The sequence below is a fragment of the Antedon bifida genome, chromosome 2, assembly GCF_963402885.1.
Source record: "Antedon bifida chromosome 2, ecAntBifi1.1, whole genome shotgun sequence".
NCBI lineage: Eukaryota > Metazoa > Echinodermata > Crinoidea > Comatulida > Antedonidae > Antedon > Antedon bifida.
This window is the reverse complement of record NC_136227.1, coordinates 36,330,361-36,618,718: the sequence shown is the minus strand read 5'-3', so window position 1 is coordinate 36,618,718 and position 288,358 is coordinate 36,330,361. Positions and strand designations below refer to the sequence as shown.

General features: G+C 32.0%; 23 protein-coding genes, 1 long non-coding RNA gene, 1 other non-coding gene and 1 pseudogene across 41 annotated transcripts; 15 read left to right on the top strand and 11 right to left on the bottom strand.

Annotated features, from left to right (window-relative positions):
• The first annotated feature begins 1,060 nt into the window (after nt 1-1,060).
• Nucleotides 1,061-2,053, top strand: LOC144858028 (uncharacterized). The gene is made up of 3 exons (XM_078714637.1): nt 1,061-1,120; nt 1,423-1,521; nt 1,840-2,053. Exons 1-3 carry the CDS (start codon nt 1,072-1,074, stop codon nt 2,025-2,027), a joined length of 336 nt encoding a protein of 111 aa, XP_078570763.1. The 5' UTR covers nt 1,061-1,071; the 3' UTR covers nt 2,028-2,053.
• A 522-nt stretch (nt 2,054-2,575) lies between these two features.
• Nucleotides 2,576-12,314, bottom strand: LOC144836305 (ATP-dependent translocase ABCB1-like). The gene is made up of 25 exons (XM_078691568.1): nt 12,112-12,314; nt 11,277-11,325; nt 10,701-10,931; nt 10,294-10,427; nt 9,960-10,036; nt 9,621-9,715; nt 9,331-9,455; nt 9,102-9,218; nt 8,780-8,948; nt 8,447-8,683; nt 8,125-8,328; nt 7,652-7,822; nt 7,091-7,286; nt 6,860-6,993; nt 6,547-6,687; nt 6,214-6,396; nt 5,957-6,040; nt 5,606-5,809; nt 5,283-5,383; nt 4,915-5,055; nt 4,577-4,739; nt 4,158-4,355; nt 3,637-3,840; nt 3,388-3,534; nt 2,576-3,096 (listed from the first exon to the last, which is right to left on the bottom strand). The coding sequence occupies exons 1-25, from the start codon at nt 12,273-12,275 to the stop codon at nt 2,890-2,892; spliced, it is 3,876 nt and encodes a 1,291-aa protein (XP_078547694.1). The 5' UTR covers nt 12,276-12,314; the 3' UTR covers nt 2,576-2,889.
• A 437-nt stretch (nt 12,315-12,751) lies between these two features.
• LOC144834949 (arf-GAP with coiled-coil, ANK repeat and PH domain-containing protein 2-like) lies at nt 12,752-33,898 on the bottom strand. 4 transcript variants are annotated; one of them, XR_013611025.1, is made up of 28 exons: nt 33,699-33,898; nt 33,220-33,277; nt 32,841-32,899; nt 32,055-32,115; nt 30,103-30,156; nt 29,320-29,378; nt 27,748-27,931; nt 26,642-26,686; nt 26,200-26,295; nt 26,023-26,097; nt 25,590-25,684; nt 25,406-25,457; nt 24,601-24,701; nt 24,401-24,512; nt 23,334-23,398; nt 23,119-23,180; nt 22,840-22,973; nt 22,414-22,505; nt 22,063-22,181; nt 21,187-21,258; nt 20,893-20,996; nt 20,497-20,613; nt 20,156-20,265; nt 19,993-20,053; nt 17,136-17,185; nt 16,956-17,014; nt 15,271-16,552; nt 12,752-12,886 (listed from the first exon to the last, which is right to left on the bottom strand). XR_013611025.1 is itself a non-coding variant. In XM_078689947.1 (27 exons), the coding sequence occupies exons 1-27, from the start codon at nt 33,749-33,751 to the stop codon at nt 16,443-16,445; spliced, it is 2,259 nt and encodes a 752-aa protein (XP_078546073.1). In that variant the 5' UTR covers nt 33,752-33,898; the 3' UTR covers nt 14,500-16,442. The 4 variants fall into 4 exon arrangements, 1 of the variants encoding a protein (XP_078546073.1); XR_013611024.1 differs by having other exon boundaries at nt 12,752-12,927; nt 15,305-16,552; XR_013611026.1 differs by having other exon boundaries at nt 12,752-12,927; nt 15,305-16,552; nt 23,119-23,174.
• Nucleotides 31,148-31,268, top strand: LOC144836379 (5S ribosomal RNA; annotated as a pseudogene).
• A 10,097-nt stretch (nt 33,899-43,995) lies between the features above and the next one.
• Nucleotides 43,996-58,882, top strand: LOC144834947 (uncharacterized). Its single transcript, XR_013611022.1, has 2 exons — nt 43,996-44,193; nt 56,465-58,882. It is a non-coding gene; the product is annotated as an uncharacterized LOC144834947 (long non-coding RNA).
• Nucleotides 58,883-62,548: 3,666 nt separating this feature from the next.
• On the bottom strand, nt 62,549-70,013 carry LOC144834937 (uncharacterized). Of its 2 annotated transcripts, none has more exons than XM_078689928.1 (2): nt 69,831-70,013; nt 62,549-64,665 (listed from the first exon to the last, which is right to left on the bottom strand). In XM_078689928.1, the coding sequence occupies exons 1-2, from the start codon at nt 69,918-69,920 to the stop codon at nt 63,358-63,360; spliced, it is 1,398 nt and encodes a 465-aa protein (XP_078546054.1). In that variant the 5' UTR covers nt 69,921-70,013; the 3' UTR covers nt 62,549-63,357. The 2 variants fall into 2 exon arrangements, with proteins under 2 accessions (XP_078546054.1, XP_078546055.1); XM_078689929.1 differs by having other exon boundaries at nt 62,549-64,658; nt 69,827-70,012.
• Nucleotides 70,014-89,712: 19,699 nt separating this feature from the next.
• Nucleotides 89,713-94,897, top strand: LOC144834936 (peroxisome assembly protein 10-B-like). Its single transcript, XM_078689927.1, has 8 exons — nt 89,713-89,804; nt 90,463-90,584; nt 91,181-91,261; nt 92,133-92,209; nt 92,385-92,642; nt 93,275-93,435; nt 93,894-94,026; nt 94,231-94,897. The coding sequence occupies exons 2-8, from the start codon at nt 90,473-90,475 to the stop codon at nt 94,297-94,299; spliced, it is 891 nt and encodes a 296-aa protein (XP_078546053.1). The 5' UTR covers nt 89,713-89,804; nt 90,463-90,472; the 3' UTR covers nt 94,300-94,897.
• Nucleotides 94,898-95,113: 216 nt separating this feature from the next.
• Nucleotides 95,114-104,650, bottom strand: LOC144834933 (uncharacterized). Of its 2 annotated transcripts, none has more exons than XM_078689925.1 (21): nt 104,584-104,650; nt 103,646-103,883; nt 103,139-103,310; nt 102,750-102,856; nt 101,976-102,164; nt 101,424-101,587; nt 100,924-101,083; nt 100,564-100,754; nt 100,288-100,444; nt 99,856-100,025; nt 99,590-99,731; nt 99,334-99,479; nt 98,940-99,096; nt 98,739-98,854; nt 98,500-98,648; nt 98,228-98,390; nt 97,861-98,015; nt 97,208-97,334; nt 96,490-96,687; nt 96,024-96,208; nt 95,114-95,533 (listed from the first exon to the last, which is right to left on the bottom strand). In XM_078689925.1, the coding sequence occupies exons 2-21, from the start codon at nt 103,851-103,853 to the stop codon at nt 95,503-95,505; spliced, it is 3,087 nt and encodes a 1,028-aa protein (XP_078546051.1). In that variant the 5' UTR covers nt 103,854-103,883; nt 104,584-104,650; the 3' UTR covers nt 95,114-95,502. The 2 variants fall into 2 exon arrangements, with proteins under 2 accessions (XP_078546051.1, XP_078546050.1); XM_078689924.1 differs by having other exon boundaries at nt 103,646-103,949; nt 104,584-104,625.
• Nucleotides 104,334-106,510, top strand: LOC144835695 (E3 ubiquitin-protein ligase MIB2-like). The gene is made up of 4 exons (XM_078690758.1): nt 104,334-104,425; nt 105,547-105,739; nt 105,913-106,020; nt 106,299-106,510. Exons 2-4 carry the CDS (start codon nt 105,634-105,636, stop codon nt 106,508-106,510), a joined length of 426 nt encoding a protein of 141 aa, XP_078546884.1. The 5' UTR covers nt 104,334-104,425; nt 105,547-105,633.
• A 24-nt stretch (nt 106,511-106,534) lies between these two features.
• On the top strand, nt 106,535-112,129 carry LOC144834934 (E3 ubiquitin-protein ligase MIB1-like). Its single transcript, XM_078689926.1, has 13 exons — nt 106,535-106,614; nt 106,906-107,012; nt 107,205-107,399; nt 108,044-108,165; nt 108,456-108,582; nt 108,778-108,965; nt 109,092-109,240; nt 109,577-109,739; nt 109,872-110,026; nt 110,346-110,475; nt 110,727-110,939; nt 111,086-111,267; nt 111,391-112,129. The coding sequence occupies exons 1-13, from the start codon at nt 106,553-106,555 to the stop codon at nt 111,422-111,424; spliced, it is 1,827 nt and encodes a 608-aa protein (XP_078546052.1). The 5' UTR covers nt 106,535-106,552; the 3' UTR covers nt 111,425-112,129.
• Nucleotides 112,130-117,184: 5,055 nt separating this feature from the next.
• Nucleotides 117,185-130,630, top strand: LOC144834932 (GRB10-interacting GYF protein 2-like). Of its 2 annotated transcripts, none has more exons than XM_078689923.1 (23): nt 117,185-117,279; nt 118,392-118,680; nt 119,026-119,131; nt 119,251-119,359; nt 120,175-120,380; nt 120,487-120,725; nt 120,837-121,331; nt 121,726-122,040; nt 122,247-122,383; nt 122,670-122,983; nt 123,298-123,509; nt 123,959-124,047; nt 124,197-124,362; nt 124,478-124,605; nt 124,695-124,812; nt 124,960-125,097; nt 125,211-125,290; nt 126,273-126,378; nt 126,919-127,100; nt 127,255-127,363; nt 127,482-127,578; nt 127,939-128,081; nt 128,208-130,630. In XM_078689923.1, the coding sequence occupies exons 2-23, from the start codon at nt 118,402-118,404 to the stop codon at nt 128,400-128,402; spliced, it is 3,963 nt and encodes a 1,320-aa protein (XP_078546049.1). In that variant the 5' UTR covers nt 117,185-117,279; nt 118,392-118,401; the 3' UTR covers nt 128,403-130,630. The 2 variants fall into 2 exon arrangements, with proteins under 2 accessions (XP_078546049.1, XP_078546048.1); XM_078689922.1 differs by having other exon boundaries at nt 120,487-120,729; nt 120,841-121,331.
• A 905-nt stretch (nt 130,631-131,535) lies between these two features.
• On the top strand, nt 131,536-140,325 carry LOC144836304 (E3 ubiquitin-protein ligase MIB2-like). Of its 2 annotated transcripts, none has more exons than XM_078691566.1 (15): nt 131,536-131,686; nt 132,218-132,452; nt 132,797-132,968; nt 133,826-133,923; nt 134,096-134,269; nt 134,978-135,150; nt 135,487-135,619; nt 135,965-136,107; nt 136,452-136,606; nt 136,847-137,009; nt 137,318-137,472; nt 137,789-137,921; nt 138,069-138,290; nt 138,814-139,016; nt 139,270-140,325. In XM_078691566.1, exons 2-15 carry the CDS (start codon nt 132,242-132,244, stop codon nt 139,286-139,288), a joined length of 2,154 nt encoding a protein of 717 aa, XP_078547692.1. In that variant the 5' UTR covers nt 131,536-131,686; nt 132,218-132,241; the 3' UTR covers nt 139,289-140,325. The 2 variants fall into 2 exon arrangements, with proteins under 2 accessions (XP_078547692.1, XP_078547693.1); XM_078691567.1 differs by having other exon boundaries at nt 131,536-131,697; nt 132,230-132,452.
• A 1,208-nt stretch (nt 140,326-141,533) lies between these two features.
• LOC144834931 (synaptobrevin-1-like) lies at nt 141,534-151,575 on the top strand. Of its 3 annotated transcripts, none has more exons than XR_013611021.1 (6): nt 141,534-141,620; nt 144,797-144,887; nt 145,093-145,171; nt 146,365-146,496; nt 148,062-149,475; nt 149,506-151,575. XR_013611021.1 is itself a non-coding variant. In XM_078689921.1 (6 exons), coding segments are annotated over exons 1-5 (324 nt in total). In that variant the 5' UTR covers nt 141,534-141,618; the 3' UTR covers nt 147,236; nt 148,062-151,575. The 3 variants fall into 3 exon arrangements, 2 of the variants coding, with proteins under 2 accessions (XP_078546047.1, XP_078546046.1); XM_078689921.1 differs by adding an exon at nt 147,216-147,236 and having other exon boundaries at nt 148,062-151,575; XM_078689920.1 differs by having other exon boundaries at nt 148,062-151,575.
• A 283-nt stretch (nt 151,576-151,858) lies between these two features.
• On the bottom strand, nt 151,859-153,707 carry LOC144835693 (aqualysin-1-like). Its single transcript, XM_078690757.1, has 7 exons — nt 153,557-153,707; nt 153,280-153,386; nt 153,054-153,198; nt 152,754-152,834; nt 152,646-152,722; nt 152,382-152,553; nt 151,859-152,272 (listed from the first exon to the last, which is right to left on the bottom strand). The coding sequence occupies exons 1-7, from the start codon at nt 153,705-153,707 to the stop codon at nt 152,145-152,147; spliced, it is 861 nt and encodes a 286-aa protein (XP_078546883.1). The 3' UTR covers nt 151,859-152,144.
• A 32-nt stretch (nt 153,708-153,739) lies between these two features.
• On the bottom strand, nt 153,740-154,548 carry LOC144835692 (uncharacterized). Its single transcript, XM_078690756.1, has 3 exons — nt 154,387-154,548; nt 154,126-154,272; nt 153,740-153,875 (listed from the first exon to the last, which is right to left on the bottom strand). Exons 1-3 carry the CDS (start codon nt 154,546-154,548, stop codon nt 153,786-153,788), a joined length of 399 nt encoding a protein of 132 aa, XP_078546882.1. The 3' UTR covers nt 153,740-153,785.
• On the top strand, nt 154,417-157,410 carry LOC144836303 (uncharacterized). Of its 4 annotated transcripts, none has more exons than XM_078691564.1 (3): nt 154,417-154,501; nt 155,550-156,222; nt 157,074-157,410. In XM_078691564.1, exons 2-3 carry the CDS (start codon nt 155,573-155,575, stop codon nt 157,144-157,146), a joined length of 723 nt encoding a protein of 240 aa, XP_078547690.1. In that variant the 5' UTR covers nt 154,417-154,501; nt 155,550-155,572; the 3' UTR covers nt 157,147-157,410. The 4 variants fall into 4 exon arrangements, 3 of the variants coding, with proteins under 3 accessions (XP_078547690.1, XP_078547691.1, XP_078547688.1); XR_013611167.1 differs by lacking the exon at nt 154,417-154,501 and having other exon boundaries at nt 155,042-156,222; nt 157,074-157,309; nt 157,345-157,410; XM_078691565.1 differs by lacking the exon at nt 154,417-154,501 and adding an exon at nt 155,042-155,290.
• A 3,454-nt stretch (nt 157,411-160,864) lies between these two features.
• LOC144835691 (cysteinyl leukotriene receptor 2-like) lies at nt 160,865-162,059 on the bottom strand. The gene has a single exon (XM_078690755.1). It carries the CDS (start codon nt 162,057-162,059, stop codon nt 160,935-160,937), a length of 1,125 nt encoding a protein of 374 aa, XP_078546881.1. The 3' UTR covers nt 160,865-160,934.
• Nucleotides 162,060-167,920: 5,861 nt separating this feature from the next.
• On the top strand, nt 167,921-232,525 carry LOC144834938 (ephrin type-B receptor 1-B-like). 2 transcript variants are annotated; one of them, XM_078689930.1, is made up of 17 exons: nt 167,921-168,207; nt 168,843-168,925; nt 175,146-175,818; nt 215,368-215,523; nt 216,649-216,960; nt 218,150-218,382; nt 220,757-220,820; nt 221,892-222,003; nt 222,252-222,308; nt 227,172-227,224; nt 227,324-227,458; nt 227,902-228,087; nt 228,329-228,390; nt 228,569-228,769; nt 228,922-229,074; nt 229,316-229,500; nt 229,658-232,525. In XM_078689930.1, the coding sequence occupies exons 1-17, from the start codon at nt 168,123-168,125 to the stop codon at nt 229,911-229,913; spliced, it is 3,006 nt and encodes a 1,001-aa protein (XP_078546056.1). In that variant the 5' UTR covers nt 167,921-168,122; the 3' UTR covers nt 229,914-232,525. The 2 variants fall into 2 exon arrangements, with proteins under 2 accessions (XP_078546056.1, XP_078546058.1); XM_078689932.1 differs by lacking the exon at nt 222,252-222,308.
• A 3,081-nt stretch (nt 232,526-235,606) lies between these two features.
• On the top strand, nt 235,607-242,956 carry LOC144835690 (adhesion G-protein coupled receptor G6-like). The gene is made up of 14 exons (XM_078690754.1): nt 235,607-235,613; nt 236,173-236,454; nt 236,704-236,748; nt 236,957-237,193; nt 237,998-238,057; nt 238,549-238,586; nt 238,750-238,905; nt 239,183-239,513; nt 239,728-239,894; nt 240,077-240,229; nt 240,501-240,616; nt 240,983-241,248; nt 241,735-241,831; nt 242,037-242,956. The coding sequence occupies exons 1-14, from the start codon at nt 235,607-235,609 to the stop codon at nt 242,542-242,544; spliced, it is 2,463 nt and encodes an 820-aa protein (XP_078546880.1). The 3' UTR covers nt 242,545-242,956.
• Nucleotides 242,957-245,794: 2,838 nt separating this feature from the next.
• LOC144836302 (DNA repair protein RAD51 homolog 3-like) lies at nt 245,795-250,455 on the top strand. The gene is made up of 8 exons (XM_078691561.1): nt 245,795-245,955; nt 246,396-246,645; nt 247,222-247,388; nt 247,539-247,672; nt 248,123-248,254; nt 248,650-248,783; nt 249,034-249,094; nt 249,595-250,455. The coding sequence occupies exons 1-8, from the start codon at nt 245,844-245,846 to the stop codon at nt 249,712-249,714; spliced, it is 1,110 nt and encodes a 369-aa protein (XP_078547687.1). The 5' UTR covers nt 245,795-245,843; the 3' UTR covers nt 249,715-250,455.
• Nucleotides 250,456-252,240: 1,785 nt separating this feature from the next.
• Nucleotides 252,241-269,291, bottom strand: LOC144834941 (RILP-like protein 1). 4 transcript variants are annotated; one of them, XM_078689940.1, is made up of 9 exons: nt 268,927-269,291; nt 267,253-267,388; nt 263,297-263,415; nt 260,989-261,180; nt 260,445-260,611; nt 259,406-259,486; nt 258,466-258,516; nt 258,108-258,174; nt 255,076-255,255 (listed from the first exon to the last, which is right to left on the bottom strand). In XM_078689940.1, the coding sequence occupies exons 1-9, from the start codon at nt 269,182-269,184 to the stop codon at nt 255,226-255,228; spliced, it is 1,101 nt and encodes a 366-aa protein (XP_078546066.1). In that variant the 5' UTR covers nt 269,185-269,291; the 3' UTR covers nt 255,076-255,225. The 4 variants fall into 4 exon arrangements, with proteins under 4 accessions (XP_078546065.1, XP_078546063.1, XP_078546064.1 ...); XM_078689937.1 differs by lacking the exon at nt 258,108-258,174 and having other exon boundaries at nt 253,680-255,255; XM_078689939.1 differs by lacking the exons at nt 255,076-255,255; nt 258,108-258,174; nt 258,466-258,516 and adding an exon at nt 252,241-253,821.
• Nucleotides 269,292-269,616: 325 nt separating this feature from the next.
• LOC144836301 (N-lysine methyltransferase KMT5A-like) lies at nt 269,617-273,399 on the top strand. Its single transcript, XM_078691560.1, has 8 exons — nt 269,617-269,731; nt 270,153-270,250; nt 270,450-270,588; nt 270,918-271,152; nt 271,258-271,348; nt 271,591-271,650; nt 271,857-272,047; nt 272,555-273,399. The coding sequence occupies exons 1-8, from the start codon at nt 269,710-269,712 to the stop codon at nt 272,763-272,765; spliced, it is 1,047 nt and encodes a 348-aa protein (XP_078547686.1). The 5' UTR covers nt 269,617-269,709; the 3' UTR covers nt 272,766-273,399.
• An 844-nt stretch (nt 273,400-274,243) lies between these two features.
• LOC144836299 (nucleoside diphosphate-linked moiety X motif 6-like) lies at nt 274,244-277,797 on the bottom strand. Its single transcript, XM_078691559.1, has 7 exons — nt 277,714-277,797; nt 277,201-277,304; nt 277,006-277,097; nt 276,415-276,520; nt 276,061-276,165; nt 275,502-275,704; nt 274,244-275,152 (listed from the first exon to the last, which is right to left on the bottom strand). The coding sequence occupies exons 2-7, from the start codon at nt 277,301-277,303 to the stop codon at nt 274,937-274,939; spliced, it is 825 nt and encodes a 274-aa protein (XP_078547685.1). The 5' UTR covers nt 277,304; nt 277,714-277,797; the 3' UTR covers nt 274,244-274,936.
• Nucleotides 277,798-277,863: 66 nt separating this feature from the next.
• On the top strand, nt 277,864-279,138 carry LOC144836298 (uncharacterized). Its single transcript, XM_078691558.1, has 4 exons — nt 277,864-277,961; nt 278,374-278,517; nt 278,714-278,857; nt 279,049-279,138. Exons 1-4 carry the CDS (start codon nt 277,940-277,942, stop codon nt 279,114-279,116), a joined length of 378 nt encoding a protein of 125 aa, XP_078547684.1. The 5' UTR covers nt 277,864-277,939; the 3' UTR covers nt 279,117-279,138.
• A 1,050-nt stretch (nt 279,139-280,188) lies between these two features.
• On the bottom strand, nt 280,189-280,260 carry Trnag-ucc (transfer RNA glycine (anticodon UCC)). Its single transcript has one exon. It is a non-coding gene; the product is annotated as a tRNA-Gly (tRNA).
• Nucleotides 280,261-280,462: 202 nt separating this feature from the next.
• On the bottom strand, nt 280,463-287,302 carry LOC144834930 (pre-mRNA-processing factor 19-like). Its single transcript, XM_078689918.1, has 10 exons — nt 287,102-287,302; nt 286,405-286,554; nt 285,944-286,162; nt 283,846-283,982; nt 283,430-283,546; nt 283,052-283,237; nt 282,414-282,639; nt 281,836-282,092; nt 281,579-281,684; nt 280,463-281,408 (listed from the first exon to the last, which is right to left on the bottom strand). Exons 1-10 carry the CDS (start codon nt 287,118-287,120, stop codon nt 281,311-281,313), a joined length of 1,515 nt encoding a protein of 504 aa, XP_078546044.1. The 5' UTR covers nt 287,121-287,302; the 3' UTR covers nt 280,463-281,310.
• Between the last annotated feature and the right edge of the window lie 1,056 nt (nt 287,303-288,358).

The window sequence follows — 288,358 nt, the reverse complement described above, 5'->3', positions numbered from 1 at the left end:
CTCAATTTTTCATGGTAATTTTGAAGTGTACTTTCCTATTTCTGTTCCACAATATCAATTGCGTTATCCTGCTTTATTTTCTATATCAAGAGGGAGGGTAAATATTACTAAAAATGGTTTTGTTAATCGTTTGCCTAAGTTATACCACTCACTATGTAAAATTGATGGATCTGTTGATATTTTTTTTGATTCCCTTGCTTGTTTCCGTCACAAGGTTTTGTCTAATGTCAGCAATATTTAAATGTTGTCTTGTTATCTGTTGATTTTTGCTTGTATATTATATGCTATATTTTACGACTTTCAGCCCTGTTAATGGTGACGTTTGGTCACTGTAGGGTGATGATGAAATAAAATAAAATAAAATAAAAATAGTATTTTAAACTGTTTCCATTCTAAAGGTTTGTTTCTCCATTTCTTTTTCTTCTTTCTTATAACTTATAAGGGCTTTCCATTCTTCTCGTTATTTTTTTTTTGTTTCCTTGAAATGTAGATGTGCGAAAAGGGTCGAAGGTCCTTCAATAATCTAGCTTTTTTTAGTACATATCCTTTCTCACAAAGTTTTTCTCAAAGGTTGCTTTTGTTATTCTCGATATTCCTTCTCGTTTTCCTAGTAGTTTATCGGTGTAGTGATTTCATCATCTTTAATTCTCACATTTTAACTGATTGTTGTTGATTGTGTCGTACTGTTTCCTAACTTTACTGTTAGGCACATGATATTTTTTTCTCCTAGATACCGTACTGTCTTAGATACTCGATTCATGTAATCTGTAATCGAATTTGTTTCTTTCATCCACATTGGTTTCTTCTGGTAAGTTCTAGATGAGACATACTATTTTACTAAAATAGTATGTCTTTTTTTTTTCATCTCATCTAGTTTTAGTGCTGTTTGTTTCGCGCACTGCTAACGTACCCGCGTAGTGTTTTGACAACAGCGGGTTCCGTGTATATATAATAGTGCGCGTGAACATTGTGCGTTCCCCTAGTAACTCTAACACAAGTTTTCAATTGTTATGATGAAAGAGCTGCGCTTTTTGTCATTTTCCGTCAAAATACACTGCTACTGTTTTTAAGATGAGATATCTATTTCAAACACTTTTCATTAGCTTGTTTCCAAAAACAGGTACGGAATAATGGTGTTGGTTTGGAGTTTTTATTCACTTTTTTTGTATACTATTGCAGTGTTATTATTTTTCTAACCCAATAGTGTAACCGGTAGACCTGCATAACAGAACAAACTCTTCAACAACTGGGTTATTTTCAGATTTAATTTATCAGAAACAAATTACTGTTACTTTGAGGGGGCTTTTATAAATATCTAGACATATCGTTGTTAGAAAATTTATTTTTTTGATGTAGCATCTTTTCTGAGTCACTCTAGGGCCTAGGTGTGCATTGCTTAATTCTTACGTTGTTATCTATTAGCCTCTGGATGGGTATCAGAATGGACAATGGGGCCACCTTGTGATGACCACCAAAGTGGTGGCTATTGGGGACAGCGTTGCGATGGGTTTAAACTTGAAGGTTAGTTCATTTAAGTAATTTCAAAACCTTGCCACTTTTCAATGGTCATTTGCATACAGTAGGGACACAAATTATAAGCCGCCTTTAAGCATGGACTAGGCCTAATTTCTTTTTAAATAAAAATAATGTATTTATTTATTTTTAGCGCATTACATAAGCATCTCAACAATTCAAATCAAAATTGTAAGACAGGCCCTACTTCCCATTAGGCCTATGTGGACCTTGCTTGCCCAATGTTAGGTTACGTCAATTAAGTATATCACGTTACGTAAAATGTTATTAATTTGGTTTGAATAATTGTACACACTTTTGTTTTAGATGATCGTGACGATCCTGAAGTCTTATTTGGTGCTTGGATAACATGCTTCCTAATCCTAAGTTTGCTTCTAATAATCCTCGTCAAGAATGCATACACTATAAGTCAGAGTGTGACGTCAGCATTGTCAACACAACCGTCAGGTGTTTGGACAAGAACTACACAATCCAATCGGCTACAACGCATATAGGACTTTCTTTTAATTTAAAAACAGTAGGGCTATACTGCAAAAATGGAAATAAATGTATAATATAAATGACTTATGTCATATTATGTTGAGACCGACTTACTTTACGTACTAAAAAGCCCTAACATTTAGGCTTATTTGATATCAGAATCATGAAAATAAATAATTCATTCAAATAATTGTCACTTCTCACCGTTGATCATTATAAACTTTTAAACACAGCCAATGGCACAGCAATCACAAAATCAGCTTTGGAATCTTTGAAATAAATTATTTGTATTTTATATAATGTGATTTTACATAATGTTTGCCGAAATTAATAAAATACATACAGTATACCTATCCAGTTCACAAGCATTGTGCACGGACTGACCGGCCGGCCGCCACACCGAAGATGTTAACGTCGAGAATTAAACCAGGAAAATGCGGTATAGTTACTAACAATTTATTTAATAATTTTCTTTTGTAATCGTCAAACTTGGAATGCATGTATATTTACAATTATAACAAATTAAATTTAATTGAAAAACTATATTGTATTTATATTCTACTACTAAGACATACTTATAATCATGAACATCAATCGGATTATTATTATTACAAGTTGATATTCGTGTTGTCGCACAACAAATATTTGTTACTAATTAATAAAGTCGATTGGATAATAGGAATTATACAAAGAATGGAGAGTGTTCTGCATCAATCTTTGTATTTTACTGTAATGTATGTATTATTAACTCTATAACACTGATTTCATATGCAACAGGAGCATATTATGCTACTATAGTACGAGTACGTCTGTGTTGGATATAATCTGCTAAAGTGACTTGTTTATGGATTGGTATCTTCAACCCGTATTATAATTTTATTGTGATTTATTTTGCCGCTGGCCGCCAGTAAGTACAAAATAGTGTGCTTTCTTGTCCATTAGTTCTTGATGTGATCCGGCCTCAATAATCCGACCATCTTCAACTACCGCTATTTTATCTGCATTTTGAATAGTTGATAGACGATGTGCAATTACAATGCAAGTGCGACCATCCATAGCACGATCTAACGCCGTTTGAACAATCTATAATTTAAACAAACGTTGTTTACGCAAAAGAGAAATAGCCTTAGGCTTTCTAATGGATAAATTATTTTACTAAACATTAGTAAACTCACCATAAAGTACATGGTGTTATGCATTGTTAAAACTAACTATAATAATAATAATAGTTCATTAGCGAATATAAGCAAGCTCTCAATGCTACTTCATTCATCCATCATACATCCATTCAGTCCGGTGTAAAATAATACAAAAAAGCAGCAAATGCTGAAAGCATTATATTATCTACATGATATAAAGTAAGTAAGTAAGTACCTTTTCACTCTCACTGTCTAAGGCTGAAGTTGCTTCGTCAAGCAGAAGTATTCTGGGATTTCGTGCAAGTGCTCTTGCAATTGCGACCCGTTGTTTCTGTCCACCAGATAGTTGAGTACCCTTTTCTCCTACAGGTGTTTCATAGCCCTGCATTTATAACACATTATTACATTATAATTTGTAGTAACACACAAATGCACTGTATAAAATATCAAGTGTTTTCGTTGTATAATTAATAAACTTTTTTACCTGCGGTAATGAAACAATAAAGTCATGGATGTTAGCCATCTTGGCAAACTCTTCAACTTCCGGCACCGTTAGAGGTGTTTCAACAGAATACTCGATATTCTCTTTGATAGTTTTATCAAATAAAATAGGTTCCTGGCTTACTATGCTCATCTGAGATCTTAACCACTTTATGTTATATGCTTTTGTTTCGTCGCCATCTAGCATCTGGAGGAAAATAGTTAATAATAACACTATAAAGCTCTGTGTCTACACTATTAAACTAGTTTGACAAATAAAGTTTGATGTGGCAAAATATAGTAGTAGTATGCCGAAATATGGTAGTGATATGACACATCATGTCCATATATGGGCACATCACATTTTGTTGTCACATAAAGTTAATAGTGTAGACAAGGCATAATGAAGAATTAAGAAAACACTGCCGTTGCTTGTTGATGATTGTCGTGTAAATTAAAATAAACTGCAGGCATATGTCTACGTTCTTCTACTAAAAACAATTGGTTTTGACATAACAAACTTACAACTTTTCCTTCAGATTGATCATAAAAACGCTCTAATATGGAAACCAGTGTGCTCTTTCCGCATCCACTTTCACCTACAAGGGCGACGGTACATCCCGGCTCAATAGTCAGATCTAAGCCTTTCAATATCTTGATATCTGGCCTTGACGGATATGTAAAATGTATCGACTCATACTCAATTTTCCCCTGCATTTCACCCTGAAGTAAGAGTTATGTGGAAACAGTTAATGGCCTAGATTATAGTATTCATGGGCGCTACGTGTCACGAATATTAATAATTACAAGTTATTGTGGTGGTGGTGGTTGTTTTTTTTAAATACTATATTGTTTTGAATCAATTGCATTTTTATTAAACTTAAAAATTATTTATAAACATCATTTTAGGAACATTTAGGAAAATGATCATAAATGATGATTACCGGATTTGGTTTTAAACCTTCAGTTGAATAGCTGTCAATAGCAGGTACTGTATTGAATAGTTTGATTAGAAGAGCTGTCGAATATTTAGCTTTTGTGTAATCTGGAATGAACGCAGACGACTGTCCGAGAGAAATACCAGCAAACGATATACCAAAGAAAACCCTAAAAAACGACGTTTATATTGTTAATGGAAAGAAGGTGTAATAAGTGATTCGAAGACGTCTTCAGAGACTCTATGTTTGAAAACCGAGAATAACAGGTCAACAGTTCGTTTAAACATTATAAAGTTTGGGTTTCTAGAAACTATATTAATACACATCAGGACAAATATACTTACTTGAAAACTTCGTCTGCTTGCATTTCACCTTCCGTTATAAGATAGCCTCCAAAACTGAATGCAGCAGCATATATAAAGAACATAATGCCTTGAGAAAACGCAAACGTTAACCCATAGAGCATGGTATTTCTTTGGCTTGATCTTAAAAAAAACAGTTGTAGGTGTTAAAAAATATACAAATAAAGTATAAAGGGCGGGAACCTAAAAGCATCATGTCAGATTTCACAGTTTGCTTCACGTCATCTCAATCCGTCATCTTTCAAAAAATGTATAACCCTACGTCTCGAAAGGTGTTGAAGGAGGAATGAATCAGAAATTTCTAAGGGACCGACGCTTCTAATATATATAATTTTAGGTTAGTCACTTACGTGTAAGGTGCCTGTAATTGTTGGCAGTATTTACTGTAGAACCTCTCTTCTAGCGTCAAAGAGGCCACCGTACGCATGTTTTCAATCGATTCACTGGCGGTCTATTAAAATAGTTACAGTAAAGTCACCAACATAGCGTAATTAATGAGATGCTTACATTAGATTACGGACTTGATGCTAGTAAAATCGGTATTATAGATATTTTATACCCTAACCCTAACCCCAATTCCAAACGATTTAACTAAAAAATGTATTCAATTAGCTCTAAATGAACCAAAAAACATAAAACAACTTAGGCCCTACTATTTCAAATATAAACCTACTTTTCCAGCATCTTCAAGAAGTTCAGCATCTTTCTTTTGACTTCCGGAGACAGCTTTCATCTGAAGAACTCCTGCTAGAGCCAAGAACGGCATACAGCCAAACATGACCAATGCTAATTTCCAACCGTAGTAAAATGCAATAAAAATGGCGGCTACCATGGTAACTACTGACTGCAAAATGGCCCCTATACGAATACCAGTCGCCTATAATAAATTCGGATTTTAGAGATAAAACGGACAATAGTAAGAAATTTAGCAGCTATTCAGTTACGTGACTCACATAGCCACAATGGCATAAATCATGTAGACCTAGTGATGTACTGTATTCACATTTTCGGTTAATATACGTACCCCTTTTACGTTAGAAGCATCAGTGGCCAGTCGAGTAGTCAATGCGCCAGTGCTATGATGACTATCATCGTACCATGCCATATCCTACAAAATAAAGTTAATATAATGCTCATAGAACCATTTAAATTGTTGTCTTTCATTATTTTACTTGAATTTGTAACTTTACGTAATGTGTTCTTCTGTATTGTAGAAGCTCTTTAAACTTAACGTGTCCACGTCCACATTGCCCAAAAGCGTATATTGCTGTATGGAAATACCTGTCTTAACATGGCTTCAAATGCCTTGGTCCTTAAACGCATAGTGAGATTCTCGCCAGAGATGCTAAACATCCAATTTTGGAAAAAATTGCCTAAACCAGTTACAACACCAAGTACAACGAACATCAACGACCAAAACCTAGCGGCATCTTGCATTTCCTCAAGAGAATCTTCAGAAAATACCTGGCAAAGATAACAATTATTAACTTATTTATGTAAAGCAAAGAAAACTTATCCACAAATTACGTTCGACATACGCGTTGTATTATCTTTATTTGTTATTGTTTTTATACATCACTTTCTTTTTTATTAGGACTAATACATTATACATACGTTTATTATTTCGCCGAAGAAGATCGCAAACAATGGAAAAGTTAAACCGAGAACGCACGCAGCTAAACATCCAACGATTATGTAGTTCAATTCAGGTTTGTTCATTCCAAGTATTTGTCCATACTTAATTTCAGGGACTTCCTAAAAATAAACAAGTTAAAATATGATGATGGTGTTTGTGAAGTAATTCTCTCTGAATACTAGGCTACTACTGACGTACTGTATTATATAATTGCATCAATACAAAAGAAGTAGACCATTATAATCAATTGTATTAAGTTCTATGAATATACATTGAGTAGGTGTATTTTACCTCTTTTTCCTCTTCTTCGTCCTTAGTACTTCCTGCTACTGATTTAGTTCGAGATTTCTGGCGAGATAATTGGTGTTTTGTGGATGTTTGCCTTGAAAATGACTTGGAATCTTCTAACTTGTCTTCTCTGCCTTCTGTTGTCATCCAATAAGAAAGAAGAACATAACAAGCGTTATTACAACCACAACTTTTAACAACAATTAGTAAAATGTGCTGCAAACACACACAAACCTTCATGGGCAGCCTTTTCTGCACCATCTATCATTTGTAGAGTCACTAATTGCTTGTAAACGCCATTTAGATCCATAAGCTCGTCATGTGAACCATATTCCATTACTTTTCCATCTCTTAATGCAAAGATTATATCAGCATTTCTAATGGTTGACAGTCGGTGAGCAATTACAAGTACGGTACGTCCTTCTTGTGCCTTATTAGAAGATAAACTAAATCTTAATCTTTTTTTACCATTACAATTACAATACCATACCACTAAAACAACAAAGGATTTTCTTGGTTCGTTTCTAATTTACTTCACTTTTAAAAGAGATAGAGCCTAACAAAAAGCATAGTTTGCGTAGTTTTTGTAAAATTTATTTTATCAAAAATTTGAAATTGCTTTAAAAACGAAATCAAAAATATGATATTTGTAGGGCGTCTTCCGTTTACCCACTGACGAGTTTTACAAAAACAAACCTTTTTTCTCTTACTCAATAATAAGATGGTGTATCATTGTCCATCGTTTATTGATAGGCCCACATGTATATATCTGCTTAATTATAATAATGGTAGTACCTTATCTAGTGCCTCTTGGACAATCTTTTCACTTTCACTATCTAAAGCAGAGGTTGCCTCATCTAGCAGCAGAACTGTTGGATTACGTACAAGTGCTCGGGCTATAGCAACGCGTTGTTTTTGACCTCCAGATAACTGAGCTCCTCGTTCACCAACCAATGTGTCGTAACCCTAAACATTACATGAATATATAGTATTTATTTAATAACATATATTATAATATATAGACCTACTTACCACACTACAGGATCTAAATGTCTAAGAATTAAGCCTAAGTATATGAAATACATATTTAGATAATAAGAGGTCTGAATATAGGAGAAACATTTGAGGCAGCCATAGCAAACGGAGGATATAGTAATGGATCCAAAACACACTTAGGCTTGTTGATTTATTACAATCATTCGTTTTACAGATTCACCATAATAGTAATAATAAAAGAAAATTAATAGGATATTTGTGAAAGATTTTACCTTTGGAAGCTTACTGATGAAATTATGTGCATTTGCAGATTTAGCAGCTTGTATGACATCGTCATCAGTCACATGATGCCTTCCATACCGTATATTCTCGTCAATACTACAACCAAATAGAATTGGTTCTTGGCTGACGACACCAACATTCTGACGCAACCAGTTGATGTTTAGATCTTTTATTTCAACTCCATCCAGTAGAATCTAATATTACACAAATATGTATATTATTTAAAATCTTATTGTTTAATGGAATTTAATTAAATAGCTGTGTTCCTGGTTCTTGGTTAATAATTATCATTATTAAAAGATAGTAGCTTACCTGGCCACCAGTGATATCATAAAACCGCTGCAGAAGACTTACGACTGTTGATTTACCACACCCAGACGATCCCACAAGTGCAACTGTCTGTCCACTGGCGATATTTAATGATAACCCATTCAGAACTTGTACCTCAGGTCGTGTTGGATATGTAAACGTTACGTTTTTTAGTTGTATATTCCCTTGTAGCGACTGAGGCCGAAGACCTTCTTTGGAGCTGCTATTAATTGATGGTTCCTATTGGGAATAATCATTTTATTGTATATTTTACACAATGTACCTATACAAATAGCTTGATTAACAATTAAAACATTAGATAATGGTATAACCTACATTATCAATAATTTCATAAAGAACATAAGCTGCTCCTCTTGCGGTGGCAACAGACGACAAGTGTGGTGTAATGTTTCCAAGCGAAAATGAACCAATCATGACGCAAAAAAAGACTGTCAAAACTTCACCCGGTTCAATTTTGTTCTCGCTTACCATCTTTGGTCCGTACCTACAATCAAATGTATAATATGCCTATCGAGTATTTGAGAATGTAAAAGACATAATTTGCTTTCTGTATGGAAATTATTATTAGCATAAACAAAAACACAAGTGATCTAATTGCCTTCTACATACGAGGCAATGAATGTGAAAAGAAAATTACCAAAATGCCAGTGCGTAAGAAGAAAACAGGATAAACATGAATAAGCCAATACCAGTTGCTGTTGTTAGTCCTTTCTTGATACCAACGTTTTTAGCAGCCACAAGTTCTTTGCTATACCTACAGACACAAGTAAACAGATGAAGAAAACTAACTCTACACCTATTTTCTGATCTTTGTTACCGTTACATAATACAAAGGTTTAAAGCTATTGTAACAAGGATTAACTTGCCTCTTTGCTTCTTTCTGCTCACCACCAAATGCCACAACTGTTCGAATACAGGATAGTACTTCCTCTGCCACGCTACCTGCAGCAGCATACACAGTCTGCTCTTTCTTTGAGAACGACGTAATGGTCTAAAAACACGTATCATTTATTATGTATACGTATTGTAATGATGATTACCCTGTTGATTGCGGTGATGATAATTATAAAGTTGAAGATGAAAAAGAAATGAAAATAAAATATACATGAATGACTTTATGACGATAACAATTACTAAAACGTGTTGCAATACATACGATAGCCATGAATGCGCCACATATGGCTAATAAAGGTGTGAACGACATCATAACTAAAGTAAGTTCCCAGCTTTTCCAAAATCCAATGGCAAATCCTTAAAAGAAACATCACACACTATAAAATTGACACTATACTTCTATAGCTGTTAAACTTGTGATTTAAAATAATAATCAATCGGCGACAGAATCTTTTTGGCTATGTTTGCTTCTATTTGAGTAATAACCGTGATAAAACTTAAAAATAGGCCTAATCAGTTCACCCGTAACGGTTGTTTTTTGGATTCTACATTGGCCTCCTCAAAGACTAGTGGGGACAATATCGCGTTATTCTTGATTTACCTGAAATAAGTTGTGATAAGAATTGGATAACCAAGGCAAACTTATCACCTATGCCTTCCTTCACCCGTTCTAAATCACTAGAGAAAAAAAGAGGAAAATCTTAAGTATTGTTGATCTTCAATAATATGAAGACCTCATGCTTTGTGGAAACTTTCAATATGTATTATTAATCCATATAGATATAATAGGGTATGAATGTGTAATTCATGCGTAGAGAGTTCAAGTAGTGAAGTACTCTCTGTAGATTTCATCCAGAAATTGACGAAGAATCTACACCCTTATAACGTTATGGAGAATTCAGGAGTAATAAAACAACAATTGGTTGTCTTCTTACTCGGCTAATCGTGTAGTCAACTCTCCGCTTTGATGTTTATCGAACCAGCCTATTTCCTGCCGAAGTATTGCTCGAAAAAATGTTTTTCTTAAAATGTGTGACTGACGCTCACTGGCGGCACTCCAACATGCAGCCTAAAAATAAATTAAATGAACTCGTGAAAAAATATATATTTCGATGGTACTTTATAACACATTTCCATGCCAATGTTTCTACAAGTTTGGCTCGGTTCATTGTTCATATTTATGTATGCAATAAATATTCGGTATAGCAAAACTGCGAATATAAATCTTTCTTTTCCCGGGGAATATACGGATCGGGTATTTTATAAAATCGATTTAAATTTCACCAATTAGTGTACGTGGAAATCGTAACCAGAAAGTGTTGATTTAATGTCTATTACAAACCTGTAGGAAAGAGGCGAAAAAAATTGCACAGCCAATATATACATAAATCAGTGAGTACCGCCTGATTTCGTTCTTAAAATCGTCCATTGAGATATTTTTATTCGTATCTACAAAATCTGTAGTCATTTCACCAAATATTATCATCATGAATGGCCATCCTGCACCATGTACAAAGGCAAAGATCGAACCAATTAGCAATAATAGACCATCAAAGTACGTGGCATATCGGAACTGCAAAATAATAAACATGCAATATTTAGAAACCAGAACAGGATAATTATACTAGGGCTATAGGACGTACTTCTTTTATTTGTAAGTTTTATTTTAAATAATTATGTTCTCCTCATTTTAAATGCAGTAAGATGTGATAATAGTTTACAGTATTATATCATCAACTTAAGCACTACATGCCAACCGAGAAAAAATATATATATATTCTATCGATCTCTTGGTTAAAGAGGTAAACTCCTAATAATTGCACATGGATGTTTTGTTGTAGAAAAAAACCCACACGACCCAGTTTGTTTTACTCATTTTACTCAAGTTTCATACGATTTTAAATATGTTAACACTCACTAGTTCAAAAAAGGCGGCTTTGTTCCTTGGTGGCTCTTCATTGTTCTCTCTGTATTAGAAAAAAAAACTTTTTAATAAATTAGTTGTGCACGAGGCACGTACTATTGTTTACATAGAGCAAATACACCGTCCAACTTAATAGACAAGTTAAATATTAAACTACTCGTTTTAAGAAGTATGACCTTTGGAACTTAACTGTCTGATAACCACTTCTAATATACCTAGATACGCGATTAATTCTAGGCACTAACGAATTTTTGGGCAAATATGTCCGGGCAGTGAATGGAATACACGTCTTAAAGGAGCCCTTCCTGCAATTACACGATATTCGATGCATCCTTGATAGGCCCTATCAATCACGGGATTAACATCCTCTGTTTTTCTATTGATTTTCAGCCACTGAACAATATGCAAGAGTGGCCACTGCGTATCAATAGTATATATTAATTGGATTTAACTTTATATGAAATCAATAGTATTAATAAATACACACACAACTCCCGGCCAGAACCTCCCTCGCACAACATTACATCATCACAACTCATTTCTTAAAACAAATGTAGCATCGATATCAGAACTGGGAAACCAATGCCAAAAAAAACAGGGTACTCTCTGCGAACCATCATTCATGAAAGTACACTTGAAACAAACAGATTCATATAAATTAAAAATAAGAGAAGACGTAAAGAGAGACAACTTCAAAGTTCCAACTTGCCACCTGGAACCACGTGTCCTGTATGCAGTAGGAATTATAAGAAAGAAATAAAGAAAGAAAGAAAGAAAGAAAGAAAGAGAAATCAAGAATTGTGTTTATAGTGATGTTACATGATCTTACCCCTGCTTGTGACCGTCTTTGATTTCCACTTCAATGTCGTCAGATTTCCCATTCGGCAGTTTGTGATGACCATTTACATCCTCCTTGATTGCTCCATAGTCATAATTGTCCTCTTTTACCATGTTTCCGTTGTCTAGCAACCCCTTCGATTCTGACGCTGCCATGTTGGAAAGAATAATTAACGTTTGCAGCTTTGAGGTTCACGGTGTTTAATCAAAATGGTGATGTGTACCGAATTCACTTAGGATCAATTTGCAATTGACTCGATCAATGATGATCCCGTGACTAATGGTTATGATATCATAGCCTATTTTTAGGTATGATAAACGATTTTACATTTGTGATAGATTTAGTAAGAAAAAATAATACTGTTTATCGGATAAGAAAATTCACCAACCGGATGCGGCGGATACAATTATACTACGCTTGAGGGTTGTTGCACTCTTACTTCTAACCCTCAGCCACACCCCACCCCCTTCACCCATCAGCACCTTTCTATTACCAAAAAAAATAAGATCACTCTCACGTCTGTACTCAAAATCATTAAACCATCCTGTTTTCATTCACTGAGACGAATAAATAATAGCACGACGCGTGTTCAAATTAATTTTAACTATTATATTAATTTTTCACTCATTACATTTAAAGACTTGGTAAACTATGGTAGACGTTATACTTAACTACAGTATTACAGTTATTTAACGTTTTCCATCAGTAAGTAATTATTAATAAGTCATTACATCACAATTATTGTTTGTGCTTTGATATTACAGCACTTCCAATGGTATGCTTTGGCCTTATTCATAAAACCTGAACCTCTTAACTTTAATTTAAAGATGTTTACTCGGAGAGTTTTAATATATTACCAGTCTGCAGTCCATGGGTTGTTGCTGTTAATATTGTAGTTTTGTCTATTCGAAAGAGCTTTTTATGTTATATTTTGTGTATATTGTACATTGATTACGAAATAAAGAATAAATGAATGATTGAAAATATATCATCATTGACTTAAAAAACGTGGTATTAAATTGGTTAGTTAAATTGGCACACTTGAAAGAACAGAATGGAATGAATATATATATAAGTTACACTAAGTGTTAGATATGAAACAGTAGAAAGCATGTGGATTGCATAATTCCAGCATAATCTATTTGCTGTTATGGTTATCTGTGATCGCATCTAATAACGCCATATTTGAACATAACATTACACTGTACTGGGTGAACGAACTATTACTGAACCAACTGTATGTACATAAGCTAAGCTTGTTTAGATACGGTTTTTTCGCACCATATAAGGAGATTCAGTCAACATTCACATTGAGGGTTGTTGCACTCTTACTTCTAACCCTCAGCCACACCCCACCCCCTTCACCCATCAGCACCTTTATATTACCAAAAAAAATAAGATCACTCTCACGTCTGTACTCAAAATCATTAAACCATCCTGTTTTCATTCACTGAGACGAATAAATAATAGCACGACGCGTGTTCAAATTAATTTTAACTATTATATTTTCACTCACGAGTAAATAAATAAATTAAATGCAAATTCTTACCTATCTGCTGACAATACGTTGATCAGGAATGTTCATAGACACAGCGGAGACTAAACCTTCCCTTCGTTATATAAACGTACAAGTAATAATATTGCGTCCGAAGTTCATTATTATAATAGCTCCTAATGTCATCTTGAGTGGCTTCATCGCCTGTTAATATAAACACATTATAATTTATGATAGCAGAGTGAAAGTCATGATTTAAAGAAAGCGGACAACATGTTTTATGTATAAGAAGAGAAACGCTTTTTTCTTCATTGCAGAGAATGTCTAAAATGGTACGATTTTAGATCTGCACTGTGAAACCCAATTACGCATAAATCGGATAGATTTCAATTATTTAATTCACATTTATTTACTCATCCTTTATAAATATAGTTTCATATCATAAATGATGGCAAGGATCCTGCATAGAGAAGTTTACACTTCTGTTTTCGCAGGAACCATTTGTCCAGAGGTTCAGCAACTTCTCTGATCCCACTCACTCAGCTGTCTTTCTGATTTCGAAAGGAACACGGAGTCAACGAACTTATGCACATATGTTTTCTGACAAATAAATTATTAACTTGATTTTAACCGAGCTGGGGCGGATCTAGAACGATTTTGAGAGGGATGGTGAAAACGAAGCGAAGACTGGGGAAAGCTAGACTCTGAGGGACGGGGGTCACAGGGCCATCGGTAATCGAAGAAACTAATAAGCCTAAATAATTTGTTTTCTCCTTCTAGTTTCTCTTTCGTTTTCCTCTTTCTCTCTCTCTCTCTTTATTTTTTTTGCTGGAGGTGGGGCTTTGGTCCCGTTCAATCACAAATTTGTTTATGCATAACTTCAATTTCTTTTATTAAATTTTCAAGTTTTATACACAATTATAATTTAATATTATGTTAAATTGAGGTTAAATTATAAGCAATTAAGTTAAATAAAATCATACAGCTGGATCGTAATAACGCGTAGTAGACATAGGTTACTATAATATAAGCAGTATCGAATAAAGAAGAGTATAAGTTGCATTCAACGACCATATGCATAGCCTCTAAATATCATTTTTCAAATGATTCAACTTAAATAAGATACGCTTTGTAAAAAATATAAATAATCAATAAATAAATTCAATAATCACAATTTAACGGACTACTAGTACTTGATAATGATGAGGACAACTGATTCAAAACAATTATAAAATTATTTAAATCATAATTGGGCCTAAGCACAATCAATCAACAATATTCTACCGTCCATTACGTTAGTTGGTGGGTATAGGATAGGCCAGATATAATTCGATCGGCATACAGGCTACCTTGTGGAAGTGGGGGAAACATTAAGTAAAAATTAAACTGAAATTACGGTAAGTAATGTCATCATTTTGAAAGAAATAAAACATACAATATAGCATTTCAGTATTGCGTACCTTGCGTATATATTAAAAACAACCTTTTAACCTAGAAATAATGAAAGTACTGTATACTATAACCCATTACATTTAAAGACTTGGTAAACTATGGTAGACGTTATACTTAACTACAGTATTACAGTTATTTAACGTTTTCCATCAGTAAGTAATTATTAATAAGTCATTACATCACAATTATTGTTTGTGCAGCACTTCCAATGGTATGCTTTGGCCTTATTCATAAAACCTGAACCTCTTAACTTAAATTTAAAGATGTTTACTCCGTCTGCAGTCCATGGGTTGTTGCTGTTGTTTTAATATTGTAGCTTTTTATGTTATATTTTGTGTATATTGTACATTGATTACAAAATAAAGAATAAATGAATGATTGAAAATATATCATCATTGACTTAAAAAACGTGGTATTAAATTGGTTAGTTAAATTGGCACACTTGAAAGAACAGAATGGAATGAATATATATATATAAGTTACACTAAGTGTTAGATATGAAACAGTAGAAAGCATGTGGACTTAGATTGCATAATTCCAGCATAATCTATTTGCTGTGATGGTTATCTGTGATCGCATCTAATAACGCCATATTTGAACATAACATTACACTGTACTGGGTGAACGAACTATTACTGAACCAACTGTATGTACATAAGCTAAGCTTGTTTAGATACGGTTTTTTCGCACCATATAAGGAGATTCAGTCAACATTCAAACAATACACTCTGTACATTAACAGAGTACATACGCCTCATGGGTTAGTGTTATTGTCTGTATTCTTAAGTGTTGCTGAATAATTCTCCTGCAGCCTGAGTTTAGTAAACAGTTTTAGTAAACAATCAATTACTCACACTACAATTTATATCTGTATGTTTTAGGATAATTTAATAATATTTATATTGTTAACTTGTTGCTTTAAGAATTCATTTATTAAAACAATGACATCTCACTATTTTAAATCATCACAATGATAATATCATAATAATGATAATAATTAGTACAAATTAATATGCATCCTTGCACATATATAAAAATAACAAACAAAATACTTAAAGCTTCAATATTTTTAAATACATCTGGATATCAAAAATAGTCCAATCAACCACTTTAATGATAAACCATCACTGGGGTCAGTCAGTGGATAGTAATAAACACCCACAATATACCCCAAATTCAATACCCCACTGCACCAATTCAATAATGCACCATACCCATATTATGGATATCTAAACGCAACCATTTCAGTGATGCATCTTAGATATGTAATCATATTTCATTTCACAAACCACCGGAATATCTCAACCCCACTTATTCTAACCCACTGTTAGTCTGTACACAGTATATCACCACCTGTTAATGTCGGGTACACGGTTTATACAGTACTTTCTACATTGTTGCCACTTTGATTTCTGTTCAATTTATCTGGATTGTTGGTAGCCATGTTGGTGAAATCTCGAAACACATCCTGAAATGTCTCATCTCCTAAAATATTAATTGCAAAGTATATCAAATACAAATATATCAGAGTTATTTGTCAGATTGAAATAGTTCCTTCTTTAGCAATAATAGATTTTTAGTAGAATATTATTTATTATATGGTGATAAGTGAATGACTTAATGATTTGATTGTGTAATCTCACTCTTCACTATACAAATATTAAGGTATAATTAACCTCTCGTTAATTTTAACCTGTAGTACTAATATAATTTGCGTGTATTGTAATATGTTTACATAGATCAATAATGTTGTTATCTACCAATAAATAAATGCAGGTTAGAAAAATAGTTGAGAATTCCAATCAACTAACACAAAACAAGCAATATCGTCCAAAGCAAGCATATTTTGGGCTAAGTCAAAACATTTTTGTGTTGGCCATTATCATACCTTGATTGCCATAGTCTGCAGACTCCTTCATTTCTTTGTTAAGTTTTTCAAGACGTAATCTGTAATAATATTTTCCAAAAAACAAGAAAAACAAAAAAGATAGATTGAGAGATAATAATATTTTTGATGATTGCTCACTCAAAAAACAAGAGTTTATACAATAAACACATTACTACTCACAGTGTAACAATATCTGCATTGGCTTTATCTATCGATATTGATAGAACATTCTGGAACAAAAATAAATACAATATTCATAATTCTATATTTTTTCTGGGTATCAATAAATGATTGTTAAAATGAATTAAAGAAGAAAATTAAACTTATATTTCCTAACAATTCACAGGATAGTTAGATGATAATAATGATTTCATTCAATTTGGTAAATAAAATGTAAAGAGTATAATGATATTGATTAATATCTTTTCAATTATGTTCATTTTTTTTTCAGATTTTCAAAAGTTGACATGCTCTAATTCAAATAGATCCTTTAGGTTAAGTTTAGTTTCAGATTGACATTAAGCAAATGTTATGCTTCACAAACGTATGACATTTTAGTTAAAACTATAGAACTAAAGCCACATTCCATGTACATCCAAATACATTTAATTTGGGAAACAAAGCATGCTACACTATCACATGTGAGATGAATATGCTGAAGCAATTCAATGTAGCAATGCAAGTATGTTACACTATCACATGTGAGATGAATATAACATGCTAAAGCAATCCAATGTAGCAATGCAAGCATGTTACACTATCACATGTGAGATGAATATGCTGAAGCAATCCAATGTAGCAATGCAAGCATGTTACACTATCACATGTGAGATGAATATAACATGCTGAAGCAATCCAATGTAGCAAGCATGTTACACTATCACATGTGAGATGAATATATGCTGAAGCAATTCAATGTAGCAATGCAAGTATGTTACACTATCACATGTGAGATGAATATAACATGCTGAAGCAATCCAATGTAGCAATGCAAGCATGTTACACTATCACATGTGAGATAAATATATGCTGAAGCAATCCAATGTAACAATGCAAGCATGTTACACTATCACATGTGAGATGAATATATGCTGAAGCAATCCAATGTAGCAATGCAAGCATGTTACACTATCACATGTGAGATGAATATGCTGAAGCAATCCAATGTAGCAATTCAAGCATGTTACACTATCACATGTGAGGTAAATATATGCTGAAGCAATCCAATGTAGCAATGCAAGCATGTTACACTATCACATGTGAGATAAATATATGCTGAAGCAATCCAATGTAGCAATGCAAGCATGTTACACTATCACATGTGAGATAAATATAACATGCTGAAGCAATCCAATGTAGCAATGCAAGCATGTTACACTATCACATGTGAGATAAATATAACATGCTGAAGCAATCCAATGTAGCAATGCAAGCATGTTACACTATCACATGTGAGATGAATATAACATGCTGAAGCAATCCAATGTAGCAATGCAAGCATGTTACACTATCACATGTGAGATGAATATAACATGCTGAAGCAATCCAATGTAGCAATGCAAGCATGTTACACTATCACATGTGAGATGAATATAACATGCTGAAGCAATCCAATGTAGCAATGCAAGCATGTTACACTATCACATGTGAGATAAATATATGCTGAAGCAATCCAATGTAACAATGCAAGCATGTTACACTATCACATGTGAGATGAATATATGCTGAAGCAATCCAATGTAGCAATGCAAGCATGTTACACTATCACATGTGAGATGAATATGCTGAAGCAATCCAATGTAGCAATTCAAGCATGTTACACTATCACATGTGAGGTAAATATATGCTGAAGCAATCCAATGTAGCAATGCAAGCATGTTACACTATCACATGTGAGATAAATATATGCTGAAGCAATCCAATGTAGCAATGCAAGCATGTTACACTATCACATGTGAGATAAATATAACATGCTGAAGCAATCCAATGTAGCAATGCAAGCATGTTACACTATCACATGTGAGATAAATATAACATGCTGAAGCAATCCAATGTAGCAATGCAAGCATGTTACACTATCACATGTGAGATGAATATAACATGCTGAAGCAATCCAATGTAGCAATGCAAGCATGTTACACTATCACATGTGAGATGAATATAACATGCTGAAGCAATCCAATGTAGCAATGCAAGCATGTTACACTATCACATGTGAGATGAATATAACATGCTGAAGCAATCCAATGTAGCAATGCAAGCATGTTACACTATCACATGTGAGATAAATATATGCTGAAGCAATCCAATGTAACAATGCAAGCATGCTTCACTATCACATGTGAGATGAATATATGCTGAAGCAATCCAATGTAGCAAGCATGTTACACTATCACATGTGAGATGAATTTATTATGCTATGCTCTGGGCCTTGAAACTTATTGGCTAGTAAACGGGTCATCAAGGTAAAAACAAGACATATTATCCACCCTCTTTCCTTGTGTTCATGATTTAAATCTATGTCACACAGGTTAAGAAAAAAATATTTTCATTCTTTTAATAGCACTGTCAACATGCAAATACAATCAAACCAATGTTCCATTTAATACTAAAATTAAACAATGATTAAACACATTAGTATAGATTTAGTGCATTTAAAAAAAAAGAAAAAACTTCCACTGAAGCATTCTTACTATAAATTATAACTACTCTCTATTGAACTCCTAAATGAAGAAAACAATATTGAAACTATGATATAGCCTATTGTGGGGTGATACTGTATAACATTATTACTGCTCTAAGGTTGTAGCATTTTGACCTAAAATGCATTGCTATGTTCGTACATACAAGGTATTGTCATAACAATATTTCACACAGCCATACATATTTGTTTCACAATTGCCACTTATACAGTGAGAAATATATGTGAGCATGCTTCATGAAGTGTGCTATAAATGACAATTACTGAAGTGATACTTGAGTGAATGAAATAAATTAGTTTTGAACAGAATGTGTTGTTGATGTTGGAGTGACATACCTTTCCGTCATTGTCTTTAATATCTTGATCAGCACCACGTTTTAACAGCAAGCACACAAATCTAGAACAAATACAATAATAATTCATGACTTTGTTTTAATTGTTGAAACAATAATTCTTATATGATATTCTTTGGTAGAAAGTAAGATAACAAGTGACATACCCAGTATATCCTTTGCTTGTAGCTATGTGTAGAGCTGTTCTACCATTGGCATCCTGTGAATTCACTTTGGAACCATTTAATAACAAGAATTCCACAGTTGTAAGAAAACCCTGCAAAATATACTTCATGTTAATATAAGTTTTCTAGCTTGCATTTTAATTTTTTTTATTTATATACTGGTAAATATTCATATTGCATGTGATCTTTTATTCTTTCATTAATACAGCTGTCTTTATATTTGTAACAATTTTACATTATAATGTCATTCTTTCAACAAAAAATTATTATATCATTTATTTAGTATATCAATGTTATTAAGACAAAAAAAGAGATGAACTCACCCCAGATACTGCTTCATGTAATGGGGTAGTGGTTGAATCACTTGGAATTGTGGGATTGATTTTACCTCCTTGTGCTAAAGCCTCTAAAGCCAGTGAAACATTTCCAAGCCCAGAAGCCTGTTGTTGAATTGATAATGACAACAAGATATAATGTTTTATTCCAATATATAATAGAAAATTGATCTTTATATATTATAAATAGTAAGATTCAGGACAGATTTTAGTAATGGAATTTATAAATCATTGCTTTATCTTTCAACAGAAATATGAGAATAAGCATTAGTCATGATAATCAAAACACTTTTATCTTCTGTACTTAAAATACAAAGTATATCAGCTAAAATGTGAAGATACTGCCTGATGTTTCAGTAATGTTGCAAGCAATAAACTACAAACCCTAATTAAGCGAGAACTAGCATCCAGCGTCTTCCAATCTTTTACTTTTTCTGGAGGAGGTTCATCAAGGATTTCTGCATCTGAGTTATCACTATCATTATCATCTGTAGAAAAAACATAAATAAATTATATTACATCTAATTTTTTCTTGAAAAAATGTTTCTATATAATTCCATTTCAAATAATAGTTTACTGATGAAGTTACAGGCTCAGCATATAAAGTTGTTATTAAGCCCATAATGTTTCATATATATCACACACCACTTAATTACACAAACAATGCATGGTACTTACCAACTAAATTGGAAGTAGGAATGCCCACAGCTGCTAAAGTTTCTGCACTCAATCCACTACACAGTGATGAGGCTATAACAAATTGAAAACATACCACAGTCTGATTAAGCACAACCATTCAATATTACAAATTATTGCACTCAATCCAATACACAGTGATGAGGCTATGAACAAATGAAAACATACCACAGTCTGATTAAGCACAAGCATTCAATATTACAAATTATTGCACTCAATCCAATACACAGTGATGAGGCTATGAACAAATGAAAACATACCACAGTCTGATTAAGCACAACCATTCAATATTACAAATTATTGCACTCAATCCACTACACAGTGATGAGGCTATGAACAAATGAAAACATACCACAGTCTGATTAAGCACAACCATTCAATATTACAAATTATTGCACTCAATCCACTACACAGTGATGAGGCTATGAACAAATGAAAACATACCACAGTCTGATTAAGCACAACCATTCAATATTACAAATTATTGCACTCAATCCAATACACAGTGATGAGGCTATGAACAAATGAAAACATACCACAGTCTGATTAAGCACAACCATTCAATATTACAAATTATTGCACTCAATCCAATACACAGTGATGAGGCTATGAACAAATGAAAACATACCACAGTCTGATTAAGCACAACCATTCAATATTACAAATTATTGCACTCAATCCACTACACAGTGATGAGGCTATGAACAAATGAAAACATACCACAGTCTGATTAAGCACAACCATTCAATATTACAAATTATTGCTACAATTTTTTTTTAAGTAGCCCTCATTTACTTTTTGAGTTTGTGTGTGTGTGTGTATACTATGTATTATTTACTGTTACAGAGTTAGTTATACCTGAATGTTTATGTGTTAATGTGCGCCTTTTCAGTGTACCACTTTGCGGGCTTTCTGGTTCCTCGGAAACATACTTTCTGTTAATATACTTATCTTTAATCCAGGTAGTTCGCACTGAACTGTAAACACAAGAAACACATAACAATATTTACAGACAAAAAAAAAATCACATTAAAAATCAAAATTGAAATGAACACCAAACTCTCAATTGGTAATAAACAAAGACAACCCAATTTTACAAATTATGAGATGTGAAATTATGAAATTAATGAGAATTTTAACATATGAAACTACATCATAATGAAACAAGATGTGAAAACATTGACAGCTAATAATTAAAATAATTCTTACTGTAAACATGCAGGCTTTGCTCTAGTAACTGTAACATCAGCATTAGCTTCATATATACTGTTTGTTACAATATTACCCAACTGGTCCATAACCTAAGAAAACATTTGAACTAATCAATTCTGTCAACATTCTAACATCATGCAAAAAAACTATAAAAAAATGCATGGTTATCTTTGAATGGTTGAGAATGACTTTTGTAACTTTTTGCTTTCATTGTGAAAATTTGAAAATTGACAAATGAGAAAATAGAAATGCTTGAAAATATCTCTCATTTGATAAATACTAAAAAATGATGATGGTTAAAACCCACCACCATGCGCAGATAGCATTCTTAATACTAATACCACATAATACTTTCAATTTGGTTTTTATAGGTGAATTGTGTACTTAAACACAGCTAAGTGGTAATAAAGACACTATAATTACCTTAAGTGTTTCTGGTTCCCAAGCATCTAGAGTGAGTGACCGTACTTTACTAATGTGAACACCAAGACTTCTATGTACACCGGAACATTCAATACACAGCGTTATTCCTAGATTTATACTAGCCCATGTGGGATCTACAAATCAAATGAACTGATACATTCATATCAACAATATAATGAGTTCATCATCATTTATTCTGTTACTATGAAAAGCAAAGAATACCATTTATATTGGTTTGTTATTAAGCAATATCTAATGACCATGCATAATAGAACCTACCTTTATTCATACAATCACAGCATACTTCGTTACCAGGTATACCCTGTACTGTACTTCTGAAACTTGACAAAACAAATTACCAATAATAATTATTTTCAGATTATATCACAATCTTCCACTTTTTCACCAAATGAATGAATGTACAAATATGAACTCATTTCTTTCTTTCAGGAAGTAGAAATAAAATTGATAATATAAGATTTAAATTTACATACCTAACTTTTCTTGTAGATTTCTCTGAAACAGAATTTACAGGTTGAGAAGCAGAAACAGTGTGCGTCTGTCAAAAAAACAACAAATGATAAGAAGGTTTTTGTCTAGGTGCAATCATTAGATGCTACTAATATTCAGGCATGTGCAGTATTCACGTACCAGTGTGGCAGATGTGTGAATAAGTTTAACTATAGTTTATTAACCGTCTTTAAAGAGGATCACCCATGCAGGTCTACATTTTTAACTAATATCAAGGGGTCCTCTGGGAGTTAAAGATACCAGTGTGGTTTCACTAAAAGGTGTTAGTAGGGCTTGTCAGGCATGTGTAGCCATACCATTGTGGCAGATGTATACTATGTTTCACTATAGTGTTAATAGGGCTTGTCAGGCATGTGCAGCCATACCATTGTGGCAGATGTATACTATGTTTCACTATAGTATTAATAGGGCTTGTCAGGCATGTGTAGCCATACCATTGTGGCAGATGTATACTATGTTTCACTATAGTGTTAATAGGGCTTGTCAGGCATGTGCAGCCATACCATTGTGGCAGATGTATACTATGTTTCACTATAGTGTTAATAGGGCTTGTCAGGCATGTGCAGCCATACCATTGTGGCAGATGTATACTATGTTTCACTATAGTGTTAATAGGGCTTGTCAGGCATGTGCAGCCATACCATTGTGGCAGATGTATACTATGTTTCACTATAGTGTTAATAGGGCTTGTCAGGCATGTGCAGCCATACCATTGTGGCAGATGTATACTATGTTTCACTATAGTGTTAATAGGGCTTGTCAGGCATGTGTAGCCATACCATTGTGGCAGATGTATACTATGTTTCACTATAGTGTTAATAGGGCTTGTCAGGCATGTGCAGCCATACCATTGTGGCAGATGTATACTATGTTTCACTATAGTGTTAATAGGGCTTGTCAGGCATGTGCAGCCATACCATTGTGGCAGATGTATACTATGTTTCACTATAGTGTTAATAGGGCTTGTCAGGCATGTGTAGCCATACCATTGTGGCAGATGTATACTATGTTTCACTATAGTGTTTCTTACATTTTTATTTACTTTGGTTGGGCCAACACTGAAAGCGGAATTGATTCCTTCTGCAAAAGCAGTAGACCATTTCTTTCTGATATTCTCACTGTCTGCCTGCAGAGCAATTGTTCTAAATAACAAAAACAATTATTTTAGTTAAAAGGGGCGATTACTCACTTTATTTTGCTCAATTCTTAGAAAAATTGAATAAAACTCACTTTCCAGGTAATACAACATCAAAACAAAATCTTCTTTCAGTTTCATCAGAAAATTTGACGGTACACAATCTTAGGTCCTCAACAGCTATTGTACAATCATCCTGTAAAATTATGATAAAAAGAAATACAGTAGATTGTATTTCCATGCAAAGTTCCACAATGGGCTTGATTTCATATTGTCATTCTATTTGTCTAAAGATATGCGATTAGTTAGAAACAGATATAGTTAAATTGAAACCAGTAATGGATATTGAGTAGTGGACATAGAAACGGTAAATCAGATAGTTTTATTTATTTGTTTCCTAAAGGCAGAAACCATATGCTGTGAATAAAATTCAAAGTAATAAAATGTTTGAAGATTCAAAGTGTACCGAAGTGACACAGGTTTCCAGATGCATTTGAAGTAGGTTTGTCTGATTTGTCAATATACTGTTAGGGCATCTAAAGCACTAGTTTATTTCCCCTTTACAAAGTTGAAACCGCATCATCTTTATCAAAAAAGGCAGAATCTTTATTTAAAAGAAATTATCACATAATTCGATTTCTAAAGAAAACCGTCTATAAATCAGATAGTAATTGTTTCCCTAAAGCTTTATTCAGAATTTAAAACTCAATTTGTTTTTATTTATTTCCAACCTAACAAACCAAAATGAAAGTGGCCACTTACAGCAGGATTGAATACTAACTAACACACTGTAATAATGGCAATCATAGTCATTTTGTCTACTGAAATACTCAGAAAGCACACACATAAGACTGTATATTACACACATAAGACTGTATATTACACACATAAGACAATTACCTTGGATCTTTTTTGATATACGAGCTGATTATTTCTTAATGTGAACCACCTTCTGTAAATTTAATAAATTATTTTACAAATTATTTCAATAATTAAATGATGTAAATTTGTCTTCTGTTATATATAAATTGTAGACCTTATAGATACTGTACAAAAATGATTTTGAAATAAAATGAACTTTGACCTGTGCCATGACTTGAAAGCATTGTTTGCTCGTTTGTATAGATACCCTTCCATATCAATCGACTCCCATCCATGTGGGTTGTTCCATATTTCATTCTATCAAGTACAATTACATTCATTATTAGTGTTCATACAAACTAAAAAATTAACTGAAAACTTCACCATTGAATAATAACTAGGAGTGAGAATAGGCTAAAACCCAGATTCTGCACTCACTCCATATAATGGAGTAGTTTTGTTTCATAATTAAACATTACAGTCATAATTAAAAAGTAAAATACAGGAGGCAATGTTTAATACTTTCTATTGAGTTGAGTTTTTGTTTCATAATGAAAAATTACAGGAGAAAATGTCATATATTTCAAGTTCAACATGTTTGAATATCTTTTATACTATGTACAATATAGTTAAGTAAACGGAAATAAAACAATTACCAAATTTTCAACCATTGAATGACTTCTTTCCATATCTCTTTGACATTCTAAGTTTTCCTTAGCAACTGTATCCAACTAAATGAAATGAGATGTACAATTATGACAACATCTAAACAATACCTAATTAGAATTTAATATGTCATTAAAGTAAAAGTGTGAAATAAATGATAATTTTACCTTAACTGCCAGTTGTTTAAGCTGAGGTTGTCTGTCTTTTAATAAATCATAACCTTGATGAAAATAGGTAAACTGTGCATGCATAAATGACATCATCTGTTAAAAAATAAATTAAAATATATTTATGAAATAAATAAAAAATGATATTTAAAATGAAAGCTACAAATATTGAAATGAAACAAGAGTATGATCAGGAATCATGGGGAAAGGTAATTCTATTGTCTTACCTATTTACTCTTAATCATCTCACAAATTACAATTGCAACATACAGTATACAAACAATGTATCACACTATTTGACAAGAATAATGATTACTATGTAATTAATACACCAAATTGGATCAAACATTGCGGTAATTCTTATTAGTTTTACTATAAACATTCAATACAATGTGATATCATCACATCACAGATTGTCAGACTCATGAATGGTTTTACATACATTATTAAGAACCTCATGCCTCTTGGCTGCTTGGATCATGTTCAACTAAAGACAAAAAAGACAGAATTCAATTTTAAAAACATATCAGCTTACTACAGATCTACATCATATAAATACAAATAACAACGCTTCTTTTGTTATAGATATTTAAAACAATTGGAAGTATAAAATGTTCACTGTAATATAAATTTATTGAGATTTATGAAACCAGGATTGTTGTATTATTGTATGCTTGGTTTTAATACAAACAATGTGAGTTTATACTTTATTTATAAAGATAGAATTAAACTGAAATGCAGTAAGTCTGAAGAGACTGAATGACCACCAATGGCCAAAACTGTACATTAGACAACATGGACTTGTGCATTTCATCAGATAGGTGTGATGACTGTAAATTATTTTCATATTGTTATTCATACACAAACCTCATTCATGTACTGATTATTATTTTCTCACAAATTGGATATGATGAGATTTACACTGAATTCATTAAAGTAAACACAATCTTAAAATGTCATTAGGAATCAGTTGTTGAACACTCTGTGTGCAATAAAAAAGCTTTAAAACTATGTCATGTTGTACTCTGTGTCCACACACATTCCCATTGAGCTCTGTGAATACACTCTTGAAAATTCTTGAAACTTTAATGAGATATAAAACATTTCATGCTGTACTTTATCTGATGTCTGTGTCCACACACATTCCCATTGAGCTCTGTCTCTTGGAACATGACTTACTGTCATATAAACTATGTCATGTTATTTCTTTCTTTTTACAATAAAACAATCATATCCTTTTCTGTGAATACATTCTAAAAAATTCTATAAACTTAAATGACATATCAACTTGTACACTTTCAATTCGTTGTATCGTATTATATCATTTTATATCTTATTGCTTAATATGTAAGACATATGTATTTTATACATTTTTATCCAAAATAATAAACAATATTGTTTGGTATGATAATCATGTGTACAACATTTTTTAAAAATATTTTCCATCCAGTAACTAACACTCAGATGTTTTGTTAATGTTTTCATGCATTTTATTATAAATAGTTTTACAGTGAGATGTTAATTTTATAAAAAGACCGACAAGCATACCTCTTTAACATAGTCCAATGCAGTATGAGCAAATGCTGTTCTAGTAGCGGTGAGTATATTGCCAGTCTCTTCAGCTTCCATTGGCTTTGAACGTGATACTTGTGCATTCTTGTTTAATGACGTATCAAAATCTTCACTTATCCTATAAAAAGCTCTCTTTGTATCTTTTACTTTCTTCAAATCACTATAATAAGACAAATTGTATACTACTTTATTCTCAATAGTATTGCCCAGTTAGTATTGGCACATTTGGTTAGTAAACAATATTTACTGGTTAAAGTGTATTATAACATTATTTCTGTTTTTCAGGCAATACATGCATCATGTATTGCCTGAAAAACAATGGCAGAAATAAAAGGGTTAGGGTTAGGGTTAGGCATGTATTGCCTAAAAAACAATGGCAGAAATAAAAGGGTTAGGGTTAGGCATGTATTGCCTGAAAATCAATGGCAGAAATAAAAGCCACTTTGCTAAAAAGGAAATGGTAGTACAGGGAGCGGTTGTTGGTAAAGGGTGTGTTATAAAGTAGCTAATATGTACAGGAAAGTATATAATCCTCCTATAAACAATACTATACACTAATTTCCAAATTTGTAAAGTTAATGGCCCATGAGTCGACATTTCTGTAAAAAGGTATTAGCTTTGTTGATCTGAACCAGTTCCATATAAATGTCAGCCTCAAGACAACTGGAATCAATTAGAAAGAAGACAATTGTGGACATTTTTAATATTGTTTGGGCATCAAAGTATTATAATTTTATGGGGATCACAGCTTTATTTAACCTCAATTAAATCATATTAAAACTACTAAAAAAACACACATCAAGAATTTCTTTTTAAAAAATCCTATAAAAACTGTTCATGAATAAATGTATTCTCCTTAAACAAAGATATTTTCTATTAATAAGTTCCTTTAGAAAATGGAAAATATATTTTTAACTTTTTATTATAACATTAACAATAATGTTGGTTTTAAGTATAAAATGACTAGACGGAGTAATGATGCACAAAAATAACTAATTGTGTTCAAAATCAATTTTTGGAAATTTATGACATTACATTAAATTTTACAGTGAGATATTTTTAAAATTAACTGTTTCACTGAACCAGCAAGGAACAATACATTCGTATTGTATACATTTAAACAATTTCATTTGTACCTTGTTGTTAAAATGACAATAAATAATATCGTATCTTAATATCGTATCATATTAAAACATGTTTATATTATGCTTATCCAAACAAAAACAAGCAAGCATTAAACTAATCGTCCACAATATAACTTAAGCCTAAATGGAACAATACATTTATATTGTATACATTTAAAACATGTTTATATTATGCTTATCCAAACAAAAACAAGCAAGCATTAAACTAATCATCCACAATATAACTTAAGCCTAACCTAGAAATGTGATTTACAAGTAGAAACTAAATATTATTGGTAGCTATACATCCTACCTACTCAATTGATAGGTTGTACATAACAGTACAAAGGTAACAAAGTCTACTTAACCTGAAATCTAAAGTAAACAACTAAGTTTCAGAAATTGACATAACTGTTGAGCTTACCCTTTGATAAATTCTGAATACGATTTGCACACTGTTCTATTTGCCTGATCAATTAGTATCTAAAAAAAAGTTTAATCAGTATAAAATATTTGTTTGTTTGTTGTGCTAACAATCATTAATATTATACTAATCTATCTGCTTAGTACCTTTTCACACTCATTAATATTATACTAATCTATCTGCTTAGTACCTTTTCACACTCATTAATATTATACTAATCTATCTGCTTAGTACCTTTTCACACTCATTAATATTATACTAATCTATCTGCTTAGTACCTTTTCGCACTTCATAATATGAATTGTTCAATTCATTTTAATTGATTGTTTATTGGTATTCTATTTGCAATTTTATATCTCAAGTCCAATAAATACTGTAGTTTATAATATCACTTTTGGCTATTGTAAAGCACAATGGTGCTTTATAATTTAATAATAAAAATTCTTTTAATAGGTGAAAATGTTGATGGGTCATGCATTAAACATGCTAATAATAATGGAACTTTTATGTTTTAAGCTTGGTTCCTACTAGGAGGCAACACAAATTGACCATGAATTGACCAATGAGATTGAGACATCACAGTATTGGCCAAATTGTATATTCACTGTGAATTGGTCATAAAACAAGAATCAAGAAGTTATATATTATAGTATACTATCATGCAAATTTATCATCATTTGAAAATGTCATAAAACTCTAAAAACCACTAATCTGTCCGTTTATGCCTTGGTAGCAATGACTAATAATATTTGTGAATACATATAAAAGAGATTGTAAACTTACTGAATGGTATGACTGAACGTCCTTCAGAGACTGAATGAACTTTTTAAAATAATCCTATAACAACAATTTGACAACATGCTTAATACTTAAAAACATTATGATTAACTTAGATGTCATAGAATGAATGTAGTTTAAGAAATATAGTGTTAATAATGGATTAAATTTCAATCTTCAAATTCACACTACAAAATGACATATGATCTAATGTTCAAGAGTACATTATCAGTATAGTGTTCAAGAGTACATTATCAGTCTAGTGTTCAAGAGTACATTATCAGTCTAGTGTTCAAGAGTACATTATCAGTCTAGTGTTCAAGAACACATTATCAGTCTAGTGTTCAAGAGAACATTATCAGTCTAGTGTTCAAGAGTACATTATTAGTCTAGTGTTCAAAAGTACATTTAATTATCAGTCTAGTGTTCAAGAGTACATTATTAATCTAGTGTTAAAGAGTACATTATCAGTCTAGTGTTCAAGAGTACATTATCAGTCTAGTATTCAAGAGTACATTATCAGTCTAGTGTTCAAGAACACATTATCAGTCTAGTGTTCAAGAGTACATTATCAATCTAGTGTTTAAGAGTACATTATCAGTCTAGTGTTCAAGAACACATTATCAGTCTAGTGTTCAAGAGTACATTATCAATCTAGTGTTTAAGAGTACATTCTCAGTCTAGTGTTCAAGAGTACATTATCAGTCTAGTGTTCAAGAGTACATTATCAGTCTAGTGTTTAAGAGTACATTATCAGTATAGTGTTCAAGAGCACATTATCAGTCTAGTGTTCAAGAACACATTATCAATCTAGTGTTTAAGAGTACATTATCAGTCTAGTGTTCAAGAGTACATTATCAGTCTAGTGTTCAAGAGTACATTATCAGTCTAGTGTTCAAGAGTACATTATCAGTTTAGTGTTCAAGAACACATTATCAATCTAGTGTTTAAGAGTACATTATCAGTCTAGTGTTCAAGAGTACATTATCAGTCTAGTGTTCAAGAGTACATTATCAGTCTAGTGTTCAAGAGCACATTATCATATTATATTATATACGGCCATACTGCGTTGAAACACTGGTTCTCGTCAGATCACCGAAGTTAAGCAACGTTGGGCCCGGTTGCGTTCTGGATGGGAGACCGTCTAGAAATAGCGGCGGGTGCTGTATATACACCAGAGAGTGATGGTGTAATGGTAATATCGGACTAGCATGTGATAGGCATGGGTTCGAGGTTATCTGTACCATACTAATTGCATCCTTAGGCAAGATGCTTTACTCTCATTGCCTCATCCTTCGGATGGGATGTAAAGCCGTTGGTCCCGTGTACTTAACAGTGCACATTAAAGAACTTGGTACACTATTCGAAAAGAGTAGGGGATCGTCTCCTGGTGTGCTGATCTGGTAGGCGCTGCACTGCTGGCTGCCGTGGGTCCGTGGAGGGCCTAATCCGAATTTCCTCAGTTTCCAGTAAAATTTGAGGACCAGTAATAATACATTTAACATTTAACATCAGTCTAGTGATTCAAGAACACATTATCAGTCTAGTGTTCAAGAGTACATTATCAGTCTAGTGTTCAAGAGTACATTATCAGTCTAGTGTTCAAAAGTACATTATCAGTCTAGTGTTCAAGAGCACATTATCAGTCTAGTGTTCAAGAGTACATTATCAGTCTAGTGTTCAAGAGTACATTATCAGTCTAGTGTTCAAGAGTACATTATCAGTCTAGTGTTCAAGAGTACATTGTCAGTCTAGTGTTCAAGAGTACATTATCAGTCTAGTGTTCAAGAGTACATTATTAGTCTAGTGTTCAAGATACATTATCAGTGAGTGTTCATTGCATGAACATTGAAAGTCATGCTTGTATTTAAACAGGACACATAATCCAGAAACTTTATCATAGTATGCAATTCCAATTTTTATCAATGTCTTTCAAAGAATATTAATATGTAACTAACCTCAACTAATTGATCATTTTGGAAATGTTTTCGAACATCATTCATTCCAGAAATAAAAGTACTGGTGAAAAACATATATATATATATATATATCAGTATCATTTTCATTCAATTAAAAATGAAATCAAAAATAATGAATACACTTAATAATAATAATGCCAACACTATCAGCAATAACTACAAAACTGTCAATGTCAAAATCCTTTCACACATGGTCAGTTCAAAGAAAATTTTACAATATTTAAATAATAATTGAATTCTAAAATCAAAGATACATTAGAAAATCTGTTATACAACCTTTTCTGCAAATGTCAAAGTTCATACTCGTTGGTAATAAGAGTTATTTCTACAATAAACTTTTGGACATTGCAAAACAAGTAATGTAAAGCTATTTATAGCCAGAGATACTGTACATGTTAATGACAAGTAATGATTTAATGCTAATGGCAAACAATAGCTGGTTATTTTCACTGTTGGTAGGGTTTGATCTTTACATGCAGCAGCAGAGCTTAAAGCAAACAGTAACTTCAAGCACGTACTAAGTATATTTTTGATAATTCACAATACAGTTTAGTATTAGGGTTTATAACGCACCACAGTATCTTTTCCATCATCTTGAAATATGCATCACACATATTAAGATTATTATTTAAATTGTGATTACACAGACAATATTCATTATTTAGGTAATTGATAAATTAGTATTAATTTGTTTTAACCTATATCAAATGAACTTTCAATGTTTTAATAATGATGCACAAAGTGTGATCATGTTGAAAGACTTACCCTGTGGCAACATTGTAAACTTTTCCTGCATCTACCATGGCTGAACATAACTTGACAAGCTAAATCAAAGTTATTGTTAAATAATTGAGATACAATCTAATATTAAAAAAACAAGTTTTGCATCAACAGCAACAACATATGATTTACAAATATAGACCTTTTTAGATAAAATTCTGGTAGAAGAAAAATAATATAATTTAAATTACAAAATTAGAATGTTTTATAACATAGGCTACTTTGATTGATAATATTTTGTGTCATAAAAACCCTACGGGCATTACTATAGATATAGATAGGTAGGAACAATTAAAACCAAAATGTGCATTGCAAACAACTAAGCAGTTTATTTCAGAGAAATCATTGAAGTGAGAAAGTTTACCTTTTCAAGTTTAATTTCCAAATCAAATATATCAAGTTCCACATCCTCCAATGAAGCCCTATATTAGAATTAAATGAATGAATGAATGTAAAAATAGACCCTAAAACTAAGACTAACTAAGCTAGATAGTATGGCATTTTTGCATAGCCTACTAGGCCCTAGTATTGCTATTTAAAAAAAAAACCTCATCCAAACAACTAAATGCTATCTTGGTAGTAAATACAGTATCATGTATACCAGCATGTGCTACTGTTACTGTTAGTGTTACTGTTAGACAAGTAGAGCTTATTAGGCCTACTACTAGCTAGGCTAGGGCCTAGGCCTAGAGACCTATATACGTTTTGAGGCCTGGGATAGCATAGCCAGCTGGTCAGCCTAGGCCGGTGACCGCCTAGCTAGGGCTAGGCCTAGGCCTAGCTAGATAGAAAAGGGCAATTTATTAATTGATGCAAATCTACATACAAACAGATATTACTTACCGAAACCTTGGAGAATCCTTTAGGCATTCATCAAATGAAATATTAGGCTTCATGACTAAAGTAAATTAACACAACACAGGAAAACACATATTTAACAATGATAATAAACTAGCCTAAGCTTACAGCTAGCAAAAAAACTGCAGTAGCCGTTCGGAACACTACTCCTTCCGCCACACACAGCTGTAAATCTCGCCTTTTCAATTCCGATTCCGAGAGAGGCTAGGCTAATAAGAAGCCACCTATTTCCGTTTTAGTTATTGCCACGGCTGCCGTGTATATCCGACGTAATTGAATTTAAATAATAAATGTTTGATTGATGATGTGAATTTTCCATTTTTTTATCTTTAATTAAATATGTTATTGCATCATTATGATAACTGTATTTACTAATAGAATTGTTAACAGATTGTTATTGAATGATTGAAGCAACTTTAGTATTCTCTGAGATATTTTAAAGTCATTAAATAATTTTACTTTCCCCATGCATGATTTCCATGAGTTGGCGCTGTTTTAACTGTGGATCGATGGGTTTTAGAATCATATTTTTTATTCTTGTAATATTATAGGCCTTAGATTAAACAACGGTGAACAAAATATAGGATTTGTTGTTTTTTGTTTATAGTTTTAATAACGTACCAGTAGTAGGCCTACTGGCAAATGTAATGTTGCCGGCCATGTACGCCGGCAGTCAATTGGAACCAAACGCATCAATTTAAAGTCGTTCATAAACTAATTAAAATGGATTATAAACCCTAAAGCAGCATTATTATGTTACAATGAGAGGAGACACTACATACGTTATAATATTAAAATGTTCCCACTCTGAACAGTCCTTGTCACATCTATCTTACGTAATTCGTATCTCTAAAGATATTGAATTAATTACAGGTAATGACATTAATTCAAGTGACTTATCGTCAAGTATCTGCTTAAAGTAGAAGTGTAATTATATCATTATTGGTTGGTGTCCATAATTGATCCGTATATTAGTTGCATGATTTTATCCGATGTCGTATAAAATAACCACTCTAGTAAAATGACGTCATTTGTCGAGATCATATCTTTGGGAATACTGTACACCGACGTGTTAAAAGTATGCCTACACATTGAATAGTTATGTGAAAATTAAAAAATCAAAATTACTAATTTGTATATTGATATAATAACTGCTTAGTATAAGCTTATTATTTGACTGTAAAAAACACACATGCCCTCCGGTATAATGTAATCGTATAAGAAAAAAGAAAAAATAACATTCAAACTCTACCTCTCTTGAATGAATAAACTGAATACTCTGTGCATGTTATTATTCTAGAACAGTTACGTCACAAATAAACACCCAGTCCCATAGAGGATGACATAAAACCATCTTACTTGTGCACATCATTATCATCCCGGTCTGGAGAGACAGAGCTGACGCTGTCTGTCTGTCTGTCTGTCCCCGCCGCCAACCAGTTCCCTCACCTTACTTACATCATCAATATTCACGTCAAGTATATAATTATTCACAAAAACAAGAATGAATGATGTGTGAAAAATATTGATTATTGTAAAATTTACAAGAATGTCAACATGAATGTTTCACACAAACAAAACATAATATTCATAATAAACACGTTTTCTTTGTTGTCGATTTGTATGTCATTGTCGTTTATACCATATATTAGACGCAAGAAGAATTATTTTCCATGCATGCAGTAGACATAGCCTGTGCGGATATTTTTAAAGTAGATTATCTTAGATGAATATTATGAAATCCATTACTAGATCGTATCGAAATACACTAAATGAATAAAGGTGAATTAATTATATTTCTATTTTAGGTGGTAATTCTTAGAAACTCAAGTACATCATTTAAACAATAATAATAATAACAATAATATATATCACAAATCGTAACATTCTAAAAAGTAAAAATGATATATTATAAAGGGGGTTACATGGCAATTGCTACGTTTCCTTTGTATTCAAAAGCATAAAAATAAAGTGTGTTTAACAGATGTATGGAATTAACATCTGCTTTATATGTTTTTGTTAAACATGGTATATATATCATACTCCATGCATGGCTTATTTATTAATCTTACAAATTATTCTAATAAGATCCATTCATGTAAGTGACGAACAAAGAATTGTTCTAAAAACCCCTTTGTTTTTTTTACATGATTTTAAGTAATTCTTTTACTGAAATTATCTAGAAACACTACCATTTAGCATAACTACGGTAAATTATGAATAGATATGATATCATAACAGAACAGCACAATTGCATTGGTTTGAGTTGAGCTACTGAGTAAAATAGTTATAATAAATATTCATTTTAAATTGTGTTTAATGTTATAGATCATACACTTGAGCAAAAGTCGGTTAATTATGTTTCTTGGACATAACACCTTTTGGAAGGATCTGATTTGAATCCCTTGCCAAAAGACTATCAACTGAAATATTTAAATGAGCAACTTCAATACGCATTGGTGGAATGATAAGAGAATAACAACAACAATAAAAAAAATCTTTGCAGTGTGCCAAAGAAAGATATTTCCCATTGGATTCAATACGCCGCAGTTTAAAACAAATAACTAGGTTTCTATAACTTGTTTGAATCACTGGAGCAAAGCAGGTGGTTTATTAGTTATGTTATTGTAGAAACGTTGCATATAGCAGCCTAGATTCTGTTTAATTATTGTGTATCGTACGTTGTTAAGAACAGTGTTCTTCCAAATATTCATAAATAAATTATTTTTCTTTCAAAATTGTGGTCAATTTAAATGCAAACATATTGTAACCCATTCCAGTTGTCTTGCAAGTCATAAATCTTCCTAAAATAGGCTTTACAATCAAAATAAAAACTGTATCTATAGGGCCTTCGGAGAGAAAACACGTCGAGTAATTCTCTGACAGTCGTCTATCAGAACAAACGATATATGCATTTCATTTTAATGTTAAATGCATACTGGTACTTATCAATACAACAAAGTATTAAACACTGGAATTTTATTTTCTTATGTGTGAATGGCATGTTTTTGTCCTGCTGTGGAATTAATAAACGTATTTGAAGGTAGTTCGAAATGCCGTTGTTCTTTTTTTCCTTCTTAGCCTATTTATGATATAAACTTCAGCCTAAAAAACAATTTGTTACTTTTTGTTCATTTCTTTTTAAAATAAAGTCTGATTACTCTACAACAAGTGTAGTCTACTTGAGTAACACGCCAAACAAAGTTGTCAAAACAAGAAATTCACTGGTATGCACTGTATTGATATCTACAAACGTGTTGGTTGGGAAAGACTCGATCGTCATTGATCTGCAGAATCCACCTTTGACAGCTTCACTTGTAGCCAAACATTATTTTCTTATCATTCTAGTATCAATAGATATTTATATTATATGAATAAAAAATAGTATTCATGCTGGAAGCAAAATACGTCAAATAATGTGACGTATACCAATCATCAAATGTGACATCTAACTAATTTCTTTTATACTTTAATTACATTTGCCTGGAAGCAATTGCCCTGGTGCAATATTCTGTATAATCAAACGAGATGTTCGGTAATGGCCATGTTTCTTGTGTTTAACTTTGATAATTGCTCAAAATGTTGCAAATTAATCAGCATCTTATGGGTTACAATGTGCGTGACTTTGTTACAGATTAACACATATAAACAAAAAAAGGAATATCATTTAAATAAAAAACGTAGTTTGTCAGTGGGATTCATGTGGGGACATTTTTACTTATTTCCGTTTTGTGAACATTTCATTTGGTTATGACATTGAACAATCTATAGCATTTAGTTGGCAATCTTCTTACACCATCAGTAGTATAACCTACAGGTATATTGCAAATTCATACTTTGACTTCACGTACATTTCCATTTTCTAGAACCAACAAAATTCCTCTTCCTCGGAATAAACCCCACATATAGATTTGGAGAAAGGAGAATTACTCTAGCAAGCCCCCTACCCTATAATACGTACAAAAGGAGTCACATTCGCCACATTCTGGTCTAAGAACATATTCTTTCTTTGACAAAATATTAGATGATTTAATACATTGGGATCCATTTGGCATGGGTGAATCTTGAGATACAGAATCAACATGGTAGTACCATGGTCACCATGGAATATTAGGCCTACATTTACGTTGAATGAGTGAATACACAGGTGATGAATTTGACATATGGATCAGGTGAATCAACGATATAAAACCAAAAGACCAGGACAGAAAGATACTACTGGCTTGCCGCCGATACATGTACGGCGGCACAAAGCGTTTGTTCTAGAAAGTTCATAGTGAAGCAGGTACACCAAGTTGATCTCTAGTGAATCTGTTGATTGTTTCCCGAGTAATCACGATTAACATAAACCAAAGGATTAGTTTTCATGTGGTGTTCAAGTAGAAGAAGAAGAGTATAAAACCATTCTCATAGTTCACTCATCATCACTGACAAGATAATCATTTCTAATAATGTTCGATGAAACAGTACGGTACGTAAATGGCAACTAATTGATATTAACACTGTCGGTGTTAAAATGAGATTAACCTTCGGTTTATAATAAAGTACTCATCTTAGTCAGGTATTATAAGTACCATTCAAATCTTAGCGTATGTTAGCCTATTCTATGTGTAAAACGTTCATATTCTTCAAAAGGTCTGGAGAATTCTAACTCAACACGTTATGTATTCGTGAAGAGAAAAAAATAACACCGAAAAACAAATATTTACAATAATATAATGATTGCACTTGAAATATTATTTAGGATGATCCTTAATTATACATTATATTTCAGTTAAGGTAACGCGAACGATGGAATTGAGTTTCACAAGCTATAGACAAAAACAAAATACGACTAAACCTCTCTTATTTCATTAATAATTGTATAAGTAGATCACGTCCTGATATACAATACGAATGAATTTCACTCGCCATCGAGTATAACATTTCACATTAAATCTAGGGTTATTTGATAGAGCTGACTCGATCGTCCTACGCCACAATAGCTTGGTTACCTCTTATTAATCCCAATCATTTTTTCCGAAAAATAAGAAATGTTTAAAAAACAAAAGAAATATACAGTAGTAAATTAAATATATATATATCTATATATTGTAAAGAAGACATTGCTCAGATTAAATAAGTGGTAATACTTTTTTTCAGAGATATCATATTAAATTAAGTGTATGCCGTAAAGTTTATAGTTATCTTTTACCTTTTATTTTACGACGAATAGCCTACATTTTATAAACTCCCTCCTCATAAGTTGAAGAGTCATTTTTTATGATTAAGTTTGAAGCCGAACAAGTTTCATTATCTCTTACTTAAAAACAAATCATGGAATGTCTGGATTAAAAAGAAGGTGTAGTTAAAATTATATTTCAAGTCATATTGAATGTCTTTTAACATATCACATAACAATAAATAGCGTCAAGCTAAACAAAAAAGTAAATCAAGAATTGATGAGATATATGACGAGAGGAACATAGAATCCTTTATTTAATGGTCGTTTGCATGACAACATATAATGACACTAAGGCAAAACATCAAAATACCATGGATACATACTTTGCACATTAGGCCTATGTTAATCAAAAATATAAGTAGATAAAAAAAAACAAGAAACCAAGATTCTCTCCGTTGGCCTGATACGGTATAGTTAAAACGCCCACATTGTAACAATGTTCAAAACACTTTATATACAATGTGTTTATCTTATATAACATTTTTAAATTGATTTAATTTATAATCTTGATTTATGCTACGATAATAGATCAATGTGTATTCACGGTTGAAAATCCCATAAAAACAATGCAAAGCTTTACAGTTGACTGACAGTGACGTCATATTAATATCCTGCAAATGAAATGCCGGTATGGCAAGTTATTATATTATTATTATTTAACTTTGAGTAACAGGATATTGCTTTTATTTCTCGTTTATTGCTGAAAGGATCGATTACATAAAATAGATGAGTAAACGTAATATAGATCAATCAGGAGCTGTAGCAGTATCATAAAAATCAAAGACACTATATGGACAGTGGTGGTAGTGGTCATATTGAACAGCAACAGGATGGACTATCGGTATATTATAATATCATCACTGTAAAAGAAGTGTCATGGGGACTGATATTACGCACCAGCTTTCAAACAACGTCATTTCCATTGTCAATAAGGGAAATCATTTTACATTAAGCAGTAATATAATAATGATTCAAGAAATTTTATTGGTCCACTTAAAATGGAAATTCATTTTGCTTGGCATAATTAAGACAATAAAACTACACTAAAAATACATCAAATTGCACAAACGCTATAGGTCATTGTTAAAATACTGTTAAAACGATTAAAAATTATTAAAATTCAAAACAAAAATTACAGTATGGAGTTATTGTCGAAAATTTGAATTATACATAAATGAATGCTATTTACAACAAAGGATGTCCTAGTTCTACAAAGATTGGGTTTTGGTGGTCATAGTCTAATGACAGATCTATTGAAATTGTAATGTAACGAATGGGTATGGGTCTTTCATAATATCAAGATACACTTCTAAATCGTAAATAAGTGAACATGGCGTTAGATCTGCTTTAATAAGACGTTATGCAATTGTACGTGGTCTCTCTATATTCTTCTTACCATAAAAACATTCAATGCTAAAAGATAATACTTTGATAAAATAGGATTGAAATAGTGTTATTAACTCTAATTTTGCTTGAGCTTTCTGAGAAAGTCTTTGATATGCTTTCTTTGAAATTCCCCACTCTAATTTGTTATCTTTTATAGTTTAAGTACCCAAATATTTATATTGGGTACTGACTCTTTCAACCTTAGTAAATTATGTTCTACTGCATTATTACTGGAGTCTATCATCATCTCTTTGGTTTTGATAATATTAAGAATTAAGTTAATGTCTTCACTGTCACCACTTTACAAATCTCTCAACTTCATTAAAATATCATTTACATCTTGCTTTCCGTCACAAGAAAGCCACTAATTACAGTATGGTCAGAAAATGTAACAATATTGCAAATTCTACTTAAAAATATATAAACTACTAGAATAAAATGAAAATAAAATTGGAGAAATAATTCTTTATCCACGATAAGATACCATTGCAGAAGCAGAGTGTTATATAATACCTGTAGGTCTAACTGTAAAAATAACACTATAACATATTACATAACACTATTACACATTTACACCTTTAATTACCACCGTCACATTACATTTGCATAATATAGAGATACAATAATTAGCAATCAGTCGATAATTCTACCTATATTGTATGTTAATCAAATATTTCTCACAATAATTATTAATCAACTATTTTAATTACCGTTAATTGAATTAAGTCATAATGTTGTATGTGGATGGCAAACTCATAGTTACAAATTTAAAGCATCAATTAGATTGGATTGGGAACTGTGAACTTGGACAACGACACAAAAAGTGACCTACCCACGTCTAGTATCAATTAATTCCATTAAACCAATGAAAATATCAAAATGATGTTCAAAATATTATCATTAGAATTCTTTATTTTCATCCTGGTGATCACTCTTCGACTAATTTATCATATTAAGCTATAATTATTACCAAATACTATTCTGCTTCCGTGTCTTCTTTATTTTTCAAAACGCATTAGAAGGCCAGAACATTTCAAGAATTTAGGAGAATTATTTCCTGTCCTTATACATCCTAAATCCAAAACATGTCATGATGCCAAATGTATATACAGTATTTAAATTCAACATAAGAACAGGATGATTTATTTCTGTTCATACAACCTATCTCCAGAATATACCAATGTCTAAAAATAAATATTGTGATATATTTTTCTGTTTTGTCGCAAAAATCTCATTAATAGGAAATATAATTAGGATTGCATTTGTTTTAATAATAATAATAGTAAGTTATTTGAAAGGATGTTCTCTTTCAAATCACACTATACTAAGTGTTTTAAACTGAAGAATTATCGTTACATCTGTGTGTATACGGAAGATATTCATCAGTTACTTAATGGATCGCCCTGTTAAGAATATTAATGATACCACTCTGAAGGCACGTCTTTGAAAAATATCGTAAATTCAACGTCAACAACAAATATTAAGACAAAAATATTTACTTGAATATTAATTGAATGACGTTTATTGATTAGATTCGTGCATCTAAATCAAGTGCGTCAAGCTGACTTAACGTTTTATAGTTTATTCGATCTGAAATGAAAACATGCAATTTAACATACATAGAACAGAAATACATAGAACAGAAATACATATAATACTATATATAGATTATGAATTGGGAACATATACAATGTAAGCATAAACACATATCAATATTTTAGAAGAAGAATTAGGCCTAGGGCAAAACAATGTGTTAAAACACTTATTAATTAATTATTGTTTAACAATTATTAATCGAATTTGATAAAAACATGATGCAATTAGAATCAATAAATGGCCTAAATGTAAAACCCTATATTTTTTGTAATCACCGACACGATATGAGACAAAATCAGGAAGAGTTTAACAAACATACGTTCAGCAACAAGCCGAGTGAAGACTTGATGGGCTAAATCATACTAGGTCATTTATTACAGTAAATTAGCCGCGGCACTTGAAAGCATATTATTAAATTTAATGATTTATTCCATGTCGGTTGATAGCAAATTATACTAGATAAACGATGATAAAGCTCATCTATCTACAATGTTTACAGCACACTTATTTAGAGATTGTTTCGATGTAAATTATGTAAATTAAGCAGTTCAACACGATTATATCACATCGGATACAGGAGTGTTTAGAAGACAAACTTTTTATAAGAAAACTCAGCCTAATCTGCGAATGGCTTTGAGATATATAATACTAATGGTTCAGCGTAAAATGGTTACTAACGATTTACGCAATACATTCGTTCACAAATCGCTACTGTCTCAAAAGTGCAATTCCAAATAAATTATTATTGTTATGTGTTTCATAATAAAATATCGTGGTTTAGCCAATTATGATAATTCGAGGTTATAAAAATTCTAATGAATAAAACATGAAATGATTATCACAACTTTAGCAACACGTCTAACCCGCCGTGTTAAAAATCATTTTTAAAACAATTCATTCATTACTTGACTTACTGCTGGGTTTCCGTGTAATTTAAAGTAAGTAAGTGAGTAAAATAATGATAGCATTAAAGATATAAAACAATCGTTATTAATGTAGGCAGATTTATTGATCAGTATTATTTGGGTACTCTGTTTTGTTGATGGTTTTACTGCAATAAATACAGTTTAGTGGATCATCACTGAACGTTATCTGAATTGGTAATCTATTCATTTAATGCTCTCATTCATTTTATTATGTTACTATCTCTTAATATAATGCACAATATCAAAGAGTTAGATTCAGACCTAAACTGTATTTCATGTACTTTTTTGTCGTCCTGAACTACGGTGTGACATTCGCATCTTGATCACGTTGCATGTTCATCTTCTTTCGCCAAACTATTTCTAGAACGGCGATTTCCGAAAAAAAATATGTCGACGATGTCACACAGTTTCAGAATATACGTAAAGAAGAAGGTTAATTTTAATTACACTCATTTATTTAACCGATTTTTTAACAGTCTTTTGAAACAGATGTTAGTAAAATGTGCTTAACGTAGACTAGAGTACATTTTCATAGATCAGAGTACCATCAATAAATAAGTATTAACTTCATTGCGCATCAGTGGATTGAAATATGTTCATAGAATCAAACAATTTTAATATACAAAATATTTGAGGGGAAAGGTTAATAATCGCACTACAGGATTACAATTTAGCCAGATATGATTACAAACATTATATTTATAAAAAGCAAGGGTGATACAAATGAGTTTTATATATACAGGGTTTCTAAGAAATATAGACAATACAATAGACTATAATATACACCCCCAAGACACGGGTACACTTCGTTATTATAAGCTCTTTACTATTTTAGCAACACAATACAAAATATCTAAATAGAAACCGGCCATCAGTAAAATTCTATCTAGTAAATGTACGTTAATTCGATATATACCACACAGAGCATTTATTATGCGTTTAGCGTTTATTTTAAACTGATAGATTATATCTAGTCCAATTCACCTGATATAGAGATGTATAACCATCCAATCACGTTATCCAATTGCAAGAAACCTTACCTACTTTTTCATACACAATAGTTAAAATAACGTTATGGTTGGATCCAGCCAATCAAAAGTCGTATTGGAGTCTGAGATTTGTGTGAAGAAGATTGGACACGCAATAAAGGGTTCCAAGTCAGCTGTTATATAAACTAAACTACACGCATTGTGAAGCAGTCAACTCGACAGAAACAATCGTCTGTGGTCTTTTCTTTGCGTTCTTGCCAAGTACACCTTCTAAAAACATGAAAACTTTATTTCTTTCTGTAGTGTTAGCATGCAGTTTGTTGGTGGTATACACTTATCCAGTAGATGACGAGGAAAGGGTGAGTATACATTAATTATTGTATCAGTATTTCTTGTTTTAATCTATTCATGGGAAAAATGTGGAGGTGGAGTATTTTTATAAACCAGAAAATGTATCAGTTATATCTAAAATTCTCATATAGGCCTAATGTAATATAATAATATTGGGATTGCCACAAAAATACAACGCACAAAAGAAGATGAATACCGGTGATTCAATTGGTAGGCCTATCTTTGCGAGAAAACGGGAATTTAATTTAACCAATACAATCATATACAAATCAGTTATATTATATTGTGAATTTTTATTGAAATCGTTATTTTGAAAAGTATTATCAATGACAACTACATTCAAATTATATACAGAAGTAGGCTACGTGATTATTATTATAATTTATGGTGGTAGGATCAAACATTTCGTATCATTGCTTTTCATTAGTACCAAACGTCCCTTTGAACAATTAGGAAAAACTAGCTTAAAGTTAGAGTTGAAATGGTATATTATTTTAGGCGTAATAAAAAAATGTGTCTCGCAGATCTCATCCTACAACATGTGTTAAATGTTGTTTTAGTCTGCTGGTTATATCTGTGTCATTGGATTTCCTTTGGTATTTATTTCTGTAAAAATAAAAAACTTATACTGCCACAATAGCCTAATACAATAAACGATACACTATTAGTCTATTGTCTATTTTATTACATTATCTCAAATTCATTATGGTTTTCCTAGTAGGCTTATTGCTAAACATGGACTGATGGGTTCACAGGCTTACTGAACATTACAATGCAATTATAAAAATTCGACAATAAAGTAGTATTTGATGACTATCAGTAGGCCTGTAGTATTATTTCATAGTATTTAATAATATTGGAAATACAAGTTGACATAAATTAGTACCGCGAATATTCATGAGCTGTACAGGTATTTTATGTACTGAATAATTGAATTTTATCTAAGTAGTTAGAAGATGTTACTAATTAGAATTCAAACTGACGGGCGTGTATTCTTATTTAGAACAGTGCACTTTAACGAGAATAACATGAAAAAACTGAATGTATCACAGTATATACCTTCGGTTATATGTTCGTAAACCTTTTGAAACATGTCTAACGCCGCGTTTGCCTTTCTGAATGGGGGAGTATATCAGCATATTGATCGTTAGGTACAGTAATCAATTGACACTGAATGTAGCAAAAAACAACAACAAGTATGATACCTTAACAATTAAAATAATCATAATTCTTTGTCTCGATAACATAATTGCATATAAATTGAAAAAATAAACCTAATATAACGGGGAAAATATGAATCTGGAAGGCATAAAAACTGAGCCACAATTACAGTTTAGACACAAAAGATGTCTGAACTATCAACATTTGAATTATAGATATTTCATGATATATTTATGTAATAATAATTAGGATATTATACAGATCACTGTGCAAAACTATTATCCTTTGAATTCAATAATCCATAGTATATCTAGATAATAATAATTATATTGGTACGACTGTGTAGAACTATTAACATTTGAATTCGATAGTTCATGATAATAGATAATAATTTAATTAGAATATTGTATTTTAATGTTATGAACGTGACACACTTTAAACTAGTAATTCAAAATAATCTCCATTTTAATCGCAATTAAAATATTCGATATAAGTGTAAATCCACTCTATATATCGATTAAGCTTCTAACGGGATTTAAAATTACTTTACTGGACAAAATGGATTAAATAACATAATGCACTTGTTTAGATAGTTTTTTCCATAACATGAAAAGCTATCAGGTAAAACGGCTTTCAACGGTGCCATTAAATCGCCCTATATCAATATGATTAGGTCACGTGATTCTATTTTAGACGATAATGATGATACTTTGATGCTGCAATCATCACCAGCGGCGAATAATTTACGTACGCATGCGCATTACATAATTGAGAAGGCGGAATAAGTTTGACAGTGGTAGGATTGCCAGAAGCAAACTAACGATAATTACTATTGCTGCAATAACCATTCAAATGATTTACAGTAAATCTGATAAACGTCATCCTCTTTCAAATTTGTAAAAACACAAGTTGCAGCAGCCCTACCAGTATATAATATATATATTTACTATCTCTCGTTTGATTTCTGGTGATTTGATGGTTAAATATCTAAAATGTTTACTTTCACAAGGTAGGCATATCTTACATATTTCTTCAATGTAAATCCAGTAATACATCTACAAAAGTGAGTCTGTACTAAAGTCGTGACTTAAAATAAACATTATTCTATTCTATCCAGACTTTAATTGTTGTATGAACCCGTGGGCTGTCATCAGATTTTTACAAACACTTTTAAAAGTTTGCAACAACACCTATCAATTGGAATTTCACTAAAAACAGTTTGATTTTTAACACAAATCCTTACAACGAACTTGTAAGGCGTAAATATAATAGGTTACGTTGTACTTTAACTATTGCAGGTCTAATGAAGCAATGTAAAGTCGTGTACTTAATCCTCTTGTAATAATAAACACATTGAGATCGACCTATACTGATGACGTATTTGCAAAATATTTTGACTTACTCAAACATAAAGTGCTTCAGCCAAAATGTTAAACAGAAGCACAAATAAATATTGTGTAAATATTCAAAGGTCATACAAGTCTAACCTAAAAAAAAGAAGCAAGCGAACAATAAACATTCTATTTTCTTTTAAAATTGTCATTTTATACAATATGCTACAAAGACTATAAATTAAAATAGTATACATTCCTTCAAAATGGTAAATTGATATGGTCAAATTGGAACCATGAAATGTCCCACCGTCGGCCTATAAAATAAAATTGACAATTTGGTCTACTCGGGACCACGAATTAAACCTACTAAGAAAAAGCTCAACTTTCTTCAAAATTGGTAATTCTGACAGTTACGACACGGACAAGTTAAATGATATTAACAAGATAGGCCTGATCATTTAAAATGGGCAATTTGTTAATGTACCTAACCTGTCCAATGTATTTAATGCTCAAACTGTTGGTAAAGTTCTATGGCAATGTACCTAACATGTCCAATGTATTTAATGTTCAAACTGTTGGTAAAGTTCTATGGCAATGTACCTAACATGTCCAATGTATTCAATTCTCAAACTGTTGGTAAAGTTCTATGGCAATGTACCGAACATGTCCAATGTATTCAATGTTCAAACTGTTGGTAAAGTTCTATGGCAATGTACCTAACATGTCCAATGTATTTAATGTTCAAACTGTTGGTAAAGTTCTATGGCAATGTACCTAACATGTTCCATGTATTCAATTCTCAAACTGTTGGTAAAGTTCTATGGCAATGTACCTAACATGTCCAATGTATTCAATTCTCAAACTGTTGGTAAAGTTCTATGGCAATGTACCGAACATGTCCAATGTATTCAATGTTCAAACTGTTGGTAAAGTTCTATGGCAATGTACCTAACATGTCCCATGTATTCAATGTTCAAATTGTTGGTAAAGTTCTATGGCAATGTACCTAACATGTCCAATGTATTCAATTCTCAAACTGTTGGTAAAGTTCTATGGCAATGTACCTAACATGTCCAATGTATTTAATGTTCAAACTGTTGGTAAAGTTCTATGGCAATGTACCGAACATGTCCAATGTATTCAATGTTCAAACTGTTGGTAAAGTTCTATGGCAATGTACCGAACATGTCCAATGTATTCAATGCTCAAACTGTTGGTAAAGTTCTATGGCAATGTACCTAACATGTCCAATGTATTCAATGTTCAAACTGTTGGTAAAGTTCTATGGCAATGTACCTAACATGTTCCATGTATTCAATTCTCAAACTGTTGGTAAAGTTATATGGCAATGTACCTAACCTGTCCAATGCATTCAATGTTCAAATTGTTGGTAAAGTTCAATGGCAATGTACCTAACCTGTCCAATGTATTCAATGTTCATACTGTTGGTAAAGTTCTATGGCAATGCACCTAACATGTCCCATGTATTCAATGTTCAAACTGTTGGTAAAGTTCTATGGCAATGTACCTAACATGTCCCATGTATTCAATGTTCAAACTGTTGGTAAAGTTTCAATGGCAATGTACCTAACATGTCCCATGTATTCAATGTTCAAACTGTTGGTAAAGTTCTACTTCAATGTTTATACACTATGCTCTTTGTAGCATGACTGTTTAAATTCTACAGGGATTGTATTCGGTTTCTTATTTATATATGAATGATAGGTTAACCAAAACAATAATTATTACACAATGAGATATTTCGCAACTGAGGGATATTTGATTCCAGACTATAAATTGATTATTAATGACTTTTAAAAATAATACCAAATGTACGGTAAGGTTATATATACCAACATACTGCAGCTGTACTCCTACTCACAAAATAATTAAAAAATGAAAAAGTGATAGCAGTTATTTACAGTATGTCGGACTTGTGGCTTTTAAGTCAAAGAGCTTCATACTGTCTCCCAGACTTTAAGTGAAATAAATAAATCAAATGTAAGTAATTTCTCATGGTAGTTATATATAAATTTAATTTAGATATTTTTTCTTTTAAGCTGCCGGTGTAATTTTCTTAATTATCATTACGTCTTTCAAAAAAGATGAAATATTATACATATATTTGATGGGAGCATTGGATAGAATTACAGAATAGTTAGTTTCAGATTAATAATTCATATAAGTATGAATAATTATTCCAATTAGTGTGTATAATACTCATGTGGTAGACTAGAGACTAGATTCCACTCATCAAAATTGAAACAAAAAACCAGAAATTATTCATGGCGGCCTACTGGCCTATATAATTACATTTAAGCACAGCCTAACACCCGTATTAATGACAAAATAATTCATGTAGCCTACTGGCCTATATAATTACATTTAAGCTACGGCCTAACACCCGTATTATTGACAAAATTATATTTCAAATGAAACTGGATATCCAATTTTTCAAATCTAATAAGGGCAACCAGAAGATTAGAAGATAAATATAATTGCATATTATTGAGTTTGGCGAATACTAGCACTCTGTAGCTAACATGATACAAAAATAACTTTAAAAATTACCTCGACAATTAATAATGTCATTATGCTGCTTTTATTTTAGAAGAGTGATTTGGAATTGACGAGTTTTGTGCATGTCAAATCAAACGAACAATCCGTCTTTATTTTATTCTTTATAATGAGTTGTCAATGAAATGGAACAATTTGAAACATCCCAAAGTGATCTGTTCGATAGGCTCCAATTTTCTCGTTATTTTAATCATTTTTAATGTTCATTGTGTTATTTTGAATTGTTAATTTATTACTAGGCGTGTTTTAATTATATATCACTGGTAACAGTATAACTTAAATACATTGTAAACATAATATTTGCTATATAGTGGTTATAGCCTACATTATTGACCAACTTTATAAATGTATTTGACTAATTAAACTTTAATTTAGATGACAACAAGGAACACAAACGAACTATGTGACTTTTCTGTAAACAAGGTATATATGCTACATTTATCGTCGATGTCGAATTATATCTTCTACTTCAGTGTTGGTTTCAAATATATAAAAACATCAATTTGCCGTAAAATCACTTTTAACGTATAATTGTGTTCAATTTATATTATTGTATAATGTTTTGTAATTCTACAGAAACTGTTTAAACAATAATAATCGCATCGCCTTATTAATGAATAACTGAGAATAAATGGGAATTCTGTACGAACGACGATTTACGAGAATATAAGTGTTCTTGTCGGATACCTTGGGTCTTCATTAGATCGCATAATGACATATTGAACCAATACACCTACTGTATTAGAATCAATTAAACAATGATTTACTTTGCACCTACATGTTTAGGAGCTTATGATTCCTAGATTACCCAATGAAGCAAGGTGATACAAGAACATTTAGTGAGTATTAAGAACATAGGCCATTAAAATACTTTAAGAGTCACAAGTGGATGTAATCCACAACTTATTAATAGTAACCGTTTGATACAAATAGTCACTTAACTAATCCAGCGACTTGTTAGTAATATTTGATACACATAGTCACTTAAATAATCCGCGACTTGTTATATGTAATGTTTGATTAGAATACATATTCACAGATTTGTTAAAGTGTTTTATTTCGATTTAAATGTAATATAGCAAAACTATTTAGATTAATATAATGTATTTTCAAGGACGCGTTTAGATATTAATTGATTTGCCCTACTTTTTGGGTGGGTGTGACTAAATCTTGTATTTACTAATTGTAACATTGAATGTTCTAACTAACCACAATTTCTGAGTAAACCTGGTTCTATAAATACAATCTTACCTATAAGTCCTATCTTTATACTCATGGGCCATTCCTTTTAGCCAAAGCATGCAGAAAAAATATTTATTTTTTCATCCATGGTCAAAGCAACATCGTTTACATTTTATTTGATTCCAGAAACAACAATTTAGGTTAGTCAGTTCCAAGATATACTCTTACTCCTACTCTCAACTTAGGAGTTGAAACTGCAAAATTGCCTATTCAAAGTCTAATTTTTAAAATCCTAATTGTTCATATTTTTAGAGGACACATTTTTGATTGATATACCTTGATCACTTTTCGGAGATTCTTCTATTGATTTTAAGTCGTTTAAAAATAATCATAACCATATACAAATTGATATTAATAATAATAATTCTAACTGTCGTTTAAAAACTGCTCAGAAGTAGTTAATATTTCATAATCCCAGTACGCGTACACATTTCACATACGAAATTCAATGATATTAATCTGACATTGGATATCAATAATATGTCTTGTAACGCACGGCCTCTCAATGTCAATTACACAACTTGTATCGTATTCCAAAGATCTTAATCTTTGCAATTAAATATAAATAATGTCTAAGAGGTAAATGCTATAGGACACAATTTTGTTTTATGAATAAATTTAAAAATTAGCTGTGATACTTTCATTTATCTCTGACAATATTATATTATTTCATAGGTATAACTTGATAAGTCTCTAGTTTGATTCAACAACGCATGTATTTTAAATAAATAGTTAAATAATAATTGTAAAACATACCGTACTTTAAAAAAATCTTTCTTTCCATATACATCTGATACGTGTCAATTTATAATTGTTTCATTATGGTTAGTCCTAAGATTAGTGACATCAATTTCTTTTTATAAGATATAGAGGAGTATTCAGAATTGGGTAGTGGTGAAATGTTATGAGGAGATACATTGTCTTAACACAAAATGTTAGGATTACTTTTCCTCATTGTAGGAGAGATTATGACGACATCATAGTATGGTTTGTGTATGGAGAGGTGAATCTTGGGAGGTTTGGATAAAGTTTAGAAAATCATAACACATCACAATAAAGTTTTTCCTTGATGATACCGCATATAATTATTAGTATGGGTAAACAGTAACGGTCACGTGATTTGTATACCAGTGACCGATGTGCTAATTTTGCTTGGGTGGAACTTATCTACATCATTATTAGTGGTTTGCCTCTACATGACGTATATCAATACCATTAACTTGTTAGTTACAATGTTAATTACGGGATGTATGGTTTGGATTTACTTTGATATTATAAACTCCATAATGTCAATTTCAGCCTTTAAATTTCTACATGATCATATTGAGACATAAATAAAGAATAAATATGATTTTGATTTAAATTAAACATTTTCCTTATCATTATACGTAGATCAGACTACACAGTGCATTTACATAGTATATGTACAGTAACATAGAGACAATCCGAATACAGATAATAATTTCCATCTATAGTAATGATTCGACTGGGAATTAAATTCTACTTTTATTATTAATTATAAATATTTATGTCAAAAGTGGTAATCATATTCCGCAATAAAAGTTCTATTATTTTTGCAATTTGGAGTAATGCAGAGATAAATTTTGACACATAAAAGCAAGTGGCTATAAAGGAATAGTAATAAAGTTTAACTTAAATTCACGACTTGTGGTCATAAAATGATAGAAGATGCATTTTCTACAAATATACCAAAACCCAACATTTTATCAGTCTACTGACACCGAATGGAAAAGAATACGAACACACACAAACCACACACGTGTGACGTATTGAATATATATTAGTAATTATTCAACGGAATAACAAAATTACACTCTTTTCTGATAATTCGTTCAAATTTGATTTTTTAAGGCTGACACGTCGAAGTATACTTAGTGTTACCATCTATCTATACTTATCCAGATATCTTAAGATTTCTCAAGATTATCATGTTATCCTATGAAATTAAAAACCTGATAAAAAGTGACGTGATGTATTTGTTACAGTTATACTGATCTTCGGCAGTGTGTAAATTCTTCTTTCTCTATGTAGGCTAAGTTTAAATTCTTCTTTCTCTATGTAGGCTAAGTTTAAATTCTTCTTTCTCTATGTAGGCTAAGTTTAAATTCTTCTTTCTCTATGTAGGCTAAGTTTAAAATGAATAATAATTATCTTCTAGGGTATACTACCTCATTTTTATACGCATCAGCTTAAAAATTGCGTTCAGTCAATTGCAGATCCTTTAATTCGTATTGGTATTCTGAAAAAGTTCTTTCAAATTGTCTGGCTAAACTTTTTTGTAACGGTTGTCTTTTTTAAAAGTGTTTAACTGCTTAATCAATCCCAGTATAATTTGATAAACTGGTAAACAGTGGGGATTATGACCTGCTCAAATTGCACACTTTAGAACTTTCTAACGATAAATAGGGTTCATAAATACTAATCATCATCATTTAGTGTTTTGACCATTCTCTTGTGTTTTTACAATGTTCTAATAATATTCTCAAACACGCGCACTATTAGTCTCCTCAATATGTTAGTGTTTCATAGTTGCGTTTGTTAATTACCAATAATATCCTGAACAATTCATTCAATAATCATCCTCTCTCACAAGTAGTAACATTTAGGTATTTTTAGATTCAGTATTTGTAATTTACAACATCATGATATTGAAGAATATGGCACAAAACCGACTACTTACTTATAGCATTGTTTTTCAAGTCGCATCAACATTTTTACAGATTTTCAAATATTTTTAGTGATTGTCACAGCATACAGCAATATTTTGCAAATAATCTTGATACACAATTAATACAATATAAATTAAGTGTTTGATGCAAAAAAGATATCTCTTTACTTTATACAGTATCTATAAATGTATTCTCCACTAATACTAAATCACTGTTCATCATCAACTGAATTTAATCCGTGTAAATAAATTGAAATTTATTGATTGACTGGAATTACAAATATAATTGAAGTTACTTTTTGTCAACGTATATTAATACTCTTAGTATCATTTATAATGAATTAACGTAGACGACAAAAACAATAGATTGTGTCGAGTTCGAAAACAAGTTCACAAATTCTTGACTACGTACTAAATACTATCTATATTATGCAAGAGTACGACTACGTACTAGATACTATCTACATTATGCCAGAGTACGACTACGTACTAGATACTATCTACATTATGCAAGAGTACGACTACGTACTAGATACTATCTACATTATGCAAGAGTACGACTACGTACTAGATACTATCTACATTATGCAAGAGTACGACTACGTACTAGATACTATCTACATTATGCAAGAGTACGACTACGTACTAGATACTATCTACATTATGCAAGAGTACGACTACGTACTAGATACTATCTACATTATGCAAGAGTACGACTACTTACTAGATACTATCTACATTATGCAAGAGTACGACGATTTTCAATATGATGCGACCTGTTGAAATAAATCAATTTGAATTCTGCTACAAATGGTAACCTTTCTATCATTGATTTGCAATTAATCTCGTCACGATTAACTTCCTTCTTTATTTTTTGAATTATGTGAACTTCTTATAATTGTCAATACATGTATCGAAAGATACATGTCGCTTGGGTTCTAAATCACCGGTAATAAATTGTGCATAACCAAAGTCGATTAATAGGGACTCCATAATTTCCAAAGAAATGTAACGCATACAAAACTAAAAATCTAATGTACTTAAATCTAAACTTCATGGCTCCGATTTATTATTATATCTAGCAAGTGTTTTTTTGTATTGTAATTACTCGTAGACTGAGACAAATTAAACGAAGATTACTGTATATACTTTCACTGAATCTGTACATTTCATTAATAATCTCTTGTCGGAAATAATCGTTTTTTTTCTGTTATATTAGGAAAATGTCAATAAACCGTCTACATAATTATTAAACTTATTAATCTTCACAGAATCATTCTGTTTCCTTTAATACATTATCATCATAAAACCAAAATAGGTGAACAATCTTACATATACCACAAGAAAATAGAAGTGAAAATGAAGTGATTTAACTAAAACAAGAGAAAACTTAATATAAACTATATACAAAATATGAATGTCTATCTCTGCTATAATAGAAGTTAAATCATGACGTCATCAGTTAGTCGAAGATGCCGTGCCAGTTCTTTCAAAGTCATTGTGTTGACTGTATTAGATTGTTTCCTTATAATTACATTTACGACTTTTTTTATAATAGCACTTTGGCGTCAAGCTAGTTTCAGTTTTATTATAGAATTCGTTTTGGTATTATATTCCTCTCCAGAGTTTAAATTCTTTTTTTAAATCTGGGTTTATGTTTCGCGTGCAGAGAAATACAAGGTTGTAATGTTTTTATAATAAATGATAGACTATATAGACTTGTTTTGTGGGTCATTTTTTTACTGCCTTTAATCAATTTTAATATTTCTATCAAGGACATAGTTTATTCAAAATAATAATACACCTTATAAACATGTTTTGTTTATGGTGTAGTTAGGCCTAATAATAATATTAATAATAATCTTAAGACGTTTATGATTTCATTTAATAAGACGTTTATCAATAATTGCCTATCATTGTGTAGTTTTAATAACAATTTACGTTTGTTAGTAGAAACTAGGGAAGAGTGAAATTACAATTAATGAAACCGAATGAACATTGTTAAGTATCACAATTATTAATAATAATAATATTAAACTTGCAATAAGGTACGTCTGAGTTAATTTGTGGTAAATAACCATGGTGATTTTTTAATTGAAATGTTAGAAAACCTTAGTATGACTCACTACGTCTGTCTTTATTAAAAATTAATGTTGTAATAGGAAGCAATATTCCTTCAGACCAATATTATAACATTAGTATTTTAGCATTTATTTCTTAAAGGCTCGTTGTGATGTACAGATGACCTTTAATTACAAATATTCACAAAAGAAAATATAACGGTAATATACTGGCAATATATATAAGATCAAAATGTGCACCGACTTTTTGAACACGTAATTAAAATACATTGCATGACAAATGTAGGCATTTTTCTTAGAAACAGTAAATCAAATATTTAATCTACGTGACCCTCGAGCTCCATTCATGATGTTCTTTTTATCTCATTCTGAATTTCTTCAGCATGATATGTCACAAATAAAAAAGACATAAGGAGTAGTTTCTTTTCTAATAACTTCAATATTACTCTTATTGATTTTTAAAAATAATTAACGTATATTGATTTGCATCAATAACATAAAAAAGAATGTCTATTTATCTACACCACTAGTTTAACACATAAACTATAATTATTATAGAGGAGCTGTTACGTGCATGGATGCTTTTTAATAACCCACTAGAAGTATTTAATTATCTTCGGTTACCAGTATTATTGTAGATTCTAAGACTAATCAACTGAGAATGTTTTCTTAACCTACGTTACCACACTCCAACTAAGATGCTGTACAATGATTATAATTATCTTCCAACTAAATTAGAAAAGAAAACAATTGAAAAACACCAAATGTAATAAATGATGGACATAGGTTTACGGTCCTCTTGAATATTTAATGTTAAGGAATAAAAGTGAAATCACAATAGCATCTCGTAGAAAATACATAAAATATAGATGACTTAAGCAAAGACAAAATGCAAGTTATAAATATATTTTAGTATTCCAAACATGTTTATTTTAATAAATAATTATTATCAATAATAAATACATACCATGGCAACAGCAAATAATTGTTATTCCATTTTGACATCTTATATTATTCAAGTGAATGCTAAGTTATCGTAGGACGTTCCAAAGAACAAGCGATGCGGATTTTTTTTACAAAAAACGACTTTCTATATTAAGTAGACTAATTATAATTTGTTTGTACAATTGCCAATATAATAAAATAATATTCGTTTTCAATTTACTTACGGCATCCAAATCATTCTGTCTTGCAGGACTATCAGATGCTGAGGCGAATTTTGAAAGAAGTGGGTGAACTACATGAAAAGGCTGCTAAGAGAGGAAAACCTTGTTTCGCAGACAATCCTATGACGTTGTATGAATGTTACGGTTTCCATAAACGCGATGCTTCATCGGACCTTCTTAACGAATTAGGTCAAGACGGCAACTAGTAGTACAAATGCATTACAGAATTCATTCATTTTAGCAGCACTATTTCCTCTTGTTTCAACAGTACAAACTGTAGTAAATTATTCTTAAAATAGACTTATTTTTCCTAACGTATGATGTGACACGAATTAATATTCAGAACATTTAAATTGCACGTGGATGGCTCACCTGGGTATGTGATGTCATCAAACAAGAGCCAATAACAAGACGTTATTTTATTTAAAAACGTCATTTAAATGACGGAACATTTTAAAACACTAAAAAAGAAAGTATCTTATTTTGGTTTTTTTTTATCTGAGAAATTCAATAAATTAATAACTAGATGTGTGACATGTATGTAATCTATGGATAGTCGGGATTGTAATTAAGTGTTATTTGGGTGACACATTGTTTAAAATTTCTATCGTGTTGGAAATGACAAAACAAAGCGTACATTATAATCTAAGTAGATACTGGCAGACAGTCATAACATGATTAAATTATTAGATTATTAAAGTATAAACCTTAGAGAAGATTGATAAGTAAAGCTATAAATATTTAAAATTTATATAATCCCATGCATAATTAATTTGGCGTCTGGCTTTAATCACATTTTGTATTTATTAAGGTGTAATGTTATTGTAAAAGTTACATTATTTGGTTCCAATTGGCCCAGACTTGTAACGTTATGTGAATTTGAATTATAATGAATTATTAATTATTATTGTTATTATCATTACAGTATAATTAACGACATTGAGACTTTCCAAACACAACCAAATTGAAAGTTAAATGAATATATAAATGATTACCAGTATATCTGTATTATTTCGATATCGTGTTAAATCAGTGAAATTTTTACTTCTGACAATGTTATTATCATATGATATATTTAATATAAAAAATTAAATGGTGAAATTGTATTTTTATCCCAGAATAGTGTAAGATTTCCAAGCGTAATTTGCTTTTATAGGACAAAGCTAGATGAGCTTGACTTGAGTTATTATTAGTATTTTAATTAATCATCACACTTAATAATATTATAATATTTCAGTCTATTATCTATAATTATTTAGAATGTATTTTATCACATCAATTGAATTGTTGTCCCAGGTGATTAAATGGTTTTAAAATACAGTCACATAGACAATTTGCAATATGTACAATTTATTATAATTTGCATTGTTCATTTTTTTTTTTGGTCAAATAAAGGTCAAAGAAACCTTCAAAGTAAATACTTACATAATTGGTTTTCTTTTTTCTAACACTGTAATTGGAGCAATATATTGAGAGTAAGATTTATGGTAATGATGACAACAGAGTTGATGGTGAAATGCTCGCCAATTAGAACACGGATAAAATTGGGTTTTTTATGATATTTATGTATTTTTAGTAAGTAATATTAAAAAAAGTCGTCTGTCGCCATTCACCCTCATATTTCAATTGCTGAATAGTATGCTGTATAAGTTGAATATAATAATTAAATAGCATACTATTAAAGTATGCTGTGTAGAGTCTCTGTGATTGTATTACAATACGTATTATTTAAAAAAAATAATAATAAAATACAATGGATCAATGCGGTGCACGATCTTTCGTGTATTTTGATTCTATTTTGTACATATTATTAAGCGAGCATGTTGATGACCACTATAAGGAAAGGCAGGCCGGCTACGCATACAATATTACGAAATCGTTCACAATCCATCCACTGCCTGGTGCTTCTGCTTTCTATTCTATATGTTAGGAGGTCTACATGAAATCGAGCTTGCTGTAATTACGCGTTAACTTAATTCTATATGATGCAACAACACTGTGATATACAAAATTAATACAGATACAGAGGTCGAGCTTCAGATATTCTACTGGTGGACGTTTCTCTTTATCGTATTCTTAAGGACAATTTCTTTCTAATGAAACTAATCTTGGGAGACCAACTTTATATCCCAGGCATCGGCTCTTTTTATATATTAGTGTATTGTTCGTAATTTTCTGACATTATAAAACGGATGTTCTTAAAATTGAGGGCGCTAAACATACATATGCATACGCATAGCTTTAACTCCACCTGGTCCGGCATGGGGTTTGAACCCACGATAATCGTCCGGGTTTGTTTTTTTTTTGCAAATATCGTTTTTCTTTGGAAAGAGAGATATTTAGAAGGTTAAGTTAATTTAAGAAATAATATAATAATGTAGACTTATATAATATATTATTATTAAACTTGCACTGATGAAGGGCTAGTGTTGCCCGAGTTCTGCTAACTTTTCTGGCTGTTACTTTATCGTTTTGATTTAGGCTTTTTCGCTTTTTGTTTGTATCTCCTTGAGATCCAGTCACTGATACCCACAGCATTGTCATTTTTTTGTATTTTGCCTTTGGATTTATATTATTAAAAAGATAAATATACGTATACTACTTGAGCTCGTACAAAAATCGAAAAGTATGTATGTATGACTATGCGAGGACTAACACAATACACACAATAACTATAGGATGAAATCATAAAGTTACTGCAAACATGATTTTAAACAACAAAATGTAAAAACAATGCATGAAACTATAGAGAATCGCTGTACAAACTAAACGCGCACGCGTAGAGCGTGCATGGAACGCACAGCCAGAACTGTTCCGAAATTGCTGTTTTTGTTGTTTAAAATCATGTTCGCAGTAACTTTATAATTTTATTATTATTTTAAGAAAAACCTTTAAACAAATTGATTGTATTGATATTAAATTCGATAGTTAAAGCCTTTTGAACGTTATACATTTTTAAAACAAAAGACTCAACTCCATACTCCATATAGGAATAGTTGGACACAAACATACCTTCTAATCCATTCAAAGTCATAACTCTTTATATATAATGGCTCTGTTTTATAGTCTTATGTGACGCCCTCTGGAAATTCCACATTTCATAGCCTTTTGATCCAGAGGTAATTTTTAAATAATTCATAATTAATAAATACTGTATTTGGTTTACGAACTTTTTATATAGACAATGACCATCTCCGTTGCAAGATTGATGTTGAGTGCAAACTTCACACCAATCAGAGGTTGTACCGCGGCGTGCATAGAGGACAAACTTTTTGTGTTTGCCTTTTATATTATACAGATAAATAGATTAGTGTATTGTTCGTAATTTTCTGACATTATAAAACGGATGTTCTTAAAATTGAGGGCGCTAAACATAAAATTTACGATATCATAAAAGGTCGCGTAAGCCAGAAGAAAAAAAAAATGTGTTGTGCTCCCTTGCCTCTAGCACGGTAAGGCCCTCTCACAGCCTTGGGTACACATCAGATGCCTTGATGTTACCGCCTCATGATGTGTGGTGGAATGGGGGACGTTTAAATCTGTGAACCCCAAACACAGAAGCTCGCATAGCTTTAACTCTTTTCCACCGAGACCGGCATGGGGTTTGAACCCACGATAATCGTGTTCCACGACGCTCTACCGACTGAGCTATCCGGCCCTCTGATTCAAAGCCACGTAAAACTAATACTAGTGTCATGAATATGCATATTTATGACGTAACGATGACGTCATATAGGCACGTAGGACAAATAGAATATTATGTGCCTTCTGTTTAGCCGTGTCCTTCTGTGGCATAACGGGTAATGCTCGGTTTTGAGTAATCTCGGTTCTCTCTGAGGTACGGTTCCAATCCTCCGGGTTTTGGGGGGTTTTTTTTCGCAAATAAATATCGTTTTTCTTTTGAAAGAGAGATATTTAGAAGGTTAAGGTAATTTAAGAAATAATAATAATAATAATAATAATAATGTAGACATATATATTATTAAAAAGATAAATATTTTTGCACATATGGCGTTTCATACGTATACTACTTGAGCTCGTACACAAATTAAAAAGTATGTATCCCGACTGTGTATGAGGGACCAAAAAAAAAAGACAATAACTACAGACTTTCTGCTCTCCTGTCTCGCACGGTAGGCACTTACACAGCCTTGGGTCGGTTCCACATCAGATGCTTTGATGTTTCCGCCATGTGTCTAGAAAGGGGGACGTATTATTTTGTGAACCCCAAACACAGTCGCTCGCTTCTTCTTCCACCATGCTTCAAGTTTACATTCCGGCGAGCATGGGATTCGAACCCATAACATTCGAGCCCCCAGTCGACTGAGCAAACCGGTAATCGTATTTGTTTATGACCGTATGTTAGCCTCAAATTACGCGAACCTCTTATTTTCTAATATTTTAACACTACATCATCATCAAAATTAAACATGAAGAAAGCAAAAGCATAATATTTTGAAGAAATTCCGGCACAGAAGCCAGCTCAGATGCGCGCTCTTTTTACATGAATTAATTTATCTACAATTCAATAGCTTCCAGAATAGGTTTTAATCATGGTGGGGGTCGCGGGGGGTGGGGTGTGTACACTTTTCCTTCTGAGGCGCTATACAAGATTAAAATATACTCTGTAGATGGAACTATAAGTGAGGCTAGGCCCATGTTATTCACATTTTTGTCGCATGATGAAGTAATCAACATTTAGATTTTAGTTAGAGTGGATATAATATGATGACGTCACAGAAGGCGAGATAATTACTCGTTACGCCACTCGTACTGTACACGACTACAGTTGAAATTAGTCTTATCCACGTGCCTCATACTACGTCATTCTAATCGTTACGTCGTATGAGCGTCGTTTTTAACACGAATGTCATGGGTTCAAATCCCAATGTAATGTAAAATTAAGCACAATGGATAAAGTTAAAGCTATGCGAGCTACTGTGTTAGAGGTTCACAGAATAATACGTTCTCCATTCCACCACACATCATGAGGAGGAGGCAACATCATCTGATGTCGTGGAACCGACCCAAGTTTACTGTGGAAGGACCTTTTTGTACAGAGACAGACAAACGCACATATTTTTTTCTTCTGGCTTACGCCAATTAACGTAAATGTTTAGCGCTCTCAAAGAATGTCAGAAAGCTAGGATAATGCCCATTGATTTTCAGGAAAATGATATATTGGACACGTCACAATAGTATATTAAAATCTGACTTACCTGTATCTTCTGTATAAGGTATTAGTAGCACGCTTTTTGTATTCTTTTAACGTGAATAATAAATAGTGAGCCCTCTTAGTCTCCGAATATAGTTACGAAAACACGGCACATGAGATTCTTACAACGCAATTACAGCGCCAACTGTGGTTTGGTTGTCTTATGAGCCTTATGTGCATTGTATTTGTAACTAACCGGATATAAAAAGCTTTCTGCACTGTGACTTGGCGTCAGCATGCTAATATTCAAATTCTTAGCCGTCCGTAACGTTTAAGACGACACTAAAGTGCAGTGAATCTCTTACGGTTCTTTAATTAAAGTATCTATTAGGCCGCAGCCTACGTGACTGTACACATTAGCGTACTAATAATCAAAAGTAGTCAAATCCAATTGATGACTGATTTACAGTATTACCAAGTTACAACTAGGGTGAAACATTACAACTATAGCTCTTATACACATGAGACTACTGTTTTAAGTTGCGCTTTAAATACCAACCTGAATGTTAATTGGTGCCCGCGTATTTAACGTACTATCTCCTATAAAAAAAAAACCTGCTGCTTGAGTCGGACCAGCGTGTGGTTGTGTCCGTCCTATACATTCGCATTTTAGAGAGCATTAACATTAGTCTTCTCTCACACTACTTTGTGTTGCTGGAATAACTCCCAATATTACGCTACATAATTAGTCCTATAGTCTTTATAAACATACTATTTTTGTTATATATGCAATTTAACTTAATGATCAACTTTTATGTCATTTACAAAACGATCAAACACGGTAGTAACACTTAAACTTCAACATAATATTGAATCGGTGAGGACATTTTCAAATGTCAAATATACATTTTAATGCTGCATCAATTGAAATTAAACATCAATGAAATGACCATATTGGGATCAAGTCAAAATAACTGGTACCATTTTTAGTAATATCACAAAAATACTAGCTGTTTCTTCTATTTATTTGTTTTATTTAGTTGTATTGATTCGATTTTGTGACGCGTTCTTTCCTACAGGATTTAAGACCAATGAAAACGTGCATTGACTTACCGGCATAGTTCGTAGGTCACAACGAGAAAATAATCTGAACAATATGTATCATAACTACGTCACATAAATTTATTAATTTTAATTTACAGGAAGATAACATAATTGTGATTTCAATAAGCACACGTAACGTAATAGGCACTGTGTTTTCGAAAACAACTGAAATTAACATATTCATTTAGAAAATATATTATTTTTACGTAATAGATATCAATTAAAAATATCGACGGCAGAAAAGAATTATGGGTAATGTGACTAATTTTGTTTCCATCCAAGCAAACGTTCTCACTTAGAGTCCTCCCCTACTAACACCTCAACTTACCTCCAATTGGACATAATGCCGACGCGAAGTCCTTTGGAATTTATTGAGATCATACTTTGACTGTCAGTCCTATCATTTTTGTCATCACAATTTTGGTCAAAACAAATGAAAATGAAACATAAAAAGTACTTTAAATCATTCAAAATTAAAATTATCCGTTTGTTGGTCATGTCGTCAAAATTAAACAAAAATTAATTTGATATATAAATATAAATAAATTCTGTTTACTTAATTAATTCTACAGATGTTTGTTTTAGAAACTATGGGACAACATTGCAATTTCTTAAACGTTTTATTGGTTCCTGTCAAGGTATGTGTAATTATGTCCATTAACTTTATTCGGATGTTCCGTCATCTGAACTAATTGATCGTTTTTTGAATCCCGAAATACGACCATTCATTCCAGAGGAAAGGCCTCCATGTAAAAACGATGAACCTTTTTTGAAACCATGGAGACTGTCGTGTGTTTTAAAATCGTCAAATATTGCTCGCTTTCCATTAAAATATTTGCTACCTAATGTGTCCATACCACCACTTCCCGGAAACGCTCGTTTTCCTGTGAAATATCCATTGCCAAGGGTGTCCATTCCACCACTTCCGGGAAACCCTCGTTTTCCTTTGAAATATCCATTGCCAAGGGTGTCCATTCCACCACTTCCGGGAAACCCTCGTTTTCCTTTAAAATATCCATTACCAAGGGTGTCCATTCCACCACTTCCGGGAAACGCTCTTTTTCCTGTGAAATATCCATTGCCAAGTGTGTCCATTCCACCACTTCCGGGAAACGCTCTTTTTCCTGTGAAATATCCATTGCCAAGGGTGTCCATTCCACCACTTCCGGGAAACCCTCGTTTTCCTTTGAAATATCCATTGCCAAGTGTTTCCATTCCACCACTTCCTGGAAACGCTCTTTTACCTGTGAAATATCCATTGCCAAGTGTGTCCATTCCACCACTTCCCGGAAACGCTCTTTTTCCTGTGAAATATCCATTGCCTAGTGTGTCCATTCCACCACTTCCGGGAAACGCTCTTTTTCCTGTGAAATATCCATTGCCTAGTGTGTCCATTCCACCACTTCCCGGAAACGCTCTTTTTCCTGTGAAATATCCATTGCCTAGTGTGTCCATTCCACCACTTCCCGGAAACGCTCTTTTTCCTGTGAAATACCCATTGCCAAGTGTGTCCATTCCACCACTTCCCGGAAACGCTCTTTTTCCTGTGAAATATCCATTGCCTAGTGTGTCCATTCCACCACTTCCGGGAAACGCTCTTTTTCCTGTGAAATATCCATTTCCAAGCGTGTCCATTCCACCACTTCCGGGAAACGCTCTTTTTCCTGTGAAATATCCATTGCCAAGCGTGTCCATTCCACCACTTCCCGGAAATGCTCTTTTATCGTTAAAACCTATTTTTTCTGAACTATCTTCAGTGCTATCTGCTGCTCGCTTCCCTGTAAAATATGACGCTCCTAGGGGATCCATTCCTCCTGTAGGAAAAAGCCCACGTTTATCTTCATCATTTAATTGGAACAATTCATCATCGTTGGAACTAAAGTCCTTTTTGGATTTGATGAGGTTATCAATAAGTTCTTTGGCTTCTTCGTCCGCAATTTCTACATTACTAAGGACATCAGCTCCTCGTGCCTGAAAGTATGACATAGACATTTCAGTTTAATGATATATTGTGTTATAGGAATAACTAATAACGTATATTGCGCTTAATTGTTACCAGTATACAATAATGTTTCTGTAAGTATTTATATACTAAAATGTTCCAGTACAACTTGATAGTAAAACCTCTGTGTATTATTAATATGTACTCAGGAAGTAACATGTTAGACTTGTTAAGGTTATTAATAGAAATAGTACTAACACTGTTATGTTTTAGAATAATGAATGTGTGTACTCGATCGTTTTCAACCAATGCTTTGTCAATAATCATAAAATGTCTATCTAAGTTAACACATTTCCTTCAAAGCATCAATGTTGATTAATCTTAATGCACCCACCGATCAAGTTGAGAAAAAGAAAACTCTTGTAAACTAGTGCTCAACTGTATGTTATTAACTTAATGTTTGTATCAGAGTACTAATGTATGTTAGATGTTTTACTAATGGTTTACTATGTATATAACATATTTGTAAGAGAAATTATATACATTATTAAATGACGTCAGAAATAACAGATAAATTATCGATAACCAGTACAAATTGAAAGAAACAAGCGTATTATAGTATTTAGAGCACGATGACACGATAATCATAATAAATGGTCAGTAATGCGTGAGATAATGACAACAGTATGGACGAAAGAAGCAATGGTCGGGCTGCTAAGAGGTTTGGCGATTCCACACTGGTGCTTATTTTTGAAACAAATAATAATTACTCCCTAAATGCCTGTTACCAATTTCGTTAATGAAAGTAATCTTTAGTTAAAAGGACAGAATCATAAAGGAATCAAGTAATAATTGCTCGCGATTAAAATAGTTTAGATGTATTCTGAGCATCCTCGCTCCTAGCAATTTATAGAATTGTTGTATTGACTGCTGCAGTTGATGCTATGCCTCACTTGGTTTATCGTTGAATCAATCAGTTTACTATATAAGATTTCTATGAATCTATTAGTGAAGGTCTTCTGCTGCTTCAAACACACAAACAGTAATAAACAAAACAATAATGATTTATTGACGACAATTTATCTTTTAGCGAAATAATAATTATTAATTTCGGTACTAAAACAATGAACGGTCTGTACAAAATTGATCTTGAAAAAGAAAGGTTAACATGTATGCAGTTAAATCCTATATAAATAGAATTAATTATGGCACGAACATTTTACTTAATTCAAGTAACCAAAATTATAATTATAAACTGAATAGAAAAAAAATGCATTAAATGATTCGTTATTTCAATTGTAGGATACTAGAATTACTGTGAAATGTTTAACTTCTAATGTACATTCAAACAAAATAATACATTTACAAACATTATGTTATGATTTATTATGACACTTCTTAGTAAAAATATAAAGCGATCCAAAATATGACGAGTGTCTGGTTTACCCAGCTATGTTTAAGCTCATAAACAGATTTCATTATAAGGTGTAAACGTGTCTAGGTGCTTCTTGTTGCAAGAGATGATATTAAATCTAGTGTAAAATTCTTGGATTGAAAGGTAAGATGTTTTACGATTATGATTATGTTTCACGACATCTTAAGTTGAATAACCAATGGTATATTTTATTTATATAGGGGCATTAAGACAATTTTTAGTGACTAAGCATTATTTCAATAAGTACACTAGATTATTAATTTATCATTTTTAACAACAATTTATTTTGTAGACCTAATTGTTTTTATATATTTATTATTATTCCTTCACTTGCACTGATGAAGGGCTAGTGTTGCCCGGAAGCTCTGCTAACTTTTCTGGCTGTTTTACTTATTGTTTTGATTTAGCTTTTCGCTTTTTTTTTGTATCTCCATTGAGATCCAGCCACTGATACCCACAGCATTGTCATTTTTTCAGTAATTTGCCTTTGGATTTATATATTTATTATTATAAATAAATAATAGTCAATAGCAGTGACTAGGAAGATCCAAGAGAAGAATAAAAGCCACTATCAATAATTATGTGAACCTACACCTATTTACTAACAGAAACTCTACATTACATAGTGTGTGTAGTATACGCAGTCAATAAATTACAATGGTAAAATTATTACTAATCACAAGTTTTTAAGGTTTGATTGAGAGTTTATTGATCAGGGTGTATTGCGCATGACCAGTAATACCTACGAATTAGACACCTGGGAAGCACCTTGGAAGGTATAATTTCGTAGTTTATGATAAAACAAGCACAACGACGTTAATGTGGCCAAAAATTAACGACTCCCAGTAGACACAGTATATTACTTTATAGCTTGGTTTAATTAATTCATTTCTTAAACTCATAAATTGACTCCAATTGTGCGGGATTATGATCTGTCTCTTGATATGTTACGCTAGGCCACCTCACACCGTATGTATTAAAATCAATAGATCGTGATCGTAGATTTAACACAATCCTTTGAGAATAAAAAACATTCAGACGTAAAGTACTATGTTGTTGAAACTACTGCTTTATTTAAATTTCCAATCTTAAAATATCATTAATAGTATTTATACAAACACTCCATAATTTAGTTCTTATCTTTTTTCTTTCTTTTTTTCTCAAACTATAATATTACAGAACCATGCCTGATGTGTATGGTAAATGGCTTCTGATAAATAGGCCTCAACAAATTATCGTTGAGCAGCAAACAGCACGTATGACAACATATTGTATTATTATTATTACAACCTGAGAAAATATTTCAAAAGATTAAACATTTAGAATCATATTATCTCTAATGACTTGAAAATGTCAATGCTTTCGCTAGGAACTACTATACAACTGGCCAATGATTCTGTATACTATTTAAATATTATCTTTATTTACTCTTGTTCTCTCAATAGTACAATTTATAGGAATTATAAGAAGTGTTAGATTAGGGAAACCTCACAAATAAATCATAAACTAAATTGTCCATTAACAATGTAAGACGTGTGCCATCTTTATGGTTAAGATGATCAAAAACATATTGGTTAAGCAATGTACGTGAATAAAAGCTTTTAAGAGTTAACGCAATTCACGCCGCGAAGGTCTTTACTAATATGTAAAGTGGAATTAAGTCGAATCATTAAGAGTTGACGATTTACTATAAAAGGGTTAAAAATGATAAAAGTATTACGCAACAGATCTATTTTTAATTAAACTTAAGCATTCTACTTTTAAAATCACAATTTATTCATTGATTTAAAAATACAGGTCTACTAAAAATGGAAAACAAGAAGAGGAAATTCAGAATAAGATTTGTTTATAAAGATTATCTTTCGCTGAACTCTTTTTCGATAACCAGCAGTGCAGAAAGGTAAGTGCTGCCTGCCATTTTGACCTCTCTATTTCAAAGTCAACGTTCCAAGTTCAGATAGTTGGAATACAGCATTTATAAAATATGTATGATTGACTGACATTTTAACTGAACAATTGAAATACAGAAAGCAATAGTTATTTCTGTGTAAACTTCTAAAACTATTCCTAAATAACCAAACATACTTTCTTATTATTCATTATCACTAAACTCCAGATAAAACAAGGTTGGTTAAAATTACTAAAGCCTATCTTGACTAAATGTTTTCAAAGTACAAATCGTGCTGTTCATGTACTTAATAAACTTGAATCCTAATCGGCAACATTTCATACACGAAAGAATATTAAATTAAGTGAAAAATATGGTTCAAATAAAAGTGAGTCAGTCACCAGTCCTTCCTATTTCTAAAATTATTGTAATTGGTATTTTCTTCCATTTGAGGGAATATAAGTTAGACAAAGAAATGGATTTTGAATCTGAAATGAATAATTATTCCATCAACAAGAAATATAATAATACTCGACATTTAAAAGGCGGCTCTTATAAGAATATACGGTAATTTAGTAAAATTATTAGATAGCTATTAGCAAAGTAGTATGGTATAAAATATGTTTACAAAGTGGAACACTAAAAGCGACATTTTAACTCTAGGCTCTATCACAACTTCATAATGTGATTGTTATTTTGAAATGAACAATCTAATGTTTGTTGAGATTTTTTTCTTTCTGATAATAATTATGGTGTACTATGACGGAACCCAATACGAAGACGCTTTCTTTGTTTCCATTTTAATATTCATATCGTTAACAACTGAAAACTTTTTTAAAATCTGAATTTGATTAGTTGAATATACACACAGTTTCAGGTTTATTTAAGTAGTGAGCTCATTATACCACAGTACGATAAGACATTTATAAGTCGCCAGATACTACATAGGATTGCATCGTTGCTTTATGATGAAAATGGGACGACCTTTTAGCTACTGTATTTTAAAATAAAGTGCGTGTGTGCTGGCTCATCAACCAATCTTACTGAAAGCTTAATAATAAGGTAGAATAATTTCTATTCGTACAAAAAAAATACTGAGAATGATTATTATATGCAAAATTTCAAAAATGAGGCCAAACTTATTACAATTTGCCATCTAAATCCCGGCTGTGAATGTCATCAAGTCATCGGTTCATCAATTTAAATGTCGAATAAAGTAACTGTTGTCTTTAGTGGATTATGATCTCTCTTCCTTGGGATTTCATGGAGGTCTATTCTTGTTCCTCATTATTACAATACTTTTAAAGTATACTAATATTATTTTCAAGATTATGTTACACATCATTTACCTCTTTGAACATAAAGAAGGCTTTGTATATAAAACTAACTAGGTAATGTCTTCCCAGTTAACTACTAATAATCATTGCCGTTTGTACTTTATAAAAAAAAATCTTTTTTTTCATCAACAAAAGGAATTATCTGATACAATTTACGGGTTTGTAAATATTGAGAATATTATCATTAACTTAGAATTTTGCTGAAACATTTCTCTAAGATTGTTACAATGAAAGGAAGTTTTCAAATATTATTCTATGATGGTTTAAATACACAATTGCCATAACAGTATATGGCGTTTTGCCGAACGCCTAAACGTCAGTTCACTTTTACCTAAAGTTGAACATACAAATTCATTATTTTTAATTGATTTACTTAATAGATGTATGGCATAATAACTCAACTTACCGCTAACAGAATATATGGCGTTTTGCCGAACGCCTAAACGTCAGTCCAGTTTTTTAAAAGTTGAACATACAATTTCACTATATTAAATTGATTTACCTATAGATGCATGCCATAATAACTAAACTTACCGCTTGTTCACTGCTCACTGTTGGTATTAGTGCCACATTCAGTAAACAGCCTACTAACCAAATACTACCAAACAATTTGAAATAAAACATTCTTTCACAAATGCCACTCTTGCTGGTCAGATGTAATAACAACCAGGTGTTTCAAAATAGTTTTTCTGACTGTAAAAGACCCCACTCGTTACCCGCTTTTTATGCGAACTCATAAGAAGTCACTATCGCCCATGCATTCAACGCAAGTAACAAATCCTATAGTGCGCATGCGTTTCTAATCGCGTGTATCCTTGCATTTGATTGGCAAGATGTCGGAGAACGTTTTAAAAGAAGGTTTTTAATTACACGTTACTGGAAATAACTACTATCGATTATTTAAGTCCGTGTTTTGTGGGCAGTAAGCTGTCGAACAACGATCTAATATCTCCATTCAGGTAGCAGTCACCAACGCATTGACTAGCAACGAACAAGATGGAATAATTTTATCACATAAACAGAGCAATTAGACACTAGGAAGATGTGTTACTTTTTATCTCGTCTCAAACTAATATTTATTTTATTTTATTAAAACATATTTAGGCAGGATAAAATAATTCAGAAAAGAAAGGATCACAACATTTCTGTTATATAATATAATATATTAATATATTAATGTTTATAATACCTAAAACACCAGTGAAAACAATATATAATTTTGAAAAATATATATGTTCTTATACTTCTATTTAGGCCTAATTTGGTCTTTGCATTTATTTAAATTTATCGTAAGCTATAATTTACTTTCAATTATTTGAAATTAATACCTACGTATTTCAACTTCTGATATAAAGTATCGGATAATGTTTTACAAAACCACAATATTTTAATTGATTCTTCAAACTTTTGAAATACAATTATTGTCTTGCATGCGTACATTTGTAATGTCCAATAGGAAACTGTGAATGTTACGGTATATTTTAAAAATGTCCTTGAATTAAAAGTTCTTCTTCAGGTACTGTACTTGTAGTTATTAAAAATTAAATAAATGCTTCTAAACGACGTAAATAAGATATTAGAACACAAGTTAATTAGATAGGTCAGAGTACACAAATGGCAGAAATATTTATTTAATAATGGGGATGCATTATTATTCCAATAAGTAAATTATTGAGCAAAATTAGATTAATTCTTAAAGTATACCAATTAGCGCATACGCATGATGGCATCTCTCTGTCAAAATGTTCATTATCATTGTCAATTTATCAGGTAATAACTTTATTTATTATATATTTCGTCATTATAAAGCTTTAATTATCTTTCGTGTTGCCGATTTATTATTACAGTGTCAAGTTTCCATTATCATCTGCATTATAAACCAAAAATAATTCAACAAAATGACAATCTAACTTTACAGTGCAGATCAATGGGAAGAGGTTAGTGTCGAGGATTGGTCTATAAATGGATACTTGCACTGATAACGACATTGATTATTAAACATTAAACCAAGACCAATGGGAAGGGGTTAGTGTCGAGGATTGGTCTATAAATGGATACTTGCACTGATAACGACATTGATTATTAAACATTAAACCAAGACCAATGGGAAGGGGTTAGTGTCGAGGATTGGTCTATAAATGGATACTTGCACTGATAACGACATTGATTATTAAACATTAAACCAAGACCAATGGGAAGGGGTTAGTGTCGAGGATTGGTCTATAAATGGATACTTGCACTGATAACGACATTGATTATTAAACATTAAACCAAGACCAATGGGAAGGGGTTAGTGTCGAGGATTGGTCTATAGATGGATACTTGCACTGATAACGACATTGATTATTAAACATTAAACCAAGACCAATGGGAAGGGGTTAATGTCGAGGATTGGTCTATAAATGGATACTTGCACTGATAACGACATTGATTATTAAACATTAAACCAAGACCAATGGGAAGGGGTTAGTGTCGAGGATTGGTCTATAGATGGATACTTGCACTGATAACGACATTGATTATTAAACATTAAACCAAGACCAATGGGAAGGGGTTAGTGTCGAGGATTGGTCTATAAATGGATACTTGCACTGATAACGACATTGATTATTAAACATTAAACCAAGACCAATGGGAAGGGGTTAATGTCGAGGATTGGTCTATAGATGGATACTTGCACTGATAACGACATTGATTATTAAACATTAAACCAAGACCAATGGGAAGGGGTTAGTGTCGAGGATTGGTCTATAAATGGATACTTGCACTGATAACGACATTGATTATTAAACATTAAACCAAGACCAATGGGAAGGGGTTAGTGTCGAGGATTGGTCTATAAATGGATACTTGCACTGATAACGACATTGATTATTAAACATTAAACCAAGACCAATGGGAAGGGGTTAGTGTCGAGGATTGGTCTATAAATGGATACTTGCACTGATAACGACATTGATTATTAAACATTAAACCAAGACCAATGGGAAGGGGTTAATGTCGAGGATTGGTCTATAGATGGATACTTGCACTGATAACGTCATTGATTATTAAACATTAAACCAAGACCAATGGGAAGGGGTTAGTGTCGAGGATTGGTCTATAAATGGATACTTGCACTGATAACGACATTGATTATTAAACATTAAACCAAGACCAATGGGAAGGGGTTAGTGTCGAGGATTGGTCTATAGATGGATACTTGCACTGATAACGACATTGATTATTAAACATTAAACCAAGACCAATGGGAAGGGGTTAATGTCGAGGATTGGTCTATAAATGGATACTTGCACTGATAACGACATTGATTATTAAACATTAAACCAAGACCAATGGGAAGGGGTTAGTGTCGAGGATTGGTCTATAAATGGATACTTGCACTGATAACGACATTGATTATTAAACATTAAACCAAGACCAATGGGAAGGGGTTAGTGTCGAGGATTGGTCTATAGATGGATACTTGCACTGATAACGACATTGATTATTAAACATTAAACCAAGACCAATGGGAAGGGGTTAATGTCGAGGATTGGTCTATAAATGGATACTTGCACTGATAACGACATTGATTATTAAACATTAAACCAAGACCAATGGGAAAGGGTTAATGTCGAGGATTGGTCTATAGATGGATACTTGCACTGATAACGACATTGATTATTAAACATTAAACCAAGACCAATGGGAAGGGGTTAATGTCGAGGATTGGTCTATAAATGGATACTTGCACTGATAACGACATTGATTATTAAACATTAAACCAAGACCAATGGGAAGGGGTTAGTGTCGAGGATTGGTCTATAGATGGATACTTGCACTGATAACGACATTGATTATTAAACATTAAACCAAGACCAATGGGAAGGGGTTAATGTCGAGGATTGGTCTATAAATGGATACTTGCACTGATAACGACATTGATTATTAAACATTAAACCAAGACCAATGGGAAGGGGTTAGTGTCGAGGATTGGTCTATAAATGGATACTTGCACTGATAACGACATTGATTATTAAACATTAAACCAAGACCAATGGGAAGGGGTTAGTGTCGAGGATTGGTCTATAGATGGATACTTGCACTGATAACGACATTGATTATTAAACATTAAACCAAGACCAATGGGAAGGGGTTAGTGTCGAGGATTGGTCTATAGATGGATACTTGCACTGATAACGACATTGATTATTAAACATTAAACCAAGACCAATGGGAAGGGGTTAATGTCGAGGATTGGTCTATAGATGGATACTTGCACTGATAACGACATTGATTATTAAACATTAAACCAAGACCAATGGGAAAGGGTTAATGTCGAGGATTGGTCTATAAATGGATACTTGCACTGATAACGACATTGATTATTAAACATTAAACCAAGACCAATGGGAAGGGGTTAATGTCGAGGATTGGTCTATAGATGGATACTTGCACTGATAACGACATTGATTATTAAACATTAAACCAAGACCAATGGGAAGGGGTTAATGTCGAGGATTGGTCTATAAATGGATACTTGCACTGATAACGTCATTGATTATTAAACATTAAACCAAGACCAATAGGAAGGGATTAGTGTCGAGGATTGGTCTATAAATGGATACTTGCACTGATAACGACATTGATTATTAAACATTAAACCAAGACCAATGGGAAGGCGTTAGTGTCAGGATTGGTCTATAAATGGATACTTGCACTGATAACGACATTGATTATTAAACATTAAACCAAGACCAATGGGAAGGGGTTAGTGTCGAGGATTGGTCTATAAATGGATACTTGCACTGATAACGACATTGATTATTAAACATTAAACCAAGACCAATGGGAAGGGGTTAGTGTCGAGGATTGGTCTATAAATGGATACTTGCACTGATAACGACATTGATTATTAAACATTAAACCAAGACCAATGGGAAGGGGTTAGTGTCGAGGATTGGTCTATAAATGGATACTTGCACTGATAACGACATTGATTATTAAACATTAAACCAAGACCAATGGGAAGGGGTTAATGTCGAGGATTGGTCTATAAATGGATACTTGCACTGATAACGACATTGATTATTAAACATTAAACCAAGACCAATGGGAAGGGGTTAGTGTCGAGGATTGGTCTATAAATGGATACTTGCACTGATAACGACATTGATTATTAAACATTAAACCAAGACCAATGGGAAGGGGTTAGTGTCGAGGATTGGTCTATAAATGGATACTTGCACTGATAACGACATTGATTATTAAACATTAAACCAAGACCAATGGGAAGGCGTTAGTGTCAGGATTGGTCTATAGATGGATACTTGCACTGATAACGACATTGATTATTAAACATTAAACCAAGACCAATGGGAAGGGGTTAATGTCGAGGATTGGTCTATAAATGGATACTTGCACTGATAACGACATTGATTATTAAACATTAAACCAAGACCAATGGGAAGGGGTTAGTGTCGAGGATTGGTCTATAGATGGATACTTGCACTGATAACGACATTGATTATTAAACATTAAACCAAGACCAATGGGAAGGGGTTAATGTCGAGGATTGGTCTATAGATGGATACTTGCACTGATAACGACATTGATTATTAAACATTAAACCAAGACCAATGGGAAGGGGTTAGTGTCAGGATTGGTCTATAAATGGATACTTGCACTGATAACGACATTGATTATTAAACATTAAACCAAGACCAATGGGAAGGGGTTAATGTCGAGGATTGGTCTATAGATGGATACTTGCACTGATAACGACATTGATTATTAAACATTAAACCAAGACCAATGGGAAGGGGTTAGTGTCGAGGATTGGTCTATAGATGGATACTTGCACTGATAACGACATTGATTATTAAACATTAAACCAAGACCAATGGGAAGGGGTTAATGTCGAGGATTGGTCTATAGATGGATACTTGCACTGATAACGACATTGATTATTAAACATTAAACCAAGACCAATGGGAAGGGGTTAATGTCGAGGATTGGTCTATAAATGGATACTTGCACTGATAACGACATTGATTATTAAACATTAAACCAAGACCAATGGGAAGGCGTTAGTGTCGAGGATTGGTCTATAGATGGATACTTGCACTGATAACGACATTGATTATTAAACATTAAACCAAGACCAATGGGAAGGGGTTAGTGTCGAGGATTGGTCTATAGATGGATACTTGCACTGATAACGACATTGATTATTAAACATTAAACCAAGACCAATGGGAAGGGGTTAGTGTCGAGGATTGGTCTATAAATGGATACTTGCACTGATAACGACATTGATTATTAAACATTAAACCAAGACCAATGGGAAGGGGTTAATGTCGAGGATTGGTCTATAGATGGATACTTGCACTGATAACGACATTGATTATTAAACATTAAACCAAGACCAATGGGAAGGGGTTAGTGTCGAGGATTGGTCTATAAATGGATACTTGCACTGATAACGACATTGATTATTAAACATTAAACCAAGACCAATGGGAAGGGGTTAGTGTCGAGGATTGGTCTATAAATGGATACTTGCACTGATAACGACATTGATTATTAAACATTAAACCAAGACCAATGGGAAGGGGTTAGTGTCGAGGATTGGTCTATAAATGGATACTTGCACTGATAACGACATTGATTATTAAACATTAAACCAAGACCAATGGGAAGGGGTTAATGTCGAGGATTGGTCTATAGATGGATACTTGCACTGATAACGTCATTGATTATTAAACATTAAACCAAGACCAATGGGAAGGGGTTAGTGTCGAGGATTGGTCTATAAATGGATACTTGCACTGATAACGACATTGATTATTAAACATTAAACCAAGACCAATGGGAAGGGGTTAGTGTCGAGGATTGGTCTATAGATGGATACTTGCACTGATAACGACATTGATTATTAAACATTAAACCAAGACCAATGGGAAGGGGTTAATGTCGAGGATTGGTCTATAAATGGATACTTGCACTGATAACGACATTGATTATTAAACATTAAACCAAGACCAATGGGAAGGGGTTAGTGTCGAGGATTGGTCTATAAATGGATACTTGCACTGATAACGACATTGATTATTAAACATTAAACCAAGACCAATGGGAAGGGGTTAGTGTCGAGGATTGGTCTATAGATGGATACTTGCACTGATAACGACATTGATTATTAAACATTAAACCAAGACCAATGGGAAGGGGTTAATGTCGAGGATTGGTCTATAAATGGATACTTGCACTGATAACGACATTGATTATTAAACATTAAACCAAGACCAATGGGAAAGGGTTAATGTCGAGGATTGGTCTATAGATGGATACTTGCACTGATAACGACATTGATTATTAAACATTAAACCAAGACCAATGGGAAGGGGTTAATGTCGAGGATTGGTCTATAAATGGATACTTGCACTGATAACGACATTGATTATTAAACATTAAACCAAGACCAATGGGAAGGGGTTAGTGTCGAGGATTGGTCTATAGATGGATACTTGCACTGATAACGACATTGATTATTAAACATTAAACCAAGACCAATGGGAAGGGGTTAATGTCGAGGATTGGTCTATAAATGGATACTTGCACTGATAACGACATTGATTATTAAACATTAAACCAAGACCAATGGGAAGGGGTTAGTGTCGAGGATTGGTCTATAAATGGATACTTGCACTGATAACGACATTGATTATTAAACATTAAACCAAGACCAATGGGAAGGGGTTAGTGTCGAGGATTGGTCTATAGATGGATACTTGCACTGATAACGACATTGATTATTAAACATTAAACCAAGACCAATGGGAAGGGGTTAGTGTCGAGGATTGGTCTATAGATGGATACTTGCACTGATAACGACATTGATTATTAAACATTAAACCAAGACCAATGGGAAGGGGTTAATGTCGAGGATTGGTCTATAGATGGATACTTGCACTGATAACGACATTGATTATTAAACATTAAACCAAGACCAATGGGAAAGGGTTAATGTCGAGGATTGGTCTATAAATGGATACTTGCACTGATAACGACATTGATTATTAAACATTAAACCAAGACCAATGGGAAGGGGTTAATGTCGAGGATTGGTCTATAGATGGATACTTGCACTGATAACGACATTGATTATTAAACATTAAACCAAGACCAATGGGAAGGGGTTAATGTCGAGGATTGGTCTATAAATGGATACTTGCACTGATAACGTCATTGATTATTAAACATTAAACCAAGACCAATGGGAAGGGATTAGTGTCGAGGATTGGTCTATAAATGGATACTTGCACTGATAACGACATTGATTATTAAACATTAAACCAAGACCAATGGGAAGGCGTTAGTGTCAGGATTGGTCTATAAATGGATACTTGCACTGATAACGACATTGATTATTAAACATTAAACCAAGACCAATGGGAAGGGGTTAGTGTCGAGGATTGGTCTATAAATGGATACTTGCACTGATAACGACATTGATTATTAAACATTAAACCAAGACCAATGGGAAGGGGTTAGTGTCGAGGATTGGTCTATAAATGGATACTTGCACTGATAACGACATTGATTATTAAACATTAAACCAAGACCAATGGGAAGGGGTTAGTGTCGAGGATTGGTCTATAAATGGATACTTGCACTGATAACGACATTGATTATTAAACATTAAACCAAGACCAATGGGAAGGGGTTAATGTCGAGGATTGGTCTATAAATGGATACTTGCACTGATAACGACATTGATTATTAAACATTAAACCAAGACCAATGGGAAGGGGTTAGTGTCGAGGATTGGTCTATAAATGGATACTTGCACTGATAACGACATTGATTATTAAACATTAAACCAAGACCAATGGGAAGGGGTTAGTGTCGAGGATTGGTCTATAAATGGATACTTGCACTGATAACGACATTGATTATTAAACATTAAACCAAGACCAATGGGAAGGCGTTAGTGTCAGGATTGGTCTATAGATGGATACTTGCACTGATAACGACATTGATTATTAAACATTAAACCAAGACCAATGGGAAGGGGTTAATGTCGAGGATTGGTCTATAAATGGATACTTGCACTGATAACGACATTGATTATTAAACATTAAACCAAGACCAATGGGAAGGGGTTAGTGTCGAGGATTGGTCTATAGATGGATACTTGCACTGATAACGACATTGATTATTAAACATTAAACCAAGACCAATGGGAAGGGGTTAATGTCGAGGATTGGTCTATAGATGGATACTTGCACTGATAACGACATTGATTATTAAACATTAAACCAAGACCAATGGGAAGGGGTTAGTGTCAGGATTGGTCTATAAATGGATACTTGCACTGATAACGACATTGATTATTAAACATTAAACCAAGACCAATGGGAAGGGGTTAATGTCGAGGATTGGTCTATAGATGGATACTTGCACTGATAACGACATTGATTATTAAACATTAAACCAAGACCAATGGGAAGGGGTTAGTGTCGAGGATTGGTCTATAGATGGATACTTGCACTGATAACGACATTGATTATTAAACATTAAACCAAGACCAATGGGAAGGGGTTAATGTCGAGGATTGGTCTATAGATGGATACTTGCACTGATAACGACATTGATTATTAAACATTAAACCAAGACCAATGGGAAGGGGTTAATGTCGAGGATTGGTCTATAAATGGATACTTGCACTGATAACGACATTGATTATTAAACATTAAACCAAGACCAATGGGAAGGCGTTAGTGTCGAGGATTGGTCTATAGATGGATACTTGCACTGATAACGACATTGATTATTAAACATTAAACCAAGACCAATGGGAAGGGGTTAATGTCGAGGATTGGTCTATAAATGGATACTTGCACTGATAACGACATTGATTATTAAACATTAAACCAAGACCAATGGGAAGGGGTTAGTGTCGAGGATTGGTCTATAGATGGATACTTGCACTGATAACGACATTGATTATTAAACATTAAACCAAGACCAATGGGAAGGGGTTAATGTCGAGGATTGGTCTATAAATGGATACTTGCACTGATAACGACATTGATTATTAAACATTAAACCAAGACCAATGGGAAGGGGTTAATGTCGAGGATTGGTCTATAGATGGATACTTGCACTGATAACGACATTGATTATTAAACATTAAACCAAGACCAATGGGAAGGGGTTAATGTCGAGGATTGGTCTATAGATGGATACTTGCACTGATAACGACATTGATTATTAAACATTAAACCAAGACCAATGGGAAGGGGTTAGTGTCGAGGATTGGTCTATAGATGGATACTTGCACTGATAACGACATTGATTATTAAACATTAAACCAAGACCAATGGGAAGGGGTTAATGTCGAGGATTGGTCTATAGATGGATACTTGCACTGATAACGTCATTGATTATTAAACATTAAACCAATTATCTATCGATATCTTATTCCCTACTAACATAAAAACCTTTTATTTTGAATTATACGTGTAAACTAATTCTCAAAAAGTAGCTAAATCATTTGACTGCTTTTTAGTAAAACACATTTTACATCTTAAATAAAAGCTTTATAACGTTATTACATTATGTTTTTTTAGTATTTTCCAACGTATTAGTTCACTAATACGTTTACTATACTTTGAGAAGAATTTAAGATTACTACAAGGCCAAGATAGGTGAACTAACAAATCTTAATATAATAATATTGTTGTTCAATTAATGAGGCTTTTATGGGGTTTTGAGAAAACAATAGGGAAAATATTGGATTTAAATCTACATTGTTTGGCTACAGCCATATTGTGATAATAGTTGGCTCCAAACATTAATGGATATATTTCACTTAATCTTGCATTAAAACGGATTAGATTTAGCTCCTTCTTAAATTCAATCAAGTTCAGAGATTGTCGAACAGTAGTTTATTCATCAGCCATGGACCTGTGGTTAAGAAATAGCGTATTGCTCGTCTTGTCGAGAGCCTTTCGGTTCTTATTAGGAGCAAAATGTATGACAGATATAACTTATAAGATACAATATATAATTATTATTTCCTGAAATCCACACAAAAATCAAATTATACATTTAAATACGCAAGTGGGATTTATATATGTTATATCTGTTAACTAACCTGTCTACAAAATAACTGATACAATTTTCGAAACCATGAATATATTTACGTATATAATACTTTTATAAATCATGAATATCTACTTTTAGTCCCATAGATACCATTATAATTTATTCTTGGCGGTTTGTGTCTTCAAAATGATTTCATATTCAGACATATTCAAATAGAAATGTTATTCCCATGTTTGTGACTTAGTATGCACTTAGTCATTTTGCGCTTGTGGTTTATTTTGAAAGAAAACTCCTGATCAATAATCATGGCAAGTAATGTCATCAATTGTTCTTTACTGTAATTTTGAAAACGCATAATTTTCATTATAATTAAGACGTTAAAGGAAAATTAATTTCTCGTTATTACACATATGTAGTTTGAATGAACGATATGATATCTAATAATGTGTCAATATGTACATTGCACCAATAGTTCCGTTGTCAACTCTGTTGATATTTAATAACTTTCACGATAGCAAATAATGCTAGTATTTGAGTACTAATTTGCTGTCAGTGACCGGTTAGCTTAACATTTTAATAAGTTTGTATAACGTAGGAATGTTGCATAGTATTTACAGCTTCTGTGACGCGTTTCGACGATGACGTAGCTAGGAGATGTGTTGCTAAAGATAATTTATAATTGATATTCAACCTATGTTATAATATGATATTCTTTTATAAAAGGTAGGCTTACTAATATAAATGATCATCGCAAAAGAAGGAAGTGGCCTACATTGTATTCAGGGAAGAGTGAAATTATATTACAGAGTGTAATTTTAAATCTTCCCTGATGGTGATAAATGACGAAATATTGGAAGGTTTCTGTGTCCCGGTTAACAGTAAAATTAAAATCGGTTTTCTTATTATCTCTTTTTTTGTCTCAGTTAATGTTTCTACATTCGTTCGAAAACAGTAGCTACTTTCGTTAATATCTCATTACCATTCCATCATGCAATCAAATATTGAAACTCAAAGATAAGTTCGGATTGAAAATTAGACAAGGTTCGGAACGGACAAAAAATATGAAAAGTGTTACGTGGCATGGATATCAGATAGCTATATCAGTTGTTGGACGGATTATAATGTTATATAATCTAATATCCATGTACAATATCGTAGTATTAATCGGTGTTTTGTGTTTAAGTATCAGTTATCGACGAGGTGGCTACAAACATATATTTTAATGTCAAGAAAGAGGTATATTAAGATAAGGTTGAAAAATAAGCTTTATATTTGATATGACATTCGTGATATGTCCAATATAACCTAGAAATACGAGATTACTGATTTTTTGTAGTCAAAATTGTGATTGTTTTCTGTAAAATCTATTCTATTTATGGTGTGTTATAATTGTATGTCTATTGATCATTCAAACCATCTAAACCGACTATCTTCATATTAAGCGATTTGTGCCCTAATATTCACTCATTGTGTCATAATTACCAGTTTGTTTGATAGCAAGCGCGGTATTCATTTCTCATGTTTAATTAATGATATTGTCAATGTCAAATCTTTTTACTGGTCTCAACATTTCCTATTTTCAAAAACGAATTAATTTAGAATAATTAATATTCTTCCCTGAAATGATATGATCAAATACGCCGAACAACTAGAGGTACAGATATTCATTATAATTGTTCTCTATTGAACTTAATTACTGAATACTATAATAAGACACGTTGGTGTGTATAATAGTCAATTTCTATTAAAGCTTAAAGACTTCAAGTCTAACCAAAATAGACAGTGTTATCATAGACCTATAATTTATAGGTCTATTTATAGTTTTAATTTTTATTAATTTAATTAAAGGTATACACGTCACATCAAACTTAATATTTTTCAATAATTATTGATTAAGATTAAAGAGATACACATAAATCATCACTTGTCCTCAATGTACTACCACAGATATGTTTACAAACAGTGGACAGCGCACGTATTCCTTTGGGTTGACCCACAATAGATGGGAGAATTGGCAGAAAGATAAAGTGGATGACTTTTCTATAGGCTGACTCCTGGTAATGTCCCGATGCACCCTGGGAATGTCTCGATGCACACATCTTCTAAATTGTTAAAAACAAAACAACAACAATTGTCTATAACCGCAGACATACTACATTGGTAATTCGACGATCAATAATGAGTTTAATATTGGATTAAGCTATCATAACCTATGTCATTTTTATTACACTGTTTGTCGTTTATTATTCACTAATTTCAATTTAAATCTCCAGTTTGACCGACATTTTCTGCATCGTTAGTATCATTACCCTATTAATAATTCATTTTCTCATCAAAAAATTGCTATGTTGTCAAAAGATGCAAGTAGGCCTACAGTTGTAAACATTGAGTGCTTAGCTTAATAAAAGAAAAAAGCAACAGATTATAAACAAATGTAAAGTATTTACATCGAAACAAATAAATACCATACTTGGCGTAATTATGACGTTTCACTGATTAAAACTAAACAAACCAAATACAACTTTATTAAAACAATAGAACGATGCAGTTTTGAATCTGAATTTGAAAAAACCAAGCATCTTATGATTTCTGTTGTATTGTACAGTAGTGCATTCCATATTTTGAAAAGATCTAATAGTAATAGTTCTTTCGTAATATAATTTATTTAAAATACTTTCATACACGTATAATCGACAGTGATATACTGAAATACTTGTGAATATATTAACGACTCTATCATACCTAGTTTTTCAGTTCATAACTAATCCAGTTGGCAATACGATGATACGTATCAATAACTTATGTCAACATGGCGCATATTATCACTATACGCCCACTTCTAATGACAGGTCGTGGTTCATATTGCGAGAGAATCGCGCAAATTGCTCAGTAAATTGACTTGTTCACAGGTGGTTACCCAATCAATATTCGCATTGAATACGTACATAGAGAAATGATGCGAGGTGATAGATCTAGCGGGGATCGACGCTTCCAATACCGCTATCAAATTGCATCTTTGGCTATTGAGTGGCAAGATAATCGCTTACGATTTCCTTCTCATATCTTTTGAGTTAACGTCCTGTAAGCACAGTTGATCGATAGACATTTTGATGAGCACAACATATTACATACTATAATTGACATTAAGATTCAACCAGAAGCATTCTAGAAATCTAGCTTGATAACCACTGACAATTATTTTGTGACACATGTCCAAAACTAGTGCGCTATTTAAAAAAAACATAGACAAAGTTTATTGATCAATCAAATCATTTAAAATAAAAGATTTTTATAGTTATTTTTTTCAAATTGTGTTTATTATATATTTATTTCATTTATCATCAGTGATAATGGGAATAGACATGGTCCGCGTACACAATCTGTATACTTAATCATCAAGATCAAGGCACATGTCCTTAGCTCTCCGTGGGGTTGAAAGAAATCATACAGCAGATTTTGGATGTCAAATCTCAGTAAGGTTGGTTGCCAAATTTAATAACTATACAACCTTCACTGTCTTCGTTATAATTCAGTATTATCGATTTCAATTTAAAAGTAATACTAATTCTTCAATACGATAGATGCGTACCCATTTCTGGGTAAACATAGGAAAGCGTTTTTTCTACATGTAGTTAATGAAACAACTGATCATCTTGACAAGAGATAATTGATAAAACCGCAAGGTGGTTTCGCCACTTAGCTCAAGTTTTGTAAACAGTATAGATGAGTGAGCCATGACACATTTGAACTTACTGCAAGAACAACTCACCAAAAAAATAATGTTGATTGTGCTTTTAATATATTTTTATGTATTCTGCATATATTATTTATATATTATTATTAACACCTTTTGGTGAACGAGTGTTTTATCTTGTATGCTGTACATTGTCATGAATAAAGAAAGCTAATACGATATTGAATGTGTAATGATTCAATTAAATTAAAAATAAATGTATTTCTCAAAATAAAAACAGTGAAATCTTCTTCAATAATAATAGTAACAATAACTAAAATCTAATGAAAAAGTACTGTAAGATATAACATTTAGTTAACTTAACTTGTACAATAGATCATTTTACTTAAACAATTCAATAATGATCATGACATTTTTGATGACGTAAAACCTAACTCTTCACTTAACAATTAGGAACACATTATTATAATATTTTATTCAGTACCGTAGTTGTTCTTAAAAGAATTGTTTTATCATTTCATATTTGTATTGTTTTAAACTGACTTTATTGTTTTCTTCGTCTTCTCTTCGTTTCACTGCTTTCTTTTGTGACGTATAGTTGCAACTTCTTTCATTACTTCTCGGTTTATTATAGACGATGCCGGTCACGTGTTTGCTTTCATGAAATACTTTTATTACAAACATGCATTTGTTTTGGACTTTTGTGTTGTACCTTTATGTGGAGAAGAATTCATTAATGCAATATTTCTATTTTTGGTGAATTGAAAATTCCGTTAATTTAAAATTAGTTAAATTTTATTTTTATCTACATCAACATCATCAAGGTTTTTTTGTCATACTTTAGATGTGTGCAACTACCAGTTAATATCCTCCAGTCTAATAATAACAACGAATTAGTGTCATCAGTCACAATCTAAACAATACGGTTTCATTCCATCTCTTGTAAATTAAATTGATGTTTATACTAGGTTTAAGATTGAAAGCCAAGCTGAACCAGATGCGATATTCTACTATTCAGTTAATTTCAGACAGTAGTATAAGTTAATAGTCACCCGAAAGGATTTTAATTACGACGACTACTGCGTTAACTTTCCACAACGATAGAATCAAAGTAGTAGTAGACAGTATTGTTACTCTGCTACATTAACACAATTTGATAATGTTCATAGGTACTTACATTTAACGTGATTCTCAAAATACATTTACAAAAAGAGATTGGTAGTAATTAAACAAAGACATTATGTTTTAATAAAAGAGACTTCCCACGCCTGCGATAACGTGAGACAACATCATCTGACATCTGAATGCCAATCTTGTTTGTTTCATAATGATTAGTAAAACGATAATTTAAATAATGGTTCGGTAACTGACTGTAGTAAGGATATATAGAAGAAATCAAGGCAATCTTTATGATAAAATGTTAAAATACTTATTCTATGAACATTTATTATATTATATGACACTGAATACATAAAGTTAGATCAGTTCAAAGACGAACTGAAGCTTCTAGATATTATTAGCATTTAATAATAGTGTTTTATTGACAATATTATATTATTTTTTTTGAAAAGTGTTGATTTAATATGTTTATGAAATTGTCTATAAATTAAAAGGAAGGTTGATATTTGAAATATAGCACCTTAAGATATTGTGTTCTATAGACATATACTTTATGGAAAAGAAAACAGAAGGAATTCTTGAACAAGTTGAAGCCATGGAGGATCAGTGAAATTCCTGACATTATACTCGACTGCAATAAATGGAGATTATGCAACAAGTGGACATTGTGAATATAGGTTTAAATGACACCTGAGATGGGTATATGAAACTGAGAATGGGCTTATTACCAAAATACATTAGTGAGAAAATGTTTATCTATAATTATCTTGCGAACAAGTTAATATATTTATATGCCTTAGTATGGTAGTTTCTGTACTAAAGTGCGTATTGATCTAATTCAGCTCTGGATGATACATGTTACCTTCTATTACTGTGTTTCTTTATCCAACACATTTCTCTATTAGTTGTCACATTGTATTAAACCACAGTTAAAATAAGTTTTTTTTGTACATTTCTAAGATTTTCTAAACAATATCTGTCAAAAGTTCACAAGGAGTACATGCGCTGTTAGTAATAAATTGAAATTAGACTGACTATCTGATGTTCTATTTTAGTAGGGACATAAGTAAGAAACTACTTTTCTCGACGTGTTATTGATATATTTACGAGAATGACACTTGTTTTCACGTCTTTATAATTAACTGTTGAGTCAGTTGCTTAAGCCAATCACTCAATTTCATCTATCATTTTATCAGATCGGGTTGCAAGAGCGTATCCTACAGAAACGATCATTTTTTGGATGTCCATCTACCTCCCACTAACTTGGTACACCACTACAATTTGTCTTTTGTGTGTTCGTCCTATTTTGTTGCAATATGTTAAGATAAGATAACTTTATTCCGTTTACAGAACAAGTGGAAATGCTTGTTTTTATGACAATTTGTAGTCACATTTTTTAAATCCCCCTCTCTCCCAGTATCTCTTCTGTGGTAAAACATCAGGTGACAATCATATACAAATTCAAATTATCTTTTATTAATCCTTTCGGAAATTCATTGCTCGTTTTACAAATATATAAAAAATATGTAACAATACATTATAGTGTTTTATTTAGGTGTTTCTACATGCATATTTAAGGTTTAGATCCTGAATACACAAACTTTCTTTGAAAGGTGTTATTATTCCAAATGTATTAGTTAATTTTTAATATGAAAATGTATTAAAAGTACCTTGACCAAATTTATGAGCAAGATCTAACGTACTTAGTATTAAATGAAATGTGATTTCTTATCCTTAAACTAATGCGCATGCGCAGTTATTATAACCTCTGCCGCGTGCCTCAGGAACGAACCAATAGAGTAGCTTTCGTACGGAAAATAATTTAGCGGAACCGATATGTAAATACATTCAAGACGTACAGACAAAAACATTCAGATAAAGTTGGGTTTAATAAAATAGAAATATTTATAATGTTATAGTGTGGGTGTTTATAGCAGCTATAAACACCCACACTATAACATTATAAATATTTCTATTTCAAAATAATACATACAGCGAGATAGATAACAAACCATGATTGTATTAGATTGTTATGCTCCACGCTGTAATTAAATCAGAGAAATTGTAAGAGTTAGTGAATTTGTTAAGCACTTAAAGAAACCTATTGAAATTAGTTCAGCTTTGCAAAGCATACACAAATCACTTGTACAACTTATCAACGCCGAAAATTACAAACGAGTTACAAGTGATAAATTATACAAGAATTCATTTTGTTCTGTCCAGACGTCATTATTGTGGATACTTACGTTTATATTCCGGATACGGAACGCACAACATCCTCGTTTATTAAAATAAACCCGTATAAACTTAAATTAATTTAATTCGTTAGCTAAGAAGTTTGATTGCATTTTGTGGCAAGAGATAGTTTTATACTATTGACTGTTTCTTATAAATGTGATAACTAAGTAATCGTTGACATAAATTACGTAATCCATTTTTTGGTGGGTGGGGGAAAACACGCACGTGATAACAAAAAGAAATGCGTCTTTAAACACTGTCCCATTTAGTTATCTGGCCTACTGTCTGTGAACGCTTTGACCCACTATTTATACCCAACTAGGGCATTTCTAATATAGAAAGTGTGTAACGACTCAAATAGAGATGTTCTTGACCAAATCTGATTATCTTTTCAGCAGGCGATCAAGTGTATATAATAGATAACATACAACGAAATGAAATGCAGCTCTGAACCTCTCTCTGGAGAGTAATTCAGAATACATAAGATGAGTTGGAGATGAATGATTCACAAATGACATACTAATTGACTATCAGAAGCATTATACAACTAGCTTGTTTAAAGATAAAATAAACATATTACGGATAATTACTGACTTGAATAAATGGTTGTTTTTCCATGTGTATCGGCCTAAATGAGGGTGATAAGGAATCGTGGCTATTAATGGCTGCTAGGGATTGAAATTCACTGATACTTGCATTAACTTTATCAATCGGCAGTAATAAAAATTGTCTGGAAAGCTACCATTCTCAAGAAGAATTCTTTGATAGATATCATTAACAGCGCTTTTGAAATGTGGATTTCGGCACTGCTAATGAAATTCAACGTAATATGTTTAGCATGCAGCGGTGGAACCAGAGGGCTTAACAATAAGAATTATTATAAATTATATGCTATGCAAAACTGCTCTACACTTCTTATTGTATTTGCTGAAATAAGGGAGATTGGGTTTGTTGGTGAATATTTGTTTAGAGATCCGCCAATGTTTAGTGAAGTACTTTCACGTTATGTAATATTCATTATTGATACTATTCACAGTTATCATTTGGACAAATTGTATCGTGGCTTAATTAATATTTCTCACTGCTTTGTTTAGTCATTCCATTACGTCATTTGTGACCGGATCAACATCAAAACACATTTATTATCCTTATGCATTTTCAAAATATTTTTCCGTTTTTTTTATTTCTCATCTGAACACCATCATAGGCCCACCCATGACATTTCATCTCTGTAATTACATGGAACAGCCCCGGTTGTTACGCGGACAAAGCCGCACCAAATGCCACATAAGTCTAAACCTCACTTTTGACGGTCTGTTCACCACGATGTAACACTACTTCATAGCCGTGCCCCATTTAAACATTAAAATGTAAGAGGTGAGCGTGCCCGCGTTCATAATGAACTGTCTTCAAAAGTAATATCCAGTAATGTAATATACCCGCATAAAAGAAATTAACGTCAAAGTTTTGTGAAATGAGCAAGGAATTAAGCAGGTAATTAGTCAAAATAAAGCCACAAAAGCAGAGGGACGGCACGGAAACCTATTAGCTATATTTTCCTTTAAATTGTACAATAGAGATATAGATTAAGTTCGAAGTGTCCAGCGAGTTCACCGGTGATACGCGCTCCAAGCAGTCGCTGATTCTTTCTTTAAAAGCACGTCTTGTTTTGTAAATCTCATTACTTTGTTTTCCGTATTTTTTAGATGACGTAAATTAAGGCCCAACATCACATCACTAATTTTTTTGTATTAAAAAAAAATAGGATCATTGGTATAGATATCTGAATCTCATTTTCATGATATATTTTGAAACTGTATGAGGAGAAGGCCTACCTAAAGCTCTACGCTCAGCCTCAAACACGGGGTGGGGGTGGGGGATGACAATTAAAGTAATACCTATAGTGTTCGCTTATCGTAGTATCGGAGTAATGTAACCACCATTATTATACTGGGATGAAAGAAAGATACAAATAGTAACATTTAGTTAATAATATTTTTAAACAACATTTATAAATAGCCTTATAAAAAAATATAGCCTACAGTATCAATTTTGTATAGAGCATAGTGACTGTGCAATATTGTATTGAGTGACTAGTTTAGCAGTTGTTTGGGTTTTAGATAACTAGATTTTAAAGAATATTTAAATTAAACTAGTAAAAAGTAAATTCAGAAAGACTAAAAGTTGGAGTTGCCCTCATCCACCCGAAATCACTGAATTGGATTTAAAAAGTTAGATGGGCTATGAACTCCAGAGGGCGTAAATATAGCGATAAATTTGGCAGCATGGCGCTAGCTTAGTCAGCCCGAAGTATCTCTAACACCCCATAATAATATGTTAGAAATCGACTAAAAATATAGGTAGGCCTAAACTATACAATAATGCATTAACAAACATAATGTGTTTATAGCTTACGTATTTAACAAAAGTACTGCTATGGTTAAGGCCTAGGCTAGGCATACTAGCTAGCTAGGCTAAGTATGCCCCTTCCAGAGCAGACTGTGTAGATAGGCTATGCATGGCTGTGGTAGTAAGAGAAAGAGGTGTGTACACAAATATGGCGCGCCAAAGATGTATTAAAAGTGTAAAGCAGGTTACGTTTAAATGTCTGTTTGAAATTTGAACACAAAATTAAATAATTGAATCAAATACAATGGAATGTATCATCGAAGGAAAACAATATTAGGCCTATTTTTAATACACAGATTACAGAAAACAAATTTGATTTATATTTTGCAGACGAATACTTCAATATGTTAATTAAATTGTTCTAGCCTCAAATGTTTGAATTGTAGTTTGGTAACAGAATGTTCATTCCTATCTCGTGTGGGAACATTGCAAAGGGCCCATTTCATGTACTACTATTGTTTGTTAATGGCCTGTTGTCGTGAACAAAATTCTTTTTTTTTATTTAAAAATGTACAATTGTAATGTATGGACGATATTTTATTGAGCTAAAGTATCTAATGTTTGCTGAAAAACTACTAATTAATTCTAAATGATTCCTCATAAAATTAGGTGTGTAAAAATGGTATTACACAAAGCTGGGCAGGCTGAACTGATTCGTTCCAATCAGAAGGATGTTTATTATTCCCACCAAGTTTATAAAAAGCTCTCTGAATTATGGCATATGTTTGCAGGTAGGGTATCACTTGATCATCTCTGGTGCAGATTGTATTTGTATTTGTATTCATATATACTGAAGTTGAAATGTAAAAATCTATCAATTATTATTTTTATTATTATTATTATTATTATTAGCTAATGATACACTACTGTATTCCATCCAATAATAAAGATTTAGCCTGTAAAAAAACAATAATAATAATATTTGCATATACAGTAACTGTATCTTATTTAAAAACTGCTGGCTGGCTAAAAAGAAATCACATATCTTTAATTATTATTAATATTTAAAAACGACTTGCCAGCAGACATCATTTTTGATAGAGACAATAAATAGGAATAAATAGCAAAAAGTGTCAAGTACTGTACATGGTATTAAACTGAGAGTATTGGTCTTTGACTTTCATTTCATGCATTATTGTATATAAATGATATTTTTTTAATATTTATGTAAAATTTAGATTTGTCATCAGTTTGTTTGTAATTTAAATGATGTAGAAAGAAGGAAAGTTAGTAGATGAATTATTAGAGTCATAAACAGCAATTACATTTTTCATCCATTTCTTTAAATTGAGTTTTTTTTTACATGATTAATTGGTTGTTATTAAAGGAGCAAGGTCTTGGATTGTGTGGCGAAAGGAAATTGATATCGTAGCTAATGTGGCCTACTTTAGTCTCACAACATTATCAGGTAAATCTTGACATTTAGTTTCTCAATCAAGAGTATATCTATGGAATGCCAATTATTAGTTTATGACATCTCTATTAAAAGAATAATTAATAATAATAGTATATCTGAAACGCCCCCAAAGGCCACCCATAAAGAAGGTTGTTCATTGCTGAGAATGTGTGGTAGTAGTTTACCAATTGTAATAGAACGGTTGTATTTCATTTGCTCAATATCTTAATCTCCTGATTTATTATAAAAATATTAAATTTTAAGCTGCATTAAATCACTGGGTAATAATTGTGCCATATACAGTAACTCTATATTAATTCTAAAACCACTTTACTTAATTTCATGACAAAATGATTCTAGTTTTACAGAAAATAAAAACTTTGGATTTAATTTTTATGTGCAGAGATCATCATCAGATCAAGTTATTCTTATGTTCTTATTGTATAAAATATGTCCTATCAAAAGTTATTACTAAAACTATTTGTAAACCATGTCCTAACGTATCAAAATTACTTTATAAACACTTTGTGTAAAGTATGCCTATCAACATTACTAGACTTTTAAAGACTAAAATGTTTGTAGTTTAAGCACTTGTATATGTATATATAAATATATACTACTACCACCCTTGTATATGTATATATAAATATATACTACTACTACCCATTCTGAAATAAGTAGATAGTAATAAGTTAGCTTAGTTTTTCATATCAAAAGGCTTGTACTATAAATAGCGTATACATTATGCCCTATCCAAAATTATAAAGAAAATAACTAAAATTACCTTAAAGAAAAAAAAATTCCAAACTAGTTAAAAAAGAAATTCTGACATCTTTCTAAAAAATAATATTACTGTAATAATATCAATACTGTTGTTAATCAGGTCTGCAAAGTTTAGGAGAAGAATATGTCAATGTTGTGCAAGTAAAGACTACTGAACGAAAGATACCATCACATAATGTAAGTTTGAAGGTTATGGGTTTTGTATATCAAAATTAATTTTAAATAAAAAAGATTTATCAAATTACTAATATTGCTGTATGGTGTGAACAATTAATGATAAATTTTATAACACTAGGATAAAGACTTTATCCAGTTTTTATACTTACAGTACTTTACCTTTCTTTGATAACAGCAAAGATTCACTCTTGTGTTGCTGTATTCGCTAGGCCCATACCTCACAGATAAATGGTTAGTATCTCTGGAAAGGCGGCTGCAGCAACAAGAGCAGGAGGAGGCGTCAGGTCATTTGTCAGCTCATAAGAAAAATGCATTGCAATATTTATCAGTGCTTCGGAGTATAATTAGATATGTCTCTAGGGCACATTTAGCATGGTTTTATCTAGATGGAACATTTTACCATATAGCTAAACGAATAGCTGGTATTCAATATGTAAGTACAACACAATTATTATATTCATTAAATCAGATGCATGTTAGCAAATTGCCAATATATATGCATAAAATAAAGGGTAATGAAAAATATGAAAACATGTACTGTACTGTATATCAATTATTGTGTTACTAGTTGTCCCAACAATTGGTTAAAAAAAATAGAAGAAATTGTTATCAAAAGTAAAAAATCATAATTTTATAATTAGATATACAGTAATTGAAAATTATATACTTTACATGTAAACAAAATAACTTATCCTTTTTTAGAATTATTAGTAAATACTTAATGTGCTGGTTGTGGTTATAAATGTTGTTGAATTTGATTAAGTTCAGTAGGAATGTTCTTAACTACCTGGGTAATAAATCATTAATAAAACTTTGTTTAGATAGAAATCTAGAATTTAGATTCATTGAAGATTATCTAAACACAAAATAATAGAATATAATGAAATGTTGATTTATGTATACAATTCTTCATGCAAATCTAAATTATCTCTCTACAGACTACAATAACATGCCATAACTACACTATTTTGGGAATTTTCTCTGTTTTTTGAGTAAAGTAAATTAATTTAGCCTTTACTATCACATTTAGAAACGTTTGAGCATTATGAATTCATGTTATAATAGGTACTTGTACGGCAAGGTCAGGGGTCATCAGCATTAAAGGAAAGTTTTACCTTTTTGGGTTACATTGCATTAGCTCAGTTGATAGTTAGTGTTCTTTTGAAAAGTCAGTTTTTGTGGAACCAAGTTGAGCAAGATGATCATAATGAAATGCAAAGTTTAAAGTAAGTAAGCATTTGCTAAAATCTTAAAAACCAAGAAATATTTCATCACAAAATAATTATAAAAAAAATTGGATAATAAAAACAATAAAACAAAGCATTATTGATTGCCATATTTTATATCATGATTCAACTTTAGCCGGTCATTTACAATATTCCCTTAGGATAACATCACAGTGTATAAATCATAGATACATTGAATAATACCCCTGTGTGTTATCAACATAGCCAACATTAACACATATTGAGATACATGAAGGATAGATTCACTTCTTTAATATACTGTATAATCAATTCTTATTTCGACAAAATCACTCTAATAATAATCTGCAGGTTCAAAGGTCATACTAAAGAATGCCAACACCAACACTTTATTTTCTGCTACATTTTAGTTTCATGAATGAGTATACATCTTTCTAAACACAAGAATTTCAATTGCATATTTTATTTATCACTTTTAGTTACAATGTTACCAAGGAGAGTACTAATGCATCTCGCTGCGCACTTTGTCTTGAAGAGCGCCACCATCCTACAGCAACTCCCTGTGGTCACTTATTTTGTTGGAAATGTATTGTGGAGTGGTGTTCAACAAAGGTACAGTTTATTGTCAGACTGTAGTGTGAAAAGTAAAAATGTGGATACCATGAATTATTAAAAGTGTAAATTATGTAGCAACAATTTTCTCTGAAGAAAATCACAAATTGCTTTTTTTTTTAATGTATACCATATATCTATGCAAATTTTTGCAAAATTCATTAGTAAAAATAATAAAATAGATATTGTTTTAATCCTTTGCAGCCTGAGTGTCCTTTATGTAGAGATGAAGTTCAACAACAACAACTAGTTCTTTTACAAAATTATATTTAAATGTGCAAGATAAAATAGATGATGTTGATAAAGCATTACTTACATTGGACCTTGATTGGATAGTGTTTCTGTTGATGGAATCTGATTGGTTGAAGTATTATGGTTTCTGAAATGTGGTTGGCTAAAACATGGTTACTGACATTTTATTGGCTAAAACATGGTTACTGACATTTTATTGGCTAAAACATGGTTAGTGACATTTTATTGGCTAAAACATGGTTAGTGACATTTTATTGGCTAAAACATGGTTACTGACATTTTATTGGCTAAAACATGGTTAGTGACATTTTATTTAGAAGACGGCAAGCTATACAATCTGTTTATTTGTTAATTGCTTTTGGAATTCATAGACTGAACATGTGACTAAAGGACCAAGATTTGTTTGCTATTGAGCTAAATGCTACCCACCGTACACCGGACATTTTCAATAACAATACAAACCTAAGCTGTAACTCCAACATAGGCATATTAGATCATTAATCTTTTACAAAATAACCATGATGCTGGAATTGTGTACACATGTTTTATTCACGATTGATTCAACCTGCTCCTCTATTAAACATTTTGTCTTCAGTATTAGAGTACAATTACTTACTACAATGTATTTTTTTTTTTTATCCATCCAGCAATTGCTGATCATTAGGGACCCTCAGAGGTTCACAATACAAACATATACACAAGATGCTCTACCTAAACAAAGTCTTATTACATGTCTTTGGGAGTGGAGTTGTAATTTGGTCCTTGACATGTGACGGGACTTGAACCCAGGACCCTTGGAGTGGCAGCCAAGCATCATAACCACCAAGCCACAACTCCACTCCTTTTATAGTATGAATAGTTATTAAAACATATTTAACTATTATTATCTGATATATTTCATTAGTTTAATCTCCATCTGAATGATATTATTTTATGTGTATATACATATATATGTTTCATGTTGCCTATTGATTTATATATTTTCATTTAGTTAATGTTCTGTTTATTTCCATATAAACAATTATTGTAAACAAGTTTTGCTGTATTGTTCCATTATTGAATAAAATAATATTGTTACTGAACTTGTTTGTACTGTACTACTTTATACAACTACCATCACAATAAAGTAAAACAAACTTGTAAATAAAAACAACTCTTAATATTTAGGCCGTTATTTGTGAAGAACAACAAACTATAGTGAAACACACTGCATACTGTGTCTACTTAAAATACATTCAAGCCGCCATCACGAAGCCTGTTGATAAAAAGAAATTAAACACATTATAACGTTCACACTTTGTAGATGTTTGATAATTATAAACGCATAAAACTTGTTCATTTTAAAACAAATCAAAAATAAATATACCAGTGTATATAAATTATAATGAATATTACAATTATATGGCCAATGGAAACACATGCAAGGATTAAAAGATCGTCCTGAATATATTGCGTATTGTAATACAGTATATATAAGTTTCAAATTAAAGAAACATGCATTCAAGTACGAATTTTTTTTTTAAAGCTGAAACTTTGTTATTATAAAAGACCAATATTCAATCAGTCGGTCAGGATACAATGTTTTCATTTCATTTATTTCGTCATAAAAGAACAAATAAATAACAAAACAAAAGAAAAAACTTCAAAATCCAAATGACTGGATAACCAAAACGCGAAATAAATCACTGTCAAGTGGCTCACCAAAATGAAAAGACATATGCAATGTTATTGAGAGTGATACCTACTTTCTGCTCTGCTGAATTGCAATCAGTTTTTTACGCTTCAACATGTTATCAACAAGGTCTATTGGTCGTTTTCCTTTGTTGTTCTTGATGGATAAATCTGCACCGTTTAACACAAGAAAAGATGCAATAGCGAAGCCTTTACTATCGTCACCTGCCCCTACATTAGCACCCGCTAGTAATCCAAGCTATGAAATCAAGTTAATGTGAATATACTAATACAACAAGATGATTTAAATTTGAACTTGGTGAATTTAGACATTTCTTTCCTATAAAACAATTAAATACTTGGATGGTAAAAGTTACATTAACAGTTTCGTGAACAACTGAACTAATGAGGTAACTTTACCATCAAGTATTTACTAATAAAATATTTGTATTTATTTTACTGTGGGTATGATTGAGATTGAAAGAGGACATCAGTCCTAAATTCGTAAGTTCTACACATACTAACATAAAGTAAACTTACTAGTTGCAATTCAGGTGGTAGTGATACCCTACTTATCATCAAAGCAATATGTAGACATGTATCACCGTCATTGTCTCGAATGTTCATGTTTGCACCTCCTTTAACTAGAACTTCGATCACTGTGTTGTTTCCTTTGGTTACTGCATGGTGCAATGGTGTTGAACCACTCTTATCCTGAATGTTTTTATTACACATTGGCTATTGGTCAGATTGAAAATGAAGTTTTAAATAATGGTATCGAGTCAAAGGGTCGAGCGGTTAAGGCAAGGCAGAGGCGTCGTTTACGATACATATAATAGAGCCAACAATATCAGGATAAGATCGAGCTTTATTCGCTCCTAAAACAAGTTTTCTCGGATAAGAAAAGCCGTTAGTCCAGTATACAGTTTACCAGTGTGCACTTTATAAAACCCAGTTAATCATTCGAGATTATGTGTAGTGGGTTAGTGACTGCGGTCAACTGGTCCACAACAACAAGTGCACATGTGTCATTACCACCTATCTGATAGGACAATGATTAATCTAAATTCACTATTGCTAATCCTTGGCCATACTTACAGATTTAAAATAAAATAAAAGTATATATTAAAAATTATCGAAATGATTCATATGTAGTCTACAACGGTGTTCTTGGGTTGTTGTAGTAAAATAATTAGGGTTGGGAATATAGCTAATCATACATTCTACCAATAATATTTTCTTGAAAGAGCTGTCTTACCAGAGAGATGAAATATTTAACAGCAGCATGACTATCGTACCTCGCAGCAACGTGCAATGGTGTCAGTCCATCAGTTGCCTTTGTATTTGTCAGTCCTGGCTTTTTCTCAACTATTTTCTTAATTGACCTATGATTAAATTAGTACAAGTACTTAATGTCTTGTGCTTTGCGCTCTATTCTAGATAAAAACAAATGTGATTTAATTTGTTTTATCTAGAAGATTGTAGTAGTTGTATTTGAGTATTGTATTTTTAAATACAAATGTTTGTATTTGTTCCCTAAGATGTTTTACTATAATATGGAGTTTTTCTAAAGCAGTATGTACTAACTTTTAAGAATATGTTCATAAGAATATATTTATGTATAGTATTTATATAATAATAGCTGTGAGTGACATCACAGTGTATTTGTATAGGGTGTATTTATGCCTTATGTATACAATCAAAATTGCATATCGAAGCGAAAACAAAATTTAATACGCCATCGTCACAAACCAGAGTTCCGTCGAGGTGAATTTCCCGACTGTGTGCCAGTTGAGCATCGGCTATTGGCACATTTCAGACCTCTTTGAACTATATCGTAACATTTAAAGAATAGAATGTTAAAGCAGTGGATGGTAACTAGTATTAGTTTGAACATCATTGTGAACTTACATGACATCTCCGTGTGCTGCTGCCGAGTGGATGACTAGTATGCCTTTGTTGTTACAAATAAGCATATCGATACGAGGATTGTTAACCAGTATTGCGGTAACATTACTATGTTTTTGAGATACAGCATCATGAAGTGCTGTGTCTCCATCATTATCCTATTAAACAAAATAAATTGCGAACATGGAAAAATGAATTCATCAAATTGATAAGAACATTTTTTGGTACAGTAGAAAAGAAAAAAGACGTCCGTGTAACAATTGAAAACTGTTGTATTTTCGTATCTTTTGGTACTTAAAGATACAAATATATTTACCAAACCAAAACAATTGTAAGAAATGTAAATGAAATGAAATTTCTTTCCCGTTACCTTTATGTTGGGATCACAATTGAAACGCGTTGCCATCAGAACTGTAACGCATTTGTCAAAACCTTTTCTTGATGCTAAATGCAGACACGTGCTTCCATTGTTACTGCGAACATTTACATTGCAACTTTTAGAAAGGAGAAACTCGATGATATGAGGATGATTCCTGCAATTTAAAGTCTCAAGTCAATATAAAATATAGAAAACTTTATATAATACAAACCCACCCTATATTTTAAAAATCGTTCTTTTACATAATGAAACGAAGAACTCACTCATTGACAGCAAAGAATATAGCAGTCCATCCATCTTTGTCTATTTTTTCGATGTTTGCGCCTCCTTGCAGAAGACGGTCGGCAATATCTTTGTGACCTCTACCAGCTGCTGCCATCAATGCTGTGACGTTCTGGTGCATTGTATCCACCTATATAACATGCAATATTGTATTATTTCACATCGTCTGGTAATTTTCAAATTGACAAAGTATATATTGATACAAAAATTTAAAGATTACCGAAGAAGGATTGCGTCTGATGCATTGATCAACTGTAGAAAGGTCGCCGTTTGCAGCGGCAGCAACAATCAGTGATACTGATGACTGGCCGATTAACAACCGAAGAAGTTCTCCCTCTATTCACGAAAAGAAATATTGGTTTATGAATAGTTTTATTAGTAGCATATGCTATAAAAAAAAATCGTTGTCTGCAGGACTCACCTAGACTACTACGACCTGTATAAGATGATGTACCATCTCCACGTGAGACCAGCTCCAGACAAGCAGGGTTAAAGTAGAAATGAAGGCCTGTTGGAAATCCAACATGCACATCCCCATCACTGTCAACTTCCTTTACATTTCCAGTTTCCCCAATAGTCTGAAGATAACAAATGATAAGTCGATTTAAATAACATTGCTCCTGTCAATTTCCTTAAAGTAAGTTCATTATGTTTTGTGTACTATACCATCACCCACAAAAAGTTACATTTAACTGTAACGAAAAACCTATGAATTGAAATTCAGTCTTTAAATTTTAACAAATTATAAAGTAGCGTCCATAAATGATTCATATTATGTATAAAATACAAATCAATAGCTACTTTAATTTGTTTACCTGTGTCAATGCAAGAACGAATCCTCCATGACCTGATTGAAGTTTCATCAAAGAGTCCATACTCAAACTTGATTTAACTCGGACAACGTCTCCTCTTCGTATCGGTCCATCGTCCGTCTTTGTATCCGTTGTTGAAGATAAGGAGCCTGTGGTTATAAGTTATAGCATTATCTTTAAAACTTTGGCGAAGTACAGTACGTAGTTTTAAAGAAAATCAAATTTTATTTTTTATTTTGTGAGGAAATAAAATGCTTACCATAAAGTTTTTTTGATCGTGGACCTTGTTCAATTAGACCAATGCAAGCTGGGTTAAACTTGAATGACCTCCCTCCAAGTGACACAGTTACAGCTTTTGTATCGTCGTCCACGCCTAGAACAGTCCCTGTTTTACCACACACCTTGAATTGAATTATCACAGTTTGTAAATTGTAGGTACATTTGTCTTAACTATGTCGCTGTTGTTTTGCTTATTTTTCTTTTGAATAGTTCAATTATAATAAGTTCTAGATCATTAAGACTTACCAACTTCATATCTGCATCAAATTCAGTGTAATCTTTCTGCATTTCACGCATTTGGTATTCTTCTATCTTTCTCACACGAACTTTATCTCCCGATGCGAATTTTGTTGTCTTGATTACCGGTGAATTACACTGTTCAATTGGTTTTTCTTTTTGAGATTGACTCGGATAGGCTGTGTAGAATAATAGTATGTTTACGTAAGGACCAAGGTAACTGAAACTGTCAGTCAAGTCAATCAGTCTAATTTTGGTTTGTCAAAATAGAATTTTAAAATAATTATTGTAATTGTATAATTAAATTTATATGTATACTCCTCTATGTTCTTGTTTTTTAAGTAGATTAGTAGACATTAGTAGGCCTAATGTATCTAGTGGTTTTACACAACCATAAGTAATAAAACTATAATGCGCATTTATAATCGACAATAAACTCACTAGTCTGAACAAAATCATCTGTTTCATCTGTTTTATTTGTTTTATTTACAAGCTCCAGGCACGCGGGATTGAGGTTCCACTCAGTCGAATCCTTGAATAGTACATTTAGTACACGACCGCCTTTTATCGCTTGTACCGTACCGGTTTTACATCTGACCTATGGAAATTAAGTGGCCAAATGAATGTTAACATTTAGTTAGCATGTAAAAATTCGCAGTAATGATCTTTGCATAGACATTCAATGACCCGCATTTTGAACTAGGCCTAGACATTTACCTCGAGCATTTTGTCAACAAAACCACCAAATCCTTCTTGAAGTTTTTCAAAATCACTTTTGTCTATCCATTTTAAACGCACTTCATCACCAACCTTGTAAGATATTTTAGATCGGGGCATGGATTGTTGTGGCATGGATTGTTGTGGCTTGCTGTGTGTATCTTGTCCCGTTGGTTTTGGAGTGGTGCTTTCTAGAAATGAAATAAAAAATGTTACAATTTAACTCCTAAAGGAAGAGTGAAAACAACTCTTTCTAAACCAAGTAATTGAGGGCATTTTAGGAAGTTGCTCGGGCTGATAATACTCTTATTCGAAACTTCTGGAAGAAGTCAAACACACTTTTTCAATGTTGCTTTTTACCATTTGATATTTTCTTTAGGAAATCATCATCCTCTGTTTTAGTGACTTTTTCCAAGAGTTTTGGATTGATTGTATAAACTTGACCGTCTAATTTTATTCTCGGGTACACTTCACCCTTATGTGTCAGTATCGTTTCCACTGTACCAGTTTTACCAACAACCTGCAAGCATTCATTAAGAACTATTGTTAGGTATTTGATTTAATTCAACGTTTTTTCTTTTCAGTATAAGGAAGATTGCTGCTAATAATCTTAGATTTTTCCTCAATTATTATGGTTACTTTTTATGATAATTCATCTAGAGGTGCGTGAAATCATAGTATGTATTACCATATTAAGTTTAACGTATGTTTCTACCTTAGATTTTCCTCAAGTCTGTTATGTAGTTTTTTGTTGTCTTTTCACGAGTAGTATGCGTATGGCCATGTGTGCCAACATAATTATATATTTACCAATATTAAGTCGAAATGCAGTCTAGAACCTGTTCTAGTACCTACTGTACCTTTGCTAGGTCATCTGAAAATCCTCCATAGTCTGACTGCATCATTCTAAATAGATCTATGCTGACTTTCTTTACAATAACTTGGTCCCCCTCAAGTAGTTCAGCAGACTTAGTCTGTGCTGCTGCTGCCTCGGATGTCTTTACATCTTTGTTTTCGCGCGGTTCTAATATTTGGAAAGTAAAAGGAATAGTATTAGTTCTGTTCTCAATTACAAAATCAGAATAAATTTCTGTATTCTGTATAGGGCTGGAACATGATAACATAATATAATAATATAATAATAATAATAAGTAATAACATCAGCTGAAAGTAAATCTCATTACTCGCATTGTATATTTTTTATACAGTAGTATTTCAGCTTTCTAAAAAGGCCTCTTTTTTTTGTAGTCTACAAACATCTTTGTGCAGGAGGTAAAAATAAATCAATCAACTTTCTTTATCATAGATGAGCCAATATCAAACTATTTCACACATAGGCATGGCATTGCCAATGTGTGAAATTCTGATTTCTAAAAAAATAAAAGTACTTTATATGATGTGTTGTTACATACTGACGTAAGCAAGATGGTCTCGGTAATATGTATCTCCTTTTCTCTCTTTGACAAATTTCAGGTCAACAGCACCGTCATAGCCAACACGGTAGCCTTTAATACTGCCATTCTTCCATTCAACTCTGGCACCGCTTCTCCAAGATGTTTTGTTCCAATTGGCAATCAATTTTACAACACCAGTGTCACCACCTGAAATAAAACCATTTCAAATATCGTTCCAATGTCATGTAAGGTTTTCTTGTCATCGATATCTACCCCCATCAATAATAATGTACAGATGAAATAAGTCGCAATGTTTGCGCATGCTTTGTACGCCAGTCGGTATACAAATAAATAGGCCTATAAGTACCACTCCAACGTATCTCTATTTTGTTTTCACATTCTCGCTACGTATACGAATCAAAGGTCTGTAATTAATGCCGTTGCCTCATCATAAACCTGGCGATAAAAATTTGTTGGCAGTTAACTAGACACGCATATATCAGCTTCCTAAACAAATATTCTTTTGTCAACAATATTTATTTAACTAATCAATTTCTAAGTAAAATATCAACGAGAAAGATAATACATTTAATAATGCAATATATACAGACCACATAAATGATAATGCAGCACAATGTAAGCACATAGTATCATACATTATGAATTATAAATATTTAAAGAATAAATAACGTATAAACATAATCAATCAATAATCGCGATAGTAAGCTAGACATGACTTCGATGTTATGATGTTATGGCGAAATAGACAAAAAACGTTAGGTGTAAACCTACCATCCTGATCACCCCATTTCCAATGTTTTCCTCGAGTAACTTCTGCACCCGCACAAATGCCCCAAGCCTGCAACACCACTGATCCGTGTCGTTTACCAACAAAGACTCTAAAAGTAAATAAAGCATAATGTTTTCCGCATTCCAGATTGTGGATTTTAACGCACTAATAATCACTAATAATTTGAAATGAATCGGAATTTGGTGATCTAGTCTAGAATCTAGAAAAGTGGAATTACTAATTTCATTCTTCCGTGGTTTAAAACCTATTGACTTTTCTTATAGCTTGGAGACGCTTTATGTAGAATGCAGTTTCTGATCTATTTTGTGAAGAAAGCATAGATGAGTTCGTCCTTTTATCTAATAATACCGTAAAATCAAAGTCAAATAACCTTTGACCTCCATCATGGGTTATTCTGAGGAATTGATGATCCATGTCATGTTCTTGCTTCATGTAACAGAGATTACATAGATCGTAGTTTGAACAATCGTTGCATTTCCATCTTACACCAAGGAAAGCTTCCTTCCTGCAGACATCACAAGTCACATTTGCATGAGTAGCACCTACAACAAATAATAATAATAATTGTATTGCAATCTTCATAGTAGTTTATAATTGTTTTTATGAAATGCATTTTTTACTGTACATGTATTATATTGTCGAGGGCCCCATTGATCTTGCCACTTTGCTGGATGGGCTACCCTCATGAAACATGGTACAAGTAAGTGGTCCATTTAAGAACTGCTTATGTGTATATGGACCACCACATTTTGAATTAAAAAAAATAATACGAACATCTGAACAAGGGTTTCCATTTTTTTATCATTTTTTTCCATAAAAAGAATTGTCCATAATTACCCATCATACTGATGTCCAAAAACTATATGGTCTATCTTACCTGTTGGTGCGTTATCGTAGACCAGTAGCTCTCCTTTCTCTCCGATCTCACAAACCGTTTCATTTCCGTTATCCCACACCACGTAGGATTTTTCAGAGAACGTTGATTTGTCTTCTGGTTGGAAGATAGTTCCTAGGTGACCTTCACCTCCATCTAGTTGACCTTGCTTCCAAAAAGCACTGCGTACGACTCGAGTACCAGAACTCATTTCTCATCGAGTTTTACATTTACATCAATTCTACCAAGTATACAATGTTTTTATATTACCAGTCAGTTTGTAAAGTCCACTAAATATACCGATATACTAGAACAGAAATTAGTATTATGTATAGTAATAAAATCAACATGCATATTAATATTCACAATTAAACGGAGGGGCGCTGTAAGAAATAGCTATGCGATTGTATTGGCAGACTGTGAACTAACCTAACTAGATAGCATATCTAGACAAGTTGTGTCCTTTTACGTAAAAGTAGCATATTGTATCTATTTAACCGGAATTGTATATACATAAGTAATAATACTGCAGATTCCAAAACTAGATCTTGGGTTTTTACATGTTCGTATTGCTATACAATTTGATGCTAAAAATAGATCATGTAATGTTGCATACGATTATCTTAACAAAGAGACGGCGTAGGCTTGGCCTACACTAAGAATCGATTGCCTATTTAATGGTCTTATTCGCAGGTTTTATTAAATACAACCTCTAAATATATTCAAATGACGATAAGGCGAACCTATGGTTTTAATTGATTTTATTATGTAAATCATTATAAAGTGAGTGTCAGGTACGTAGGTTTCGACGGCATTAGTCGAGCATGCTTTGCGAAATTTAGATTTAACGCATGCATTGCATCTGAATAATTACTGCAAAACCAGTAAATTATCTATTGTTAGCAAATGAAAAATAATACATGCAAAACAACACAACTTACATATACGTATGCCTGTACAATGATAGTTACCTGTGTTGCTATTGCGTTACGTTATGAAAAATAAAATGTACCAGGAATAACCCAACGATGATGACGTCATGTTTTGTTATATTCACTGACGAAGTCTCCTTTGTGATTGGCCATGAACAGAACAACACTTTCAACGCAATACATCTCTTATTTTGGGGGTGCGTGAGTCCATTCTGGGAATATTAAGATCGATTACGGAGCTATTTTATACAAACATCAAGGTAACGTAGCATCATTATTTTCTTCTTTATTCAGCTTTGTACAGAACAATATCAACATGAACCTGTTGCTCTAGCCTAATTTAATGATCAGTAGATTTATACTAAATTGATAGAAAACAGAAAGAGTATTAATAGACTGGATTCCTACCAATAGTCTTATGGCTAAAAACTGCTTTTCCAACACTATTTATTGAAAACCTGCTGCTTGTATGTGCTAAGAATAGAGTTAATATTATTCCACCACCACCATTTCTTAATACATTAATTATATTTCATGTAAACATCTTTTTTTGATGGATTTATGAAAATTCTATGGAAGTCCAAACTCCAGTTTAAACACATACTCATCATGGGAACGTTTTAGATTGTCAATAACATATAGTGCCTCAGCCTTTAGTTTCATTTTATAAATGTAGTTATTGTTGAACCAGATGGAACTTTGTACAATACAGACCAACGATATGCTATCATTACCATTATCGCGAGTTTGCATTCATTGTATTACACTCAAGGAAACGGTGCGAAAATGATTGGTTTATTTGCTTAGAATATCGCAACAATAGACTATCAATAAACATGGATGCCGTCTGGAATTCCCCATTATATGTTTATGAGTTATAAATAACTATACCTATAGACGAATATGTATATTATAATCAATTCTACAATTCAGCTACACAGTGTCATTTATTATTGAAAGTATATCTTTTAGGAATAACTGCCAGACACTCATGCGTACTGTCTCATTCTGATCAGATCATTTTTGGTCGGACGTGTTTGTTGTAGTGTTTTTAAAATCATGAGCGGAATTCGTGTTGTACGGGGCCCTGATTGGAATTGGGGCGTGCAAGATGGCGGCGAGGGTCATGTGGGTACTATCGTTTTTCCAAAGGAGACAGACGAACGTAAGTCGGGTCTTATTTTTGTAATCACATTTTATCGATCCTGGATGAAGGTCTCGGGTTACAATACTTTATTGCATTGAACAATGTGTTTTGCTCGAGATATATGTAGAAATAATGTGGAGTAAAATCGCTGTCAATACATTTTATAAAGTTTACATAATTTTTAATGACAGTTAAATCGAACGCAACTTTCGTGAATTGGGATAAGGGGTTGCGTGCAAATTACCGTACGGGACATGGTCAGAAGTTTGATTTGTTGGTGTTTGATACTGCCCCGGCAGGTGAGTTATGTTATTTAATTATTTTAGTTTAAATATAATATTGACGATCGACTCGACATTGCAACAAACACTGACTACTGTACTTTCCGTTAACATCTGGAATGAAAAAAAAACTAATTAAACACTAGAACATAATAATTTAGTATTTAGCATGATTCTATTGTTAGAAATGTGATTTTTTTTTCGGAATATAGGCCTATGTTATTGTGACGGGCTATTTAACTGTTATGGGTCACCTTGATAAGTTTAATTCCTTTAACTGAATATGTATTAAACAGGAATCACACATAGCACTGTACAGTGTGATGGATGTCAGTGTGCTCCTCTTCGTGGTATGAGATGGAAATGTAATGACTGCAATAACTATGACCTGTGTAGCGCTTGCTACATGTCAGACAAGCACGATAAATCGCATACATTCATGCGTTTTGACGCACCGCATCTTGATTGGTATGTATACGACGAAAGCCGACTCTGTATTAAAGTATAGCATAGGCATACTGTGTGGTATGACCTGTTTAGTGCTTGCTACATGTCAGACAAGCACGATAAATCGCATACATTCATGCGTTTTGACGCACCGCATCTTGATTGGTATGTATATAGCGAATGCCGACTCTGTATCAAAGTATAGCTAAACCTAATGTGTGGTTAGCCCTATAGAGTAAAGATGCAACACAAAAACCGTGAAAAGTAACAGATACATTTAGAACACCACACTATAATTACTGAGTCTAACTTATTAGAAATAGGCATTATTTAATCGCAATGTAGTCGATCCACCATAGTCAATGTCAGATGAAATTATCATCACCTTGTAGGCCTACTGGTAAATGATTCCAGCGAATTTATTTTGGTTTAAATTATTATTTTGTTTGTTCACAGTGTTGCGGTCCCTAAACGTGTTGGTGCCGTTAAATGTCAAGCATGGGGTATATTCGAAGGAGCAACGGTTGTCAGGGGACCAGATTGGCAATATTCGGATCAAGATGGTAACGATAAGATACGAATAATCAAATAATAAAACAAAATGTCATTATTTTTCATTTAATACAAAATTCTGAAATTCTGTATCATTTTGATTTTTGAATGGATATATATATATCAATTTTCCTTTTTCAAATGTTGCATCAAATTTTAATAGGCTATATCATACAAAACAATTATACTCTAATATTTGTAAGGTGGAACAGGTCAAGTTGGTGAAGTCAAATCAATTATGGATTGGAAGGAAAACTCACCAAAAAGTGGGGCAAAAGTGGACTGGCCAAACGGTAAATCCAATAACTACCGTGTTGGATTTGGAGGAAAGGTAGACGTTGAGTACAGCATGGAGGCAAGTGGAGGATTCTTCTACAGAGATCACCTTCCAAAATTTGGTAATTCTACTTAATGTATTTACAACCAATGAATGGATCTGAAATTATTCCAGCTGAATAAGCATGTGAATGCTTAGTAATGATTGTTTCTTTCGTGCTGCCGTGGTTGGTTGGTTGATAGTGAATGCTTAGTATAATCATGGACCTTATAGGTCCATGGTATAACGATTGTTTCTTTTGTTCGTGCTAAGGTAAATCATGCTGCCGTGGTTGGTTGGTTGATTGTATTGTTTCCAAACTCTAAAAAAATAACACATCAGTAATTATTGTTTATGCTATATTTATTTTCTTCGAACCTGAAACCGGATGACCTTCCTATTTCCACTTTCTATTTCCAATTTATAAATTTACAGTATGGATAATCGCCAATAACATTACATAAGTACCTGCTCTATTTATCTTTACTAATAAATCAGACTATATTATAGGGTCCACTAATATATGTTTTGACGTAATGATATAAAATAAGCTCTGAGGCAATGCATTATGATATTAAATATTTCAAACTTTATTTGTTCATCTTCATTCCTAAGGATAATAAAAGCATTCGAAGTTTTAGTTTTATTTATCACATATTACGAATAGAGTACAGTAACAAAAAATAACTAATATATGATCTTTTGTATATTTCTTATCTTGTAAAGATATGAAGTACTACCGAGTCCTTTTCCCAATGGATGCTTCTGTGACAGTGAGGGATTTACCATTGGAGACACTGCGCAGACTCCAACAGGATCGGTGTGGCTGGCAAGACGCTATGATTTCGGTTAGTTTGTTGTTCTTTAAAAACTTATTCAAAGTACATTAACAAAAGTAAGCTTCTATGAAACATTTATTTTAAGATTCTAATGATCTTTTATGATGTAATATATATTTCTTAACCTTCAATGTGCTTCCTTTTCATATCTTAACTTATTGTTCGTTTATGAAAAATGTGGAATAGATAGGAATAATGTCCTGTTTTACAGTATATAGTGATTTTGTTTTCTTGCTTTATATTAGAACCCATTCATTGTATAATTATGCAAAAGATGTTTTCTTAACTATTTGACACAGACTGCAGGGAAAGACGGTACTGTTATAGCTGCTGCTAAAGACGGTGATATCAAAGTGAAAACTGAAGTTGGCACATGGTTTTACAACCCAATCTGCTTAGAACCGGCTGATGCTGGAGGTGACGATGGTAAGTCGTTGGCTGTTATTTCCTTGTGCGATTTGTGGTAAAACGACAACGAATGCCAATGATTGGGTTAAGACTTGCTTTACAGTCATCGATAGTGTGGAAAACACACTCCAAAAGCATTGTCTTAAGTATTTTCTTAACTTTATTAAGAATGGTTAGGCCTACTACAATAATATAAAATACATTGTTTCTTAGGTGAGCCTGATACTGGTGATCTTCTACGAGCTCTAGTGGGAATGGCATTAATTGAACGTTTGGGCCAAGATCTGCTAGGCGCACTCGATGGTGGGGTCCCAGACTCTGGACACGGAGCCATGATTAAAGCAGCTGCCGATGGTGATGCGGATGCTCTTAAACGCCTCATCGATTCTAATCCAACTTGGGTAAGTTGCCATGGAGGCAATTTGTCTTGTCCTACTGTAGCCTACTCTAAATGTTCTGTCTGAGGACTTTCAAATACAGTCTACCATCAAAAACGTATTACAATTCACCATTTAATTTAACTATAGGTTGATAAGAAGACAAAGGACATGACTGCATTACATGTAGCGGCTCATCAAGGACACTTGGATTGCATACGGACTTTGGTTAAGGCCAATGCCACATTGAATGTCCGTGACGACAATCAGCTCACACCTCTTCATTTCTCCATTATTGGGTTGGTATATTGTCAAGTTTGGCGCGGATCCTATGTCATTGATATTATATTTATAAATACACCATAGATAAATATTATTAATATTATAGCAATATCGAACATTCAGAATTGAAGTGTGTAAAGGTCATCACTTTGTATTTTATGGTGGTTAAAATACAGTGTTTCTAAAAGTGTTAGCAAAATTATATCATGCAAATATCTTGTACATTAGCCTATAAAAAGGTAATCTCCACTTTTGAAACCACGACTATAGAACTAAAACAGTTGCTATAACACTGACTCCATTGAATGGTTTGGACAAGATAATTATTCATGCTTACGTTTTCTCTACGGTAGAAATGAAGCCAATGCTACAGAATTACTACTAAGTAGTGGTAGCACCGTTGACGCTGCCGATAAAAATGGTCTAACGCCACTCCACTTGTGCGCGCTCCAAGGCAAAACAGAGTGCGCACGATTGTTACTTAGAGAAATGTTTTACTGCGACAGAAACGCTCAGGTAACTAAAAATAGTTTAACAAATTAATTTTGTATGTACATTTTGACTCGAGATGTACGTAGAATTCTTGAATTAGATCTATATACTTGTGTTCTTAAATTGTTAATAAGTTTTTGTTGTTCCTTTTTTTAGGATAAGGATGGCGACACACCACTGCACTGCGCTATACTTAAAGATGAAAAAAACATGATCAATATATTGGTTCATGACAGAAACACTGATTGTAAAATCCAAAACAACCGAGGGTTTAATGCACTTCAATGGGCCTCACTAAAAGATAATGTTCAGTAAGTAATCGTGGTAACGATGATGCCATAATGAAAATCTGATTATTTGCTAATTTTAACATGTTTGTATATGACGTTTGGTTTGGTGACAGTTGGAATTGTTCTTCTCATTTCAACCAGAACGTTTTTTAATCGTGTGATATTCTGACCTGCCTTAAAAACAATAGACTTTCTGTACCGTTAAATAATATTGTAAAATAGCATAGAAGAATGAGTTTTCTGTTTTTAGATTACAAATAATTAGCAGTTTACTCTCTGCATTTTTTTTACGAATATATTTCCCTTTTGTTGCGTGTAAATTAAATGTGTTTCATTTCAGTGCTGTCAGACGTATTTTGGACAAATGTCCTGACATTGCCAATTACAAGATGGACAGCGGGGGACACGCTGCCCTTCACATTGCAGCAATCAATGACCACACTAACATTGTTAAAGTTCTGATTCAGCAGGTACGCTTGCCTTTTCCCTACGCGAAGTTGGCTTTCATTGAAGATTAACAACAACGCATAAACAGCATTCATTCATTGCTACGTTTCACGGAAGACTGCGGCGTTAAATTCTTTGTTATTATTGTTTAACCATGGACCTATAAATTAAAGATCCAAAACAAAACGGTGCCGTTTCCGTTCCGGAGCCTTATTCTTGATTTCCTCTGATGCAAATGGTTGTAAAAGGGCCTATTATATTTGTCTTATTTCAGGGTAAAGCCGATGTTGATGTACAAAATGCTAAGAAGCGAACACCGCTCCATCTCGCTGTTGAAAAGGGGATGCTGACAATGATCGAATTACTGGTAAAAAGTGGTGCGAATGTGAACGCACAGGACGAAGAAGGAGATACAGCACTACACGAGTTACATATCAGAGCTTCTGGCAGACAGTTAATGGGAGGAGGCCTAGGCTTATTAGGGTTGGTAAGTGTCACACAATACACAAGGTAATGGAATCACGACATGTACTGAGAGTAACTGAAAAGTAGGGCCTTATTGATAATATTAGACATTGGCCACCGTGATGTTATTGTTCAATAGTTTATTTCATTAAATTGACTATTTTACAGCTTTTGAACGCGGCTGGTGGTGATGATGCTCTTGGCAAGGAAAAAGCTATTGCCATCGGTAAATATCTTATTGAAAATGGCGCTGATATTTATCTAAAGAATAAAAAGAATATGTCAATACTGGATTGCATAATTGACCGCCAAACCAAGGAAGCAGTTAAAGTTGCCTATGAAAACAGCAGGTTGGTTATTATCATTATGAGTTTAATTTGTCTGTTTCTTTTGATTCCATATTTTAAATACCGAATATTGGTAACCATGTGTTTTTCTTTATATAAATAACTTATTTTTATTTAATTCCTCAGAAAGCAAAAACCATCAAAATGTCTCGTTATGTAAAACAGCTCAGTTTCAGTTTACAAATACCATCATGAAGCAGAAGATCTTCACCCAAATGGAAATAAGTTTACATTTTTTTAAATTCTCGTACAAATTTGGTTAAATTTACTAACAGAGCCAAGCCTCCTGGCACTGCCGCAACATAAAGCAAATGAACAGTTACCTAGTGCTGACGTCACTAGTGTTGGATTATTTGCGAATAAATCGAGTGATTATTAGAGCAGCCAAGCAGTGCTTTTTGCTTTTATATTAGGATAATAATGTATATGTATATATTATATTGTTTAAAGGTTTATGGAATGTATTTCCTTGTCGAAACAGATGATACTGCAAACTTACCTTTACTAAGTGTATATATAATTGTTCGTAGTGAACTTAAAAGTATTTTAAGCGGTAAAGATCATGTTTAATGAATTTTAATTTGGATAGTACTCTCATCATGACACAAATAACATCATAATACATGACTAGATTATTTTATGACGTGTAGAAATAAAACTTTGAAAACTAATATAAAATATAGGAGTCAAAATCTTGAACCCGTTTGTTGCGAACTAATATTTTTAAATATATATTTTATGTCATTAGCAATATTTTATTTATTTTAATACATTTTTAACTGAGATATAAGGAATTTTAAATATGTATAACACTAGACACTACTATATAATCACTATTATCCAATAAAGGGTTAACAATAACTGATCATTGTTACGTTCGAGGAGTATAATAAATGACCTGTAGACCTACTGGGCTTTAAACAAATAATTCTTATACCAATACTTTCGTATAGGCCAGCTACTATTACATTTATTATTATACCAATACTTTCGTATAGGCCAGCTACTATTACATTTATTATTATACCAATACTTTCGTATAGGCCAGCTACTATTACATTTATTATTATACCAATACTTTCGTATAGGCCAGCTACTATTACATTTATTATTATACCAATACTTTCGTATAGGCCAGCTACTATTACATTTATTATTATACCAATACTTTCGTATAGGCCAGCTACTATTACATTTATTATTATACCAATACTTTCGTATAGGCCAGCTACTATTACATTTATTATTATACCAATACTTTCGTATAGGCCAGCTACTATTACATTTATTATTATACCAATACTTTCGTATAGGCCAGCAACTATTACATTTATTATTATACCAATACTTTCGTATAGGCCAGCTACTATTACATTTATTTTAATACAGTATACTGTACTGTTGAACATTTTGAAAAATAGAGCTGCTAGGTTTGCAGAAATGTATACTCGAATGTACTCAAAAATATTACATTTCCAATACCACCAGTGCAGAGTCTCGCTGCGCTCTTCTCTGGTATCACCAAGTGCGAGCCGGTGGGGCATGCAATTCATGTAGGCATAACGGTTCAACACAACAAGATTATAAAATATAAACAGCGTGAGCCATACACAAAGTCATGTTTTACAATTTATAATGACACTATAACGCGAGTGTTTTTTTAGGGCGCTAAACATAAAGTTTGTGAGATCGAATAAAAGTGGCATGGCTCCCTGCTTAAACTTAAGAATGATTAATACAATCAGTATGGTCATAAATGTGAGGTGAATTTCGTTGATGTTCTCTGAATGCTAATTAAATGTCTAATTTAATTAGCACTAACTAAGGGCGTTCTTAAATTTAGCACAGGAATGGTTACTTCAGAATTATGGATATTAATTCCTATGGGACAGGGAACACTAGCCCCAATGGCGACCGATGTTTTGAAATAATAATACTGTATATAAAAGCTCCAAGGTCAAGCCCCATGGCTACATACGTATCATAAATATATATTTTGTTTCCATGTAACAGATACACGCTACTGATTTAGCGATAAAGCGCAGAAATACAGGTGACGTTAAGTTAAAATAATACTAGAATCAAAACATTACAATAGGCCTACATGAGGCACCTTCTAATGTCAAAGATTAACCATGCAAAATTTACAGTGTGGCGTGTTGACCGCGAACGACAACCAGTCCCACTACACTTGCACAATCTTATTTGCATAACAACGCACGGCATACCAAGCTAACTAATGTTCTATTATTTGTTTTTGATACATTATAAAAAGGATTTCTTAATATTGAGGGCGCTAAACATAAAATTTACGAGATCGAATAAAGGTGGTACCGCAGAAGAAAAAAAAATGTGGTGTGCTCCCTTGCCTCTAGCACGGTAAGGCCCTCTCACAGCCTTGGGTACACATCAGATGCCGTGATGTTATCGCCTCATGATGTGTGGTGGAATGGGGGACGTTTAAATCTGTGAACCCCAAACACAGAAGCTCGCATAGCTTTAACTCTTTTCCACCGAGACCGGCATGGGGTTTGAACCCACGATAATCGTGTTCCACGACGCTCTACCAACTGAGCTATCCGGCCCTCTGATTCATAACCACGTAAAACTAATACTAGTTTTGTTCCCTCAAGATGACAGTCATGAATATGCATATTTATTACGTAACGATGACGTCATATAGGCACGTACAAATAGATTATTTGCATTTGTTCAATCGTGTACTTCTGTGGCGTAACCGGTAATGCTCTGTTTTGAGTACTCTCGGCTCTCTCTGGGGTACGGGTTCTAATCTCTACGGGTTTTTTTAAATATTTTTTTTGCCATATAAATATCGTTTTTCTTTTGAAAGAGAGATATTTAGAAGGTTAAGTTACTTTAATAAATAATAATAATGTAGAATTATATAAAAAAAACGATATTTATTTTGCAAAAAAAAACTGTAGAGATTTGAACCGTACCTCAGAGAGAGTCGAGAGTACTCAAAACAGATCATTGCCCGTTACGCCACAGAAGTACACGACTGAACAGATAATATTCTATTTATACGTGCCTATATTACGTAATTCATCGTTACGTCATACATTCTTCCTATTTTGGTTATCTTAGGATTTTTTTATGATCATTTTTGTGTTTAAAGCGATTAGAAACATTGTATTAGGCGCTTATAAGTCTAAATTATTATTATTTATTAAATTAACTTAACCTTCTAAATATCTCTCTTTCAAAAGAAAAACGATATTTAATTTTGCAAAAAAAAACCCCGTAGAGGTTCGAACCCGTACCCCAGAGCGAGCCGAGAGTACTCAAAACAGAGCATTACCGGTTACGCCACAGAAGTACACGACTGAACGGATAGCAAATAATATTCTATTTATCCTACGTGACTATATGACGTCATCGTTACGTAATAAATATGCATATTCATGACCGTCATCTTGAGAGAACAAAACTAGTATTAGTTTTACGTGGTTATGCATCATAGGGCCGGATAGCTCAGTTGGTAGAGCGTCGTGGAACACGATTATCGTGGGTTCAAACCCCATGCCGGTCTCGGTGGAAAAGAGTTAAAGCTATGCGAGCTTCTGTGTTTGGGGTTCACAGATTTAAACGTCCCCCATTCCACCACACATCATGAGGCGATAACATCACGGCATCTGATGTGTACCCAAGGCTGTGAGAGGGCCTTACCGTGCTAGAGGCAAGGGAGCACACCACATTTTTTTTTTCTTCTGCGGTACCACCTTTATTCGATCTCCTAAATTTTATGTTTAGCGCCCTCAATTTCAAGAACAGTCGCGTTATAATGTCAGAAAAACAAATAATTTGTAAAGATGCCGATCCTTGGTATCTGAAGCTGACCTAAAATCTGAACTCACCTAAACCTGTCGCATCTGGATAGTCAAAATGTTAACATTAATTATCGTAGACGATTCATTGTTTGTATTTTGGCTCGCACTTTATGGTTGCTCCCCTGAATTCTTAAAACAATATTTGATTTTTTAAAAGCTAACATTTAGCATTTTATATTTCTTAAGCATTATCCTAAGTTTCTCACCACTTTCAGACAGAACGTATCAAGGTAAGTTCTGAAGTCTATGGGAATCTTCAACACCAATAATCTGCCGTAAGGAGTTTCATGTCATCGGCGTACTAAAAGTTAATTAACATTAAGTGGGAGGCCATTAGTTTTAAAATACCTCCATGGTTACCCGTTGCTCTAGAACACTAAGATCATAGTTCAATTATCAGATATACTAAACTTTGTAAGTTTATGAGTAAGTATAAATTGCTGACTAAACTTGATCAAATGCTTGAGCAAAGTCGGTATAGGCCTAACATTCTAAAATCGATAATTTATTGGAACAACAACAGTAAAAAGGATCAGAGAGGCAAGAACGGTTAGGGGTAAAACCATTGGGCTCATCCGTGAGGAGGACTGGGGAATGATTAAAAATTAAATTAATAATAATGCGTTCAACGTAAAATCGACGGTAAGCCAGGTCTCACAAAAGCCAACAATGTTGTATACATTGTTCAACAACACACGCAAAATGCAGTTTTAGTTAGCTTGGTACGGTATGCCGTGCGTTTGTTATGCAAATACGATTTTGCAGGTGTAGTGGGACTGGTTTGTCATTCGCGGTCAACACGCCACACTGTTAATTTTACTTGATTAATATTTTACATTTAGAAAAGTGCCTCATGTAGGCCTATTGTATGTTTTGATTCTAGTATTATTTTAACTTAAGGTCACCTACTCATTATTGTGCCTTTATCGCTAAAACGCTAGCGAAATATAGGTTTCATGAAATATATATATTGTTTGATATGTTATGTAGTGCGCTCTTGACCTTGGAGCTATATAATATATTATTTCAAAACATGGTTGCTCGGTCGGAATCGCCAGAGCGGGCCGGTAGACACTTTCAGATATTTTTCCCCTATACAGGGGTTTTATTATTTATTTTCGCCTATCTCAAGGTTAAAAAGAGTGTTATATTGTTTGAAAACAAATACGTGTTATTTAATATTATCTACAGTAGGGCCTATTTATCATTGGCATTGGGTTCGATTCGAGCTCAGTAAATTAATTAATTACTAAATCATGACTCCACGGCAGTGGTGAGAGTTGGAATTAATCAGATTCTCACCTAAGGTATTTAAATTTAGATTAATTTTTATTTTTTATGAAAAGTAAATACACAAGAGTATAGACTATGTAATTTTGCTTAAATTTAATTTGTAATTATTTAGATTAGAAAAGAATTGTTCGTTGTTATATTTGTATGTATTGACAACTGGCGTGTGTGGCCGCATCGTTTCAGATTAAACATGATAAATATTAAAAACCAATAGTTTGTTTTCGTTTGTTGTATTTTTGGTGTTAGAAATTCACATCACATACTTATATCAACATGCTGATGGATTCATCATTCTTAAGTTTAAATCCGGGCCAAGCCACTTAATTAAGAATGGGTCAAAGGTCAAACTAGTTTAATTCAATTTTAATTAATATTGTAAGTAGGCCTATATCGACCTAACCAATTAGTTTAAAATGTTCCTTTTACCTCAGAAATCAAGATCCGTAATTCTTAATGACCATTCCTATGCTCAAATAACGATAGTATACCTCAGGAGTATAGAATTAAAGTTAACACAACTTTAAAAAGTATTTTATATGATATTTTAGGTAAATATGTTTTGCAGTAAAACAGTGAATGTACTGATATAAAACTGTGCGTGGTATAGTCGTTCAAACAAGGAAGAAACTAAATTAAATACCTTTACAAAGAAAAAGATTCTTTTAAATCAAAATAATAAATTACAAAGCCTCCGATTTTAGACTCTTGTTCCTCATCCGGGGTTGGAAAATGTGATTGGTTGATAGATATCATGTGACATAACATACATAAGGTGTCTGCCATATTGAATTCTGCGAAGTGTCTTTCGTCCTGGAAATCCCGAGGCATTTTAACATAATTTTATCATAATTTCGGTCAAATTTCACTAAATGTGAGTATTATAGCGTATTTAAGATATTAATTTTGGCAAATATGAATATCGTCAGTCATAAATAGACGGGCTGAGCTGTATGACAGTGACAAGACCAGCTTCGTCGTGTCGTTGGTGCACGTCGTGGTCTGTCTGGCATACATGACCAAATCAGGGGATGTTCTCAAAATTTATGTCGATGTTGGACGGTAAAGTTATAGATATTTTCACATCATCCTCATATATTAAAGATTTTACCGTTTAGAGCTTATGTCTAGGAAATATCTATATGTACTGGGCCTGGTAGTTAGCTATGTTTTTACTGGATTATTTACAATTTAATTATCAACCTATTATGATTGAATTCAATAAAAAAAACCAACCAATCCGCTTAGGCCTAGCTAGGCTAGGAACGGTGAACCTAGGAACCTAGCCTAGGCCTAGCATATACTAGGCCTAGCTTAATAGGCTAGTACGGGGTACTGCCTATTCATACACTGCTTCAATGGCAATCAACCAGGCTTACTAGCAGCAGTATTTTTTGGTGGATCCTCTTCCTACTAGGCCTAGCTAGGCTCTACAGTAAATAACTAAACATCGTTATTTTATATATAGCCTAGTTATACCTCCATGGCCTAGTTAGTATTATATTACTTATGCACACAAAAAATACAAGATACACTCAGTGACTTAAATAAGTCGCATTTTGGTCACCATAATCAACTTCCGTAGTTTGTATAGCCTAGAATACCTCTAGTTAGGATGCTAAATTGATCATATTGTGTCTTGTCGTCAACTTTATTAAATTTAAGTATTAAGTCGGTTTTACCCACTATGATCTTTATTCGCATTGCCTGAAGATAAATTTGTTGGGGATCTTTTGAACAGCAGCAACTGATATGATCAAAAGCATAGCTATCGGCTCTCCGTATAAAATGTAGTTGATTTTATCATTTCCAAAATTTAAAACATATATATTATTACTGTAGGGCAGAGCTTATACTAAACTATCAATTAATTTAAAGTGTTCCTTTCGCAAAGTTAAGTAAAATATGCACCATTAAAACAAAAGTTATTTTTCACCAAGAATTAAAATTTGCATTTTAATTTAACTAAAATGTATTTATTTTCAGTAATAGTATCATGTCAGAGACATTAAACTTCGGTCCACAGTGGCTACGGGCTTTGTCTGGTGGTGGCGGTGGCGGTGGTGGTACCACAACCAGTAGTGTGACGTCACCCCCACCGTCGCCAGGAATAACTCAGTTTAAACTAGCGGAGTTCCGCTATGGTCGTGAAGAGATGTTAGCTCTATTCAAGAAATCCAACCAACCTCCGTCAGGGCTAGAAGAGTTCTTGTCCATTTGTCGGAAGGATAGTGCCTTGCCTATGGCTTTGACTTCATTATCTGAAGAGGAGCAGGTTTGTTATATTACTACAGTTTTTATTATTGTTATATGCAACAATTTATGAGGAAATAATAATAAAAGCCAGAACAGCAATAAAGAAAGAAAAATGAACATGTGACTATTTACACAATGAGTGCCACAGCACTTGATATGCAAATACTAATTTAATAAATTTAACAATAATATTAGTAAAGTGAAAATGTTTATTCTGTATAGTCTCCTTGAAACTGGATTCTTTTAAAATAATGATAATCTTAAATTCTAATTTTTGGAAAACAACATTGGAAGCCAACCCAGAAGGGTGTTTTATTTTTTCAAGGATTAAATTAACAACTTTGTTTTAATCGTCTTTTGACAGCATGCTCTTTCACAGTGTGTGAATTCCACGTTGGTGCTACGCTTAACAGGGCGAGGAACAGGGGGTACGGGTGCAAGGGGAAGAGGTGGCACGACAAGAGGAAGGGGTAAGTTTTAAAGGGAGGAACAAATCGATGACTAGGAAGAAGGAAGTTAAATTTTACTGCATTTATAACATCCTGGTTATTGAGCTTACAACTACAGATTCTTATTTCTCTGTTTTTAGGTAGAGGAAGGGGAGAGTTTATGAGGAGTAGTTATGATGAAGAGGGTGGTGGAGGAGGAGGTGGAGGATTTTCACGTAATTTCAATAGGACTCAAAGTTGGGATGAAAGGTATGTTTTGCTGATAATTAAATTACTGAAAACAAAACATGTTTAACTATGTTTACTATTTGTATTAATATCAGCACATCTAAATGAAATGTTGTCTATTCATCTTTGCACCATTTCAAATGAAGGCATTCATTATAAGCTGTGCAATGCTGAGTACAGACAGTTATGAATGATGTAACATGCTGTACTTACCCTCAGTGTGTGAACAAGAACTAGTTTGTTCCGAATTGTTATGTACTAATAGGGTGTATTTATTATTACCATAATTTACTTAATATTCAAGTCTACCAATAAGGTTATTTAGTACTTTCTCACTGTTACTGTCTGGTACTATATGTTCTTTTATGGTAAAATATAAAATATTTTTGTATAAGAAAAATGAGCTGATCTGATTGGTGGATGTAAATATCTCCTGGGCATTTCACAGACAGCCTGGATAAAGTTTGTAAAGGAAGGAAGTTGAATTGACAATTATAATTGCTATTTCTCTATCCAATTCCTACTGTAAAATTTAATATTATATTCATAGATGGGTATTATTATAAAAGCACTCTTACAGAATGTTTTAATTTTAAAAAAAACTGATTTCCAAAAATATGTATGTACTTTACTGACACTGACATAAAGCAAGCTAACAGTATCAGCAGCAGTAGCTAAGATACAGTAACAGTGTTTTAACGCTAAAGATAGTACAGTAGTATTGAATAAAATAAGGTGATCTTGATTTTCTGTTCTAATTTATTTTTTTTTTGTTCAATGCCATGCAGTATTCAATTTAGCAGATGTAGAGATTTATATTTTTTGGTTAATTTCAGTCGTGATTCAAGGTTTCGTAATTTTGAAGAGTCCGGTCCACCGTCGCCTAGGAAGCATTTTGATCGTAGTATTAGTGAGAATTGGCGTTCGCGTAGTGAGAGGGGATCAACTAGAGAGAATGGGGAAGAGGATGGAGGTTGGAGACAAGCCCCCTCAAGAACTTCTCGTTCAACGCGTGATGACGACAATTGGAGGTCGGGGGGAGGTAAGACTTTTGTGATTATAAGATTTGATTATATAATCAGTTAAGAGAATAAAAAGTATTCTATTTCTAGTTGTTATTGTGATAACTGTACCTTTTTGTTTATTAGGAGGACCAAGAACAAGTTGGCGGCATCCACGAGAACGCAATGCATCGTTTAACGAGTATGACGAAGAACAGGAGCGGGACAGGGGTGAGCGCCCAGAAAGGAGGTACAGTTCACGTAATCGACGAGACAGTTTTGAGGATGCAGCGGAAGATTTGCCAGAATGGGCGATGGATGACGCATTTGAAGGGGACGCAATGATTAGTTCTTTTGATTCATCTGGAGCCTTTTTCTCAATGAAGGCAAGTACATTATATTTATCCTATTGTAAATGATTTATGATGAATCAATTTGAATTTATAAAGTGAACAATCCTTGTATAGTAACATGATTTGGAAATTTATTTTTTGCAGAAAGAGGAGAAGGATGGAAATAAAAAAGAAAATAAAAGTGAAGATGATTCCAAGTCTGATACAAAGACCACTGATAGTAATAAAGAACAAAATGCCTTGAAAGTAATTCATAAAAAAGACAAAGAAACTAAGACTGCTAATAGTGCCAAAGTAGATAAAAACTCATCAAAAACTAGTATTTCAAAAATTGATTCAACCAAAGATTCCAAATCTGAAACGACGGAAGAAGTAAGTAGAAAGACTCCTGGCGAGTTGTTGTTGGCAGAAATTACAAGTAAAAAACCTTTAACAAAAAGAATAGAAGAGGAACAACATCAAACACTAGAGAGTGTGGAAAAGGGCCTATTAGCTATAACAGAGAGTGAACCACCTGATTGCAAACAAGCGGAGGAAATAAAAGATGAAAAAGTAAAGGAAGAACAGGTGGAAGAAGAAGATCCATTAGCAAGAATAGAAAAAGAAGCAGCAGAGGACATTGTCAAGATGACTGAAGAAGTAGGATATTTTATATCAATTTTATCACAGATTTTTAATGATAAACTATGTAAATAATAAAATAATATCCTGGATTTATTAAGTGCCTAATGTCGTGAAACCTGTAAGCGCTGTACAAGACACTCGGAGAAAAAAAAATAAAAAGCTTGAAATATGGGGATACGCCCTTGTCCCTAACCAGGAACCATGGTTACCGGACTCGGGTGCCTTTTATCTGTGTAAAAGAAAAAAAAGTATATTATGCAGTATTTTAATAATTGTTTTCATTGTCAGTTGGAAACAAATTGATGACTTGTCTATTTGTGCAATGATATTATTATGTATATACTCTAATTATTTTACTAAATGTATATTGTGTTTTGTAATATTAACTAATGATTAATTATTGTGATAGGACGATGATGACAAGCTGTTACGAACCCTTACTGGTAAACTTCATTATCAACAACAGCAGCAGCAGCAAGCTGCAAGCAAAGTTGCAGCTGCAACTGCAGACATTCCTCGTATGTGGTACTACAAAGATCCTCAAGGTGCTGTACAGGGCCCATTCAGTGCTGGGGAGATGGCAGATTGGTTTGGGGCTGGATATTTTACTATGACACTTCTTGTTAAACGCAGCTTTGATGATGTCTTCCTTCCTTTAGGTGAATTAATTAAACAATGGGGACGAGTCCCGTTTATACAGGGCCCAGAACCAATGCCAACAAAGGTAATAATAAGTCAAATATATGATGATCAGTTATATTATACTGTTTAGCAGTTTTCAGAACTATTAGGCTTTTCTTTTTGTTATTTTTATATGTGTGTTTTTATATTTATATTTTAATCCTGTAATTGGTGTATAGACTGTTGGATGTGAAAGAATAAAATACAAAATACATAAAGTAAATATTTGATGTTTTAATATCATTTCAGGTTCCGGCTAGTCCACAAGTAAAGATGCCTTCTAGAAAAGAACTAACTCCAGAACAACAACTCGTACTACAACAACAATTGCTGCAACAACAAATGATGCAGCTCATGGCTCATCAGCAACAACAAATTCTAATGAGGTCAGTCTTAGATCATTGGTTTAGTCGTAAGCTCTGTGTGTGAAAAAAGTGTGATGTGTCAAAATATGGTAGTGATATGACATCATCATGTCCATATATGGGCACATCACATTTTTTTGTCGCATAAAGTTTGATAGTGTAGACCAGGCTTAGGCCATTGGTTAGTCTAGGTTCTAAGTCATGTTTTCAGACTATTTGCTGTATAACATTGCATTTATAGAATACGTAGTCTTAAAATACAATTTCATATGTTCTTTGAATTTACCTTAGTTTTTTTGATTCACAGGTCTTTTCAAATTCAACAACAGTTTGCACAGAAAGGTCAAATCCTGACCCCACAACAACAACAATTTCTCTTGCAACAACTGCTGTCTAAGATGCGGCAACATCAATATGTACTTCAGAAACAGCAACAAGCACAGCAACACCCTGGTCAACAACCTCCTCCCCAATTACAGCGTCAAATCAGTGGAGCTGGTAGAGATCGCGCCCTAACCCCTGAAGAATTAGCAAAAGGTATGAAGAAAGGTGATGAAGATGGTCCTATTATATCTGTATGGGGAAGTAGCCCTGGGGAAGAAGTCAAGAAAAGAAGAGAAGGTAAGTGATTTCAGTAAAAATTTTCAGTAAAAGTGTGTTTAATCATAAAAACAATCAATGAGCAAAATATGAAGTACTAATCCACTTGTTTTAGGTAGATTTGAATTTGGTTCAATTCTAGGTCCAGGTGACAGCCGGCCTTGATTTCTGTTATCATAGACAGGTTTGAACCTTAGTTAGGTACAGAGCTGGAGAAAAACTTGACATAATGCATAATTTACATGTCGTTGCCAATCGATAGTTCCTTCATTTTTAAATATTTCTAGTATAACAATTAAAATAAAAGTTTACACAAATAATACTGTATATTTAAGATTATGAAATTGGTGTTTGGCAACCAGAGGGTGGAGCTTGTCAAGTTGGACGTCCTGGTTTTGGTAATGATAACTGGGAGGTTGGTGTATGGGATCCATCGGTTGGAGATCCAAACTTTGCTCTTAAGAAACAGATGATGAATGCAGCAGAAGGCTGGGATATTGGAGTGTGGGATCCGTCCAAACCACAGGAAAAAATTTTAACTGAAGAAGTAAGAGCAATCTATAGTTTAGTATTGACAGAATGCTTTGTCACATTGCAGCTCAATGCAGTGATTAATGACATAAACTGAAATGGACTAGAACACTGGTGTAACCCTCTCAATGCAGTGATAAATGACATAAACTGTAATGGACCAGAACACTGGTGTAACCCTCTACTCTTTACAAAAGATTCACTGAAAAATGACATAAACTGTAATGGACCAGAACACTGGTGTAACCCTCTACTCTTTACAAAAGATTCACTGATAAATGACATAAACTGAAATGGACCAGAACACTGGTGTAACCCTCTACTCTTTACAAAAGATTCACTGGGTTCACAAAACAGCACCAGTTTAAGTCCTTACTCGAGAAGATCTGTGATCAAAGTGTGCCTTGAGCCCATGCCAATATTATGGCTGTGTTTAACAGTGCTCTTTTTTTGTTTGTTTTTTAGGCTTTTAATGAAAGAATAAGGAAACTTTACTTTGAAACTCAAGCTGCAGAAAGAATGCAAGCCTTAGCTAGGCAACAGGGTGATATCAAGTAAGTAATCAACAGACGCATGCCTGGCGTGTTGTTTCGCACTTGTTTTGTAAGCTTTTGATTTGTTAGTGGTATTTTTACATAAATTGTATGTGTTGGGGTATTTAGTCTTGTTTATTCAACTAATGTGCTTACTGTTGCTTTAAAAGATTAAAAGAAGAACTTAAACGAAAAGAGGAGGAACTTAAAAAGCAACAAGAAGAACTGCAAAGAAGAGAGGATGAAATTAGGAGACAGGAGGAACAGAGAATTGAAGAAATGAGAAGACGCGAGGATGAAGAAAAAAGGCGGATAGAACAAAGACAACAACAAATTGTAAGTATTTCATGTAAACATCACCTCTAAAAACAAATCATTACTTAACTACTTACTTAATTACTGACTTGATACCGCTATTTAATTTTACTTTCATTCATCATTTAATATACAGAGACAAGAAGAATTATTACGACAAAAAGAAGAAGCGAATCGACGAGTTGCTGAAGAAGAAAGGAAAAGAAAAGAACAAGAGATGTTGAGGCAACAGGAGAAAGATATGCAACAAAATGAGATGAAAAAGTAAGAGAAGCAAAGTTGTTTATTTTGATTCTTAATAGTTACTAGTTATAAGGAATTGGTTACTAAGATCTACTCTTTGACATTCACAGGAATGAAATGATGAATCAGGAATTATTGCAAAGGCAACAAGAGCAAGTTCTGAGGAGGTTGCAGCAGCAGCAGCAACGACAACAGCAGCAGCAGCAACAACAGTCAGATCCAGTGAAAGTAAGTAAACAGCAGACTCGTACTTGAATCACATTACAGAATTATTATCCATATACAGACAAGGAGCATAGTTTATAATAAATTCTTGATTATATTGATGTAATTGACATGTACTAGTGGTGAAACATTTGATTATTATTTACACAGTTACCATCTACTGCTCTGTGGGGCCAAGTGACCACCAGTGTCCCAACAACTAGCAATAACAGTAGTTCTCAAACAAGCCCAAGCTTATCTCAAATACAGAACCTACAGGCACAGCAGGAGGAGCGTGATAGACACGAGGTACAGTTTTTCTTTTCTTGTTTTTAATAATTTAATTCAGAATTCTAATGTAGTTTCAATAGATATTTGTATTGATTAAGTATTAAATGATCTTGTTTTTTTTTTAAATATAGAAACAACGACGAATGCAAGCTCAGTTACAAGAACAGCAGCAGCAGAACAGAGCAGGAGGATGGGCTGCTAAAGTGTCAAGGTAAATATTACAATGCGAGAGTCGAAGCTGCTTAATATGTAGAATAAGCCATTTGTATATTGGGCTGCTGAGTCGAAAGCTGCTTAATATGTAGAAAGAGCCTTTGTATGTTGGGCTGCTGAGTCGAAGCTGCTTAATATGTAGAAAGAGCCTTTGTATGTTGGGCTGCTGAGTCGAAGCTGCTTAATATGTAGAAAGAGCCTTTGTATGTTGGGCTGCTGAGTCAAAGCTGCTTAATATGTAGAAAGAGCCTTTGTATGTTTGGCTGCTGAGCCGAAGCTGCGTAATATGTAGAAAGAGCTCTTCTATTTTGGGCTGCTGAGTCGAAAGCTGCTTAATATGTAGAAATAGCCTTTCTATGTTGGGCTGCTGAGTCGAAGCTGCTTAATATGTAGAAAGAGCCTTTGTATGTTGGGCTGCTGAGTCGAAGCTGCTTAATATGTAGAAAGAGCCTTTGTATGTTGGGCTGCTGAGTCAAAGCTGTTTAATATGTAGAAAGAGCCTTTCTATGTTGGGCTGCTGAGTCAAAGCTGCTTAATATGTAGAAAGAGCATTTGTATGTTGGGCTGCTGAGCCAAAGCTGTTTAATATGTAGAAAGAGCCTTTGTATATTGGGCTGCTGAGTCGAAGCTGTTTAATATGTAGAAAGAACCTTTCTATGTTGAGCTGCTGAGTCGAAGCTGCTTAATATGTATAAAGAGCATTTTCTATGTTGGGCTGCTGAGACGAAGCTGCTTAATATGTATAAAGAGCATTTTCTATGTTGGGCTGCTGAGACGAAGCTGCTTAATATGTAGAAAGAGCCTTTGTATGTTGGGCTGCTGAGTCGAAGCTGCTTAATATGTAGAAAGAGCCTTTGTATGTTGGGCTGCTGAGTCAAAGCTGTTTAATATGTAGAAAGAGCCTTTCTATGTTGGGCTGCTGAAGTGTCAATAGAACCATTACTACAATTAATAGAATACTTCATTATCCATTTAAATAGTAATGTGAATGGCAAAGGAAGTACAAAATCTTTACGTGAGATTCAAGAGGAACAGTCAAGACAGCAGAAGCATAAGACTGACCCTTCTCCATCAAAATCACAACCAGTGAGTATGACTGATACATGTACAAGACCATTACATCCAACTATTTAACAAACTGTTTACACTACTACAATCAAACATCATTATTATACTCTATACTTCTCTAACAAAACATTTCAATCTTCTATCAACTTAAGCCGAATTATAGTCATGTCCCGGGGCCACACTCTATTAGTCACCACGGATAGACTTTCTTCATCAGTGCTTCTACGAATGGAGCTTTTGGGAACAGGAACGCTAGTAGACCAAACCCAGTACCATTTTGATTTTGATCATTCGGGAAATGTCCTCATGTGCGAAATGAGGATTTTGTTGAACCAAATTGTGCAAAGAACATGAACTAATAATTATGTGATTTTTTACCGTTAAATTTTGCCAAAACACATCACAGTTTAAAAACGAGTCAAAAACGTATTTTTGTGTGGAATTTCAACCAAAAAAATGTAATGCTGAAATACCACCACTAGCCACCACCTAGTCTAGTGATCATACCCATACTAACATATGATGTTTAACCTTTAAACTCTTTCCATTCTTGCACAGAGTCTGCCATTGACATCAGCAGCTGTGTGGAGAGGCAATACACAAAACACATTGAGTTGGGGGACTGGGTCTAGTGATAACAGCAATAATGTATGGGGATCATCATCTAATAGCAGCAATTCAGGAGGCTTCTGGGATGAATGTGCACGAGAGAGCCCTGTCATTCAAAAGCCTAAAGCAAGGTAACTATATTGATTCACAATATACAATATATCTTAGCTAGAAATAATAGCATAGCAGACATTCTAGAAGGTGGTTTGTATCTGAAATAATAGCATAGCAGACATTCTAGAAGGTGGTTTGTATCTGATGTTTAACTTGCTTATATCTTTGTAGTGACAGTCATTTTCCAACATTAAGGGCAACTGCACCAAATCCAAATGTAGCACAGCAGCAACAGCAACACACACAATCTAACTCAAAATCAAGGACGGCCAAGGAAGAGGTAATAGCATTATTCTACATTTCAATGATAAAATGATGATGATACTAATAACCTGCTTATATTGAGCTGTTTGTTATTATTATAGTTTTTATGGATACTATTTTATTGGTTTTTGCAGGAGAATGTGAAGAGGCTTTTCCAAAGTAATATTGTCAGTGATGAGTTCACTGCATGGTGTGAGATGAGTTTACGTGGCATGTCTGCTTCTGTTGATAGTAAGTCACTTCTTCACTCTTTAATATCTTAGTTCAGTTTTACCAGCGATGCTTGTTTTTGGAATTCTTTCCCTCGACATATTACTAAATAAACATCTATTGCTATTTTTAAAAAGAACTTAAAACGCATCTTTTTAACATCTAATACAAGCGCCTTTGATTTTTACTTCGGTTTAGTTGATACTGGCGCTATACAAATACCTAAATTATTATTATTAATTAATTTTTTCAATGTGCCTTAAGATCTGTCTACACTATCAAACTAGTGTGACAAAGAAGTGGGATGTGCCCAAATATGGTAATGATAGTGTAGACTGACCTTTAAATTGATAACTTTTGAACACTTGTTTTTTATTTTAGTACCAACTTTCATAACATTCTTACAAGATGTAGACTCTCCATATGAACTTCATGACTATATTAAAATGTATCTTGGTGAATCTCGTGAAACAGCAGAGTTTGCCCGTCAGTTTGTAGAACGTCGTCAGAAAATGAGACAAATGGTAAGTCTACATCAATCAAAATGTTTTGCTGTGCATTTTTTACCTCCGCCAAGGAGGTATATGTAATCGATCGTTTACCAATTTTTTTGTTCACGTTTTATAAATTAAGAATTTACTCTTATTTAGGAAAATCCCTGGATGGTTCAAGGAAAGTCTTCTCAGATTACTTCTTATGGAGACTGGGAATCAGATTCGATGAGAAAGTCTGTCGGAGGAAAGAAAAAGAAACGTTTCCAGACTTTAGACCCTAGCATCCTGGGCTTCAGTGTAAATCCTGCTGATAGGATCAACATGGGTGAAATCCAAACCGTTGACGATTGAAGGTGACATCACAATATTTGTTATTAATGGCTGCTGCGTTCAAATATAAGTATACTCTTTTTCAAATGCAGGAAAATTTGTTGTGATTGTATCTGCAATAAAATTAAGAAAATGTGACAGAACTGAAAAGTGACGTACATGCATGAATTGCGTGCGCCTGAAGTCAGCGCATGGTTGTCCGGCCGTAATTGTCTGGCAGAAACTGTGGTACTTTACTGCAGTTGCAATAAAATGGTTTAGTTGTGGTAAAAACCATACTGTAAGGTGGTGTTGTTATTTTACCATTATGGTGAAGCCATACATACTAGACGTGATCCTATTGACATACTTCTACTAGTGAAGTAGTCTGATACTAAAGTCAGAATTTCATTAGTGTAATGTCTTTATTTTACCATGGTTCCAGAATTATTATATAGTAGGTTTCAAAGTTTCAGACTTGGTTGTTATTTGCTAAGAACTATTCCATTAAAATTATATAAGTTTAATTTTCAAATATTTTATTGAAATAATCATGCTTTTTAAAGTTTTTATTTAGTTATTTTAAAGTGAAATCACTGTTTTTGTAAACAGAAAAACATTTTTGGTGTCCGCGAGAAAAAAACATTGCTTTTCCTGTACAAAATTCAATTTGATTATATCATTCCAATAGCCATAACTAGAGTAGTTTATTCTACTTTAAATTAACCTAGTAACATGCCATTTCAATACAGCTGTAGATAAATTACTATTGATAGGACAGTATAGAAATTACAAACAATATTGGCTCCGTAGATTAACTATAAAATTGCATCCAACATTTAGACATGCTTTTAAGATCTTGTTTTTCTTCCAGAGTGTGTGTAAATGACCAAAAGACTAGAATTCAACCAAATTGTTGTTTCCCCAACCTAGAAAAGATTCTTAAATGTTTTCCAAACTCAATAGTAGTTAGTAGCTTTTCTTTACCACAGAAAAAATCTGAAATATCACATGACACATTAAATATCGTGAAAGGTCACATAAGGCACAGTATTAGTAGATATTTTTTAATTACTTGTGTTTTTTTTTGTTTATGGTCGTTCCAATTGTTCTACTGCTAGTGTCCTGTAGTACATACCTTCTGTCTACCCTATAAATAATAATGTTCACACTTCTGAGTTGGGATTCAGGTCTGGTGACTACATATTCATGTGTAAGGCTAGAACCATTCACACTAATTCATTCAGAATTCTTTACATGCATGTGTGATCGAAAAAGTAAAGTAAAGTTTTTTTGCGGCCACCGGACCGACTACAGACTCACTGTGAATGTAGCTTTTGGCACGTCTTTCCAATTGCTACTTAAAGATATCTTGTGTTTAGTAGTAATATTCATTGGTTAATTATGTGTCTGCATGTCCCTCTTTCATTGTGTCCGTAAGGATACTTACAAACAGTTGTACTATTCTAGAATTTATCAAGCATTATCGGGTTCCTTTTATTTATTCTGAATGTGATATAACAAGGTTGAGCTTAGCCTAGCTCTTTGAATTATCTAGTGTATTTCTCAATCCTTTGGTTTGTTTTTGTTTACTCTTTTATCATTATTCTACCAATGTGGTGTATGTGACGTTAAATGCAAATGAATTGCAATTTCTTGAATGTGTGTGAGCCATGCTCTAATGTGCCAGTGTGTATCTTGTTTGTATGACCCTTGACCCTCAGTTAATCTATGCAACGTTTACAAGGTGCTTGATGACAACCTTTCATTTTCTCTGTTCTTTTGGCAAATGTTTTGCTGTAATTGGGTTTTTTTTTTATTTATCAAGGTATGTTGAATTACCCTCAACAGTACATGAAACATAATGTCAGTTAAAACAGGTTACATGAAAACCATACAGAGGTTACATTAAAACCCATACAGGTTACATGAAAACCCATACAGGTTACATGAAAACCATACAGGTTACATGAAAACCCATACAGGTTACATGAAAAACCATACAGGTTACATGAAAAAACCATACTTAGTGCAACTTAGTTCATACTTAGTTCATACTTAGCGCAACTTGGGCCATACATTAATAATCTAATGTTGATTGCAAAATATAGAATATGAATTATAATTACGAAAAAATGTAAATTATTGAAAAAAACAGTATTGTGTTGTATTGGAAATATTTTATTGATTTTTTTGACCAATCAGCACAAAGCAGTTTAAACAATCTACAGACAACTCTTTTATTGAATAAAGATTATACTTGAATCATTTCCATTGTTGTTGTTTATTTTTACACTATTAGTAATCTGGATTTATTAATGTTTTAACTACTATAAATTATTAGAAGTAGTAGACAAAAAGGAAAGACTAAGAATGTTTTTTAAAGTTAGATAGTATTACAGTATTAATATTAATAATAATATTATAAACTAAGAATAATATTGTATGTAATCACTACAAATAAACTTCCAAAATAAGACATCGAACTAGCAAATAACGTTGACAATATGCAGGCCGTATATGCAAATTATCATGTTCTCAGAAGTTCCAAATTGTATTAAAAATATTATTATTGTTGATCAACAAACTTATTTGTTTGTTGTTTGTTCATATTTGTATGCCATCGGATGGCATTTTTTAATTATCACAACATGGCTATGTAACGTCCATTTAAAATTATTTTCAAAATACCGATTTTTCTGTTTGCGATTCCTACAAATTGGTGAAGCTGTTTGCTAATTTAACTCAAATATTTTCAATCTTCTGTAAGTAATTGTTAAAACGGTATTGAACTTGATTCAACTTTTTATGGATTTGATTAATAATCAGAAATATCACTCGTTTATTACAATCAAGCTTGTTTTATTATTTCTTTGCTTTGTGATACCAAATGTAGATTTGATTAATATGACCTTGCATCTGTAATAACTTTGAGCTATACAACAGTACTCAAAATAATATATACAATAACAAAAATATGTGATTGAAACTAACTTTCTGAATAACGAAACAAGCACGCACACACAAAACATGATGAACCTAATAAATAAAAGCAAAATGTAATTAACTAATTAATTAGATAAAAAAAATAAATTACAGGCCAGTACTGTAGGTGGCGCCAGTTATAAGCTTATTTTGATCGATCGAGAAAAAGGGGAATCCCCAATACGCTATTTTCACACACACCAACCTCAGTTGGAAAATCCGTTTGTTACAAATCGAACCCTTAAAAACGTCAAGAAGCTTATCTAAAGAGAAGAAATGATTAATATTTCTGAAATTTAGATATTAGACAATTTATTGAATATCGTTTGAACTGAAAAAAAGTGAGTACAGAGTATTTATATTTTATTTAAACTTTAGGCTAGAGAGAGTCTAGCCTATATAAATTAGAGAGGAGGCCCGGTTTAACAATAAACAGCAGCAGAAGCTACTACGTAATTACTAGGCCTAACTATATAATATATAAAGGCCTCTGGGCCCTCTAGTCCTGGTAGCTAGTTCTAATCTAAGTAGTAGGCCTTTAGTTTAGCCTAGGCCGATTACTTACTGGGCTTAGGCCACTGCTGAAAAGTAAACAACCAGCTTAGATTTAGAACTAGCCTAGTTTAGTTAGTGATCTAATCTAGATTTTAGACAATATGATGAGAATTACATTCACTAATTATTTATTTATTAGGCCTAGGTCAAAAAAAGAATTGATTTGGTGTAGGTTAACAATATGGCAGTGCATGAAGTAAATGTTTATTATTCAATTTCTTGATTGAAAAATAAGTAGTATAAGTACTATTTTATGCAGTATTAATTATTTTTATACTTTTTAACAACAATATTTGTTTATTTAAACTGTTAAATAGTTCACCAGATAGACACACCGCAAGATGATAATTGGATGCAGAGTGGTCAGAGGTCCAGATTGGCAATGGAACAACCAGGACGGAGGAGAAGGTCACTTAGGAACGGTCGTTGAAGCAAAGAAATCAAGCTCAGAAGGAACCATCTGGATTCAGTGGGATATGGGTATTAGAAATAAGTATCGAAATGGTCATGCCGAAAAATTTGATATCAGATTGTATGACACAACATCTGCAGGTATTTCATTTTCTTGTGAAAGGAGGCCCACTAAAACTAGTTACATTACTTAAGATACCATAGAAAGAATAAATAAATAGACGAATAGACCATTAATTATAACAGGGGACGTGCATTGTTATGGAATTGCCAGGACAACCAAATACCAGATGAGGTTCAAAACAGAGGCAGTAGGCCTACATTACATTATACATACACATGCATGCATGTGATCATTGAATAATATAGACATTTAGCTTATTATAAATTAATATGAATTAATAATTTTAATATTTTGTTTTAGGTAAATTGTTATTGCTGTATGTAACGCAATATTTTATTAATCACTACAATGTTTATTGTAGGAGCAATCCATCCAGGTATTACATGCGATGCTTGTCTTCAAGAACAAATTACTGGGATTCGATGGAAATGCGTTGACTGTTTTGATTACGACCTATGCCACAAATGTTACATGACCGACAAGCACAATCTAAAACACACATTTAAACGATTTGATTTTGTAAACTCAGAAGGGTATGTCATTTGTGTACACATTTCATAAATATCAAAAAGACTTAAAGATGTATTGTCCCTTGAAACACAAAAAAATCAAGGTCAAAATATTCTAAATTTAAATTGGCCATATCAAAGTAATATTAAAGTTATTCACTTTAAGTCGAAAATTCGAGCCAAAAACAACAATTTTACGTAATTAACAGTTAAATTAATTTGATTACACTTCGTCTGTAAAATTGTCGTGAGCGAAAGTAAACAAAGATTTCAAACCATGAGTATACATTATGCATGATGCTAATTAGGATTGTTTACAACTCGTCACGGTTGAGAAGGTGTTTTCAAACAGATCGCAAAGAAGTTTTATGATTATGCATACAGAGTAGCCAAATAAGCGCGTTGCATTATGAGATATGTTTTAATCGAAAACTTTGACTGGAAGTCAAAGTTATTTTTTTAACCAAAAAACGTCTGTATTTCAGTTAAATGATTTTTTTTTCGACTAATTTTTGGTGAAAGTTAATAACTATTATGATACTTCAAAATGACCCACTTTTTTTCGAAATCTTTTTTTTTTTTTTTTTTTGGAATTTGACAAAGGGACAATACATCTTTAATTTAACATCTACTATAACCATCACAAGATATTGTACAAAACTTAGATATTGAAAGCTATTCTGGATGAACTTGAGAACATGAACTATCACTAATACAGAATTGATCTGTATTAGTGCTCTGATCTTTACGAAATAGCGCTATATAAATGTCGCATAGATAGATACTATAGAGAGAAATGTGGCATATGCTGATAGGTACAGTAGGCTACAGTAGGTCAATGTTTACAAAATATTTTATTTTCTCGCATTTATGTTTTTTAGAGTGGCTGTTCCATGTAGACTTGGAGCTGTCAAGTTAAAAGCTTATGGAATAGTTGAAGGCGCAAAAGTTGAACGAAAAAAAGATGCAAATATGAAAGGTATAATTTCCATGAAATTGTTTTGATGTGAGGAATATGTTACAGCTACATTTCTGAGTGAGGTTGATTTGTTACAAGAGAAAGAAACACTACTAGATTAAATAAGCCATTGAATTGGAATTATTCAACAATATATATTTCTGAATTTTTTATTTTTGTAAACTTATTTCAGGTCAAGTTGTGAAGGTAAAGAACATAGACAATGTTCGCTGTAGTGGTGTCGAAGTAAAATGGGACAATGGTCTAGTTAGTACTTGTAAAGTTGGTTTTGAAGGCATAGTTGAGTTAAAATGCACAGTTGAAGCAGAATGTGGCTCATACTACAGAGATCACCTTGCAACAGTTAGTAAGTATCTTAACTACTACAGGACTTTGTAAGTATCTTAACTACTACAAACATGTTTGTGTGTGATGAGGGATTTAATATATTGGTTGTTGTCTTTAATCATGATTCTTTGATACTATTATTAGTGTTGAATTATTCCTTTTAACCAAGTACTAGATATCATAGGTTTATGTTTACATAAATACATAGAGTATTATGTTTAATGTTTACACAAGGTATTCAAATGAACTTTAGTCAACCTATATGAGCATGTATTTACATAGAACACAAACAAGTAATAAAGTTTTACATTGGTATAGATTGTTACACTGGTTGCATTAAAGGCCTTCCCTAATTTTAATTAAATGTATATCATCAGTTCAAATTTATAGGCTCAACACATCAGACCATGCTAACCCTACAGCTACATTCACAATTGTTCCATTTCACATCGGACCAAGTTTATTGTTATTGTATCCTAATATTGGTCCTCTTGAAGTTTCTTAAACTCTGTCTACACTATCAAACTAGTTTGACAAAAAAAGTGTGATGTGCCCAAATATAGTAGTGATATGCCCAAATTAGGTAGTGATATGACATCATCATGTCCATATATGGGCACATAACTTTTTGTCACATAAAGTTTGATAGTGTAGACAGAGCTTAGTTTCTATTAGAGACAAACTTTCAAATTATCTTATTGTTTTTGCTGCAATTTTTTTTTATTAGTAAATGAAAAAGAAGATAAATTGTTAGATGGATTAAAACAAATACAAGTGCGGGATGATCCTGGTAAAAGAAAATTAAAGGCGGGAGACAAAGTGCGTGTTAAGGATTTACCTGTTTCAGTAATGGAAGTGGCCCAAGATGGCCATGGAGGATGGAATGATGAAATGAAAAAGGTATGATAATAAGCTGATGTGATTAAAACAAATGATGAAATGAAAAAGGTATGATAATATGCTGATGTATAAGATACAAACAACTTGATTTGTCTTCGTAAAAAACAAAGAAATGTCAGCAAATCCGATTAAAAGATACATATATAAATGGACTAAAAATGACAAAAAAATATAAAACAGTAAACATTAAAAATCTTTAAAAAGGTTAAAGTATATAGTTACAAATTACATTCTAGAGACACCAGTGTTAAAAATATGAATTTATGATAGAAATTAAAACAAACTAGGAAACAAAAAAGATAATAATGCTGATATTATATTAATTCATTTTTTCAGTCAATGGGTTTAGAAGGAGTGGTTATTAAGGCTGATCCAGACGGGGATGTCCATGTGGCTGTCGGAGGTCACATGTGGTGTTTCAACTCTGACCTGATTGAGTTTGTACAAGCAGGCAATATAGATGATGTTGGTAAGAATATACATAGATCAATGATATATTAAATTTATTAGTATTATAATAATATTTTTTTTTAAATGTCATTGCATTTATTTATCGAATAGCAATAACATGTCAAAGTGTATGAAAAGTAGACAAAAAGATCTTGAACAAGTTGGTTTATATGATTTATATAGCCTAGAAAATGACTTTGGCTGGGAGGAAATAGTTTGTAACAATAGGTAAAAAAGCAGTCAAATGTTCACAATTTCACCAATTATGTTGGCCATATGTTGCAAAGATACTGTGTTTTTCATTATATTATACTAACTTAATTCAGTTTAAAAGAAAGATTTAAATATGTTGATGTGAATATAGGTATGGGGTTACTTAGCGACTTGTATACCGAGGCTGTGCAAAATGCAATTGGTGCCGAGGGTGGCCCTAAAGTCATTGCAGCAGCTGCCAAACAAGGTGACTTACGTCTTATTAAAAAACTGCTAGAAGAACATGAGGAATGGGTAAGACATCTATTATTATAATTTTTTTATAAAAAAATAAATGAAATTTTGATTGGTCATGAAATGTCTTCTTCCAAAAAGAAAAACTGTATTTATGGTAATTTTGATCAGTTAGTTAAAAATCAAAAGATAGTCTAATAACCAAATATTGATGTGAATTTTCAGTAATAAAATAGGTTTTAATAGTTTCATAATCTCATGAATCAGTGTTGAAACATTATATGGGTTAAGTTTAAGGTTATGTTTTCACTGACATTCTTCACTTCATTGAGTAATATACGTTGAAGATGTTTAATTAAACCTTATATCAATCTTAAATCATATTTGTTTTAATTTTACTGAAGGTTAACCATCAGAACTCTCCAGGTGAACTGACAGCATTGCAGATTGCGGCTCATGAAGGTCATTTAGAGGTCGTTGATTACTTGATTGCCATGCAGGCAGATCTTAACATGAGGGACAGTGATGGTGATAGTGCATTGCTGTGTGCTGCACATAAGTAAGTATTGGTTCCCACTAGCGACGACGTAACGCAACGTAATGTTAATGGATTTGGCCAATCACAATTAATATTGATTATTCGACTGTCGCTTGTCTTTGGTTAACTGGCTTGCGTTGCCTCTACGTCCTTGCGTTGCGTCTTTGTAATGTTTTGAGAGAATCAACTTTTAAAGTTATTGTTACTGTAGTAGTAGAGTAGTAGACTGCTATTTATTTGTTGTCATTTTTACCATGATAGAGACAGACCTGAAGTGATCAAGAGTTTGCTGTCCTGTGGTGCTGATGCAAATCTTATTAACAACAGACTACAAACTGGTATTTACATTGCAGCTGGAAAAGGTTATCACAATTGCGTAGCAGAGTTTTTAGTGGAACATGTTCTGTGTGATCCAAACATGCAAGTAAGTTTAGGGAAATAGATAAAATAAAGTAAGCATCATAATAATGAATGGAATTTATGTATTGAGCAGGTTATTAATTGGATTGGTCTAATCTAGTACTCCTATCAGGAAAGTACCACCCAACTTAGCTTTATATAATGCAACTTGCTTAAATATCATGACTGTATTATTACTGCGAGGTGTTTTCGTAACATCAAAACGGTAGTACTGGATATGAGTACTATTATAAAAGTAATCTTTACAGTTGATTAGCATACATATTTTTTTTACCAAACTCATCATTGATTAATTTTAACTTGTTTTGCAAGGATGCAGATGGAGATACACCACTACATGTTGCCATTAACAAAAATCAAGATAAAGTGATAGAAGTCATGCTTAAATCACCTAAGGTTGACATAAGTGTGAGCAATGGAAGAGGTTTTAATACCTTACAGTACGCTGCACTCAGAGGGTGCACTAAGTAAGTACTAAGTCATGCTGAAATCACTTAGGTTGACATTAGTGTAAGCAATGGTAGAGGTTTTAATACCTTACAGTACGTGCACTCAGAGGGTGCACTAAGTAAGTACTAAGTCATGCTGAAATCACCCAAGGTTGACATTAGTGTGAGCAATGGAAGAGGTTTTAATACCTTACAGTACGTGCACTAAGTAAGTACTTAGTTTCAATATGGTATTATTTTTGGGCAGATTTATATGTTTTATTTGTTATGTTTTCTTGTTAGTACTGTATTTCATTTTTGTACTTTTTTTTTGTTACTTTTGTAAATTTTCCAGAGCAGTTGAACTTATTTTGTCGCAACCTGAAGGCAAACGTTTAGTAAACAGTAAAAAGAAAGATGGCTTCACAGCTCTGCATGTTGCCGCTGTAAATAACCATGTAGAAGTTGCTAAACTTCTCATACAAAAGGTAATGATTTAAATTTGGTTTTTTATTGATCTTAAAATGTTGTATTACTTAGTTGGAATTGAAAAAAATTCTATGGTCAAATGGCAGATACAGTATTAGTACTACCATTGCAAATGATCAACATACTCTCTTTCTTAACATGTGCAGGGTAAGGCAGATTTGGAAATTAAAAATAACAAAGGGGCAACACCATTAATGTGTGCTGTGGATGAATTTCATGTTAAAGTTGTTGTAGTGTTGGTTGAAGCAGGGTCAAATGTCAACTGCACGGACAATGATGGTGATACGTGCCTGCACAATTTAATGATAAAGAATACAATCAATGACCTGCAAGGGTCGTTGTCAGGTGAAGATGACATTATGCGCTCAGTAAGCCATCATTTTATTTCTATAGACAACATTTCTTTTAAATTTAAACTTTTACAATTGATTGTTGCATGGGTTACAATGTCTATAACTTCAATTCACACTTATTATTCTTCATTATCAGTATATTTAACTGCCACACTATAGTTATTGTATAATGATATCCAATCTGACGTCAGCATACTATAAAACACCAGTGAATTTATTAACCAATCACACTAAGTGAGACGTTTCCCTTGAATACTAACTATTTCACTTAAGTCAATCAAAGTTTATGAATATTTTAAGGATTTTGTTTAAGTGGAAATCATTTCGAACATTTTAAAAAAGTTTGTGGTTATTCTTTTCCTTAAGCTCTGTCTACACTATCAAACTAGTTTGACAAAAAAAGTGTGATGTGCCCAAATATGGTGGTGATATGACATCATCATGTCCAATAATGGGCATAACGTTTGATAGTGTAGACAGAGCTTTAACTTTACATTTCAATTGTGTAATTATATATATATTATTTTCACTGCTTCAGCTTAGGGCTGTAGTTGGTATTCTCCCTGGTATTCTTAATACACATTCAGAATCAAAACCAGATGATGGTGTTGAGATAGCCGGATATTTAGTTGCAAATGGAGCCAGCCTGCAACTGAAGAACAAAAAGGGTAAAACTGCCCTTGATCTCAATAAAAATCCGCAGGTTGAGCAAATGCTCCTTCGTGTCCAACAACAACAATGGTAGGTATATTTATTTACCACAGCATTGTAGAATAGAAGTGACACTGGTGGTGGTGCACTCTGAATAAAATTTATATAACTGTTTTCCAACAACAGAAGTGTTATTGCAGCTATACACTTCACAAGCATTGTAAAATGGTTAGGCCTATGTTACAGAATCACCACACCCAATAACCCCACCCCACCCCCATTTAAGTCCTTGCATCTACATTGTGTTTTTTAGAATTATGATTTTTATTTTTGTCATTTTCAGGCAGCAAAGTCTCAAGTAACCCACTGGAGTGAACCTCTCAATATAGAGATTTTAACAAATTCATTATTAGTAATATATTATTATTATTTCATTAGAAGTTTTTATTGGTTTAGTTGTAATTATGCTTGGTAATGTTTAATCACATCTTGAGAATATGTAATTATGCAATAGAAGCATTCCTTATATTTTAAAACATGTCTTTTAGTTACTGTAAATATGGTAGCTCATGATAATGTTCTGAATAACAACATTATCCCATTCATATTTTATCTTTGTAAATAATTATATGAAAAATATGTGATTAATGTTCGCATCCCACTTGTACGTATTCTGAATTAAATAATCTCTTCTTTTTCTGGGAATTTTTGGGTTTAATAATCAAGTGTTAAGTAGCTTAAATCACTATCGCTATGTTAAGATTGGTTCCCACTACAAGGAAGTATACGCAACGTAGTTGCCAGTACACAGCGATTGGTTAACACGCTTGCGTTGCGTCTACGTCCTCGCGTTGCGTCTTAAGCTTGGTTCCCACTAGAACGTAACGCAAGGACGTAAACGCAACGCAAGCGTTTAAACCAATGGCAAGCGAAGTTATAGACAGTTTGCAATCACAAGCGAATAAGCCATCGCTTGTGATTGGCGTGGTTCCCACTAGCGACGCAACACAAGGACGTAACGCAACGCAAGTGAATTGACCAATCACAAGCGATGGCTTATTCGCTTGTGATTGCTAACTGTCTATAACTTCGCTTGTCATTGGTTAAAACGCTTGCGTTGCGTTTACGTCCTTGCGTTACGTTCTAGTGGGAACCAAGCTTACTTAGCGTACAGTTAATGAATGAGTTTAAAACTGTTTAAGTACTAGACCTGATCAATGTGCTGCAAAATAACGTTATTCTTATTGCAAAGATTTCGGATAGTATTTTGTTATTCGTTAAGATATAAATGAATTGTAGATTTATATAAGATAAAGAGATCAGCGTACGTACTGTATGACAGTAGCCTAGATCCGCAATAAAAAACAATTTGATACAGAACTTATGTCAACATTATTGTCAAGTCTTTAATGTGTTTTTTTATTATCAACATTTATGGTTTATTTTCCAGAGTGCACAACTTACAAGACTTCCCCAAAAACATTAAAAATTAAGATTAATTAAATCAGACTTGAATGTCATTTTGTAGTTTTAGTAAAGTTAATTCCGTATAGAAAATCGGGAATAAATTTAATAATAATGTTTTTAAATGAAAAAATACATGGTTATAATCAACCAAAAGCCCATTGGCTGGTGGCAGCTAATTGACGTTTTTCAGATAAATGCATTTTTTTCCGATCCGATTTTTAAGTTGATTAACTATTATGTGGCATTAAGATGGCAAGTTCAACAAACATTATTAAGAAATGTTTTTCAGGGGACACTATCTTTGAAGATATTTTTGTATTTATTCGGAAGACATATCCACTATACATTTTAGTTTACTGTTTTAAAATAATAGGCGGAATCCCGATCGACGCCGTGGTTGGATGTTTTACTTAAATCAACGGGATTTTAACGGAATGACCCTCAGTCAAGGATTATCCGTCCGATTTCATCAACGAATCGGATAAGATTTTTATTTAAGGACCATCAATGCCGTGCAGTCGGATCCCATCCGAGCTCACACCACCTGCAGTTTTTGAAATTATTGGCGTGGTTAGTAGAAAGAGGTGCTGTCACCTGTTCACGCCCATTTTCTTCCCTTCATTGTGTTTGTGCTTATAGCATCTCCTGTTTTTATGAAGTACAATAAAATATAACATAGTGGATCAGTGAGGCAAGTGGACCATTTATTATTGCAGTTAATTAATTAAGTTATTAACTTCCGGAAGAAACGGGGAAAAAAGGAAAACAATGATTTATTTATTAAAAGGGAAAAACGAATAAAAACAATGATTTACCCACTTATAAATAAGGGCGGAAAACGAACAAAAATGTTTAATTATACATTTTTTTTTTCAGGAATATATTTTTTCCGAACAATTTTTGTCAAAATAAATAACTAATCATACACTACATTAAAATGGCATATTCAACCAACCAAAAAAATGTTTCATTAAGAAAAAAATATTATATTTAATATCTTTTTAAAATATCGATGCCGGTGTGACAAACGAACTTTCACCGAGATAGTTTTTACACACATTTGCTCCATTTTGCAGCATTACATACATTACGACTGTATTCAAAGGCTAACTCGTAACGCCAAACCCGTATGACAGATGACGTCATTGTCGATATCGCCATTAGTACAATTTTTCTGTCTGGGTGGAGAGTATTTAGCCGGTAAAATCTTCCAAATATACCAAAAATGTAAGTTATTGAGCGTTTAGAACGCAAAGGCTTGAAATGTTTTTGTTAGGAATTACGTATGTGAAATTATGTATGTCTAACGTGGATATAAAAGTGTTTATTTTGACAGACAAATTGTTTCTGAGCCGAGAGCTGGATGGACTACAGAGTGCTGAGAGAGAAAAGGAGGCGTTCAGATCTGTGGCTGTTGTATTGAAGAGCTAACGATCGCGCCCTGTTTACACACAAAAACAACGTACACAATACTATAATGTATTTGGGATTGTTTTTTTTTCATTGCTGTGTCATAGATTTTGTTATAAGATATATTGGTTTTTGCGCCGTTTTCATATTGTTTTAATTTAATATTCAACCGAGTATCAACAGCATCAAACAAATAAATAAATAAACATTAAACAAATGAAGCAGTAGCCTTCCTACACACAATTTTCTGAATAATTGAATAATTATTATTATATATAATATTATTTATAATATGTTGTTGATTATTATAATATCAAAACAACCTACAAAGATTACAATAACATGGATCAAAGTACCAACAAGATAAATGCAACCAAATGTATTTATTAAATAAATTTACAATTACTGTATTTTTTTTAATATCAATCGTTTTTTATAAATCTTTATTGTGTTTGAGAGACAATTGTGTGATGATTATGAGTGTAATGCTTACTCATTAAGAGTTAGCTGTTTTTGTACATCACATGCTTTTCTAATCAAAACCTCAGTTTTGTGACTCACAAACAAGGAATTTAGGTATCAGTACTATTATCAAAAGATTTGCACTTAATTCTTAACCATTTTATAATACTGTATCTTTGCTGGGTATCAGAGCAAAACATACCAGTATTGTATACACTGTACTAAAAATAAATGAAACCGTCGTTTATACAGTACACAAGTCAAGTCTTGCACATTTGAGGCCTAATATCTTGATTCAAAGAAACTCGCGTTTAATTTGCCCATTAATTTATTTCGACCAAAATTATTGTAAAAGAAAAATTGTATTATTATCATTAAATATTGAAATTATAATGCATTATTATTCCTTTTGTTTGGTAGAGTGAGGTCCATGCTATTTTCCAATATATTATTTATTTCATCCTTCCATTTTCTGTATTTTCTTTGCTTCAATAAAGGTTATTGTACTGCTCCACCCAAGAAGCATAATGCTGCATTTGAATGCAAAAATAAATGTTATTGATAGAGACAGTTGATTAACATTTTGTACCTAGGGACAAGCAAAGAACTTGGGGTATTTCCTCCTCTGAGGTTGTTTTTAATAGGTATAATAGTATATGAACCCAAAAGACTGGGTTCTTTTTGCTGTAAAATGCTTCTCGTAAATAACTTTTAATCAGTCAGTTGATTGTTTATTTCAGTAACTAAATTATTATGTATTTGACAATAACTGCTGTATAGAGTTGTACTGATTTTTATTTGAAAAAGACTTTTCACTCGCCATTTGTGGTGGTACAGCAGTACAATGAAGCAAATGTAGACACTTTTCACTCGCCATTTGTGGTGGTACAGCAGTACAATGAAGCAAGTGTAGACTATAGAATTGTCCTAAACGAATACTAGTACTACTTTGTGTTTCACCTACTGTACAGTAATTGCCTGAAGACATGTATGTTGGTCAAACAGTTGCAGCTAAGTACAGTAAAGTAAACTGTCCAACAATCTTCCTAATTCCCTTAGATTAACGCACCTTCAAGTAAAATGTTTATGAGTACCCTTTTAAAAACACACCTTTTTAGTTCTATTAACAAAATCATTTATTTCCTGATTCCAAACTCATTTTTATTTTCAAGCACTTTGGGACAATCTGTTGATGCATAGTCAATAGAAAGTCTATGGTTGATGGTACTATATATATTAGCATTACATGATTTCATAGTGTAGCAAGTTGTTGTAGATCTTGTCAGTCAAATAATAATTTATTGGTCATTTACACCAGAGAACATAGAATGTACTAGCAATGGACAACAGCTGGCTGTTATAGTGCCATCATGGTTATTTTATTACAACAACAATACAACACTAAATTAAAATAGGTCTTTGTCTCTATGAAACAAATTATTGATTTTATAATACTCATTATCCACTGCTAGTTAAGATCATTGCCTTTAAATGTATTCACTACCACAAGGTTGATGAATAAGATTATAGAGCAACATTCATTTTAAATTGATATAGTCGATTGACACAATTATATAATTTGTTTATAAATTATAATTAGTAGAATTTTAATTTCAATGTTTAACACATAGTGGACACTGTAGAGAGCAATATTATTTTTAAGTTTCATTTTTAAGAGTTAATTCTCTTTTATTTGTAAAAAAAAACCCCCAAAAAATCATTTCATTTAGTAACACAATTGCCAGATATCTGAATAATTCAATGTTTATCATTATTTTGTGAAATAAGAAGAGAGTAAACTTCTTCTGGAATGTTTGTTATTGGTACAGTACTAAGCAACACCGTACTTTCCTATGCTTTGTCCTAAGTATGATGGATTTACTGTATGCTTGGATATTTAATGAGAAAAATGGGATTGCACCAGAGACCAGTGCACTAATGGCAGTGTACAATTTAGTCCAGTCAGCCATCAGTACTCTGCTCTAATCAATAGTCATTCCCATATAACCTTGCTAAAACACTATGTTTTCTACCTACATGAAGCCATTGCAGCCTGTGACCTTTGAACTCTAGCATTGGATGTTGAACATTATTATGTGAAATCATCATCATCATGTACTAAAATTGTCTTACATGATTTGAGTGTAATCATTACTATTAAATGTGGTACACTAATTTGACAAATCTAATTTGGATAAAAACATACACTACATGATTTAAGTGTAATCATTACTTTACCAAATGTGGCTACACTAATTTGTTTGAAAAAAACATACAATACTGTATCCTAATGCTCTGGATAAAAACATACAATACTGTATCCTAATGCTCTGGATAAAAACATACAATACTGTATCCTAATGCTCTGGATAAAAACATACAATACTGTATCCTAATGCTCTGGATAAAAACATACAATACTGTATCCTAATGCTCTGGATAAAAACATACAATACTGTATCCTAATGCTCTGGATAAAACTAGGAAATAATAATCCACTTGATTCAATAATTAATTTTCTTTTTTTGTAGGGCTGCCCCAGCACCAGCAGCAGGAGGACCTCCAGCAGGCGGACCAGTACCTAACAAAAAGTTGCAACAAACACAAGCACAGGTCGATGAGGTACGATCTGCGTCCATAGAATCTCTAATATGTTTTCAAATGCTCCATAAAGTGCAAACAACAAATACTGATTGCATGAAAATATCAAAAGTACATTATAATTAAAAAATGATATAAAATTTAAAAACTTATGTTTTCTAGTCATTGACTAATATTATTATAAAGAGTTTGTGTACGTGAATTGTTTTTGACAAAATCTCTTTAGGTTGTGGATATTATGAGGGTGAACGTGGATAAAGTGCTCGAGAGAGATCAGAAGCTTTCTGAACTTGATGATCGTGCAGGTAAGAACGAAACCTCCAAAATTCTAAGCCCTAAGTATAGTCCAGCTTTTTAAGCCCTGATAAGTACAGTCCAACTCTCTTAACCTGATAAGTACGGTCCAGCTTTATAAGCCCTGATAAGAACGGTCCAATTTTCTAAGCCCTGATAAGTACGGTAGAGTAATACAGTAATTATCATTACTGTATTGTACCTGGTAATGTTAGCAACAAATTGTACATTATCTAATACCTGGCACATGTGCTTAATAATAACCAATCTGTACAAAGTTTATTGGGATGCTGAGACTCCACCACTACTCAGAAATCAAGATATGAAGTCAAGGACTTAAGTTTGAACAGAGTGATTTGGTTATAGCATAAATTATGAAAATGAGGGTACTATAGCTGAACATGTAAATTAGTGACAAATAATGACAAGGTGTTATAAACAATACTACCAGCCAGCATATCCTTTACACTCAAATATTATGTTCCCTATTAAAACTTTAAAGTCTAGAATTTTTATAAATTCAAAGCTTGTAGTTGATAAACTCCATTTACATCATTACATTTTTTTAAATTGTTAAAACAATAATACAATTTCAATTTTAGATAAAATGGTCTTTAAATTTAAATGTGATAAGAACAATTCAATTCAGTTTAATTCAATTTCTTGCGCTATATAATTTTTAATTCAATTAACAACAATTTACATAATTAAAAACATTTTTATAAAGTACCCCTGTACTAAGTAAAGATCCAAACATCAATTTCAAAAAGGACATAATATTTAACAATTAATGCTATAAACTACATACCAACTCAAATATCTCCTACATATTGTGCTGCCAGCCACTGATTTTTTAGCATATGTCTCTTACTAAGTTCACGCTTAAATGCATAATTAAAAATGGCTTACATGGATTTTGAAGATCATATTGCGCTGGATTTTCAATTTAGTGAGACACGCCCTTTAGTGATAGTTGTCAATGAAGGCTGAAAATGTTCTCCGTGGTGTCCCCTTGTTTATGTTTCACTAAAAGGAAAAATAAAATGTGCGTTCTTGTTCTTTCAGTGTATAATTTTCTTGTTTGATAATTGTGATTTTGTAGTTGTATTTCCTTCATACAGCCTCGTGGAAGAACACATTTTGTTGTGAACGAGCCTCTGTTTTAAAATAAAGATTTTATTATTATTATCATTGTATGTTGTAGATGCACTTCAGCAAGGGGCATCCCACTTTGAGAAGAATGCTGGGAAATTGAAGAGGAAATACTGGTGGAAGAATTGTAAGATGATGATTATTTTAGCTGTAATTGTTATTGTAATCATAATCATCATTGTAGGTAAGTATCAACAAACAATTTAGAATTTTAAACCTAGTTCATAAACTCTTTTCACCAAACAATTACCCAAATATAAACTAAACATTTAAGATATCATTTTACACAAATTGCAGTTGATAAAATGGTTGAAACTAAGCTTGCAAAGTTAGCATGCATGCATCTTAGACTTAATCTCATGTGCGGTTGGGAATACTACTTAATATGAGAGTAAATTAGTTAGAATGTTTACACAAGAAATCTTTACAATTAGATGGAATGCTGATGGGTTCAGGGAAGTGAATTATCTGGTAAAGAAATATACGCCAATTATTTTCAGCAAATTTAATACTTAAAGTCATTTTTTTGTTCATAGCTCATATTGTTTTGTAGCTCACAGGCGTCCAAAAAGTGGGAAATGACAAAAATAAAAAAAAAAATGTTCATCCAATTGGTATTTTTTAGTCAAATTAAAAAACCATAAAGTTATCAAAAGTGTGTGTGCAAGCAGGTAGCGTGAGCCTGGGCTTTTCAGAAGACCAAGAGTAGGGTTTGCTAAATACATGGTATTTAGAATAGTGTGAGTCGTCCAGGGATCTTGCTTAACTAATGCTATAGACACTAGATGATTGAAATGGTTTTGTTTCACTATGGTTCTATTATCATAAGTAGATCATATCAATGCATTATATGTGCAGCACCACAAATCACTATATTTTTTGTCTTTCTCTCAACACCTGAAGTCTGGGCGACAGGACAATAAGGTGGGTACTAAGTGATCTCACTCAGATGATCACTGTTGTAGAAGAACTAGCAAAAAACAAAACTAATTGCATGGCAAAGTTTATGCTTAAGCTCTGTCTACACTATCAAACTAGTTTGACAAAAAAAAGTGTGATGTGCCCAAATATGGTAGTGATAAAATATGGTATCATGTCATGTCATCATGTCCATTCAGTAGGCACATCACATTGTTTTGTCACATAACGTTTGATGATAGTGTAGACAGAGCTTTACTCAGAATATATGTTATCCTTTTGAGAACAATGAAGATTTCTTATCTATTTCTTCTATGATGCTGATTTTTCTGACACATCCATCTGCTTATTGTTTTGCATGCTTTTTGTTGTCAATTGTATTTGTTTGTATTGATTTTAGTACATTATACATTAATTAATCTTATGCACTTAGTTATTTTCAATTATTTGTAAGTAAATGTTTTTTTTATCTTTTGTAACCATGTCCATATTATTTGTAACTATCATGTCTATTACAATGTGTGTGAACTAGAGGAATTTGATACTAATTGTTGTGAGACATTGACATTATCCATTGAAATTGAATGAAACTGTTAAATGTTAATGTGATCTTAATGTTGATATTTTTAAACAATGCATTTTGGTAGGATTATTAGAGTACAGTAGTAAATAAACCCAGTGTTAAGATATGTACATGTTGTGTTTCCGTGCTCTTTACCTTTTTGTAGATTTTTTTGACTTTTTCTGCATTTTACTTTTCATTTTTTATCTTTAATTGACATTTTGTTGGAAATGGAAATCTATTTTTATGCAACTTTTTATCTTTTTCAGTTGCGATTGTTACCAGTACATAGAACTGACTCTTTCAGTTGAGATTGTCACCAATACATAGAACTTTCTGTTGTTAGAGATTCAAGACAGCAGATATTGTGGAGTAAAGAATATACTACCAAACAAACAGACGGTGAATCTGTGTTGGAGCGTCAAATAGGAAACTATTATATCTTGTATATTTATGAAACTATCAATTATGCATATGTAAAATATTATAGTAAACTGCTGTGTTAACATAAAGATTTAAATAGTACATTAACAACACCTGTATGTAAATGTCTGTTAATTTCCTTCATTGATTATTCATTTGAATACTAGGACTAAGGTATTACAAGTAGGTTTTTTCCCTTATTTTCATTTTTTATTTCAAATGAATGTTTATTAATTATGTTAGTAAACATAATAGTTAATTATACCCATAGTTTGTATACATGTATAGTATTTGTTTCTGTGGCTGTATCGTGGTTATAATCTAACAACAGTATCTCACCACTAGATTTACAAATTCCATATTTTATCCATTTTTTTAACTGCACAAAGGTAAGTGTTTCAGAATAGTGACAACAAAATACTTTGACAAATTAAATTATTTGAACAAATTTATAAATGTATATTTCCATAGAAAAAAAATATGGTGATTTATTTGTCAGTTTCAATGACAAAAGTTAGAAATAATAAATTCTCAAATTGGATTTTAATTTGTACAGATAAATTAAATTGAAACAAATTATCTTTGGGCTTTCAGTAAACAGTTAAAATGATGATTACTTTTACAACTCTTGTCCACTTTTGATTCAATATTATGTGCAATTATAAAAAAATGATAGTTTCTGTCAAAAAATGATCTCAATTACACATATTTCCACCGACATTTTGATGGGCTGCAATTTGCAGTGTGGACACACCCTAACCCCACATGCTACGGTAGTGACCTAAAGGGTGTGTGCTTGTGTTGCAGTGTGGACACACCCTAACCCCACATGCTACGATAGTGACCTAAAGGGTGTGTACTTGTGTACTGTACATTTTGAATACAGTGCATAAATACTTAGTAATATTAAATGTATTCTAGCCTATTTAAGATAGTGTAACCACCATTGTTTCTTTGCTAATTGTATTTAATAATTATTGTCTAACCAGGTTGTTTACCAAATTTTTAGCAAATTGGACAAAATAGCATGATAGTTTGTGCTTAAATGCAAATAGGTGTTTAGGTGATTTTAGTTGTGAAGCTTCAGAAAAGTGTTACATTTACTCAATTTCAACTTGTTTACACATTGAGTACCATAAGGGGTGTTACTTGCAGGCTGCCAAAATGGCAACTCATTTACTATAGCTTATTGTAGGAGAAACTTGCTGAATCAAGGTATACACTTTAAGGGTACTTGTTTACATAGGGACTACCATAAGGGTTGTTAATTAACCCACAGGCTACCAAAAGGGGAACTCATTTACTATAGCTTATTGTAAGAGAGGAACTTGTTTAATCTTTTCCTAAAATAAGGTGAGACTCCTTAATGTGTTTCATGGTGTACATGTTGAGAACTGGAGCAATATATAATTACATGTAATTTATGAATGTCTAAATTTAGAAGTGTATGTATAAGTTTTGTCTCCAGAATGTATTGCAGGTACTTTAGTTGTTAAATAAATTAAACTTATACCATTTATTGTAAGCATGTTGGTTAATGAGAGAGAGAGAGAAGTACATTATTCGTTTAACTCTGTTGTTATTTACATATAAAATGTCACATGTAGTATTGCGCCGCTTTAGATTTCTTGCTCGTTAAACTCGTACTTTAATATAGCAAGTAGTCATCTCCATCAGTTTGTAGATTGTAAGCATAATTCTGCTTGCAGAATTGCTGTCTTACTTAGATATCTAAAGCTTGGTTCCCACTAGCTACGCAACGTCGTAACGCAACGTAAGTGAGTTGTCCGATCAGAAGCGATGGATTAATCGAACAGTTGCTTGTAATTGGTCAACTCGTTTGCGTTGCGTGTACGTCCTTACGTTGCGTCTCTAGTGGAAACCACGCTCAAGTATGGATGTCTTTTGTTTGTAGAATGGTAAATAATGGGATGAATGTTTTTTTCCATCTGTGATGGACATGATATTTTTAATGGATGTTAATATCCATCTGATCAGATGTAGAGGTCAAAAGTCAAGGTAACAACGAGTATTGTAAATTTTCGTCGGTAGATATGAATTTTATACAAACTTCATTTTCCAAAATAAGAAACTGTTACAATTGTTTTCACCTAACACATTACTGCTTTCTCTAATGTGATCATTTGGTCACAGTGTGTATATGATGCGTAGATTATTATAAGTTTATAATTAACACTGGATACGCCTAGGTACACGCCTACTGCAAAAAAAAACATTTTTGTCATGTTTTACAATACCTTGTTGTGATATTATTCACCAGAAAGTTGACGTATGCTTATCGTTCGCATAGCGCGGTAAATCATAGTTTTTCAAGCTACTATTACTAATCAAATGTATTATGTCTAACATTTTCTACTTTGCTGAATTGCATGATGGGAACAACATTTAAACATCGTAACATTTGTCCCTCCAACTTAGTGGCTGTGCTTCTTTGGTTCTCTACCATTTAAACGAATGTTGACGTCTATTAAGCATTGCTCAACGTAGTAAGGCGCACTTAGTTGGAGGAAGACGGTTGTATACATGTATGTTGACGTCTATTAAGCATTGCTCAACGTAGTAAGGCGCACTTAGTTGGAGGTAGACGGTTGTATACATGTTTCTACTGTAGTAAGCATGCTAACAAACATTCCGTTGAGCATTCCAAGTAATGTCATACAAAGTATTCTATTATCTAAGCCATGTTTGTACTTTCCCTGTTGTTTATGAGGTTTATAAACGATTTCCTTGATCGTCCTTGATGATGATGTAGTTTAGATAATAGACAGAGTACATGTTCACTGATAGATACCGTTTATCTAGCTTTTAATTATCTGTCACATCGTATATATATATTTAATTATTTTGCCATTGTATTTACAGTAAATAATTATATCCTATATGTTAACATTATAGGTCATTGTGATTCTGTTGTTTTTTTTTGTCCCACGCATTTTGTAGGCCTATGTTGTGACTTATCGAACGCATACGTCTCCTCGCAGAGGATATTATAGAATAGTAGAAGTCTATTGTAATTTCACTAGATATTATTACCGTTCTTGAATGAGAAAATATATAATTGTGTATATATAAATATATTATATATACATACAGTACTGTATATTATTATGATACCATTCATAAACTTGGTTATCTGAAGGAAAAATGGGTTTGAGTCGTCCTAACAACCTGGATGTCCAAACCTTGTTATAACCTTGATAGTACACGATACGAACGGTTTGTATCTAGAGGCATGCACAGGAATTAAGTGTTCTATTATGTTGTTATTATGAGGGTACCTCTAGTAGTATATCAGTTATTGAATGTACACGGTGCAATTAATAAACAGTCATCATAACATGTTTTGTCTGTAATTCAACTCAAAGTACAACTTATTAGTTTAAATATATCTTTGACAACGTATTCTGCTGATGGGTCACATGTACTCCATGTGATCTGAAGTATTTGACAACGTATTCTGCTGATTGGTCACATGTATTCCATGTGATCTAAAGTCATTGACAACGTATTCTGCTGATGGGTCACATGTACTCCATGTGATCTGAAGTATTTGACAACGTATTCTGCTGATGGGTCACATGTACTCCATGTGATCTGAAGTCTTTGACAACGTATTCTGCTGATTGGTCACATGTGCTCCATGTGATCTGAAGTATTTGACAACGTATTCTGCTGATTGGTCACATGTATTCCATGTGATCTAAAGTCTTTGACAACGTATTCTGCTGATGGGTCACGTGTAGGCCTACTCCATGTGATCTGAAGTATTTGACAACTTATTATGTTGGTGGGTCACATGTATTCCATGTGATCTGAAGTCTTTGACAACGTATTATGTCGGTGGGTCACATGTACTCCATGTGATCTGAAGTCTATGTATTCTGTTGAAGTAAATGTACTCCATGAGGTTAATCTATAAACAGCAGTCTATTAGGTGATCTGGAGTCTTTGACAACGTATTCTGTTGAAAGCCTAATTATCTTCTGTCGGATTTCGCTGACGGGCACCCCACGTGATAACAGAATTGCTGCTACACCTGTAACGAGAAGTATTCACTGTCATTACATACAAAATGGTAGCAATTATCACTATCTGGTTTATGTTTACAGACTAACACCAAACGGCGGAGGAAGGCAAGATCATACCTGACACATGAGGACATGCCATAGAAGTACCATTGTAGAAAACGGTCCCATTTTTTGTCCTGAAATCAAGGGATTCCACATGTACACCAGGAGCAAATATATCGACACCATTTCCATAATTTGAAAATCTCGCTCGTTGATCGTGTATATCTGTGGCTCCGACACTGATAACCTGAAATTACAGGTCAGAAATGTTAGGCCTATGTTTTATTGTAAAGAACATTACAATATCGTAGTTTTCAAAAAGAACTAAATATTGATTACATCATTCGATCTAGCTGGTGATGCCATACAAACGTCTCCATTATAATTTCCGGCAGCGGCCACGCCAATAAACTGTGCTTTTGCCAATCTTGCCATAGCTTCTTCAACGATGTTTGAAGGTGCTGAACTTCCAAATGACATCGATACAACACCTGGCTAGCTCTCCGTTGTCCAAAATATAATTGATAGCTTGACGGAAAATAATAATTTGTTTATTTTCTCGAATTCCTCCCCTTAGTCATATGTCCCTACTTTTACGGTCGTTCTACGTTTCTGTTAGGCCTATATCAGATTATGTACAGAGCATTTCCATAATTTTGTTTATAACTACACGAGAGGCAAATTACCCTAGTTCGCACATAATACTTGTGTATTGTATAATTACTGTAGATGTATAATTATACTGACCCTGAATTATATCAAATGATGTCGTTACGTTTCCAGGACAACTGAACACACGCACACTACGTAGAATTACCCCCGGTGCAACTCCGTAATTATCAGCACCAACTGTTCCAGCAACATGTGTCCCGTGACCAAAGCAATCCTCGCCCTTAACATGAAAATACAAAATATAACATAGCTCTCGAATATCAACAATCAAAATCGATTATAAGAAGAACAAAATTCGTACCTCACCAGTTTTTATTTCGTGCCAGTTCACAGCTCTGCCACTGAATTCAACGTGATCAGTTCGGATACCAGTATCGACAACATACACGATTACGCCACTTCCATTCCCTTTAAAATAAGGTTAATGTTTTAATATTAATATAATGACAAAAACTGATTAATTATGTCTAACCCGTAGTGCTTACTGTTGATAGATACCTACCATTGTTGTTCAGTGGTAGCTCACGCTGATCGATACGGTCTAAACCCATAGTGCTTACCTGTTGATAGTTACCTACCCGTTGATAGATATGTATTATCCAGTGGTAGCTCACGCTGATCGATACGGTCTAAACCCATAGTGCTTACCTGCTGATAGATACCTACCCGTTGATAGATATATGGATTGTCCAGTGGTAGCTCACGCTGATCGATACGGTCTAAACCCATAGTGCTTACCTGTTGATAGTTACCTACCCGTTGATAGATATGTATTATCCAGTGGTAGCTCACGCTGATCGATACGGTCTAAACCCCATACTGTACATTAGTGCTCATTTGCATTATTCCAATCTTTATTTCTTGTTCTACGTATCTCACATCATTCATTTGGCTAACCTTATTTATAACAACAACAAATAACAAAATTATTATTCTTGGCACACGCCCGTTAAACAGTTTTTGTTGGTATTATGATCTCAATGCACCAACAAAATGCTTATGAATGTTTGTCTATGACGTAGATGTAATACCAATTTAATTTAATTTAACATACAAAAAATGAAGATTTTGTGAAAACGGCGACATTGTTACGCACGTATTAACATAATGATACAAAACCATTATAACGATTCCTTGATTTAATTACCATATTCAACTGTTCACCATCAAGATCGCACAAGACTGCTGGTATTCCCTCTTTCGTGTGTAGTACTTTCGTAGGAGTCATCTTTTTACCGTCAGATGTCTTCATCTCACTCATTTTTCTCATAACATCTGTTGGATCAACATCATCCTAAAAGAAATTTGGTTTCTGTAAATGTGTTATGTATCACAGACTTTAATTTACACTGAGTCACGACTTAAAAGTACAATCTCTATTAAAACACGTAACAAAATGGTTACTTACGTCACAGACCACGACAAACGTTCGGGATTCATGTGAATTTGGAATAGCATTGCCGTAGACATCAAGTTTCGGACATTTTGGCTTTGGTTCGTGTCCCGACAAAAGGCATGCAAAGGTAGGCCTCAAGATTATCAACACAGTTGATACAACCAAAATACTCATTTTCTTAAAACTGAGTATTATTAGTCTCTTTTACGTTTTTTCTTCTCGGAAAAAAATGAATCGATAAGGCAATTTGTTTCCTAATTTAAAGTAGTTTCGCAAACAATCTCTTCCTCTTATTGCATTGCTCAGAACACATGTGTTCAATTGCAGGTGTTTATTGAAACGCCATCTATAGACAGGCTGTCTATAGACCATAACAAATATGGGACCATGGCAAATAATTCAATTTGGTTCATAATTATGACAAATTAATTCTGCTAAATCTTGAAATAATTTCATTTGGCATCCCAATTAACAATTTTATAAATTTTCTTGAGAATGCAAAAACAGCGCGTTTGTGGAAACGTAAAGTAGGCCTACTTGTTTGTGTACTAAATTTATTTATTGGGCTGCATTTTTTAAAGGGAAGTTTACTCATTCATTGTCAAACTTTTCTGGAATTTTTTTTTCGGTAAAAAAAATCGCGTCTATAACCGAATGGGCGGTACGGAAAATTCATGAGTGTCTGAATTTTGTGTACATCGCCCTCATGAGGTATCAATAATTATTTTTTACGTCATGCATTTTATGTTTACCCATAGAGGGCGTATTACTTTGTTTACTTTTTGTTAGTTCACGTTGTTTGTGTTGTTTTACAATATTCGAAGATTTAATCTAATCTGATTAGGCCTAGTAGTATCTTAGTATATAAAGTTTGTGGGGAAAAAGTCATAAGTTCTGATCATCAGGCCAGCTAAGTGTAGGGTAGTATAGACTACTAGCCTAAGTTTTTAGGCTACTACAGCTGAGAGAGAGGAGAGCAGCAGTAGAGTGTTTGGGGCCTCCTCGCTTAACTAGCTAGGCTAGGCCTAGGCCTACTAACTAGGCCTAGAATGGTAGTAGAAGCTAGGCCTAGAGGCCTTAATTTGCCTCTATTGCCTATTACTCTATCCTACTAATAGAATTTCAAATACAGTGAATAGCCTAGTTGAAATTATTTCACACTCATTTTTTTAAAGAATGTGTATTACTATTAAATAATATGACGCAAGAAGAAAAGGAATGGACACCACTCCCAAGGCCATGTTTGGTGTGTCTTACTAAGAAAAAAGTTGATCATGATGACACTAAGCCAAGTAGGCCTACTCAGGGACCTACTATGACAGATGCTGAATTTATTAATAACCAAACAGACATAATTAACACATTTACAGACAAGTTGGTAAAAATTAACAAGGACAACTCTGATCAATTGGAACAATGTGGTGATATGAGTGTGAACATTCTGAATGTGGAAGTTGGCAAAACACAAACATGTTTGTCTTTGAAACGTGCAGCAAACTTTGCAAATCCAAAGCATCATTCATCATCTGCAAAGAATGTTTGTAACAAAAAAACCCTGATGAACTCAAAAGTCAAACAGCAAGACTTGATGCGTCAGCAGACATTTAAGCCTGTACTAAAAGATCAGTCAACTTTATTCAGTCAATCATCTATTACTAAATTTGATACCAAAAAACAGAAATCTAAAGAATTGGCAATTCAATCTACAAGTAAGCAGGCATCAAACCTGTCATTATTTCAGAAAAAATGTTCAGCGAACAAAATAGTTGAAAAGTCTAAAGTTAATGACATCAAGACTGATGATGGTTTAAAGTTATGTCCACTTTGCCAAATGGAATTCCCAATAAGGTAAGAGAAAGGTACAAACATTTATCCAGATTCAGATTTTATTAGTTAGTCTCTAGCTTACATAATACTGTATATGTCCGAAAATTAGTTGCAAGTTTGAATAAAGATAATATTTTAATATGAGAATAAAGATTTCTAATGCGGACTTCTCCACCATGGGTACTCAAGGTACTTATTAGATAATTTTAATTTATGGATATAAAATTGACATAAAGAGGATTAGACATTTTGCTATTTGTGTTTTAATGGTCATGTAAATCATTAGCACATTGCTAAGCAACAGATGTTAAAACACCTCATTTGTTGTGAAATTGATCACTTCATTCACTTGTTGGATCCATATGACGACAGTCCTTAAGAGCTTTTTTGATTCTAAAAAGTATTAAATTACAAAGTTCTCACTAGAATTTGGCATATTTAAATGTCCTATCAATCAATGATAAGATGGTTTGTCAAAACGATTTAAATATTCTGACTTAACAGGTAGCAAAATGACCAATGGCTATTTATTGAACTACTCAATTATATTTAGTATAAGATATCACAAAACAATTAACAAAAAACAGAATGTATTTATTTCACTTTAACTTATTACAGTTGTGAATGTTGAAATTGATTGAATGCTTTGTCAAATGTCTGTAATACAAAAAATACACTGTTTTTAAAGTTTATTACTGACTACTTGAGTTACTATTGTTTTTCGAAAATTAAAACCCCTTAAATCAGAAATTATTACAGTTTACTGAATGCAAAAATGAGGAGAGGGACAAGAGGTTGAAATAATTTCATATAAATGACAATTATATAAATAACATTTACTGATTGTAACTCAAATGTACTCATTATTGCAGTTGGACACAGATAGAAAAAGATGGTCATATAGCTTCATGTCTATCAGAAACAAGTGATGATGTCATCTGGTAACAGTCATATTAAAAACAAGTGATGATGTCATATATGGTAACAGTCAAAGAAACAAGTGATGATGTCATCTGGTAACAGTCAAAGATACAAGTGATGATGTCATCTGGTAACAGTCAAAGAAATAGGTAATGATGTCATACAGTAACAGTCATATTAGAAACAAGTGATGATGTCCTCTGGTAACAGTCAAAGAAACAGGTAATGATGTCATCCAATAACAGTCATACTAGAAACAAGTGATGATGTCATCTGGTAACAGTCAAAGATACAAATGATGATGTCATATTAGAAACAAGTGATGTCATTTTGGTAAAGATAGTGATAGGGTTAGGTGCAGAGTTCTGTCGTACCTACCTAGTGTGCAAGTGAGTGACATTTGTATGTCAACGAGAGAAATGTCTATTTGTGTATTTGTTTTCACTGAATGAAATTTTAGAGAACAGTTGGCATCTACAATACTGTACATCGCTATACAACTCTGAACTCTACAATCCTTTTCTATATATAAGGTCATTAGCGTCTCAACTGATAATTCTTTCGTTTTACATATCGCAACTAATTGCATTCAACTCGGTTGTTTAGCCGGTAATGTAATACTGTTCTCCTAAGTCTGTTAAAATGTTGGAATTAGAGGCAATTTCTTTACTTTTATGTGCTTATTACGTTCATCGGCGAGATGTAATAAAGTGAAGATTATAGCAAAAATATGTTATCAATTGCATGATTGCATTCTTTGACGTGCTTTTATATTTTAATAAAATAATTCCTTTAAAAACAGGATTTTTTAATAATTTACGATTCGTCTGATTTTGAAAATCTGAAATTTCAATCGTAAACCCCCAGCATTGCAGTTTATTTACTGACATAATGATATCTCGAGGTAACATAAGTAGCCTGCATCATCTTATGTGCTAAAGAAGGAAGGAAAGGCAATACGTAAAATACAAACTTTGAAAATCGGCAACAACCACTGTCATCACGTCAGCTTGTTTGCATTTGTAGGCCAATATTCCAGCATCTTTCTTCGGTTTGTTATTGCTATTATCACGAACTTGTGTAAAAACAATCAATGTTGATTGAACGAACGAGTTGTGCTGTACATCAGTCTCGTGTCTAAATAAAGTTTATATATATATTTAATTGCAAATATACAAAATAAATATTGAAAAATGTATTCGCAAAGTGGTGATTTTTACACAGACATTTTAATTTGTTTCTTTTATAGTGTCTATATTATTGTATTGAAGTGGTCCTTATTATGATACTACGAACCAATCAAGCACACGGCATCGGCATACGTGACATTTATTACTTATATTATCGTAACTATTTCCTTCAGTTTCTGTCTTGTGCGTTAAAACCAATTTGGGTAATTGCATGAATAGAGCCGGCGTCAGCCTCTTCAATCCATTATGTACAATGAATTCGAAACTTGTTTTCGTTTTACGCTATTTCACAACAACATCATAGATAAACAAAATATCATAACGTTTTTTTATTGTTTATTATTTTAGATACTCCCTTAAGTATTATTATTTTTATAGGTATATGAGACCATGTAATTCGCTGGGTTTTTTCTATCAATTTATCAATCAAATTGAAACCCAACTCGTGAAAAAATGTTGCACAATAAGAAATTAAATAATCTCTTGTTATGAGGATGATTTAAAATAAAAACATTGTTGTAAAATCATTCAGTAAATTTAATCATGAGAGAAAAGATTTTCCAGGATTAATATTGATGGAAGTTTCGTAAATTAATTAAATTTAAATTTTAAATTAAAAAACAATGCCGATATGATCAGGAAAACAGTTTATAAACTAATTATTATTTGAGAATTAAAGATTAAAATGCAATGCAATTATGATCATAAACAAGAACAGTTTATGAACAAAACTTAATCATTATGAACACAAACAACAAATGTTGTAAATATGAAATATATGATTTACCGGTGTTCTATATTTGTCTATAAACTTCATTTTAAGTTTAATCAATCTACTAAATTCCAATCGAGTAAAAACAAGTATGGTGGTAAAGTAAGTAAAATGCTTCGTAGTGTGTATAATGAATACGATTACTTTATTCATCACATGATCATGACGTCAATGTATAGTTTGTAAAGTGTTCTAAACATACGAATTAAAAGACGTTTACTATATAATTTCAATATAAAATTTAATGACAAAAAGAGAGATCGACGTTTCGGTACCATCATAGAACCATTTTCAAGATCAAGTGAATACAAAACAATAATAATTATGTGCACTAAGCACCAAAGTTGGTGACAGGAAATGCTAATTGAGGGCTAATTAAGTAATTAGCTCCTCCTACTGAGTTAGATAAACAATTTAGCTTTGATGGAATCCGATTGTTTATTGAGTGTAGGTTTTATCTCTTTGTTCTAAACATAATGATGAAAAGGGCACCGAGAAAGAAAAGTTTTGTATGGATGAGACTCCGGATTAAATTATTAAATTAAAAGTTTGTTTCATAAGTAAGGCAATGTATTTGTTTAAACGTCACTAAGGTATTTAGTACTCAGTGGAGGTTTTTTTGGTCAACAACAAAAAATAAGCATTTCAGATTTTATTTATCCGGAATAGATTAATTATAATTCAATTACATGTAAGTTAATTCTATTTCAATTACCTTTAAGGGGCAGTAATTATCGCTGTTGGTTTTGATTGAATAAAATAAAATATAGATTTTGTTTCTGGTGGGATTCGAACCAGTGACCTTTTGCTGATGGGCGTGTGGTATCACGGATTCACAATTTCGCATCTACTATAATTCAAATAATCACCAATGACATAATATTTTAACATTTATTTATATCTACACGAAACAAATTGTTGAATTTTAACAAGCACAGAAATACATATAATTCTAATATTTAAAAGTTCGGGAAACAATTTCGATTTAGGCAGAAATATAACACATTCACTCACTACAAGGAACTGGCACTTAATCCAGTCGTATGAACATAACACAATTTTTAACTTTCAGTCGCTTAGGGATGAACTAGGCCTATCACCGTGACCAGAGTGTACGACTTAACATGGTTCAATTACGACTAATAATGCTGTTGCAGAGATGAAACTGCTTGTGATACGACTTACAGTAGCAAGGTTTAGCTGCGACAGATACTTCTGCTGCTGCAGCTCGTGATACAACTTAGCATGGTTCAGTTACGACAAATTCTGCTGTTGCAGAAGATGAAGCTGCTTGTGATACAGCTTAACATGCTTCAGCTACGACAAAAGCTTCTGTTGTAGTAGAAGAAATTGTTTCTGATACAACTTTGCAAAGTTCAGCTACAATAGATAGGCCCTACTGCTGTTGCAGAAGATGAAGTTCAGTTACGACAGATAATGCTGTGTTACAAAAGACGAGACTGCTTGTGATATAACTTAACAAGGTTCAGTTAATTACGACAGATACTGCTGTTGCAGAAGATGAAACTGCTTGTGATACAACTTAACAAGGTTCAGTTACGACAGATAGTGTTGTAGTAGAAGAAAGTGCTTGTGATTACAACTTGGCACGCAATTCAGCTACGACAGATACTGTTGTTGCAGTTACACTGCTTCTGATACAACTTAACACGGTTCAGATACGACAGATGCTGCCGTTGCAGTAGATGAAACTGCTTGTGATACAACTTAGCAAGGTTCAGTTACGACAGATAGTGTTGTAGTAGAAGAAAGTGCTTGTGATTACAACTTGGCACGCAATTCAGCTACGACAGATACTGTTGTTGCAGTTAAACTGCTTCTGATACAACTTAGCACGGTTCAGATACGACAGATGCTGCCGTTGCAGTAGATGAAACTGCTTGTGATACGACTTTCAAATTGTTGTCAACCCTTTTTCTCGATCCTTTCACCGTAACATCGCATCCACAAGGGTTGAAGTACCAGCAGAAGGCATCTCTGTATGTTTTGTTGGTGAGGGTGTAAATAATCGGATTGATTGCAGCGTTAATGAACATGGGTGTGCGAGTTAAATTTGCAACTTTAATGAATTTATACTGGTCAAAATCGTTATAGTACATGATAAAAAGATTGAGAAACCTGTAAGGCAGGAAACACATGGCATATATAGAAACTGTGACTGCCACTGTTCTAAATATCTTCCGCTCAGCTTTAATCCGGTTTTCAACATTCTTTGATTCGTTGAAAGGAGATTTGCGAAGTTCCATGACCATTAGTACGTACATTGGAACCATACCAACAATAATCAACAACCCAACGCCAATATCAGCTACATACAGTTTATGTACAATCTCACAAGCTAAAGCATTAGGACCACAGTAACTACACAAAGTCGTCTCGCTGGGTAGACCGCGGTATCCATCAGGCCAAGAGAAATTGTATGTTTGAGTAAAAACAGAAAAGAGCAGACGAGATTGGTAAGCAAAGACAGTAAGCCATACAGCGGTGCATATTTTGAAGGCGCGGCTCCGCGTGCCATTCTCGCGGTACTTAAATGGCTTACATATGGCTAAGTAGCGTTCTGCTGACACGCACACAATCATGACATTAGAAATTTGGAAACTTGAATCAATGAGAAACACTATAATCTTGCAAACGTAAGGCGAGAAGTCGCCCTGATCAAAACTATCGTGCAGGTCATTTTCTGCATATGATCTAAAAAACGGAATTGGTGCCACCGCTAAGAACACGCTATCTGAAAATGCCAAGCTAATCAAGCAGACATTCAGTGGTGTCTTCATCTGTGGTACGCGCAGTAGCACCACGACTGTTGCACTATTACCGATGAGTCCAGCGATGATAATGATTGGCCAGATAACCGGAAGGATCACATGATCCATTGCTGGATACAAATGCAGGTCAACATACTCATCAAGGTCGTATTCAATGGTGGTGGTGTTGTTGGATACGTCCATAGTGGCAATCTGAAAGTTTCCAAAATATGGATACTTAACACACAGTAATACTTATTATGGTGAATTCATGAAACAAAGAAAATAGATTGTCTATGGCATCTAACCGTACCCTAATATAGTAAACAAAATTACTCTTTAAACTCATTACTATTTGCAAGACTCGTCAATGGAACATAAATGTCGCTTTTAAAGAGATAAGAACATTACAATTGAGATATTGCTTTTAATATAAGTAGAACAAAAAGTAAATGTATTAAATCATGAATCTGTATTGGGCGATCTTTCACACCCATCGCGTATACGTCTGATAAATTGCTTTACAATCCATTTCTTAATGCATATTGGGGACGGAATGTTAAACAATGTATTAGAACATTATGTTTTATCAACATGACGTTTAGAATGTTCTATGTTGTTTAAAAGGTTGTCATGTAAACCATATCGAACGTGGGGAACGAGTTTGATGAAGGTTGTTTTCAAACATAAAAATATGACATAAAAAGATAAAATAAATATTGTGTTTCGTCACCCACATTTTAAGAGCGAAGCAACAACTCCCAATTGTAAATAAAATGTATGTAAATAGATCTGTACCAATTAAAGGCTTAGATAATCAAACATGAATGAGTGATTCATTACGGTTCACTTCAACGGTGTTCAAAAGCTTTTTTTAATTCAGTTTAAAAACTATAATGTTATCCATAATGCCACTTGTTAATTAGGTAAATCTAAATATTTGGCCGTCCGATTTTTTAGATCGTTGACGAGCGAATTTGAACGCGACCGTTATAGTTACATCGGTTCTTGATGCACCGGTGATTGATGCTGGTCGTGGTTGGTATACTGTATTAGTTGGACTTATGTTTCGATTACGTTTTACAAACGTTCTGTGCTTGCTGCCTATACGCAACGTTAAACCGACGTCAATCGACGAATAATCTAAAGTTCTCTAAACTGGCATGTTATTTGCGTTACGCATAGGGCCTACGTGACGTCCTTTCAGTACCAACTAAATTTAAACAAAGTTGCTTTAGCGGTAATAAAATAGCATCCGATGCGGTAACCGATTAACTTGATTATACAAACAACTAATGAATCTAAGCCCATGTGATTTATCCGATTTCCGTGTGTATTCATGAAGGAATTCGTTTAGTTATTAATTCTTCCACATCGTGCTGCTATGATGGTGCGTTACACACTTTTGTCGTCAATAGTCTGTTTACGGATTCATTCAACAAAATAAATTAAAATGGTAAACTTTTGTGGACTACGTACGCGCGTTATAAATTATTATTGTTATTACCTAATTGGTCGTTTAAATATGTAAGTTCTTAAAAATAACTTGTATTTGTATTGTTCCTTTATTCATTACATTTGTGAGTAGATCTATCATACAGGGGTATATGGGGCTTAGAGGTTTTAAAGTTTGTCGCGAATCTAGAGTCAAGTATAGTATAACCTGATACTATAATTAGCCGCCATAAAACCCACATGATAGGTTAGATATGCTTATTTCTTGAATTGAATGTAAGTATTAATTAATAACTGATTAATTGACCATAACTATATCTTTTTAATTTAACCCAACAGATTTAAAATCAAATAAAATGGAGGCCAAAACATGACTCTATCCTGGTATAGAATCTGCTCGATATCTATACTTTTACTCAGAAAAAGAGCCTATAACTTTGTTTAACTATTAACATTATTAATTATGAATGGCACATTTACTTAAACATTCTTATTATTTAAGATTACCAGTACCCTATTAAAGCACAAATTATTGCACTGTTTTTCGTGCACAATTAATAAGTACCTTCAATTATTGATATTATTAAAAATAACAATTACCGTTATAGCATTGATGAATCCTCCCACGAAGTTGATCAATCTTGTCACTTACTTTTCAGAGGTATACTCGTAAAGCTGGTTTAGTTGCACGTCCGTCAAGTTTCGTTATGCCCACAGTATGCGTATAGTTTCTAGATATACAACCTACTTTGCCCACGTGATCTGTTATACGTCACTGGATAAGTACTGGATTAATCTAATGGATATTCCGAAATAAAAAAAAAACTGTCCTCGATACTGCTGGCATGGTTGAAGGTTGAGAGAAATGTGCTGAACGAAAAAATGGCAAGTCGTTTTAAATAATGAACAATCAACAAGTGCTTCTTTGGTTTTTGTCAAAAAATTTCATTTTCAATTCTTGCGATTGATAATCCGAGTAATTTGAAATCCATTAGAAGGACAATTTCAATTTTCTGATAGAGAATATATAGATCAATAGTTTAAATACACATTTCTTAATGTTTTATATTATTGCATATCGCCAAAATAGCGCCACTCGTTTCACTACTAATTTGTGATACATCATTTTAAGGTTTAATGTGATATTCAGATTATTAAGATTTTAATGATAAGTAGGAGCCTAATACATTTAAAGAACATTTAATGAATGTAATAGTACATCATTTATCTGGACATTCTCAAATTTAGCATATTAATTACGAAATACAATGATAGAAAGATACATTTTGATCCAACCAGAGAGTTGTTATCCATTTAATTATCTATTTTTCCTTGGAATGTCATATAAATGATGATAAACGAACATCTAGGTATAATATACATTAGTGCTCGTGTTTTTTCAGTTTTATATACATTATAATTGTAAGTTAACAAAATGGCATACATAATCAGTAGTATACCTGTGGGTGTTTCAAAGTTAACAACAACATGTAGGCCTATACTAAAGGAATAAGGAAGCTGCGGAAACTTTCTGTATGAAAAAAAAAAGAAATAAATGGATTGATTGATTGCTGAATTATTTGCAATATTTAAAATTGCAAGTAATATTATCAGGAAAGAAATGTAATTTCACTCATCCCTGGTAATATTTAATTACTTTATGTAGCCTTCAAATTAATTTGATACAAAAAAAGGGTTTATGTCTTATTGATTTTAGAAGAGGATTGACATCGTGTTACTGAGAGGGAGATGATGGCGTGTTTTCACTAATTGCCTCTAAACATCATCAAGAAATGTATACGACAAAGTGAATGGATCAAAGGATTAATGCTTCACTGAATATTCTCCACTTTCATGGTGATTATCTCTTAGCTTGTGCATTACACACTGTAATTAATTGCCAGGCTAGTTTGTCATTTTGGTCCAAATATATCAACCCATTCACTGAAGAAAACGTCGTTTTTGCATAGGTTAGTTTGTTGTCCTAATGCACCAACCCATCAGTAAAGTCAAAGTCTATTTTGCATGATGGTTGCTTTGTCCTTTAGCCTAAATACATCAGCCCATTAGTGAAGAAAATATCTATTTGCATAGGCTACGGTATTTTGTCATTTGTTACAAAGCCTTTTTTTTTCATAGGTTAAGTTTATCATTTTGTTCAAATTCATCAACCCATTCAGGTTAGTTTATCATTTTGTTCAAATTCATCAACCCGTTTAGAAAGAAAGGGGTTTTTTTTTGCATAGGCCTACGCCTAATCCATCAACCCATTTTTTCCATAATGATTAACTTTAGTAATTCTTTAAAGTATAATGTAATTGAGAAATGTATAACGTGAATATTATGACGTAACTGTTAACTTGTGTTGGAATAGTGTCACTTTCTCGGAAAATACATATTATTTACTACAGGTGATTATGTATATAGCCTATAGTAACGTATAAACTCCTTAAAAAAATAAGCCGCTCAGATGGTTGCACATGTTTGAATGGCATTAACTTATCTATTTCATCATAATGGGTACATTATTTACAATACATACATTTTTGATGACGTGAAATATAGTTTTATGGTTCTAATTGATTATAAATCAAGCCTATTTACAGAAAAGCAAGAAGAAATGTGATTCTATAGATGGCTAATGTTCTTGTTTTGATGATTTTACATTGAATGTGTTTTGTCTAAGCTTGTTTATGCATGTTGTCTCCTTGTTGGTTTTTAATAAATGCTGCTTAACATGGGGAAGGATCAGAAGTACAAAGTCAAAAATCAGCACTTAGTATTTCCAGGTAAGAGTGAAATTACGTATATCTCTTTGTGCTACTTTGCTAAATAACTAAAACCTGACTATCGGTAATCCACTTCTACTCCCTAGAGTTCAGTAACTGGAAGTGCTGTTCTCTGGGGGAGAGATACCAGACATGTTAATTTTCAATAATTATTTAAAATATTGTTGTAAACAATATAGGCCTACAATATACATTACACACCCGCGGCGGTCACTTTATTCCAGTACATTACTTTAACATCTAATATTGGCTCAAAGAGAACGTAGGGTGATATTTATCATAACAAAGGCATCTCTCATCCGATTTAGCAACAATCTTGTTGAGTATAACAATGTAACTTACATTATTACCAAATGGACGACTTGATGATTGCCCAACAAGTTTCACAGCTACAAATGTAACAAGATAAGGATGGTGTTATGATTCTTATCAGATGCTTTAACTTAACTGCTGATAGGGCCTATAGGTTATTTTTAGTAATTTATTCACATTTCAATAAATTTGGTAATTAATGATTACGTGTGGCCTGATTTCATTGCCCTCGTAATGAACTTACTGTATTAAAACACTGGCTTAATTTAAATGGCAAAAATATCTAACTTTGCATTAACTTCAATGACTTTTGTCTGACCGTATACCTTTTATCATAGGTCAATCGTTTCCGATATGATTTAATGTCTATTATTATTTGAACTTTCACAACAATTTCATTATAACCATTACAAATATTTAATTCCTTTTTAAAATGATTGATGTAGTCCTTCTACGAACTCAGATCAAAGGCCGTACCGCTGCTAACGATGTATCTACAGGCATAAATTGAATCAATTGCAATATATGGAAAATGTTAGCCAATAGTATTAAAAAACGATAATAAGCATTTTTTTAATTATTGAGGATGATCTTACGGGTGACTGTTTCATAAAATCGGCGGATATAAAAAAAAACACTGCCTCTCAGTTTTCTACTAATTGTTGTTTCTCTGTGTCCTCTCTCAAGAAAATTACATCTGATCTGATGAGGATGGTGGGTTCACTCCAAATGCGTACCGTAGTAGTGTATATACAGGTTAGTTTATGAAAGTATAAGAATATACATAAGATCAGGCTCCACTATCATGTGCTCCGATTTAAAGTAGAAGAAGTAGAAGAGGGCGCATGGCTTTTCTTTAAAAATGCTGTAATTTCACGCCCTCTATACTCAATAAAGGTATGTTGTAGATTTTGTTATTCTGCTTTTTAATAGTAAGTCCGCCCTCTCTCTGTGCCTCTGTAGCAAGCAGAACAATACAGTACTTTCTGCAAAATAGAACGTTTTAAATTGAGACATACCAATGCGACGGCCGAATGATGATGGTTGGGCATCTCTGTCGATTTTACTGGTGGTTGAAATTTTTAAATTGGGTTTTTATCATCGTTTATCATAATCCAATATATAAAATTTTCACCTGTGTTGTATTTATCTTTTTAAAAAGGTTGAATGAATAAATGATTGAATAAGCGGTGTCATCGATGTAAAATGTGTAGTTTCAATAAATTGATATTATTACGTATTCTATTCCAAAGACATCATCACCTCTTCGAATACACAGTATCCGTCAACCTAGAAAGCCGTACAAAAAAGTCATTCTTTCCACAGTATATTGTCGCACATAATAAATATGTTGTAAGATTAACTATTTTTCACCGATTTGAAGAAGTATACTAACAAACATAATTAAACATCCACTCTATGATAGCGTAAAATAACGTTACATAACAATAATGACAAACATCTTACAGGTTAATAAACTTTAAAAAGTTTTCTTTGTTTGAGGGCGACATTCGAACATTTAGCACATACTTAATGGTATCCCCGTATTTTAATGGAGTCGTCCAATAGAATTGCACTGTGTCTATTGGCTATTGGTTCTGATGTTGAGCACGAGTACGAAAAGGAAAAACAAAGTAGAGTCGTCTGGTGTTTTAGCCGTGATGCTCAGTAGATTCCTAAGACTTGGTGGGCCTAAGAAATAACTTTCGAGATGTCTGGATATGGGAATACTTACTCTATTTGGATATTTATATACCTTGGCTGTATAATATTTCATGTATCCAGTCCAAATAAAGGTAATTTTTTGTTTTTATTTATAGGCTCAGCCTCAGTCAGGTGTGCGGACTGTAGTGTAGGGAGGGGGGAGTGAGTACCGTATGACCAGCATCTACCCACCACACTCAACACTGCACCTTAAAGTTCCACTATCCGCCAGCCAGAACAAGTTAAGCCAGCCCTAAATAGATCCATAATAAGAATACAGCCAAGAGATTGTTTTGTATTTGTTTTTAGACCACCATGTCACATGTATGGATGGTATGTGTAGAGTTTCTCCAATTAATTGAATTGTCATGCTTTGGGTCTGCTCAATGGTGCAGGAGTTGACATCTTTACGACCATCACAATCCAACATAAATAAATCCAGTTGGGTTTTTGTCACGTTTCATTCTCCCAATAATATGTCAAGCTGTTTCCTGTTTATGATATGTTTTCTACACAAACTTCAAAATGCATTTTAGCTGAATTTTTCTGCCTTGACGCCTGGCAACGGTGAAAACAGATGATGAGGAGCAGGCCTAGTACCTTGGTTGTAAATTATGAATATAGGTGTTAAAATCACAAACATAAACAACTGGAATTTGTTTTATTTAAACAATTTTTGGAAATCTCAATTATCAAAATTAAAATTTAATTTTGTTTTTGTTTGCAGTGACTTTGTATGACAGCAACTCTTTTGCTGGTCTAAACTGGGACATCTTTCCACCGTCGGATGATATAGCAACATATAAAGGGGTAAATATTGCCAGCGATTTTTTGGTTATCCGCACTTGGCGGATAACCCCTTGTTATTGTCAGGATCTTTTTTTTTCTTTTTTTTTTTTTTTTTCTATATTCTTCTTTCTTTCCCAGAATTTTGTTGGCAGCATATCTCTAATTCTTGCTAACATAAGATTATATAACTTTGTCAGAAGATTGACCTCTAACTGTAGATGTGCAAGACACTTTGTTTTATGATTTTAGAGTTGCGCAACGTGACTTACGCGCGATTTTATGAATTTCAATGATTGATCATAGATTAAAAACCAAAAGTCATTTTGTATTGACACTAGGTGAAAATTTAAGTCATGTCAAGGGCAAACTTTCTATGGATTAAAAATGGCATGTTTTATAGAAAGTTACGTGCGCACGCGCGTTTAAAATTTCAAAATGCGAAAAATCAATTTCTAATCAACTTTCTACGCGTTTCATGTCATTTTAAGCATGTCAAAAATTCCCACGTACGCGCAAAAATTTACGCGCGCGGTGCGCACGTAGCGTTAAAAACAGATTTTTTTGCGTGATTTTTGTTTTTTCAGCCTTTTCTAGTAATTTTACCAACTTTTAAACAATTCCGACATAATATAACGTCATACGAGCACGTCGAATTGGACAATTTGCGCACGTTTTTGATGAAAATGTTCAAAAATTCGTCAAAATTATGCCTTTTTTTAAACAGTCATAGATTTTAAACTACTTGGTGAACTTTTTTTTAAATTACATATTCTGGAAGTAGATGAGTTGTAAATATCGAATCATGAATCAATATGGCTAAACGGACATTATGACGTCATCGTATGGCCACTCGAATATAAAATATAGGATTTTTGTATCTTTCGTCATAGCTCATCACATTAAATAGAGCGCATCTCCACTTATCCATATTCCATTTCCCTCCATTTTTTTATATTGTCTAGGTCAATCAATTATTTTTCGCATGATTTACAATTTTAAAATTGTTATGACGTCATCATGTGCAAAAGCGTCAAAAACTTTGGTCACTTATTTTCACCTATACTGCACTGTATGTAGTACGTATACAGTATATAGTGTACTGTATATACTTAGACGTGACACAAAATAGAGAGCGCACTAACATTTTTCCAATGGCATGATCGTTTTTCTGCGCGTAATATTCTAACGTATGACGTGCACGTGGCGTTTGTGCTGCGGATAACCTAACTCGTCCGTAGTGACGAGTTCAAATCTAGTGTTGTTTTAATTTTGTGTTAATCGTTTTTTTTTTTTTTAGCAGTTGACGACAATGAATAAGTAGTATATCATAATTATTGCTAAATTGTGGACTACTGTCTGCAATAAAAATAGGAAATATTCTTCATATTTACAAATTCAAGGTTTTCCTTCCTTTTATTTTATGCGATGACATAAAAAAAGCTTTTTAGTGATGACTATTTTTATGACATCCTTGGTATAATGTGGATATAATTTCTACCAGATTTACCTTGCAATATTTAAGAAATTCCTAAATACAAGTTTATGAAAAGTCAGTGATCAATCATTATATTAAGTACAAATAATTAACCTGTCAAAATAACCTCTTTTGTTGAGAATATGATTTATTTACTTCACTGTAGGGGAGCCACAAATGTACTCTGGTGATTAGAAAAAAATAGTTGTTGTAATTAAAAATATGAACTTTAGTATTCTCTAGGTCAGGGCATTTACTTTAAATATGGGTCACCAGTTTGACCACTTTGGGTCATTTCCTTTGGGTCAGTAACACAGTGGTCATTCCACTTATGTTGGTTGATGTTTTGATTTCACACATTTCTGGACATAAATCAGTCATTAAGGTGTTTAATATCCCCTAAGGAATGTGAACCTACTAGTCCCAGGTTGTAAGTAAATAAACACATCTCACATTATCAGGATGCCTGTACTGTACAATATTCAATTGGTCCAATGTGATGGGAATTTAGAAATAGAAACAGCCTCCCTGGCTCCCTGCCTGCTACCATCCAATGGTAGATGACCTCTAGTGGGTGATGGTATTATTAATAGTAGAAACTAAATCCAAATCTACCTCAAAATGTGAACTTCCATTCTAGTGATTTTGTATTACCAGATGTTTCCATACAAGATGCTAGCTGATACCAATTTGCAATGGGCTAGTGTAGATATCAGGTTTTTTCCATACAAGATGCTAGCTGATACCAATTTGCAAGGGGCTAGATATTAGTTTTTAAACAGGAAACATTAGAGAAATGTCTTTAGCCTATTAGCTCATAAATCTTAGAATGTATCCTTTACTTACACTCTACAGTATAATAAATCAACCAGTTTGAACATGCAAACAATGTATTCTGCCTGTACACAAGGTATTCTGCCTGTACACAAGGTATTCTGCCTGTACACAAGGTATTCTGCCTGTACACAAGGTATTCTGCCTGTACACAGTACCTATAAACTATACAACCATTCAAGATTAAGTTTCTTCTATAGGATTATACTAATCCTAGGCAACACCTATCAAGGGTTACTTGTTATAATCTATAGGATTATACTAATCCTAGGTAACACCTATCAAGGGTTACTTGTCATAATCTATAGGATTATACTAATCCTAGGCAACACCTATCAAGGGTTACTTGTCATAATCTATAGGATTATACTAATCCTAGGCAACACCTATCAAGGGTTACTTGTCATAATCTCCTAAATAAGCATACATGTTTGGGTACTTATTCCAAGGTCTAATCCACTAATTAGTTTAACTAAATGGAGATATATGGGTATTGGATCTGTATTACTTGTTGTGCAAACCCTATTTCTAAAGTGTACTACCTGTACAATACTGTATGTTATTTTAATAAAATGTTCTCCTTGATAGTACTGTATATACATTCACTAGCAAGTACATTCATTATCAATGATAATCACACAGTCCTTCAAACTGCATGTTTCATCATTACAGGGTAATTTTAAATGTTTTTACAGTAGTAAATCATTAACTAAACAGAAAACAAAATGACCATATTTGGAGGTCCTTTTACCTATTTCTAAATATTTTATAATACAATTAATTATCACTCTGATGGAATGGAATTTTAGATCATTACACAATTTTGTTGTTAATATGTTGTATTCCATCATAATTATTTAAACTGCTACTAGTGTTAGCCTTTAAACTACTGTAGCCAGCAAAAAGGCAACTGACAAACCTGCATATCTGTGGAAACCATTTGCTCACAAATCTTACATGTTTACTACACTCATCAATGTCAGTGTAATTTATTAGATTAAAGTAAATTACAATGTATGGCCTATAAAACCAGCAGAAGCTACCATTTATAATTATTAAATGATTATACAGGATTCCTCTAATTGCACTGACATTGAAGACTAGGTGTTGACTCCATCTTTACATTCTAGACACTCTTACTAATTGATATGCAAGGGTTCTTTAGTTATATAATGAAAATTATGTCCAGAATCCCCAATAAATCTTGGGTTATTGGTATAATAAATTGGTGCACTGTGTTACTGCAGATAGATCTTATGATAATAAATTGGATTTGATGATCTGTCATTACTGTATATGTCATTGTCAGGGTAGATCCTATATGTTGCAAAATATGGTAGGGGAGGAAACAGAGGGCTATGGTCATTTCTAATTTGCATTTTCCTAGTAGTACTGTAGTTAGTACAATGAAAAATACTTTATTCAAATAGTCTACATTTATTATGGTATATTTGTCAGTGTGGATCCAGGAATTTTTTTTTTTTTTTTGCAAAATAGGAAGGAGGAAACAAACAGAGGGTTATAATTTATTTAACATTTATTATGATATATTTAATTTAACATAACGTATGTTCATTATTTGTACCTTGGACTAGCCTCTTTGAAACTGAATTAATATAATTATAAGTTGCTGTAATTAATATATTAAGTACAGAATTAAATTAGAATACTTGATCTCATTTTATTCTTAAATGTAACAAGTAAGTTTATATAGCATTTGAAACATGGTGGAAATATACTTCTTTTCCAATGCTTAGAAATATCAATATTATCATTATCATTTATTAAATATGTTTTTAGTACCATGGTGCCTTTAGTTTAGTTTTTCATAACTTACAGTAGCCTATAAGTACTTAGTAGGTTACTTGGTAGGTTGATACTGTTGGAGGTGATACTTGTCATTTTCAAGAATTGGATTAATATTGATAAATTTAAAGAGGTTATTGATTCATGAGTCATTTACGACTTACGTTGTTAAATACTCCATCTACAATTCCAATCAACTGCTATCCAACTGAAATTTGAACATGCATAGAAGGAGCTCCTTATGCATAAGAACTCAACCAGTATGTTTCATCCAAATTTTAAGGCCCACATCAAGTGTCTAGTACTAGTAGTAGATGTAACTGTCAACATTTCATTCCTACACAACAACTACAAGATCAATGATGGCCATATTATTTCAATTTAATACTCATTACCCCCACTTGAAATTCAACATGGATTTCATAATGACTTTTGATTTTTTCTACATTTAATTATGAGATAGCTTCGATTCTACGTATTCGTTGCACTTGAGTGGATTCAACATTGCATAGCAGACTAACTAACTTGATGTGAGAGGGTCACAAAACTCATTTACATAATGTTAGATTCAATCATATTATTTCATTGCCTTTTAAAATATTAATTGGATTTTCCACTTCACTGAAAAAAATTAGTTATTCAGATAAGAATTTTTGAAATATAATTATAACTAATGGAAGGGTTGCTTTAATAGTCACTTAATGAAACTTAATCGTAACCAATTTATCATACGTGATTAAAACAATGACTTTTAAGTAATTCTATGTCCTGTATACGATTTATATAAATGAGGAAAGAGTGAATTCACTCTTTCCTGTATAAATAGAGGTATTGGCAATGCTGACACTGTCTTTATACTCTATCTTTGTGAATACTACAATTCCAACATCCTGTTTGGTAGGTCTACTACCAGAATTGTTTATTAGTACAATGATCATACTGTTTACTGTGCAGTTTTTGTTTTGTTTTTTTTTAAATCTAAACCTGGTTCCATCTCCTATACTTATTACCTCAGAGTTTATCCCATGAAATGTGTACAATAGAGGACTCCATAGAAAGTGTGGGTAATCACCATGCAAGATAATCCATACATTGTGTAATGACCAGCTTATTCTATTCACAATCACACGTCCAAATTAATTATTCAACCCCTATAAGTAGTGATGCTCTAATAAATACATGTTCTACTGAATAGTAATTATTGGCAGTTGGGTGTTTTATTTGTTGGTTTCAATGGCTATTCACCTGCACAGTATCATCCAATTCTACTCTTAGAGTGGTCCCATTTAAGCTTATTAACGGATATAGGGTTGTTGCTGTAGTCCAAAGCTCTGTCTACACTATCAAACTTTATGTGACAAAAAAAAGTGTTGTGCCCATATTTGGACATGATGATGTCATATCACTACCATATTTAAGCATATCACTACCATATTTGGGCACATCACACTTTTTTTCACATAACGTTTGATAGTGTAGTAGACAGAGCTTAATACTGTAGTCTATCTTTCCATTGTGAATTCAGTGTTTGTATGCTGCATGTTAAGTAATACTAATTTATAATTTTGACACTGAAAATAATAATCCACATTAACATAATTTGAAATTGATACTGCTAGTGTTATGACACATAGCTTGTAATATACACTACATACATGTGATTTGCTATCATTCGTCATATTGATACATTTATGAATGTAATATATACATAGAAATTAGGCTATGCATGAATTCATTATTATCTTGAGGAATCATAAAGAACGTTTTACATAGGTTTAAATGGGTTTTTTTAGAACTTCTTGGTTTACACTGAGATGCAATACTATAATGTTTATCTTTTAAACTAATTTTTGTTTGCAGTATGCCCATATTTGATAAACTAAACTGTGTAACATGTAACTATTTTACAGTACAAAAAGAAATGATTATTGTGGTGGTATGTTGGGAGATTATCCCACTAGTTAAGAACATTTTTAAGTACTGAGTTTCAACTGGTACCTGTATGTTCTGTCACAGAGAAGGGCAAATGTCGGTATAAGTTGAACTCGTACTACCAACACCACCCATTGGTGTGTGTATTTATTGTCTTTTACCAGTATTAATGACTTACATCAATTTTCATTTCAGTGGACAGAAACCGGTGCAAGCTACGCACGCAAGTTTCAAGTGTGTCAAGTACATGAACGCAATCAAAATAATTGGATTCGTTTACCGTACATCCAGAAAAAACGAGCGAACTTAATAATTGTAGAAACAGATTTCACTATGTTCTCATGTCAAGATGATGGAACTGACACTGACAGTGACATCGTCTCATGCAGAGAAACATTTGACCTGTATTACAGTGATGTGAACAATTCCAGTGAAAATATCCCGCAGTATACTTCACCTCCATATAAAAAGATCTCGCGAATCGCAGCTGATGGAAGATTTTCAGATCCGTTGTCTTCTGATGAAGTCATAAACAAAGCAACTGAAAGATTTGGACCAATTGTAAATAATGGATTTTATCTTGCTATGCAAGATCAGGGTGCGTGTATGGCCTTGTTACGTACACTTGTGTATTACCTAGTTTGTCCTAAGGTTATGATGCACTTGGCAAACTTCCCAGAAACGGTTACTGGCGATTTTGTTACTTCCTTGGTTGAAGCAAAAGGTGAGTGCGTACCAAACTCGAAGAAGGTTGGCATTCAGGATCCCACATATCAATGTCGGAGTGATGGTACATGGACTGTAATCCAAGGAGAATGTGTTTGTTCAGAAGGTTACTATCAGACTGAGAACTATGCTGCATGTGAAGGTAAGATTTTAGCATTGCACTGTTTATTTTTACCTTCATGGTTTAAGTACTGTAATTGTGAAACCGCATTTAATATCATATCCTGCTTAATAGAACTTATTTGTAATATTAGTTGGTTCCTAGTACTTTTTCCAAAACATTTTTCTGCTCATTGGCTCAGGGAGTTGTAAAATAAGATTGCTATTTTTTTACAACTCCCTGATTTGCTTGTCTCTTTTTTTTCAATCATACCTGTTTATAGGTTGTAATGGCATTTAACTTTGGAATGCAAAGTGAAATTTCTATCAAAAGCTGAAATTTGGATATTAAATCAACCGTGATTAAAAAACCAATATTGTAATTTAGACACCAATTTGGACGTTTGATCAAATTCACTTATTATATCATTGTTTGTTATGATGCCTGCCATGGTCGTTGATTGATGGAGATGACATTGGCTCTGCTTGTTGTCCCCGTGCATGATTTTCCAGTTGGTTACCACAGAACATTGAGTTGTCTCTATTCGCTCGTCCATTTTACAATTTCTACCAACAATGTGTGATGTAGGCTACAACTACAAATATAATATATTTTCTTAACTTGTCATGATGTTTACATAAATTAGTTACATATCATTGGTCAGCTGATGTCAGTATAACTACCTCTTTGTACCACATTAGGACTGGCTGAATTCTCAATGAATTTATCGCCACGTTTTCTTTTGAGTGAATGCAGGTGAGAGTTAATGAAGCAGGGATAATGTGAGCTTGAGTATTCAGTCTGATTATTTCATATTAAGAAGATCAATGACTGGAAGTAATCATGTTTGAATGAATATGCTTCTCAATTGCTCCTATCGATGTCAAACCTCTTTGTTAACTGGTCCCTGTATACCACTGAGATCATACTTTACTAATAACAAGAACTTCTAAAGCGAACACCTTTTGTAATAGAGCTCCTGAAAACCTGTTGAGCCCATACAACACTCTTTTTAACATACCAACTCGCATGGAAATCTTAAACAATTATTTTGAAGTGTTTTTCATGGTTAACTGAATGTTTGTACTAACCAGTTTTGATATCAATATCAAAGAATTGGTTAATTTAAAAACGTTTGGTAATATATACTCTAACTTATGAAATTAATTAGGATGTACTAATTTGGTCATTTCATTAACACAATAACCTACTTTGTATAGTTTAAAAAGAATTTACACTAAATTTAAATATTAATAGGGATTTCGGAAATGTGTGCTATTTTAATTCTGTTAGTATTACGTTCTAAACGAACAGTTTATTATAATCAATTGGAATACGGGGTGGGGGGTGTTATTTAAACAAGTATGCTAAGTAAGTTAATACTGTTTATGCTAAATAGTAATGTTCAAACTGTCCAGATTGAATCTGTTTTTAGGTATACTTATTGTATATTATCATATTTAACAGATTGTTTTCTGAAAGTATTAACTATTATTTAATTTCGTACCGGAAAAACAAACTATTATAACGGCGGTAATCCAGAAAGCAAATTGTAAAATTTGTATTGGTCAGTGAGCCAGCCTAGAGATTGACAATTACAGCAATTAATATGATAACACTATTCAGTATGGGATACAAAATTAATGATTTGTGAAATTATGATGATGTGAATTTACCAAGGATTAAGTTCATTTAATGTCAAAGTCAAGAGCTTATTGATTACAAACTGTTTACAAATTAAGCACTGAACATAACATAAATAATGTAAATTGGTCCTCAGAAAATGAATTGCTTACTAATACTGTATTAAATTTGACTGAAGTCAGATAAATTTTAATTTATTTACAAGGTTGAATGTTTCAAAAGATTTTACAGTCAATGACCAAGTATATTTTAATCATGCAATAAAAACATAATAATTATGTTTTTTTTATGTAATTTTTTGGAAAATTAACTACCAATTTCACCATTTAATGATTACTGTACTTGCAAAATAATATTATAAAGTAAGGTTGTGCACATTCATATACTCTGATCCAAAATAACTGTAAAAACTGACAAATTAAATTAAATCTTTTTGGATTATAATTCTTGCTTAGTGTTTGTCAAAAAAAGAATATTTATCACTGTAGGTGTTTGTAACTTACACAATCACGCCTTCCTTGGGCTTTATGTGTTTCAGATGATCCATTTAGATTGCTAGTTCATGGACTATCTGTGTGTGTATGTGATGATAAAAGCTATGGGTGGACTCTTCAATTTTATATTAATAAAATAAAGCATTAGTAGAACCATATTAAAGACACCTTCACAACCCTTAATATGGGTCGTTGACTGGCTGTTTATCATAGTACTGTATAAAACATATTTTTTCCCATATTCATTTAAAGAAACGTGTCACCTAAATAGTCCCAAAATGTGAGCGTAGTTTGAGTAGTAAAAGTTCTATGCTCGGTGTACATACAACATAAAACCTTTGTCATGTCTTATCAACGCTAAAGATCAGTCAATACAATACAATAAGAACATATTACTGCTACAACTTATTGAGTATCTGTGAAGACTAATTAGAGACAATATGTTGAACATTATTGAATTCAGATTAATGTGTCAAGTCTGTTTGAAATGTAAGTTCAGATTAAGTTTTCTAATCCCTTCCTTGTATTTACAGGTGTCCTGTGGTTTCTATTTGTAGCCACATCTCTAATCTGTAAATCTTAATCTGGTTTTGTTAATCCTATTTGATCCATATTGTTTTTTATCCGCTTTGCACACTTAAAACCAGTTGTTCACCAAGTAGTATACAGTATTGTAGATGTGCTTCTGGATTGTTTTTTTCTTTCTATTTTTTAATTTAAACTTTAACCGTATTCTTCTTGTTTTTTCTTTTTTTTTTTTTAACTTTAACTTCATGCTTGAGTTCAATCAAATATTTGTTATTGAAAATGAAGTCTACTTTCTGTAAACACACAAACTTTTTAACTGGTTCAGGACTGGTTTACCTTGGATCTCCTTTAAAAGGCTTTAAGTTGAGCCGCAAACTCATCAACTTTAAGTAGTCTGGAATTTCTTGAATTTAAAATCCTACAGATAATTAATATAATTGAAAAAAAGACTGAATCTAACAATCTCAATGTAAATACTGCTCTGTCCTAATTTATGTAATGTAGGAGATTCGACTGAAATTGCCTCTTTTAGTATCATACTCATCTCTCAACAAAACAACTTTATCTGCCTCCTCTTAATAGATGCAGGCAAATTGCTTGCTGCCGGTCTTCTGTCGTTTTTTTGATGGATGAGAGGATGTTGTTTGGATGAGTTGCAAAGCATACGCAACAATCGTCATATGCTTGATTGTATCTGAGATTTCGTTCAGTGGTTGTTGCTGTCCGTTCACAGATGTTGTATTTCCTTCAATTTCTATATTTCTCATCCACATATCCTGTTGTAACCACTCAAATGAAACTAAAAAGTAAAAATAAAATTGTTGCAAAAATAAAATTGTTCGGTAATTGACGACTAGATGAAGGCAGATGTTAATGACATTTATTATTAACAAATAAATATTTATAAACCCATAATGCCAACAATTTGAACCGGAAAATTGACTTTGTTCCTTTGCGGTATAAACTAATAAAATACTATTAAAATATGTTGATACCATGTTAATTTCTTAATGAATGTTTTACTGCCTTGTACAAGATGGAATATATACAAAAAAGGTTAATAATCTTTATTAATGACTTTGTCGGGTTTCTTCTTTCTTTTTTAAATATAATAAAATTATATGATGCACTGTAAAAGCAAATGAGATTAAATTTACATAACTGATTTTTATAATGAACACAATCTTTCAAGTATTAAAATAATTTATATTCTCTGGTATGTTGATGTTTTAGCAGTCTTGTACCACAAATTAGATTACAAAATAAATTTAATATTTTCACAATTTTCACAGCAATTTTCATTAGCTGCAACAAATTCATCTAAAAATAAACAAATTATCACTCCAAGCTACTGAAAAGTGCATTTTCATAAAAATAATTAATCCTACACAATTTTAAATGATTGATTTTATTGGTTGATTACAAATGCTTTAAAAAGAACGAACCAATCAGTTTTCATAACACAAATCGTGATATTGATGTATTGCTGCCGACGGCTGTTTTGTGCATTTGCAACAGTAGATTTTAGTGTAGATATTCCGACAAGGTTTGCTGATTTTTACAGAGCAGCTTATTCTAATCAGCAAGTCTGATGTATTATCTGTTTTGTCCAATCTTAAATTTTAGTAGATCAAAGTTTTATTGATATCTTGTACATGTTGTTAAGACATAAAAGTCAGTTGAATAAGAAACACAATTTGTATACAAGCTATTTTTAAATCAGCTGATTAATGTGATAGCAGTGTGTAAAATATAAAAAATCTATATTGACCAGCCATGCTACATTTATATTAAGATAAACATAAAATACTAAAACTAATATATTTATTATTTATTCTTAATCTTTGAGTATGCAACTTTTGCCCTTGACTAATAATAGTTTATTTTATACAAAAGTGTAATTTCCTAAGCTAGGCTAAGCAATCAATATTATGGCGGGTGAACTGTCAGAAGACACCTAATGCTCACAAAATAAGAAAACGTTTTTAGCTACAAGTTACATTTCTCATACTTAGATTAACAGTAGACTGCAGTCCATGTTTAAAGTAAAATAAAGTGGAAATTTATATTTTATTCATGATATACTTTGTTGATAGTATAATGAATTGGTGGCTAGCGAGAAAGGCATGTGCTCAGCATGCCTGCTGAGTGAACGTGCTTAGTAAACTATTCTGCAAAAAGAATAACAATTGAGTATTAAAGCAAAACTGAATATTGATTCATGAATGCATGTATTTATTTCATGAATACAGTATGTTAACTACTGTATGATTTGAAAGTTCAAAGGTTTGGACTAAAAAGAACAACATTGATTCAGTGTTACCAACTTTTTGTAATAGCACACATATATACATTTTAGTTGAATGAAATTTTACCTTCAAGTAATATTCAATATATTTCAAATGCATACTAATGTCTTAACATTGTGGAAGATTAACATTGATTTACATAGTATACATACATATCAATGTTTCTAATGCTTTTGAGTATTTGTCAATAATTTAAAGACTTTCAATTGTTTATTAAATGTGTATGAATAACTAATACACATTTTTCGGTTATTCAAAGTGTTTCCTGCGTGAAACTGTTTTATTATTAATGTAACAGTTGCTGTAATTTGCTTTTGGTTTAAACTGCAAGTACAATATTGTTGTTATTTTTATCCACTTATTGTAGTCTGTCTCTTGGGATTACGTACTTCTTTGGTGAGACCCGTCTTCACAAATAAACCTGATATATTTTACAGTATATATAGAAAAAATCTTGAATACTCAGTTTGATGATTGGTTCCGTGGAGCCTGCGGGTCTTCGTTTCTAGAACACATCAATTTCATTCATTGACAGTGAGAATAATAAGGCCATGGGATTCAAAATTGAATACAAAATAACTTGGCATGATATTAATGTTTTTAGTAGGATGAGCCGGTGTGTTTCTTCAATGTGACATTTCAAATAAGAGGAAACTAGTTGAATTTTACAATGTAAAATCATTGAGAAACTTAATGATGATAGTTTATTTTTCATTTGAAATGATCGTTTTACAAAATTGAGGATGATTCAACTCATGTTCACTGTTTTATTTTGTAATGTCCCCTTTAAAAGGCAAAAATGTGTTGATCGAATTCAAACAATTTTAAAATATATTACCCTTAAAACAATAATTGAACTCAACTTTGTGTACATTGGGTAAACCAAGCTCTAAATAACAGTCAGTAAAAGTATCACGTTTGATTATCATTTGCCAGTATAAAATAACATTGGTCACCTTAAGCATGTACTTGTTTATCATTCAAATTTATAGAGAAGACCACAGTTGACTTTAAGATCACACTTTATGCTGATATTTATTGTCTTTAAAAACAATTTAATTTATTATATTGTTCTAAAAATGTTGTTTCATGACATTCTCAGAATGCAAGATACTGGTACTAAAGAATGATTTGTTATTAAATTATGATATTAAAAGTAATGTCACTGTTTTATGTCAAAGTCTTTTAACTTTCGTGAAGTCATAAGTCGGAAATATTTCTGTTTTTTGCTGCGTAAATGGACCTAATTTCAGATTCAGGTGAAAATATTATTTTCAGCTGAGAGTTATTAGCCTCCCTGTGATCTTAAATCCTCCACAGACTAAACCAAGTCAAAGAACAAACAATAGCAAGATAACTTAAACCACCGGGCAAGCCCTCAGGGGCTGACACTCATTTATATTGGAAATTTTAACGAACAAATTCCATCCCGGCAAACTCAAATGTCCGTGATGATATTAATTTCGGTATCGAGTTGCATTCAAACTGTGCTTTCTCGGCTCATCTGCGAAGGAGTCATGTTGGAAAGAGTTGAAATCATTTAGTGGATGTTTTCTTAGGTGGCGTAAATACTGCCCTGTGGCGTTATAGTCACTTCATAAACTAACACGACACTGTCGCTCGCATTGCCTGGCGGTTTCTTAACAGCACTGTTACTCACTGTTCCCTGACTAGATATTTCACTGTGATATTGGATTTGATATATGATTTATTTTCTTGCCACAAGCTAAAGATTGATGAGATTTGAGTTTTGCCTTTGGGGTTATTTAGATGCTAGATCGCTGCTTCTTTTTTGGTAGTTATACTATTTAAGTCTTTGGTACAATAAACTAAACTATTTATTTGTAACTGGTTATTAGTTAATTCAATTTAATAACTTTTGTTGGTTTCTTTCTTCATCTGCAAAATGGTTATTTCATTTATTATTCATTCATTCATTCATTCACTTATTCATTCACTTTTATTGCCATGAAAAATAAACAAGAAAAACCGGATAACATCAACTAAAAAGATGGCAATAGGAAGTAAAAAAAAGATTATTCTTGTCAAGTTTAACCCCCTTAACATAAAACATGAGATTTTTGTAACAATATTTAAACTTATCATTTATTTAACCAATGTTATTTTAAAGCAAACATTTTGTGATTGATGTGATTACTTTACATATACAAATCTGTTCTTACATTGATATTATGGAATATATATATTTTGATCTGGATCAATGATGTGTCCCTAGAGACTAGTAATTGATCAGTAGTAACAAGGTATTCTGCTGGATTTTCTAGTAAATCACCTAGGCCAATGACTGCAGAATGCTGTCTGCAATGCAACAAATTTATACTAGTCTTATATCATTATATTGTATATGTCTGTACCCAGTCTTATATCATATATTGTCTGTACCTAGTTACTGTTTGTTGATCTGTCACATTTTGAATAATCCTATCACTTGTGTGATTGGTCAAATGACTTCAGTGTACATCCTTTATGTTGCATCCATAACGAACCGCAGTTTGCTACATCTTGGGTAGCGTTTATTGGTAAATAGGTGAGATTGAAAGAGTCTGGCAAAATATGTTGACAAGGAATCAAGTCAAAAAGCATTGCTAAAATCTACCAGTCTACTTTAGTTAAATCAACTTACTGTAGTAGTTTTGGAAACTATTTGTGTCATAATTTCTTATCATGTTCAGCATAAGTTTTGCACTCAATGTATTAATCAGTAGATAGCCTAAGATATACTTATTGGAGAGATGGTAGATGGATTGACTGATAAGTAGATTAAGAATGCAATGGTTAGTACAAGTATTTGAAATAAATTTTGCCTGTAGTTCTGTAAATGATACTTATAAATTGATTGTGATATTTTGAGATAGTTTTGACGATCAACAAATTGGTGCAACATAGAAGATGTGGCGTCAATATTATGCTTACGCTTTCAATTTTATTTTTATCATGATGTATAATCTCTGGTAATCTGTCAGTTTATGATAAGGTAGTAAGTACCAACAATTTAATGAAGAAAAGACAGTATCAATCATCAGTAATAAATATTTAAATTGTACTTTGGTTGCGATCATTAAAATATTTATCTATAAAATATATTCATTTTTTATCATCTTAACAAATTTTCTTTGCAGTGATAAAAAGAGATTAATATTTAAAAACACAATACAACCAATCAATATTTTTGCATCACATGTTTTCAGAAGTTCCAATAGCAAACAAATCTTTTTTTTTATTAAAATATAATAATAATAGTGTTATGTAGCTTTCACTTGATACTTTGTATGTGAAAATATAAAAAAAGGAAAAATAAATCCAAAAAGCAAAACATATGTGTCAGAAAAACATAAATAATAAATCAAAAGAACTCAGCAGTATTTCTCATAAAATATAAGTCAAGATTTATTAAGCATAGTCCCACAATGAATTAATAAAGTTGTTGTTTTTCCCTTGGAAACAGAATGCTCTTTGAGTTACAATCCAAAGAAAATGTGTATTTATCTCCAGTAACTACTCCAAACTGTCATTTAATTCCATGCAGCTTATTTTCAGATGCATCTATTTATATTCTCAAGGTTGTCAGGAATAAGATGATATTTATTAGTGATATTTATATGTTTTAATAGTAATGGCAGTCGTTTCGGCTTTGATACATGAAAGTATTTATGGGTCGTTAATCATGTTGTGAAAGATGAGCGCATCAATGCGCACAAATTACATGACATTGTATCGTACAAAATGCATTAAATTGCAAGAGATATACACTTCAATCCCTGGTTGTTGCAGATCACATCTGGTTGTTGATTTGTTGGTTTCTTTTCGACTGACAGCCAGTCCAGTTCTGAATGTCGATAAATACAAGTATTATCAAGCGAAAGAAAAAGCAGGTCACGTTATGCAAAAAGCCGTTTGCAGCTCATTTGTTGTTTGTCGGACTTAAAATCTGACGGTTAATGTGCTACAAAACGAGTATCAGCTTCTTACTTTTGTTCTTTATTCCCAACATGAGATAAACGAAAAACCCCATTAGATATATATTTTTATTCTTTTTTTTTTTTTCATTTCGTAATGCTTCGCCAACAAACAAGAACATTTGTCAACTGCTAAACCGGTTTCTATGGTGACACTAATTGAGCCGTACTTGAATTATCATGACGTTGTTAGAATCTGTTAGTTTGATGCTCCTCGTCAAAAAAGCAAAAGTTGTTCATTCATTAATGAGACCATTCTAATCTAAATTACGGTGATAATTGTATTGGAATTACGCTATAAGCTGAATAGTGAATTACAGCACAGATTAAAGATAATACTATCCAGCGTACGCACACAGTGAATTTCATGACCAATCTAATATAAGATGTATGTCTAATCCTTCCTCCTTGACTATTAAGATAAATTCTGTTGATTACAAGCTCTCATGTTCAAAACTGTATACGCATGTCCAGTTTTATTATATAACATTATGTAGGCGTATTCAGTTTTCTGTGCAACGCGCAGTTGATCTGGGATTTTTAAGTAATTGTTACTATACTCTGAATATTATTTTCATTTGTCTGGTTTTAGTAATTGGATTTATATATCCACTATTAGTATTTAACCAGTTATTCCTCACAGTATGATTTTGTCTTTTGTAATACAAGGTTCCTCAAACTATGTAGGAGTAACAAGAAATTTGATAGCATTTTATGTTTGCTAACAAACAACTAATTTGTTAATAAAATTCACTGTAAACCATTGGTAAAAGTGCATTGAAAGTGTCAGTCATTTAATTCCATTGTGTTGTATTACAATACTGTCTTAAACAATTATTCTGTTGTTGCATTTAATACACACAAAGTATTTACTACCTGTTGGCTAAATCTTTTATTACTTTTTCTATTGTTAATCAAAATCCCCATCAGCTTTTAATGTGTACTTCTTCTTTCAAGTAGTTGGCCACATGCATTACAGCCTCCTTCAGTTATTTGCTCAGTATATTTGAAATGGTTGCCCCTACATTTTTATTTGTATCTAAATCTTTTTGCCTTTTTCTTTGTTCTTTAACAATAAATTTGCATCTGCAGATGTGTTATATGCCTTAAAACACTGCTTGCTCTTTGATGGCATTCTGCACAACATTTTCAAGAAATAATAAATAAGACAGTGTCTCTCTCGTTGTAGTTAAATATAATAAAATAAAATAAATATATTTATACTACATAAAAAAACACTATAATGCTTGAAAATATCAATATTCCTGGGCACTGTGAGAGAACAGTAGTTTTCTACTGAAAAGGCTTCCCAGTGTAAGAATAAAAAAAATAGTAAAATAAAATGTGCATTTTTATTAAATTTATGCTGATTAGTTTCTTTTATTTGAAATAAGAAAGGTTTTCAAAAATCATTATGATATTAATTTTTGCTCTGCATTTTGCATTCATGTGTAAATTATTGATTTACTCAAATTACCATTTTTACCAGAGGATTAAAAGAAGACTTTTAAACTATGCATGTATTCTTTGCTTCCTATTCTGGTTCATACTCTTACCATGACTTCAGCTTGAATGTAATATCCACAATTCCTCCAAGCTAAATTTCAAATTACAGTACTACAGTAACGATAGAATCGTTAATTACTATATGCATTTAGGGCCTTCTTCGTCATTTTTTTTTACAATCACTTCTGAAAATGATAGATAGTACCATAGTCAATATTAATATGTATACGCACTTAGACATTTCTGAAAATATTGAGAATAATTTAAAATACAGCCACTCTTAAATTGTTTCCTGATAATATATTATCGCTGGTTTCATTGAAAATAACAGTCTATTTTGTGCCTAGCTTACCTGGATAAACTGACAATAGCCCTTTCTCCTCGAAGAGCGAGATATACCTTGAAAATAACAATTTAGCATACAGTGCAATCAACACAGTACTACTACAGTACATCCTTAAATACAATAATACAATTTCGCATGTCGCAATGTTGAATTATATTTTCTGAAACACCTTACACAAATAGTACACACACATAGCATACTATTGGACATGTATAATAATTAGGATAATTTTGTAAATTATTTGATATTTATAATTTTTGTTATTATAATCAATATTGTATACTCTTCATTCATACATAATATTTACAAATGGACGACAGCACTGATCATAATTCAAATCTTAAATTTCCTTTTTCACGGTTCTAATTTGACACTTGAAAAAATTTGCAGTCAAAATATGATTACATTCACCATGGTAACGCATCACTTAAACTGCTATTATTATGCATTTCTATAGTGTAGTAAAGAGCTTGTTGTTTGTGAATAAGACTCAACTGCTGTTTGTCAGCACATCAATGAGTATCTCCTGGCATTTCCTCTAAGGTTCATATGTTGTCAATTTATAAAGCTTTAATGCAAAAACAGAAAAACATGAAATATTCTGTTGAGAAACAGCAGTGGTTAACATTTATTACCTTTTGTTTCCTTGTAAATTTGACAGCTAAAATAAAACACAATATTTAGACACATTGGTTTGATTCATTGTTCTACTGAGTCCAAATACAACTCACATGGGCTTGGGGATATTCCTGATAATGATTTTAAAGAAAAAACCCAAGCTAATGTATTATGCTAACTGGAGTTCAGTAACGTAGATGTATCTTGTTTTAACTGTTACCATGGAGGTTTAATACAAATAGACTAGTTCGTAATTTTTTAACATTCATAAACAGGCTGATGTCAAAGGTAGCTGTCAACAGAGATTTACATAATTTTATTTCTACAATGTAAATAAGTTTGGCTTGAACATTGAGATTGTTCCCTTTCTTGTGAAAACTGCACCACTTTATTTCTTGTGGCTACATCACTGACTGTAACCACGGAGGTATAAATTTATAATACCTACAAAACATTCATAACTGGCTGATGGCCTCTGTCAACAGAGATTTACATAATTTTATTACTGCAATGTAAATAAGTTTGTTCCTAATTTATCTTTAAATACTCAGAGCAAGTTGATTTAATATTATTACATGCAAGTATATCAATTGTGTTGAATCATGTCTTCAACCCAAATGAGCAATGCAATTAGTTTCTTTACCTTTATTATCAAGTACCTATAGTATAATCACATCCCAAATTAGATTAATGGTAATGATGTTGCCATTGATTACATTGTTTCTCTGTATTCCTATGTCTGATATTTCAATCATTTTATACTATATAGGGGCCTATTTTTTCTATTAGGTTTTCAAGGCTAACTTATTGCTTGCTTTGTACTCTATATGTATGTTTGTTTGTATGATAATGTCCACAATTTTCATTCTCATTTTTGTGACAAATACACTAATATACCAATTATACTATAGATGCTTTTCAAGAAAACATATATATCGGTATCTTCAATATTGGCCTCTACTTTACCACGTATAGCGCTCAGTTTCTGAGCGATTAATTTATTTTGTCAATTTAATTTTTTAAAATAAATATGAATACTTTGATGAATAAACTTATCTATTTAAATGCAAATTGGAATTATTGAATGGTATACAATTTAAAATGCAAGTTTGTGATTTGTTTCTATATTATAACTGCAGTAGTTGAATCCCTGAACATGGGTTCAACTACATCAATAATTTTTCAATCAAAAAAAATGTAACTTGTGAAGCGATAAATATATAGTTGTGAGATTTTCAGTGAAGTATGAAATGTAAAGCTGGTGATCGATATTACTGTCAAATTTAGATGAAAAACAAAGCAATAATTCATTATTAAAAACCCCAAGTTATGGAATTTGAATGTGTTATAAGAAAAATAATCCACAAAATGCCTATCATTTCATCATAATGTATTTGTTGACAGTTTTCATTAATGTTTATTTAGAAAGAAAAAATCATTAGCAATAAAAATCAAATATAGTTTCATGTTGATAATTTGCAGATGATATTTATAACACAAATGTGTCGTTGCAATTTATCAACACACCTCACTATGGGTGTTTCACACATGAACGTTTGCTAATAGGGAGATTTAGATTTGACCGATCGAGTTAGGTCATATCTAAGGCCGTGGCCACCAGTACGGTTGGTAAGGTTTCAACCTGACCACTTTTTCACAGAGGCCTTTGACAACTCAGTAGCCTGCACAGAGATTGTTCCTCTTTCCTTGCCAAAACCACACCACTTTTATTCTGATACCAATTCATTGTGTGCATGCAGGGAAGTCGGGACATGCTTTCGTTCTTTCATTCCTCAATAATGTTTTTTGTTTGTAATCCCGGCAATGACCGACAACACATGAATGAGTGGTTCATGTCTTCTATCATTATTAACCAATTAGAAACTTTGCCCTGGAATTTATGAATAAATAAAATTTGAGTTTCAATGTTGATATAGTTCCTGTGTCTAGTTAACCATATACTAGTAATAGTGTAAAAACAGCAAAATGTTTAAATTGCTCTTATGAATGTTGACAACAACGATAATTATATCTAATAAGATAACAGTTTAATGGACTTTAAGTGTTTGCTTATTATGGTAAGTGTTTGTATTGAACTAAAGAGATGTCCATTTGCATTTAGTAATGTTTACTTTTAGTCAGTCTGTATCATCAATATCATTATCTAAAATGACTTGTCAAAACATCAGGTAGGCCTGAAAGTGTGTAAAAATGTGTGTATCCTTAAACTTGATAGACAAAACAATTCATGATAATTAACTAATTATGATTTGTTTACTCTTAAATGACCAATCATAACAGCATATTCTTTAAATAATGTACTGTACTGTACATACAGTCAAATAGCATAATTTAAGCATCTTCTGGAGTGGACATATAAAGATAATTATTATACACTAACATTTTTACATCAAAATAATGTTTTAGTACTTTATTTAACTTTTATTATTTATTATAGATTATAGATTTACTTCCAAGGATTAAAAACTCTACCTATTGTGCAATTATTAATCAAAATTATTATTATTTGTCAGTAACAACTGGATATTATGGAAGTGTATTGCCAACTCATTCTGATGAGCTTTTTATACTTGTGTAATAAGCGCAATATTTAAATGCAAATAATACATATTTTGTCAAAAGACAAATTATAAAATATGAACAGTATTAATGAGAAAATATTCAAGATTAGAAAAATTTTCAATAAAGAGAGAAGGTCACAAAGTTCATAAAAAACATCCATTATAAATATTTCTTTCTAAATTAAAAAAATGTAGAAATAGCTAAGAGCACTTCAGATACATATTTGGCATTTTAGAAAATATTTAACAAATTGTCTATTCTTAAAATTTGACAGAAGATGCTAATTATAAAAAACTAAATTTTTTGCCGAAAGGGATGGTAGACTGATGGCATATTTGTAAACACATTTTAAATATTTTTGTATATTGTTAATGTTTCATGTTTATCAACTTTTTAGTGGAGGTTTTTATCTCGTGTCAGTTGATTTTTTTTTTAAATATATAAAAAATAATAAAATATCCTAAAATAGTTGATAAAAAAAATACAAAGATTATTGGTCATTAAGTACCTGAACTTAGATGAGGCTTCTTGATCAGAAAAGGAAGGAAATTGTTATCACACCCATCACTGTACCCAGTATGGAACTGGTACTTTATATATACACTTGCACTGATAATTTTTCTGGCTGTTTTACTTTATCGTTTTGATTTAGCTTGATCTTGCTTATTTTATTTTGTATCTCCATTGAGATCCAGCATTGTCATTTTTTCAGTACTTTGCCTTTGGATTTAAATATATATATTCTTTTCATATGTACCAGTAAATATTCTGCCCATCTTTTTTTACTGGTTAGAAGCCTAGCATGTTCTTTTTGTTCTTGCAGTATTAAAAATTGGAATTAATTGGACAAAAAATATCTCTATAAAATGTACTCTCATGACCTCTGTTGAGTGTGATAAAACAATAGTATACCGCTGTGATGTGATTGTAACATCTGCGTAATTGCTATTCTGCTTGATAGTTTAAAACATTACTGCATACATTCCTTGATTTATGATAGCACACTAAAACTCAAAGATTCATCTCTTCATTAAAGTGAATTTTGAAGAGTTTCTTATCATTAATGTTTCTTTTCAACCTCATTATTGTAGTTTTTTTCCTCATGTTTAGCGCTCTCATTGAAATTGATTTATTAGTTGAACACCTAATTAATCAGCACTTACCTGACTTAATGTTAAATTACGAAAATTTATGTTCAGTTTGTGCTCTGCCTAGAAATCCTATTCATTTGTTAACAGATTCGGTTTGATTAATTGTTGCATTTTAAGGTATAGCAATAGTTTACCTGTGATTAGTATTTATTTTCTTTTAAAATGTGTTTAATGTTAGAACTGAACAACCATGTGACCAAAAAAGGTAGGTACTTTGTTTAAATCTAAAAACCGTAATCAGCTATAGTGCACTTATTTCTGTGATTCTGCAGCCACAATAACATTTGCAAGGAGTCTAATGTAATCATTTATATTAAAATATTGAGAAATGAAAGTTTGTTCAGATGCAATTCATTACAGTTTCCTAGCCAACACAAAATGGAATGTGTATCCATGACAACAAGTGAATTGTTTCCATGCCAACTGGTAACATTGTATGGTGATTCAAAACAATTTATTAAGAAATGTCAATTTTGAAAGATTTGATTGCTCAAAGTGATCCATTTCATTTCAAAAAGTGTCATTCGTTACCATTGTTATTTTTGCATTTTGCTTTATTGCAAAAATGAAGGTGTTTAGAGCCATATTGTCAATTCACCTATTATGAAACTGCATTCTAAACTATGTTATCTAATAATCTTCATTACATGGCCTATATTTCTTGTTATTGCATTATTTTAAATAGTGGAAGATTCTAGATTTACTGGTAACAACACTCACCTAAAGTGTGCATATGTTTCTCATAAATCGTTAACTAAAATCAACTTGAAATATTGTTACTAAATAAGTTATTCAATATCATGTAATATTAAATTTTTATTTCCCCAGAATAAACCAGTGGTTGAGATACAAACATAATGGGCCCTCTGGGAGACCAGTCTTTGACTGAAGAGGTCACCCAGTATAAAAATAAACAAACAAACAAACCAAACATCCAACTATCTGATTGGTCAAATGTTGATGTGCTATTTTTAATGTTAATACCTGCTGTCAACCTCATTTATTTGAATTTCATTACTGACAACTAGGTCTGAATTTCACATTTATTCCCTGACAACGTCTGTTAGCATTCTTTCCCTACAGGCTTATCAAATGCAAGCGTAGTTATTTTTTGCTTTAGTTCTTTTAACATATTTCTTTTAATGTGTATCTATTAGATGATATTCCATTATAACGGGCAGTTTTGATGCTTTCATTATATTGATACCGTACCGCAGCGACATCTAGATAATTATGAAACGAGTTCTATAACAGCATAGATTTTATGATTGCAATATTGAAATCAACTGGTTTAGTTGACATGGTATCATCAATGGTTTTGTATTTTGTATGTTTTATCCTAAAGTTCCTAAACATTTTTGCTGATCCTCCTCCAAATTATCTTTTTTCATCTATCGATAATGAAGACCCATTTTTGTCTGATTTTCCATGTATAAAGGATATCTTAAATTTACAGCACTCAACATGCAACAAAGTGATAATGTTGTCCTGTAGGAGATAAACTATGGTAATGTCGAGTTTAGTAATTTACAGCTTTATTTTAAATTTCTATGAATATGAAGATTTTTTGGCAAATCTTTTGCGATAGGTAATTACTGTTCATTGCTCTCATTCCATAGTAAACATAAAAGCTATTCATCGACCTACTTGACAACCAGCATCACCAACCACTAGTGGCTACTTTGGACCGCATTTTCTACTTAATATATTTCAATAATTGAGTGAAGTTAAAGCTTAGAGATTTACATCTAATTCAGGCTCTTACATGGCTTTGATATCCGGTAATGTCTACAATGCTCATTCTTCACTATAAATAAATCTTGACAAATTTACAGAAAAGAGATTAACCACTCTCAACAGTTTTAATTGAATATGTTGCAAAACAAATTACATCAGAGGACGACGAAGAATTACCAATAAGGTCATTAGATAGAACTTAAGATCTGGCCATGCTTTTCAACTTTTTTTTTTTCAACATTGTACAAAAACGTCTAACACTAATTATTGAAATTGAAATTCTGTGCGTACTTAAGTAATAAGTCTATTTATCCACGGCAAAGGCAACAAACAAAATGTATATATGAAAACATACAAATGATATACTTAATAAAGTTAGTTTGTACTTGCAGTATAATATAAGAACCAGCTCAACTATCTAATAAGAGGATTAAGCCCTAGGGCCTTGATAAAAAAAACTCATAAAAAAAAACCTTTAACATGTATCCAAAAAATTATGATGCAATTTAGTTTCTAGAATGAGACATTAGTTTTCAGTGCCTGCAGTTGATGTATATATATGACACTGTGATACATAACATGTCAGCAGTTGATTTCAGCCTTTAGGGCTACTAAAGTCAAGTCTTATATTTCTGTTATTACATCGTAGTATTACAGTTAATAAAAATTACCTTAATGAACATTATACAAGTTTACAACGGAGGTGTATTGCTGACTTGCTGATTTTTTAAATTAAAATTCTGAAAGGTAATCTGTTTTTCTGTGAAGAGTTATTTATCATTTAGTTTCAATGGTGATACTACCTGTACATCTTTGTGATTTTTATTGCACATTCATTTTACATGTGTTTTGTCTTGATTATAGGTTCAATAAACAATACAAAATATTTACAATAAAACCAAGATGATCCAAAAAAGGCTTATTTGTATTTAGGTCTAGAATGGCATATTAGATATGTAATCTACAAAACACATAAAATTGAAATCTTTTGATTCTTATTCTAGTCGCCTGCTGAATTATATCATGTGATATTTCTAATCAAGTATTCCATTTCAAGAGATTCCAATTTGTATCCATATAAACTTCAAAAACATAAAAGTGCATAAACTTTCTATGATCATGTTCAGAAACATACTACATACATTAGAAACATAACTAATGTTTCAGCAAAAGATCCCCTCAACTGTATCACTTTTACTGACCTCCACATGAATTTTAGCACCTTTATAGTCTTTGGCAGGCTACTACTATGTAGGCTAAATATGAATTATACGCCCTAATTACAACTCTGTAATTATTGCTGTCTATTACAGTCAATTGTTCAAGGTTGAATATCTTTAATATTAAAATGTGATTATCTACCTTGCACTTGGGATGGGAGATGTTATGGTTTGGTACATTCAATTTGACCTTGCTATGCTCCCCCGATACAAATGCATTATGGGATCTTGTTGCTAATGTCATCATCTGTGTGTTCATAGTATATTTCAAAGTATGATTCATCCCCCAAAAGAACAACCATTATTTCAAAATTAGTAGTCATCTTCTTACGTTAAGAATAAGATTAACATAACTCATTATCAGTGAAACTTTTTTATAAAAAATGTTTAATAATTTGGTAAGTTGTCGTACAAAAAAGATATTAGAATTAAAAATTGATGTTAATACCTTTGCAAGAGTGGAATAACCTGCTGCCTGAAGCTTGTATATATATGATAATCCATTTTGTGAATATTCCATTTATTTGTAACGAAAGTCAATCATCAGTATTGACAATTACAAACCTTATTATTGATTATGAATATGATTAACAAATTGAACTTTAATATATTTTACATTTTTGTAGAGTTAAAAATCAAGTTGCATCCTGTGGAAGTTATTAGTGTAAAGATAGAAAAATAATTATTAAATATAATTAAAACTACTAAACAATTTTTGTTTAAATAATAAACTAATGATACTGAACCATTAATGAATTAGAACACATTTTTGACATGCGATATCAAAGAAGGAAATTCAAATACATTTTTTTTTTGTCATTTTGGAATTAAAAATCTTCTAAAGTCACATTTTCTTTATGGAATAACAATTATTGTAGTATATCAAAGTTCATGTTCAAAATCTTCACAACCTCATCCTTCCATATGTGTAAATTATTGTGTTCATAACACCTTAGAATAATAAGAAATGTATTTTCTTACATTTAGAATTAGTTACACCAACCTAACACCTTGTATATCAACCTCATACCTTATATGATATTGAGTATGTGCCTGTCATTTGATTGCTAACCATGGGTTATACAGTCACAGGATGGTTTGTTTTTATTTTTAGAACCCAATAAGTGGCACAATATTACATTGTATAAAATGCAACTAAAACACTAACGTTCATTCCAAATAAAAATAAACAATTTTATTTATTATTTATCCTTGGAAGTAAAACGATTAGAAAATAATTATATAGGAATATTTATATTGAAAGTAGCAACATTGTCTGTTATATAATTGCCCAGACTAGCCAATGACGTTCCTTACAATTTACAAAGGAACGGATATCAATAAAGATTTGTTTTGTATAGTAATCCTACTGTTTATTATACTAACATAACATTTAAGTAGAAATCTCATTTTGAGTTGATTTAAAAGGACACATCTCTGAAACATTCTGATTTACAAACAGGTGTGTTCAGTTGATCAAAATCAATGACAATGTTCATGACATCTTTCTAGAATTGCTGTGCTTTACAGACTTAAAGCAATCGCTGTAGAGATTGGATCGATACAGATAGCATCGAGTCAACTAATAGTGTTCTGACATCATGCTAGACTTGATCCATTAAGGATACCTTCTTCCATTTTCATATGTGTTTAAAATAACATAATAACATATTTATAATAACTTGGATTTATTGTGTTTTTGTAACAATTGTCAAAACTTGTTTTTTTTAACAACACATTTTTTTTCCTCCTAATCTTATTGTTAGAAACATTGTATGAATATTAATAACCAGCACAGTATCATATTTCTTTAGTTAAATCCTTTCATCTCTATTTAGTACATTCTTTATCCTGGATATCTAAGCTGGGAGATTTCCTTTCCATTCTCCATATTCTCTGAGGACTTTTACCAGCTAACCAGTAAGACTGTAAATGATCAAGTAATATCGTGAAATAAATTAATATTAATAGTTTGGATAAAACAACCTGACTAAGCCACCTGGGAAGAGGAAATTAATATATGCAGGTAATCGGAAGACAGATGCGATGCAAATCTGAATATTTTAAGACGTTTAACGCATTTTAGTCTTGTGAAATGTGTAATAAGAATGCAACGTGTGAGACAATTGTGGACAAGCTTCAGTTTGTTACAAACATCGCTTTAGGATTCAGGTATTAATTATAACACAGTGATACATACAAACTACTGGTCACCCTGTTGAAGAAGATTGGTGTTTAGTATTCAATTTCAAGGTTATAATATTTAGCCAGTCCATCTAATTTAATTTCCTTTTTTTAGAGCTTGTTTTTTTCTGCTAGAATAATTATAGCATTTCTGTATAGCTTGTTAATCAATAAAAAGTACAGTCACCTTTGACAACATTTATTACCAGTATTATTACAAGATGACAATATATTTTATTATGTAATAATTGAATAATTTATAGTTAGACAGAATTTTAATCAATGGATAATTTAAATTGTCGCATAAAAAAGAGTCATAAAAGAAAAAATAAGAAAATATTAAGATAAAGTAAATTTATTTACTTGTAATTAGTGAAATAAACGTTTTCATATTGTGCATTTAGCTTAATTCCACTGTGTCTCTGGGGTCTATGTTCTGCTTATGTTTTAAACCATGATTAGAAATGGATCCTCTTCTTGGTATTCTAGTTAAGTACATACTTATTGCTTGAAAACAGGAAGTTATTTAGAAACCGCTTTGACTTGCATCCTTTAATTTTTGGGGTGTTCCAATTTCTAACAAAAAACCTGAATATATAATTAGATCTCTTGTGTGCAATGATAATTAGACATGTGAGCGAAGAGCAACGTGCTGTGAATGCACTTTGCTCAAACCATTTCACCATAACTCTACTATTACGACACTATGCAAAATGAATTATTAATATCATTTACAACACTTTGAGTTCAACATTAATGAGGGTTTTCACCAGGGATTTCAACAACTACTGCTAAAACAGAGTCGGCACACATTGATGTCGGAGGATAATATCAACGACAAAACGTTAATTTTAGGATTAGTAATATTATTTCCTGTCATTTCGTATTTTATGCGATGTGCCTGGCAAGAAAAGCGTCGTTCCATGAATTTTTTAAAAGTGCAAAGACCATTTTTTAATTATAGTTTGCGCTATAAACCATCATTGACTTTCATCATTTATTGTTAGTCATGTGATTGCTATTAATCGTTTGAAACTAATAATAGTATGTCCATCAAAATTGTCAGAAGACTCTTTGATTTGTTAAGGAGTGATTAAGGAACAATAAGAATGTAATATGTATGAATAACATTGGCGCTATAAGGAATTTATACTAGTAACTGTCTCTTGTCATTCTTTCTCTATGCATAAATATATTATTAATGAATTGTTATTATTATGACAAACTATGTTTAATAGTGTTGATAACTTGTTTTACTTAATATTTTATGAAATAACAATTTGAATTTTTAGTCTTATTTTATATCCTAGCTTACTTGGATAAACCAATAATAGCCTATTCTCCTAAAAAACAAAATATGACTTGATACAAATTCATTGAACACACCTCTCCATAAATGTTACCACACCCTCAAGTGGACCAAAACTACATGGTCTGCTATATTTACCATAGATTGACCATAAATTGCACTAGAATTTGTTAAACTGTAGAAAGAAACACTGAATACAAACTTATCACTCATCTACTTTCTTGACATTAAAATCTTATATATATATTATATTATATTATTATTTAAAACTTCTCTGATGCTGACTTTAACATTAATATAATTGTCTTCATTTGTTTATCAAAATTAAAAACTTCTCTGATGCTGACTTTAACATTAATATAATTGTCTTCATTTGTTTATCAAAATTAAGATTTTGTTTATGTAATTTACTGTCACATTTGACCAAGCATATTTCACTATGAAATCATCTTCATTTTCAGTTATGCAGAATAATATGAATTGGATTTGCCTTAAAGCTAATTTCATTGTTGCCATGGTTATTATGAATGGCCAACTTGTTCCAATATGCTATCGATTTAACTGTATATAAATCCTATTCAAAAGATGCAATATATTGTTTCCTTTTTTAAAGTGGTGTTCTCACAAATGTACCACATTTATTTCATGAATACAATAACTTATCCATTGTTTATTATTTAATTATCATTAAATTGAATCCTTAATATAATGTTTGCATCTGATTATCAAATGATAGAAGGCACTACTGTGATAACTTAAAGTACACACATTATTGCATACGGTGCATAGAGTATTGGATTAAGTATTACATTGAGTATTCGTATTGACTCTGTCAGCTGGGGAGCCTTGAGGGCATCTCTGTGCCCCCAAAGAATATTGAGTCATGGATCGGTGAGTGGTTTTTTTTTTTGCGTGCAAGATCACATTGACGTTTCTTGATGAAATGTCAATGTCACATGTGGTAATTATCTCAGGTGGTAGAAACCTGATATGTTTGCTATAGATTGAAGATAGTTTGTGCAAAGTATAACTATATATGATTGACATTTTAACTAATTGTGGAAATCCTGTGTTGATACACAAATAATGTCATGCAACTCAAACTCTGATGGAGTGAACTTATGAGGTTCTTAAGTTGTCAATACTAAGGTCCAATCAGAGGTCTGCTAACTGAACTGATCACTTACTGGTATTCAAATAAGTTACAGTCTAGACTTATGGACTTCTTATATTTCTCATTAACCAAATTTATGTAATCATTTTATTATTTCTCTTTGGTAATAATTATGATTCAAATTAATTAAATAAATGCATAAAATAAAAATAGAATAATTCTAGTATAAACCATCAACAATATCGTAGCTAAAAATAGAAAAAATTTGAAAGTGTGATTTATAGATATCTGATATACTGTAGGTGGTCTGTTATTTAATAAAGAATTTTGATATTTAAAAAAAATTCTGCTTTAAATGAATTTTAATTGAGTTAATAATAAAGCAATATCAACCCTTCTTTTTAGGTCAATAAACCATAAATAAAAGAAAGTACAAGTATAGCTTTGTTTACCAGGCCAGCATATAAGCAAGATCCTCAAGGCTGTGTTAAATAAATCCAATATTGTATCAATGTACTTTGCTCAAACCCACATCAAGCATTGCCTAGGAGGCATTATAACACTAGTATAGAAATCCTGAGCCATTTACCAAATTTCACATAAAACTAATCAATTCTAGGATGTAACCAGAGATCACACATCTGTTATTTTTAAGAATTACCCATTTTTGTACAAACTGTATAACAGGGTGTCCTTGTAAAATGGAAGTGTTTACTATAACCAAATTATATTTTTGGACAATACTGTTATTTTTCTTTGGCTGGATGCTAAACTTTCAGCTACAGTTGTTGATATAGGTAATCATAGGCAGCTGTTCAGTTTTAATCTTAATACTAAATATTTATTCATAGATAACAAATAAATTTGCCTGTACATTACAATTAATTTTACAGTTGTATCAATAAAGGCTCATTCCGTAAGTTGTTTCAGGAAAGTGCATTCATATTTAGATTTTGAAAACATTTCTGATAAAGTGATGTTTGATACATTTATCTAATAGACGACAGGACTCAACAGGATTCAATAATTCATGGACATAACAACTCTCATAACACTCATATTCAGTAAAATGAAATTAATTAATATTAGGCAAATCCAAACATTTTTGTTTATTAACAATAATTGTATTTAGGAAGTAAAATTTGATATTTGATGTATCTCAATAAGATGCACTAACTAATAACAATTCTTGTCTTACTATGACATTACAAGAAGCTTTAAGATACTAATAATTCACATAAAAACTGCACACTACAAATATGCGTTTGATATGTCCTGTCCTGTTTTTGTGTGTTTTGCCTCAAACCACATAAAACAAAAGATTCTAAAACTACTAATGAATTAAAGTATAACAAAGTTTCAGTGTACTGTAGATTATCAAGATAATCAAAATAGATTGAAATTATAGTGAAATTGATTGTGTACCTGCAAGCCTATACCCTGTTCACTTGCCATCTCAATGCGTTTTGTAAACTACTACTTTAATAGATGATGATGATCACGATCTTTAATTACCAGATTACTTGTGTAAAGTAACAACATTTATTAAGGTTCAGTAACCTAATAATGTTGATATCTAACACAACAGGCAATGTACACCAGCATTATATAAAGTTTATAGATCTTATGACACCAACAAAAAAAAGTTACTATAACAAAAGATAGTTTATGAAAAGAGTTTTATTATCTAGTTCATCTGATATCAAATGTACGTATCTGTTGCAGAAGATGATTCTACAGTAGTCGTGAATCTGAAACTTGAGAAAATTCTACGATATTCAATCGTCAGTGGTCTGATTTTTATAACGTGAAGAATGAAAAGTCGAGACATAATGAGTTGGAAATAAAAAGATATTTTGTCGATAGTTAATGACGTAGATAGGAGATCATTACCTCTATATTGTACAATTGATGTTGTGTGGGTGAAAGGGCTACTTCGCAGGTGCAAGTTTAATCAAGAGCACTCATGCCTAGGTGTTTGAAATCTCTGATACATTTCATTTTTAGAAAAACAAATCCAGTTTATAGTATTGTTGATGTAGTATGTTCTTCCAAGCTATCAAAAGATTTGCTTTTGCTTTTTATGTGTGCACTGAATGCATTTAAGTTCTTAACTTTCATTAAACAAGCTCACACCATCATCCATGGGAAATCTTGCTTTAACTTTCTAATCAATGTACATTTGAAAGATTTGTTTTGAATTTGTTCATCCCTGTTTACTGAAAACAAATTATGATATTGATATTTATTTTTTTGGTTTTTTTCAAAATTACTCTTTATTTTTAATCAATTCAAATTAAAATTCACAAACCTAAAAGACAAATCCCTTTAGGAACATTCTTTTACTTAATATGCCATGTTTAATTAGAGAAAGAGAATTATTGATTAACCTCTTTGTGGCCCATTCTCAATATAATTCCAATTCAAAATTCTAACATTTTAGGAGATTTGCTTTGACATTACATTATTAAAAATGCTTTAATAGTGTCATTGAAGATGACTCTGCTATGTAAACTGATAGCCTAAAATACTATAGAGGCATGTGATAAATGGAAATGTAATTCATTGGAAACTCTGTTTTAATTCCAAAGCATATGGTCTTTGTTGACAATAGTGACATGGGACTGTACAAAAATAACCAACTTAATTAAAGTAATCTAGGAAATTAATGATTCTATTCACTTATTTTTTTTTTTTTTTCAAAATTTTATTTCATTTTTTTATTAAAAAAATGTATGAGCTCAACAAAAAAGTTTGTCAACATTAGAAAAGTAAAGTAAAAGGAACATAATTTTGAAAGAAGTATTTTAACCACTTAACTGACTGGTTGGTTTTTTGTCGCCACATGTGGCTAATGTTTAAGTTTAAATTGTTTCCTCCCCTTATGTTAAATATACTTGTAAGGTGCCAATTGCCTCCTTCCTGTTCTAGTATTAAAACCAACCTACTTTTTTAAACTTTATTTTAAAAAAGCATTTTTTAGTAAATTTGGTCTAAATTTCATTATACAGTATATAGAAAAAATTACAAAAAACAAGAGAAAAGACTTTAAAATGTAAGAATATATTTTATTATTAAAATGAAACTAAAGACATCAAAGGAATAAAATGGTCATTATATTAAATAATAATATATTCTATAAATCTGTTTAATAGCATTATTTTATTTGAACATTATTTTCATCACCATATTGCTAATATCAAAGGGCATTATCCTTATGCTAACCACATTTTATTACGTGATCAACATAGTTTTAAAAATTTATTAATACATGCAACTATTTCGTTCAATTTTTTTGTCAAATTATAACTTGTTTTTGTTTAAATTTAGATAAAAACGTTCAAACACAATTTATTTTCAAAAATTAAATTGTGTCAATTTATATATTTCAGTACCTTCTTGTATTAAAACCAGCTAAAATTATTAAAATAAATATTGTCATTTAAAAAAATATGAATACATTTATTTAAAATTAAAAGCATTTTGAAAACATTTTGTAAAATATTAATTTGGACAAATATATGTTACATTAATGTAACTCTTGATCTAAGTGACATTGATTGATATATTAAGGGCAAGAAGAACATTGAAATGTTACAATTAATGTTGTTTTATCTCCATCATGTTGATCAAGTAACACAAAAAGTCATCGACGAACTTTAAGAACATGACTTCTGTCAATAACTCAGACATCATCGATTTAAATTTAAGCCTCAAATGTAGAATTCCTTCTCCTTCAGAACAGTATTAGATTTGTATCGTCCCGTGAGGACAACGGAATGTCCGCTTCATTGAATCATTTCGATTCTCACAGCTATTCTTCTATTTAACTGTCTCGCATGTTCGTATCTTGATCGCACAATGTCGTCAAAACTCCAAGATTTTGTCAAGTTTAATTATTGATGCAATGACGATGAATTTGAATATGCGGAAAACAAAACATGTCCAAAATCCATTTGTGAATAAGAATTTAAGTTAACATATCAAACAAAATGTAAATTTCAGCAAAATATTAGATTTTAAAATTATATTTAAATACGGTAGTTAAACAAATTTAACAAAACTATTGCATTATTAACACAACTTTACTCAGATTATTCAATAAAATGTTGTTAAAAATAATTTTTTGTAATTCTTTGATTACCATTGTAAAGTCCATGATGTAGAATGTTAGCGCAATCTCTAAGTACTTTGTACTTTCTATCAGAACCTTCATGTAGCTACCACCTTATTGATCTTTACCCTCAATGTGCACTGATGAATCATTGGTATAAGAACCAAATTAAGTGGCGTTCTCAAATCAATATCACTAACTCAATTGTCATGTTGTATTATTTCTACACAGTATTTAGCGGTTAACCAAACTTAGCTATTATTATTATCTTTTGTCTAATTATTGGAATCGCCTGAGGGGATGAGTGGATGCCAGACTTCAAAAGATTACAAGAAAAGGTGATGATATGCATCATCGTTAAGATTGCCTACATTTCACGATGTAAAGATTCTTGCATATTAAGTGCGACTAATTCTCTTTGCACTTTGCCCAAGCGTCACCAGGGATTTGAACTGGTACGTTGGACGTTTAGAAAAAAATATACAACTTGCTAATATTCTGTTGCCTGGTTGTTTGTTTTATCACAGTACATTTAGATGCCTGTGAGTTTATTGTACTTTAAGACTAATTAGACTACAATTATATAAAAAAGACACAAGATCTTTACCCTCTGAAAATTAAAACCTTTGTGTTAATAAAATCCACAATCATCATCACCCTCTCCTTTATATCATCATTGTTTTTATTTTGTAGCCCCGACAAAGGAATATATAGTAATAATAGAGTTTTACAAAAGTTTACTGGTAGCAAAATGTTCAACCACAGAAATGTTTTTTGTTCAGTAATATCATATTTATCATTCTCTTCAATAAAAATCTGTCGACTCGCCTAATTCCCAAATCTTACAAGCATATACTACAGTAATAGCATAACAAATAGCTATAATAATAATAATATGTTTGAACATACACTTTTGTAACAGTGGCACACTTCGATATGAAGGTGCGTTCTACGAACACAATTTACTAAAAACCACATTCTAGCTATAAAATTTATAACAACAATAATAAAAAAAAACTACTATGACAACCGAACAGTAGGTACAACACCCCTCCCCCTTCCAATCTAGCCTCTACAAATCCTCATTTTTCTTTTAAATGTACATGTATGTGTGTTTACCTGATGAAACTTTTTACCATTATTCTAATACTAAAAATAATTAAATGACTGCTATATAGTATATTGCTATACACATGCAGCTCATTGAACTTCTTGCAATTTGGATGCATATTCCATCTTTACTTTACTCTGATAATTAATTGAATAAGTAGCTGACAGAAGTCTTGTGACACTCTCTGTTAAATCTGTTTATTATCATATCATTACATACACAATCAAAGCTTATGTTTCATATGAACTCATTCTTTATGGCAAAACATTGCACACTTGCTGTGTAGACAGATCAATACAAATTGTGTGAAAAAGAAATAAATGTTTTTACCTGATGTTCATGAACACAACACAGTGCTATGTGTGTGAATTGGCTCTAAGAAAGTAATATGTATATCACCTATGACATGTTATTTTTACTTTCTTGGTGTACATACAATGTCAACTCCATCAATTTGTATGCTTTTTTTACAAGCTAGTCAATCACAAACTTCCCTGTATAGTTGGAACATGGAAGTATAGAATTAATGTTATACCCCCATGGGTGAAATTTGTGTAGGCATCCACACAGTTTTTTCCAATTTCCCTGCATTCACCACAAAATACCATACAGAAACTACCAATTGTATGGTATGTTAAATCACCTTTCAGCCTGTGTAATGAAATAGAATGACTTAAATCCCAGTAGGCCTACTACAGATAGGCTATCCATTTGGATTAGAACAGCATGTAGGACATACACATATATCATAACTCATTTATTGAATAACACAAGATGCAATCTCTGTATCCTGAGGACTCAATATATACAGAATGGAAATATATATAAGGTAATGTACAGGATTTTTTTTTCTACTGAAATTTATTGAAAAATATAATGTATATATTTATATTGTACAGTAACATCAATAACAGCCCAACATAAATGATTTTAAAAATTCAAAACTTAAACAGACAATCAATCAGAGCATACATTCACTTGAAAAATCTTCCAAATTTATATTCAAATTGCAATTTGTTATATTGGATTCTATATTTCATCTTCTTCTTTGAATATTTATGTAAAAACTAACTAGGTTTGCTTTTTATTGGAAATATAAAAAAAAAATTACTTTCAAAAAGAATTAATTTATGGCATTATGAATAAGATAAAGTAGAGCAACCAAACGAACCAATTTTGTATTTTTTTCCATTAATTATAAATAGGCCCACAGTCAAATTTTATACCAGTATTTTTGTAGTTTTTTTTACTCATATTACTTTTCATAATTTGTAAATGGTTAAATGTATTTTAGTCATTTCCAACAGATGCTGATTGTCAGTTTACTTAATGTTGCCAATTACACACTTGTTTCCACTATATTCACAGAACGGAACCGCAAAAGTAAACTTAACATCCATCTAAGATTATTGTAAATTGTGTTGCATCTACAGTGAGAATGTAGGTTGAACGTCAGATTATACCCATTGTAATGTAAACTGTGTTGCATCTTGGTGCTGAACATCTTGTGATCAGTGTATCATGTGGGTATCAGTGCTGTGTAACAATATTGTATTGGTTAAAATAACCACCATACAGCAGAATACAAAATATAATGTTTCATTGCTCGCACCATTAAGCCAGTTGTGACAAATATTTATAATCACGTTTTGCAAACAGCTTTTTACGCAATCGGAGTAAGCAATAAACAAGCGTTTGATCTTCCGCTCTTATTTGATGACAATATAAGTTTTAACCATCTGACCGCTGTTTATTGCTTCAATCTCTCTGCTGTGACTATTATTATTTACTAGCCGCTATTGCCGCTCTTATTGCGAAAGCTACCTCGCACTAGTTTTTCTAGTAATTTCAATCTGCTACAAAAGTATAAACCTAGATACTTATCACAAATTAAAAAGAGGTTAAAGATTTGCTGACATGTAGGTTACTGAGTAATTTGTATTATAAATCAGTATTTTATTTTAATTACATTCTTTCTAGGTACAGAAAGTACTAGTAGTTCTACATTATAAGTTCACTATATTAAAAATTATTTATATTTTTATTGGCATAATAAATATATTTTGAACATCTGTTACTATAATATTTATTTTCATAAAACTAATATTACATTTTATTATTTATGTAGTATTTATTCAGGAGAGTACATTAGAAAGTTAAAATGTATTTATTGAAAAATAAAATTAGCTCAATTAATGTACTTACTATTTCAATACAGTCATTGTGTGTATACTACTAAAAGAAACTAAAATTAAATTGAAATTAAATTGAAATTTTGCATCGTTTGTGTATTTAAGACCTATACTACTAGATGAAAGTTATAACAGTGAATCATAAATGTTATTGATTTTGTGATCTTTTCACTTATTGTGTGAATTTCTCTTTCTAATTATTGCCATTAAAACCCTTAAACTGTCTTACATAAATCAAGGTTTGTAAATGTAAATGTTTAGACTTTTTAAATATTTAATATTTCATTTTCAAAAATGACATAATACATTTAAAGACATTTTGCTTAAGTAATTGTATTAAGCTGTTGTGTTGATTAAACAATGCAATGATACCACTGCTAATTAATAAAACTGTTAAAGATACTAATTTGATTACCACCTAATCAGAGATAGTGTTGCTTTAGGCATTAATTATCTATGATAATAATATGTGAAGAAAGCGTTATTAGATTATACCTTTATTAGCATTATTCAAATGAATTTAAAGTGCCATATATATATAATATCAAGATAAGATATAACATAAAGATTGCAATTTAATCTTTCAAACTGGACTTGCTTATTTAAGCATTGGCTTTAGATTTATAAAAAAGGTGAACATTTTTTAAAATGTTTTTTACATTATCATCATCCACAGCTAAATGCACATCTCTACTGCTTTTGTCAGTGATTGTAGTTGTTTACCATAATTGTATTCTATACTTTTACGTTATTGATGACTTCTTAGCTGCTTTCTTCAGAGTATTATTTAGAAAGGTGTTCAAACTTGCTTGCTTGTTTAAGTTTTAGATTTCCTTTCTGAATTTAGCTAATCAATATAAAGTGATGTGCTCATATATGGACATGATGATGTCATATCACTACCATATTTAAACATAGCACTACCATATTTATTATATCACACTTTTTGTCAAACTAGTTTGATAGTGTAGACAGAGCTTTAGATTTCCTTTCTGAATTTAGCTAATCAATATAAGTCGTAACAAGTTCATCTCTTGACCGAAATCTTTTGCTTCATTTACATTTTCTCAATCTCTTTCAATCTCCAGTTAAAAATAGTTGCTTATAGACGGCTATGAAATACATCAATTTTCATCAAGGTTCTCTAATGGGTATCTTATTTCTTTCAAATGATAGGTTGCCTCTTGTGTTGATTAATCGAGATGATTATTGTACAGGCACTTGTGTCAAATGGTTGAAAAATTAGTATTTGTACTCGTTTGAAAAACAAATTATAAAATCGTACAGTAGGTGGAACAGAAATATAAGCCACCTATATGGTATTTGATTTGAGTTAGCATCATGGAGCTATCTCCATTGTAGAATGTTTAATTAAACATAATCTCACAGTAGTTAATTGATAATAGTGCTAGTTAGTACCCTAGTTAGTACCCTAGGTAGTAGTATGAATATGTTGATATACTGTACAGGTGGCAAGCTTGTAGTACATATTGCTCAGCTTGTGTTTAGAACATTTCAGCACCCCTGAGAGGTTGGTTATTAAAGACCTAACTTAACATTCCTATTTAATGTAGATATGAATTATGGCAGATTTGGATGTCATACAGCAGGTACATCATCCATGCCTGCTGCTTTCAATTTAGCAGGGATACTTAATACCACTAGTTGACTTGACCATCCACACATTCCATTGAGTTTTCTTGTAATTAACTTAAATACATATTGCAGATTATTGAAATACATACAACATAATTTGGAATAATAAATGATATTTAACTTATTCTTAATTATGTTAATTTTGTTCAAGATGGACATACTTAAATTGTTTAAATTTAATTAAAATTATACATTTTTTATTCAACTAAATGCAAAAAATGTTGGCTCATGAATATTCATAAACATGATCATTATGCATGCATCTACCTAAACTGTCAATAAGCGTATAAAAATAGTGATATATCCATTAAAACATTGATTACAAGTTCATTGAATATTGATGACATCATGACTTATTCATATGACATGAATTTTTTTATTTAATTGGATTTTGTTAGCATCTCATTTTAAAGATCAATGTCACATGTTGTCTATATCCAAATATCTACCATCTCAAGTTGTTTAAACTTCCAAAGAATGAAGTAGACATAAATAATATATTATAATTACATGTTTATAAGTAGTATCTGTTTTTGCAAATCTCTTCTCTTCCTCATTGAAATGGTAAGCTTATAGACATCTGCTGTTAAGAATTCTAATGATACTTTGGCTACACGTACTTAAGTCTATTCTAAGAAAGTGAACATTCATTTGTAGGCGGCCTTATTATTACATGGGCAGACCTGTGTTTCTGTTCTTCCATTGGCTATTTCTTGCTTACTGCCATAATCTACTACTACTACTATAATGTCATTAGGTCTTTTTGTTATAGAATTTTTCTTTGGCGTTAATCCAGGTAAACATATTACAAATTATTAGAAACCAGACGATTTCAACATAGGTCTTAACATAATCACGATTTTGTAATCTCTAGCTCCTTCTTAAATTGGTTTTTCTTTCTTGAGTATTCATAACCAAAAGAGCATAGAAACAGTAATATTGTTATAAAGATTGAATGTTGTTTTGATGTTGATAAGAAGACAGCACGTATTGCAGCAATGATATTAATAGTATAAAGAGTAATGCCATTTTCAATTTAGAAATTATGTTGTTGAACTCGGATAAGTGCAAGTCAATTTATTACCGCATCATCTTTTTTTAATCTATGACTTTAAAAGATTATGCAAATTGGTAATCTGTATACAGTATTGTGGTGTACTTTTATATTTTTATATTGTAGATCTAAAGTTATATCATTTGTGTTGATTATAAATGTCGTTCTATAACATTTAGAGGCTGAAAATCTTTAATTTCATAAAAAAAATTATAATAGTATTATCTATTATTTAACTAAGCTAATTATTAATGTGTTTCCTGAATAATAGAAACAAGCCCATGGGCCTATGTCTCGCTGCTAGAAAATATCCTTTCAAATATATTAATATAAATAAATTACTGATAATTTCTTTTTTTTCTGATGACAAAAACAAGGCGAAAATTAAAAACTGGATGCGTTCTAAAAAATAACTGCTAAAACATCTAATCAATTGGGTTTTTAAAAGTCATTTAGCAGGTTTAACACTGCCAATTAAAATAATGGTTATTTTATTGACAACAAATGTAAAAGTTATTGATTTTGCTTCTTTTTTTTCAACCAAAACCAGGAATAAGTATCAGCAGAAAGTATGTTGTTTATATATCTTTGGAGTTATTCAAAAAACGTACTGCTGAGTAGCTGAAAGATATGGTGCTAATTTTATATTGACAGCCATATTTCATTATGCAAAGTATACTCCTTTTCTTATTGGTCCACCATTGTTACATGTGTGTTATGGCCCACTGAACTAGATAAAACACATTCTGTTCCAGATATGTAAGCATATGCTAAAAAATTACCAATTAGTGTTATTTCCCCAAAGAACTATAAAGTTGTGAGAAAAAAGACAATCTTTATTAGTACTTTATTTATTACCATAAATATAAGTTAAAACTGCTTGTAAATGTGTGGGAATTTTTCAGATTCTGCTATAAATATTTAAATGCCTCATATTTCAATAAAATCATTGAAAGTCCAAGGATATTTTTATTTGGATTTAAATACTTTCTTACAATTCACCCTGGATAAAAAGCAGTTCAACAATTGGCCCAAAAAGTCAGCAGTTTCTAGACAGCAGTGATGACTGTTTAGTTATTTTCATTTTAAAATATTACAATAAAAGTTATGAGAATAAGAATGAGTTATTAGTGTCTATTTCGTGCCTAGCTTACCTGGATAAACCGACAATAGCCCTTTCTCCTCGAAGAGCGAGATATAACTAAAAAAGTATATATATGTATACTTTTGTCGAATTATGATTATTATTTCAGCAGATTAATACCAGTTTCCTGTTACATTAACATGCTTTGTAACAAATCTTGTTGTTTGCATTATATGAGAAATTTATGATACGTAGGAGTTTGAGTAAAGCTGGCCGAAAGCAATGTTAAAGAGAGACAGAAATATATTAATACTCTTGTATAAATAACAAATGAAATTGAGGTTAAGTTCGCTATTATTGGTGAATTATGATTTATGTATTGAGAAAGGATTTAAAAAATTATGATTATGTATTAAGAGAGGATTAAAAAAACATCTTGTAATTTAAGCTTAGATTGTGACTTTCCATATATTTTTAATGTTATAATACATAATGAGCAATATGTACAATGTGACACATTTCCCCAATCATATTGAATGTCTGCATTAGAAAAGTAAGGTTTTATAATACATTCTATTTTAAAATGAAGTGAATGTCACTTTAAGTATTTCATTCTCAACAACCAATTTTTATACACTTCTGTCAACACAATAAGATTTTCTACATATTCACATTTAGCTTCTTGAATCAGATTTTGTATACAAGTTGTTGCCAATCACCTTTTTACAGTACTATGTCGTTTTACTCATAGTGTTTTTCGTATGAATGCTATCTTTGATATATTTTATTGTCTCCTATATCACTCGCCTCTCAGATTAGTTTATTGCTTTCAAGTTTTTTTCTTTAAATTGAGATTAAAGCTAAAATGCTAGACTATAGTATTTAATCCTTCTCTTGAACCTTTACCCCTGCAATCTGTCTTTGGCTCAGAAAACATGTAAATCTAGCAGACAAGATGTAAAATAACAACCCTTTCAAACTGTTCTACAGACAGTGTGTTTTATGACAAACACTTTCATTCAAAGTCATGTGACTTTGGTAGGATTTTCTACATATTCACATTTAGCTTCTTGTTAATTCCCTTGGCTACACTAGCCTACAATGATTGAAAACCACATCAAATTCTACTGGATGAAATATAAATTTTGTGTTGCTGATGGGGCCCTAAGGAAATACAATAATAAAAGCTTCTGTTGTCATGATATAATTATTTCAAGAATTTTTATTTTGCTGTATAAGTATTTTTTTTTAGAAAATAAGTACAGCTACAAATTGAATGAAATAGTTTTGCTTTTCTATTACTTTTATTGAATGCTGCTTGACATTAATTTGACCTTACTGTAGTTAGTATGAAAGTTCACTGACCAATCATACACTAGAATACTAAAACAGTTATTGACCAATCAGGAAGTAGTAACTAAGCACCAAAAGTTTAGACCAATCACAATCATAAGAAGCATATGCTTCAGTCTTTGATATGAAATTAAATAAGCAATGTTTGAGCAAAAAAAAAGTTCTGTCTGTTATCAAATACTAATCAAAGCAATATCATTTATCCTTATCATTACCCACTGACCAATTATTAATTTTTTTTTTTACCTGATATTGCTTCTTTTGTGTATAGTCTGGTCAGTTTACTCTTAAGGGTAACATAAAGAATAAGGTATGATTGTTTGATAGTTAAGAGGGCAACTTTACTAGGTTAAGTAGTCTGTAGTGTTTCTTTAAGTATTATCTGTCGCCAGAGACAAAGCGATGCATGCAAAACAATAATGACAAACACAACTTTTTTTGGTTTTTTCTTTTTTTAGATTTGGGTAACATACCTTATTTATTTGTTTTTCATAGCTATTAGTTCATAATTTAGTGGTTATCAGAGACTGTGATTCACCTAAAACATGACTGATGAAAATAACCCTAGTTTTTGTATTCAATGTAAATGTCAACATTTCTATTATGTTATAGTAAAAGAATAAATAGCATTACTTTGGAATATTTTTTGTTGTTTACAATTTTGAATAGTGCTATAAATATCATAGTGCATATTGTATATTTGAAAAAAAAACCTCCTTTATGTAGTAAATTATTCATTCTTTCTCATTAATATGTATAGAAGCTGCTTCAGATTGTCAAAAGAATACAAGAGATAGGATTTAATTCTACGGCTATTTTAGATCAAAGTTTACAATCCAATTCCATCTGGTCTGTCATAATCAATTTACATAAAAACATAAGTATTAACTAACAAGTTCTACAATTATAACACAAATATTTGGGATTTGAAACTAAGTTGTTTTAATTAAAATTTCAAGCAGCATAATTGCATAAAATCTTCCATAATTCAATTTCTAATTTATTGGTTACAGCGGATAAATAATCGTTTGTATTTGCCGACAACGGCCATTAAAACGTTGTTAAAATTGATTATTCTGTGTAAACCCCAGAGTAATGGTATTACAAGAACATTATATTTTAATGTAATTATAGCATTATATTTTGGCATTAAAATCCTATTTTGTCGCTACAACTTCGTCTAGTTATTGAGTTTGACATTGAGCAGTAAAAATAGGCCAAGTGTGAGAAAGTCAAAGTTTAGAATATGTAAATGATACAGTTTGAGACTGGTTTCAAGGTAATACAACATGCCTTAAATCATCTTGCATAACTTTACATATAGTGTAAATTGTTAACATATTTATGTTGCTATTTAAATGTTGCCTACAGAATATTTATTTAAAAAAAAATTGACAGATTTAGTTTTGTTGTTTTGTTTCTTTCTGTAACTGCACAGTGTTTCTAAATATTTGAACCTTTATTTTATTGTGTTATTTTGAAAAATGCCCTAAAATGTTGTTAAAGACTATGTTGTCAGTTGTTAATATACCTGTCTGTCATTTTGTGTGGGCTATCACATTTTGTAAGGCAAGGTAAGGTAAACACTTGATTTTTCTCTTCATATGTAAACATTGACAACTATCCACAGTATCATTCTACTTGTTTATTTAAACTTAAATAGCATTTTATAACTGTATACTGTGTGTTTTAAATAAATTTAAATATTAAGTTTTACTGCTCAGACAATACATTGATGATGTAGGCTAGTTCTCAGTCAGTGCAAGACTTTGTAGATGATATCTTTTCTCATTTATGTTGGGATGAATAACCCAATGTATTAAGTAGACTTATAAATACAATAAAATCACAAGTTTATATGTTTTATATAATGAAAAATGGTACCTAATTAATTTTATGCTCCACCATCTGGCGTGTAAATTGTCCATCTTGACCTGAACTGAAGAAATTTCTCATTTTTCAAGATTGAATTTCACTAGCTTAAGCTTTGTTAACTTAGCAACCTTTTCTGACAGAATGTTACATTTGATATTCTTTATGAGATGAACATTCTTAACATTAGGTTGCTTAAGATTCAAATTTGTAATTTTAGAAAAGAAATTCAGCCAAATTTAGTAATCTCAAATTTCTGATGTACTTAGAATGCTACTACTCTAGACCAGTATTCTCAAATCAGTCATGATCCTCAAGTTTTTTTATATTTTTTAAACATGTTTTGGAAATTTCATTTTTATTGCTTTTTGTTAAAGACTGTAGAAGATAATTTTACACTATCACCTTTCCAATTTCACTTAGATATCCAATACTGTGTACTGTAATTGACGTAAAAACAATAATCTAATCCTACAGTCTACAAGTTTACCTAAAAGGAAATAATAAGCCTGTAACCAAGAAGTTAAAGGGTTCAAATGATTCTCCAATTTTGCATTGATGGTAAATAAGCCCCACAAGCCTAGCTCTGATGACAAAGTTTTTCTCTCTAACCAACACATAGTGCCAAACACAACAAGGATATAAATAGTGACCTTTCCATTTACACAATTTACATATGTTGAAAGATCATCAGTAAATTATGGATTTTAAATTTTTGATTAATATGGCATCGTTAAAATGATTCCGGATTTGTATTCTACTTTTTACTGAATAAATTAGTATCACTAAACTTGAAATGACAAATCATATGTATGAAATAGAGTAAGATAGATTACAAAAGGTAATTCTGTTATCTTTTGACATTCAGCATTAAGTTAACATAGGTTCTTGTTTTAAAGGCACATATATAAAACTATATTACTATACTAAGGACATTTATGTTTTATATTTATTTGTCTGTTTGTTCATGTTTATATTTCAAATTATTTAACCAGGCCTAAACTGGAAACATTTTAATTATAAACTACACACATGCTGTGACGTTCATTCCACAGTACCTGACTCATGCAGGTAATGCCTATTGACTGTTTTCTTTATGAGGTTTTCCAGATTAATTGATAAATTTTATGTCTTTATTACTTGGAGAGATTAATTCTATTAGACGTTATGTTCCTTAAAGTAAGTTACCCGTCATTGAAAGAAGAAGTTATTTAATAGTGGATTTATTTACATAAATATGTTATAAAGCATTTAATAGGTTATAAATAAATAGATGAATTTATGGCAATTGCAAACGAAAAAACATAAAATAAAATATTTATAACATTTTTTAATGAATTATTAATAAATAATTAATGTTGCAAAATGTATGAACAGTTTTGAAATGAATAGGCCTCATACATTATGTAATAAATGAAATATTTATTTTTGATTAAGTAAAATCATACATAATCCCATTCTGTGGGATGAGCTTCTTCTAAGTTGGTGATGTGTAATTATTTCTACTAAAAGCAATAATATGTTGTTCTTTGATTATGCATAGAATCTTATTGTAAATGCTTTTTAAAGTCTTCTACTTTTTGTCATTTCATCTTCTTTAAGTTTCCTGGAAATGTTAATTCTAGAATTGCTTTTAGCTTCATATTTATCAGTCTGTGTCAGCACCACAATGTATTATGTACTTTAGCTTGTTTACAGTGTCTTATAGCTTTGCTGAGTACTGCCTACATCAAGGCTAGTCAAGTATGATTAAGGGTATGATAATAAACACAGTAGGAATTTTTTTGCTAATGATGTTCCTTACCTTTATATCCAAGGTTTTATCAATTTAAACATGTTTCTGAGTATCAATTATTCTAAAAGTACTCCATTCCTGATGTGCCTGGCTTTGTAGTAATGTACTAAGGCATTGAATGTTGTAGTAATGTGCTAAGCATTGAATGTTGGAAACATTAAGTAATTTAATTGCAAGTAATAAACCTTACCATCGATGAATCTGGAATAATTTATTAGTCAATTTGAAATATTACTAATTTACTTTCAAGTGTATGACATGATTCTTTTGTAATTCAATTGATATGAAATAAACTTGTGATATCTAAGGGAGTTTCATTCAATGGATTTAGAGAAAAACAAGTTGGGCCTCCTTCAACTTGCGTCAAGTTAGTAGGACTTATAGAGGGCAGCATACTACTTTTCATTTAATTTCACACTGTATTTTCCTAAGTTAAAATTCAAGGCATGTATATGATGGCATTTTTAGTGGAAATGATTATACAATGTATATTTCTTCATGAATTTTTTATTATTTTAATATTAAATATTTATATGATTTTTGAAATACATAACAACAGTTAATTTGTGCTAAATTTATTCTGATTTATTGATGGATTTGGTATTATATTATTTATTCACTGTTTATTCTCTTATTGCAGCTTGCCCTATTGGAACATATAAATCTGAGATTGGAAATGGACCATGTTCTCCTTGTCCAGCTAAGAGCCATGCCGATCATAACAGGACGACGTCATGCACGTGTATCGCTGGTTATTACAGAACAGAATCAGAACCACCATCTAAAGCCTGTACAGGTAAGACTAATCATATATGTTTTATATATTTTTATATTCTATGAAATACACTAAAAGTATATTTCCTTTTTATTGAGGATGAAATAATGTAAATTGAATTGAATATCTACCCTTTTTTCCAGAATTTGCTTAATTTATTACAATAATTATTTTAATGGAATGCAAAAATCCAATCAAGGACAAAACAATCAAATTTAAACTTTTTCTTGAACTATAGTAATCTTTTATTCTCAATTTCTATAATTTAATCAGTATGTTTATGCATTTAATCCATCAAATACCAACCACTTGTTATTCTGACTCACAGCATACTTTCTAATTCTGACTATTTCTGTTTTTGTCTGGCATCATTTATCCGAGTACTGGGAATACAAAACAGAGCTTCTAATAGTATCACAAATAATGTTGTTTAAATTCAAATAAATTCAGTGATTTAAAATGTTCTTTCTCATTTAAATCAAAAATAAAAATGTAAGGTTGATATATATATATATATATATATATTTCAAAGTATATTGGGAAATGTTTTTAACCTGATCTTAAATTTGTCTACATTTTTTGTAAATCAAATTAAGTAGTACAGTAACAAAATGTATAATAAAGTGGGTTTTTTTTGTCACTGCAGTTTATATAACATGTTTCATTTTCTTAACTAAATATTTTCATCAAATGTCTTCAGTGTTGTTTGTGTTTAATGGATAGCTAATCTGAATGTTGCCTAGGGTATCTGCAGATGTGTGTATTTAGCCTTTTCAGTATTTAGTTTAACATTTACATGTAATGTTACCCTATCATGAAATTAATGTTCAAAAAGACTAAGTTAACTAATCAATGTTGACACATGTTTGTTTATCTGATGACCTGACATTTACTTTACAAATTTTTAGAAAATGTATCATCAATCACAGTTGCCTTAAGTTACATTTCTGTGTGCATTTTGTTTCAGGCCAATGGGTCTTAATACGTCAATGCTCTAAGCTAATATTTTACTTCTCTCAGATTGATTTTGTATCAGATTGTTGAAACTATATAAAGTCATGATACAACATTTTGAACTTTGATTCTTTTGATTTGATATAATGTCTTCAATGTATCTGACTTTATGAATGTTATTTCTTATATCAGCTCCCCCAGGACCACCAAAAAATCTTCAAGCAAAGGTCAACAAGGAAACGTCTGTAATCACATTATCGTGGGAACGCCCAAGCGAAACTGGAGGGCGCTCTGATACCAAATACTCTATAACATGTCCACGTTGCCCTAAAGATGTCCACTTTTCACCAAGCTGGTCAGACCTGCTCTCCAATGAGGTTAACGTGAGCCGTTTGGCTTCATACACTCAGTATTCATTTTTCATCTATTCACAAAATGCAGTTTCTAAGTACAGTGATGGAGATGCCAGCTACGCTGTTACAAATGCTTCAACATTCTCTTCAGGTATTGTCAATCATTAGATAATTTAATTTTTGTTAAATTGTTTTCTTGTACATAGGCCCCAGCATTCAACCTTGTACTATACAGTAAAACCCCTTTTTCAAATATGAATTTTAGTTTGATGACATGGGATTTTGCTACCAGCATGCTTCATTACTATTAAATGTTTCCCCGTGACTTTTATGAACGATATACAGTAAACAATAACATTTTCTGAGAAATAGAATACATGAATCATCATATATTATATAACAACCTAAAAGTTTTTTTTATTGAAAGGAGAAATATTTTCAGCAATGAAATATTTGTTCAGAGATCTCAAGCACTATAAATACATTTTTTCACAAATCAAATGTCTTAATAAATTTCAAAGTAATGTGTAAGCTTAAATGGTATGTCCACAAGAATCTATAAAAGGATTTAATTGTCAAATAATTTCTGATCAATTAATCACTGACCTGTCAGCCTGCTCGTTTAACAAATCATAATAGTTATATTGTGTTTATCTAGTGTGTCCATAAATGTACATTAGTGTCTATATTGAGTAACTAATGGCAGATGGATACTGTCCATTGCACAGGTCATACACATTTCTTCAGGTCATTTTTTCACACCTCGTTGCATGCATTAGGCTCCTATCATTTTTAATTATGGAATCTGATACCTATAAATATTCTTATGAATATGGACATTTTGATCAAATTTATAGGTTTTTTTACATTTAAAGGTTAATCTAATTGAATTTTATTATTATGATATCTAGAATAAAAATGTTTTTTAGAATTAAAATTGAATGATTATGGTAAAACACAAACCTGATTATCCATTTCTTTCTGACATTATTACCATTAGCCATACATAGGTTTCAGTACAACATATCAAACTGTAACAAATAATGTTCTGACCTGTATTATTTATAACCTATTGATGTAAATGATGTTACATTTGAATGTACAGAGATATAGCCACGAGAAATAAAGTGGGCCGGGTTTCGCAAAAAAAGGGAACAATCTCTGTTCAAGCCACTGGGTTGCCAAAGTGAAAAAGTTGTTAGGGTTGAAAACTTACCAACCGTACTGTTGGCTACAGCCCTGATATATTTAACTGTCTTCCAAAGAATGACTTGTCTCATAGCTGAAATCTGTGCACATTGTAATTTATATTGTTGGTTTTTATTTTTTATCAAAATCAGTACCATCTGCTGTGAAGAACTTTGAAATCAAGCAAGTTTCTCAAGATAGTGTTGTGTTACGTTGGGATCTGCCTGAATTTCCAAATGGGCAGATCTTGGATTACGAGGTCTGTTACCGTGCAAGCTCTGAAACAATTGAGAAAAGCAAATATTACACTCAGAGTCCAATCAACAGAGAGGTACAAGAAGCAACAATTGACTCCCTAAAACCAGGCATGGAATATGAATTCAGGGTACGTACAATGTCAACTAATTTTTTTTTCTATATTTAGACAAATTACCAAGGATAGCCATAAGCGAAATCATTCACTAAAGGTGGCAATCTTGTTCATAAGACAAACGTATAAACAAGATGCTCTACATAAATAAACAAAGTCTTATTACAAGTCTTTGTGAGTTGTAAATTATCATTAGAAAAAATCATGACAGGACAGGACTTGAACATAGGTATTGGTAGCCAAGCATCGTAACCACCAAGCCACAACTCCTTTCCTCTCTATATGCTCTGATGGAAATGTTCACAAAATTTCTCTAGATACTTTTCCCAGATTATTGTTATGTTTTGATATTAAAAATCACAGCTTATTGTTGTTGTTAACCTACAAAAATATACTACAGGCTATTTCTATCCCAGGTTAGATGAAAAGAAAACACTCACCATCATTTGTCAAGATATATTATAAAATCTTTTTATTCTGTTGCTATGTTAAATATATTAGCTAGCTTTTACTTCGAGACGGTAGATGAGGAAACGGTAATTTTATACAAAAGATTAATATGTGCATGCGTGTAAGCATAGTACATACCGTTCTGTTTCATTATATTTGGTCGATTTAACGTTCGTTCTCCATCTTCCTGAAATGAAAACTTGCTAATTTTAAAGAAAAAAGTGATTATAGTTTTGTTGCACAGGGTTTTCCATACATTTTGACAGGATTTAATAATCAATGTTAAATTTAATACTAAAAGTAATACATTTAATAACTCGTGTATCAAAACATGCTGATAATAAATGTCAAATGTTAGGAGCAATCATGGAGTGAAGAATAAATTGAATATAAAATGAAGAAGCTTCTCACACCTTGTGTGTATGTATTATTTATCTCCATCATGAATTCACATATTTATAATGACTAGAGTCTGTAGAATGTTAATGTTCACAGATTCACATGTGGTTCTGTGACATATGCCTCGTTCGTTAGTCGAGATAGCAATATTACTGCTGGTTTTATTTCCTAATAAATCAACTGGAAATCGTCAGGAGTCGATTAAAATGCATAATTAATACAAAGATTTATCACGACCTGTGATCCAATTTAACTAATGCAACCTGATAGGGTTTGCTAGGGGAAATCAACGATGACATATACAATAACCTATCGAGAGAATGTGTCTTTATTGACAATGTGACGTTACCTACGGCGTAAATGCTGCGTTATTACGATTTATTCGATGTTGACTTAGTACTTAAGGCTATTAGTTGTTTCATTGGTGCGTATGGACATCATCTACAAGCAAATGGCAATATAACCAGCAATCTAGTCTCTAGCTAGTTTGTCTCGTTTTTGGAATTTTGATTAGTCGACACATTATGTTCTGTTGTGATTAATAGCAAACTGTCGTCAACCTATTTTCGTAGCACTTTCCTATTACGTATCAAATGTAACATAAGATTGCCAATACCAATTTTCGTATGTAGACTAATTAGTTACAAAGTATAATTTTCCTTCTTCATCTTTGTTTTATTTGAAACTTATGCAGAAAGATGATATAACGCAGTTGTATCTGTAATTGTAAGCAAATCATATCACAAATATCAACAGTAAACCAGGAATATAATATCTTTTCTGATATTAGATTTTGAAAATAAAAGATTGTTTTTATGAAGTGAAATCATATTGAAATTCATATTTTATTATTGTTATATCCTGTGTTTGCTGATATCATTGTTAGATCAGATACAATTTAAATTTAGCTTGATTGTATAAGCACATACTTTAGGCTTTTAAGTATTGTATCTTCTAAGAACTTAAGGCGTTTTGTATAAATATTTTAATTTATATATTAAGTATACAGAAGAATATATGAATCGATTAAAAATTGGTTATATTTCTATTCCCTAATGATATACATGGTTTGTTGAATATGCGGTTAATTATTCATATCATAATATAAATTACACAATATGACGATTTCATATCATTTAATCTGTATGATGTTGAGGATGAATTTTTAATTTCTTATCCTTCATAAACCTGAATAAATATTTAATACCAAGAATGAATAGTATAATAATACTGTGATTTAAATTTTAAATTCTTTATTAACATTGTTTTAATCTACTTAAATGGTTGTTCAGTTTACAACAGAACTATGTCTACTGTAGCTAGTACCAGATACTAATACTGATCTTTTAGTACTGGAAACCATAGTAATATAAATGTTACTATTTAGTAATATAGCTGTCTATTATAGTAAAATAGATGTACTATTATAACAATAATAGTTTTTCTTTCTAAAAATTGGTTGAAAAAATGTGTTTGATTTCCCAGTATAACTTCTAATTGTTACATTAATTGTTAATGGTCTCGTTGTTATCATTCTCAGGTGAGAGCAAGAACAGAAGTTGGGTTTGGTTCATATTCTGAACCAATCGTTGCTTCCACAACTGGTAAGTATTTACCATTTTTAACATGTTTAAAATCATATATAAATATATTGGTTTTTTTTATTGGGTATCTGACTACATAATTAGTAGTATCATTGTTAAATCAGGGTCTTTGGATTGTAGAATATTTTTATCACCTAAGTTCTAAAAACGTTATCTAAATCGATGATTTAATATTTGTGAATTTTGACAACTTTGAATATAAAAATATACAGAAATATTTTTTCAAATGACAATTTTATAATGCAATAGTTTTCATGAAAAATGTGAAAATTACCGTACACACACATATTCTAAAATATTGCAACAAAATGCCATATTTCAAATTTAATTATGACAAAGTCAAGAAAAAAATAACACTTTGATGATAAAAATCGTGAAAACTGTCATAAAATGATATTGTTTTTGGTTGCTGATATTTATTACACTTAGAGCACCAATGATAACTACTTGGAACCCTCTGGGCATGATTTGATAGACACTCCCAGTCTAATAACTCTTTAGTATTCATGTTGTGTCTTGTTATGCATCCCTTCTGTACCTGTTTACATATCCCCAGGGCTGTTATCCATCCTCCGATGTACATCCCTAGGGTGCATCTCACGACAGAGTAGTTAGAATATGCAATGGGACAATGAGTAATCGCCATGTCAATTCTTGTTTCTAACTGAGGTTGGCAGGATGAACCTTGCCTCTCTGTCTTTCATACATTTGGAAACGTTTTAGACCATTTTGAGCATTTCGTCGCTAAATAAATTCCTTTTCAACATATGCCTTGATTTCAGTACACTGTTCATGTTTAAACAAGCTAGTGATATTTCCATTGATTCACAGATAGAAATATAATTATTTAAACAAAATCAATATGAAACCTTCAATGCATATTTCAAAATTGAGAATTCAGAATTGCCTTTGATTATAATTTCAGAAAGTCTACTGTATATAATTACATTACTTCCATGTTCATTTTACAGCCATATATATAATTGTTGTAAACCAAAGTTCTGCTAATTATTTGTATGTGTTACAATTATGTCTTCTTATTTATGTATAAATAATTATATAATTTATCAGGTCTTGGTGAGGATGACCCAGTGACCATAGCTCTTCTAGCTGGTGGTGTTTCTGCGGTGTTGGTTATCATGGTGTTATGTGCCAGTGTGATTATTCTAGTGTTCTATAAAAAGTAAGTACTGTCATTTTTAACAATTCAAAGCTTTAGTTTGTGAATGATGTCTTAAATCAAAACATGGCTTTGAGACTGTTGATAATGTGCAACTGAATAGCATTTTCTATTTGCTGTACTGACATGAGGAGTACATGTAGTTTCTGCTACCATTTCATTTCTTAATACTTCCTTATATTCATTTTCCACACTAACTGTACAATACAGAATTTATTTTAATTTGTGTGATATTTGTTGATCACAATTAGGAGGAAAGTGAAGGAGCCTGTTTACATATACCAACAGATGATCCCAGGAGAGCATGGGTAAACATATATTGACATGTAGTAGCTCCTTCTGTTGTTTTCATCCATACACTTTATTTTACAATACAAGCTTGTTGGCAGTGACTGTTGTTGCACTAAAGCCTGGTTCCCCACTAGAGAAGCAACACAAGAACATAGACGCAACGCAAGCGAGTTGACCAATGACAAGCGACAGTTTAAATATTTATCGCTTGTGATTGGTCAAATCACTTGCGTTGTGTTACGTCTCTAGTGAGAACCAAACTAGTAACCTGGTTTACAAAATACCTAACCTGGTTTCTATCTTCTAAATTCTATGATCATTATTTTTTATTTTGATGAAAATCATTCATTTGCAACAATCTGCAGATAACTTATCTAAGATTAATATTTTAGAATCATCAGTTTGATGGTTTGTCTATCGTTAAATGTTTTATCATCAAATTTGTGAAATTCAAAATCTAGCAAATGTGTGGCAGGTCAAGTCAACAGAGGCTGCAAGCTTGTACCACTTTAGTCTCATCATTTTATGGTCATAGCGTTCTTAACTTTTAGTTTTATTTTCAGTTTATTCACACATTTCTTTTTTAATTCAAGCTGAAATTCCCATTTTTGCCCAATCATAATGAATATTGAAATAAATGTACATTTCATATGTAGTCCTTCTATTCATTATTTTTGTATGCCTATCATATTACTATTATTTTATACAGCAAATCATCTAAAATAAAATTAAAGTTGGTATATAGGTACAGTCAAATATGGGATTTTCAGCTTATTACAGTACTTATTTTGATTTTACTTTTGGCATTCTTATTGTAGACATTTTATTTTCTATAGTTATTTATTTAAAGTACAAACAAATACTTATAGTATATTATTTATATATCATGGTGAACTTTTTGTGAATTAACTTATATTATCATTTATTTTAATTGTATAACTCAAAGAATGGTCACCTATAAACTACTAGAAATATTAATAATCATTTTAATATTTTAGAATGAAATTTAACATTATAATTTAAAATATTTAATCACATTTTAAAATATAATACTATTCATTGTCTTCTCTCTTTTGTCAGAATTTTCATACAGCCAATCCAAAAATAAATTTATAAAGTATTACCAAATACCAGCAAATTCCTATTTTTTTCTAATTTACGGGTAGATTTTCAAACACAACCATTTATTATAATCCTGTTCTGAAACAAGTATGCCCAAGATAATGTTCTAATAATAATGTCATATTGTGCAATGAGGTACAATAAAATATGTTCAGTTTGTGCATATGTTTTGGGTTTCAATTTTTGAGTTTTAATTTTTTTTTTTTTGAGGAGAAGGGGATTCAATATGTTTTTAATGTTTTGCATGAGATAAATATTTCTGCATGAAAACAGTTTTTTTCTTATCCCCCTTTTTCCTATAAATGTCAATTATTCATAGAGGTTTAACTTCAAGGACTTCTTTGTTTAAAATATATCTTTAAGTGAGCAAAATATTATACAGGTGTCAGGATTTTCTTCATTTCTGTCAACATTCTAATGTTTTATAGATTTTTTCAAATTGGTTTGCTTTTTATTTGAAATTCATAATCTCTATAGTGCATAATTTGTTTCACCTTAAAAATATTATCTGATGGTAATAATTGCTATACTTGCTTTGGGAAATTAACCATTAACGCCATTTATAATCATTACTGTCTTTTTAGAATCATTATATAATTTTCCATTCAATAATTCAATCCTTAACTGAAATATAGGATATTGAATAATACTAAATCTATGTGTTATTGCAATATTATCTCAACATAACTTTCTTTTTTAATTATTAAAAGGTCAAAACATCTCAACAACAAACATTACTTTTTCATGAGTGATAAGGCTTACAACATTCACCATTTCAATTTAAGATACAGTATATTTTGTGCCTAGCTTACCTGGATAAACTGACATTAACCTATTCTCTCCGAGAAGAGAGCTACAACTCGAATATATACAATTTTATTAAACACCCCAGATAATGGTGCATTCCATGAACCCTCAAGTGGGAGCATCCCAACACACAACCATCATAATTTCTTTTCTAGACATGGTAGAGGTAACAATCTACAACATATTAGAAGAAAACATTTGGCAACCAATACACTCATTATTGACAACGTTTTTTACCTCATTACTCCCAGACCTTGAACTCATAACATTATGTGTTAAAATTAGTACCTCAACCAGAACTTTAACTTTATGTGACAAGATTTCCATAAATAATTACACTGAATAAAGTCATGAGAATCACATGGCTGTGACAAGTTAACTTTGATCAACTTCATTGCCTTATGACTCATAGATTAGTCAAGAAATCCTAATCAACTTTTTCTTCACAAATTACACGGATAAATATGTAAATTTAGATGATTAGCAACATGAAACAAAGAACTTCTTTTTTTTTTGCTTTTTAATAAAAGTTTAATCATGCAGTATGCATAAGGAATGTGATAAAACAAAGAAGCACATTTTGTATCTTCAACTGACTTTTCTAGAAAGAACATAATAAGTTAATTATTGATAGTAATGATAGATTATAGAAAACATGTTAATTATTCATTATTTTATGAACTAATATTTTACAACATCGATTTTAAATGACGAATAAATGATATTTTTTATTTATTAAATTATTAAAGCAATTTTCATTATCTAATGATTATAATTGCATTAGTCAGTAGATGAAAAATTGGTTAATCGAATTTGACTTATTAATTGCTAAATATGCCGTGAAGTTTTTACGAGCATTTTAGCGTCAGACGTAATTTGATATCGAACATTTCTAATGAGTTAATGTTCTAAAGAATCATGTTGCAAATAAAGTTTTTTTTTAATTAAAGAAATAAGTTAAAAATTATTTCAGAATTCTCATAGATTTAAGAAAATATTGTTATTATTGTAGAAAATTTCAATAAAATTGAAAAAAAAACAATGATAATGACAAAAATGAAAATTGTAAATCATTGTTTAGTCATAATGCTTCGTTGCTTCAAGTTGAGTTTAAAAAAGAATAAGTGTGCCTTTTTTATTTATTATACTGTATTCTTTATCAAGTGAAACAAATTTTATAGCTTCTTTCGGTAAATTCTTCTCATCCGAAAGAAATTAAATGTTGAAATGATGATTGCGGCTAGATGTTAGAAACATCCAATCTCCCCATCCACCTATTCTTCCCAGTCTTAAAAGAATTATGATTTGTTTCAACATTTAATAACAGTAAGATATTACTAAGGCATTTTATTGCTATTGTCTTGTAAGCATACCCTGGGGGTTTGTTAATAGGTAAAAAGTGTCTTTGATTCAGATTTGACTTGTAATATGTCACATTAGTTATTTATGATTCCTATAGTATATCAACTTATGGTTTAATATTAGATATATGCATAGTTGAATATCGACGTTTAATAGCTCTTCTTCTTCTAGTTATAATTGGAACATTTTTATTGTTAAATATTATATTTTCTTTGTAATGTTTTTTTACCTTGTTAATGTTTCTGCTGAATAATGTATCTACTAAATCTGTAATCCACTTTTAAATCAGTACTGAGATAAAAAAAAAAGACAGTGAGCGAATAAATAAAACATATTGAAAGTTTAGAATGAGAACTTAACAGAACTTTAAAGGAATATAAAGTAAAGCTTCAAAGTGCTGGAGAACGGAGCAGTGTAAATGGTTCCTCTGCTTTTCTTCCTTTTTGGGTTATTTTAAGATATTTTATGGATCATATTGTGTGTAAAGCGCTTAGAAGCCTTGTATTAGGTTCTATATAAGAAATAATAATATAATATTATTATTAATAAGTCTGAATTAAATAAAAGTAGTATCATTAATTGTAACTGAAACTCGAAGACACTTGAATGCTAGAATGACCTCTGCTAATAAATGCAGTATTGGTCAGTTCAGACTTCTGCTAATAAATGCAGTATTGGTCAGTTCAGACTTCTGCTAATAAATGCAGTATTGGTCAGTTCAGACTTCTGCTAATAAATGCAGTATTGGTCAGTTCAGACTTCTGCTAATAAATGCAGTATTGGTCAGTTCAGACTGCTTCTGATTTACATTCTATAGTTGGACCCAATACATCATCCGTGAATCCGCATTCAAATTTAAACAGTGCTGTTGCATAACAACTACAACAGAGATACGTCTAGAATACATATTAACTGTCAATGCCATGGATTCAAGTCAATTTTGTGATTGGCATCTTGCTGCCAGCTATTATTTAAAAAACGAGACATATTTAGCCATTGCTAAAGGCTGGATTTCTAATGACATATTTGTTAACATTTTCATTACTTTTTTAAGTAATTTGAGAAATGTGATATGGTAATATGTAAAGAGGCATTAAGGTGTCGTAAACAAAATTAGCTTATACCATTTTTGACAAGATTTATTCCTTTGATGAGTAATGTATCACTTTAATTCAAGCTTACAGTAATTTGATTATTACAAAATGTACTAACGCAGTTTTTGTTTCGATACTTCTAAACTTCATCTAAATTAAATTCACCTACAATTGCATCATTGTGTTAATATTTTCATTAACTCTATCATCCTACATCCTTGGATCATACCAATACATCTTAAATTCCATCCTCACACCATCTTTCTATAATGTAATATATCTGAATTTGTTTCAAGGGAATCATTAAAATGTTGACATGTTTAAACAAATGTAAAGACAGTGTGCTATATAGTGAAATTTAAAACATTCTGTTCTTAATATACTCTGGATGACTCATATCTTTTATATGGCTTTCTTTATTAAAGCCTATTAATCCATTCCACTGCAAAAAAAATGTTTGAAATGTTTATCTAAATTTGTTTTGTTTTTCAACAGACAAAAAGAAATGCCTGCATTGACAGAAGGGTTGGTTTATACAAATGGAGAAGGTAAAACATCAAAATGTTTTCAACTTTCAAAGTAAATGGTGATATATTTAAACATTTTACTTTACAGCTTTTTATTAATTGATACTATTTTGATTGCAGTTATTTTACCAAAGATGAATGGGCCAAGAACATACATTGATCCAAAAACATACAGTGACCCAGACTTAGCTGTACAAGACTTTGCCACTGAAATTGAAGCATCTAAAATTAGCATTGTAGAGGTGATTGGAGGCGGTAAGTTGTCATATTCTATGATTTATGAAATTCCTGCTAGAATGCAATATGTATAGGCTGTACAGAAATCTTAGTTTATTTCACCAAAACAATTCTGCTGAAACAAGATTTTTATGCAGATTCTGAATCGGGATTTGGTTGATAAGGTTTCAACCTGACCACTTTTTCACTTTGATAACCTAGTGGTTTGCGACCACCCCACCACTTTATTTCTCGTGAATTAGTGCTGCAGGTGTTGCGTCAAGTAGCTAAGTTAATCGGTCAGATGTTTGCCCTACTGTACTTACTTGTGAAATTTTCTCACAAGTATTCTTAGATGTACTCATCATCAAGTACAATTCATCAGGAAAAAAAACATTTGAAAATTATTTCACATAACACAGAATCATTTATGTCATTTATGTGTCAATTGTTTAATTTCTGAAATACTTTGTTTGTTTCAGGTGAATTTGGTGATGTATGTAGTGGTTACCTGAGAATGCCTGACAGTACAACTCGTAAAGTGGCAGTGAAAACCCTTAAACCAGGGGTTTCAGAAAGTGATAAGATTGACTTTCTCACAGAAGCATCCATTATGGGCCAGTTTGATCATCCTAATGTTATACGTCTGATGGGTGTTGTCACCAAAAGTGAGTAATCTTTATTATTAAGCTCTGTCTACACTATCAAACTAGTTTGACACAAAATGTGTGATGTACCCATATATGGTAGTGATATGCTTAAATATGGTAGTGATATGACATCATCATGTCCATATATGATCACATTTAGTTGTCACATAAAGTTTGATAGTGTAGGCAGAGCTTTAGATAATCTACAATTTGTTTACTTTTTAAAATTAAATACTTTATGTTATCACTTTTTTATTAGCTCGACCAGCAATGATAATCACAGAGTTTATTAAAAATGGTGCTTTGGATCAGTATCTGAGGGTAAGTGTACAAAACATTGTTGTTCTATATTTTGTTTTGTTGAACAGATGGTGATGGAGTTTTAATGTTTATTTCTTGGTAAACTGTAGTATAATGAAAGCAATAGATATTCATATATTCTAAACAAGAACTGCTTGATTTATAGACATTGACAATAAGTTCTTGTTTGTTCAAAAAGGAAAATGATGGGCAGTTGACAATAACGCAACTTGTTCAGCTTCTACGGGGTATAGCATCTGGCATGTGCTATCTTGCTGAGATGAACTTTGTACATCGAGATTTAGCTGCACGTAATATTCTGGTTGGTGAAAAACTTGTTTGTAAAGTCGCTGATTTTGGTTTGTCACGAAGCAAAGAGGAAGGAGCTTATGAAACTAAGGTCAGAGTTCAATTACACTTTCAATCAAATTACTGTATCTACCATTTATTCATATCATTCTTAACTATTTGTTACCTATACTTTGTTACATATACTGGTGCTAAAGTTAATTTTCTCAATGTTTCAATATTATATTTTCATTTCAATTTTAGAAAGGAGGAAAGATTCCAATTCGATGGACTTCACCAGAAGCTATTTCGTATAAAAAGTTTACATCTGCCTCAGATGTCTGGAGTTACGGTATTCTGATGTGGGAGGTTGTATCATTTGGTGAAAGGCCATATTGGAATTGGTCCAATCAAGATGTACGTTAGTTGTAGTGAATAGATTTGTTTAAAATTGCTTGTTTAATAGAAAATCATTATTTTCTCCACTTTTGTTTGCTACAGTATGTAAGACTTTAAAGGAATTTAGAATTCTAGTATATCTGGAATATATATATTCATATATATATAAGTAATAAACATGACCATGTAGTAAATTGAAAAATCAGAATGAGAAAAACTTTAAAATGACTTTATCTTAATCTTCTTGTAATTTGTTAAGGTTATTCAAGCAGTTGAGAAAGGGTATCGTCTGCCGCCACCTATGGATTGTCCTGAAGCCCTACATCAGCTTATGCTGGATTGTTGGCAGAAAGATCGTCTGCATCGACCAACCTTCGCAACAATTGTCTCAATTTTAGAAAGAATGATTCGAATGCCTTCAACACTTTCAACAAAGGCCAGAAGGTAGTGTCACGTTAAAATATTTATTTAAAAGTGCTATGTATCTATAGGATTGATTTTCTGTAAATAAAAATAAAAAAATTAAAATATTTTATTGTATCTATCACATTTTTATTAACACTGTAACATTAATCATGCTTTATGACTCTATTTTTTGCAGAGAAAGCCTTACACACGCAGCGCCTCAGCTGAGTAAGATACAGACGGTGGACGACTGGTTGGACAGTATCAAGATGAGCCGTTACAAAGAAAACTTTGCTGACGCAGGATACTTTAAACTCAATGAGATTGCGCACCTATCTCACAGTGACCTTCCAAGGTTAGGAATCACACTCGTAGGTCACCAGAAGAAGATAATGAAAGGTGCCGAAGTAATCCGGTTACATATAGACCAGATAGAAGAAACCTTAGTGTAGCATAGTTAGTGTGTAAATTGGCATGATGGAGTGAGTGAGAGCATACTAAAAGTTTGGTGCTTGAAAAAGTCGCAAGTACAAACAGGTTAACAGAATATTGTGTAGGCTATTATTTAATCAATAATTGGGCCAAAAGTTTGAAAACATACAACATGGAGGTATAAAAATTGTATACCACCATGATACAACATAATGGACTAGAAATTGAATACACTTGTGTGTAAAATGTATTATGACACAAACAATATGTCATGATACCTATTGGAACCAAATGTTGTTACACATTACAACCAGTTTGCCTTCTGTTAGTATTATATGTGTGTGTAAAGCTCTGTCTACACTATCAAACTTTATGCGACAATAAAATGTGATGTGCCCAATATGAACATGATGATGCCATATCACTACTATATTTGGGCATATCACTACTATACTTGGGTATATTACACTTTTTTGTTTGGTAATGTAGACATAGCATAAGAATTGACAGTATTGAGAGCAATGGAAGTAATTTCCATGTGCTAAACTATCCCACCAATTTATAAAATTCATTCCATATTATATAACACTCTTTATGTTGAATATGTTAGAGGATATTGGATAAAAAAACATTAAATCAGTTACCTTTAAATAACAAAATGCATTATATATTGTAAAACATCCAATTTTTGTTTTTAATTCATATTATATTTAGTAATATATTAATGAATAAAATTAATCAATTATTAATATATTATTAATTTAATATTTTTATTTTATGTACAGTAAGTCTTTTGTGTGTGAATTCAACACCAATGGGATAATTATTTTGAACGGTTATAATACAATGACATTTGAGTTTATGTAAAATATGTACAGTGCTTTATGATTACAAATAGTGTATTATGTTTCAAGTAATGTTCAGGGACCATGTTATATAATGTTAATTTAATGAGTGGCTATAGCACATTAATGTAAATAAAAAAAGTTTTAAAATGCTATTATTATTTCCAATTGAAGACATATGGTATGTTTTCATTTTATGTACATATATGTAATGTACATAATAGTAATCACATTAAAATTGTGTATTTTAAAATTATACATGTTCAGGGATAATGTTCTTAATGTGTGCTGAAATAAGAATATTTTTTATGTAGGAACATTACGTTTATTTTTTGTTAAAATGTATCTTATCCTTCCCTTTGATTAGAAAAATAATATTGCTTATAGTGTTGGCGGTTTAATGTACGCAACTTGCCAGTTTTGTAATGATCTTTCTAAATCAAATCCAAATTATTATCTAAGATCTAATGCTGCTTTTCATGAAATATTACATTTCGTACTTAAGTACAGCTGCTTAGCATGTACAGATAAGTGTACAATAAAACGTGCAGGGCAGATTACTGTTTTAAAGATACATATAAACCCGCCGTTCATAGTTAAATGTACCTTAAAAACTTATTTTTAAAAATCCATTTTGCAACATTCATTTCTTTAGTTAGGACATGGAGTTCCTAACTTATTTCTCCATGGTTAGGATTAACAGTGATTAAAATGGTAAAATGTTACATAACTTTTAAAATGTTTGCCATTAATGTCTTTGTTTTTAAAATTGCTGTTTGTACATAATGTAAACATAAATTAGATTGTTTACTGCGCAAACCTGTACTGTTAATGCTATGCAAATGTGATTTGTCTAAGTAGACCATGTGTTGTGAGTAAACACTGCGTAAATCCTAATCTACACGAATTCAAGTTTTGTTTTTCTCTTATCACAATTATAGTACTGTACTCCTATACTAGCGCCCAATTATAAAAATTAATAACAATAAAAACAAAGCATGTTTTAATTAGCTAAATAAGTTAGTAGCTAATAATTATGTAGTTTAACAAAATCTAGAAATGTTTGGAAATCGAAATCACTTAGCTTTCTTCATGTGTTCAGTTGAAGAAATAATATTTTTCAAAACCTTTTCAAAACTTGTCAATTTCCAGTCTGAAATCCATTAAAACGTAACTAGTAGAAATAGGGCGCACATCTTTTATAGTCTTGATCTTATTATACAAAACAAAGATAAGCTGCAAATTAAATTAAATAGTGTTTTTTTAACAAAGCTTCATATTTATATATATATATATATTACATTAGTTCCTTGTTTTCATTTTCTCTGCCAAAGTTGTAATTGTACAGGACATTTAAACGAAAAAAACTAACCATCGAAGTTCTTTTCGGATACAAGGCTAGAGATTAACTGCGCATGTGTATAAACTCTCTATACACCATCCCGGCGTTCATTATCGGGAACGTGTTCGGTAGATGTAATCGTCCCGAAAAGTTCTATTAGACGTTTAGCAATGTCTAATAATAATTAATCTCACTCTAATTAAAAACTTTTAAGGCCGACATTTGTTGAGTTATTGTAATAATTTAGTTTGTTTGAAACAGTTAACTAGATAAAATTATCATAAAAGGGATCACAATAAGTTATAAGTTCGTATTTATATTTTATGTTAGTGTCAGTATTACGATATGAAAAGAACGTATTGTTTTAAGATGTATGTGTCTGTAAATAATTTGTGAAATCAATAAATATTATTGATTCCAAAAAGGATCAAAATAATAACTTTCATATCGGCCTACATTTATCGTTTGGATGAAGTCTGTTTATATCAACGTTTATTTTGCGCATGCGTAAAATGACTTTTCGACTCGACATCTAAACACAACAACGCGTCCACTGTATCCAATTATACAAAGCAATTGTACAATTTAATCTTTTTAATTTATTGTCATGTGATGCGGTAATTACCATTCCAAATGCGCCCTAATAATTTAGCAAACTAATTATTATAGGCGTACACAACCAAATACCGCGTCAACTTATCTGCGTCGTGTATGTCACATCTGTTTCCTAAACCTCTTTCACACTACCTTCCCGCTTAGGTGTTCTCTGCGAGATGCGTCGTGTATGTCACATCTGTTTCCTAAAACTATTTCACACTACTTTCCCGCTTAGGTGCTCTCTGCGAGATGCGTCGTGTATGTCGAATCTGTTTCCTAAAACTATTTCACACTACTTTCCCGCTTAGGTGCTCTCTGCGAGATGCGTCGTGTATGTCGAATCTGTTTCCTAAACCTCTTTCACACTACTTTCCCGCTTAGGTGCTCTCTGCGAGATGCGTCGTGTATGTCACATCTGTTTCCTAAAACTATTTCACACTACTTTCCCGCTTAGGTGCTCTCTGCGAGATGCGTCGTGTATGTCACATCTGTTTCCTAAAACTATTTCACACTACTTAGGTGCTCTCTGCGAGATGCGTCACGTGTGTGCAATATAGAAGTGTTATGTCTGCATAAATTCTTATTGTAAATTGTCCCTACGCCATATTTGTGTTTAAGGACTACTTTTCATTTCGATGTTGTCAAGTAAGATTGCGTTCATTATCCGAAATCGTAGTTAAATATTGCAATTATCCCGTCATGACATTTCAATTACCCTATTGCCGTCTGTGCTCTGAGTAATAAAGTGAATACAAACAAAACAACGAATATTGGTCGCCACCACAAATTAATATTGGACTTAAGGAATCACTTATAAACACACGCTGCACCAGAGTACAAGGCCAGTATTAGCTATACGTCTTCTATCAATTGACGACACAATATTTTGGGTCTATTATTAATACTGTATAGTGCCAATTGAGGGCACATAAGATTTTACTTTGACGTACTTTTAATGCGAGTAAATTTACCAAATATTGATGAACTAAGCGAGACGGTTTGTAATACACCAACACCTTTGCATCGTAATCCTGGTTCAAGATGCTTGTGTGCCGACTTTGCTGGTTATTCTGCCTTTTCTGTTGCACTAACGCTGAGGATTCAGGTATTGACATTTATTTTGAATTTTACTTTGAAAATATTTTATGCAAACTATTGTAACATATTTATCTTAGTTACTCTTAATAGTTAATTTATGTTTCTTATTTAGACAATTTACATAGATCGAATCAAAAACGGGATTTTTTTTATGTTAGTTCATTTTAATCGGCTTTTCGATTTTGTTACGAGCTCAAATAGAATACGTTTGAGACGCCAAAATATTTTTCTTTTTATTCTTATATTAAGTCAAAACTCCGTCCATCTAGACATCCCCCAGTAGAACCAATATTTTAAAAGCGGACATAAGAGGTTTACTGCCGTACAGTATTGTACATTGTGTCTCGAATTATTAGAACTCACTATTTTGTTTCTAATCATACTTTTAGGTTATATGGTTCTTGCTACAGAACGGGACTACAACCGAATACTGTACTCGTGCTTAGAAACTGAGGACCAGCCTCTTAACATTAGTAGCAATGTTATTAACGTTCCTCAATATCCCATTGGACTAGCTTACGACCAAGTTACCAATTCAATATATTTTTCAAGCGCGACATATTCTAGAATATATCGGAGGAATCTGCTTGTGGAACAGCTCAACGATATTGACTCTTCTGAGTGTGAGTTACTTGTTCACTTTTTAAAAAAAATAATTTATCAATTTACTTACCGGTATGCTAGCTAATTTGAATGGCTACAACTTGTTACAACTTTTGGGTCACTTAATATGGACACGAATAATATCTGCAAAAGTTTTTCACTTCCATAGAAAAAAACCAACAAAAGAATGATTTCACTTATAAAAAAACATTAACAACATTTTCTGCTTTAAATTAAAGTTTATCGGGTACTTTTTTTTTTTTCTGATCCAATTTTTGGTTAAAGTGAATAACTATTATGTGACACTAAAATGGCATATTCAACCACATTGTTTAAGGGGAACAATCTTTTAAGCATTTAAAAAATTCATCGGGTAAAGGTAAAAGAACCTTTTTTTAATCGTTCAGCTTTTTTTAGATAGGAATTTCATTTGCTATCTGAAAGGTTTTTTCTATGTGGAGCCAATGACTACGGTACTGAAAAACGTTCACTTATGCTTACTTGTATAGTAAAACATTTGCACAAAAGGTAGATCCTAGTCGTACAGTACGTTGGGTTCCTTCTAGGGCGCGTTGGTAATAAGACCTACAGATAACAGTTAGGGGGTAAATGGCAAAATCAGCACTGTGGTCATATTACAAGAGTTGTCAAAACATTATAGACTATCGGTATCTCATAAAACTCCTAAAGTAGGAAGCCTTTTGCAATTTTTCCCTGATTGATAAGTAATTGCATTGTTCTGTGCAGGTGCATCTTCAATGGATATTGATGACGTACAACGTAATCTCTACTACTTTGGGTATAGTACAAAACAATTACAGGTTTACCGAATTGAAACAGGGGTACACCATACGTTGATTACACTTAGTAATCTTATCGTATCTGACCTACAATTCGATCGTCAAACAGGGTGAGTATTTTCCACTTTCTCGATGGAAGTCTGTCGCTTAATATATGTAAATTCGTATACTGTTTCGTTACCGGACTACATAATATGCGAAAGAAAAGAATAATAGAATTGGCACAGATCATAACATTTTCTCTTTTTTGTATTAATTTTTTATTGCACTTTCATAGGTACCTGTTTATGGCTGACCAAATGTATGGCTTATCACGTTTTAAAATCTCAACTTCAACATATGAGATTTTATATTCATCTAGAGGCGTAACTGGCTTGGGATTAGATGGTAAGATAACACATTATGGTAGGCCTACATTTATCTTAATCATGAATGGTCAGTTTACATGGTGAAATGCACATGCGTAAGTTCATAATATAAGTACAGTATTTCGTAAACGGATTAAGTACAACAACTTATGTCTTTTAACCTTAAATTAGGCCTATCAATATCTAATCGTGAATATATTAATAACTATAAAAGTACCATATCATCCGCCGTACCATTCTCGAACTCTTACACAAACACAATTATTAACGATCATATTAACTATTTTTAAAGTTTGGAACACAATAAAATTGTTCCGACATTGTTTTGTATCTTATATTGTTCTTTTTATTATGCTTTAATGTTTACTTGTCTAAATTGTTGGAGGATTCTTCATAAATTTGAATAAATGCATGCTTTATGTGACTTGCCCCAATACGTATAAAACGCCATATGTGCCAAAATATTTATCTTTTTACTAATATTAACTCCGGGTGATCTAGAAAACTAAGACCTAAGATATCTTAGTTTTCTAGATCTAGAAAACTAAGATATCTTAGGTCTTAGTTTTCTAGATCCTCATTAACTCTGTCTGGAATACTTTTATTTTAATTAATAATACATGTAGGAGGTCGACTCTATGGCACCGATGAAGTCAGCCAGAACAATAACGTATTTTATTATGATACTTCCGTCTGGGGACTGAACGTCATTCTGGATGATACTCAGCTCAATGAGCTAACCAATCCAATAGATGTGATTGTAATTGGTCAATACATTTATGTCCGTGCGCATGCTCATGATCATCTTATTCGAGCGGATCTTGACGGAAATTTTCCACAGACCAATTATGGAGCAATTATAAAAACCTCAAACGGGGCAGAGTACGAAAGTCTCGTTGTGGTTAGATGTGAGCGGTTTTTTTTTTATTATTACGTAACTCGACGTTTGTTTTAAGAGGACACTCACTTAAAAAAAAACCCAAAATAGTTACAATATTGTTTATTATCTTTGTAAAATGTGTAGGCCTAGTTAAAGACATTTTCGGTAGTGGATTTATGTTAATTCTCTCTCCCCGATGAGTCTGTGATGTTGTGTGGATTATTTAATATCTGAAACACTTATACTATCTATTTTTATATTTTGTGAATTTATACAGTGGATCCTGCTCTCAAGATTTGTCAAGAAAACCAAGTTACAAATAGTAGGTCACAATCTCATCCATTCCGTCCACAGTAGATACGAATAGAACATTATCACAAACTGCTTACAAAGTACGAGTAAGCATGTCGAACCATTCTACACGTGCAAATAGCAAATACTCCTACATCATCAAAGTATGAATAGTAGGCCTACATTCCCAATGAGCTTCCATTTCTCTGCTAAGTACGAATATTGCAATTTTATATCAGGCAATCCACTGATAAATATGTTTCGTCTAGGTCCAACTTTTGTGTATACGTCCAAATCGGTGCCTACCTCGGACACTCCGCTAAACAGCCCATCACAAGGTCCAACTTTTGTGTATACGTCCAAATCGGTGCCTACCTCGGACACTCCGCTAAACAGCCCATCACAAGGTCCAACCTTTGTGTATACGTCCAAATCGGTGCCTACCTCGGACACTCCGCTAAACAGTCCATCACAAGGTACAGTATGCCTTAATAAAACAAATACAATATTTATTAGTTGTGGTAGAATTTTACTACAGTACTAGGAAGGTATACTTATATCTTTCTGGTAGTAATTCCACGTATGCAATGACTTTCTCTCTATCTCTCCACAACGCCATCCTAAACTTACTATATAGGTTCAACTGAGTACTACTCATCTGAATCAATGGTAATTCCGAGAACTATCGCAACACAAGGTACGACACAATAAATAAAAGCATTATTTGATTCCTTACCAAAGCTATTAATAGATCATCTTAATACAGTTTCGAAGTAAATCTTGGTATTAATAGTGGGGTTTTTTCTTGTTCTCTCTCACTTGGTATAGGTCCAACTTTTGCGTACACATCATCAGAATCAATGGTAACTTCAAGAATTAGCACAACACAAGGTACGACTAAATACCAGTTATACAAGTATTAGGTACTTAAGTACTATTTGACTTTAAATATAAGCATAACGGAATTACCTTATTCCTCCAAAGGCTATAGATCATATTAATATTACAGTTTATAAGTTATAGAGACGTTTTGAGACCTTTAAGCATAATTATTCCTTCTTTCTGACAAAACGTGGTATATATCCAACGTTTATGTACACATCATCAGACTCAATGGTAACTTCGAAAACTAGCACAACACAGTGTACGTGACATTGTACCAGTTACGTTTAGTATACAGTTAGTTGTATATTCTTATGTAAAATCAAAACCATTATCTGATCCAATATACCAAGTACAACCTTAGTATACCGCTCCTCTCTTTCTCTCTTATTTTGTAGGTCAAACCTTTGCGGGCACATCAGAATCAATGGTAACTTCGAGAACAAACGGAACACAAGGTACGACACAATAGTTACAACATAACGATATTTTCAGTACCAAATATCTTGCTATTTGACTTTAAATATATACCTGATGGCATTATCTTATTCAATCCAATAGACCATCGTAATACAGTTAAGTATAATATTTTATAATATGCTTTCCTCTCTCTCTCTCTCTCACTCTGACAAAACGTGATCTAGGTCCCACTTCAGAGTTCACGTCAGAATCAACTTCAAAAAATAGTACAACACAAGGTAAGACTCAATCATTATATCAGTTACAAAAAATTCGTACGTTTAGAAACAGCACTTAAGTCAATCAATCAGTCATCAAACATCTATTTCCAAAAAAATTGTGGAGTCACCTAGAAAGCATCTTTGACTTTAAAATAATAATGGCCTTGATTCCATCCAAAAACCACCGTATATAATAGATTAACATAATTATTACGAATAATTTATTTATTTATTTATTTATGTATAATTATTTTGTTATATATTTACAGAAATGGATTTTCTAAGTGAAATTTCAAATTTATCCAAGGTAGTGTGCAAGAAAATAGTGAAACATGAATAGTCATTTTAGTAACATAAAACGTTCATATTTTTCAACATTTTTCAACGAAAGTGTTTGATTATAAAGGAATAACAATATTGACTCTATTGCCATATAACCATGTCAAAGATGGCTTTCATTTATTCATTAGAATATCTCTGAGGAAAATGTAGAATATGTTGCTAGAGATTTGGAACAACTCACGAATAGAAAAGAAGAAACAGAAGAGGGTCTATTATCCGCTGAAATAAAAGAGATCTCACGTGTACTAGAAAGCATCGTGCAAGTTAAATCACCAAATCAAAATGTTAGTATCGCAAACAATATTGTCTTACATTTACCACCATCATCATTTATCATTATCATCATCATTACATCATCATCATCGTTATCGTCATCATCATCATGCTGCACCCTTTCCTTCTCATACTCGTCACAGCATCAACGTAACCAACATCATCACCATAATTATTAACATCTTTATTGTCATCAGTTTTGATTGTATTATTTCTTTTGTCGTTTTCGTCTTCATCTATGATCGGCACTGATAAAAACAATCATTGTATTTGCTATTTGCATAACAGGTGACAGAAGCTGTAGTTGGGACAATGAATACTGTTCTTTCTTCTAATTCCTCTGCGTTTGGGTTAGAAAAAGCAACCACATCACAGCTCCTTCAATCTTTAGAACAACAAATCGCTACCACCGCTACCGATGGCCAGAATTATACGCAGAATGAAACTACCGTTTCGATTACAACGTTTAATTTTGAACCGAAAGAATTACAGTCAGATGTTGTGTTTTTTGTGAACAATGCATTCTCTGACATATGTGTTGATGATACTTGTGGAAACAATAATAATGTTAGGCATTATTCCATTACACTTCCAAAGTCAATTTTGCTTCCCAAAACTGGTAGCGTATATATTTTTTTCTTTTTATAAGTAACACTGTTCCCTTCAATTCAATTCGTTTTGAATTTGAATATATTTTTGACACAAACTTGAACTAGAGTTGGTATTATTAATAATCTTAATCTAAATTAAAATAGTCTGGGTTACAATAATAAATTATTACGGTTGTTTCACTGCCCTTTGAAAATGTTTTATACTGAATTTTGTCGTTCTAGGAATTACGAAGAACGTGAGCTTCGTCACTCAATTTAATACAAACCTGTTCCAGTCTACTATGAAATATTTGCAAATATCAGACGTGGTTATGTCAGCTACTATTTACGATGAAAACCTTCCAAATGTGTTTGATGAACCAGTAACTGTGGTTTTCAGAATGGCAATGGTGTGTATAGTGGAATTTTTCATTACAATTTAACAGATTTAATCCACTACAGTATATGATGATCCAATGTAGGCCTACCAATGTAGGAGAATGTATAGATCGCAAATCTGAGAGATTGCACACCTAAGAGATTGTAAGATTGTATCTAAGTATATATTGCATATTATTATCTTCATTTACAGAACAGTACAACAGTAACACCTTCCTGCGTATTTTGGAACGAATCTTTAAATGAGTTTGGTGATTGGTCAGATAAAGGCTGCAAGTTGACAGAAATCGTGGAAGGCAGTATAACATGCCAATGCACACATTTAACAAATTTCGCCGTTTTGTTTGTAAGTAAATACTAATTATTCAGTAAGAACACAATTTATGTCATGTACGAGAGTGACGTGACACTTTGTTGTAATTGTTTTTATTAGTTTTTCATTTACATGTTTTGAAAGCTATACTGTGTCTCAGAGCAAACATAATTTCTATGTATATTTTATATGCAAATGACGATAAATGGAAGTAATTTTCCACTGATGAATGAATGAATGTCAGTGATGTTCTTTTAACTTTCTTTCTAAACGATTTCATTGATACATTATGTTTACATTACAGTTTCCAAATGATATGGTTCCAGCTGTCGATCGATTTCTTGAGCTAGTAACCTACATAGGCTGTGGAATGTCCGTCATTTGTCTCACATTAACTATCGTAACCATTCTTTCTAATAAGTAAGTTATTTCGTTTCATTTCTCTTTATTTCGGAATTCATATAGAAAACAGTACATATTATTTAAAAACTAATCCAGACGATATCAGCATGTTCGATAGTACATTTGAAATAACTGTTCGTTTGTTCTATTACGTATTCTTTCTTTATACCAGTTTTTATTCTGAGATACTTTCAATGCATTGCTTTCCAAGTGGTTCAGTACGTAAATCAACAATATGTAATTTAGTTAAGGGACGATTGATAAAGAGCGAAATATTTGAACATTCTACTGAATCAACTACAATGTACAAATTAGCTATTTTCACACATATTTAAAAAATTGATAATGTATATTTCATATTACAATCATGACTTATTTTTACAGAAAGCTGCGAGTCCGTCCGCCTCAAATCATAATGATAAACTTGTGTATATCCTTGCTGTGTTTGTACCTCACATTCATGTTGGGTATTGAGCTACCAGATCCAGGAACAACATCATGTAAATTGGTAGCTGTACTCATCCATTATTTTCTGTTGTCCTCTATTGCCTGGACGTCCGTGGAAGCTATCAATATGTATTACCTAGTTGTAAAGGTGTTTGACACGCCGAAATCGTCATTTATATGGATGGGAGCAGTAATTGCTTGGGGTATGTTTAGCGTTTTCTTTTATTTGTTTATTATTATAATTCATTCTGAAAAAAAAAAAGAATAAGGTACAAGAGTCAATGAACTGTAAATCTTGATATTTATTACAGATTTTAAAACATTTCTAAAGATCATGTGATTTATACAAATATGAATTATGGTAGAAATCATAACACCCCACCCACAGTACACAGTGATGCCGTATTCATCGTCCTTATCACCCACAGTACAAAGTGATACCGTACTCATCGTCCTTCTCACCCACAGTACAAAGTGATACCGTATTCATCGTCCTTATCACCCACAGTACAAAGTGATACCGTATTCATCGTCCTTATCACCCACAGTACAAAGCGATACCGTATTCATCGTCCTTATCACCCACAGTACAAAGTGATACCGTACTCATCGTCCTTCTCACCCACAGTACACAGTGATACCGTATTCATCGTCCTTCTAATAGTATTTTCTTTCTTACATTATTGTAGGTACTCCATTAGTTATAGTGGTTGCTTTACTTCTTATCGAGTTATATAGACCTTTTGGAAATTCTACGAAGACATCATTTTATGAAAACGAAGAATAGTAAGTAATGTCATTGTTACATGTCTCTCATAATATAAATGAAAATGTTACTTCCAACTGAAATGGTTCTGCAAAGATGAATCCAAGAAACTCTCCTCCTAAAACAACAATATGCCTAAGTTAAATCAATCTTTATTTGCATTTTCTGTACTTTTATCGTTTATTTTTGTTTACAGCATTTAATAACATAATGTTTATCTTACAGCTGTTACGTAGCAAGTGACGTCACATCATATCGTCTGGAATACATATGTGTTTTACTGACACCGATTTGTTCCGTCGTCCTCTGTAACTGTATCATCTTTACACGAGTCATCTATAAGCTGTTCATTGTAGGTACAATGCCGTCAAGAAAGCAAGGATCACCGAAAGAAAAGAAAAAACGAGTTTCAAATTCTATTGCAATATGTGTACTTTTAGGTCTCACTTGGATGTTTGGGTTCCTTTCATTCGATTACCCTGGTAACGTGGTATTCCTAACTTTGTTCTGCATTTTAAACTCTTTCCAGGGCGTTGCTATCTTCTATTTGTTTTGTATCAGAAACGAAGAATGTCAAAACGTCTGGAAAATATGCAGACGTAAAAAAGTTCACAATCGTATCCATTCAGACGACAAACAAATAGTAATGACCTTAACAAACAAAACTATAAATGTAACATCTGCATCGTCAGAATATCCAGAACGAAAAATTCTGGTCAACAATTTTCTTTAAATTAACGTCTGCGACCAAATTATACTTTGTTTAAACACGTGGCTGTGTGTTATTTTTCGGACCATCAGAGAGCCTGTGTTGTTTTAAGCAAACCCTGTTTTACTACCTTTTTGCAACAACTTGAGAAAAAAATAAGAACATTCATAACAATGTTTGTTAAGTGGTTTATCCATCTATGTTTTCTATGTACTATTCGGATTAGTCCTTATGGATACATGGCAGTCTGGGTGTCCATAGTATAAAGTACAGTCTTATTTAAATGTTGAAAGTAAGTCTATACCTATTTTAAAATATAATTGCAGTATTACAATATATATACGATAAAGTTTTTAAAGAATTGTAGTAATTATGTTACCGTGACCATATTACTTATTAGTAATAGAAAGGTTTAAAAGAGCTTAATTACATTTCATAACATTTATCCATCTATGTTGTCAGAATGAAGATTATTTCGATTAGGCTCTCAATTCGTTGAAAGTAGGTTAGGGCCTATAGACTTATTTTAAATAGATATTTTATAATGAGTAACAATATTTGTCTACGTTAGCGTTGTCAAAGAAATAATATCGTTACGCACAAGTCATAGAACGATGTATGTATGTTTGACATTAAACATAGGCTTGCCATAATTGTCTGCATACTATAGTTTGTGGTATGATCTTCGAAATAAATACCTCAAAAACCAAAAAGATATATTGCTTCTGTATAGTAAGTAAAAATTACAATTTTCACTACTAATGTAAATAAAGCCAGCATCTATCATCTATTTATTTTTTTTTGTGATTTTTCATCACTTCGTTGTCTCAAGGTTTTCTCTCAACGTTCGGTCTCCAATCAAAGTTGACTTGTAGAGATAAACAACAAAATATCATATTCGTAGAAAAAATTTAAAAACGAATGATGGATTTATCCATTCAGCAAATTAATATGATGGAGAGGACCAAACAGCAAAACTAATGACATAACAAACATTATTTTAAAACACAGCAGCATCTCGACTCCACCTTCGTTCTCAAGAACTTCGCCGTCTGCGCTTACTCTTTTATAATGATTAAACAAAGCCCATACACCATTACGTAATTCATACGTATTCTGATTGGTTAAGTATCCTGCAAATGAAACTCACAAACAAATCCTACAGTTGTACATATTTTGTTGAAATCTGCCAATCAAATTGTTCATAGAACGTTGGATATTGGCATACCACACCACACCATTCCTCAATGACTCGTGGAGAAGGATTCGTGCGTTTTGTTCGTTTCTGTGAAGCATGGAAAACATGACCGCAACAATGTAGGCCTGGTGAGTGATAATTGTGTTAGGCCCAGTCTTTAATTGTGACTGAAATCATCAATTTACACACTGTGTTGTAGGTGTAGGCATAGCCATAGGGCCTACTTTTACATAGTTTGAATCAGATTATTCAATATAAGCCCCAACATTAATAATAGGAATATAACAGTTTATAACGGTGAAACACGTCTATTCGACGGTACGTTTATGAGACAATCTCGAACATTGAAAGCAATTTTTTTTAAACACCTCTGGCCATACTAATATAGGAGCAATAGGGGCAAATAATACACTAATATTCTCGGCTGTATTCAAATATGTAGGTAAGTATATCGAAGCTGGTTCGGTTCCAACATATTTGAAACAAGATATTTTCATCACTTTGATTTTTATTTTCGTCGTTGTAACCCATATTTTCAATCTTTTAGCGTAAGAGAGAGTTTCTCTTCGAAATTCGTACTTTTTATCTTAATAAGATTTTTTTTATCACTTCGGTTTTTGCTTTCGTCGATTTATCTTTTCGTCGATTTCTTTGCGTCGTTATAACTGATCGCAAATTGTTTTGATGTTCATATTTTCTTCGAACAGTTTCACGTTTTTACGGTATTTCACGTTTTACGGTATTTCAACATTAGATGTAGGTGAGTATCCAAGTTGGTTCGAACGAAAATTATGTTTGAGCTTACTAAAACAGATCGAACAAGTCAACGCGAATTTATTCGAAATTCTCGATTTGTTCTGCGCCAGGAATTTTTCATCACTTCGATTTTTGTTTTCATCGTTTTTACTATCGCAAATTATTTTGATTTTCATCTTTTAGGCGTTACCGATGCATTTTTTCGAGTAGTTTCACGTCGTTTATTTCAACACTAGATGCATTAGGTAAGTATCGAAGTTGGTTTGAGATTACAAAACAGATCGACGAGTCAATGTTGTGTTTTTCAAGTTTCCTGATTTTTTTCTGCGACAGGATTTTTTCATCCTTCGATTTTTCATCGGTATGACGTATCACGAATTACTTTTTCATCTGTTAGCGTAATAGAAAGTTTTTTTCTTAAAGTTTCACATTTGTACATTTTTTCATCGTCGTTATTACGTTTTTATCGTTATCACGTATTATTTTGTTTGTCATCACTTCAACAACTGATCGGCGTCTCACGAATGACGAGTTTATTTGAAATTCTAGATTTGGGGATGCGACAGCATTTTTTCATCGTTTCGTCAATAATCGCGAATTATGTTGATTTTCATCTTTTAACATAACCCGAGTATTTCTTCGTACGGCTTCTCTACGCTACGTTTTTGTTGTGTCATCGATGTTTTTTCGCACTATCGGATGCATTAGGTAAGTATCGAAAGTGGTTCGCACCGACATTTGAGATTATATACCAACATATCGACGAGTGTTGTTTTTATTCGAAGTTTCCTGATTTGCTCTGCGACAGAATTTTTTCATTCTTCGATGTTTGTTTTCGTCGTTATAACCTATTTTAAATATTTTAGCGTATAACCAACAAAGAATTTTTTTCACATTTCACATTTTTGTACCTTTCTCTTAATCAATGATCGAAGTTTCGGTACCAACGAAACGAGTTTTTCATTAGTTCATCACTTCGAATTTTGCTTTCACCGTTTTCTTTTTTTTTTCTTGATCTACTTCTCTATACAGTTACTTCGATTTTTTTGTCACCTCCATTACATTTATTAATTTAAAAAAGAGGAGGAAAAAGGTGGCCTTCACGTGGCCCTCCTTGTAAGTACCAGTGAAACCTGGGAAACCGACACCTTTATGTTACATTATTATTAGTTAGAATCAAAGTTAATATCCGTTGGAATAATGTTTTATTAACGCGTTACTGAATCTTAACGCGTTGTAATTCAGTAACGCGTTACACATACTATTTGACGAGAATTGACAGTCGCCGCACGCCTAACCTCTGAGGTCGTTTCGTAGAGGATTTGCGGCGATTTTAAAATGTAAATATTTTGATATTTTAGTTGTACAAATGAACATAGAAAGTCTTCCGTTACCATCGATCATTAGACAAAAGCTCTTTGGAGCAGGTTTTCTTACTCTTGATGATTTTAATGGGTTGAAACCGTCTCAACTTTCAAAAGGTAAGCAGGTCGCGGTACCTAAACTAGTTAGGCCTAGGCCTATGTTTACTACTATTCTAATCTATCTACACACATCGGCTTCCGCCCCAATCTTGCCGGCCGGCGACCCGTCTGTTGCCTGTGGTCATTCTGATATCTGATTGGTCAGTTTTGGCTGTTACTTTCCCGGAATTAAATATCTCTAGGCTAGAAGAGGCTGGTGAATGGTAAAAAAAAATCTTTTTTTAGCTTAATTATAATTATTAAAAACTTATTGAAAAGAATGTTTTTTTATTACATTGTTGATTGTGTGATGTTGGATGGTACTTGACATTTACCCTACCTTTTACCATAAAGATATTATTATAGCGAAATATAATATCTTTATAGTATATGCTTCTACCATGACATGAGCTACCAGAATCTTTGTATGTTATCACCATTTTTGTTCTACTTTGAAGAGCTTAATAGTTCATTAGAAGAAGCATGTGAGGTCTTGAAAGCAATTGATGATGTGAATCTGGTCCGGAACACGTTAAAAGATGGCACTAATGGATGTCGGATGGCCTTGGAGATCTTGCAGGAGGAGCAAAGACAACTAAGCATTATCACCTTTTGTGAAGAGATTGATGATATGTTAGGGGGCGGTATTCCCCTTGGAAAGACGACAGAAATATGTGGTGCGCCTGGTGTGGGAAAGACACAAATGTGGTTAGTAGAAAATGGTATTACCTCTACTAAATAAACATTCTATTCTAGTACTGTAGGTAATTAAAACATAAAGACTGCAAATTTACTAATCAGTATAACCAGGGAGGTGAATAACTTAATTTGGATAAATTTACAGTATCTTGCTCTAGACAAATTCAAACTATCTTTTATTAATCCATTCAGAAATTAATTGCTAGTTTTACAAATATATATGTAACAATACAAAAGGTAACAAATTACAAAACAGAAAGAGAACGCCATAAAACATGAGTAAAAATTTAACAATAAACTTATTGTTATGTTTAAAATTGTTATTAAAAAGTTGAATGACTTGTGGAAGGAAGGAGAGAAGGTAGTGTTTTGTATATAAATTTAATTCATTGTTAGGTAGTTTTTTACGGGAGCTGAAACAATCATACAAAAAAATTAATTTTAAAGAAAAAAATCTGCTTCGGAGACTGATTATACTGGAACTACTGTAAGAGGCTTTGAATGCAGAGTGTGTGTTAAGGGAGGTCACAAGGAGGCTCAGCTGTAACAATTATTTTCACAATCCACTTTTCTTTCTGAGAACAGCATGCAATTGGCAGTTGATGTCCAAATTCCAACCGTGTTTGGTGGAATTGAAGGAGAAGCTTTGTACATAGACACAGAAGGTAGCTTTATTGTAGAAAGAGCATCTGAGATTGTCACAGCTGTAGTAGAACATTGTGGACGTATAGCTGCAAGCCAACAGAATCATGGTAAGCAAACTCCCTCCACATGTACCTGTCGGATCATCTTGTTCAGAAAGTTTAGAAATATATGTGGGCTTCAATTCTATTAATTCTTGCTAGCACATTTTCCATGAGCGTGTTAGCAAGAGCAAATGTTTTTGTTTTCACTTGTTTTAGATCAACTGAACGCAATGAATACATTTACAGAAGATCATGTACTGTCTGGAATCCATTACTCAAGATGCCAAGACTTTGTGGAACTCATTGCATTCATAAATACCCTACCCAAGTTTCTCAGCTCACATCCTAAGGTGTTCTTTTAACATATTGCGTTCATAAATACTCCACCCAAGTTTCTCAGCTCACATCCTAAGGTGTTCTTTTAACATATTGCGTTCATAAATACTCTACCCAAGTTTCTCAGCTCACATCCTAAGGTGTTCTTTTAACATATTGCGTTCATAAATACTGTAACTAAGTTTCTCAGCTCACATCCTAAGGTGTTAACATTGCATTCATAAATACTCTACCCAAATTTCTCAGCTCACATCCTATGGTCTTGTTTTAACATATTGAATTTATAAATAATCTACCTAAATTTCTCAGCTCGCATCCTAGGGTGTTTTAACAATAATTGCGTTCACAATTTGGTATATTCATGATATATTAAAAAAAACAATTTCTAAATATAAACAACCTTTCATGTTAATAATGGTTTTTTAATAAACAGTAACATATTGATATTTTATTTCTTATGTTAGGTACGAATTATAATTATAGATAGTGTAGCATTCCACTTTCGACATGATATTGACAACTTATCATTGAGGACACGACTTCTAAATGGACTCGCACAGAATCTTATCAAACTAGCAATGGAGAATACAATTGCAGTAAGTTGTCTGCTTTTGTAGTTTTTTTTTTTCAACTTTATTTATAGAGGGTAACCCTTCCAGCTGGACCAATTAATGCCAGTAGATATTTAGGGGCCCTCTTAAATAACAATACAATACATAAAAATGATTTTTATTTATCTTAAATATAAATGGAACAATCCTCAATGTATGCACTTACAACAGACATCAAATTAGTACACGTCATCTTTCAGTATAGTAAGTCACAAAATTAAAGTATTGGTGGTACACACCTAATTGCTGACAATGGCTTAGGCTGCTTTTGTGCTTTCCTGGCAGCTAGTATGATTAAACTATGATTTTATATTTTCTCCTTGTACGTGGTGTACCGCAAACTTTATATCAACAAAATTGAAATAATTGAATTTTTTCAGGTGGTCCTAACAAACCAAATGACGACAAAGTTTGGTGGAGAAGACGGAAGCTCGCGCTTAATTCCTGCTCTAGGAGAAAGTTGGGGGCATGCTGCGACCATCAGAATGATCCTCTATTGGCAAGCAAGTCAAAGGTATGTTTTCTATTGGAATAATGTCTTAACTGGGGTGATAGTTAATAATTATTTATATAATAAAAAATATAATACTTCTGTCATCTATAACTCTCTTCTGAACACGAATCTTGCCTGTACCTAAGAAGAGAAATGTTATGAGGAATACAAATTAAACTTTTGATCACTATAAAAAACATTTTAGTTAATACATATAGTGTTGTGATCAAAATGTTATTCTATGTTTTATGAAGATTTGTTATTTGTTTAGGTTAGCAATGCTATATAAATCGCCCTCAAGACAAGAAAAGACTGTACCATACCAAGTGACGGTGAGAAGAATTAACACAGGAGAGAATGTTTTCTTTTTTGTAGATCCAATAGATCGTAAAGTACTAAAAATGGTACCTACGACGACATTGCACATTCTGTTTGCTTTCGCAAGTATCAATGTCGCAGGAAAACACAGCGCCCTCAAAAACACTGAGGTGATGTATTGACCAGATTGTAACCAATATCAACAGTCTATTGGTTCAACAAAAAAGACAAATTTTCTCTTATATATTAGGATCCAAATTAAATTGTTTCAAGATTTTAGAATTAGCACACTTGGCATTTAATTTATTTCATTGGAGTATTGTTTTTCCATTGAGTATTTAATTAATAAACACGCTTGTGGTAAATACTGTTATTAATATTTACCATTTAAATAAAAAAAAAAAGATTTTCTTTTTATCACAAAGTATTCAAAGTCCTTTACTTCTGTTATATTAAAAAGTATATATTTTTTTATGGTTTCAATTACGTTTTTTAAATTCACTTGTTTTTGCAGAAATGTGGTATAAGAAGCAATGCCAGTGCGGTTGTACAATTTGGACAAAAATGCCAACAAAAGTTAACAGCTGATGAAGAAAACCCTGCAAAAAGGAGGAAAGTGTCGTCAAAGAGCTAGACTTAATTTAATAATGAATGTTATTCTTAATCATGTGGACAGATGATAGAGCTCCTTATAGTGGCTGCACTGACATGACGTGACCCTTAGGGGAGAAGCATGTAGTTGAAAAGTGTAACATCCGAGTCCACAGCGCTTTCCAAGAACTTAACAGGCACAGAATAAATTCTAAACTGCCCAGTGATATTCTGAAATTGAATTAATTTGAAACGATAAAGATGAAAAAATCTCAACCAAGATTCGAACCCAAGACTTCCTGCTTGATATGTAGATGTCCTAACCATTAGACCACTGGGACTATCATGGTATTGTTCAAACTCGATTGAATAGCGTGGTACGGTATATATATTAGTTGAAAGATGTTAGTTCTAAGAACAGCAATTGTCGCGTCCCTTTCTTTAAATATATATATATATATATATATATATATATATATTAGTTCTAAAGTTCTGTCTACACTATCCAAATATGGTAGTGAAATTCTCAAATATGGCAGTGATATGACATCCATATATGGGCACATCACATTGTTTTGTCACATAAAGTTTGATAGTGTAGACAGAACTTAAGATAGACTTCATAAGTTATAAACCATTGAAAAACTTATGTTTATCAAGACAGTTGATATTGATACTGTACTACATGGTTTTGCAGTATAGTATATGGTAATAGTTATTGTGTAAAGTATATTTAGCAAAGTTTAGAAAAATCACGGAAATAATATCACTTTTACCTAACAATGATATAAATATTGGAAAATAGTTATGTTATTATACAATTTTGTATATGAATTTTGAAATAAATCTGCTTTAAATTTGTTTATTTTTGTTTTAATACCATTATTATTATTATTATTATCGAGAGCTGCACTGATTATAGATATCACGTTTATCAGATAAATTTAACTTCAACCAATATCAGGTTTTTTAAATTCAATTATGCGATAATATTGCTATGATCATATATTGCATTATCATCATCTTATAGTGCCATAGAAACCAGTTTTGTCGCAAAATAAAAGGGTCGAAATTTGACCATTTTTGAAAAAATCCCTGTACTATAGTACAAGGATTTTTTCGAAAATGGCAAAAATATCAGGTTTTTTATATTCAATTATTATGCAATAATATTGGTATATATGATCATAGGTGAGGTGACGTATTGACCAGATTTTTAAATTCAATTATGCGATAATATTGCTATATATGATTATATATTGCATTAAATCATCATCTTATAGTGCCATAGAAACCAGTTTTGTCGAAAAATAAAAGGGTCGAAAGTTGGCCATTTTTGAAAAAATCCCTGTACTATATAGTAAAGTGATTTTTTCGAAAATGGCCAAATTATCAGGTTTTTTAAATTCAATTATTATGCGATAATATTGCTATATATGATCATATATTGCATTATCATCATCTTATAGTGCCATAGAAACCAGTTTTGTCGAAAAATAAAAGGCTCGAAATTTGGCCATTTTTGAAAAAATCCTTGTACTATAGTACAGTGATTTTTTCGAAAATGGCCAAAATATCAGGTTTTTAAAATTCAATTATTATGCGATAATATTGCTATATATGATCATATATTGCATTATCATGATCTTATAGTGCCATAGAAACCAGTTTTGTCGAAAAATAAAAGGTTCGAAAGTTGGCCATTTTTGAAAAAAATCCCTGAACTATAGTACAGTGATTTTTTTCGAAAATGGCCAAAATATCAGGTTTTTTTAATTCAATTATTATGCGATAATATTGCTATATATGATTATATATTGCATTATCATGATCTTATAGTGCCATAGAAACCAGTTTTGTCGAAAAATAAAAGGCTCGAAATTTGGCCATTTTTGAAAATATCCCTGTATTATAGTATAGCGATTTTTTCGAAAATGGCCAAAATATCAGGTTTTTTAAATTCAATTATTATGCGATAATATTGCTATATATGATCATATATTGCATTATCATGATCTTATAGTGCCATAGAAACCAGTTTTGTCGAAAAATAAAAGGCTCGAAATTTGGCCATTTTTGAAAAAATCCCTGTACTAGTACAGGGATTTTTTCGAAAATGGCAAAAATATCAGGTTTTTTAAATTCAATTATTATGCGATAATATTGCTATATATGATTATATATTGCATTATCATGATCTGATAGTGCCATAGAAACCAGTTTTGTCGAAAAATAAAAGGCTCGAAATTTGGCCATTTTTGAAAATATCCCTGTACTATAGTACAGTGATTTTTTCGAAAATGGCCAAAATATCAGGTTTTTTAAATTCAATTATTATGCGATAATATTGCTATATATGATCATATATTGCATTATCATCATCTTATAGTGCCATAGAAACCAGTTTTGTCGAAAGATAAAAGGTTCGAAATTTGGCCATTTTTGGAAAAAAATCCCTGTACTATAGTACACAGTACATATACTATGATGTAAGATAATAACAGACAAGTTCCTGCAGCGGAGATAGAAACTAAGACAACTTGTACATAATATTATGAAGACATTTTAAACACAATATTTGTTTTTTATAAATCTTATTGTCATAAAAAAAACCAGTATATTATCAATTTATTATACCTCTAGTTAGTTCACAGTTTGGAACTGCTGGTGTGTATACATCTAACTTTGTATACGTACCTAACTTCTTCCCCTCCCATTTTCTAATCCACACTTCATTAATTGGAGTCATGTATCCAAATGATTCCCAATTGGTATTTACAGTTTTTACATTTTAGCATTAAAGAGAATTTAATTTTCAGCCTTCTACCTTCTGGTATATGATCAATCATTGCTTGATACAAAAAATAAATACATATTTAAATTCCTTCAACTGAAAACCAAAAGTAAAACTATGTATTTTATATTATATTAGTTGAATAAGATTGGTTTTCACGTATTAAAACAATCAATAAACATGATTGATAGCAATCACAAGCTATATTGGTAAAATGACTTTCGTTCGATGTCTTCTAGTTGAGATTTGAGTGGATACCAACAAAAGTTTAATTAGATTGTACTTAACAAATGCTTACCATTAAATTATGGAATTATATCAAAGGTCTAAAATTTAAAAAATTGTTGAAGTATAAACAATTGCCATACAATTTAACATTTAAAATGAATCTCAGTATCTTATGAATAATGGGTTGTTGTAGCTATAATATGCTTGTTCCAGACAGGCTTCACAATTCCACTAAAATGTACTATACAATCTATAGAAAATATATTAACACTGTAAAATTTTATTTTGTTCAACAAATTACCCATAATATTATGTTCACAGACCAGCTGTTCTCTCGTCACAAGTATGTCTGTGAAACAACCCAATATACACAAGTAAAATGACAATTTAACTAAGAACCCAACTATGTGAATTAAAAACTTTCAAAAACTAAATTTTGCAAGATCACTCTTTACTTTGAAAAAAATATATTTATTTATTATCTTAATGTAACTAGCTTTTAGTGGGCCTCCTATCACAAGCCCCTTTGAGTTTCTTGGAGGTCCCTTCAATCTTCTTTAAATTGTTTACTTCTTTTTGTTATGTGAATGGTTTTGATCGGATGAATACAAGATTGATTTGAAAAGCAGAGAAAAACACACTATCAAATTATTATTAAAATAAAACTTCTTCACTGAGAGCAATAAGATGTCCTAGTATAATCATATCTATACCATATAGTCCCTCCTGTGGATATTGGGACAGCACCAACTTCATCACAATAAGATGTCCTAGTATAATCATGTCTATATATACCATATAGTCCCTCCTGTGGGTATTGGGACAGCACCAACTTCATCATCTCCACTACTTTCGTCATGTGACGTATCTGGGAGGTCATCTTCAATAACTTTACTCACTTGAGGTTTTTTATGTCGCTTAACTTTGCCATTTGAGTTATTATTGCTACTGAACTCTGTGAAGCCATCAAACCACTCCAAGTCATCCTCACGTCCGACCCAAGTCAGCTCTGTATTGTTCCTTGGATCTAATGTGTTTGCTCGTGAAGAAGTTGGCGATGTGTTAGGACTTGCGAAGAGCAGCTTTTTCACATTTGGTGAAACTTTCATTTTTATTACACGTTGGAATCTGTTAAATCAAAAATTAAATTGGAAGACGAAAAAAGACTTGTTATATTTGGGTGGGATATGATTAATTAATGATCCTTGATATTATTAACATAATACCGGTACATAAAATTAAGCATTTACTAAATTATATACTCTTATTCTGGAAGACGATATTTAGTAAACACTTAAATTGTAATATATGAACTATTTTAAACTACATCTCAACATAATGATTTCGCAATGCAACCTTCAAACAATATATATTTTAAACTAACTGTATATTTCATTTTAAAAAGTTTTTACTTACAATAGCAGAAATTAGTTACTAATTACCAGAAATCAATTATTACTGTACTTAGCCAAAATCTGTTATTACTTAGCAATGATTATAATAAAATATATTAATTATTATATTTAAGAATACCTTTTACAAACTGTTAAAACTATTATACTTGATCATTTTTTTTTCACAATGAATGTCCTTAAACTTAAACTACTGAAAAGCATAATGAATGATTTTATGTAGTATCAAATAAATACAAATGTACTGGATTTGGAGTAAATTTTCAAGTTTAAAAACTTTAAAATTGAATAACTTTCTTTATAATATAAAATAACGGCACCATTATTTAGCACAAATTTCTTTCATGAATTTATGAATTCAAAATTAATTTTCAATTGAGAGGGACAATACATCTTACATTCATTCATGTAAGATGGACACACGTTGAAACAATCGTTTTTACAATAAAAAGCAAATTCAATTAAATAAATAATCAATAATCTTATTACCAAATGAAGATTATTACTATTTAACCACAGACATGTTCAAATGCTATATAAATGTCATTGTCACTATCCTGGGACTTATGTAAAAAGTGGTCTTTCTTTTACTGTATTTCTAACAATGGAGACAATCAAGTTCAGGTAAAATCCTGTTTTGATGTAAATACTGTATATTTCTACAAAACTGGAGTTTTAGTAAAATTTTCTTCATAAAAATTGTTTTTTTTTGTCATTCCAAATTATTTCTATTACGGTCTAAATGACTTTTCCTCTTGATTCCCTCCTTGATATTTTTTTTTCTTCTACCGATTTTTTTCTTTCTTTCATCTGAATGTTCTCCGCTAGTGCAATACTTGAGGTCGCTTGTTCTTCGGCAACATTGCCAATTTCTAAGGATGATTCCGGCGATGGTTCCGCAAAATGATCTTCTTTAATCTCATTTGCATCATCAATGTCAAAGTTCACAATCTCCCAATCACTTTGTGATCGTCGAGGAGTTGCAGGTGAGCTACCAGCCGCACTTAGCTCTGATAGCTCCCTCATACTATTGCTTGCATCAAGCATTCCATTAGTCTCTGATGCACCAGGTGTATTTGGTGTTGATCGTTGTGAAGGTGTTCTAGGCGATTTGGAAGACTTAGACTTTGGAGAAAAAATTAGTTGAAAACTGAAAAATAAAAGAAATTTAGCAAATATATATATATGTATTACCTGTACAATTAGGTATTATGACAGGGTGTTAACATCATTAGTTATTACATTTATCAAGCAGTATCTTCCATTCTTTAAAGTATCATTTTTTTCAAATATTATTGTCTTTGTAAATTTGTTTTAAATATAATTATTTGATAGAGTAAAGCTGATTGTTTCATCAATCAGTGTTGTTTTGTTAAATTTATTTGAAAAGAAATTGCCTTCCATTCACTTCAGTGAGATGTAACAAGTGTAAAGTAGCTTAATTTGGTACAATTAATGTTAATAAAATAACAAATATGAATAGAATGAAAGTAAAATGTAAAAGTGCAATTGAACATGACAGTGGATGAAATAAAACTAATACAGAAATTTAAAAAAAATGTCAGTAAAAATGATATACAGTGTTCATGGTAAGGTGAAAATACAGTACTAATTTAAAAGTTGTGCAAAGTGTCATAAAACAAGAACATTTATGAAAAAAAAAAGTTAATCTGTGTTGGTATGAATATTTTAGAACTGATGTTTCAGAACATTCTAAAATGGAGCGTAGCTTGGTTAACGTTCTTGCCTTCAATTTCCACTCCCTCAAATGAGATTTAGTTTATAAGCATGATAAATTCTAAAATAGTTTATCCATCCTGTAAATGGCAAGTTACTCGCTGTTGGATGCATATGAAAAAAAAATCTAATCTAACCTACATTATATAATGTATTTCGAACTGGAACTGGAATAAAAAAAACTTCAATTTGTAGTGTAAGAGTGTAAGACTTAATATAATTAAGTATTCACTTAGTACCAGTGTAACTAAGCCTAAGCAAATATCACATGCATATTTTGATATTAATTAATTCAGATGTATGCACTGTGAATACCTGTTATAAAAATAATGAATTGTATTTTCTAATCTCTCAATTTATAGTATTATTTCTAAATAAATATTTCAAATAATTCCAAATAAGTTTCCTCATCAAAATTAACATATTTTTATGGTTATTGCAATATTTAATTAATTTATTTTATTTAATACCATTGTGTGGATTTGATTATTAAAAAAGCAACCATCCACAATTGGTGCTAATGTATATATGTTTTAGTTTAATTTAATAAGTGTAATAAGTAATTTGTAGTGGTTCACGTGCTTGCCTTCCAATCCCAAGGACCAGGGTTCAATCCTGACCTAGTACCAGGGTTCAATCCTGACCTAGTGCCAGGGTTGTAACTCACAACTCTTTTAACTCCATTCCTAAAGCCTCAAATGAGACTTGGTTTATAAGCACGATAAATTATAAAATAGTTTATCTATCCTGTAATTGGCGAGTTTAAAAAAAGAAATAAAATAATAATATCCTTGTTCATGCTGTGAAACATTCATAACATACTGTGTTATATAAACATGCTTAAATATGTATGCATACAACCTTAACATATGAAGGGCTTTGAAGCAATATGGTCTCATTTTGAATTAGGGACTTAGCAATCAATTATTACTAATTGATATATTCCTAATTAAAAGTGTGAGGGAGCTTTGAACATGAGGTCATAATGAAGGTGTACTATGCTTATATGTTGAGTTTGATTTAGAAATTGTCTGATCCAATTCTATGCCTAGATGATGACATGCTCATTTAAGTTGACTTGATGACTTGAACAAATGACATAAAGCATAATTTACATAAGTCCTAGATCAGTTCTTTGCAATTTGGTTTATCCAGGTAAGCTAGGCACGACATAGACTAGACCATTTACAAAGCCCTTCATATATCATTTACTGTAAATAGAATTCATTAATATTTCCATGCTCAAACGAACCTTGAAAGACGATGGTAAATCAGCCAATCGTATTTGATGAAATCCCATCTAAAAATAGTACTACTGAATCTCACCTGTATAACTAGTAAATCAGCCAATCGTATTTGATGAAATCCCATCTAAAAATAATACTACTGAATCTCACCTGTATAACTAGTAAATCATAGCATGTGTTCACACAACTTAATTAATGCCATGCAATGGTAATTACATATGTCACATGATCAGTTAATGTTCAGGGGAGGCACTCAGGGTATTCAATCTTTCTCAACATCATTTATGTGTTTATTTTTTCTTTCGTTCACATGAAAAAAGAACCCATACAATGACAATCAAGGCAGCAAGTATCAATTAATGTTTTTATGGTGAAATAAATTGATACCTTGATTGATTGTCATTGTACACAGGTTCTTTTGTCCTGTGTCTCCCAATTGACAAGAGCAATGTTAAAACAGCAACGTTCATATTGGATAAATCTAAAAAATAGTATTTAAATTACAAATTAACACCAATGGGATTATGTGACAAATTGACATCATGTGATCATACGTGTGAATACCATTTTTATAAATGATATTATTGTCTGTATCTCTCCATTGAGATCCAGCCACTGATACACCCACAACATTGTCATTTATTCAGTAATTTATATTATTGCCACTGAAATTAATGAGTTATACAATCTTGTAAACTAAAGTACATACATATTGCTTCACATGATCAAAACATAAATACTACATTAACATAAAAAACAACATTACATCACAAATAAAAACCATACCCCATTAAAACTGTTCCACCACCAATAATTAAGAAAATTATCTAATTTATTTCTAAATATCTAAATATTTCAGTACTTTGACCACATTTTCCTTATTTAGAAATCTTAATATCATGTCCGCCATAAATTGAGCTAAGTTTTGAAATACCAAAAGTGAATTCATGTCTAAGTAAATTACTGGTGCCAAATGAAAAACCAATAATTTTCCACATTCCAATTTCAAAATTCTTACAAAACCACTAAGTTTGTCTATGTTGAATTTGTCAGGAAGTGGTAATTTTCGGGCCTCTAGTTTCACTCTGTGGAAAATACATTATGTTTCTTTAAATTAATTGCTTTAATATTTATCATTATTTAAAATAGAATTATATAAGCTGTATTTTTTCATACATTTCAAAATTTATATAAATGTGTTTATATATTATATTACTATATACAAAATATATTATTTGAAAAAAAAATGTCCTTTTAAATATTATTTACATACTGTCCATTAGTAATATCCAATTAATATTTTTCATTAAAACACAATGAAAGTTTAGTTTGTAACAAAATCAGAAAAAAACAACACATTAATATTAAAATCTTACAAATTTGAAACTTTAGAAACAGTTTCTGGTTCAAAAAGAGCTCGCCGAATTCTGAAGGTAAAGAATAATATAAACAGTAAACAAATAGATCAACATACAGTACGACACATTCAAAAGATAAAGCTCTATCTACACTATCAAATTAATTGTGATGTGCCCATATATGGACATCATGATGTCATATCACTACCATATTTAAGCATAAAACTACCAATATTTGGGCACAGTGTAGACAGAGCTTAAAAGCATTCTAATAATTATCCGATATGTTACCAACATTTTAATACAGTGTTACACAGTAATAGCTTACACTAAAGTTGAAAATGCTTGTATTTCATACATACTTAACATTATAATATACTGTACCATCAATCAACACACCACTACATGCAATTCTGTTTATTGTAGACCATAATTATTTTACAATACCCAACAGTATAGTATATTTAGTAATAGTATTAACATACAGTATGGTATTTGTTGCAATATGACATTTTTAAATGAAATATATCTAATATTACATAGAACTCATGTCATTTTTAACACCTTTTCATAACACTTTTTTTTTAAAAACAAAAAGTATAATATTTCATTAAACCATTCACCATTAAATAAACAATAAAGTAAAACTACTAACATGTTGTTCATAGTATTTTACCCATGCTACTGTACAGAGATGATAATGTGGATAGGAAGGTAGCAATTACTAACAGTGTGATTCAATAGTATAGTATTATGGGTACATAATGTCAACAATAAAATAATGTAAAATATGACTTATTTATTTCATATTAAATGAATATGAGACAAATGATGGATGCAATATAAAAAAGGTCAAAGTTGAATAATTAATTTATAATAATAATGTCTTAATATTAATGGATGAGTTGTAATTGAAGAAAAATAAATTAAGTTAAAAGCAACTTAAGCATGTACTTACAATTTCCTGATACCTGAATCTTCAGTTTTTTTAGGTGGTGTTACTTGTTCCGTAGAAAGTATAAAAGAATCTTCAACTGGCCTGTGAAAACAACACCAAAACTATCCATTCGTTGTTGCTTTACTAAAGTTAAGTTGTACTTAAGTACTCAACCAGTTTAGAAACCTGATTGATTATTGAAAATGCTGTTTAAATTGTTTTTAAGTTTGTATATGGGAGGAGGTTTTCTGATAGGATTTGAAAAATAAATTATAGGACATTAACAAAGGTGACATGATCATAAAAATGTTATAATACATTGGTAGTATAATAATGTTCTATATTGTACTTTGGACATAAAATATCTATTTCACTTCAGCCAAACATCAATATTGGATACAAACATAAATATCAGTCCATGGATTGTATGTAGAGGTTGAATACTTTTTCACTTTAATAATGACATAGTGTGCTAGATAATTGTTATTGGAAATCTTTAACCCAAGGATGGAGTCAATTGTGTAGAGCAATGTTAAACACTTGAATCTCATGTCACTCAATACACTTACATAAACAGCAATTACATACACTGGTTGTTGAGTATACTATAGAGTACTACATTTTAAACCAACTCCACCAAGATTTATTCACTTCTTGTTTAAACAAGGAAAAAGGAAACTCCCAACATTACTTAGAATACTGCATTATTTTATTAGTATCTGTAATTTACTTTATGGTTTTATAAGGTTTTTTTTAAAGGAATTTGTAGTTTCAAGTGACTGGTACAATGTTAGTTCAATTTTGTTTGGAACAGATAGCTCAGCTAAAATTCTAATTTCTTTTGAGGAAAAGCTGCACAGCTGAGAGCATGGGATCTTCCTAAATGATGAGTTAGAAAATAATGGCAGCTAACCAATATTCAACATGCTTTTCAACAATTAGCTTTTTAATCCTCAATTCATTAAGGGATTAAGCTTAATCCCTTATTAACAAGAACACCATGTTTTGTAAAGCTAAGCAACAGCTTGTATGTATATTTAGGTCCAGAATAGTTACTTACCTGTAAGACTCCAACTCATCTTCTAACTCAAGTGTTCTAAACTTAAGTTCATCTCTTTCTTGTAGCACCGTCTGCAGCTCCTTTAGCGTGAATCGTGGACGGTTAGGGTCACGGAGGTCAATCACAATCTTGCCATCAGGCTGGTCAAATTCGACACCATTAGACTCCTAATAAAGAAATAAAACATTTCAAGATGTTGGTCATGACTTCTAAAATCTACTAAAACCTTATAATTGTATTACCGTATATCCTCTGGTATCTCACTCCCTTAGAACACGAAATTGGGCTGACTTCTGGGGGGTTGGGACAATACCGGGAGAATCCCTGATTCATGAAAGAACATGATTTTTAAGCATTTCAAATCCATCTGAACTGGCTGGAGAGAGGCCTACATCAAGACCAAAAGTCAAGACTGGGACTATATCGGGGATATGCCTGTAAATGAAATCAGACAGGGGTGGGATTAAAGCAGAAGTGGGATTATACCCGAGGATATACAGTAATTAAAAACTTCAATCGCCAGTTACTGTGAACTGTCACAAACCTCTGGTACAGAAGTGTGCTGAATAGTCTCTATTTCAATACCATGCCGACCCATATCTTGTGCTAAGGCTTCTAGTTTGGTCTGCATTTCTGTCTTCTCTTTGATAACACTCTTTGCCTGTGAGGCTAGAAGTTCACTTTTCCGACGTAATTGTTGGTTAACTTTTGCAAGACGTGCAACTTGTTCTTGGAGCTAAATAATAAGAAAAACATAGGAAATAAGTATAACAACTTACTATGCCAATATAACATTTTATACCCTTATGTATATAGCAAAACTCTGAACTTTTTGTATCTAAGCCCTACCTCTGGAGAGCATGGGCTATTGTCGGTTTATCCAGGTAAGCTGGGCACAAAATAGACTTTGTTTTAGTTTTACACATTTAAATTGATCTTTTAATAAAATAAAACTTATAAATTTCTTTAGGTACACAGTCAAAGAGTTCCAAGAATGTCATTGTCCTCTAGAAAGGTGAAAATAATGATGCTCTACAAACAAATCAGTCTTGGAAGTCTTTGAGATGGAATGGAGTTGAGATGGAGTGGAGTTCAGTTGAGTAGGCAGTGGAGTTGAAATAGACTTTTGGTCTGATAGAGCTCTGAGAGCAGTTTAAGAATGCTTATAATAAATTCTCAGTATTATTACTTATTAATATTATTGAACATTTTGGGAGAAAAAATCTGAACATCTGACCGGGTTTGAACCACGGACCCAGGGTAGCTAAGAATCCAAACAACAAAGCTACTGTATAATATTTAAAACACACTTCACTATTCGTGAGACTATTACTAATATTAGCATACATTCAAAAGTTACTGGTGGTACTCAGTCATACAATATCTATATTTGTTGGCTTATCACTGATATTATTTTAATGTCATTGTTTGGTGATATAACTCTGGCTTAGCGTTTAACATATATTTGCAATCTCTAAATGATAACAACTCGTGACTAATATACTTGTGATCAAAAGTATGTCATTATTGCATCAACTGATAATGGACCTTCTGTATTAGATACAGTAACTCTTCCAATTATAGATTAGGTTAATAATTAAATTTAAATTTCAAACAGACAAGTTTAATTTTGTTCAAAATGAGCACAAACTACAGTATAAATACACAGAGTATCCACTAATAATTCAACAAAACAATGTAGCATTTCAGCATATAATCAATTTTAATAAGTGTGTGTTTGCTACACTAATTATTATGGTACTACTACATTTACATAGGTTTAGGTTTCGCTATGTATTGTATTGTCTCCATTTTTTATTTTTTTATTTCTGTATTGTTTCTGATGGTAATAGTTATTTATGTATATGAATTGTAACTATCAAATCTGTTATATATTTTGTTAATTGCAATATCTGAATTAAATATAAATTAAATTAAAAATAAAGTATATTCTAGCACAAACACTTTTTTTTTCAAATTTTCTGGAAAGTAAGTAGGAAGGTCATTAGGACAGTGTAGACATCCCTCAAGGATAGAAACATATTCATAATTCTATTTATAGACACAATAATAAAGAAAGCAATAGAATTGCTTAATGAGTAATATGACGTCATGTATCAACTAAGGGGCACTATGATCCTGTCAATGTCACACACAATGTCACACTTTTATTTTATAATAAACACTCATTAATTTTGTGATATTAGTAGTTATTAATCATTGACTAATATTTTTATTACCATAGTTAACAAAATATTCTTCAGAGTAAATTTGACAAATTACAGAAAATGTATGACATAGAGTAAACTAAATGTTATTGCTTAAATTTGTAAGTTTCATTTGGTCTTGAATCATCACTATTAGGAATATTTTTAGTGTTTGAAGAATTTAGAATTATTAACATTTGCAAATATTGACATGAAGTGAAATGTCTACAGTACACAGTATCAAAGCTGATAAAGTGAAAACTGTGACTGATTCATTATTATTAAGAAAGCAAATTTGTATAAATACAACAAGTATTTATTGTTCTGCTACTGTACAGTATGTGAATTAAAAAAATAACATTTATAAACATTTTAGCTTGCACTGTACATTATTAACCATTGTAATAATCATAATGACATGGGTGTATATGCATGCCATCCATTTTGTGATGGTCCAAATTTGTGGGTGGGTGTACTTAGTACAGACTTACTGCATCAGCATCTTGTAACCTTTGTTGTATTTCATTGTCTTTTGGGGGTGGGGATACACACTTAAGTACAGACTTACTGCATCAGCATCTTGTAACCTTTGTTGCATTTCATTGTCTTTTGGGGGTGGGAATACACACTTAAGTACAGACTTACTGCATCAGCATCTTGTAACCTTTGTTGTATTTCATTGTCTTTTGCTCTAAGTTGGTCTCTCTGTCGATCTACTGCTTCTTTTAATTTTGTGATCATCTGAATTTCTTGACGTTCAGCCACTTAAAAAATAGAAACATTTATTTACAATCAATTACAATTTATGTGAAAAACATGTAGAAATCATTTTAGAATTATCTATTTTGTTGACACACAAGTTAACCCTTCAACTTGATTAATAACAAACGCTTCCGGATGGAAAATGCCTTCAGGAAGCCATTAACCAGTGGGTTCACTTCCTTTAATTGTCATAAGAAATCTTGTCACTTTCAAGATGATGAAATAGATCTGTCATTTCACGATCATGTTTATTAATGAGAGAAGTAGACAGAATCAAATTATTAGGACCCGACTCAAGATCCTGTATCTTTCTTGGATTCTGCCTTCTTCCTTTTCCCCAAGATTTATTGTTATTTATTATAATAATAATATATATTATTTATTCCGTTATTGTTTCAATCTTAAAAGGAAGTAAATAAATGTTGTTTTGAATTGAATTGAAAAAGAAAAAGATGGGGAAAGATTTGAAATTTATACCAGTGCATCGGTTTAGGATTTCAAACCAAGAAATGGTTTGAAGTTTTTTTTAAATTACAAAATGAAAATGAAACTACAGACAATTTATGAAAACAAATTTGTTTATAATGTTGCACAATGCACTGTTGTTCCTTGATGTACTATTGATAACATATGGCACTATTGTTCCATAATGTAATAAAGGAACCATTATTTGATCAAATTGATATTAACATTGCATTATCATGATCAATCTAAAAATTGTTCATTTGAAAAGTTGATAAAGTAGAAAAAATAAAAATGTACTGTATGGCAGGTCAAAGTATAGACTGCATTCATCACATGACAACTCAAAATAGAAAGTTCAGATTGACGTATTTGATATTGATTATCAAGTATGTTGACATTTAAAATAGGTAGCAGTATTCAACAGCTATTCAAAGGACAGTGGCATTCTGGTATCTCACCACTATAGCTAGGATGCCAATTCTTTACATGGTATTCAACATCACACATCTTGCGCACTAATCAAGACTTCTACTCCAATCACAGCGATTATCTGTCTGCCATTTTCTTTAGTTTTTATTGAGGTAGTTCCAGGGTATTATTTGGTATTAACAAGTTCCACTTTAAAAAATACATACAGGCTGGGGTTCTGTTGATAGAGATGTTCTAACCCCACCCCTTCTCTCATTTCCTAGAAATAAGCATCTAAAGCTCTGTCTAAATTATCGAACTACTGTAGGTTGACAAAAAAAAGTGTGATATGCCCAAATATGTAGTGATATGACATCTTTGTGTCCATATATGGGCACATCACATTGTCACATAAAGTGTGATAGTGTGGACCGAGCTTTAGACTATTGCCCACAGGAACATTGGACTCATTCATTCATTTTTAATAATTTAATAAAGAATGATCTACAATTTGGTAAAGTTTGTCGTCACTTAATAGTTAAATCTATTTCGTAAAACACAATGCAGAAAGAGACAATAATGAACAAAGACGTTCACTGCATGCATGAATGACATGAAGATCCACAACCTAATGCTGACAAAGAAATTGAAAAAGGGTAGTTTTCAAAGTGATCCTGGCAACAAAAGATTATCAGACAGTATGAGAAGAGCTGTTAAAAGGATTGCAAGCAATGTACATACAGATACAAACTCAAAACATTATCCTCATCACAAATTTGAAATTGGAAAAAAAAAATCATGGCTCCCTTCTGTCCTTAACAGGATAACAAACGAATTACACAAACCAACAGTGTGGTAGTCTATGAGTGCTAACATACCTGGATAAACCGACAATAGTCACCATCATCATCTTTGAGGATAAAGGCTGTTGTCGGTTTATCCATGTAAGCTATAGGCACAAAATAGAAGAAAGAATAATGTGAAACCAAGTCAGATTCAATTCAATATTGTTTAATTTTTCTTTACCAGTTTATAGAGTCATTAATAGTTAAATGATTTAATTATAATTTGAGTTTGTATCTTTTCACAACAGTACATACAGATAGCAAAAGAAGATAAAAGATTTAAACATTCAAAAGACATGCATGGAATACCTGATGTTGGCCAAGCCATGATAACTGATGGGATAAAAACAATATCAATTTATATAAAAATTACTTAACATGCTATAATTACATGGCAGTATGCAGACTGGATGGTTATTCAGTATTTGAAGGAAAGTGAGCAAGCACTTATTTTTTAAGTTTAAGTAATTACTTTATTTAATTCAGTATATCTTTCCTTAAAGCTCTGTCTACACTATCAAACTGTTTTTGTCAAATTAGTTTGATAGTGTAGACAGAGCTTTAAGTTACTATAAAAATGATGTGTTTGGTAACAGGATGATTCGTTCTTGGTCAAGTAAATAGTACATTTTATTTCAATAAACTTAAAATGTAAGCAAGATCATTTGGAATTGTACATTTCCACCTTATCACATAGTGAACTAACTTTCTTTAGAAGTCAGCAAACCTCACAGTAGGTGTGCCTCAACTCTAAAGCCATGACATTTTATCTCTAATTAATTGTCATTAATGAGGTCATTCATAAACACAAAAACCTTTTTCTCACTTCCTCGTGACAATAAAAGGAAATGTTTTTTCTATAATGTAATTTTAAAATGACGATATAAAAACAAAATAATAATTTTGGGTAATAACAACAGAATGATTAAGTACTTAAAAAGGTGTAAATATAATCTTAAAAACTAAATACATACTGACTGTATTTTATCAATGAAATGTCAACGTGAAAAAAAAGTGCTGACTAAAAAAGACAAGTTTAACTATATAATTTAATAGGCTAATTTAAAACTTATAATGTAATTAACTACTCATACTATCAATTGAGTTTTTCGATTTGTGCTAATACATAAACTGACAGAAAGTAAATATATTAAGCATGACTTAATGCTTATAAAAACTATGGAATGTTACAGTTGGTTTCACCCTTTGAATTCTTAAGTAAAGCTTGCAAGATTCTTGCCTTTCATGAAATTTCACACGATTTAAGTTTAAGCCAAATCATTTGCATAACACACCATCACTCATTCATAGATTAAAAGGAATAGATCCATTTGCATAACATTACTCAGTCTTTCCAAGATAAAAAATAACACCAACTTTTAGTTTTGCTTATTCTTGGTCTGGTATATAAATAACTTTTTATATTTCAAAATCTCTCAAATTAGGTAATTGAACGCGAGCATCAATATAAATTAGTAAACATTTAAAATATTTTCTTCATAAGAAAACTTGTAGGATTATTTATAACTTTGTTAAAAACCTTTATATTTCAAAAAATCTCAAATTAGATACTGTATTTAAACGCGAGCATGAATTTAGTAAACATTTAAAACTACTTCCACTCTTTTCCCAATAAGGAAACTGGTAGTGGTTATTTATAATTATTGTTATACCCAGGGGTAATAGGATACTCACCTTTTTTATTCATTCAACCCAAAATAACCACATCATCCCACCACCACCACCCACATAATAAACCTATACACCAAGGGTCACATGTAGGGTCACAGGTAGTCCAGACCCAGTGGCTTCCTTTCCCTCCCACTTTTTTCCCTACAACGTGACATGTCTGGGTACTGATTCTTGCGATAACATAATTCTTTAATACGCAATTTTATTAATATTACAGAATAACAACTTCAAAATAATTGAGCAATGAAGTCATTAATTTTCGCTTTTATTTTTATTCGTGATGTCATCTTACTGATACAATATATTGTTTACATTTTAAAAATGGTTGAAATATAGAAAATCTTAATGGCTTGATATAAATATAATAATAAAAAAATATTAATATAGACTCTTAGTATTATTTGTATAATTTTAATACAATTTACTTACATTTTTCTCTGTTTGCAATGCCATCCCTAGTTTGCAGTATACCTTTAATTGTTTCATTTTCTGACTGTATTTCTGTTATCTCTTCTAGCAGTTCTTTACTTTCTTCTCTCCATGCTTGCTCAACTTTATTTACTTCCTGTGTACAAGAATAAGATAAGACTGATGCTTAGCTAAGATAAGAACGATACTTTGCTCCTATCACTTGTACCATTGAGATGCTTATTTGCTGATTTCAAACTTAGGAAGAAAAAGTGTTTTAATAAAATAAATACTAGTGTTATTCACTACTATGATCATCGACTGAAACATTTCTTTAGTATTAATTGTAACAATGTTTTCGAATACCAGGCAATACTTTTTGAAGGGAAACCCCTTGTATAGTAATTAAACAATGTGTGTGTGATAAATTTAAAGGGCTAGTTTGTGATAATTTTGTAAAATGTTAGACCGACACATTGTTGATAGCTAAGCACAAAGTGGCTGTGTCTAGTTACTTATCAGCGCTCAAATAATTAATCATAATTAAAATTCTAACAAAATAGTTTCTCCAAATAATCTGTCAAATTAGCGAATTAAAAAAAAAACAAACAGTGGAATTAAAGCAGACTAAGAGTACTAATAGATAAGACTGAGCGATTAAATCTTATAATTTCATGAAATAATTTCACTTTGTTTTGTTGACCTTATTTTAAGCAGATTGAAATGATTGCCAGAGCAAGACATACAATTCAACTGAGATTTATTAATTGAAAATGGCCAAGAATATCACATTTTTTATTTTTAAATTAGAGAACGTCAGGGTTTGTTCTCCCAATGGCTCAGTACAAAGTTTGATGAAATTATCGCACTTTATTTGACACTGTTTAAAGTTGGATGACGTCATTTAGAAACTGATTTCTGCTGAGTTGTTATGGTGGATACACTTTCAAATTGGTTCAAAATGAAACATTTTGATTGCAAACAATAAAACATTCATGTTTCTTTCATTAAAAATAATTTTGTTGAATTAAATTATTGATTTCATCAAAACACAAATATGTACATTAATTTCATAAGGTATTCTTTAAGCTTGAGCGTGGTAGATGTTATAATCTCCTTTGTATTCTGTACTTTAATTGGAAAATGAAAGTGTGATTACAAATATTCTAATCAAGACAGTACCAGGCACTCTGCATGTGTGTTCAGGTACAATATCCCTTTAATAAATAGCTAAATCGTTTTAAAATTTAGCCTATTATTTATTTTAAATCATAGAGCATAGTATGTATCCTCTATAGATACTGAATAAAATAATGTGACCTAATTTACAATGCAAAGAATGAATGGGTTCACAAATACTGAATATAGAGTATTTACTATTAAACTTAATATTATTTAGTATTTATGGGGTAATTACAATAAAATTACATAATAATTTGATATGGGCATATTGAAGTTTGCTCTTCTATTGTGAAGACATCCTCCTGACAAATGGATGAACAATAAAATCAAACAAAATAAAAACATTGCATACTACTGTATGACTAGCCTAATATAAGATCCTAATAATAATATATAATAATAGATAGTTAATACTGTAGATAGTAAACTAAGTACTGTATATTATTATGAAATTTATGGAATATTATGAACACCAAAATTCAAGAACGAGAAAATGAAACAAAAAATGCTGACCGCTTTCAACCTTGCTATTTCCGCAGTTTTCTTTGCATTTTCGTTCATCAAAACGCTTATTCTTTCCTTGCCTTCCTCGGATTCCCCACTACGTGTTTCCAAAGTTCGTACACACGACTCCAGCTGCTCCAAAACACGGATGATCAGCGGCATCAAATCGGTAACAGCCTCGCTGCCATAGTCTTCGATTTGTTTCTTTAGTTCTTCGCCGATATCAGCTGCAATTCCATGTACATCTACTACTGTAAGTTCCGACATGATTATCGTAATTACTTTGCAATATTATTGTTTGTTTGATTCAACATTCTAGAGAGTTGATTGACGATTACTCACTTTGCCGTGTCGTCTGATGTGTGTGTGGGACATTCCTCTCACACTTTTGAAAGGTCAATCAGCAAGCTCGGGTTTGTTTTGATTGCCATTTACGAACATCACATGACAGGATCAGGTGGTATCAGCTGCCAAAAAATAGGCTATATTAAACACGTGAAATATATCAAAATAAAGTATGAATTTATAAAAATGTTGATTTCAAAACATTTTTAAATTAAAATTGTAGCAAGTTAATAAATAATACGGAATTAATTTATGACGGTAACAAAAATTGGCCAATCAAATTTGGCGATTGTAATTGACTGTTCATTGACCAATCAAAATTGATCTAAGGTTTAAAGGGCATTGCGCTTTTTTTTCGAACTTTGTATACGTAAATATTTTTCAAACCAGTTGTGCCTTGTATTTACGTTGGATTTACTGTCTTTTTATACAATCATCATTACAAATATGGGAAAACGTAACCGCAACAGTAAGTTATATGATAATTGTAATATTATAATACTTGAAACAGTGAAAAAATGTAGGTTTAGTAGGCTAGCCCCCGGCTCTGTCTGATATTCCTACTAAACACAAAGCATCCACCAGCAGCAGGTCGGGGCTGACACGCGGGTTGATTGGTCATTGCGACGTTGGTCATAAAGGGCTTAGCCCAGTAGGGGCCTACGCGGAATCCGCCTTAGCTAACATTAACACCATTCGAGACTATAATTTTTCATAACTTGTTTTATTATAATAGTAATTATTAATTAAACTTGCAATAATATCAATAAAAACAAGTTTATTCTGTATGTAGGCCTAGACTGTGTTTAATTTAATGTTTTACTTGTATAATAAATACAAAGTTAGACTTACATTAAATTAACAGTTGAAATAAATTTTCTATTTTCCAGGTAAAGCTGCCAAGAAGCTAACAAATGATGCGACGGCTTCTCCTTCTGGGCCACTCAAGAAATTTTCTCCAAATAGAGAAAGACCAGCAGAAAAAAATGTAAAATTATGTTCAGATTTTCTAATTGTCTCTTATTAAATTTAATGAATAATGTACAAACCATGCTGGATAAATATACAAATGGTTTAAATCACAAAACAAAGTGTTGATAATTTAGTTCTATAGATTAGAAAACATTAAACAATTTTTAGTTACATTGTTATAATTGTAATAAATTATAACTTTAAATATTTTATAGATTGATGTCCAAATAAAGTCTCCAGCTTCAAGAAAGATAACAGAGTTTTTAAGTCCTTCAAAGGCAGAAGCACAACCTCCAAAGGAAGGGACTCAGTCAACCACCGAATATTGCCACCCTATTGAAGCAATTCCAGCTGGTACGATGACATTCTTTTCCTACATTCAAGTGCTGATTACATTAATAGTATGCGCGAAACAAAAAATCCCTGTTTGATTTAAAAACTTACCTATATAAGTACCTTTAGCACTCTTTTTAATGAAATAAAAAAAGATATAAAGTTGGTTGCCTCAATTTGTGGAAATTATAAACTTGAGTTGGATATCTTGTTGATGATATTATTTGAATAATAATAATGTAAAATAATGCATAAAAAACATATTCACCTTTTGTGGCTTTCTGTAAGTGGCCCTATGTTAATCATAGAATGACATAAATCCAATGTTTTATTCACATTTTTAATTTCAGGTCTTCTAACCCCTGAGAAAACCCCAACAAAGGACAACTTGACAAAAGACGAAGCACAACCGGAAAAAAGGAAAAACAAGAAGAAACCCTTAGTGAAGGAGCTGTTTGTTCCATCAACCAATGAGGCTCAAGGTACCGATACAACGTTGGAAAGTGTAGCGGATTGTGCACCGAGTGATTGCCAATTTGTGGGGCCTACAAAATCTCCAGAAAAGAAAAAGCCTTCAAAACCAAGGTATTATTTGCTATCCTCAAACGTGTTTTTTCAAAGTAGCCTCATAAAGTTTCATTTCAAACTTATTTCTGAAAATATAAATATTATGGATTCTTTGTTTTTTAGTAAAAAGAAAGAAGAGAAGCCGCAAACAACAACACTTACCAACTACTTTCCAATTAGGAGAAGCAACAGAAAGAGCAAACGACAGCTTGCGGTAGGTGTTCTTTATCAAATCTTTAATTACATCAAGTTCTCTGTCTACACTACAAAAGTTTGCTGTACAAATATGCTAGTGAAATGACATAATGTCTATATATGGGCTTTTTTTGTCACATAAAATTTGATAGTGTAGACTGACCTTTACATTACCTGTGTATTTTATGAATCAAATTCCTTACTTTTAAACATTTATTCTACAAAATGTTGTTTACCTTTGCGTCTTACTTCATATTATAGATTGAGAAAAAACAAAGAATTGAGGAAGCTATTCTGGAGAAGAAAGAAGAAGGTATTGAGGTAAGGTTTACAAGATTAACATAGGTATAACAATATGTAACATTACACAGAACATGGGTCCCTTTAAAAAACAAACTTCCTCGTTTCACCTGTTACACTCCATCCCCTTTCCAATTCAAATCTCTCCTGAAAACTCACCTATTTCGAGCTGCGTGACTCCGGTAAAGAATGCATTATAAATGTTAGATTTTTTCTATCGTCTAAAGGTTAAAGACATTGTAGGTAAAGGTAGAGGGGTAGTAGCCACAAGACACTTCAGTAAAGGTGACTTCATTGTAGAGTATGCTGGCAATTTAATTGATAGAAAAGAAGCAAAACTGAAGGAAGCTGAATACCTACAAGACACTAGCATAGGATGTTATATGTACTACTTCATCTACAAGAACAAACAATACTGGTAAATAATATCAATACATTGTTTGAAGGTTTGCATGGCGAAATCAAATGTTGATATAAAGTTTGCGGTACACCACGTATATTAGTTCTGAAAAGATGTTGTTCTTTTCAGAACTAATATACGTGGTGTACCGCAAACTTTATATCAACAATATCAATACACATTCATTGTAAACTTATTCTACATAAAATTACAAATGTGTTTGTCTAACAGCAAAAAAAAAGAGTTCTACTGTATAAGAAACAAAACATGAAACAATAGATGTTGTGTACGTTAAATGCACAGTGCATTATGTTTAAATATGGGTGTGTGCATGAACCCCTCCCTATCTTTACACCACAGCGACTACTCCCAGGAAAATAACCTGATATCCATTTGAAGCTTGGTATGCTGAAGCATTATGTTAATGCCTCGAAATAATAATGTACTTAACATCTGTTTAAGCCACTCCTTAAGTGTGGACTTAATACACCAACTAATTAAACCTGTTTATTTTCTTTTTTTTAGTGTGGATGCAACAGCAGAAAGTGGCCGTCTTGGCAGGCTAATCAATCACAGTAAACATGGCAACTGTTGTACAAAGCTAACATCAATTGACGACACACCCTACCTCATGTTGTGCGCCTCAAAAGACATAGAAATTGACCAAGAGCTGCTCTATGATTATGGTGATAGGGATAAAGAGTCACTAGAAGCCCACCCATGGCTAGCACTATAGTTATTTGTGTGTTATTATTTAATAAGTTTAATTCATAGTTTTTATAATAAATGATAACAATTGCCAAAAAACGTTTTATGACCGACGTAGCACAGTAATTACAGTCAAGTCTTAATAAATGTGTGTCTACGTATTTATATTATCATTCAAAATAAAATCATGCTTTTTTTTTGTTATTATAGGTGTTTTTATTTAGTTTAACAGTTTAATTTTCTTGTTAATCAGATAATAAGTCATTTATGATTAAACTGTCGTTTATGTTTAAACTAGCATTTAAGTTTCTACTATCAGTTTAAAATATAATTTACTTGGTGCTTTGTGTGGTATTATTCTAAATTGCTTGTTTAATGTTTACCTTTTGTTCAAGGTTTACAAAATTACCCCATATTTTTTATTTTAAGATTTTAGATATTTAAAACAAATAATGGGTATGCCACTGCCAGAGAGTAATGAACAGTAATCATGCAGGCTGTGTACTCTAATAGTGTAAAGAAGGAGTTATTAGTATGCTATAACCCCTTGATGTAAATAAGCTACAATGCATATAATAAATTTGTAAATAATTGTATAAAGCCATCTCAACCTTAGTGTCGTGTACACACTGTTTTTACTGAATAAAATTCGCATTTTCTAATTATTTGTCTATTTCTGGATTTAAACCTAACCTTGTAACATCAAATAGATAGTAAATAATAGGCCACAAACCATTACAGAGCAATGAGAGAACACAAGATCTACACGGCATAACATTTATCTAAAGTACGTTTTCCTCAAGACATAAACATTTGAGTTGCAACACTAACAAATGAGCGAATAAATTCGCCTAGTGGAAAAGTCGGCTCAATAGGTGACACAAAGACAACAAAAATCTGGTACTAACCTCTACTATCAAATAACCTATGGCATGCCTTCTAAAAGCATTTCTAATTGTGCATTCAAATTGACTCTACCCGTTAAACAGGACGATGACCTATGGCATGCTTCATCTAAAATGGTGTGCTCTCAATTGTACATTGTATTTGTAGCATTAATCCTGCTGGATAAAAAGAGATTGTTAGTAATACACTTTATATAAATAATATAACAAAATGATTTGTTGAAATATTACATGTTATGGCTATATTGATGATACGATAAAACTTTATTGTCACAACAGCAAAAATATACAGTTATGAGTTATGGGTCCTTAGGTACACTCGAGTTAGTATGAATATAACATAAATTACAAGACAAAATAAATAATAAACAGGGAAATGTAACAGAAACATGAGTAATTAGCGGACTAGCGTTTGAAATCTCTATTATACAACCTGATAGCTGATGGAATATGTGTTTCTAGATCTGTTTGTTTTGACTTTGGGGTGATTGCAGAGAGTACAACTGTACTGCATTTACATAATTGTTTCGCTTTCTTACGATGTTTAGATTAATTAAACATTTTTTATTTAAAAGTGAAATACTTTACAAAGAATCACTAATTTTGAAATCTGTTTTATTAATCATCAGAAACACATTAATATTGCACATGTCATTGTCACACAATTAATATTTCATAGTTAATATTATATGCACCCGTTATCATACATAATATAGTAGTTGCAGATTCAGCATTGCAACTATTTACCAAAGATCACACTCTTTGCTGGTAGGGCCACACCCCTGACTTAGGAACCACACCCCTAACTTTGGGACCATGTGGGGACCACACCCCCGACTTTAGAAACAGACCTTTCCTGGGAGAGCACAGACCTGGTCTGAGACAGGATAGTGATTTGAGGATATATTTATATGTTTTCATTACATCTAGGAAATAGGAAGGTTCACAGCAAACTTGAGCACCATTTTCACATCAATGAGTTCATCATCAGCATATCATGCATAAATGTATAATATTTTATATCAAACTGTTGAGTAAAACAAATTTGGATTATCAAACAATTGCATAATCAGATATTAAAGTTGTAAGTAAGTACCTGATTTAAAGTGTTGTGAAAATCATACATACAAAGAGTACATTATTTGTGTAATACAATACAAAAAATAGCCAGTAGTATAAATAGCAAATACATAAACATCAAGTATAAATAGGCATTAGTATAAATAGCCAGTTTATAAAGAGTAAAATATATTTATTATAAAATTGTACACAAATCACATTTTTGTTTAAAATGTTAAATTTCATTATTTTGGTCATAGTTTAACAAGAGTTCTTCACTATTATTACACTCTTTGATTGAATATAGAAGATGGTATTTTGTATGATCATGTGATAGCACCCTTCGTGGTTTGATTTTAAAAGACCGCCCTCGTTGGTTTTGATTTATATAATCCTGCGCAAATTGTCTGTTTGCTGCCGATATGTCTGGAAGTGCCACATATTCATCAACCTGAAAGAACATGTGTAATTAATTAATCTTATATACAGGTGGTAAAACAAAAACATTTTGGTACAAATGGCGTGTCATAATTAATAATGGAATATACTGTAATTTATATGATGAATGACTTTGACATACATTATTCACATCACAATACTATTTGTACAAATAAACAATTACTATAAAACATAAATTAACCTATTTCTAATTAATATCAATATGATATAAGCAAGCATAATATTATAATTTAGATAATTCCATTTATACAAGATTAAGTTCCTTGAGAATCTTTGATAGGAAGTGCATGCTAGAAATCTCTAAACTGTATATTATTATGAATTAATATTCGTCCACTTACGTCCATCCAAATACAGTCAGTAATCTCATGTTTACAAAGTGATATCTCTGAGCTTAAAGCTTTCATTTCACAAATGAAGTACAAGTCTGATTGTCCAAAACGAAATCCATGTTGATGTCGGAATGACACGAGTGATATAAATTCTGAATCAATACCGGTTTCTTCAAATACTTCTCTTTTAGCTGTTACACCCAAGTCTTCTCCTATAGTGATATAAAGAAATTTAAAAGTAATGATACAAATTAAGTAGACCTTACAAAGGAATACTTAAAATAGTTAATTATACCAAGGCAATTTAACAACAGGATGCTGAGCTCTGGAGATCTAAGCATTTATCTGTGGCTGTGACACGACCAGTGTCACACCCCTAAACAGACACCGCTCGCCATGGAGAATAAGTACACACAGTAGTACAGTACTGTTGGTATTTGTCGCAGCCAGACATAACATCAAAGAACCTTTACAAGTTCCTATCTTGGCAAGCTCAGTTTCCTGTTGTTAGTTTGCCTTGATTATACTGTGGAGGAAATTCTTATTTATTTCCTCCATGTAAACCAACCTGGATCAGCCATTCCTCCCGGAAGTTTCCATTGGGCTTTTTTATGGAATCGTTCTTTCACCAAAAGCACCTGATTAAGTTCATTAACTACAAAACCTGCAACACCTGAAGAGAATAAAGCTTTCTTATTAGCAGTTATTCACATCAATAATGTTTTTATCGAGTAATTCAAAATATATTAATTGCCATGTGTAAAGCTCTGTCTACACTATCAAACTAGTTTGACAAAAAAGTGTGTGCCCAAATATGGTAGTGATATGACATCATCATGCCCATAGATGGGCACATGAAATGTTTTTGTCACATAAAATGTGATAGTGTAGACAGCGCTTTATACCAAGTAGTCGGTCCTACCTACGTAATGCGTTGTATAACCTGGAAGCTGATTAGGCTCATTTGTTGGTAGCCATTTTATCATCATAACATAATCTTTCTGTGCATGATGGAAAACAAAGCCATGCTAGATGGAAGAAATGCAAAAGGTAGAAAGAAAATTGATGATATCCAGGGAGGTATAAAATAGTGTTTCCAAATTAGGCGGCTTTTGTAAACAAAAGTTTAAAAAGGGAGGGTCTAAAACACTCACAAAAATGGTTAAAAAATGTTTTTTCTATTATTGCTATTTTAATTGAAAAGTTTATATTACATACACTAAAGCAGCAGAAACACTTAATAAACAAGTGGAAGGTATTAAATATAGAAAAATATGAAATAAAAACATTAAAAGCAGAAGAAACACATAAATAAACATGTGGAATATTAAATATAGATTAGGAAATAAAAAACATTTAAAAAAATAAATTAAACATGTGGAACACAAAATTTAAGCAAAAGCTCAGCTGCATGAGCCCAACCCATGTGCGAATATACTCAAGCGAGGTTCTGCACGGTATAGGAAGATGATGATGAATATTTAGTCTTCTTTGAGAACCTGCCTGGTATTACCTTGACAGCTTCAGCTATATACATTGAACACTCTATTGCGATGTTCAGCCAGACACCTCGTATTCCTTGCTCTTTCCATTCTTGTAAAGAATCTATCAATGAGAAACAATATTTTAGAATTTTCTGTAAGGTTTGGTTAATTCATGGTTAATTGAAGTAAATAATTAAATACTAAAAATGAGTACAGATACTCACATTGAAGACGATCACTGAACTCGGATTCAGATTTACATTTTTGATCCTGAACATTTACTATAATGCCACTGAAAATGTCTTTCTTGCCCTCAAATACTTCCATCCTAAAAGAAAAAGGGAAAATGAATGAAAAAAAATCAATGAATGTATTGTTTGTAGTAGGCTACACAGTATTTAATTTTATTTTAAATAGATAGATTAGATATATCATCCATCATTGTTGAATCGAATAAGGTAAGTTATTTCAATTGTTAAAGTTTTAGACAAAAACAAATAGAAAGAAATTGTGCCAAGGAAGGCAAATTCAAACTACTGTAGTAGGCCTGTAAAAAAATGCGGATTCTACTCCTCCTCCACGCACATTCAACCGGTGGTGGAGGAGAGGTCGACTACTCGACTCCACCACCATCCTAGACCTAGCTAGGCTATCTTAATCTTAGTATCTAGTGTTTTCTGATAATACTGTAGTAATAATAATAGTTTAATTAATTAGAAATTGTAGAGTTTAAATACCTGAACCATCTGCTAGGTTTTGACTATCTTTATACGCCAACAATTGTCCCCACCCTCTGCTCATTAAAATACTGACCACCAATCTGATTTTGTGTTTATATGACACGGTTCACTGAACATATCGTTTCGTTATTTACAATTACCCGTGATCCTGTCGGTGACACCTTTTGTGGTTTTTCATTTCTGATCTGAGGTTCAAATTAAACTCACGATTTTGTAATTAAACATGGATATTTCGAGGGCTAATAGTGAGTTTTAATTTAAATGTTATTCTAAGGATTATAATCTACAACATAAAATACTTATTTCTTATTAATACGATATAAATACATGTGATAAAATATTCGATCTATGACTCGAGAGCTAGGCTAGCCAAATGGTCATTTCGTAGGAGATGAGTGCGTGCTTCCTTGTGAACAAAGCAAATAAATATTGACGAAATGCCTAGGATTACTTACTTGTGCCATGCATTCAAAATAAAGAAAGAGGTGCTCGAAAATTTCGTAGCATTGAAATAAGAAAGTTCATGTAAAACTATTTTTTATAAAAAATACAAAATTCAATCATTATTTTATACAATACAATATATTACATTATACTAGCAATCATTTCATAATTAAATTTTAAAAATGTTTAAAATAATTGTTTTTGATTTTACAGGAAATTCACCTGCTATTATGAGGAATGAGGTAAAGCCAAAGCAATCCGTATACCACCAACATCATCTGAATGGGGAAAGAACAGCAGCACAGGTGGCTGTAGCCAGAGCTCTGGGACAGCAGGGAAGCGGACATTCATCCTCAGGTAAAAAGGTCACTACATCTTGATACAGAGATGGCTCAGTCAGGGTGTGTCAGAGCAGTCAGTGCCAACGATGACATGCTGCCTTTGTGCTTGACGATAACTCTTTCCACAGTACTGATTAGACATATTAATAAGGAGTACTTAGCAGGCTTCCAAAAATGTTTATAAATATTTCTTTCTCTTTTTATTTCTCTAGCACAACAAGTACAAGTTTCACAGCAAAGGGTGTCCGCTCCACAGAGCAAGTATGCAGAGCTACTAGCAGTTATTGAAGACATGAGTAGAGATATAAGACCAACATATGCCGGAAGTAGAACAGCAACAGAACGACTGAAAAGAGGTAGAGAAATAAAATTAGCATTTTAAAATTTGTGCACATAAAGAAACATCGAATCATGTCTTCCTCTTATTATTATTTAAACATAATCAGTGCATCTATTGGTTTTTACACATGTTATATGTTCTAGAATTTTCATATAAACAACAAAGAAAACTAAACAAGATATTTACTGTAAACTATTTCTTTTTCAGGAATCGTCCATGCTCGAGCTCTAGTTCGTGAATGCCTTGCAGAAACAGAACGTAGTGCACGCACATGACACCTCAACATACTGCCACAATTCCTAATTTAAGAATTAAACTAAAGAATATTCATACCCTCCCCCATTTGTGTTAACATCATGCGTCTGTATTGAACCTACACATTTATGAAGAGTAAAAATACATTTTTAAACAACAAGAGAATGTCATTTTATATTTAAATTAGTAGTGATGCAGTTTCATCAACATTATTTAAAAACAATCAATGTTTTTGATTATTATTAAAATAAGAAGGTTCACTAATGCAAAAAAAAGGAGTAGAAATACAATACTGTACATGTTTTTTTTTTTTTTTTTAGCTATTCAAATGATTAATTTGTGCTCAATGGCTAAAAAGCGCTCACTGGCTAAACCCAGGGGCCTCAAAACTTAAGGGGTCCTAATGCTGCAACTACCCAGCATTGGAAGGCCCCTTTTGAGCGCTAAACCAGGGGTCTTTTCCACCCGCATTAAACCACTGCTTTCTATTGTGTTTCCTTATTCTAATAAATTGATAACCTTGTTTTGTATCCTTGCTTAAAAAGACCTAAATTGTGAAACTACACACTATAAATTTCAAGGTGAAGAACATTAATTGTAAAACTTGTTTTGCAATATCCTAACTGGTACTGAATATTTAACAATTGATAGCATATATGTATACTGTATCATGTTTGTAATAAAATAATTGTTGAGTTACTGAAAGAATTTGATTTCTTGTGCTATTACGGAGGTGGGTAGGAGTGTGATACAACAATACAGATAACAATAAAAAATAAGAATATTTTACTTTGGAATACCAGAAATGTAGCTAGAAGAAGTGTTAATTGCAAAAACACTACTACTACTCTATTACAGTCTGCCACAAATATTTTTATATAAATGAAAATTATATACAGTTATTACTATTTTAAAGTATTTTTGTATCTATGAATTTTTATAAAATAATTGGCTTTACCATAATTCATTAAATTCGTTATTTCAGTGGAAAAAAAATGTTTAAAAAAAATCCATAAATACTACAGGATAATATTAACATACTTCAAGCAAGTACCAGTAAAATACTAACTAACTTACAGAAGAAAAAAACTGTGCGTCGGCCGGGAATCGAACCCGGGACAATTGCTTGGAAGGCAACTATGTTAACCACTACACCACCGACGCATCTGGGAAAACACCGTTTCCATTTGCTAAAAGTCAGTAAAATGCTGGTCTATTCCATTTGGCAAATAGGTAAATCAATTGAGATTTAAATTTTACAACATTGGGGGCGCTATAGCCTATAAACTTAAATGTTTTCACAAACAATAAACAGTATTGGCGAGTAATCTTACCGTATTTACAATAAATTGACACGAATAAGACGTTTTCTTTAGGAAAAAATTTCGACTTTTTATTTCAAATGTAAAATTTTTATTGTAGGCTTACCATTTACATAACTTGATTTCAAATGAAGGAATAGAATGTATACCATCTTTTCACCTGTTACCTCTTAATCTATTATCATTATTGAGGCCAAACTTACATTCTCCTGGCGAACATTAAGCAAGGGTGACCAACAGGTGTGGCGCTTGGGTGATCAACAGGTGTGGTGCTTGGTGACCAACAGGTGTGGCGCTTGGTGACCAACAGGGGGGGGGGGGGGGGGTTTCACAATAGATAAGCAATTATACAGCTTATACAGAAGATGTGAAAATATGTACTTCTACACAAATTTACAATTTTATTCTTTGAATTTGACCCGAAGGAAGGCCAAGTGTAAACAAATTATTAATCATTCATGAATTAATATGGAAATATTTCACTCATGACACCAAGAACAAATACTAAATATGGTTCCTATCTAGCTAGGAACAATTACTACAGTACTACACATTAAAAGCAAATTGTATTCATATTATCACCAATTGTAGAAACCCTACAAGATTATAGGGACTAAAGTTCATTTTTACTAAAGTACACTAAGAAACAAGACTTTACAGAAAACCAGACTTTTCAGGAAAGCCCAAGGTTGCCCGGTGTTGGTTCCGTTGACTGTATATCATTTTTGGTTGCTAAGGAACCTTAACAATCAACTTGTAATGAAGACATTTGAAACATTTGTGTGTTATTGTTTTACAGCTGAGAGTTTTCACTCCAAAAAAAATTGAGGTTAAACTTTTGAAGTTTTAATTATTTTGGTAGAGTGTGTCAAAATACACAATGAGTGGTTTTTTACAAGCCATAGAATTTGAGACTTCTGTCCATTCCTGTGGAGGCAAGGAAGCCTGCATGTTGTCCAAAACGTACACCAGTAGCTAATCCATTATGGTCTATGAAAAAACAACAAATCATCATTGAAAACGTAGTTGTAAGTACCATACTTATTTTAATCAACAACAAAAATAAATCTTTGAATATAAATATCTATATTTACATTTGTATACCACAAGCTTAGGGTGGGAAAGTTAAATACGATTGGCACTTAAGTATGGATACTTACCTGTAAGTACAGCAAGCTCCTGCCACTGTTTACACAGGTAAACACGCACATCAGATCCTGCTACAGCTAAGTAAGTACCACTCTGATCAAATGACAAAGATTTCACCTGAAAAACAAAAACATTTCTTTCAATTCAAATAGTCATAATAAACTATTTAATAATTCAATGTTACAATAAAATAATTCATCAAACCATAGTAAAAACAGTTTTTTCTTAACTTAATGTAAAATTCTAAAATAATAAATTTGTTGCTCACCTCATAATGGCTATCCAGAGCAATGTTTTTGAAATTCTTCAATTTCCGCAAATCCCAGAGTTTGACAACAGAGTCATCAGCAGCAGTTGCCAGATAATAACCATTCTCAGAGAATGAGATGGCAGTGATTGGTCCAGAGTGACCTGGGAAATTGGCAACATTGGTTCGCTCTTTAAGATCCCAAATCTTGATGACACTGTCACCGGTACCGGTTCCAAAGATTAAACCATCAGGATGGAATTGGGCACAAGTCAATGCTGCAATGGAATATGACATTTTACACATTTAATTACCTTGTGTAAAAATCTCACCTGTTTCAAGAAATGTTTTTTTTGTCTTTTAGTGCAGTGAGACATTCAGTAAATAGCGCTTTATAAATTTGTATATAAATTATTTTCTGTATAAAGTATAGTATAAAGTCTTCCTGAATATGTAGTGATATTTACTCTATTTGGTTATAAAAACTTCTAATGAAAGCGATTATTATTCTGCTAGAAATTAGAAATAAAATTTAAATAAAACTGGACTTGTACAGTGTTTCTCTTGACACAAATTAAAGATTAATTAATAATTCTTACCATGCCCAATGGAATCATCAGAAACTTTAGTAAGAACACGTCCAACATTGATATCCGAGAATGCCCAGTGACGATCTTCAGAACAACTTAGCATGTAATCACCGGTTGCATGAAGACTAAGCCCAGTCACAGCGCCATCGTGAGCACGGATTGTCTGAGCACATGAGCCGCTGGCCACAGCCCATACACGAATGGTTGAATCAGGAGAAGACGAGAAAACAACATCCTGAAATAAAATGTTTTAATTAATTAATTGATAATTATTTTTCTCTTTTCTGGGGGCAGTTCACTTTTATTGCACATATGATAAACAATGGATATTTAAGTGATATTACACAGTCTGAGGTTAAAAGATTATAAAAATGTTTTGATATTGTTTTGAAATCTAAATATGATAAAACAAATAAGTATACAGAAAAAATTGATATTACAGAGCTAATAAATGATAATAATGACAATTGACATCTGTACATTCCTTGACAATATTAAAATTACATGGTTCTGATAGAAGCAGGTATTTGGTACTTTAAGGATACCTTCCATAAACATTCTAAAACCAGTAATTTAACTTAATCTATTCAAAAAACTACATTAGAATAAATACAAAGAATGGAAACAAAATGCTTAGAATTGTTCACCTTGTTGGGATGGTAGATAACATGGTTGACCTTCTTGGTGTGACCTTTTAAGATCGTCTCCACTTGTTCAGTCTCCTTGTTAAACACCACCACATTACGATCAGCGCCACCAGTCAGAATCTTGTTGGTGTTGGCAGCCTGGATATCCAAGGCTAATATACCAGGATTACTAGCACTATGTAAACCCTATGAAACACAAAATCAAATAATAATCTAAAACATATTAAAAATTTCACAAAAGTCGGTTGTAGAATAACAACCGACAGATATTCTCAACCCTACCTCATTTCACTTTAAAAACACATGGTGATTATTCACCATGCAAACGAATTTGACATCAAAGAAAGCAACTTAGCAGATTGGAGTTATAAAACTTACTGGATGCGAAGACTGGGCACGGAAACTGCGGATCTCTTCGGCGGGCATAAGGTCTTCTGGAACCTTCTTACCGCGTTTCTTACGCTCCGCAGTAAGCAACGCAGCTTTGTCTTGTAACTGAAAAGGAGAACAAATCAAGATAAATATGCTAAATTGTATCATTAATTTTATAATCATATATAAAAATACCACCAAAATTACGAGTGAGAATCAATCATAAGGCATTTAATGAAAATGCAAACAGTCATAACATTATGTGACATGTTACGAGAAATCTATTCTTATCATCAGAACTATAATTAACCTACTTAACACTTATACACCTACTTAACAGTTGTATTTAAATGAAGCAATAATATCTGGTACATTTAAGGACATATTCATTGGATTAAAATTAAACAAAAATAAAGCGGCACCTTTTGGATGACCTCTTCTGACATGCCAATCATCCCAGCTTCCTCCGCTTCCATTGGCTCAGCCAGCTGACTGGGTTGTACCATACTCCCAATAGGGGCAATACCTGGTGCTGCCTGGGGTTTCAGAGTAGCAAGCGCTGGAAATAAACATATGGAATGTGTTTTATTTATGGATTTTTAATTTCATTAATGGAATGGGTGGACTATTCAATTCCATTGAAATTGATCATAGGGCCCTCAATAAAATTTATAAATACATACAAACATATAAATAGGCCCTGTTTCTGCTGCCAAGAAAATACCGTATTTTATACGGTATTTTTTGAATACCGTATTTATACCGTATTTTTTTGGCAACAGAAACTGCGCTCATAAAAAAAATACCGTATTTTGTATACCGTATTTTCCCCACAAAATTTGTGGATAAAATACGGTATTTGTAAATTTATACCATATTTTTTGTACCCTTTTCTGCTGCCAATAAAAAATACCGTATTTTTTTTTACCTGCGACATGAGGTCAACATTGTGTTTTTATTTTCTGTCGCTGTCAGCTGTTTTACACACGTGTATAGATATATTCGGCGAAAATGTGGAGCGAAGACGTCACACTATTTACTATATAAATCTGTGTGGGGAAGGAGGGGGAGCTAAATGTCCGGCCAACTAAAAGGTAATAAAAGGGACAACCACATTTATAAAGACATTTCTAACAAAATTAAGCAGGAGTACGGAATAGACTTGTTTCCAAAGCAAATAAACTCAAAGCTGAAGAGCCTGCGAAAGCAGTACAACATTGCAAAAGACAATAACTCGGGGAGGGAACGAATTACTTGTCCCCATTACGATGTTTTCTGTGCTCTCACAACATCTCTATCACTAGGGCTAGCCGGCCCTGAAAGTGAGGCGTAACTTCCTTTATTGCGACTTTTAATTATCGACCAAATAAATGAATGGCAATTTGGGTAAAAAGGATGAAATTTAACACGACCACCCAAGAAGTATTGTTAGCAGAAACGGGGTACTAAAAAATACGGTATAAAAAATACGGTATAAAAAATACCGTATTTTTATACCGTATTTTGAGCAGTTGCAGCAGAAACAGGCCCATAGTGAACAAAAGCTACTGTATATCTCAATCTGTACATTAACATTTGATGGATATGTAATACAAAAAAATAAATCGTTTAGGTTGGAATTTTAAAGAGTTAATGTCAAGAATGAAATTTTCAGAATGAACCTGACAGTGTTCAAATGTAATTATTTTAAACTACAAGATATAATTCTAGATTACAATTAACATCTTAGGAAAGTTTAATATAGTATTATATTGATTCACTTGTTTTGGACAATTAAGGATCTAGAACTCTTTATAACTTGCTATAGTGAAGAACCACAAACACAAACCGCTAAAACAATTACAAACTATTATTTTATTTAAAACACTGGTGGCAGCAAATTGAAGAATAAACTTTTAAATCTAAACTAAATGGCTTTTATTACAAAAAAACCCCATTTAGTTTCATTTACTAAAAATAATCTACTAAAATAATATCTTCAAAGAACTTGCACGCACACTCTACTTTCAATTGAGATAAAAACAACTTAATTTGTAATCTAAAACAAAAATGCGTGATAGAAAACAAGAATAAAACAAGTACTAAAATGTCTACAAAATGCTTGTGTAAACAACATTACTGATTTTAAAACATTGTGGAAACAAGTGAAACTATGCTTATCATACAATGATTTTTTTAATTTAGGCAAATTTCCAAGGATAACCATAAGTGAATTAATTCACTATCCTTCTTAAAGGTGGCAATCTGTTTACAATACAAACATACACATGGTGCTCTACATAAACAAAGTCATATTACTATTAGTCTTTGGGATTGTAAATTGTCATTAGAACAAATCCTGACATGACAGGACTTGAACCAAGCACCCTTTGATTGGTAGCCGGCATCATAACCACCAAGCCACAACTTCACTCTATACTGATGGTTGGCAACATTTACCAGTGGTCAATTTCAAATAGTTTTTTTGAATGGACAAACAATAATAATAAACAGAACAGGAAAACAAATCTACCCACAAACCTTCACGAGCTGCTGTCACTTCCTTTGTAAGTCTAGCAATCACACGACAAGCTGCGTCATGTTGATAGAGGGCGTGAGAGAGTTCCTGACGGGCTGTTTGTAGTTGTTGACGAAGGGTGAAACTGTGTAACATACAAGCATCCCATTCATCCTGGAGAAGCTTAAGAATTGCTGGGATACTGGTGGCCGTAGGTGGACGAGGCTTCACTACTGGGCTCACTGTCAGAGAAAATAAAATGTACATAATTATATAAAATATAATTTAAAAATAGTTAATACAGTACATACATTCATGTTTTTTTCTATTTTTTGTTTTGTTTATCTTTTGGATTGTATTTTCTTTATTATTGCTGTTAATTTGCATAATTGTACTGTACAGTAGTTACAGAAAAAAACAGATCATCATGGCAAACTGATCCAAGGCCAGGCTTTTTAAAATAGGACAATTATTATTTCTCAACCTTTGACATCAACAAGCATATCTTCAGTGAGCACCTCTCCTGTAATTGGGTCCACTCCATTTTCAGCAATGAATTTTTCGATTAACCGTCTTTCAAAAATGTTGTTAGACACCGGTGATACGACAGGGTGTTCAGGAACCTCATGACTTACTGAAATATTAAATCAAATCATATTTTAATTAAAATGATGATCCAACTATCTATTTAAACGTACATAGCAGCGAAGTAGGCCTATTATAGTATGATTAATTAAGTTAAGTTACCATAATTATTAATTACCCACAATCAAACAAAGCCAAATTGAGATTTGAAATTTATGTTGGATATTCAGTTGAAGAAACATCAATATTTAATTTATTATACTTAATTTATTTCGTCGTTTTGGCAAAATTAAAAAGATCAACAGGTCACAAAGAACAAAACACTTTATATTATTGATTTTAGGACCTATAATATGGCGATGCTAGGTCGGGACGTGTGTGTACAGTGTTGTCTAGTATAAACTAGTGAACAGCATATAACTAAGCTACTAAGTAGGATCCGGTCTAGGCCTACCTGGGCCTCGTCACTAACTTAACTAGGCCCTAGGCTAGGCCTAGTCAAAGTTAGGCTAGCTTAGCGAAAATAAAATAAGCCACGATTTTATCAGTATATATTTGAATCTAAACATCAATCAAATGAATAACTATGGTCTTACTCGAGCAAATAAGTGCCATTTTCTAATTAAATTGTACCAGACTTTGATAAACTCGTATCAATTCTCATAAATTGTTGTTTCCTCCTCTGCTAAACGTACGCCGCACAGACCGTTTGTTTTCAGCAGGAGCGCATCAGCAGGCTAGGCCTAGCTAGCAGTTAGCGTTTTCGCGGTGCTCCATGCTTGCCGAGGTTGCCAGAACATTGCACAGATTTGCCCAATGTAGCCTATAGTCGAAACAAAAAATTACATTTACATTTTCGAATTTAAAGAAAATTGATTTATTAAGTAGGCCTAGGCATACTAGGCGCCTACTACTGTTAGCAAATGTTAGCTACAAATTCAAAAATTGGTTGTATTTTATTAGTGAAAATTAAAAATGTGAATAGTAGCCGAAAATTATATCTTGTTATACATATTTTAATGTGGATAATGATGCGAAAAGAAAGGATCGGCGCTAACAGATGAGTTGATTTGTTATTAAGTCATGAGTTTATTACATTCTTTAAAGATGTATTGTCCACCAAAAACATAGAAAATGAAAATTAAATAATACATAGAATAAGTTATTTTGTAGTTTTAATAAAGTTAATCACTTCAGTAGAAAAAAACTGGGAAAAACAATGACAAAATAAATGGTTAAATTCAGCCAAAAACTCATTTGCTGTCAACCAATTTGACTATTTTTGGTTTTTAATTACAGTTTTTTTTCTTCAGATAAACAATTTCTTTTCGATCCAATCTTTGGTCATAATGGATAACTCTTGTGACATTAAAATGGCATATAGTGTACCAAAAACGTTTGAAAAAAATATTTTTTTCAGGGGGACAATACATCTTTAAATGAGAGAAACCGTCTTTACTACTCTCATATTATTAATTTATCTTAATGTTTCATATTGTTTTATTAGTTTCGTTTAAACCGTCGTATAAACAAAACTGCAGTATCGAAATTTGTTATTAGAAAAGATTATCAGCTCCCGTAGGAAGTTTGTGCTATTGTCATGGCGGTCATTTTACACAACTTTACGCTTTTTATTATCTTATCTAAATTGTTGTTGCCATGCAATGGAAACATTTTATTAAACTCTACAATAAATGACATTTACGCTGGTGACTCGGTGACGTTGACGTGTTACGTAACGGATCAAACAAATTATGATGTAAAGTTTGCTCAACGAAGAAGCGCTGATTTTTACACAATAAGTACAAACGAAGATGTGGAAATTTCTTTATTTACAGTAAATTGTAATTTCA

Bases quoted from the DNA above. Each gene is read 5' to 3' on its own strand.
- LOC144836298 (XM_078691558.1), top strand. From the start codon at position 277,940: ATGGATATTTCGAGGGCTAATA. The intron at 278,518-278,713 runs GTAAAAAGGTCA...TTATTTCTCTAG, and splicing joins AAGCGGACATTCATCCTCAG to CACAACAAGTACAAGTTTCA. The intron at 278,858-279,048 runs GTAGAGAAATAA...TTTCTTTTTCAG, and splicing joins AACAGAACGACTGAAAAGAG to GAATCGTCCATGCTCGAGCT.
- LOC144834936 (XM_078689927.1), top strand. From the start codon at position 90,473: ATGGTATTACACAAAGCTGGGCAGGCTGAACTGATTCGTTCCAATCAG. The intron at 93,436-93,893 runs GTAAGTAAGCAT...TATCACTTTTAG, and splicing joins AATGAAATGCAAAGTTTAAA to TTACAATGTTACCAAGGAGA. The intron at 94,027-94,230 runs GTACAGTTTATT...AATCCTTTGCAG, and splicing joins TGGAGTGGTGTTCAACAAAG to CCTGAGTGTCCTTTATGTAG.
- LOC144835691 (XM_078690755.1), bottom strand. From the start codon at position 162,059: ATGGACGTATCCAACAACACCACCACCATTGAATACGACCTTGATGAG.
- LOC144836304 (XM_078691566.1), top strand. From the start codon at position 132,242: ATGATAATTGGATGCAGAGTGGTCAGAGGTCCAGATTGGCAATGGAAC. The intron at 132,969-133,825 runs GTATGTCATTTG...TATGTTTTTTAG, and splicing joins GATTTTGTAAACTCAGAAGG to AGTGGCTGTTCCATGTAGAC. The intron at 137,473-137,788 runs GTAAGTACTAAG...TAAATTTTCCAG, and splicing joins GCACTCAGAGGGTGCACTAA to AGCAGTTGAACTTATTTTGT.
- LOC144835695 (XM_078690758.1), top strand. From the start codon at position 105,634: ATGAGCGGAATTCGTGTTGTACGGGGCCCTGATTGGAATTGGGGCGTG. The intron at 105,740-105,912 runs GTAAGTCGGGTC...TTTTAATGACAG, and splicing joins TCCAAAGGAGACAGACGAAC to TTAAATCGAACGCAACTTTC. The intron at 106,021-106,298 runs GTGAGTTATGTT...TGTATTAAACAG, and splicing joins GTTTGATACTGCCCCGGCAG to GAATCACACATAGCACTGTA.
- LOC144834930 (XM_078689918.1), bottom strand. The intron at 283,547-283,845 runs GTGCCGCTTTAT...TCTCCTTTTCAG, and splicing joins CAGAAGAGGTCATCCAAAAG to TTACAAGACAAAGCTGCGTT. The intron at 281,685-281,835 runs GTGAGCAACAAA...TTTGTTTTTCAG, and splicing joins CTCTGGATAGCCATTATGAG to GTGAAATCTTTGTCATTTGA.
- LOC144835693 (XM_078690757.1), bottom strand. From the start codon at position 153,707: ATGGGTTTAGACCGTATCGATCAGCGTGAGCTACCACTGGACAATCCA. The intron at 153,199-153,279 runs GTACGAATTTTG...TTTCATGTTAAG, and splicing joins ACGAAATAAAAACTGGTGAG to GGCGAGGATTGCTTTGGTCA. The intron at 152,554-152,645 runs GTAATCAATATT...CTGTAATTTCAG, and splicing joins CACCAGCTAGATCGAATGAT to GTTATCAGTGTCGGAGCCAC.
- LOC144836299 (XM_078691559.1), bottom strand. From the start codon at position 277,303: ATGGAAGTATTTGAGGGCAAGAAAGACATTTTCAGTGGCATTATAGTA. The intron at 276,521-277,005 runs GTAATACCAGGC...TCTTCCATCTAG, and splicing joins ATATAGCTGAAGCTGTCAAG to CATGGCTTTGTTTTCCATCA. The intron at 275,705-276,060 runs GTTGGTTTACAT...ATATCACTATAG, and splicing joins GGGAGGAATGGCTGATCCAG to GAGAAGACTTGGGTGTAACA.
- LOC144834934 (XM_078689926.1), top strand. From the start codon at position 106,553: ATGTCAGACAAGCACGATAAATCGCATACATTCATGCGTTTTGACGCA. The intron at 106,615-106,905 runs GTATGTATATAG...GTTTGTTCACAG, and splicing joins GACGCACCGCATCTTGATTG to TGTTGCGGTCCCTAAACGTG. The intron at 108,166-108,455 runs GTTAGTTTGTTG...TATTTGACACAG, and splicing joins GGCAAGACGCTATGATTTCG to ACTGCAGGGAAAGACGGTAC.
- LOC144834932 (XM_078689923.1), top strand. From the start codon at position 118,402: ATGTCAGAGACATTAAACTTCGGTCCACAGTGGCTACGGGCTTTGTCT. The intron at 124,048-124,196 runs GTAAGTAATCAA...TTGCTTTAAAAG, and splicing joins AGGCAACAGGGTGATATCAA to ATTAAAAGAAGAACTTAAAC. The intron at 127,364-127,481 runs GTAATAGCATTA...TGGTTTTTGCAG, and splicing joins CAAGGACGGCCAAGGAAGAG to GAGAATGTGAAGAGGCTTTT.
- LOC144858028 (XM_078714637.1), top strand. From the start codon at position 1,072: ATGAGATATCTATTTCAAACACTTTTCATTAGCTTGTTTCCAAAAACA. The intron at 1,121-1,422 runs GTACGGAATAAT...GTTATCTATTAG, and splicing joins TAGCTTGTTTCCAAAAACAG to CCTCTGGATGGGTATCAGAA. The intron at 1,522-1,839 runs GTTAGTTCATTT...CTTTTGTTTTAG, and splicing joins CGATGGGTTTAAACTTGAAG to ATGATCGTGACGATCCTGAA.
- LOC144834941 (XM_078689937.1), bottom strand. From the start codon at position 269,184: ATGTCGGAACTTACAGTAGTAGATGTACATGGAATTGCAGCTGATATC. The intron at 267,389-268,926 runs GTCAGCATTTTT...TCTTGTACACAG, and splicing joins AAATAGCAAGGTTGAAAGCG to GAAGTAAATAAAGTTGAGCA. The intron at 258,517-259,405 runs GTAAGTACATGC...CTTTACCTTCAG, and splicing joins GATTCAGGTATCAGGAAATT to AATTCGGCGAGCTCTTTTTG.
- LOC144834937 (XM_078689928.1), bottom strand. From the start codon at position 69,920: ATGTTTTATTTCAAATTGTTTGGTAGTATTTGGTTAGTAGGCTGTTTA. The intron at 64,666-69,830 runs GTAAGTTTAGTT...TCATACTTTCAG, and splicing joins CAGTGAGCAGTGAACAAGCG to GCACGAGGAGCTGATGTCCT.
- LOC144836303 (XM_078691564.1), top strand. From the start codon at position 155,573: ATGACGCAAGAAGAAAAGGAATGGACACCACTCCCAAGGCCATGTTTG. The intron at 156,223-157,073 runs GTAAGAGAAAGG...TCATTATTGCAG, and splicing joins CAAATGGAATTCCCAATAAG to TTGGACACAGATAGAAAAAG.
- LOC144834931 (XM_078689920.1), top strand. The intron at 144,888-145,092 runs GTACGATCTGCG...AAATCTCTTTAG, and splicing joins CACAAGCACAGGTCGATGAG to GTTGTGGATATTATGAGGGT. The intron at 145,172-146,364 runs GTAAGAACGAAA...TGTATGTTGTAG, and splicing joins TGAACTTGATGATCGTGCAG to ATGCACTTCAGCAAGGGGCA.
- LOC144835690 (XM_078690754.1), top strand. The intron at 239,895-240,076 runs GTGTGTATAGTG...CTTCATTTACAG, and splicing joins TGGTTTTCAGAATGGCAATG to AACAGTACAACAGTAACACC. The intron at 241,832-242,036 runs GTAAGTAATGTC...TTTATCTTACAG, and splicing joins TTTTATGAAAACGAAGAATA to CTGTTACGTAGCAAGTGACG.
- LOC144835692 (XM_078690756.1), bottom strand. From the start codon at position 154,548: ATGAGTATTTTGGTTGTATCAACTGTGTTGATAATCTTGAGGCCTACC. The intron at 154,273-154,386 runs GTAAGTAACCAT...AATTTCTTTTAG, and splicing joins CGTTTGTCGTGGTCTGTGAC to GATGATGTTGATCCAACAGA. The intron at 153,876-154,125 runs GTAATTAAATCA...GTTATAAATAAG, and splicing joins ATGGTGAACAGTTGAATATG to GTTAGCCAAATGAATGATGT.
- LOC144834938 (XM_078689930.1), top strand. From the start codon at position 168,123: ATGTCTGGATATGGGAATACTTACTCTATTTGGATATTTATATACCTT. The intron at 215,524-216,648 runs GTAAGACTAATC...TTCTTATATCAG, and splicing joins ACCATCTAAAGCCTGTACAG to CTCCCCCAGGACCACCAAAA. The intron at 228,391-228,568 runs GTAAGTGTACAA...TTGTTCAAAAAG, and splicing joins CTTTGGATCAGTATCTGAGG to GAAAATGATGGGCAGTTGAC.
- LOC144836301 (XM_078691560.1), top strand. From the start codon at position 269,710: ATGGGAAAACGTAACCGCAACA. The intron at 269,732-270,152 runs GTAAGTTATATG...TCTATTTTCCAG, and splicing joins GGGAAAACGTAACCGCAACA to GTAAAGCTGCCAAGAAGCTA. The intron at 271,349-271,590 runs GTAGGTGTTCTT...TTCATATTATAG, and splicing joins AGAGCAAACGACAGCTTGCG to ATTGAGAAAAAACAAAGAAT.
- LOC144834949 (XM_078689947.1), bottom strand. From the start codon at position 33,751: ATGAAGCCTAATATTTCATTTGATGAATGCCTAAAGGATTCTCCAAGG. The intron at 25,685-26,022 runs GTAATTGTTTTA...TGTACTTGATAG, and splicing joins ATTCAATGGTTGAAAATTTG to AATGAAATATGGAACAACCC. The intron at 24,702-25,405 runs GTAATTGTCTTA...ATAATTTTACAG, and splicing joins TATATCAAAAAAGATCCAAG to GATGATTGTACAATAGCTGT.
- LOC144836302 (XM_078691561.1), top strand. From the start codon at position 245,844: ATGAACATAGAAAGTCTTCCGTTACCATCGATCATTAGACAAAAGCTC. The intron at 246,646-247,221 runs GTTAGTAGAAAA...TTCTGAGAACAG, and splicing joins GTGGGAAAGACACAAATGTG to CATGCAATTGGCAGTTGATG. The intron at 247,673-248,122 runs GTGTTCTTTTAA...TTCTTATGTTAG, and splicing joins TTCTCAGCTCACATCCTAAG to GTACGAATTATAATTATAGA.
- LOC144834933 (XM_078689925.1), bottom strand. From the start codon at position 103,853: ATGAGTTCTGGTACTCGAGTCGTACGCAGTGCTTTTTGGAAGCAAGGT. The intron at 99,732-99,855 runs GTAAGTCTTAAT...ATTCAATTCAAG, and splicing joins TTGATGCAGATATGAAGTTG to GTGTGTGGTAAAACAGGGAC. The intron at 97,335-97,860 runs GTAAGTTCACAA...ATTTAATCATAG, and splicing joins GCAGCACACGGAGATGTCAT to GTCAATTAAGAAAATAGTTG.
- LOC144836305 (XM_078691568.1), bottom strand. From the start codon at position 12,275: ATGGCAGCGTCAGAATCGAAGGGGTTGCTAGACAACGGAAACATGGTA. The intron at 11,326-12,111 runs GTAAGATCATGT...TTTCTAATACAG, and splicing joins AAAGACGGTCACAAGCAGGG to AGAGAACAATGAAGAGCCAC. The intron at 8,684-8,779 runs GTAGGTTATACC...TATTCCCAATAG, and splicing joins TTTATGAAATTATTGATAAT to GAACCATCAATTAATAGCAG.